The 265,885-nt window shown below is 39.8% G+C and overlaps 10 protein-coding genes and 2 long non-coding RNA genes across 24 annotated transcripts in view; 5 read left to right on the top strand and 7 right to left on the bottom strand.

Moving 5' to 3' along the window:
- Positions 1 to 5,560, top strand: part of LOC129349228 (uncharacterized) — a 7,485-nt gene extending 1,925 nt beyond the window's left edge. Inside the window, exons 2-3 of the long non-coding RNA XR_008602151.1 lie at positions 317 to 621; positions 4,932 to 5,560. This is a non-coding gene — a long non-coding RNA (uncharacterized LOC129349228). The remainder of the gene's footprint in view (positions 1 to 316; positions 622 to 4,931) is intronic.
- LOC129349227 (uncharacterized) lies at positions 5,538 to 12,607 on the bottom strand. Of its 2 annotated transcripts, XR_008602150.1 has the most exons (6): positions 12,512 to 12,607; positions 11,524 to 11,624; positions 9,860 to 9,960; positions 8,437 to 8,471; positions 8,032 to 8,155; positions 5,538 to 7,969 (listed from the first exon to the last, which is right to left on the bottom strand). It is a non-coding gene; the product is annotated as an uncharacterized LOC129349227 (long non-coding RNA). The 2 variants fall into 2 exon arrangements; XR_008602149.1 differs by lacking the exon at positions 12,512 to 12,607 and having other exon boundaries at positions 11,524 to 11,903.
- An 8,777-nt stretch (positions 12,608 to 21,384) lies between these two features.
- relb (v-rel avian reticuloendotheliosis viral oncogene homolog B) lies at positions 21,385 to 36,965 on the bottom strand. Of its 6 annotated transcripts, XM_035944964.2 has the most exons (12): positions 36,702 to 36,965; positions 36,523 to 36,618; positions 34,174 to 34,349; positions 30,533 to 30,871; positions 29,171 to 29,337; positions 28,915 to 29,006; positions 28,661 to 28,792; positions 28,441 to 28,545; positions 27,545 to 27,760; positions 27,364 to 27,438; positions 23,022 to 23,226; positions 22,695 to 22,942 (listed from the first exon to the last, which is right to left on the bottom strand). In XM_035944964.2, the coding sequence occupies exons 1-12, from the start codon at positions 36,733 to 36,735 to the stop codon at positions 22,849 to 22,851; spliced, it is 1,731 nt and encodes a 576-aa protein (XP_035800857.2). In that variant the 5' UTR covers positions 36,736 to 36,965; the 3' UTR covers positions 22,695 to 22,848. The 6 variants fall into 6 exon arrangements, with proteins under 6 accessions (XP_023119070.2, XP_023119068.2, XP_023119071.2 ...); XM_023263302.3 differs by having other exon boundaries at positions 21,385 to 23,226; positions 36,523 to 36,615; positions 36,702 to 36,964; XM_023263300.3 differs by having other exon boundaries at positions 21,385 to 23,226; positions 36,702 to 36,963.
- Positions 36,966 to 41,687: 4,722 nt separating this feature from the next.
- clptm1 (CLPTM1 regulator of GABA type A receptor forward trafficking) lies at positions 41,688 to 56,854 on the bottom strand. Its single transcript, XM_023263297.2, has 14 exons — positions 56,721 to 56,854; positions 52,584 to 52,732; positions 50,403 to 50,526; positions 50,023 to 50,181; positions 49,707 to 49,824; positions 49,535 to 49,620; positions 48,568 to 48,688; positions 48,229 to 48,473; positions 47,583 to 47,676; positions 47,286 to 47,476; positions 47,027 to 47,122; positions 46,597 to 46,732; positions 44,720 to 44,887; positions 41,688 to 42,908 (listed from the first exon to the last, which is right to left on the bottom strand). Exons 1-14 carry the CDS (start codon positions 56,769 to 56,771, stop codon positions 42,742 to 42,744), a joined length of 1,905 nt encoding a protein of 634 aa, XP_023119065.1. The 5' UTR covers positions 56,772 to 56,854; the 3' UTR covers positions 41,688 to 42,741.
- Positions 56,855 to 60,133: 3,279 nt separating this feature from the next.
- tbcb (tubulin folding cofactor B) lies at positions 60,134 to 66,963 on the bottom strand. Of its 2 annotated transcripts, none has more exons than XM_023263299.3 (7): positions 66,856 to 66,963; positions 66,110 to 66,257; positions 65,803 to 65,946; positions 65,250 to 65,346; positions 64,802 to 64,993; positions 62,375 to 62,447; positions 60,134 to 62,250 (listed from the first exon to the last, which is right to left on the bottom strand). In XM_023263299.3, the coding sequence occupies exons 2-7, from the start codon at positions 66,227 to 66,229 to the stop codon at positions 62,136 to 62,138; spliced, it is 741 nt and encodes a 246-aa protein (XP_023119067.1). In that variant the 5' UTR covers positions 66,230 to 66,257; positions 66,856 to 66,963; the 3' UTR covers positions 60,134 to 62,135. The 2 variants fall into 2 exon arrangements, with proteins under 2 accessions (XP_023119067.1, XP_023119066.1); XM_023263298.3 differs by having other exon boundaries at positions 66,725 to 66,894.
- A 15,212-nt stretch (positions 66,964 to 82,175) lies between these two features.
- On the bottom strand, positions 82,176 to 89,951 carry LOC111580582 (kelch-like protein 7). Of its 4 annotated transcripts, none has more exons than XM_055012366.1 (14): positions 89,811 to 89,951; positions 89,532 to 89,611; positions 87,526 to 87,641; positions 87,082 to 87,184; positions 86,456 to 86,549; positions 86,186 to 86,310; positions 85,929 to 86,104; positions 85,504 to 85,678; positions 84,807 to 84,973; positions 84,468 to 84,699; positions 83,418 to 83,619; positions 83,130 to 83,227; positions 82,815 to 83,001; positions 82,176 to 82,475 (listed from the first exon to the last, which is right to left on the bottom strand). In XM_055012366.1, exons 3-14 carry the CDS (start codon positions 87,619 to 87,621, stop codon positions 82,406 to 82,408), a joined length of 1,725 nt encoding a protein of 574 aa, XP_054868341.1. In that variant the 5' UTR covers positions 87,622 to 87,641; positions 89,532 to 89,611; positions 89,811 to 89,951; the 3' UTR covers positions 82,176 to 82,405. The 4 variants fall into 4 exon arrangements, with proteins under 4 accessions (XP_054868341.1, XP_054868342.1, XP_023144161.2 ...); XM_055012367.1 differs by having other exon boundaries at positions 84,468 to 84,600; XM_023288393.2 differs by lacking the exons at positions 89,532 to 89,611; positions 89,811 to 89,951 and having other exon boundaries at positions 84,807 to 84,949; positions 87,526 to 87,648.
- A 5-nt stretch (positions 89,952 to 89,956) lies between these two features.
- six5 (SIX homeobox 5) lies at positions 89,957 to 96,401 on the top strand. Its single transcript, XM_023288386.2, has 3 exons — positions 89,957 to 90,642; positions 93,205 to 94,694; positions 95,270 to 96,401. Exons 1-3 carry the CDS (start codon positions 89,957 to 89,959, stop codon positions 95,950 to 95,952), a joined length of 2,859 nt encoding a protein of 952 aa, XP_023144154.2. The 3' UTR covers positions 95,953 to 96,401.
- A 2,238-nt stretch (positions 96,402 to 98,639) lies between these two features.
- six9 (SIX homeobox 9) lies at positions 98,640 to 102,242 on the top strand. Its single transcript, XM_023288389.3, has 3 exons — positions 98,640 to 99,195; positions 100,965 to 101,125; positions 101,651 to 102,242. The coding sequence occupies exons 1-3, from the start codon at positions 98,812 to 98,814 to the stop codon at positions 101,823 to 101,825; spliced, it is 720 nt and encodes a 239-aa protein (XP_023144157.1). The 5' UTR covers positions 98,640 to 98,811; the 3' UTR covers positions 101,826 to 102,242.
- On the bottom strand, positions 101,847 to 110,862 carry qpctla (glutaminyl-peptide cyclotransferase-like a). The gene is made up of 7 exons (XM_023288388.3): positions 110,128 to 110,862; positions 107,040 to 107,186; positions 106,660 to 106,953; positions 106,085 to 106,246; positions 105,714 to 105,813; positions 105,518 to 105,634; positions 101,847 to 102,999 (listed from the first exon to the last, which is right to left on the bottom strand). Exons 1-6 carry the CDS (start codon positions 110,344 to 110,346, stop codon positions 105,579 to 105,581), a joined length of 978 nt encoding a protein of 325 aa, XP_023144156.2. The 5' UTR covers positions 110,347 to 110,862; the 3' UTR covers positions 101,847 to 102,999; positions 105,518 to 105,578.
- A 1,386-nt stretch (positions 110,863 to 112,248) lies between these two features.
- Positions 112,249 to 118,519, top strand: LOC111580584 (ribonucleoside-diphosphate reductase large subunit). Its single transcript, XM_023288396.3, has 4 exons — positions 112,249 to 112,408; positions 114,078 to 116,059; positions 116,658 to 116,846; positions 118,024 to 118,519. The coding sequence occupies exons 1-4, from the start codon at positions 112,390 to 112,392 to the stop codon at positions 118,213 to 118,215; spliced, it is 2,382 nt and encodes a 793-aa protein (XP_023144164.2). The 5' UTR covers positions 112,249 to 112,389; the 3' UTR covers positions 118,216 to 118,519.
- Positions 118,520 to 119,564: 1,045 nt separating this feature from the next.
- sipa1l3 (signal-induced proliferation-associated 1 like 3) lies at positions 119,565 to 197,495 on the bottom strand. 3 transcript variants are annotated; one of them, XM_035956406.2, is made up of 25 exons: positions 197,339 to 197,495; positions 194,051 to 194,173; positions 161,763 to 161,847; positions 152,635 to 153,359; positions 150,949 to 151,924; positions 146,158 to 146,288; positions 142,976 to 143,164; positions 142,137 to 142,311; positions 141,632 to 141,735; positions 139,777 to 139,934; positions 139,101 to 139,683; positions 137,802 to 137,900; positions 137,544 to 137,719; positions 134,021 to 134,272; positions 132,355 to 132,537; positions 131,734 to 131,858; positions 130,260 to 130,375; positions 129,722 to 130,167; positions 128,087 to 128,317; positions 127,332 to 127,494; positions 127,053 to 127,227; positions 126,627 to 126,776; positions 125,010 to 125,136; positions 124,584 to 124,665; positions 119,565 to 123,617 (listed from the first exon to the last, which is right to left on the bottom strand). In XM_035956406.2, exons 4-25 carry the CDS (start codon positions 153,112 to 153,114, stop codon positions 123,423 to 123,425), a joined length of 5,316 nt encoding a protein of 1,771 aa, XP_035812299.2. In that variant the 5' UTR covers positions 153,115 to 153,359; positions 161,763 to 161,847; positions 194,051 to 194,173; positions 197,339 to 197,495; the 3' UTR covers positions 119,565 to 123,422. The 3 variants fall into 3 exon arrangements, with proteins under 3 accessions (XP_035812299.2, XP_023144159.2, XP_023144160.2); XM_023288391.3 differs by having other exon boundaries at positions 194,092 to 194,173; XM_023288392.3 differs by lacking the exon at positions 194,051 to 194,173 and having other exon boundaries at positions 197,339 to 197,494.
- Positions 197,496 to 204,421: 6,926 nt separating this feature from the next.
- map3k10 (mitogen-activated protein kinase kinase kinase 10) lies at positions 204,422 to 250,980 on the top strand. Its single transcript, XM_055012381.1, has 11 exons — positions 204,422 to 207,472; positions 235,560 to 235,740; positions 236,747 to 236,895; positions 239,922 to 240,097; positions 241,270 to 241,516; positions 242,630 to 242,752; positions 242,833 to 242,971; positions 244,670 to 244,782; positions 244,867 to 245,165; positions 246,023 to 246,554; positions 248,797 to 250,980. The coding sequence occupies exons 1-11, from the start codon at positions 206,470 to 206,472 to the stop codon at positions 249,195 to 249,197; spliced, it is 3,363 nt and encodes a 1,120-aa protein (XP_054868356.1). The 5' UTR covers positions 204,422 to 206,469; the 3' UTR covers positions 249,198 to 250,980.
- The last annotated feature ends 14,905 nt before the right edge of the window (positions 250,981 to 265,885 follow it).

Here is a 265,885-nt window from a genome sequence, read left to right as displayed (position 1 = left end):
GGTGAGGAGCAACACAAAAACAGTCCAAACGCTGGTTTCCAGAGGGTTAGACGAGTATTTATCTGAAGGAGTAAGTTTACAACAACACATCAAGTGAGGGGATTAAAAGCAAATGTGTGTTATTAAAAGAAAAATAAATAAACAGAAGTAAAAGTGAACTTCACGTTGACATTGATGGGCATTCCAACCAGAAACAAAGTAAAAGATAATCAAAACTCTTCCTGTTCACCTCTTAAAACCCAAAAACACACCACAGTAGCACCCTAAACTAAAACTACCAATGGGTTTCCTGTTTTCCTTTCTGAACAATTCAAAGGTCCCTCTCTATCTCCCCACACATCCACCAACCACTGGAACACATCTCCAAAGTTCTGCTGGGCCAGCTCAGCTTCCCCTCAGAAGAAGTGGCGCCACCTGCCAGATGAAGGAGCCTTTTGAGAGGCAGCTGGCATCGTGATTGGACTGTACTTTGGTCTGTTCCAATCCAGCTTCAGCTCCAGAGACGGCAGGCGGGACGAGTCAATGGAGGCCGGCTGGACGAAGGCATGCAGCTGAGTACAATCCAGAAAACAACAGAGGAGGAGTGCAGCAGTCCAGGGCCAGAACAACCGGAGTAGCATGGTATGTCTCTTAGAAAACATCATAGTATAGCCTTTGGTATGAAAAAACGCCATCATATACATCGTATATTGTACAAATAACAAGTCAAAGGAAATAGACATACATTGTAGAATTGTAGTAATTGTGGGCTGACTGATTTACTGATTATCAGTATTTTATTTTTTACTGATTTATGGTAATAAATCAATTTAAAAATGGCGCTATTTTGGCTCTGTACCTTTATCTACCTGTGGTCGCTCTGTCTTCTGGAGTGATTTGATTGGTTATACGTCACGAATAAAACTCCTTTAACTTAACATCTGTAAACAAAACAAAAACATATCAGCAAAGTTTTCTGTTAGAGTTTGTGTTCTTGTAAGTTTAATTCCAAGATTTTAAATACTTTCATTTACTGCAAATGAATATCTACTCCAAATATCTCACTAATAATCATTATCAGCCTTAACAACCCACAAAACACCCCTCTATGCTGGACCACACTTAGTACAGTCCAGGTTCCCCCTTCTATAAATCTGCTTGGAATCTTCCACTTCCTGTTTGTCAAAGTGGCCTTCTACCTGGACAGGTTTTGTTGGAGCTCATGCAACAAACATTTTGGGTAACTGCACTTTAATATGGATGGATGACACTGAATTAGAGTCTGTTTTAATGAGACTGAGTTAAGATGTGTAGCTCTGTCATTAAATAGGAAATTATTTCTCAGAATTCACAGAGAAAAGTTTGAAATGTTTGCTAGGTTAGCGTCCCACATGTTCTTTGGCTCAGCTAAAGCTAACTCTCTCCAACTTCTGGATCTCTTGAGTTGCTTGTTGTTAAAATATGTAGAGATTAAACTTCAGTGTCATTCATTGATGTTAAAGTGCAGTTTTTCAAATGTTTGTTGCACATGCTCCCGACCAAACCAGTCCAGGTGGAAGACGATGTGTAGAGAAAGCTCCAGAGGATGAATATCACACATTTACGTTGGAAATAAATGTCCTTTAATTCGACAATGTCATGCAAAAGTTGGATTTCCCTTTAATGATGTTCAAATCTTTGTTGAGTGTTTTGTTGATGTTGGTTTCTAAATGTGTTCTGACACTCGGCCCCACAGATTAAAACCTTTTACAGCTCACAAGCTGCAACAATTCACACATTATCAACTATCTTTCTGACTAAACTAAGATAAAAAGTGAAAAACTGCCTGATTCCTGCATCATGAATGTAAATCTTTTTGGTTTTTATGACAGTAAACTGAATATATTTGGGTTTGACATTTTATAAACCAAAACAAGAAATGAATTACTGGAGAAAACAATCAACAGATTAATGGACAAAGAAAATGTGTTTTCCAACATATATGGCTGAATTACTCCAACATTACAAGATACATACAATTTGAAATCAATTTTATTTATATAACGCCAATTACAGGTCAAATTGTCTCAAGACACTTTATTTTTACATTTTTTGTCATATTTAAAATATGACAAAGTAAGAAATTTAAACCTCTTGACTAATCCAATTTATCATTAGTTTTTTAAGGGACTAATCGACAACTAAAATAACTTTCTCCACTAAAACTAATAAACATGAGGTCAAATAGAAGGAAGAGTTTTAAATACTGCAGTCCCACGACGACAAGAATAAAGTTTGTCAACAAAAACTAAATCTGCTGGTTGATTCCATTAAAGTCCTAATAAATGATAATAAAGTGTGATACTAAAGGTTTGTGGTGCTAAAAATGTCCAAGTGAAGATATCAAGTTGAACGTCTGGATGGAGGTTGATAAAAGTTGACGTCCCTTCGTTTCTCTGGAGCGACTCCATGGATTTTGTGGATGGTGGTTAAAGACCTGCTCTTCTAGTCGTCTTCCTTCTAGTCGCTGTAAAAAGTCAGTCCATCCTGGCTGACTTCAACACCTCTTCATGACAACTTGTTCTGCCTCCGACCTGGTGGAAACTCCAGAAACTCAGGAAAACCTGTGGAGACTTGAAGAACTCGTGGAGACTCGAAGAACTTGTCGGGCGGGGGAAGGTGTGGTGGGTGGTGGGGGGAGGTGGGGGAGTAGAGGGGGGGAGGCCGCCACCCACCTCCCCGCCTACTCTCCGCCCTGACTCCACCCAGACTCCGCCTTGCCTCCGCCCATGTGGTCTCTTCAGCAACTACGATGTCAAAGGGACGACGAATTTATTTCTTTTTATCTGATCTGTAGCTCAGTGAGTTAAGGATTTGCCTATGGAGCTGCAGGTCGCTGGTTCAAGACCAGACACTTCTTAGATTTTCTCAAAATTCTGACTAAGACAAAGAAAGAAAAAGGCCGGTGGCGGGTCTTGAACCTGCGACCCTCCGCTTGGTAGTCTTCTTCTTATCCTCCTGAGCTATCCGCTCAGATACTAATTCTTCTTTTTTTTGCGCATTTATCATCTATTTTTGGTCGTTTTCGAGTTTTTTTTTTACTCGTGTCTCGACTCGACCGATTTTCTCAGGAGGTTGGACTTAGGCCTTTGTGCTGGAGGGTTGAACCCTCAAGTTCCAAGACTTTCCAAGCCTCCACACCTCCCGAGTCCTCAGGACCTGAGCTTTCAGACAGTCCAAGGACTGATATCTTCTAAGTTCCTGAGTAGTTCTCTGTTAGTTTGAACCTTCAGACAGTCTGAGGACTGAAATCCTGAAAGTTCTTGAGTAGTTCTCTGTTAGTTTGAACCTTCAGACAGTCTGAGGACTGAAAACCTAAAAGTACTTGAGCAGTTCTCTGTTAGTTTGAAACTTCAGACAGTCTGAGGACTGAAATTTTAAAAATTTCTCAGTACTTCTCTGTTAGTTTGAACTTTCTGGTTAACAGAAGCCTTAAAACTTGTGACCATGAGTCTTGATTTCACATTTAGACCATCGATCTGAGTTCTTCTCAGACCTTCACCTGTAGGTTCTTTAGAAATCCTCAACAAACTTTGATTCTCTTCACTGAACAGTAAAGTTTGTGGAGATCAGAAGGTAACATTAGTTTGATCCGTGCCTTCAACTACTAGTAGACTTTATCTGGAAAGCAGTTTTCTGAAATGAGTTCTTAGTAAATCTGTCCACAATCAAACTAAGAACATAGAAAGAGGAAATGTTTGAAGAAACAACTCGATGTTTTCATTTCAGACTAGAAAACACTTTACGACCTTTTTCTGTTTTTGCTCTTTTTGATCGTATTTTTGTCTCTTCTGTTTGATTTGATCTTCTAAAGTTTAACTGTTGTCTTTTCAAATGTTTTGTCTTTAGTTTGATTCTTCTTAAATGTTTAGTTTTGCTCTTTTCTCACCTTTTATTCTTTTCTGATGTCTGATTTGATTTTGAAATGTTTTGTCTTTTTAATGTTTAATTGTTGTTTTTTTCAAATGTTTTATCGGCTTGTTTGAAAAACTTCCTTTTCTTTCTCAATGTTTAATTTTTCGATTAAATCTTTAAGGCTTTTCTTTTTAAATGTTTTACCACCTTTTAATGTTTAATTTTCTTTTTAAATACTTCATTGTATTTTCTGTGTAATTCCTATTTAAAGTTTTATTGTCTTTGAGATTTAATTTTCTAATTAAACATTTAATTTTTTAATTAAATGTTTTGTCTTTTTAAAGGTTTAATAATCTCATTAAATGTTTTGTATTTTTTGAAATGTTTAATATTCTTGTTTAATTATATTTTTTAAATGTTTAATTCTCTAAAATATTTCATCTTTAATATTTTAGTTTAAAAAGATTGTTTAATTTCATAATTACATGTTTTGTATCTTCTGTTTAATTATCTAAGTATTTTGTCTGTTTAATATCATTTAATTGTATTTAATGTTAACTTTCTTTTAAAAAGCTTTATTGTATTAAATGCTTTTTTCCTTGATTTATTTTTTTTAATGTAGTTTATTTCTTTAATCTTTTTTTCTGTCAAGATTTTAACCCCAACCTTAAAAATGAAACAAACCTTTAAATCACAATGAAAATACTTCTGTTGTCACAATCACGAGTTAGTCAATTATTCAGTTTATCAATTCAACTTTATTTGTTTAGCACCTTTCACTCAGATGACAAAGCTAAACAAGCAAAGAGAAAAAAATATGCTAAAACTATGATTAAAACTCAAAAACATATTTTAAAAAAAAAAAAGATTTAACATGGTAATAAAATGTGTTGTGTCCAGGGGATGGAGGGAGTTTATTGAAGTCTTCTTGGGCTCACATGGTAAATCATTTAAAATATAAACTCGATATTCAGTCTAAGGAAACTGCAGAGCGACAGAAGAACCAACAATATCTCCTGTTTTCTCCTTTAATGAGTCGACTCTTCTTGTGCTTTCAGACCAAAGAACTACAGACTCTTCACAACCTGCTCAAACTCTTGGTACAGGACCTCACCACACGGGTCAAGAAGGTTTCCTTCTCATTTCTACTCTGCAGCTCACCTTCTCCTGCTCAAACTGCTGACAAATGTTTCTGCTGCTCTAAAGTCTGGTCTCCAGAACTTCCTAAAAACTCTCAAAGTCTCTTCTGCTGCAGGTTGCTTTGTAGAACTGTTCCAGAAAACCTCACTAAACCACATGGAGGAGCCTCAAGATAGTCGTCCAAATGAAACTGTACAAAAACCAAACTAGCACAACCCAAATACTAAAGTCTCCTGCAGCCTACCAGAGAACCTCTGAGAACAGAGAATCAGGACAGGAACTCTTACCTTCTGGACAACCAACGCTGGTTCTCAAACAAGAATACAGAATGTGTCTGACCAAAAACCTCTGAAGACTCACTACAGCCAAGATAAAGACACAACTCAGCTGCATCAAATCCACTAATCACTGCACACATTAGCACCATGTGCTAACTGTGGCTAAAGAACCACATTTACCAAGACAACTATCCAGTACAAAGCCCTAAAACACACCAAGAAACACATTAAAGACGATTTTACTGCTGGAAGCTGCAAGCTAACGCCTAAAGAACAAAAGCAACGGAGCCAAACCCGGTTCAGTGGTGAAGAGAAACAGAGGAAATGTTTGGCTGCAGCCACATGAAGCAGGAAGACACTGAGCTGCTCAGGTGTTCCTGATAACACCAAGCAGCCACCTGGACAGCCAATAGGAACACAGCTTACTGGAAGTCCAGAGGGCTGGCTTAGTCAAGGAAATTTAGTTTAAAGTTGAAGCAGAAAGTTAACAAAGAAAGTTGAAAAACACCTTCTGATCCCTGAAATCTCTGAGTTTTCACACAAAGAACACCTGAACATGTCAAACTGGTTCCATAGTAGAACCATCATTGTAAAAACGTCATAGTATGGTGTGTTGCTCAAAAAACATTACGACCCGGCTGTCTGGGGTCACCGAGGAGCAACACAAAAACAGGACAAACGCTGGTTTCCAGGGGGTTAGGAGGCTATTTATTTGAAAGAGTAAGTTTACAACAACACAACATGTGAGCAGAAAAATCACAAAGCCTGTCTTTAGTTCAGCTGAAAATATTAGTTTTTGTCTTTTTTATTGACCAAACTTTTCAGGAAGTAGATGAAGAATAATTAAAGTTCTCATGTAGAAGTCCAACTTATTTTGGATCCTTGTGGAGAGTTTAATCTTAGAGTTTGTAAAGCTGTTGAGTTTTTAGATTCACATGAATTGTTTTGACATTTAATAACCGAGTCCTGAAATAAAATTACAGTTGTGGATTTCTGTTGTTTAGTCTGGACTAAACAAATAACAGCAGCATGAATCTCAAATGTCATTATGAGGAGTCTGGATTGAGGTTTCTCACTTGATAATGATCAAAACATGAAATTTAGGTTGGTTTAAAGGAATATTCCACCTTAAATCTTTGAATGTTGACCTAAAAGGTTGGTTTCAGGAAGTATTCCACCTACAAGGTCCTCACACATCCACCTTAAAGGAACATTCCACCAAAAATCCTTGGACATGCACCTAAAATGTTGGTTTAACCGAGTATTCCATCCAAAATCCTCAAAGAGACCTGAGGGGCTGGTTAAAAGGAATATTCCACCTAAAACCTCAAATATAGACCCCAAAGGGTGGTTTACAAAAAATCCTTAAATGTAGACCAAAAAAGTTAGTATGAAGGAATATTCCACCTGAAAGGAAGACCTGAGAAGTTGGTTTGGAAGAATATAAAATCCGAAACATCCTTAAATGTAGACTAAAAGACGGTTTGGAATAAAATTCCACCTAAAATCCTCCAATGTAGACCTGAAAGGTGAGTTTAATGGTATATTCCACCTAAAATTCACTACTGTAGACCTTGGAGGTTGGTCTGATGGTATATTCCACCCAACATCCTTGAACATAAATTTAAAAAGTTCGTTCAAAGGAATATTCCACCTTAAATGTTGACCTAAAGGATGTTTTGGAGTAATATTCTACTCTAAAATCTTCCAATGTAGACCTAAAAGGTTGATCTGATGGTATATTCTCCCCAACATCGTGGAACATTTACCTAAAAGGTTGGTTTAATGGTATATTCCCAGAAGAAGCCTTGAACATTGGGCTTAATGGTATATTCCACCTAAAACACTTGTACATATACCAAGAAGTCAGTGTAAAGGAAATGTGTAACTAAAAGGATTGTTTAAAGGAATATTTAAAGGATTATTTTCATTATTTAATAATTTGTTATCAGTCAGAACCCTGGCAAACTTATTTTCATCAGTTTTTTTAGTGGAAGTCACAAATAAAGGAGCTCTTGGTTTTTCCCGGCGTTACTGAGTCCAAAGCTGCTGTTTCAACACAGAACGTTCACATGCATCCACAAACCTCTCAGCACTCAAACACCCACAGACAGGCAGCCGGCTGGACCGAGGCTCAGCAGCGTCCTCAGACCCACGAGTCAGGGAGTCGCTGAACTTGTTGGTCCGGTTTGAAGGCCTCCATTTAGTCCAGTAGAAGTCCACGTAGTCGGTGTTGGCTTTGAACCGCAGCGACTGGCCACCATCAGGTGGACCGGCTCGTCCTCGTAGGACTCCTCCTGTAGCCTTGAGGGAACCACAGGAACATTCAGTAGCTGTTGGAGTTCTTCCTGTCAGGCTCGTGGTAGAACGGCTCTGAAGAATCTTGTACTTGTCTTATCTGGAACAATCTAACAGCCTAAACTGTTAACAGCAGTGTAAAGAAGCAAACACAGGCATAGATTAGGACTCAAACTAGATTTATTTTAGAGAACAAATCAACTTAGAGACATTTGTTCACACATGTGGCTCAATAGGAGGCTGTCCAATCAGATTCGAGGTCTTCACTCTGTAGGTTGTTTGTTTGGTGAGACTCTTGGACCTCCATCAGCTGACGTGGATGTTTGATGGTCTTCCTCTCTAGTGCCAGATGATTCATCCATGAATTCAGCAGCTACAGACTGAAATGAAGCTCATGCTGCCGTTATTTAATTCCTGTTCCAGATCAAATGTTAGAGCTCACCTTGAATGCAGCCGTCTGCTGTCTGATAGTTTTTCTCATTGTAGTCTTCAATAAAGTCTTTTTCCTCATGTCAGGATGTGGTGAGACTCTTTCTCAGTCGCTGCAGACGTCCCTCATTGTGCATCTCCAGAGAAGAAACAGAAAAACTGGTCACTGCTTCAGCATCAAACGCTCTCCAGCATTGAGAGTGTTTTAGGAATTAATTCATTGTGTTGTGAACTTTGAAGGAGCAGAAACTTTACAGCTGCCAAAGATATGAGCTCCAATTCTGGATGTTTTAGGAAATGAAGTTCATCAAATGAACACTTGAGTTTTGCTGATAACTCATTAAATTACTGAAGAAATCTAACATAAAAACCTGTAAACTCTCAGGCAGCTTTTGTTAAAGTTTGTCTATAATTCTACCATCATGTTCTGGAACCAGGACTCTGCAGAAGTTCCTTGAATTAGATACTTGTGTCTTTCTATTTAAGGCCTCAGGTTTGAACGTACAGCAGAGGACAAGAAAGGAGTGATTTTAATATTTAAATCAGTCCAGTAAATGTTTGGAGTAAAAATTAGTAAAATTTTGATTTAGATTTGTGTCAAATAATATTGTAGAGTCTCACTTAAATATATCCAAATGAGTTCAGTGTATTTATATTTTATAGAATATTTGATTTCTTAATCTCAATACTGAAGGGTCTGACCCTAAATATTATAATAATGATATCAATTTAAATAATATTTCAGTGCAGAGTCATAAACTTTAATCAGCTAAATTTACATAATAAATATCACTGCACAATCTTAACCTGAACATTTATATTATTGAGGTAAATTTCCATAAATTGTGATATTCTAGAGTCTTAACTGGAATATTTCTAACATGAATCTTTTTGTATTGTGCTGATAAACAATAACCCAACTTTCAGATAATATTGTCTGTGGTTGTGAGACTAAATTCTTCCACATTCTGGAACTTTCCACACAGCAGCTGTAGGAATAAATAAAAATAAAATCTGTTCATTTCCACATTATGCACATTTATTTATTCTTAATATCTCAGACTGAATGGTATCTGGCAGTAAAAACAAACTCATCTGCTGGACTGAATTTCCCAAAATGGAAACATGGACAGAATTTAACACTCATGTATCCATGGCAACGCTGAAGTTTCTGCTTCTTACCAAAGTAAAGATTTTAATGTAAAACTTCAGGGATGACTGCTGACCATAAGTATTCTGATCAATACTTCATGATCAATATCAGGACAGATGTTACAATTCCAGCTGTTCCATTAGACTGCAGTTATTCACAGAGAAATTAAAACATCACATTGCTCATAAAAACTAGATGGGACTTTTATTAAATGAAGTGCTGGTGAATAAACAGTGTAAAAAGTGCAAAGCAGCTCCATTAAATCAGGAGATGTGAGACTTCCACAGCATGGATCACCATCTGCTGTGTTGATTCATAGCTGAATGTCAGAATGAACTGAGCTAGAAAAGCTGCTTTGAGCTGCAACATTACGGTCTGACAATCCAACACCATCACAGTTTTCATCTGGTTGTTTTGCTCCAACATGCTATGAAGTTCAGTTTTTACCTGAATCAATACAGAGATTCTATTTCCAACCAAGACTGGAATAAAAATTAGAATGTTATGAGGTTATTAATGCAACTAAATCCTTTCAGATGGAAGGATTTACTTCTAAGTTCTAATTCAACTTTCAGTTGGAACACATTGCATTCACAAAGAAAAACAGCGAAACCTTCATAGCAACATTTAATAAACCTAAAGCTTCCCTGTTGGCTCATTGGTGGAGTTTGTTACTGAGCATCTGAACCTTAAATCCAGTGAGACGACCATCTTCAGTCGAGGCCAGTCAGAGAACTTCAAGACCTTCCATCAGCTGGACCAGATGTGGCATCATCTCCCTCTGAACATCTGGATGACAGGAGAAAAGACAGAATCAAACACAGATCACAGAAATACAATTTATTCACTTTCATCATTTTATAAAAGTAGCATGAACTTTATTAAAACTTGACAACATCAGTAATGAAAGTAAATGTTTTTATCTCGTGTTGAAGCTAAATTTAAAGTCAATTTTAATGACAGTTTATCCTGAGAGGAGTGAGAATGGAGCTTTTCTTTCCTCAAACTGCGACAAAGAATTATCTGATGTAGTTATTATTATAATCTTTACTGAACCAGCCCTGGAATTAATAAAAATCTTTATATGGATATGATTTTCTGTGATGGAACCACTAAAACTGCATACAATAAAGTAAATCTCTTCTGCACTGCACACATACTACACTTTTGTATAACTCTGGATGTCAGAGTAAAGGCAGACAGATCCACCGATCAGCCACAACATTCTGACCACTGACAGCTGAAGAGAACAACATCCATCATCTTGTTCTAATGCAACGTTCTGCTGGGAAACCTTGACGTTCATGTGGATGTTTGACATGTACCACCACCTAAACACTGCAGGACAAACAACCCCCTAGTCTCCATGGCAACAGCAGTCCTTGATGCCAGCTGCCACCCTCAGCAGGACAAACTAAAACTGGTCAGGAGTGGTCCGAGGAACACGACAGAGCTAAGCTGTTCACCTGGGTTCCACACTCCCCACATCCACATCTGATGGAGCATCTGTGGGATGGTCCAGGATCAGCCTGGTCTAGGTAGGACCCACCCTGCAACCCACAGGATCCACAGAATTCACAGGACATCCCCAGAGGTTCTGATGAACCACTGGGTCAGAGGAGTTTTAGCAGCATAAAGGGACCAACACAGTATTAGTCAGGTGGTCAGAATGTTCTACTGTTATATTGTCATGCTGATTATATGATCAGTAAATGTTACCATCAATTATAACGTCCACATTGATCAGGAAAAAACAAAACAAAACAACTATCAGTTCATTCAGAAACTGTGGGGTTAAACCTAAAAACACAGACCTCAACAGCAGTTTGTTTCAAAGCAGAACACCAGCCAGTTTTCACTAAAGAAGCTTTCAGAGCAACAATTAAATGACAGTTTTGTTCTCATTAAGTTCACAGAGTCAGAGTCAGCCAAAATAATGTACACACATCAGGAAAAGAAAAACTTTTATAAATATTTCATATGTATAAGTACTTCTATACATATAGATACCTCTTTTGAAGTTTGATCAAATCACGATAACTCTGTGTCCTGTTGTACGATGTTTTCCCAACAGATGGCATTACCCTCATGAATGGAGCATCAACAAGTGACGTCTACAACACAACAGAAATGTCTGGAAGCCAGTGGCCACCACTTTGAGCACCTCTTGTAATTGTAGAGGCCAAAGATAACTTTTATTAATCTCGTGATGTCTGAATAAATTTGGTATTGAAATATTTATGCAAGTTTTTCTTTTCCTGATGTGTGTAAACATTATTTTTGGCTGACTCTGTATAATGGGTTTCTGACAGGTCACCAGGCAACATCTTTTTATAATAATGACAAACATACCTGCATTCTACAGGAGTGATTTTCCTCATGTGCAGGTAAAGATGTGTGAGGAGCTTAGAGATGACAGGAGCAGGAGTCATCCTCACTAATTCAGCTTCCACCTAGAAACAGAAAGACCACAAACAAACACACTGATAGACTCTCAAACGTTCAACCTCACAGCCTCAAAATATCTGTTTAGGAAGTGTTGTGTTTCTAAATTCTGCTGAAAGCATTGACAGACATTCTCTTACAAGGTTGTGTAAAAAGCAGCCTGTCCTCTGAGCTACTGAGAAATCTTCCTGAACAAAGTTTCTACGTGTAAATCGGCTCAACAAAAACTAAAACCTCAGTCAGAGATAACAGGTATCACAAATTATAAACAACTTTCTTTGTTAACTCAGACTTTCTGCTTCAACCTCACATAAAAAGGGGAGTTTAACTCATCAGGTGACTGAAAATGAACGGCTTGTGCAGTTCCAGATCCAAAAGTAGGATGTTTCAACTCATGTTTTACTACAAATACATGCAATAATAAATAAATACAATGGCTGGTTGTTAGTTTTTTCACTATTAGTGTCACTTTATATACTGGATTGAACTTGAGCAGTGGAAGAGAGAAGGAATTTAATGAAATTATGGATATTCAGAGAGGTAATGTTAAGCGCGGTTTAATTCAAACCAGCTGAATGTTAAACTTCAGTGCAGCTGAACGGGTTTCAGTTAATCTTAAAGTAAAATAACTTTTTAAAAAGCTAAAATACACAGCAGAGAAACACAGGTTGAGAATTTCATTCTAATAATGAGGACAGCTGCGGCAGCAACTAACACAGGTGTTCAGCGGTAAGTTAGCCACCTGTGGTAATTAGCCCGCTAGCTAACTTAGCCGCTTAGCTAGCTAACGCGTCCGGACCAACTGCTCAAACACGACAAAACACAACTCTTCACAAGTCGCTGACTGAACGTACAACAAAACAACGCTACCGGTTAGAAGTATTTATCTTCTTACCGTGTTTTACTTCAAAAACAATAGTGATGTTACAAGACGTGCCGAGACTTCGAAGCGTGTGCCGAGTAATGGAGGGGGCGTGTCCACAAGGCTTGCTTCATTTAGGGGACGAGCCAAAAATGATGACGTTCGAAGCCTCGCAAGCCGGTCGTACCGCGTGACTGGTTCAGGAAGTGGTTCGCAGGTTTGAACGTGCAATTCAAAATATAAGGGGCAGCGAAACGCAATGGATTCCCCGTTCACATTTGTTGGATTTTTACCTGCTGTATCTTTGCATTCAATGGGTTTGACACTCTTTTTTTTATAGAACCAGCCAGAAAGAGAAGATTCTCCCCTGTCTGGGAACACTTTGACCTGATTTCTCCTAATAAAGTAGGCACATAACAAGTGAAGTGTAATATGTATAACTGTGACAACACCACACGCCGCTTGTTCTAATTTCTTTTTTTTTTCTGGTATTTTAAAAGGTGAAGTGTCTGTTGTGTTCCAAGGAGCTAGAAAAATATTGTCCAAAAAAAGAGAAGTCGCCTGAATCCCAGCACTGTGGAAAAATTTATATTTTTGAATAAAAACAAATAATTTGTTTTACAGGTTGTCACTGGTACCACACGCACAGTCACAAAACAAGTAGCAAAAGCACAATAATTTTTATTTATATAGCCCTCATTACAATTAAAAGCATCAAAGCACTTTACAGAAAGCCAGAACCTGACATCAGTCAATCAGTCAAGCTACAAATCTCAAATTTCCCCCCAGTTTGTTTCCATTTCCCCCTCTGTCCCTGCTATCAGGAAAAGCAGACACTATGCTAAGTATATTACTTGTTTATTGGCATTATCATTTAAGCACAATTCAAAGCTTCACATAGCAAAGCTGGTGTCATTATAGGCACTCTGCCTGTTTTACTTTTATTTGTCCAGTTGATGGCGCAGTAGAGCAAATGAAGCACCATGGAGCTTCGAACCATGAGTGAACCAATTGGATGGAAAGCCTCAATGCTTCATAAAGCTTCATCTCGCCATCACTAAAAAACAAGGTCAACAACTGCCAGAGATGCTACCAGACCTGCCGACCATAGATACATATAGCAGACTAGATACGCTAGCGCGTTGTCTTCTATATATCTATGGTCTGACCAATCACTGCTCTCTGGCTCCGCCCTCTGACAATCTTGTTGTCGTTCTCCACACTTTCTGAGACTTCCGGTCTCAGAAAATGAAAAAACGGACCTTTTTTCGTTTCTGTCTCTTACTGATTTTATTTTTTGGTTATTCTAAATATAAAATGAAAATCAAAGCATTTTTAAAATTTCGTATATCCCTTTTTGATCATGAAAAGGAAAAACGCCTTGTATTTCAATTTTATTTTTTGTATTTTAAAACGAAAATCAAATAACCACTCCTTTATTGTTTTTCAATACCCGTTTCAGAACGGAAAATCCAACTGCCAAAATATACACGGACCAAAAAGAAACCTTTGTCACATTTGTTTCATGAAACGGGTGCATAAGAAGAGGAGGGAGAAATGAGAATGATTGGTGTTTGCTGTCTAACTTGCAAAACTACATTTATTTACAATGCTTCGGTGATGGACATTCATCGGGAAAATGGTTTGTTACATAGCAAAACGATTAAATAAGAAGTAACGCTAACACTTTCCAGGTTAACATCAATAATACATATAGTTAACACTTTCCCTAGTACAATATAGAAATACAATCAACACATCAACATAAAAACGACAGATAATCCAAAAAGTGGGTAACATGGAGAGTCAGGAGGGTTACTTTAAAAATGTATTCACATATGTTTACTAATTACCTGTTTGTAAAAAACATTAATTTGATTACTTTCTATCATCAACAAAATTGTATTACTTGTGTTAAAAGCATTAAAAACATCCAAATGCATTTTAAAATCCTGTTAATAATCCCCATTTTCACTAAAGGCATCGTTAGTCTAATTACATGTTTTTTTCTGCAGCTTTAAAAGAAAGTCCTAAGTCCCTAAAGTTGTAATATGCATCCTGTTACTGTCCAAATCTGGTAGTGGTTAAAAGTTTAGTTATCTATAGCAGCTACAACAGCATTAAAGTTTTGTTTATATGTTAAGTAAAGGAATTGTGTATTTCTTCTATGCCTGATTATTTAACTCTGAGCTAGAAATAGAATAGATATATATTCCAAAATGTCAAATTAATCCTTAAATATCCTAAAGTTTGCCACCACTGAGGGTGCTGTGAATATTCTTGTCCAGTAGATGGAGTCAAAATGCTTTAAATTGTTGAAGGCGCCATTTGAGAGAGGATGAAACCAGATTTGACTTTATTTTAAAAGTTACACCAAATGAACTCTAAAATTTCATCAACTCCATTCATTCAGCCGATTAACACCAAACATCTGCATCCGAACAGCACTTCCATGTGTCAGAACTCCACAATCAATCATATTGCTGTGTTTGTTTCTGAGAATTTCCCTGTTGATAGATAGCACTAATAATCAAAACAAGTGTTGTAATAAACCACACATTTGCCCATGAAAGCAGCAGTGATGCAGCTAAGGCCCTTATAAGGTGCTAGAGTTCACCCTTGGGAGAAAACAAAAAAAAAGTTAATGAAAACAGTAAAAACAGCTCTTTCTGGTCTGGTTTCACTTTCAACTGTTTGGTGACAGTTGTGTCACTTTGCGGTGGCAGCTTGCTGTTTTGGTGAGTCCCTGCTGGTGTGGGAACTCCCGTGGGTGTTGTAACCAGGCAACAGAGGGCTACAATAATACCTCACACCTGTAAACACAAAGGCTCCCTCCTTATATAGATGTAGCCTCTGTCTGGAATTACCCATTTATATTCAGTAATAAAAACAAACTCTGAAAGTGACGCAAACACGTGCCAGATTTGGTGAATTTTCCTTTTTTGGAAGAGTGATCACAGAAGTGCACCTGTCAGGCTCATCTTCACTCCATTTAAATGAACTGAGACTTTACAGTCAATGATGTTTGACCTTGTTTTTGTATTTAAAAACCAGAGCATGAAGATGATTCATGTATTTATTTATATCGCATTGTACTGAACAAGTTCTGCTACAGATAACCTGTTCACCACCCTGTTTGTCTTTGCAAAGTCTTTATTCTGAAATGCCTCCTCACCAGTTACTACTCTGCCTCTAGAAAATTTTACATTTTTTTCATGCTGTGATGTTTACTGTCAAGTTTATCAAACTTAATACATACAAAACAAGAAAACTGACAAACAAGGCTGCTCAGCTGTATCATTTCCGATGGCAGAAATCTTGAAAAAAAAAGTCATGTCAGAAATCCTGGCAACTTAGAATCTGTCCATTTAATATAGATGTAACCCCAAACAAAAGGACCTTGCACTGAGCACAGGTGTGTGTTCTGCATGTGTACGTTATGAACGGATACCGAATCACGTCACCTAAATATGTAGCGGGCAGCGGGAATTGATGAGACTCAGAAACAGCCCCACAATTTAATCAATTGTTCCTGGTATGATTTCGGATGGATAAGTTCTGATAAGTCCACTTCGGTGGATTTGTAGTAGGATCACAATCATGTGATCATCAGCAGGCAACTGAAGTAGTGTTCACTTGTTGTCATGGTTACAGTGATGCTGTGCTGCTATCTCGCAATGATACAGAAATCTTCAACAAATCCGTGGATCCAGACTATAAGCCGCATCACTGTCAAAATCTAATCAGTTGGTCCTTGTGTCATTTCTGACCTTCCCTGAAAATTTCATCCAAATCTGTTAGTCTGTTTTAGAGTAATGTTGCTATATTGGCATTGTTTTAGCGATAGCAATGTCGAAACGTCCAGGTTCAAATTTCTCAACAGCTGGATGGATTTTTAGGAAATAGACGTAATAATGAGGCCCAGAGGATCCGAATTTGGTTATTTTTTCTTCCAGCACCATCACAAGGTTCACATTTCTAATTTTGAGTAAAATATCTCACATGATTTAAGACAAATCAATATCTATACCAAAAAGTTTCAGACCCCCATCCTCTGTCTAACCTGCAAAACTGCATTTATGTTTTGGTGCTGGACTTTGATGAGGAAAATGTTTTTTTGTTTTTTGTTTTTTACAAAAAGAAGCAATAATAAATCAGGAGTGGCTGTAACTCAGTCAACATGCCCCATGTACTGTTGTAAAGCATGACTCCCAAAACATCTTTTTGCTAAATTGCATTTTTTAATGTCATACAAAATGCTTGAAAACAAAATATAGTAACAATCACAAATATATTTTGAAATTGTTTACCTTAAATAGATAAAATGCTTTAATCAGTACATTTGAACCCCCAAAGGGCCAAACTGCATACATATTTTTATACATACTTATATGAACCTGCAGGGATGCTAGTAAAAGGCTGGAATAAACAGAATCCTACAAATAAATATTACAAGGTCTCATACAATTTAAATCTGCACAAATTGCATCCCTATATTGAAAATATTCATCAAATTTGCTTCTATTTTGTCAGGACTGTAAACATTTATTTAGGTGAGCTCACATAAATAGATCCTAGAGGCCTCCAGAGGCAACTACAATGACAGAAATATCCTTATTAAGCAGATAAATACTAAACATGACCAAAAAGAAGAGTTAACATAAGTCAAAAATGTAATTAATAGCTTTGCCAGTCCAATATATAAAAACAATCAGCATCTCAACATTATGTATACATACAGCCTATGTACATGTGTTTTCTGGAAACACACTTTGTGCTTTTACATCATAATATTCTACCAGTTTAATGTATATTTTTGGGATTTATTCTTGATTGTTACTGTACAGTGTTATCTAATTTTTAATATGTTATTAAAAATGGTCATCCAGCAGAATTATGTTTTAGGATTAGTTGCAGCCACTATTTATAATGACTTCTCTTGTAACAAACCATTTTCTTGATTAAAGTCAAACTTCACAAATACATTCATTCCTGAAATCTATGAGTTTATTTGGAACTTTTCAGTAAAATATCTCAGCAAAATTTTAAATGTACTACCGCAAGATCTGCTTTTTGACCTTTATGTCGCCCTCAAGTCTCCCTTAAAAAAGCAGAAGCTGCTATACAGAGTTACAATGTTAAAATGAAAAATAAATGGCCTTTAACTTAGTGCCATCTTGACTTTTCACTGAATGCCACCATCAGGCCATAATATCACTTCATCCAATCCTTTGGTTTGGTGCTGCTAACATGCTAAACTAACATATTGCACCTATTTTAAGATTAACATGATACCATTTACATTTTATTGTTACTATTTGGCCAAAAACTCAGCTAAATCAAGTTAATTTATGTCCTCAGAAAGCATTAGGGTCATTCATTTCAGTGTTTACCTGCAGACAGAAGTTAACTGTCGTCATGTTTGACTACTGTGCGCATGCTGAGATATTTACCGTATATTATCTGAGGTGATATTTCAAAAACAGGAACAGCGCAATCATGCCTGTAGTTCTTGATGATGTGACAGCAGAGCAACTGTTGTATCGATTTTTTTTTGCCAGAGATTGCACCATACCATTCAATCTGTAATATTTGTGTATTTTAATGGGAATATTCGATTTTTACACGATTTCTGCACAAAAGCGATCAAGTCTCTCAATTTGGAAGGTAATTCATTTGCTTTAGCAAGCTAATATAGATAATATAAATCAGCATTTCATTATAAAATGGCATAAATTATGATGGAAATTGTATCTATATCACTTACTCCTAAAGGATGGCGTAGCCCCAGTCTGTCATTTACCAAAATGTGTCATTTACAAGCAGACAGATATGACCAGGTGTGACCACGGCCAAAGCTCTGGTTTAATGGAAAGCTGACATAATTTCATCTGAACTGTGCAAGTGACATTCAAACAGTTTGCGTTAAAGCCCCTGGTCACATTTCTCCATATTGTGACTTATACATTTGATTATTTCCACCTCACATGACTCATCCTCTCTGCTCAGTATTCCCCAGAATCTCCACAAACCAACCACACCTCAGCTAATGAACCAAAGTATGTGTCTGCATCAGTTAACTTCATTACAGTGAGAAAAGGTAGACGTAGTTTTATCTCCTAAGATTGTTAAAAAGATAATTTCTTTTCATGTTAATTCAAAAACCAAGAGTGACTGGTGCCTTTGAAGAGTGATTGTTATCTAGTCCAAAGTATTTGGACTAATCTGTTTACCCATAATCTAAAATCCAAATAACACATTTGTCATGTAGATTTTTATTTTATTTTTTTTGTAATGATTAAACAAATGAGACAAACGCCAGCTGCTGACTGGAGCTTCAGTCTTCACTCTGTTTGAAAGTTTTCTCCTTTTATTGCTTTCAACATTATATCTCGGTTAATTTAATTTGGCTTTTTGGGCAAGAATTTTACAAAAAGAAATGTAAAATGTAAAATAAGTGGTTGTGTAATTTTACCCCCTCATGTAATTCAACACAGGTGAAGCCAGGTGGTGTTAGAAGTCAAACAATTGGTGAAATGGAGGTCATCTGGGTGCAGTGAATGTGTCTCATTGTAGCATAAAGACACCTGTACCTGGAATGTCCGGTCACCAGTGAATCAGCACTCCTGGCTATGACTACAGACAAAGGACACTCCGAGCAACTCTGTGAAAAGCTTACTGAAAATATAAGTCAAGGGATGGTTACAAGAAAAGTTTAAGTCGCTGGATGTCCCTTGGAGTTTAATTAAATCTATCATTAGGAAAGGAAAGGAATGAGAGACAGCATCAAAAACTGAGTGACCATGCAAGAAAGAGACTAGTGATTGAGGCCACCAAGACACCTATGACTCCCTCTGACGCAGTTCAGCAGCTGAGACATGAGAAACTGTGCAAACAACTGCTGTCTGTTCTTCACCAGTCAAAGCTTCATGGGAGAGTGGCAAAGACAAAGCCAATGTGGAAAAAAGCTCGTATAAAATGTAAACTTGTACAACCAGACCAAATATTCATGGGTCTGAGAGTTTTTTCATTCGTGGATTCTTTTTCGACTGGTGAAGAACATTCAGCAGTTGTTGTTTGCACAGTTTCTCATATCTCAGCTGCTGAAACTTGTAACTCATTTAGAGGAATCATAGTTGTCTTGGTGGCCTCCCTCATTAGTTCTTTCTTGTATGATCACTTATTTGTGCACTAAACTTCTCTGTATTTCACTAATTGTGTGACTTCTAGCACCAAATGGCTCAACCAGTGCTGAATCAAGGAGGTCAACACTTATTGAATGACTTATTTCACTTCATATGTTTTTAATTCATTGACATTACTTTGTAGAAATCTGTTTTTACTTTAACATGAAAGGCTTTTGGTAATTATTTGTCAAACAGGCCAAATGAAATTCATCATGATTTAATACCTAAAAGCAATAAAAAAAAAAAAAAAAAAAGGACTGAATATGTCTTTGGCACTAGAAATTAGAGTGGTATCAAATTTCTCACCAAAATCTCAGCTGAAAACCAGATTTATCTACATGTAAACTTATTTCTTTAAAACTCAATTTTCTTGCTTTAGTCTCAGAGCAAAAAGCTCATTGTTTATATGACTAAATCTGAAAATCCTTTGAAAGTTTTACAACTACATCTGTGCAATAAAAATGCACTTTAAAAGTGTTAAACAACCTTTTTTTTCTGCCTTTAGCAGAGAGGATGACCTTGTAAGTACACTGATAGCTTGGACATGTCCAGACGTGTCCGAGCAGCAGAGTAGCTGATACCATTTCACAGGAAATAAAGTGTCTCTCTCCGTGATGATCAAAGGTCTTGGAAATGAGCCCAGTGTGGAGTTTCCCAGCTGCTGTTCAGGTCAAGTCAACAGTGACGGGCAGAGCCAGAAAAGGTAACACCTGCTGCTCCAACCAGCACATGAAGGAAGCGGGTGTGAGGACGGATGGCTGAGAATGTTAAATATTGAAGCTACTTGTTACTACACTGCTACAACAGTTTACTGTGCAGTAGAAACAGGTTTGAGGGTGTGATCGTGTAACAAAGGTGATGAATTTTAGTTGTTAAAGGCACTTATTAAGCACCAGTGCCTTGAAATAACTAGCTTCAGCTGTTCAAAAGTAAAGGTTTGCGTCTATTTGTGGTTTCTATCACTTTTAATGCAAAGTGCAATTTAAATCATGGCAGGAATGGCATACAGAAATGATAATTATGCAATGTAAAAACATGAATGAATGGCCACTGCTGGAAGAAATTTGCCATAAATAGTGTCAAAATCTTAAGGATTATCAAGAAAAAATGCTTAAAATGTGCTCACAAGACTAACCAGAGAACTGTAGAAAGAAACTTTTGATATTTTGAAATTAAGGTCAGAAGATAGTGGCCTTAATTTCCCAATCTGTGTCAATCTTTAACTTTCCGCAGAACCACAGGTCTTACAAAAGACTAATGTGAGTCATGAGAGACCACACAGAGAAAAGCAGAAATAGAGAATTTTCTGAGCCCTGTTTATTGTAAAATGCAACAGCCACATTTTGGAGAATAAAACAAGTCATTGTTGCTTGTGTGAGGTCATCGTGACTAAACGGCTCTCAAGGTGTCTGGCAACAACAAAGAAAAGACACTTTATATCCCGAGGCTTTGTTTGTAATTTCCTCAGTAAACTTTCAAGATCCTCTTGAGACTGTGGTGACATTTGAAGCTGAGATGCGCAAAGCAGAAAAGCATCCTCTGCTTGTTGTCGCTGCCAGTGTTTTTTGTTTTTACGAGTGAGAAAGCAGGTCAGGAATGTGTGTGGGCAACAGCGGAGGACAGATCACATTCAGAAGTGCTTACATCCCTGTTTTTTTTGCTCTCTAATCTTTCTTGGTTTCTCTGTCACTTTAACAGGAAGTAATGCCACGACAAAAATAACACACAACAGACTTTATTTTTTCTTCTACATATTTACACTACAGTGAGGGGGCAGAGTTGCACATGTGACACTGGAAATGTAAAATGCACGAGAGTGAAACTGCAGAACAAAGGGAACTGACATAAACAGAGCTAAGAAAAGGAGGAGGAGGCGCTTCTATTATAGTTAAGTAGATTAAATATTTAACAGCTGCTGTGATGGCCACATCAACAGAGAGCAATAACTGACGTAAAGACAGAACCTCATACTATTGAACTTGAGACTTTAAGAAAAAATTCCTTTTGAACTGCTGCCAACTTTGAGAAGGAAGGCGGACTGTTTTCCCAAAATCACACTGAAGCAAACAAAACAGACAATGCACAAATATTACATGACTGATAGTTCAGCCAATGATTTACTAGAATCGACGGCAATTTATGGAAGTTTTATTGTTCCCAGGTTGCATGGAGAAGTTAATGTGTTCTCTTTTTAAGCTTCACGCTAACAGAGAATCACCCACTTCGGACTTATCAGCTTTAAAATTAATGCTTGCAGCATTTATGGGAAATATTAAGGAATGTTAAGCTGCACTTGGTTGCTAAAGCCTCGGCCAGCAAGGCTTTAAGACGAAACTAAATAAAAAGAGCAACAGTGCAGAATTGTGAAACCAAATGAGTCTACAAGCACATTATAAAGTGCAAGCAGCTGGAACAAAGGAGGTGAATTGCTTCATCTTGGTCTTGGGCCAACATAAACTGCACTTTATGAGTCAATTGATACCAAATTCAATGTGCTGAAGCTAACTGATTAGCTTAGCATGAACATTAGAAACAAGGGGACACAGCGGGCACTGCTCCATCAAAGTGACTACCAAAGCCTTGAAAGATCAGTTTCGTTTGTTTGATTACACAAAAACTGAGAGCGAGACCATTTCCCCCTATTTTCAATTTGATGCTAATCTAACAATCAGTTAGCTGGAGCTTCATATCTTCTGTACAGACATGACAGTGGTACCTAAGACTGCTAAGAATGTGAACTGCCCAAAATGTCAAAGGACAACAGACAGAGCGTGCTAAAGGCCAATTCATGCTTTCCAGGTTGCAAGGTTCACGTGACGACATTTCATCATCCTGCCAAATCCGCATAGTAGGCTGATGTGTACCTTTTGTAGTATGAACAGAAAGCCACGCAAGCCCTCTGTCTGCTTTCAAAGTCCGCATTGGGCTCGTGGAAACGATGAATGGGCCTTAACCGTGCTACATGGTCCAGACTTTCTCATAGCTGCTCCTCCTCCATTTTCACCTGAACCATGCTGTCCTGTTGCATGGCGGGGTTCAGAACGCCCTGATTCAGGTGAACCATGCTGTCCTGTTGCATGGCGGGGTTCAGAAGGCCATGATTCACGTGAACCATGCTGTCCTGTTGCATGGCGGGGTTCAGAATGCCCTGATTCAGGTGAACCCTGCTGTCCTCCTCCATGTTCATCGGAACCATGCCGTCCTGTTGCTCCGACTGCGGAATGTGGTTCTCGCAGACGAGCATGTTGAACTGCATGTCGCTGTATTGGGAAAAGTCCTGCGGGTACGAGGAAAAGTTCGGGTTGAAGTTCATATCCATGTTGGCAAAGGTGAAGTTTGGGTCATTCAACACTTGCCAAATCTCAGGTATCTCCATCAGCTGGTTTATTAAGGCAGCATCGTCTGTGGAATTGGAGTCCTGGGGCTCACTGTGACACATTTCTGGCAAAGCAGCAGCAGCAGCGACGGCCTGAGCAGTGCATGGCGTTTCATCTGCAGCCATCATGTTCTGATTCCCCAGGAGGAAGGGGATGGGTGGTTCTGATGAAGGTGCCGTCTCAGCTGCAGGAGAATCAGAGTACAATAGAAATAAACCGCTTAGAAACGTGAATAATTATCACTGAGTAGGTAGAAAATTTGATGCTTGGATCGTGGGAGTCTTTCTAAAACGCAATCGGCTAAAATTAATTCGGTGCAGAAGTCCTTCTGTAAATCCTATCTTGAAGATTGTAATCATCACTTTTTGTTTGAAGCATCCCAGAGAAGTATTGATTTAGCTACATGTTTGTTTTGAAGGATGTAGTTTGTAATGCTGTTGAACTGTATCGAGCTACATTGAGAGACAAATAATTACACAGTGAGGATCCTCAACGGAAACACGACTTATGTCTGAATAACTAGAACACTGTCACTGTGAGGGATTGATGAAGCCAGCAATGTTCCATGTTGGATGTCTGAAAGAGGCTTAACATGAACAACTATTTGTATTAGGCAGTACAATTCTACAGCGCCACAAACTAAATCCTCTAGAGGGACCACACAATCAAAACAGCTTCAATTTAAACATCGTTATACACACTACATATTTTTTCCCACAGTGTGTATCAGTCATCTTGTGCAAAGCCCCTTTAAGGTCATGAGGATAATTTTTTGAAGACTTCTTTTGTGTTTTATGCTTTGAACTCTGTCTGATCCGTATGAACAGTTAGCGTGCTGGTCCAGTCCGGCTGGAACAAACTGTCTGTTTAGCTTTTAAATGCAGATTTTCTACAGTATCCACCTGCTGCGTATACAGTTATTGTTCTATCTGTGGAGCTTCGGTGTCCAACTCTTACTACAATATTTGAACCTGTATTTCTTCTATGATGGATGTGTTTAGTTTGGAGTTTAGGAATACGCCCTCTACTGCAGCACGAGGTCAGTATTACAACCACTGAAAAACATCATCACATAATGGTAACTACTACAGCCACAGTGATGGATACGTCCTCCCAGTCACACAGTGCAGACGTCTGCCTGACAGACACAGCTGAGGGAGGTACAATATTTGACAGAGGCAGGTTTTCTTTGTCTTAACTGGTTTGACAAAAGCTAAAACCCCAAGCAGAGATAATGGGAATCGCGATGGTACCAGCACTCCCATAAATAGTTCTTCCGACGCGTCATTGGAGCAATTCTTCTGCACAACATGCACCGATGCATGACGCCTACTTCAGTCAAGAGGAACAGGTTGTTATTATGGAGAACTAGGAGGAAGATTAAATTTATTACAGTACAAGACACTACCAATGCAAATTATTCAGGAGAGGAAAGCTGGTAGAAAACTGCCAATCATGTAATCTAATATATTTATTTCCTCACTCACTTCATTGTCAATGCAACTGCTTATTTCGTACATTACAGCTACAAAATAGAGCACTTTAACTTTAAACGTCACGCATTCATACACGATATCTAAGTTAATTTAGGTCTGACACTGTCCCATAACAAAGGATACTTGGAAATGACTTTAGTCATTGGCCAAATCAAAGTAAAATTAATGTCATTGAATGAATATACTCTGTTACAAATACCAATAAATTCATCAATTCTCTAATCTTTTTTCTATTAGCTGCTGTACCAGCAGAGTACAATGGACTCAGCAGCAAATCAGGACCAAGCATTAAAACTGTGTTCTTGTATTTACTGCATCATTAACTATAAATGAATGTAGGTTTCCATGGCAATGCAACGTATACAGTTTACGCTGCTGTAAAAGCACGGCTTCATTCAGTGGGATAACTTATGCACAGATTATAACAATTTTACATTTATAACTTATTCCCTTGACTGGGAACCTGTAGTGCTACTAGAGAATATCATCAGGAAAAGAACTGGTGACAGGGTGTCTGGTCTCAAAGCTGTTTTAAATCCCAAACTCTGAACAGAACGTCTGGAGAAGGTTAGCTGTGCAGCATCAGTTACCATAGTGATCTAGCATCTCATATTTCTGATTTTAGGCTCAACATAACTCACTAACCTACTAATCTGACTTGTTAGGAATCTCTGTGGTCACAGCCAGCAACCTTCTGTAGATTTTTACAATTCTGGCTGCGACATATTCATTTGTAATAAGCAGTAGAGAGAGAGAGAGAGAGTGTGTGTGTGTGTGTGTGTGTGTGTGTGTGTGTGTGTGTGTGTGTGTGTGTGTGTGTGTGTGTGTGTGTGTTTGTGTTGATAGTTTTGCTGGCTGGGCATCTCCTGAGTAAACAAATAAACCCATCTGTTAAAGAAGTATCGCAGGTTTAAGTAGTAACAGCTGGACGCTTCCAGACACACTGAACCACAGCAGCAGCTGAAGTCTGAACAATAAAAGCATATAAAAGGCCACAGCTTCACGGTCACAGCCAGGCAGAGCAGCTGCAGCGCTGCTCACAAGCAGCAGCTGGACACCGTCTGAGATCAGCCTTTTACAATAAATGATGCGCATCACCCATCCCTTCTGTAGCATCTGCAGTGTTTCCCTAAACAGACCGTGTGTTATAACTGGACTGGACCAGCACACTAACTGTTGACATGAATCAGAGGAAGTGGAAAGCACAAAGAGGTGATGCAAATCAGCAAAATTCTCACCCTAGCTGAGCTCCGTACAGTCAGGTCCTGTGATAATCCCATTATAAACATATCACATGTTATAAACTGTATATGTGGCGGTTTGTGGCTTCTGTATATTGCAGCAATCTGGCAGTTTTGGCAAATGTCACGGTGTCATGTGATCTACTCATCGTCATGTGACAAGCTATCACACACTAAGGAACAGGCAGAAAACTGCAACTGTTGTGTTGATGTATTCTAATTCAAAATGAAAATCTGTTAAGGGGTATTATGGAACTTTCCTAAAAGCCTGCTGTAAGAAAGTGTTCTGAAAAGAAATCTGAAACTCTTTCACAGCACGCTTGTTAATTTACCATCATTATTGTAGCAGGAAAAAAGAAAAACACAGGTGTGTTTCATAACAGGAACAACAACTCTGTACCATTGAAGCTTCTCAGTAAGTCCTGACAGTAGGTCAGCATGAACAATGGGCCTTTACAACAACAGGTACAGGTGTAACAAATACAACAACATTTTTAGGGTTCTGGTATTCTGTCCGCTGGCTCACTGAGGGTGCTCTTCATTATGCTAATAATAGTTCCTCGCTGACTCTTTTCTGACTTTGGGAGGAGCGCAGATTGAGGAAACACAGGTGTATCCTACACAGATGTCTTTTATCAAGTGGCGTGACGTATGAATGCACCTTTCATTGGTGTCAGTTGTATCTGACAGCTGTGTAACTGATGCTGTTTTGGCCTGACGCATTAGAGCAAAAAAAAAAAAAAAAAAAGATCTTTTGGCTACTTCAGCTCCTCTGTCCTTGTGTTTCATCTTCTAAAATATGAGGAATGAAAATGAAAAGCACCCAGTTATGGATTACCAGGACACTTACAAACAGGCAGACACTGTACGAATTAGGAGTGATTTAAATGTTGAATTGTTGAGCTGATATATTTTAGTATTGGCTGATTTTCTGTAGGATTGGTCGTCAATTGAAAGGCAGTTCAAATATGATTACAAAAGATTAATTGCCTAAATGATCTGGTCTCGTAAAACTGGTGGAATTGGTAGTATTTTGAATTTTGGTCAGTCTTCCTGCAGTTTCCCTCATGGCTGCAATCTAAACATGCACTCTGAACAGTAGTGAGCTTGTTTTATCATTACTGGAGCAGGATTTTACTGTCTGGAAACAAACTGTGCTATTAAACTAAACTTTACTCAAAAAACAGCTCCATATTTGTCTTTTTCTTCCTCATTTTTTGTCCATTGTAGAATTACACAAAGAAAGGCTGCCTTATCTCTTGTCAACATTGCTGAGGACGTGGTTGTGTGATTTTAATAAACTTTACTGAAACTGACAAAACCTGCTGGGGATTCCATGTTGTTGTTCAGTAGGTCTGTCACATAGTCCAAGAAAAACATGCAATCTACAAGACTCATGAAGACGTACAGCACCTGCTCAGCTTTACTCAGAGCTGATGTTATTAGTAACAACGGTGCTTCGTGCTATGATAAATCTAAATGTTTACAGTCTACACACAGACACAAAGGTAATCATGCTACAACTCGTGTCAGAAAAAGTAAACACGAACAAAGAAAAAGGTGAATTGAAAATGCAAGCCTCACCCATCACGCAGGGTTTATCTGTGATTCTGACGTCTGACTTTATTGTCGCTCTCTTCCGCTTCACATCGTATGGATCTGAAATTGAAAGACGTGTTATTGTTTAAATGTAACCCGCTGTATCTGTTTTAGAACAGGTTTAATGCATTTAGCTGATGCTGTTAACTCCTTGTTCCTGACTGACCCCGGTTGTGTGGCAGGTAGGTGAAGGTAACCGGCTCGCTCTCCATCTGGTCTGAGACGCGACGCAGGACGACGTTGACCTCGACTTCCTCTGAGAGGCCCTGGTCCTGGTAAGGCGGCGTCTTGAAGACGATGGCGATCTGCCGGTGGACGTCTGTCTGGGCAAACTCACCGTTCGCCTTCCACGACCCTCGCCTGAAGATGATCTCTATGTCGTCTGTGGATCAGCAACAAAACATACAGAGCCTTCTTAAACAAGGAAAATGAGAAAACCAACTGAGACCTGATGCCAAAATACATGTTAATTCTATTTAAAATGTTGCAATTTATAAGACAAGAGAAGATAAACTTTATTTATGCTTCAAGATAAGTTCAAAATATTTAACCTTCTTTTTTTCACTACAAAAATATTTGGTTTGGTATTTGGTTTTTCTTAAAACTATCACCAAAAACCAGCAATTCAGGCAGCAACTGCTGCAAATCAAGTCGAATACGAGGTGTTCTGTATAACAAATGCCATTTAATGAACATGTTTCCATGGCAACATAAGACAACTCATAGAGGTTGCCAAGTTCTGGAAGATGTCCAATGAAAAGTCTTTTCAACAATGACTAAAAAACAACTGGATTTCTGCTCTGACAGTAAAAAACATTCTTTGAGCTGAAAACAAGTTTAAATAAAGTAATTTACTGTCATTAGGCCCCATAAAAGTGTTTTTATATCAGTAATAGATTGTTTAATAATTAACCAAAAGTTTGGGAGTTCAAAAAGGGAGAGTCACATGATAACGGAATAATTTATTCTGCAGACAATGTTTTTACATTTTAATTTTGCAGTAGAAACTGGGCTTTTCCCACATATTTTACCTTTACAACTCCACTGAAAGTTCCCACTTACCTTTCTGCACTTTGTCACACAGCATGTAGATCTCCGTCTTGCCGGTGCAGGAACCTCTGTACTGGTTCAACAGGCAGATCTTCAGCTGTGACGTAGTCGTGGCCTCTTTTAAAAAAAAAACACACACATGACAAAGCGTGAGAATCAGGAAGTATGTTTGTTTATTTTGAGGGCATGTGGTCATAACGTGGGCATCAGTGTGTGTTTTGCAACGTCTCACTCTTGTCATAAATGGGTTTGGACACCACCGGGCTCAGAGAGTCTTTCCTGCCGTCGTCCCACTCGAGCTCACACTGAAAACACAGACGAACCGAATTCATGTCCATGTCTTCAATGCCCTTTGAGTGACCAGCTGAGGAGTGAAAAGACACAAAAAATCAGTCTTGATGTCCGCTTCGAGGAGCAATACTGAATTTTGACAGGAAGTGAAAGAAGAAAGTATCTTTCTTTATGTGTGTTTGTACTCCAGCTCACTTTGAAAGGGGTCAATATTTTGGTTTCTTCTCTTCTGAAGTGAAATGTCCAACTCTCTCCTCCTCACACATTGAATACCAAGGTTAGCAAAGCTGCAAATTCAAACAAGTTACAAAAAAAAAAAAAAAAAAGGTGTCAGGACATTTTGTATGTTTGGATGCAGAAAGAAGAAACAGATCTAAGCTGAAATACAAACAAAAAGACATAGTGAAACTTAGTGAACATGTCAGGAGATGAAGGAAAGACGGATGTGCACCTGTGACGTCGGTTGTTGTGAGGATTGAACGTGACCTTGCAGATTCCTGAACCGTTTGGACAGTCTTTACCCACAAGGCAGTGGGGGTGAGGCCGGTGTGGGAGGTCTTTGGTCACCAAGGAAACTGTAACTGTGACCCTCTTTAAGTGGTCAATGGAACCCTGAATCTGAAAGAGAGGCATCAGGACCATGAACAAACTGTTTCTACCTGAAGATTTAGCACTTCACTGTGTAACTCTGAGAATTGTGTGACAGGATAAGATGAATTATTCCCTGATCTACGGTAAATTCTGATAGTAGTCATTATTTAAAATATACACAACAAAGCGAGGCAAATGTCAAATTCAAAAAAGTTTAAAATAAAAATACACAAAATGTTAATACACGCAGCGAAAAACTTAAAAAACGTTGCCATCCAGAGCAGGGTAGCAACTTATGCTCAATGCTGATTATTTATCTACTATACGTCAAAAAGTTACTAAAAGTTGGTCATCGAAGAGTTCAAAGTGTTGTTCTCCAAACCGATTGGCCTTCTGAATCACCAAGATTGCTGGCAGTTAAAAAGGCATAAATTCATGAAAATCAACTATTTATCGCCAAAAAAACAAACTGCAAAAACAGAAAGAATTCATTGGATTTTCAGTTTTCCGATGGACGTTGAACTAATCATGGGGGATGTATCGTTTCGATTCAAAACTTAGTTAAAACAATGATGTTTCATGAAACGCTATTTTATCCGACATGTCTCATTTATAAATTTGCCAGAAATAAATAGTTTGCAGATTCTTTAAGAAAGAAAAAATTCTGTGCTCCTCAGTGCAACTCCAATGTAGTGAGTGATAAAAATTGGGGGACTTTTAAGCTGAACTGCAGGAAGTGTTTACAGAGAGCACTAAGAAAGCAAGTATAGAAACAAATTAAAAATATAAGTAGTACAACATTTATAGTATGTAAATCTTTGGGTACTTGGAAAATTAATTAACTTATTCCACAAATTAACCTACACATGAGCAAGAATCTTACTTGAATAACTCAACTTCAGTTACACAAACTGTTAAAAGAACTTGTCACTTTTCCTGATGGTGTGAAGACGAGGTGAAGATGAGTGTGTGGGAGTGTTTGATAGTACGTAGGCCGGGGATGAACCTCCTGTTTGACCACACTCTAACTGGGATTTGTGGGGACTTTCTAATCGATTCTAACAGCCCACATCCTGCCAGCTCCACCTATCTCCACCAGTCTGCACAGGGGGGTTCAAGTGTACACATCAAACAAGATCAGCTGTGGTTACAACCTTCCTAACCGTCTCTGAGAGCCAGTAAACCCCCTCTAAGTTCTGAAATAGAAACCAAACTCCAGCACCTCTATCGCAGGCTGAGTCTTGTTGCTGTCGGTGCTGGACGCCCCCAGGATGCTGCCGGCCGAGCGTCCCTCACACTCGTAGCGAAATCTCATCCCTCTGTCTTTGGGCTCCTCCACCACCACCATCTTGGGCTTCTCCAGAATCCGCTCCAGCATCTCGGTGTCGCCTTGGTTCTGAGAGGAAACGGCGGAACTCTTTGAGGCCAACGAACAGGAGGAGACTCGACCACGACCGGCTGAGGAGGAGGAGGATGAGGAGGAGGATGGAACCCGGGAAGGATGAGGCGACGCCATGTCTCTGCTAGAACACAACGTCCCCTGCAGTGCAGAGTAGCTTGGCTGTGAAAAAAATAGCAAAACTGCTTTATTAACATTATTTGACATTTATTTAAACACCGACCCACTGATGCCGAAAGCAACAATGACTCAGACAACAGATAAAACAATACAAAAGGCTTCGGTTAAGATCACACACAAGTACGAACACAGTTATTAACCGTTAACCAGTCATTAAAATATCAAACACATCAGTTTTATACCCTGAGACAAAGATGAAACTTAATTCTGCCAAATAAACCTGCAGATATATGATGGACAAATGCCCAGAATGACTTTAAAGCTGCCATTAAATGAAACAATACGATTTTTACGATCTTAAAAATGAAAGGTCACCGTGGCTCTGTTGTGTCCTGGTTTGAACTCAAGCTTATGGCAACTAGTGTTAGCAAAGTTAAAAGAAATATTGCTTTTTGAGTCAGTTTGCGATGACTCCTCTTACTTTAAAGCTTTGGTGGTGACCAGACATCACTTTGCATTAACAAAGAAAAAAAATAATTTTCACCACAGTTTCTTCATCAAACCAAAAACCTCAAAATATCTTTAACCACTAACAATTCACCCTGAGCTCCGATAAAATCTACAGTTTCTACTGACTTAAGTGAGGCACTTTTACTTTTGCATTTTCATTTTCATATGCTTTCTACTCACACTCCTCTGCATTTAATTTACATAAAAAACACATGATAACCTCATAAAATACCTTGTTCAAGAGTTCAGTGTCTAGCTGGGGTCTTGTGCCACCTCTTAGACCCTTTTTGACATGTTTCTCCTCTAAACTTGTCAGATGATTTCATCAAAACACACATTTGAGCCCCACAATAGATAAACTGATTGAATGTTTCACAAAGAAAGTGGCAGATTTAAAAAAAGTACAAGTTTGTTTTGCTTTGTTCCAACCTAATTTAATATTCCACAACCCCTCAGATGTATTAAACTACCAAACTACTACTAACCGTGTATAAATTATGTAAAACGAGTTCTTTGTTGACTTGTTTTTACCTTGTAAATCAATGGTTAAGATCCACCTCCTCTATATGGAATTCAATTCAAATAGAGCCTGATTTCATGTCTTATTCTGTTGTATCTTTCATTCACATTATTTTATTAACTTTAGCACAAATTTGTCTTTTAGTTATTGAGCTTTGTGGCCTGCTATTTTACCTTTACAGCACTTAATCAGCTTCTGCTTTATCTCAAATGTGCTTTAGAAATAAACTTCTTACAAGTGTGTCAATATTAACTATTTTATATTTTACTTCGACTTCATTTTATATCCTTGTAATGGTACGTTAATGAAGTAAAATATCACACAGACTTAGAAAACAACATTAACTTACAGTCAGAGGAAAATGAACAGCTCTAAACCAGTTTTTTATACAGCCCAGAACCAGACGTCTCTCAGGTATTGCAGATGAAGCTGGCAGTGAAAACAAGCAGCAAAACTGATTCGCTGCATGTTTTTCCTTCATACATGTGCCCTTTATCAGAGCACAGCATCAACCATGTGCTCTCTGACTCCTCCTCTTGTATATGATGTCTTATTTTTTCCGTTACACCACAGACCATGGAGCTTTTCCGTTCCCACTCGCACTTAAACCCTCTTTTACTTTCATTGTCTGTGCTGCTCTTTACTAATCCATGTCTCTCCACTAAGCCTCCTGATTGGCTTTAAAGAAAAGAAAGCAAACGCATCGCAAAAAAGTTTAACAAGACACACTTAAGTTCCAGACTAGCTGAAGTAATGACCCAACAACAGATTGATGATCAAACCTGCAGGGAACAAAGTAAAGACTCCTTTGTCAGCCGTGTAGCAGTGAAACAGCCTGAGAGCTCATTAACGGGCTGCAGAAGAGATCTGGCTGATGCCTCTGCATGAGACCAAGTTCACAATATCCTGACGAGGTTCAGACGTCTGATGTCAAAGTCTGAGTATCGGCATACCTGTTAGCATTAAAACACTGAACCTCAACAAAAGCCTGGCAGGCCGAGCCAGCGAAACGGGAAACAGGAACTCATCTCAGCCTCCACCAATCGCAGACGCGACCCTTCACCTCCAGTGGGTTTGGCCAGTAAACAGAAAGGACGGCAAACTGAAAGCAGGAGTCAGATTACAGTTCTTCCTGCTCCTCCTGCCCCCTTCCTCTCTGCCTCCTCCCATTAAAGCATGCTGGGGAGGTGTGTCAGCCTCCATCACAAACGCTGCAAACAAACCATGTTTACACACGTGATTTAGCAGAAACAACCCGAACCCGGCAGATCTGTGGCTGATAGAGGGTTAAACTGGTCATCGTTACCTTTCTGTGCAGGTCACAGCGTCACTGCAGTCTGATCAGATTACAGCTCCTCTGAGCTCCCTGCTGCCTGTAAACCACGTGCTTTCTGCTCAGAGCTTTACCAGCTGCTCTGTGAGGCAACAAAACATGCAACCATCTGCAGGCGGCACAGTTACCACGCTGCACTTTATCCCACCAACTTTTAACCCTTAAAAAAAACACCTCTTCATAAAAGCTGCAGCCCACTCTTCCATCCTAGCATCCTAGCAGAGAGGAAGTCCAACTGAAACTTCCTCTGCTGAGTTACATATTAACACACTTTCAACAGCAGCATGTTTCATTTTACTTTATTACTCACAGAGTCTCTAGAATGTCAGAAAACAGGGAGACACGAGGCAGCATCTTCCAAACACTTGTCAGACTGGCTGCCGACTGTAAAAACCATAAATTTCAATCATAATTTTTGCATTATAATTGAAAAGTTGTTATCTATAAATCTTCTAATGACCAAGTGACTGAATCTGTTAGTCAGCTACTTGATATATTCTAGTTCAGATAAAGAAAAGATGGTCTTAGAGCAAAAAGATAAATGCCAATATTTTCCCTTCAGTTTCCCTTAAACTGCCCTCTGATTCTAGGCTTGACATTATTATTATTATTTGGTATTATTTAGGGCATTTCTGCAGGGCTCCACAACTTCAGTGAAGACTTTTTAAGACACTGTTGACCCCACAAAGAATCCAGTTTACTACTGCAATGAACACTCAAGACCTTTGTAAAAATAACATCAAGAACTTCCGTGTTAAACAGTGTCTGTGCCACAGCTTTCTCATGCCCCAAACTGCCCCCTCTTGCCTTTTTTAAACACCTAAACCACACCTGAAGATAACAACCTCCTGGGTGTTGCCACCAGACACTTTGGACGATGTAAGAAACCGCTACATGAGGTGGAAACCACACGAGACCGAGTCAAAACAACAGAAATGACTACACTGACTCAAATAGAAGAAAAGAGAAAAAGATACCCACCTTACATGCAGCGCCTCTTGCCACCAGCATCGGCGTGGAAGTGGGCGAGGAGCTGTGTCTCCTGTGGTTCTGACTGAGGGGAGTCTGACAGCGGAGGCTGGCAGGAGGAGGAGGAGGACCAGGGAGGCGACCAGCTGACCGACTGTTGTCCTCTGAGATAATTCCTTCAATCAGGTCTAAACAAAACAGATAAATTAATCTAAGTTTAAACAAAATGACAGAGAACAGTGCAACCTCCTGGATAAATGAGAAGCTGTGCTGAGCAGGTGAAGTTTCTATAAGATTTCTGCAGGTAGATAGTCAGAATTTTTTTTATATCTGTTAATGATGTTGGTTTCATCATCAAAACTTTACATTATTTTATGAAATACACTATTCAAATTGTTTTGAAGCTAACTGATCAAGAAACACTAAATGTTTCATAAACTTCCACTACAACAGTAAACAACAAAGACTTATCTCAGTGTTGGACTAGTTTCACCAGTGAAAGTTCAGTAGAACAGTTGCTATGGTTACCAGCGGGTAAATATACCACTTGGTTTTTGTGGTCTGCCATGTCTGACACTAAAACATCTAAAAGACATTTACTCAAAACAATTGTAAGAATTGGTTAGTAATTTGAAAATTTTTACTCAAAGAATCACTCATTCCAACCTCTAAAATGTGACTATTTGCTGATTTTCGCAAGGTTTTGTATGACTATTGTGATTGTAATAAATAAAGCAGTCTGATTTTTTCACACTTTATACAATACTGCTAAAAATTAAGTGGGGAAATAGTGGATTAATGAATACTGAATATTGGATAAGTGCAAATATGTAACACAACACTAAAATGATCCAAAACTTACAGTTGCAAAATGCTAAAAGAAAGTTAATTTGTTTTACATTTAAGCTACACTATAAAAAAAAAAAGTAAAAAACTGTGGAAATCTGGAAGCAAGTGTGTTAGAAAAAAAGCAGCGGAATATTATGATATTAAAGAAAATAGTAAAAAATCTGAAAATAACAGCAAATGTCTGTTAACATTTTATTTTTTTGGTTGATTTAAATGCAGTAAAAACTGTAATTTTAGAGTCACACGTGAAAGAACAAACAACTGTTTGTAAAAATACACATTTTTGATGTCGACATTATTTACAGTTTGGCCTTTTTTTTAATAAACATTAAACATGCAAATTAATAGTTTATATTTTCTACATTATTATTATTATTATTATTATTATTATTATTATTATTATTATTATTATTATTATTATTATTATTATTATTATTATAGCTAATAATACCTTCTTATGTGATTTTATGTGACATGATCTGGAATTTTTGAATGGTACATATTTTTTTAATTCTAAAAAAAAAATAATTAAAAATAATTTCTTTAAAATAATGGCAAATACCTGCAAAAATAATTATGTTTTGCTGATGTAAAATTGGTAAAGAAAATGTGTAATTTTACAGTCAGATGCTGTAAAGCCACAAATTATTATTTATAAAAATACAGAATTTTCTTAGTAACTTAACAAAACTGGGGGGAAAAAAATCTGTAAAATAACATTTATTTACCTAAATTATTTATTTAACAATAGTGTCATTTTATGGTTGTAAAGCAACAAATTACTATTCATACAACTACAGACTTTGGATGTGGACATTATTTACAGTGTTGGTCTGTTTTTATAAGATTAGCATCCAAACTTTTTTCCTATAATTATAATAGATATTATCTGCAATTTAACAAAATGGGGGACATCTGTAAAATATCTTTTGTGTTTGATTTTACTACCAAACACTGTAAAACTAAACAATTTGGTAAACAGAAACACAAATACTATTTATAATGGAGCAGATATTATGCACAACATCCACTTGTTTGCATTTGATTAACATGTAAATTTTTTTTCTCTAGTTAAAGTAGATATATTTTACAAAACAATGAAAAGCTGCAACATAACAGTTAACAGGTTAAAAAAGGTGTATTTTCATGGTGTGTATGATAATAGTGTGGAACATGGACTGAGCATATAAATAAAGTGGGTTTATATTAATTTTACTCTGAAATAACTTGAAAGTAGTGAAGTTATCAGGTTAAATTCTAAATTTTTAAAGACAAAAAACACAAAATAAAGTGTCAAGATCCTAACACCACCTCTGGTCCCTGGAAATTCTTTATTATTTGCTATTTTTTATTGTGTGAAACGTTCAGTTTTGGACTCGACTAATACGTGGAGCAACACAAACCGAGACCAGGAAGCAGAAACACTGATGATGCGTTACTTCTCTTCCTGCATGAGATCAGCTCGGCTCAGACTGTGCATGACTTCGTGGCTCTTGGAGATAATTTACTCACCGAACTCTGATGACAGGCCTCGATCCGGCGCAGGGAAGTGGGGGAGCGCGCCGGGCAGGAGCGCGCCGATCTCGGGGATGGGTGTTGGCTCCTCTGCTATGACAAACCACATACCTGAGGATGAAGTCAGCTCACACACACGCACAAAAACACGCAGATTAACGCTGAAAAAAACCTACCAGGGGCACCGTTGAAGAGGTCCATGTCTTTCATCGCATGTGAGGAGACTTTAACTGAGCTCGGCGTCCTGGAGTCGTTTACAAACCGATGTTTGGGTTTTTTTGTTTTTTTTTAAAAAATCGCGTCTTCTGCTTTCAATCACACTCCGCAGCAGCTCTTAGCGACCGAGAAGGTGTCAAACCGCCTCTTAGACATGTGTTGAATGATTTCTAACACGCAGTTTGTCTCAGTTTTGTGTATCCGCAGCTGCCGCGCTCTGATTGGCTGTACGCGACGTGGAAATCCCCGCGGCGTCACGTCTCCTCCCACCCGGGAACTCCCCCCACAGCGAGCCGCAGCGCCTGAGAAGCCGCGCTCATTTGAATATGCATCATGTGAAGGCCGAAACAGGCCACAACAGGCGAGCTTTTTCCATTATGTAACGCGACTGCAGTGATTTTTGCATTTTTTTTTTTGCTTCATGTGCAAAACTGTCCACACTCACCTGATCAGAAGCAGCCTCAGCCACATCTGACATTTCTCCTGGTTGCATCAGTCCTTCATCCTGCCTCTGCTCCTGTTTACTCCAAACCGAAAGCAGCGGGAAATCCTTTTTTTAAATTTTTATTATAGCTGTGAATCTGCGCCAATGATCTCACTGCGCCTTTACGCTCCTTTTCACCACGAAGCTGAAGTCAGATTGTAATTTTGCAGTTAAGGGGAACGTTAAGGGGAACTTAACTTGAAGCAATCTCAACATTTTCCCACCTTTTAATGATGTAAAATCATTTTAGATAAACAATTAATGCTGTTTGAAACCCACTTTCAAATTTGTGAGGCATTTATTTTATTGGTCAAAGTGCCTAAAATGTGAGATTTGACAGCTTTTTCTTGTTTTTTCATGCAGCTCACACTAGACCTGGTCCAGATCTAAAACCCCGATATATCCAGAAATTGGTCAGATATGGACTAGATAGTTTCTTGTAGCATCTTGTGGTTCATTAAAACTTCCTTCGGTTTGTCAGTGCATCTTTTTCATACAGATATTCAAGTGGAGCGTTTCAAATAATGTCATTCTAATTCAGTGTCATCCTACGAAATTCAAACTTTTAAAATATTTAGCAACTTCAGTTCTAATTATGTGATTCCAGTTCAGTTTCCAGTGGCCCATACGTCTGTCCATATAATACTAAAGTGCAAAAAGCAATGAGTAGAGGATCAGTCAGTGTGCCGTATTAAGCCCTGAAGCTAGTGAAGACAGCATCAGTCCATTATCCTGCTTCTACTCCCGTTTCCTCCAAACTGAAAGCAGCTGCAATTCCATTCTTTTTTTTCAGGAATAATTATGGTTGGTTGGTATCGTTTACGCTCCTTTCCACCTTGAAGCTGAAGTCACATTCTGATTCTGAAGTTAAGGGAAACTGAACTTGAAACATTCTCAACATTTCCCCACCTTTTAATGATGAAAAACCACGTTAGACATTTTAGATAAACACACAATGCTGTTTGAAACCCATTTTCAAATTTGTAAAGCATTTGTTCTGTTTGTCAAAGTGCCCAAAAGGGGAGATCTGACAGTTTTTTCCTTGTTGTTAGGATTAATTTTTTTAAGGTACTACTAACGGAACACTGAAATTGATATTACATGTGAGTGTTACAATATTGATAATAACCATTTAATGTGCAATGAATGCATGAGCTGCACTTTAAAAGGGAAGAGATGGAGCTAAGCTCTAACTCCAAGCTCTGATGGACACAGACAGCTCAGGCTGGAAAGTTACAGCTTCTGCTACACATGCACACACACTAACAAAGATAGAGTTTTGGCCTTGATACACAGCACATTCTTATTTTCTCATATTGTAACAATTAATTTTACTGAAGCTGCTAACTCAAGGTTGTCTGAGAAAGAAAACCATCATAATCCTCCCTATGGAACACCTGCATCCTCCTATGAGAAACCACCAGCAACTGCATCACATCTCAGCTAACAATGGAATGATACTAACTGGTAGAAAGCGGGAAAAAGTTTGCAGGAGGTTCTTTTCACAGGTTGCAGCTCATGGAGATTGGATGAATCGTGTGCCAAGAGATATGGACATATCTGTGCACCAACTAATGGGAGAACTAAGTCTAAACCACGGTTATCCCCACCTTTAGCCAATCACATTCCAATATTTTACTTATATGTTTGTGTTCTATAACCAATCACATTTCACCATACTGAATAAAATGTTCTGTTCATATCATACTTTATCCTTTTCTGGGAGGCTGTTCCAAACAGAAAAGGTTCTTGTACAAGATTCTTTTGAGACACTGATATTTAGAAAATAAACAGCTTAATTGGAGAGAAGTAGTTTGTCTTCTATCTCAACAATGTAGACCAGACTAGACCCGGTCCAGATCTAAAACCTCTTTATGTAGTTATATATAGACTGGTCAAGTCAGGCCAGAGAGTCTCAGAGAGGACAAAGTGTTTTTTTTTTTTTTTTTAGCATCCTGTGGTTTATTATAACTTCCTTAAATTTGTAAAAAGGCAAAACATGGGAATTTCTAGACTAGGTTCCACTCTAAACCCTGTGTACTTAGACAGGCCAAATCTTGACCTGAAGATGGCAAAGAGGCTACAGACTCTTTAAAACACAGTTTCTTATTGTAAAAATGGGAAAAAATTTAGATTACACGTAGAGATTTTCAATCTGGACCAAGTCTAATGTTGTCAGGATGTTGAAAAGAACCTGTAACACTCCTATTTTTGGTTTTCATTAATGCAATAATGGTTCTTTATCCTCTAGGAGGATCTAGTCCAGATATGACCTGTCTATATATATTGTGGTGTTAGATCTGGACCTGGTCTAATGTGGTCCCAATGCAAAACAAACAAACAAACAAAAAAACTGTGAAATCCCATTGGTTTGCATTTTTACAAGAAGTTTTGCTGAGCCACAGTTTGTGTTTGTGTCTTTAAAACAGTGTTTAAAGACTCTTTAGCCACTGTCTAGTCCAATTTAAGCAGAATATAGTGGTTTTAAACCTGGTCCAGATGTCCCTTTTGGTTGTATTTTCCTTGATAGAAGAGGTTTCAGTCATCAGTGCAGGTTTACACTATAAATCCTCACATTAAAATGTAGAAACTGGTCGCTCAGTGCTGCAAATAGTTTCCCTTAACTTTACCCTTAAATACAAACGAGAAGCTGACTTCAGAACCTTAAAGTCAAACTGCGACACTTTGGTGAGTGACGAGGCGCAGCAGCGACACCTGCTGCTCTAACAGAGAACTGACGACTTAAAGGAAACGGAAAGCGAAATTGGAGCATTTAGAGGAAGCAGTGACTCAGCAGATAACAGGCTAAAAACAACGTGTGGAAGAAGATCGTGTGAGTGACAAGAAAGCTGCAGCTGTGAGAAAAATAAGGTCCGCAACTCTGAATCTGAACAGTTTATCTAAACAGAAGTCTTTAACTAGAAACTGAAAGTCAATCATATTACTCTAACTGCTCAACAGCTGTGTCAAAACATTGAATTGGCATTACAAGAACTGAATTTGAATTTTGAAAACTTAACACGTGACTGAAATTAATTTCAATCATATAAATTAAACTCTTTGATACAATTATTCAAGTTGAGCATTTCAAATAGTGTGACCCAAATTCACTTTCATCTTATGGAATTTAAATGAACTTTTAAAAATATTTATTCAAGTTGAAATAATCATAATTATGTGATTCAAAGTCAGTTTCTGGTGCCACATACCTGTATCCATATTAAAGTGCAAATAGCAGTCAGTAGATGATCAGTCAGTGTGACTTACTGGGCTCTGAAGATAGTGAAGGCAGCATTTCTCATGGGAGATGTTTAACAAGACAGGAAAGAAGAACTGCATTTGTTCTGGGAATTTGTTAAATTGTTGTAGCTTTTTTTGGTTATTAAATCCCTTTAATCATCTAGAAACTATTTAAATTTAGTCACAGCTCATAAACACACAATTTGCATGTCACCAAAGGTCAACGCTTGGCCTTTAACACTCACAAGTCTGAGCATGTTTGAGAGCCCGTGGGCCACATGTTACCCTGATAGTCAGATTTTAGTCAAGATTAAGGTGCCAGTTCTCCCACAGATGCTTCACAATGACAAGCAGCAGTTCTAGATCTTAAACGCCTGCCGTTTATCATTTGGTAGCCATCAAGTGATTTTATTACTGAACAATAATCATATAATAAAGGAGAGCACAAATTCAGGTGTGAAACTAGAGTCACCCACAGTCTGAGGATCAACAAACTATCAAAAACAGACTCAGCTTTTCCAGTGGTACTTTTTTCCTGCCAGCATTAGTAGGACCTGCTTCTCTGTTCACACTGAGCAAGTTTTAGGATCACAAGAAACTGAATAAACTCCAAGATGTCTTGAAAAACTCTGTACAAAAGTAGGTATAGAGTAAGGGCTGTCACAGCAAACACTAAATTCACTGTTTTCTGCACCAGCTTTAAAGCTGCATGTAAAGTAAAAAGCATTCCTCGTGGTATTTTAAAGTCTTCTCTCTTATAGTCTGAAAGTTTAATTCACAGCAACAGGATTCTTTTGTCTTATTTTTTTTAGACTTAACGGTTCCTATTTGTATAATTAACCTGTTTGAAAGTGACTCAAACATTTACTGGTTTCAGCCGGTATTTTCTGCCGCTTCTTTTTATATTAAATCTCTTCGAGCCATCCCTTTGGGTTCTGGGAAACTGCCAAGGCTCTTATTCACAATTTTCTGCCACACTAGACATGAATGACTCCCTGTGAGAAATAATTGATAGAATAATCAATGATAAAGCTGCAATCTGTAGCTCAAGGACGAAAGAGTTCAATAATGTGGATGCTGTGTAAGCACAAAAACTGTATTTCCTGTAGCATCAATAGAAACTAATGTGAAATAGTTTCATGCAAAAATATTGTTCTTGACCCCAGACCGGAAAGCAAAAACTAAAAGGAGTGAAATAAAAATTTGAAAAAAGCTTTGCATAGACATTTTAAATCACACAGTTTTACTATAAACATGAATGCTGAAAAATGTAATATGTACCAACATGGAACCCTCTTCCTTTCAGGATTTACAGCACTCAAAATTAAAAAAACAAAAAAGAAGAGACACTGTAATTCTTCCAGCACACACCTGAGTGTGTCGCTGTGTCTGTCAAGATGATCTTATTTTGGAGCGTGAAGTTGAATCTATTTGAAAATCAGACGTCCAGCTGAGGAGGGGGGAAATAAAAATCAGACTCCCAAATTATCTATTGCCAGACAGTTTGGACATCGGTATTATTAACAAGAATCTGTACAGTCTGAGGACATACAAAAGAATGCTTCAGTGACTGAAAAACAAAAATTAAGTCATTAACAATATTAATATATTTATATTAATACCAACAAGGCTGTTATTTTTTTCTGTTCAAGTTTAGAACATTAACCATTTGTTTAAAATTGAGGGTAGTAGTCATTGTCTTGTGTGTAGTGTCCTGCAGGGTCGGTCATCTCGTCTCCAGTCACCACCTCTCGTCTTCAACCTCCATTGTGGCTCAGGATCTTTCCAGTTTCCCCCAGCACTAACTCACCAGTTCCCAAGCAACCCCAAACACGCTGCTCACATGGAATGAAAAGAAAAATTCACAAGGAATCTACACAAAGAACAAAAGTTGCACTTGGCCTCTTTCTTCTCTGTATAAAAAAAAAGTAGTATAACTGCAACCTGTTCCCCTCCCAACATCTACTCCAAGACATTGTTACCCTCTGAAAAAAATCATACAGAATACAGTACATCACGTTTTGTTTTACTTCACTTGAACTGCAAAACGAGAGGGCAGGGATGGGTGGGGAACAGAAATAAGAATTTACCAAGTCTACACTGAATATGATTCTCTGTGGATCCACACAGAAATCAGAGGGAACAGTTAAACTGCATTTTTTTTTTTTTTTGTAGCGGCGTCCGTGACAGCTAAACGACGACTCCCCTCCCCGCCTAATTTCCACAAGTCCTCTTCACCCCAGCAGTGGAGGAAGATAAGGGCGTGGTGTTGCTGCTTAATCGTTCTTCTTCTGCCCCTCTGGTTTGTCTGTGATGCTGGCGGGGGCAGCATTCGCCGTGTTGTTCTGAGAGTGGTCTACTCCGCTAGTACCAAACTCGTTGACCCTGTTGGGATCGACTCGATAGATCCAGCGCTGGTAAAGGTAGATGAAGAACACCACATCTGCAGGAGAGGAAACGGGTACGTTCAGTGGGAAACAAGGACAATTAAACTTTATTGTCCCCTCATTAACCGTTTGTTATCAAGTAGCAAACGACTTTGAGTACTTAGATGTAGTCTTAAGACCCAAATCAAGCCTTTAGCTTGGTAATCATGTAAAAATCTGTGCAATATATTCAACCAAGATTGATGGTAAAGACAGTTAGGAATCCTGTTTTCAACTGGGGAGCGTTCATGTCATTGGTAGATGCGAGGTGGCAAAAATATTTACAGAAACGGCCTTATAAACTACCCTTCAAGCCTGGATCTGACAGCTTCCACCACAATGTCATCTCTAAGTGGGCCATAGCAACAACAAATAACCGCTTGATGTAACTACAGCTCTATGAGCATGTGGAAAACACAACAGTGGACGGTTTGATATGTGAACCAATATAGTGAACTTATGCTGAACATTACGTTAGAGAGAAGACTTCTGCCTGACAACAAACCAGAGAGGCCTGAAAAATGGCACCCACAGCAGTTTTTCAGGGTAAGTACCCTTTTCCCTCTCTTAAGACAGCCTTGAAAGAGATTCTACAGGGGCAATCCCAGTAGTCTACACATGGACAAAGGTTTGGGTCACCTTAAAACAGCACACGAGTTGGAAAATGGCCTAATGAAGCCAATTTAATTTGGATTTAAATAAGAGGCAGAAGCAAAACCGTGCAGTTTTCAAATGATTCAGTGTCATTATGTGTTTAAATGGATACATCAGAGCTTCCATAGATGTTGAGTTTCCTCATCAAAATTACAATCAAAATAGTAATTCCGATATCACATGGAAGTGTCATGAAGTCCCTCAGGTTTTTCAGCTGCTTCAACTATTTAATAAAATCTACTAAAGACTTGACTTTGAAGCCTGTGTTGTTGTGCATCTAATACAGTTTGTAAAAGACCTGTAAAGATCCACAGATATCAAAATCCATTAGTGAGAATAGCAAAACTCCAGAAAATCAGTTCTGAAGCTGCCTCACTAACATATCAATGACCCCTGAGAAAAAGAAAGCTTTTATAACTGCTGTGACCTCATGTGAGCCTGTGTGTACTACACTAGATGAGAATGAACTGAAAACTAAGGAAACCTTTAAATCAAGCCATAGAAATAAAGAAAAAAATACGGATTAGAACGGGAAAAGTTTTTGGTGATAGCAGTGTTTGTGATTAATTACAGACTTTCTGATGATGCAACTCCATGTAGATGCGTTAACTACCAACATCTGTGAATTGAGTTTACATAGACAACGATCAGCCTCACTACAATGTATATGTAATAACACAAAAACAGTCCCTGATACATTTTCTGATAACAAAGCACACTATGGAAATATATTACATGTAGTGTATTAACACTAGGTGGAGTTAGAGCACTAATTGTAACTAATTCTGTGGCAGACGTCAGTGGCTAATGATAATTTGGACATTTGGTAAAACGATAGAATTAGATCAGTGTGCCAAAATCAAAATAGAAGGAGAAGAAAGGAGAGCAGTCCTTCTTTTACAAAAATAACAAATCAAAATCTAGATTAACTGTCTGCCCGCTTCAGGAACCACCATGCTGAGCTCATGAAGTTCCATGAATTCAACCTGAAACTGCCTCCAGCAAACACTGCACATCCCAGCTTATCATTTTCAAGCTACAAACTCAAAATCGCTCCTCTTCAAAGTTGGCAGAGGAAGTTAAATGCAGTTGGTTTAGTTGATTATTTAACTTTCTCTGATACTAGTACATTTACAAAAAGAAACACAAAAGATTTCGATGAGGGAGAACGTACCATCTCTGAGGCATCCTATCCTGTACATCATGGGCATCTTGATGACGAAGGCAAACAGGTCATCAATAAAAGTATTGAGAGCCTTGTAGGTGAGCATCCTCCACGGGAGGTGGGCTACAGATTTCATTTTGTAGTTGATGAATAGCTGTGGTGTCATTGTAATGAAACCTGAAGACCAAAATAGAGAAAGGAAGGAGCTGGTGAGATAATAGAAAACAATTTCTACACCACAGGCAGTAAATTAGCCAGCAGGCAACATGACTGAGCGCATCCGTGTGAAGTCTATTAATACACAGCACATTAGCAGAAGCTATTGGGAATTGGGTACGTAACCATGATGCAAGTATGAAAACATTAGCCGTGTGTGCAGCCACTCAGACAGACAAATCAAGAGAGACAAAAATAATCAGGTTTATCTCTGGGCTTTAAAATAAATTTAAATCAACAGATACAAAATCTGCTGGACGCAATGTGTCAGCAGAGTTAAATCAATACAATAATTGCTCCAGGGAAAGTGAAGAGGTGCACAATAAAATATGCTGTACATTAGGGATACGTTAACAAAAACACACGCAGCATGTGTTTGTCGCTTCATCTAAAATGATCATCAGTGTTAACTAAATCTTTCTGATTTATGCTTTGAAAAACAGTTTTCTAAAGTAAGACTTCTAACATTTGCTCAATTTCTACTTGTTTCATATTTTATAAGATAAATTTTACTAATATTAACCTGTTGGTCAAAATTGACCCGTTTTAAAGTTTGAAAATGTGGAAAAAAAAAATATTTTCACAGTGAAACTTCTGATGTCCACATTTTCAGCATTTTTGGAAAATCTTTGAAAATTTTTGGGTGGAAAAAAAGAAATGTTAAAAATGTTTCTTAAGAACATTCACAAAAAAATCAACCAAAATCCAGCGAATTTCGCTGGATTTTGGTTGATTTTTATGTGAATGTTCTTAAGAGAATATTAGAAGTTTTACTGATAAAAATGTAATCAGTTTTTGCTCATTTTTTGAAAAATATTTACAAGAATTTTCTTGCCAAATTTATTTATTTATTTATTTATTTATTTTTAAAAAACAAAACTTTGAAGGGAAACTTTTAAGGAATTATTGAAATTTTCTTCCTGAAGGTTTTGCAAATTTTCAGAAATTTAGGGAATTTTTTTGCTGAATTTTTGGATTTTTTTGAGACAAGGAAATAATATTTTTTGGTGCCCGTAAATGAGGACAACCGGAGGGTTAAATTAAAAACACTTAGGCATTTTTGGGACTTATTGTAATTTATTAATTTACACTACCATTCAAAAGTTTGGGGTCACCCAGACAGTTTCATGTTTTCCATGAAAACTCCCACTTTTATCCATGTGCTAACATAACAGCACAAGGGTTTTCTAATCATCAATTAGCCTTTCAACACCATTAGCTAACACAATGTAGCATTAGAACACAGGAGTTAAAAATCAGCCATTTCCAGCTAGAATAGTCATTTACCACATTTACAGTGTCTAGACTGGATTTCTGATTAATTAATGTTATCCTCATTGAAAAAAACAACTATTTTTCCAAAAATAAGGGCATTTCTGAGTGACCTCAAACTTTTGAACAGTAGTGTATATCTATTGCATTTTAGTTAAGCATATGATCCACAAGAGAAACATCAGCACTGTGTGAATTCAGTAAGATTTCATGTCTAATATACGAACAAATTCTAATAAATCATCAAGCTCCTTGCTAATCTGAAAAACCATCCGCTTCTCCACAATTTCCTTCTTTCCTCCCCTTTGTGCTCGACATATAAATGTTCCTACATCAAAAAGGACACAGATGACAAATTGATTTGTGGTGCAGTGTATAAGTGCTTGAGACAAACTTACCAAAGGTTAACAAGAAGCCATAGAGCATGCTGAGTACCCATGAGTACCAGCCTTTGTGCTCTACGTACAATAAACTATAGACCGCATAGCAGCCAAACAGAGGGTAGAGCAGCCACGACAAGTACTTGAAGGCCATCTGTGAGCAGGGAAACAAAGAAAAGGAATTATCATTACAATTTTTATCAGCAATAAATAATAGGCTTGAGTAAAATATAGCTAATTTGTATGACTGTGATACTGTATTCAGTCCAGACAAGAAAAGTGCATTTAGATTGCCTTTTTCCACCAAGAAAACCTTTGTTAACTTGATGAGACGAGTTCAATGATGTATTTCATCTGTTACAAACTATAATGTCCTTAAATGTAGATTTGAAAGCCATGTTCACTGAATGTGTCCAACGTTTAAAATGTGAGTGCTGGTTTAACTTACATCATCATAGATTTTGGTTGAAGACTCTACATACGTTGACTTGTCTGTGAATACCAATCTTGGGAACACTCCTGCAATTTTGTTCTCTCTGTCCAACTGGAGTATGACAAGAAATGCTGGGTTAGCATAGGTTTGCATTTGGAGCAACAAAATAGAAGAAAAGCAAAGCCAGGAAAATCTATCTGGCTTTTTAAAATGTAACTGATTCGGGTAAATACTATTAAAAACTGTGCATGAAAAATAAACAAGTGTGACTCACTCTGACATCCATGACCTTGGTGATTTTCCACAGGTCAATGAGAAGACCAATGAAGACGCTGACTTGCACCACAAAGTTGGTTTCATTGTCCAGTATGTACAGCAGCACCACTAGAGACTGAAATACTCCAAATATGATGGAACGCACTGACAGACCTTCTAGAGACTGTCTGCTGTTCCAAAACTGGATATCTGAGGAAAAGAAAGCACCGAGGTGAAGCTGAGGTAGACAGACACTGTACAAACTATTCTTCTGTTAAATGAAGTCCTGAATAGGGACCAGCTGTTGGGATCTTACCATTCTTAAAGGCAAGAAACTCGAAGATGCTGTGCACAATGGAGACAACAATGGTGAGTCCCAGGAGGTACGGGTTTGTTTCCAAAAGGGCCACCTACACAAAGATGGTGTTTTAAACTCATGTTACAGAGGTGACACCATGAATGTCAATTTTTATGTTTAATCAGAAAGGCAGAAGGTTACATTAAGCTAACCAGCAAGGACACTGCCCACTCTATGACATTTATATTTAACTTAAGCACACCTGTCTGCACTGTTATGCCAACAAAAATAATGACTAAAAAGTTATTTTAGTTGCAGACGCTGAGGTCGAAGTACACTGCTAACCAGCAAGTGCATATTTCATACAGTTCATAGCATAGATAATCTTCCAGAAAGCAGAGGAGCTCAAAAGTCAAATTGTGTGTGAATAAAGATCAACATAAGTTTCTATGAAAAAACATATGATGGACATATTTAAATAAAAGTGACACAGCATACTGATCATGCTTGATTAAAGATTTGACCCAATCATTTACTGTTCCAATATATCCGAATAAAAGTATCTAAATGAGAGCCATTATTGTTGCAGCTCTACCTGAAAAAACCAAAATGCAAATATGCACTAAAGTTCAGTTTTCTGTCTTCATGATCCATGACCACTTACCTTGACAGAGTCTTGGTCTTCGTCAGACTGCTCGTAGGTGTCCTCGGGAAGGAAATTCCACGGTGAGCGAGCGTTCTGGGCAGCATACAACTGCCAGCGCCACAAGGACAGTGGGCAGTAGGTGAGGCGCAGCGGTAGCTTTGTCAGGGTCTCGTTGATGGGATAGTAGTCCTTCTGAAGGTTCCAGTAGTCGTTGAAGTACACAATAGGGTAGTAGTCACCACTCACTGCATCAAACTTAACATCTAGTATTAGACGGGGAGGAAGAGTAGAAATGGTTTGACTCTGAAACCTCAGAAAAAAACAACAACAAAAAAAAAAACATTTAAAGCAACTCACGCTGGTCTAGTGGTGGAGGAACAGAGCCTTTTACCCAGGCTGTGTGATCATCTACCATGTTGATGGTGAGGTTGGGGTGCCAGTGTGAGATAATCTCCACTGGACCGTGGCTCTCTGCCCGCTGTGAGGAAACACAGTTGATTAGACATGTCAGTGATGAACTGCATCAATTTCTGCACAGAGAGGTTTCAGATCTGAGATAGGATGCCAGGAACCACTTCAGCGACATTATATTTTAGCCCAATGTTACAATGATCTTCTCCACTGATGATTAGATGAATACAATGTTAAATCCAGTAAGTCTACCTAATATTCTTTCAAAATGATTTTAAGAAATTTCAATATGAAAATGACCTTGGTTTACATACAACCTTTTTCATGATCTCCTCCAAGAGGTGTTTCTACAACATCTATTTGGACATTAATGCAGTTTTTTAAATTATATTTAATCATTTTAAATATATGTGTACAATATACACATACGCAAGAACAACTAACAGCAAATACATTAACTAATTATAATAGAAAAAAAAGTGAATCTACTAATAATAGTGTACCATTAGTTCAAACTGAGAACAAAGCTTTGTATTGCTTTTTTAAAATTTCTTCTGAGGATCTTTTTCCACAAATGGGCTTCAATCTTTTCATAATCATCAGATTTGTCCCCTGATGCCACATAAATTTTAGTCTTAAAAGGTTTCTTGTGAGGAACAACTTCAAACAAACCATGAAGACAAAACTGGTAGTAAATCTATTTTAAATCAATGACAGTAATTCATGCCTGATCAGACACCTGTATCAAGAAGGCAATCCTGCTGTCTTCTGCTCTACAATGAAAACTACTTTAAACAACTGGGGAAGGTCAGACTAATAGGAAGCCCAACTATGAATCTTTCTATAGTTGACTCTGTTCATATTATAATACACTACATTTCACCTAAAACACTGAGAAAATAACAAAACTAACCTTAATCATCTCTGGATCTGCTTCTGTCTCTCCTGTAAGCAGATTCTTGGTCTTCTGAAACTTTCTTCGCTTGAATTTATTCATCACTGAAAGAGTAAAACAGTAAAGGTTAACATTTTGCAATGATCAGATATTACTGTATACAATGTGTGCGTATTCTACATGTGCTTACTTCGTGTTGCATGAACTGTTGCCAGTCTACGATACTGCCCCTTGCGTTTGGGGTCTGGGTGAAATCCACTTTTAGTGAAGTAGACGTGTATGTAGAGCGACCCGTTCTGCTGTACCTTCTGCAACCACACACCAAATAAGAAGTGTTTAAAGTTTCACACAAACACACATCTACATCTCAAATCTGTAAATTTCATTACTAACTGGTCATTCATGCTCTTTACCAACATCTGCCTGAATTTCTAAACAAATGCCTCCTCAACCATCCAACCAACTACTGCCTGTCACACCTCCCCTCCATCCTCAGTCATCCTCACCTCGGGGATGTCCATCTCTTTATAATGCTGATAGCAGCCGTCACCATCCTCCCCTGTGGTCCAGTCTCCATAGACCAGGTCCCTGTGGAACCAGAACAGGGCATCTGTGTTGTTGAAGTCGGAGAACACCTCCTCCTGGGACACGTACACGTACAGGTCCTGCAGGCATGGTGAGAAAATAAAGATCTTTATGATATTACAGTGTCAGGAGGGAACGAGCCAGTCCGTCTGACGGGGAGAGATAACACTAGTTCGCTGTCTAAATACTTGAGAGGATCAGAGTAAAAGAGGTGTTTATGAATGAAGTCGTTTAATTCAGTTCTAAAACAGCTGGCAATGCAGAAAGCAATCTGTTGGGATTTTATGAAGAGGGGTAGTACCATGAGGGTGTCTTTGGTGAAGAGGTTTCGACTGGGTACCCTGGGGGCACCGGCTGGTGTGTTGGGGTCAGGAGTGGACGGTCCTCGGCGGAACCAGCTACTGATTGCCCAGATTATGAAGATTCTGGAGGAACGAGCGCAGAGTTAGAGAAAAAAACTGATTTAATCCATAAGGAATTACAGTCAAAGAGGGAAAACACACAATAAAAAGAACTAAATTATGAACGAGTAGAGGAAGGAGACATATATCTGATTACTGGCAGATGTAAATGGACACGTACTGGGTACGCTAGCATAAACATCCTGAGAAGTGCTTTGTTTTGACCCTTTCTCTTGAGATGTAAAGAGCTGCTCCAGGAGAGTTAAACTACAACTAAAATTTACAAGTGAAACAACTACAATTTCTGTGGCAGACAGACACAATATTGCAATTTTTTAAAAAATGAACTGATAAATCTTTAATTTGTACCTAACTTTCAAACTGTCTTTGTGTGTTAGTCATAGTCACTAAAGAAGATCTGTGTTTGGTATTCCTCAGTTCACAATGATCTAATATAGCCCAGTGAAAATTTGCATCTGTGTTTAGCCACAGCTACTGCCTACTCCACCTACTGGCAGACAGTAAAAACTATACTTGATCACAGCTAAGCAAACTGGCCACTGCTAGATTCTACAAATCACAGATTCATCTATTCACACTTGGACTGCCGATAAACATTTCTTGTGAACTCCTACTTTTGAGGTCTGTTGTCATAAATATGACATTGTTGTCTTAAAAAAAGTTTGTGATGGATGCAACCAGGTTTTAAGTTGCTCATTATACATATTGTTCTATACTATATACTCATTTTTACTTTATTTCAGCACACATTTGTTCCTGGTCCCATAATTTTACATTACAGCTGGAAGCAGAAATTATTACTAATGAAAGATGATGAACTTTTCCAGCACATATGCTTTTCCAAATCTGAATCCCAAAATTTACTAAAATGTTCAGCGCCAAAGGCTGGGATTTTAAATAGTTAATGCAATATAATCTTTTTGATCTAGTAAATGAACCTGTTCTTTTACTTGAGCTATTGCTGATTGGCTGGCAACATAACTGCTTGCCTCAGGAAGGAACACCAACCATGGGCTGTTATTCACAGTAGGTGCCAAAAAGTCCTACACTTGTTTCAGCTCCAAACACGCTTGTGCTTTGCAAATTAAAAAAAAAAAAAGCCCTGCTTCTGAGGTACATTTTGGTTATACAGGAACATATCCCTCCAAAACTGACTGAAACTATTGAAATCTACAGCAGTACTTTCACCACAGTCAAGAAACACTACAAAGCTTTTGCACCCAACGTAGGTGCATGAGATCGGAATTTTGGCTGTGAAAGAACCAAAACAAGACCTTCACATTGATGATGACATGTACTCGCTTTTTTTGGTATCAGTGTTTTTGTGAAATTTAAGTGATGAAAAGTCTGTGAACCAAAATGTCCTTGATAGCGAGTAGAAGTGGCTGGCAGGATTTTTGAGTTCATCACTACAGTCAGAGAGTAGTACTTGATGGAAAAACTGAATACAGCAAAGCACTGAACAATAAGTAAATGTAGACCTGGGTGATAACACAACAAATTTATTAACCACGTACCCTGATAAATAAGTTGAAGTGATTAAAAAAAAGCCAAGTGGTTAAATTCAAGATAAACCTGTTATCTCCTGGCCTTTATAAATAAAAACAGATCATTTAAAAAAAAACTGTTGTAATTGTCGGGGTGTATCAACTGACATAAAACATTTTTATTGTGATGGACTTTTCAGCCCTATAAAAACACTAAGATATCTGTTAGCAGATTTGACCCTTGTCAGACCATCAAGTCCTGCAACACGTTTTCTTTGAAGACTTCACCAAAACAGAAATGGAAATCCATCAATAAACATTCTTGTCTTGCTCTTTTATACTACAGTTTCCACAAAAAGGTTGACAAAACAGTAAACAGAAGCAGACTGTAACCTCTGTACAGTATGAACTTCAGCAGCGGCTCAGCATACTGTTTCCTGTTTGGACTATGGCGCCTAACTCTTATGTTAATTATTACACCCTTAGCATAGGTAGAAGCCTGTATGTGTGGGTTGGGTCTCTGTAACAACAGCCCGAGCCAGGTTAAAAACAAAAAGCAAAACAGAAACTCACCTGAAGAGGACTCCCTTAATGACCTGCCATGCATTAGGTGCTTGTTGCTGCTGCTGTTGCTGTTGCTGCTGCTGCTGAGGGTCCTGTGCATTTTCAGCTGTCTGCACAGCCTGGCCATCTGTTGCTGCAGCAGTTCCATTGCTGCTCACCTACAGCCAAACACAGACATAGAAACATGGTCAGTGTAGTCAAAGAAAAGTTACAATGACGACACAGCAGTATTACCATGTAATGAAGTATATTAAAAGCAAAGGAGCAGCTTCTCTGGAAGTAAAAAGGAGCCATTCATCTACTCCAAGACCAATGTGGCCACCGTACTTCGTTAAAAGCCCAAGGTGGTGATATAATGATTTAATTAAGAATGGACTGACTCATTTTCAGTCTTCAGCTTTAATAAATAAAAATGTCAGCTCTGTCACTTAGTGATGTGCTTAGGTCAAGTAAAAATAGCTTTCCACAAAATTTTAGCAGATATTTTGCAAGGAATAGACATCAAAGATTTGAAAGCTCAACCACAACCACTTTAATAATCAGTTGATTCACATGAGGCAAAAATGCCAAACATTCTCTAGCAGTGGCTTCTCAAATATGAGGACTTACTATTTTTCTTCCTTTATGTAACTGTAAATTGAACACACGAGGAAATGAAAAACTAAGAGAGGAATTTTAAACAATTTCTGATATTTTATAGACTAAATGTTTACACAGAATAAAGAGAAAAATAAATTCACGAATGAAAAGAAAACCGCAATTGTTGCAGCTCTACAATCATTACAAATCACAGGACATCTGAATGTGACAAGTGCAAACAAATGGCACCCAAATGGAGACAAATGTGAAATTGCGTAGATCAATCAGTCTGTGAAAACTAACATTGACAGGCAACTATTTAACCATCATGACCCACTGGCTTTATTGGGCCTTTGCAGCTTTGGCAGATTAAATAACTTTTATAATGATCAAAATCATGTGAGCATCGCTACGCCGAGTCAGAGTCACTTGATCGATAAAATCTATCATTAGTTGGTTCTTTAATGCATTTTTCACCCCTCTGAGCTTCAGCGTGTCCATGTAACCCCCCCACCCTTCCAGCAAAGCCACATTCTATTCAAGTGACACAATGGACAAGCACATGCCAAGTCATGAGACTCATTCACTATCTAAACATCTAATCTCCCCTGTTGTCACCAACACAAGGGAGACCAGCGGCTGGCCCCTAGAAACAATCAACACTTGAGGCTGAAAAATATTTTCTGTTTAAGCTGGTTATTATCATTTATTAGGGCGCCAGTAAGACTTAGAATGAGTAAACCCTAAAATGTAAAGGTTTGTGATGAGCAGACACATGATTTCAAAGCCATGAAGTGGCTCAAAATTAGATTTTCACTGCAATGTCCTGTTCCTTTACAACATATAGGAGCAATTCTATTATGAGAGACATGATGTCTGTCTCCTGCACGGACCAATGCAATAACCAGGACACTGACAGATTACCAAGATCCTCAAAAACAGAAACAGGTCATCTCTTTCAGGTCAAGATAGTAATTTACAATCAACACACTCTGAACAAGGATTAACAATTAACCACCTCGTCAGGGTTCAGAGTAAATGCTTCACACCGGCCTGTCACTGTGTTTGGCATTAAGAGAGGAAAAAGTTCAGATAAGTCACTTGTTCACAGAGAAGTTGAGATTATTCTGGTAATGTTTGCCACATGTGGTGACACTATCTGCTACAGGTGATACAGAGCAATGCAATAAAATGCAATAAATAAGGCTACGAAAAACACTGAATCTGTGCTATAATACAAATTTGCCAACAGTCAAGGCCATGTTCTCATATTTAGTGGACATGTAGTACAAGAAAAACTTAAGGAGCTTTGGCATGGTGACTACTGACACTGTCAACACAATTACAGAAAGCAGAAAATGAAGTCCAAACTGAGAGAATGAAAAGCAGAGCAAACACCTGTGGTTATACCTGGCTACTCTCCACTTACTGTCCTCCCTCCCGCTTATTATCATCCCAGAACTCTTCCTCAACAGCACTGGGCCTCAAGAGCAACGTAAGTGCTCCCTCTAAAACTAATAGCGCATTTATCCTGACAGAGCAATTTTATTACAAAAGAGACACTCAGTGCATGTTGCATCCTTGCCCTAGTTTCTGCCACATGTGTGTTCATATTAAATATGAAGCACAGAGATAAGCATCTCTTTTTCTGGAACATAAATCCCAGACAAGCTGTAAAAATAAAAAGGCAAAAAGTTTTAACATTTAACTGATCTCTGAAGGGATTCTTCTGTTCCCTGAACAACACAAATACATAACCTATTTGTCAATTTGCAGCTTTTTTTTAAAACCAAGATTGTTGTAAGATAGGGCTGAACAATTGGGTGATTTCAAAATAAAATCACTGTTACTGCATTATTATTACATTATTTAACTTTACTGCAGAATGTGCAATATTTAGATGCTGCATTGGGACCATGAATACCCTGAATGCTTCCATGTCAAAGACAGCTTGCAGACATGTCCTATTATTTTCTGAATTTTTAAAAATTATTCTTATTTTTACTGTATTTAGCTGAACAGTTACAGCTTTTGCTATAACTGTTCTGTCTCCTATGTCATTTAAGAAACATGACAAATACATGTTTCATGCAGTTGGTATCTTTAAGCTATCATCCCTGCATTAGAATAGACAGCACTTCATTTTGATGGCGTCTCATGTGGTAGTGATCTATGATATGTTTTAAATCTTTGAAACAATAAATATTGAGATGAAGCTTTAAAAACATATATTGCAAATTCAAAATATTTGTTAGAATTATGGCAATTAAATATAATTTCCAAATCGCTGAGCTCTACTGTAAGGCACTTTGAAGCAACTTGCAATGCCTTTAAAGCTAAGTTAAAAATTTGTTCTCTCAGGTCTGCACTTCAACATTATGACAACACATTAGAGACATAAAGTGGGAGTAAAATTATTGTAGATATAAAACTGAAACCATTAAAAAAGAAACCTAAAAGAGCAATCCTGAAGTTATGTCCTGTCCTGAATCACTTCATTGAGCAATCACTGACTGTCTCGGTCTGTCTACAGAGTCAAGATTTGTAATTTGCTACGACTTCACTGTCTTGTTGTCATAATATTTCTGTGACTGTGTTTTTGTGGATTTGAGGCTTGAGCACAGAGGAGTCCGGCGGTTTGCCTCTGAAGAGTGATGATTCATGATGACCTCTGTTAACTTGTGATAAGCATTTGTCACTCCGGAAAACAATTGCCAGATAGCTACAAATCTGAAGCAGCTCCTAAAATCACAAGGTCAAAGCTTCTTCTACATTTGACAATAGATGTCTGTGTAGATTCTTAGTCGACAAGGTCATTATAATCCTAACAGAATCAGTAAAAAGAACTGGACTTCTCTTTTTGGTGCTTGAGGAGGTTTCCCCTAACATTCAAGAGGATTCCTCAGACATTAAAGCTGTAGCAAAGAGCAGAACCGAAGAAGCCTCTTGGATGAGAGGTTAAAGATCTATACGAAACACAAAAAGAAGTCCAGTTGCCTTGTATTGAAGCTCTTACACTGACGACAGCTACACCTGATTCATCCAACCTGTCAGGAAACCCCTCTTCTGTGGGAGTTAGGAAAGACATGTTGAACAATAGGTTTTCCCTGCAATGACTTTAAGTAAAAAGCAGGTGAAAATACCAAATCTGAGGTGGGAACTGTGAGTGTGAGCTGCTTCAGACTGGCCTGGTTAGTGAAGCCAAGCTGCGCTGTTCAGGTTCAGGCCTTGTGATAGCGAGCTGACACACTGCAGCAGTCAGCCGGCTCACACCAACACACTCTTTGCCAGCTAATTATCCGGTCAGTTTAACGTTACCGTGTGTGTTCAGGTGAGATTTCACCGTTAACGCCGCCGTCCCTCCGTACAGCCAGGATTTCTCGTTAACGGCAGGAGGGGGTCGTTTTAAAACCAACCGGCACTGACAACGTCACTGAGGCTCGTGTATCGATGGCTACACGTTTAAACGTTAACGGTCCCGTAGGAAACGTTCGACCGAACAAACCGGCCCCCATCCCCTGGACGCGAAAGGCAAAAAACGGCAACGAGAGTGTCATTCATTTTTACCTCGCCGTTCCTCACGGTAGCTTTAGCTGCTTCGCTCTCCTGCGTCGCCATCTTTCCTCGTCTCTATCGCGCACACACCACACCACACTGCTGGCTGGGAAGCTGCGCGTTCTCTCGCGAGAGGTCTGCAGCAGCGTCATCGGAGTGACGTGTGTCTTCAGGGGAGTCAGGGGAGAAATGTGATAAATATTGTAAGCTGCTTTTTTGTGACAAGGCTGACGAAACTGCATGAAACACTGCTTAGTCGCGCGTCGTGTAGTCATAAAATGAAAGCTGTCCAAGCAGGGAAAATGGAAAATGTACTTGGTGTTTAATTATAGCAACAAACCAACAAACTGTAAACAGAACCTATGTTTTAACCTTCACATTCAGGTCACTGCATGGGCAAATACTAAGACAAAGTGTGTAAAACTTTATCTGTGTGCAGTATCACTGAAATGTCAGATTATTCAAAAATCATTTAACCTCTCAATAACTGCATTACCCCTTAGTTGAATAACTAAGTTGAACCAGCAGGTATTTGCTTTAACATTGCACAATAAGCAAGACATTCATGCTGTAAACTGCTGCAAGAAACAGAAATTCTAAATGACTAAAGCTGAAATGATGAGTCTATTAATTAGTTCAAATAAATAATCATAAAGTCTGCTATACTATGAATTATTTAGCATATTCTTGTACTTCACAGAAATACACCTCTCTCCTCGACAATCTAAAAAAAACATTTTTCTCAACAACTGTTAGAAACAGTTTTATTTTGCAGTTGTTTTTGGCCTGCAAATGAAGATGATGTCATAAGCCGGAGGCATGTCTTTTTACAATTAATGCCCAAACTGTTTGCAACATTCAACATAGAGATACAAAGAAAGTGTTAATGATAAAACTTTGTAACTCCTATGGTACTGTGATGTTTTAATTACATCTACATGTAAAAGCATCCATATTTTTGAACTCTTTGACATAACTACACATTGGTGCAGTGGTCAGTTACTAACTATTGCTACCCTCATCTACCTTCCTTTTGAGGCATGACACATCTGCAGTTTATGCTGGTGGCTGAAACAGATTTAGCACTAGAAATCCACAATGATGTGTCAAACAATGTGCAGTGTTTTAAACCGACAGGCATGGAGTTTGTCAGCTGAAATGACAACTATCTCGGTCTGCTAGTTGATTGAAACCTCTCCAATTTTATATCTAGCTTTGTAACGTTTCCTGCTGGTATGTCTTTATAAAAGAAAAGTACATTTTTTAGAAAGAGGAATTAAACACAGTATACAACCAAAGTGAGCGCACGTCTTTGCAGTATCACTTAAAAATGATAAATTTGCATCAAATCTCAATAACTGCATTACTTCTAAGTTTAACAGTAGGGTATTGGCTCTTGTGTAAATTAAAAACTAATAATTCTGATATACTGTATTAAAAATACAGGCCCCACAGTAGGAAGAGTCATTAGTGAGGTCCACATCTTTTCTCTACATGAGTCCAACTTTATTTTTAATAACACAATCAGCATGGAGGGAAAATGTGTGGAGAAATGTTGTGTCATTCATCGGAAACTATTTTATCCAGCTTCTTCATGCTGAAGGGGTTGTGTTGCTCTACCCTTCTCTTTAAAATACTCCAAATGTGTTCTACTGGATTCAAGACAGGCAGCATATTTGTGCAGATCATTTTTTTCTTCTTTAGAAACTCTTCTGTGATTTTGGCAGTTTGCTTTAGATCGTTATCCTGCTGGAACATTCATCTTCTGCCAAGCTTCTTTGGAGACTGACAGTCAACTTGTCAATCACTATTTTGGTATCCACAGAGATTCATCTATAAATGTCACCTCCCCAACACCTTCTGCATTCATGCAGTTAGACATCATCACACTCCCACGTCTGTGCTTCACTGTCAGGACTTTGAGCTAACTGTGGCCTTCCTGACAAGGCTGTCAACAAACATGCTGGATCCCATCGGAGCCAAACAAATTTGTGTGCATCATCTGACCAAAGAATGTGCTCCCAGTCTTTATCGGGCTTCTTTCCATGTTCTTTAGCAAAGTTTTATCACACAGTTGTCTCTCAAAGAGAGAGCAAGTGCATTCCACAAAGGTTTGTGTTATGCGATGTCCTTAACACTGTCCAAGCTGTCACAAAAACTCCAATTTTCATTGATAATCTCTATGCCAAGTATGAAGCACATTGCTGTCTGTTTTGAAGAGGTTGATTGTGCAAGTAGTGCGCTGTGCATGAAAACATTTTAGGAAGACAGCCACTGCAGGTCTGATTCGTGGTACTGTGACTCATTCTGTACCTCTGATTGATGCTGAAGCTCAGATTTGTGACCTTTTTCATCTGTGTGAAGTCACACAATCAGACTTTTTAGTTTTTCTGTTTCTTACTTTCCACATTGAGCCATAATGCAGGTCCAAAACAGAGAAGGTTCTGCTTTTCACAGGTTATCTTATAGTCATGCAATGGTTCATGGTTCACTTAATTTTGTTTACAAGATCACAGGTGCATTAACTTTCGTTACCTTGAATTTCTACTTTGGACCCTGTATTTTCAATATAGTCTTTCTAACATATGTCTTTAGCTGTTCATAAGACAAAAATACTCTACATGTTAACTTACAAATAATGCAAGTAGTGGAAGGTGATACTGCACAGGGGTGCTGTCCTCACTTCTGTTGCATACTGTTATTGTACTCTACTGCATTTCAGAGGGAAAAATAGATTTTTTTTCTGGTTATTTCTCTCTTCAGCGTGACATTATTGGAAGTGGTATAGATACCACCAAGCTACATCAAAATTTACATATTATTGCATCGATAATAATAATTAAGTTATATAACATTATAAAAAGGGACCATTGCTTAGTGTTCATGCTTTTACTTTTGTTACTTTATATTTTACAGCAGTTTATCATAAATATTCTGCTTGTACACAGGAGAAATTTCCCATCATGCCCTGACCTGTTTTTGTCACACATGTCCCTGTAATGTGCGTATGTACACAATTATCGAAGATAACTCAAAGCAGCAAGGATATTTTTCCCTTGAGATGTTTTAAATGTTAGTACTACACATTTGCAACATGTTCCTTCATGGTCATATGCTAAGTTAATTTTATTTACATAGCCTCAGATCTCAGTTTTACTTCAGAGGGTACAATTTGCATCACATATAATAACCTCCATCCTTAGATAATAAATTCAGATGAAAAAAAAACTTTTGAGGATAAAAGGAGGGGAAAGAAGCCTCAGGGAGAGCTGAGGATGTACTCCGCCAGGATGCCAACATGCAATATTTAAATACTGAGAAGACAGAGTTAGCAGCTGTACAACAGGAGAAAATAGAAAAACGGTGACTTCTATGTGTGAAAAAAAAAACAAAAAGCAAATATTAAGTGCAATAAACCAAACAAATCAACTCAACAGTTTTTATTATTAAGCATTAACTCTTTGGCACATAGTGACACCAGCACCTCAGAGACTAACATCAGAAAAGAACAGCACTACATTTTTCTGTTTGTGGTAATGACATTTCATTGAATAGAAACCACAAGAATGATTCATTTACATTTTTTCTGTAAGCTGTAGAGGACAAATAACAAGCATGTGACAAGTTTTTTGCTCAGTGACATACAACAAACCATAAATAAGGCATATAATTCATTGGAAATGCACATTGTCCAAAGCTGAGTGTTGCGGTGATGATGATGATGATGGAGAGCAGTTAACTAGTGAGTGAGTATTAAGTAGATGGAATCAAGAGTTTTACCAGTTTTCTGTTCCTTAGTGTTTCAAAATGCCTGAAAAAAATTCTAATCAAAAATATATATCTTGCAAAAGTTGCAGATTTCACGGATACATTTCATGATTGTGCTACAGATGAGAAACAAACAGGTATGTTTCAGAATTTAGCACCCCTCTCCACTAAGGTATCTGCTACTTAAGGATGAATGGACACGTTATGAAACGAGTACGTGCTAACAGAGATTGTACTTCTACTGCATGAAATCCAATCTGTCATGTTTACAACTGCAAGAATATAAAAAATACAGGTATTTACAGTCCAGACTGAAGCACAACTCAAACATGTTTCATCGCACAAATCAACTCTAATGGAGCAGAGCTACTAGTATTTACTTGGATAATTTGACTGATTTACTCCTGGATTTTCACATCCATTTGTATGTAGGTAAGATCAGTTTAAATTCTGCAGATATATTTGATTTAACCGGTCACATTTAAAGTAAGAAAACAGTATATGTTTTTCAAATATTAAACTTGGAACATTTTTTTTATTACAGTGGTTCAATATAAGCAGGACGCATTCAAGTGCAGGCGATTTAATGTTTTAACACAAAGAATTCAGCCACAGGAAAATAAAGATCAATTACATCTTATTTTCACTTGGAAAGCCAAAAATGAATTCTTTACATATGAAGACAAAACAAATTTGAGTTAATTCAATATTCGTAAAAAGGAAATATCTACCCTTGCACACTTTGGCACACTTATTCCATGCATTGTATGTTTATGTCGAAGACCATAACTGCAAAATACAGCAAATAGGAGCAAGAGATTTTTTACTTATAAAGCATAAAGGTGTTACTGGAGTTAAAATACAGCTTCAAGCTGTGCAGCATGATGGACCACTGAGACTACAGTTGATATGGCTCTATTGTTACTTCCTCTAATTGTGAATTTCTTGTCTGTCAGTAACTAATGCAAATAAATTTGGCCATTGAGCACTGATTTTAATCTAATCAGGAAAATGTTTCTCCAGTTGAACTCACTTACAGATAAGTAGTTGGGAACACAAGAGACAGTGTCACTTTTGATTTCAGTGTCAAAGTATGTTGGGGTGAATTTTTCCTTTAACAGACAGTTGTCCAAATGTCAGACCACTCTCTCAGGAATTTACAGTCTTCAAAAAAATGCTAAGGCTACAGTTAACTATAAACAGTTATATACAATCATCTTCGTACACAATGACATTAACTAGATGAGGAGAAATTAAGCTTTAAATGATCATGGACTGTTAGATTACACAGAAGAATCCCATCCAGAGACTGCATGGGACCAACAAGTACAACTAAAGCAAGAAAATGAAACATAAGTGTGTGGAGTAAGAGTCAACAACTTAATCCTTAATATGCTGCAACAAAAAACACTCTCCTTTATGAAACATTGTTGGTGTGAGCTTCTCTTAGTCATTATCCTGTTATTATTATAACCTGACCGTCACCTCTGTCATGTTGCTCTGAAGTTACTGAAAGAGACCTTGAGGCCTTTGGATCACAAGAGAAGCGCAAACAACAATAAACATGTTACAATAAAAGTGACTCTGCATCCTCTCTGCTTGGTGAAAAGACAACAGCTTTAGGTGTTTAAATTTCAGGGCAGGAGAAACTATACAGTCTTACATCTCATCTAAACCGAAATCCTCCTCAGGGAAGTCTCCCACAGTCACACTCAGAGGCTTCACAAATGCGCCGTATTTGTTCTCGCATACAAAGTACTGCTTCCCCTCAACACTGTCAAGACAAATGAGAAACAAAACAGTCAGGGTCAAAATCTGGTAAAATTACAATCAACATCACTGGTTTTGTATCACTGCTGGAAAAAAAAACCCACACCAAAAAAACATAGTGCTCTTACGTTCCATTGTGTTTTCCCAGGGGCTCGTCGTACTTCACGCCAACCCAATAACCCGGTTTGAAATCTGTTGTGCCTGTAATAAACAACAACACTTTTCTTTACAGCAGGTACATGATCCTACATTTTCAGTCCACATGAGCTGCTGAAACAGGCAGTAATAGGAAACTAGAAATAACACCCAGCAGCTGTAGGTCTCCATCAACAAGTTGAAGTTCACATCCATATATGTCAGACTCGTAAAATATGTAGTGCAAGTGTAAGACTTTAAATAAAACGTATTCATGTCTGGCAAATAAAGGGGATTCTGACAGAACATGAAGTCGTAGCCATGACAGCAGACTAATGCTTTAAATATGGATGTTACAAATTCTTTAACGTAGTTGCTTCACACACATCTTCAGTGCTGCACAGAAGATCAATACAATAACCACAGTTTTAAAGTGGCCACCCAAAATTAGTGATGCCATTTCAGCATCTGACAAAATGTAAAATATACACACAGTCATACAGCTCTGTTCCTTAATAATGGCGGTAAATAACAGCCAAGAAAGCGTTTTTGCAGAAAATTATAATTTCACAGTAAAGGCAACCTTTGGATATAAAATATAATCACTTCATCGTTGTATCTAAGCAAACATTTCTGTGAACTTCTTGAGTTATTACCAAAAATGCCACAGTGACCTTTGACCATTAAATTCCAATACATTCGTCACTGAGTCCAGTTGAACGTTTGTGTCAAATTCAGAGAAATTTCCCTCAAACTGTTCATATTCACCAGAATGGGATGGGTGTACAACCTGAAAACATAGTCGTTCAGCCTTGGCTTTTGCTGGTGCCGGTAAAAAAAAACATTAAAAATCAAAAGATTTTAGTCGTTTCCATTTCTGTTTTTACTTAGAATGACCTCTGTTCATGATAATGTACTATGTAAATAAATTTGCATTTTATTAACATATTTTTCTACATCGTTTTGTGTGTTATGTGCAAGATCAGAGATTCTGTTCTATCTAGGGCAAGCAGTAACAAAATTCAAAGGCAGTTTTTCATAACTTCTTTAAGTGAGGAAGACTACCCAGGGCTCCAGACTGTGACGATTTTTTGAGGGTGTGCGAGTAAAAATTTCAATTGGTCGCATTTGTGTAAGTGTATGATGATCATTAAGCTGTTTTGTTGTCGCTTTAACCAGCACAGGCAGCAACTGCATTAGTCATAGTGGTAGAAACTACAACTTTTATTTCTTCCGTGGCTCTGTCAGTCTTTTCCTTGCTTGATGCATAAAACGGGCTATTTAAGTGTGCGTTCCTCAACCAAAACTGAGGAAAGAAGAGGCAGAGAGGGAGAAGTCCGAGTCAGACACACCTGATGATCAGAGTACAGGTAGGAAGATACTGAAGTGGTGATCACAATCATGAATTCATGAATTAAGTTTCATACCGCTATATGAAAATGACTGCCTGTGGTCTTTACATTAAAAAAAAAAAAAAAAAAGGAATAGCACACTCACATGCGCTGTTTTCTCCACTCAGAAAACAGTGCATGTTGATGAAATCACTCAGTTTAATCTTGAACAAGTCTGGCATTAGAAAACTTTCTCTCACTCTTTTCAAACAAATTTTTCCTCACACAACTCTTAGAGTAAGCCCTGCGACAGACTGGCGACCTGTCTAGGGTGTCCCCTGCCTTCGCCCGAGTCGGCTGGGATAGACTCCAGCCCTCCAGCCCTCCAGCCCTCCAGCCCTCCAGCCCTCCAGCCCCCCCCCCCAGTGAGGATTAAGCGGTGTATAGATAATGGATGGATGGATGGAACTCTTACAGTATACCGCAGCTACCTCATGAGCATCTACCATAGGCCTGTGCTGTGAGGCGTTTAGGGAACATTGGTAAATGTAGTGTCTATCGATAAGCAAATGTTCAGTTAGTGAGGTGTTTCGCTGGTGACCAGGTGGGAGGCGCGACCAACTGACGATGTCGGTCACACCAGTGTGACTAGTGAAAAAGTTAGTCTGGAGCCCTGCTGCTTGACACAATGAATTATTGTGCATTCTTTAGTTTTTGGACAGTGTAACATTGTTTTGGATCAATTTTTCCAGCAAAACTGACTTGAAATTCAACTTTAAGTTGATGATATTTACATCAGTTGTACTGGGAAGGGTTGTCTGGGCACATGTCCAATCTGCTAATATAACAGACACATGGAATAAAACGTACCAGCACAGGAAAGCAGACAATCAAGGAGGTTTCCTGTAACTATCAATTCATAAAAAGAGCTACATTTCCTCCTGTGTAGCCTGTACAGATTGGACAATGAGTCTTAGTCACCGTAAATTACAACAAAGTCTGCTCTGTCGGAGAGCAAATCCTCAGTAGTGCAAGGTTTAAACTGATGTCCTGAAGAAAGTAAACCAGCTAAGCTTTAGCCACACTTACCAACATACATGGTTGTTCCAAGCTTTGTGGGCTGACCAGGAACCTGCACTTGACAGCGGCTGCCAACAGAAATGGCATCAGCAGCAGCCTTCTGTTCCTCTTCCCGAGCAGCATGCTCAGCTTTCTTTTTGGCCATTTCGTCCTCATTGAAGCGACCAACACGTTGTTTCTTCATGAATGACCTTACTGAGTCTGAAGGAAACAGAGTAGGATTGTACAAAACACAAAATACTTTCAAACAGACTATGGAACCATGTATCATTCATCAAATGAAATAATTCTACATTTGAATCATTTACCAGTCGTTAGAAAACTATAAAGAGCAATTCAGACATGGTGTGATGAAGTATTGTTTGCAGCTAATGGTCAGTTCTTCCCCATTGATTGATAGTCAGTGGTGAATTTTAAGTGGACGATGGGAGTTACAAATCGAGAGAAAATTAAGTACCTGTTCTCTTATCATAAGCGTCATCTGGCAGTTCAAACTTCTCCACTTTGGAAACATCTGTGAACTGGTCCATCTGACCACCGCTTCTGTCAATAACCTGCACAAGAAATAAGATTCAAGAAAATAGATAGACAAATCAGTTCTGCATGTGGCTGCATTAGCCAATAACTGTGAAAACTTTATGTTTATAGAATCAGATGTGATTATTATAACAATTAGGGCCACATGGTGAAAACTGACATTGACATATTTTGTTTGTTTTTTTATTCTTGCAATATGAAAAACTACAGCAATTTCTATCATAGGACTTGAATCTGTTAATCACCTTTTTCGTATGGTGTAACACTAGCATAGACATCCAAAATTGTTTGTCGATTTGGATGGTATTCGGGTCTGGGTTTGCACTCATCATACAGAGCTTTGTGGTGCTGATTGAAATGGTCAAACAAATTTGTATTGTTGCCTTGTGCCGTGGCAGCAATTGCCAACATGACACTGCTACTAGAATGACCGACATTGCATTTTAAGTACTTTAAACTGAGCAGGTACATACGTGTATTCTGCACTCATCATCCACAGGATAGGAACCTAGCAAGGCCTCATTGTCATCCATTTTCTGCAGGAACTTGTCAGAGATACTGAATAACTCCAGGTCCATGCAGGAGGCAGATGCGCCCACAACCATCTCCAATTTTTTCTAAGTAAAATACAAAAAAATAGCACATTACACATCACATTAAAGACAGAAACAAACAATTATCTCCAAATAAAGTGTATGTTGGATCTGACAAAACTATCAATAGAGTCAATTCGTTAGTGTTCGAGGTGTGTGGAATGGTGTATGGTAAACTGGGATTCACCTTTAATTCTGCTATACTAATCCCTCTATTGAACCTGCGCTTTGCATCAAAGGAGGAGATGGTGCTCGACAGCCGCACATCCACATACGGATTGGTAACTACTACCACTCCACCGTCCATTCTTCAGTCTGTACTCAGCTATTAATCACTGGAAATAGTAGAGAACAAAATAGACAAATAATTTTACAAGACTGAATCTGGTTTACCACCCCACAGCTGCAAACAAGTACTATAAATTAAATCAATACCCAACAGCAAGCCAACTTTGACTCCAGGTGCTTCTGAAAGGGTAACTCAGATTAACGGTACTATCCTGATGCTATATGTATAAATAAAAACAGACTACGGAACAATAGTACGCCGTTTCGATTTCACTGTTGGTGCTTAACATTACTTTCTCACTGATCTGACGGTAAACATGTTCTCGTATTGAAATGGAAATTAATATATTACTGGCAAAACACGCTTTTCACTCTTGTGTTTTTACAATAGATACACTGCGATTGTTTCAGTTTAATTAGACATGTCCTCATTTTAGCTAGCTGTTTGGGTGGCTAGTAGCAGCAGCAGAGTCACGTTGTATTCACTCGGCAAAGGGTTGCCATAGTTACTTACAAATTTGGGTATTTTTCTTCGATAGCATTTAAAAGTCTTGCACAAAACTGCTGGCTCGTATCAGTATCTGTCGTTTACCCGAAGAGAACATGAATTTTACTTTACAATATCCGTGAAAATGGTGCGCATACCGCTCTGGGTGGCTTAGCTGGAAAATTATAACATCAATTCCTGCAACGCCCAGCTCTGGAAGCTTCTACCCGCCGCCAAGCTGGAACCGACCAATCACATCGGAGGACAGAGGAACTCAACCAATAGAACTGCGAGACGAAAAGAAAGCACTGTGGAACCGCCTATTTACTAGAACATTGACACGACCGATAACCAATCATCAGACAGGAGTAAATGTGCTCTTTGGAATAACCACAGAGTGGCGCTAAAGTCCCATAAACAACAAAAGTTGATTTTTATTCAATAGTTCACGAAAATTTTAATAAAGACCGATTCAGTTGCACATTTGTAATAAAAAACACTGCAATGCAATATATTACTATAACTTACAGTCTTATAGAATTCTAAAATAATACTGTAAGCTGCAATTTGAAAACATTTGTAAGGAGGACTGTCTGTTTGATCCTTAGATTGTATAATAAAGATGTATTATGCAGTCTATGGTTTGATCTGTAATTTTCCTGAGGTTTGATATAAAAAACGTCCCATATTATAAAAAATTATCTCCTTGTCATGCAATGAACCAAACTACTCCTGAAGGACAGAGGCACTTCTAGGATCTTTACACACTGGCTTAGTTCAGTCAATTTGTTTTTGGATATTAACCTGATAATTAAACGATTTTCATTTTATTTCAAAGTAAATATGAATACAGGATGTTAGGCACTGTGCTCTGGCCAAATTAAGGTACTTTCTTTCGGTAGCCGACCCTTGAAATAGTTTAGGAGAAGCGATGCATGGGCCGGTGAGGGGAAAAGTTCACCAATAAAGTTCCATGACACAATAACCCACATAAACACCTGATAATAATCAGAACAAATCTGCTGATGGTTTTGCTGATATAAACACATAGACTTCTGCCCATACCCTAATGACAACTCATTTAACTACATTACAGCACATAACTACAGCAACTAACAAAGAAACTATAAAAATGTGTTTTCATAATAATCATAGCAGTAGTGGAGTAGCAATAACAATAATCATAATCACAATAATATATTTTATGTGTACAGTGCTTTTCTGGGCACTCATAAGTCACTTTACAGGCAAACAATAAACAAAAACAGTCAAATAAAATAGAGCAGGTATAAAAGTATACAAAATTAAAGCGATCTTAAAAAGGTGACTTTTATAAGAGATGTGAATGTGTGGTGGGAGAGAGTTCCAGAAGGTGAGAGAAAGCTCGGTCCCCCCAGGTTCAGTGCTTGGTTGTGGGTGGTGGGGTGAGGAGGTGAGCATTGGAAGATAGGAGGTTGCAGGAGGCGGTGTGGGGCTGGAGCAGGTCGGTGAGATAGGGGTGTCTGGTGATGGAGGGCTTTATGGGTGAGGAGAAGAATTTTGAATCCTATGCGGGGTTTAGCGGGTACCAGTGAGGATTTTTCTAGATGTAGTTATGGAAAGCATCTCTACACACAATAATGTCACTGTTGCGAATATCCTACACTGACTGTGAACAACTGCAAAATCTCCATTAGAAAACTGAAAAAAAAACTTGCATTAATTGAAAAATACTGCTGACTTTTGTAAACAGGTCAGACTTTTACAAATAGAAATAATATCCCAACATTTTTGATCAACTATATCATATTTTTTTAAGATCTATAATGCGCAATATAGAAAAAGAAACAAACAAACAAAAAAAAACAAACATTTGAGGCGATAGTGTTGGATGTCCAGGCCTAATGATGCCACTGCTGTAGAACACAGAAGAGAATAAAGCATGTATAGACAGAAATATAAAGATCAAAGAAACCAGAGGGCTGCAACTACACAGACAGAGGAGCAGAGGGGGAGCTGAGACAAGCCCACAGCCCCACAGAGAAGATTTACATTCCTCTGGTTGCTGACGGTGATGCAGGTCTGCAAACTTGAAGGTCATAAACCGTATTATATCATTAAGATCAGGCTATGTGTGACACCTCATGTCTCATGAGGGCAGAGCCTGTACATACAAATCTAAGTTTTCAGTTTTTAAAATTAGCTGATACACAGAAAGTGTCACAGTTATGAATTCAAATATTGGTTGAAGTAGTCTAAATGGATCTCTGATAGGATTTTTTCTCTTTCAATAAGCCTGACATCCATCCGTTGCAGAAGTCCATTCACACTGTACCTGCTGCATCTAAGCTAATTTGTATGTCTTTGTCCTGACAGTATTTGCAATAGGACACCGCCCCAGACACACCAAACCACTGGATCCGGTTGGAAACGAGGGATGACAATAAGTCAAACCTAAACAAAAGGGTGCACCACACATGTTATTCATACATATTGTTATCCCACAGATGGCACTTTTAGACTAGCCAATGGTAAGGAATTCAAATCAAACTCAATCTAAATCTTAGAAAAATTAAAATGCCACACAGTATTCAAAGGATGATCCATGTCAATATTTACCAGTTCTGTAATTGTGGTTTATCAGGCTGATGCCTGAATACAGAGAATGGTGCGACAAGGCAAACTATTGGAAGATGTCACTTGTAATATAACTTCTGTGTTTTAAAAAAAAAAAAAAAAAAGTCAATTTTGGTATTGTAGATCAAATCATTAATTCATCACAAAAACAACCAGCAGATCAATTGACAATTAAAGCTGCAAGCAGCGTTGGACGGGTCCTCGCATCCGTGCTGGTCGGCGAATCCACGCACGTCCACCAGGTGGCGCTGCGACCGAGAGTGCATGTCGGCCTATGGATGTGATGAGGGCTGGACTCTGATCACACAGATAAAATTTCACGCAGATCGGACCATGTACAGGCTAGTTATAGAGCTTTTCCTTCTATCCACCAGGTGGCGCTATGACTGTGGCTGTATTTCAGCATGTGAATGTCATCAGGGCGGGACTCTGATCATACATGTAAAGTTTGAGGCAGATTAGAGTATGTTTAGGGCAGTTACACAGCAGTTGATGTGTCATGTCGAAGCATCAATGTTTGGGAGCCTGCCATGGCCACGCCCTCAGACTTTTGCGGAGCATTTTGATAACTTTTGATCACCCATACCTGGAGTACATCCTGGCTGAATTTCATATCTGTCGGTGTTACCCTGTTTGAGTTGATAGCTTTTCAAAATGTCTAAAAATGACCCAAAATTTAAGGTTGGTGTTAAATTCTAGAAAGAAGAAGAAGATTAAAGAAAGAAAAGACATAAAAAAGAAGCAATTAAATAAATGGGAAAAAGTAAAGACAATTAAACTTTTATAAAGTATGGGGGGAAAAAAGATGTAAGAAATTAAAGAACTGTATTTAATAAATAAACAGGAAATTTGTAAATAAGTGTTGTAGTCTTTTGCAGTTAATTGATGGATAGGCGTAGTGAGAGACAGCCAGACAATGGGGTAGAAATAAGAATGAGAACAACTAATATAGCACAGGGTTGCGAGCGGGAATCGAACCAGGGTTTCAGCATTGAGGACCAACTACATGCGTCAGTGGCTTAACCCGCAGCGCTATATGATTACACATGTGGGCTGTCATGCAAAGGTGTATCAATCCAATAGAAAGTCTAGGGGTACGGTTCGGGTTACAGAGGAAGGTCCTGACAGTAGCAATGTACCAAAAACATGGATATAAAATTATACATTTTTTCATAATTTAATAATAAGCCACTCCAGCCAAAAAATTTGTAAAATAAAGTTGTGGTTTTTCCTTCAGCATCGTGGTTGAACGGTACCGTTAGGTTTACTAGGTCGACGATGCTGAAGGAAAAACTGCGAATTAATTTCTCAGATTATTTGGTTGCTTAGTATTAACATTAAAAATATTTATGTGAAATATTAAATTTACCCTATTTTTGCATTACAGCTGTAAGGACCTTGCTCTGTAACCCTAACCTTACTCCTTGACTTTCAATTGGATTTATACACGTTTTCAAGACGACAACATGTGTGCTCATGTAGCTCTACGGGTTACGCCTCTGACGTATGTACTTGGTCCCCACCGCTGAGATCCGGGTTCGACTCCCGCTTGTACACCCCATGCTGTATGAGCTGGTCTACCTCTTATTTCTAACCCCGTTGTCTGGCTGTCTCTCACTACGCCTATACAAACAAAAGGTGAAAGAGACTACTACACTTATTTAAATAGTTAAATGTTTATTTACAAAATAACGTATTAAAGACAATAACACTTTCACTAGGAATTAAACACAATTTCCTATGAAAACTTTAAATATACAATTACACATTAAAATCTACTACAAGTTCTTAACATTACAAACTACAAGAGTTTAAACATTTAATATTGAAAATAATATTTTAACTCATCACATCCAATAATACTTTTCACTCAACAATTACACATTAAAAAGACAAAACATTTGGACATCTAATCTAATATTATAAAATCATAAAGAATGACAAAAGAACAAGACTAAACTTTTAAGATGAATCTAAATACAGACAAAAAATTTGAAAAACACCAGTGACACTTTTGAATATCTAATTACACAGAAGACACAATAACAAAATCCAAAAAAACACATAAATTTACATATCTTAAAACGTTTTCTATTCTGAAACAAAAACATCTGGTTGTTTCTTCAAACACTTCCTCTTTCAATGTTCTGGGTTGCACTATGAATTGATTTACTAATAACTCTTTTCTCAAAACTGCTTCCCTCATAAAGTCTACTAATAGTTGAAATCATTGATCAAACTAATGTTACCTTCTGATCACCACTAACTATACTTTTCAGTGAATACAATCAAAGTTTCTTCACCATTTCTAAATAGCACACAGGTGAACGTCTCACCAAAACTCAAATGGATACTCTAAATGTGAAATCAAGACTCATGTTCACAACTTTTAAGGCTTCGATTAAACAGAAATTTCTAACTAACAGAGAAGTACTAAGACACTTTGCACATTGCAGTCCTCAGACTATCTGACATTTCAAACTAACAGACAACTACACATGGACATAGAAGACACGAGTCCTGGGACTATCTGAAGGTTCTAGTTTACAGACAACTACTGTGAAACTTCGAAAATTTCAGCCCTCACACTGTGTGAAAGCTCATCTCCTCAGGACTCAAGAAGTCTGTACACTTTGAAAATCTTGGAAATCAGGGTTCAACCCTCCAGCACAAAGCCTAAAGTCCAACCTCCTGACAAAAACTGTCGAGTCCAAACTCAAGTTAAAAATTCAAGTTGCAAGAAGCGTTGGACAGGTCATCGCATCCTTGCTGGTCAGCGAATCCACGCACGTCCACCAGGCGGCGCTACGACCGAGAGTGCATGTCGGCCTATGGATGCGACAAGGGCCGGACTCTGATCACACGTGCAAAATTTCAGGCAGATCGGACCATGTCCAGGCTAGTTATAGAGCATTTCCTTTCATACACCAGGTGGCGCTGCGACCGAGAGTTTATGTCGGCCTATGGATGTGATCAAGACTGGACTCTGATCACACGTGTAAAGTTTGAGGCAGATTGGAGCATGTTTAGGGCAGTTACACAGCAGTTGATGTTTCATGGCGAAGTATCAAAATTCGGGAGGCCGCCATGGCCACGCCCTCAGACTTAAGGTGAGCGTTTTGATAACTTTTGATCACCCATGCCTGCTGTACATCCTGGCCGAATTTCCGCTCTCTCGGTGTTACCCTGTCTGAGTTTATAGCTTTTGAAAATGTACAAAAATGACCCAAAATCGTCAAAACGTATGACAATTAATTCAAAATGGCCAACTTCCTGTTGGGTTTTGGACATGGATGTCAATTACATTTTTGTGCGTCTTGACAAGTTATATATGCCTACCAAATTTCAGAACTGTATGTCGGACACACAGCCCGTAGTAAATGTTTGAAATTTTCCAGGTGGCGCTATCGAGCCATTTTGCAACAGTCATGGACAATTTGTATAAAATATCAAATATTTCAGCAGTCCTGCTGTTTGTGGCAATTTTGGTGAGCATATGAGCATTCCTAACCTGTCAAAAAGTATTTTGTTTATTACGGCAACGATGCGTTGCCACGGCAACAGAATTTTATGAATTGTCAAAATCTTCATACTGTGGCATCATCAAGGGGGAAACACTGAGCTGACCAATTTACAGGATGATATGACAAAGTTTCTGGCAATGACATGTGCAAATGTAATGACAATTTCTTCCTGTTGCCAATAGGTGGCGCTATGAGTATTTCTAAATTTATGAACGTGGATGTGTTCAGAACCGGACTGGTGTCCATCACATCAAGTTTGGTCCGGATTGGATCATTTCCAGCTGAGATATTAATAATTCAATTTTCATGGCGAGAAATCGAATTTCGCCGCGCCGCAACAGACACGCCCCTTGACGACGAGTCACCATTTTCTCTAGGGATCATCATCAATGTGTTCTGGCATATGTCACCACATTTGAGGTGAATCTGAATCCCTCTATCTCTACCTTTCTACCTCTTCTGTCCCTCTCAACCCGCCCGGCCAGCAGGCAGATGGGTCCCCCCACATTAGAGCCGGGTTCTGCTCGAGGTTTTTTTCCCTGTTAAAAGGGTGTTTTCCTTGCCACTGTCGCCTTTTGGCTTGCTCTGGGGGTCAGGCATATGGGTTCTGTAAAGCGTCTAGAGACAATTTGACTGTAATTGGCGCTATATAAATAAAAGTGAATTGAAAATTGAATTGAACTGAGAGCTCTCAGCAGTTTTCTACCCATTTAAGAACAGGACAAACCGAACAAGCTGCTGTATCGATTTGTCCACGATTTCCTCTCATGTGTCCATTTTAAGGAGTTTGCAGTCAACCAAGGCCGACTCAGAATCACTCCCACCGGGAAGATCTGTGAAGGAAGGTCCACCCGGCTGGTCCAGAAGCTCCGGTCCAGCAGAGCAGCGTCAGGATGGAGACGTAACCGGGTGAGTTAACTAGAGAGGCGACACATTCACATAGAAAATCCAACAATTCCTTCTGTTTTTACAGTTTGTGACTCTGGTAAATGGTGTCATTTTTCAAAGCTGGTGGGTTTTGGGTTTCACAGATTGAACCTAAATGCTTTTCTTAAACAAACTGCTGAGCTGCTGCACAGTGAAATGTTTGAGTGGAGCTCAGGATGAAAGCATCAGAGCTGTTTTACATGTTTTTATGTTCAGCTAATATCATTTCCTCTGGACAATGTTTGTGGTGTTAGAAGTGGACGTTTGTAGGGAGTTTTCAGTTGTGATACTTTAATGCATAAATATTTGCAGTGGTGGTTTCACTGCAAGCATCTACTGATGTCACCAGTGAAGTAAATAAAAACAGCATTTGTTGAACTTTACGCCTCTCAGTGTCTGCAGTTAGTTTAGCTGAATCAATGCAAAGATATTTCTATTTTTCTACATGACAGGAATGTCAGTGAAATCCAAATGCTAAGAATAAACAAGTGATCTGCCTGGTCACAGATCCCACTTTAATCCAAAATAAAGACTTTGCAAGGAAATGAACTTGAAATATGAGCCACCAGTAAAAGTTGTGATCAGACAGAAGGGCCTGTATTTTATCTTTGGAGAAGTTTAACATGTAAGTTTGTGCAGCTGATCAGTGGTGAGGCCTGTGGATGACTGGAGATGTGTGTGGACACTTAGACGAAGCAGCAAATGTGTTGAAAATGAGTTGTCTTCTCAGAGTCTTGAAGATGTTTTGTCAGAGCTAAGAAAGAAGTAAGAGATCCTGCAGGCGATTGTTGAGTGGTGTTGAGGAATTTGAATGTAGAGGAATAGCAAAGAGATTTTGAAGATATTTAAGCCATAAGTTGAATTTTATTTGTTTGCTGTTCTCTCCCATTTGTAGTGAAGAGAAGTGATTTGACATGAAGAATGTGATTTGTGTGGCTTTGAAATTGTGTTAAAATGTAAAAATGAGTGATGAGGAGAAGAGTGTGACTTTTTAGTATTGTGTTTTTTAGCGTGTTCTTTAAAAGTTGTAGGTAGATTATCTTCTTTTTTTGATTTTGTGGATTGTTTTTTTTTCTTTCAGTGTTGATGTCACCGCCTTGACGAATAGAAGAAAAGCCTGTATTTGGGTATGTAGGACTGGTAGTCCAGAGGTAGTGGTGGTGGTTTGGAACCTGGAGAGTGCAGGTTTGATCCCCCACCCTGCTCAAGCTTTTTTTTTTTACATTTGGGCAAAATTTGCCAAGAATCTGCCTTCGTGCCTTCGTGCCTTCGTGCCTTCGTGCCTTCGTGCCTTCGTGCCTTCGTGCCTTCGTGCCTTCGTGCCTTCGTGCCTTCGTGCCTTCGTGCCTTCGTGCCTTCGTGCCTTCGTGCCTTCGTGCCTTCGTGCCTTCGTGCCTTCGTGCCTTCGTGCCTTCGTGCCTTCGTGCCTTCGTGCCTTCGTGCCTTCGTGCCTTCGTGCCTTCGTGCCTTCGTGCCTTCGTGCCTTCGTGCCTTCGTGCCTTCGTGCCTTCGTGCCTTCGTGCCTTCGTGCCTTCGTGCCTTCGTGCCTTCGTGCCTTCGTGCCTTCGTGCCTTCGTGCCTTCGTGCCTTCGTGCCTTCGTGCCTTCGTGCCTTCGTGCCTTCGTGCCTTCGTGCCTTCGTGCCTTCGTGCCTTCGTGCCTTCGTGCCTTCGTGCCTTCGTGCCTTCGTGCCTTCGTGCCTTCGTGCCTTCGTGCCTTCGTGCCTTCGTGCCTTCGTGCCTTCGTGCCTTCGTGCCTTCGTGCCTTCGTGCCTTCGTGCCTTCGTGCCTTCGTGCCTTCGTGCCTTGCTTATGGGTAAATCTCCTGGTTTTGCTTTTTGCCAAGGTCCAGTCCGATCCAGTCCAGTCCACTCCAGTGACACTCCACACCACAGCGGGGATTCGAACCATGACCGTCCACATGACAGACACACACCCTCTGTGTGAGCTATCTGTCACACAAGGTCCCTGGTGGAGTTTGTTGTAATGATGGTTGCAAGAGGTTGTCATGCAGCCAAAGTGTAAAAAGAGCCTTGAGCTGAATTCAAACCAAGGACCTCCTGGATGAGAGGCAGATAACTTACCACTGCACTATCCTTCCTACTGGGTCTAGCTGTTAGTTTTCGTAAATGATGGTACACAAAAGTATTCAGGAAGTGAAGATAATAAAGGTACTAAGGTACCGGGGAGGCAAAAAACTTACCTCTACACCACCTGTCCTACAAGATGTTGCTCTAACTTTGCTTAAATGATGCTATCAATTAGTACTGGCGCAACCAAACGACAAATAAAAGGTGTGAGTGGAGATCTGAATCATGTGAGGTTTGTTTCTGAGACTGAATACACCTGATCTCATCTGATCTGCAAAGCTAAGCAGGGTTGGGCCTGGTTAGTATTTGGATGGGAGACTACCTGGGAATACCAGGTGCTGTAAGCTTTTTACTTCTCCTCACAACCTGAACAACACACTGCTAGCGACAGCTATCAACTAAAACCTCTTGGTTTCTTTATTATACACTCTATGAGGTGGATAAGCTGCAGCTCATGCTGATTTATTGCTGCTTCTGGTTGGAGCCAAAGAACAAAGGCTTCACCTGTTGGAGCAGCTGATGTCCTGCAGCCTCTTCACCACAGAAAGCCTCTGACAGCTTCAATTCTTTACACTCTGACTGCAAGACACCAATCACATAGGAACATTTACATGTATGGAACAAAGAGCTGAGCTGACACTCAACATATGTTTGAGCATTTATTGATAAAGACATTCAAACATGTCTAGAGATAGAACACCAACGCACGGTGTAAGAAAGGTCAGAACAGACTTCACCTGCTCAGGAAACTGAGGTCCTTCGGGGTGCAGGGAGCAATTCTGAGGACCTTTTATGGTTGTGTGGTGGTATCAGCCATCCTGTATGGACTGGTCTGCTGGAGCAGCAGCATCACGGCTGCAGACAGGAAGAGACTAAAGAAACTGGTTAAGAAAGCAAGCTCTGTCCTGGGCTGGTGGTAGACAGGAGGATGATGACAAAGCTGTTGTCTATCATGGAGGACATCTCCCACCCCCTGCAGGAAACAGGACCATCACCGGCAGCTCCTTCAGGGACAGACTGCTTCACCCACGATGTTTGAAGGAGGTCCTTCCTTCCTGCAGCAGTCAGACTGTGTTCAATCAAACCTGCTCCCAGTAGTTCAGATCACCCATGAAGTAACTGCAATAAAATGTAAATAAGTCAATATGTGCAATTTCACAGGGTTTTTTTTTTACAAGCATTTCTATTTCTTCTCTAAGGAGAAAGCATCTATTTATATCTGTGCACTGAGTGCTGCTTTTTTTTTTTTTTTAACTTTTTTTCCTATCTGCTACTGCCACACTGAAAATTTCCCCACTGCAGGATCTACCTATCCATCCATCTATCTATGGTCCATCTACCTCCCTACCTATCTATCCATCCATCCATCCATCCATCCATCCATCCATCCATCCATCCATCTATCCATCCATCCATCCATCTCTCTCACAGGTGTGGGGGTTGATTCACCTGTTCTCAATCACCTTAATCCACGAAGGCCCGGTTCTTCATTCTTCCGCTCTCTGCCAGACCACAGACTTTGAAACCAGAACCTTTCTCCTACAATTAGTCTGGTTTCCCCTTTTTGTTTTCACCTTGGTTTAGTTATCCTTTCTGTGTTGGTTTTAGTTTCATTCGTTAAATAAACTCCTTGTAATCTTTGACCTGTGTCTGCAGATGTCCTGTGACACCAATGATCCCATCTGATATTTAGCATGTTTTCAATTATTGGTCCCATTTCTTTAAAAAAAAAAAAAAAAAAAAAAGCCCCCTGAAATCTGATCAGATAAATGAATGTGAAACTACTCTGGGTCTGCTGCAGCTGCCTCCCTCTGATCTTGTTCCTGCCCATAGCACAATCTGATCAGTGAAACACTGAAGGACAACTTTAGCATGTAAAACATAAATAAGCAAAGGCTGCAACTCGTGATTATTTTAATTTTAACTTAACTTTATGTGCTGTTCAAAAACTTTATTTTTTCTGCAAATGTGTAGTGATTCCAAATCTTGGTTATTGATCTCCTTGATTACAAAAAAAATCTGTATCGACCCGGAAAAAAAACAAACGTCAGGCACCCTATGATGTTAACTGTTTGCCTGAATGTTTTTGTTTAAAATCCTCAGTAATAACCTTTGACTGGTTGCTCTTAACCCTGTAAAACTCACTGCTGCAAAAATACAACATCAGCTTATTTTTTAATTACTATTTTCTATTATATATATCTGAAATAAACCCTAATCTGTGGGTCTGACAGCAGCGTGAGGTCAAAGAAGCTGCCATCAGCTGCTGCACTTCTGTCCGTCCAGCAGATGGAGCCATGGAGCTGCAGTGAAGTGAAGAGCAGCACAAGGCAACCACCACTTCCATCCACTGACGCATTCAATTTGACTGACGCTAATGTTTTATTGACTTCCAACCACTAAACCAATATGATCACTGATGCACTGAGCTGAAGAAGTAATGTTACATTTCAAACATAACTGGGGAAATAACCGAAACTTCTTCCTTAGGAAAGGAGAAAGTATAAGAGTATAAAGGCAGTGCAAGAATAAATAAGAAAAAAACGGTGCAAAAATTGCCCATAGCATTATATACAGATGACTTTATTCTTAAAAAAAAAAAACAACAAACATGTAGAAGACTATATAGAGAGGATCAGGTTTCAGGTATAGATAGATCGACAGATGAATCCTTACTGTGAAAATATTTAAAGACATTGAACATTGTGCAATATAAGGTCAGTCAGCAGCCTCAGTTCATGCACCAAGAAAACTTTTATGCATTTTTTAAAAATAAATTTTCTCCATTTACAAGGCAGGGAGATAACCGAAACTTCTTCCTTAATAGTTCCTGTTTAGTTTGTATGCTGTGGTGTCAGGATTACTACACGTGGAAATGAATATCAAATTAAAATCATTTCCATATCTTGACAAGTTGTTGCGATCAAAAAGTAAACTAAAGCTGCAAGCAGCGTTGGACGGGTCCTCGCATCCTTGCTGGTCGGCGAATCCACGCACATCCACCAGGTGGCGCTGCGACCGAGAGTGCATGTCGGCCTATGGATGCGATGAGGGCTGGACTCTGATCACACGTGCAAAATTTCAGGCAGATTGGAGCATATTCAGGCTACTTCTAGAGCTTTTCCTGTCCATCCACCAGGTGGCGCTGCGACCGAGAGTTTATGTCGGCCTATGGATGTGATCAGGACTGGACTCTGATCACACATGTAAAGTTTGAGGCAGATTGGAGCATGTTTAGGGCAGTTACACAGCAGTTGATGTTTCATGGCGAAGCATCAAAATTCACGAGGCCGCCATGGCCACGCCCTCAGACTTAAGGTGAGCATTTTGATAACTTTTGATCACCCATGCCTGGACTACATCCTGGCCGAATTTCAGCTCTCTCGGTGTTACCCTATGTGAGTTTATAGCTTTTGAAAATGTACAAAAATGACCCAAAATCGTCAAAACGTATGACATATAATTCAAAATGGCCGACTTCCTGTTGGGTTTTGGGCATGGCTGTCAATTACATTTTGGTGTGTCTTGACGAGTTACATATGCCTACCAAGTTTCATAATTCTAGGTGACACGTACTGGCCGTAGTAAATGTTTGAAATTTTCCAGGTGGCGCTATGGAGCCATTTTGCCAAACACATGTGCAGTTTCCCTAAAATCTGAAATGGGTTGCCGGTCCAGATATGTGTGGTAATTTTGGCGAGCATTTGAGCATTTTTAACCTGTCAAAAAGTACTTTGTTTATTCCGGCAACGATACGTTGCCACGGCAACAGCGTTTTATGAATCGTCAAAATCTTCACACTGTGCCATCGTCAATGTGTGGTCACTCACCTGACCAATTTTCAGAATCATATGACAAAGTATCAGGCAATGGCACGTGCAAATGTAATGACAATTTCTTCCTGTTGCCAATAGGTGGCGCTATGAGTATTTCTAAATTTATGAATGTGGATGTGTTCAGAACCGGACTGGTGTCCATCACATCAAGTTTGGTCCGGATTGGATCATTTCCAGCTGAGATATTAATAATTCAATTTTTATGGCGAGAAATCGAAATTCGCCGCAATGCCACAGACACGCCCCTTGACGACGAGTCACCATTTTCTTTGGGAATCATCATCAATGTGTTCAGGCTTATGTTACCACATTTGAGGTGAATCTGATCAATGTGCTAAGAATAGTACATCAAAGTGTGAAAAATGTCAATTTCCTGCTACCACAAGGTGGCGCTATGACTGTGAATGTATATAACCACATGGATATTGTCAGGGCTGGACATTGATCACACATGTCAAATTTCAGGCAGATTGGACCATGTACAGCTGAGTTAGACACCACTTCCTGTTTCATGGCGAAGGATCCATTTTTTTTGGGAGTCGCCATGGCCACGCCCTTTGAAATGAAATGAACATTTTGATAATTTTTCATCAGGTCGCATGTTTGCATATATTGGCCAAATTTGACGTCTGTCGGACTTATCCCCGATGAGTTATTAATTTTGAAAAATTTACAGCTAATTCAAGATGGCCGACTTCCTGTTGGTGTTAGGGCGTGGTCATGATTGACTTTTTTGGGTTTCCTGATGTGCTGAATATGCATACAAAATTTTGTAGCTGTACATGAAACATCGTGCAAGTTGGCCTAATGACCAAATTTTCAATTTTCCAGGGGGCGCTATGGAGCCATTTTGCCACACACATGCGCAACTCCCATAAAATATCAAATTTTTCGCGAGGCCTGATGAGCATGCCACGTTTGATGCGTTTTGGGGTATGATAAGGCCGCCAAAAAGGCAATTCAAAAGTCCGGAAAAGAATAATAATAATAATAATAATAATAATAATAATAATAATAATAATAATAATAATAATAATAAATAATTCCTTGCATTCCAATAGGGTCTTCGCACCATTCGGTGCTCGGACCCTAATAAGAAAAATAATAATAATAATAATAATAATAATAATGATAAATAATTCCTTGCATTCCAATAGGGTCTTCGCACCGTCGGTGCTTGGACCCTAATAATAAATAATTCCTTGCATTCCAATAGGGTCCTCCGCACCGTCGGTGCTCGGACCCTAATGAAATTAAACTACTACCCAACACCAAGGCTATTACCCCTCAGCCAGCTACAATATTAACTCTAGGCTAAAGGAGTTTTTTCCTTCCTTACTGTCACCAAAGCGTCTATATTTCTGTAAGTATCATGTGACAGTATTTGATTCTCCCACTCCAGAACTCAATTTAGCAGCCTTAGGTTGGTTTCAAAGAGTTTATGTTGTTGCACATTGAATACAATATTAAACTATCAATATATGTAGATATCTACCATCAATAATTCAGTTGCTACCATTTCTAATTATAAAAATGAGCTTAAACCTAATTCACCATTTAACATTTCTCTGTCTATTAAGATTATGTGAAATGGAATTTACTAATTAAGTGTATTCTAGCAGAGGCTTTTATTATGTAGGGTTTTTTTTTTTTGCAACTTTGGGCAAGTCTCTCTTTTATCACTTCACATTTGCACCCCTGAATAACAATCTGTTTTTAGAAATTTCTTGATTTTATGTTCCAGTGTGACTATTATTGCACATCTTTCTTATATTCAGATGTTTTTTAAATGTCTCAAACCTTTCAGCTTATGTCCAGTATCTTACACTGGAATGGCACAAAAAGTGGTATCTTGTGAATTCTCTTCTCTGTAAGCAATAATTTGTTGATTTCACCATTTCAAATGCGTTAAGATTAGGACATAACTGCAGTTCTAGTTATCTAACAGACTTTGCTATTGGTTGTGCGGGATGGCCAGACTTTAATACGAGGACGCTGTGATTCATCCTGGACCCCTTGTAAAATCATGAGGTTCGAGGTTTAAGAACAACTGATTTGCTTTTAAATGTTTTGGAGAGTTTTAGGTGGAAAATTAGTTTAAAGTCCAGACTGCACTCCTACAATGTATAGCAAACCTTTCCTTCACTGCATGTTTCTTGTCTTCACTTGTTGGCTATTGATGCTGCCATGCAGTGAACTGGATCTTTTACTGGTATTATTGTCAGCATGCAATTCACTTTCATTTCTAACACCCTCCTCCCTAGCAGGTGTGACTCCACCTGTGGGCGCAGCCCTGATGTTCCTTTATCTAAATATTCTGAGATTGTCAAAAATATCAGTAATGTGAAGCAATCTAAGGATTTCTCAAGGCAGCAGTTCCCTTTGTCCTCTGCTATAAGATGCAACAAATTATAAGTTTGTAGATCTAGAGAGTGCGTTTAAGTATTGGGAGCTAAAAACTTAAAGGAAACAGACGTTAAAAAACAAAAAAAACAAAAAACAGTTTATTGCACAACAAACACACAAATTTTCACATTACAGTGAGTTGTCTAGGAATGATTGACACTTTCTAAAAAGACAGGCCCCATTACAACTGTCAAACATCACAGATTAATATAGACAATAGATAACATTTTGATCTTGTCCTACGAGGATGATACAGATGAAAAGGCAGTGGTTGTGGCTGAGCGTCTGAACTCCATGTCTTTGCTGACTCCTCATATGCTGACCACACAGATCAGGCAGTCATCGTGGAGAAACGATGGCACCTTGCTGCACATCACCCACCTGAGCACAGAAGAAAACTCCATGATGGTGGATTTAAACAAGCCGTTGCATAGATTCCCAGCATGGCTGCTAGTGACGAGATTCAACATTATTTTGTGCAACAGAAATGCTTTGTGTGTATGTTTATGTTTTCTACTAATAAGAACATTAGTATTGCACCATTACATCTAATAGTAATAATATCTAGCTTTAAAAAAAAAAAAAAAAAAAAAAATATCTTGTAAAGGCTAGACAAACTGGTTATGGCTTTTTAATTAGAGTTTGACACCAAATATCTGTGCCAAAGACATCAGGGGTGTCTAGGTATTATTTTTCAGTGATTTTAGTTAATAAACCAACCTGTCTGTTACAGTGTGGTACTCCATTACATTTGGGAGTGGCTCCCCCAACTGCCCCCTGCCTGTCAGCACATAGATGACACTCCCTAACGCCACACACTTCACTCTTACACCTCTCCATGGCATCGGCGAGGCAGCACACCACTCATTAGTAGCAATGTTGTAGTACTCCACTGAAACCAGTCCACCTAGGGAAAAAAAAAAAGACACAAAAAAAGCATTATGCTAGTGCACTCTTGCTATTATCCCATTCTACAGTTGCTATGTTATTGCAACACTACTTCTTCAGCACTGAAATGGATGTCAGTTTTATTACCCTGTGTTCCCTGGCCTCCAACAGCATAGATCCTGTTGTTAACAACCACCAACCCGTGGTTCATCCTGGCTTCTCTCATCCCACACAACTCCTTCCATCTGAAAAGGTAAAATTGGAGAGTAGCAGATAAATGTTGCAGTGCACAGAAACATTGTATGCTTAATTCATGGAAAACTGAGAAAGCAGTTTCTCCAGATTCCTGGAACCCTTTGAGAGCTAAAACAATTTTGATGTAAATAAGGCCAGTACAGATCCATTAGAACAGGGTACATCGTAGCCGTGACTCACTGATGTGTTTCAGGATCATAGACCTCACAGTTGTTGAGGATCCTAACAGAGAGCATGGTGCCCACCATTCCTCCACAAACATAAATGAGCCCGTTGGCCTCCACTGAACCGTGGTCGAGGCGAGCCGTCAGCATGCGGGTTTGGACCTGCCATGACTCTGTCTGCATGTCGTAGCATTCAAAAAGGTCCAGGACTGAGACAGCTGTAGACACATACATAATCCCACAATTTAATGCTTTCAATGGCAGGTGATCATTTTCCTCGTTAAGAATCATAAACTTCACTATATTTGTATAAGAATGTGTATTTGTAAATTTCCCACTGTCTGAACAGAAACATGTGAATCGTCCCCAGCTTCACACATCAACGATCCCAGAGAAACCTTCCATTACAGAGCTGAATGACTAACGTCTACTAATGACTCACCATGAAAATTACATGCTTTATGCTGGACCCCTTGTCATTTGCCTACCAGGCAAACAAGTTAGTGGATGATGGAGTTAGCGTGAGGCTACTATACATCCTACAACATCTTGACTCCCCAGGGATGTACACAAGGATTGTGGGATGGTATTTTAATTACTGAAGCACTCCCTGCACACTTGCATCTTTGCACTACTTTATAAACCCTATTGAAACACAGTGGCCTGCTGCATCAATTAGGTAATATGCATCTGTTCACACGTAAATCTCTTGTCTAAGTGCTGTTTTTTTTTTTTATACAAGTTTCCACCAAGGGATTGGATTAAAGAGGTATTCCTTGTACATAACACCACTTGGACGTTAAACTATACTCTCCACTATACAAGTGTTCCATTAACCCTTAAACGTGGCCTCATGCCATTGACCAAATCCCAGTCACGTTGAGTCATAGTACAACATGTACAACATCTCTCTCATGTGATATTGCTCAAGTATTGCGTCTAAGTACATTGAGACACTCAAACAGGAGTCAAATCTCTTGTATTTGTAAAATGCTTGGTGATTCACAATTCAATATAATAGTAATATAAAGAAACAAAACACCTAATCGCACCTCCCCATGCTCACCTGTTCCTGATCCCCCGGATGCGTAGATCTTGCCACTGGCAGCGCAGGCAGACAGGTTTCTCCGAGGTGTGGATGGACCAGCCTTGGAGCACCAGTTGTTTTTCAGAACATTGTAGCATTTCATGGATGACGTCTGTAAACCACCCAAAAAATACACGACGTTGTCCCAGAAGACAGCCATGGCAGTGTTGGGCATGTTGAAGTTGCCACAAATTTTTGTAAAGCTGGAGTCCTGCATGGAAAGCCACGCCAACACTTTACCAAGAGGATTAGAATAGGCCTAACTATACACAACTATGCCACAATGTGCAAAAATGTATATCATGTGCAGCCTGGTACCTTGGGGTTGAAAAAGTGACAGAATCGACGCTGAGTCTCTCCAAATACAGCGATGCGATATTCAAGCTTTTGGACTCGGTGTCGGGTGTTCGTGCCCCGGTCACCGCGGTCCCTCACAGACAGCAGGTGGTAGCTCATCCCACCTTGGACAAAAGCAGTGGATGTTTCTGTTGCGTGTGTGTGTGTGTGTGTGTGTGTGTGTACCGTCATGGCAACCCAGCAGGCCTTTGCATTAATGTATTTTTAATGACTTGCTTTTGTGAATCAGAACTATTCAGATCATCACGTTTTGCATATCCAATAATGAATTATACCATTACACACTAGAGCAGTTTCTGGGCTCTGGATATTTGGCCCCAATTAATGATGAATATCCGAATATTTGGTTCGCTTCGTAATGTCCGACGAGGGGAGGGGGGGCGAATATTCGGATCTCAAATTAAGTATTCGGATACCATCGTCACGATCGAATATTCTGATATTCGGGTCCAGCCCTATTATACACCTTAACTAATTGTGCATACTGCAGATAATTTCATTCTACAGTTAAAACGCATAGCTGAACAAAAACCCTGCTCTTTTCTTATTACACTACTTGCACTTTTGCCTTCTGTGTCCCTTCACACACGTTTTAGAAGCTTATTGAGCCATTTGTGAACTGGAGTTTGTGTGTATTAATTTCTCTTTGCCTACTTACTGAGGATCATCTTGAGGCACTCTGGGTGGTCCTGGATGAGAGGCTCAGCCTGCACAGTCTTGGAGAGGAAGGTTTTGGAGATCAGAGGAAAGCGAACGCACCGCAACACCTCCACCACATACTGTTGTCTGTTGTACACGTCGTACTTCAGCCAGCGCATAGCAGCATCATAAATCTGAACACAAATGCAGCAACAAAACATGTGGTAACATACAAGTTATATTGGGGTATGTCTTGATATGAATAACACCAAAAATTTGGTAATCCAAGTTCTAAAATGAAGTACTTACTAATTAGTAACTTGCACATCTACTTGTGACTTTCCCAAATTTGTGTCTCTAAAGTACTGTTGGTTTCTATTCTCAAGCATGTACTTAAAAATAATAGCACAACAGCGATGAAGGGTTTAGCTATAGGATGTGTACCTGGGCCTCAGAACTGACTGTGATTTTGCCCTGGTGCAGCATGCGTGTGAGCTGTGTAACGTCCAGTTGCAGGAATTCATCAAGTTTATAGACTTCAGTGAGGTGGAGCTGGACAAAGTCCTCTGCTGCTGCCTTCAGCTCTGGACAGTACATATACTCTGCAAGGGATAAAATACCTGTAGGAGGACACAACAGAAAACTGTGAATATAATAAATTATGTAATTTGGCAGGTCTGTGTTCGTATTTCTGTCGTTACCGAGGCAGTTTGTTGCATCAATCTGTCCCTGAAGAAACTCTGCACACATCTTCTTTACAGGATCAATCTGGTACTGGTTGGCTGCATCCAGCAATGACTCAACAATACTGCTGTTCACTGAGATTCTGGCACACACACAGTATGGACAGTACATGCCCCTCAATGAAGACCTCCTTAGCAGAATCAGGTCAGCGTTGACCTGAACTGAAACTGAAAAAAATGCATTTTAATGACCACACTTTTAAGTCACATTTGAGGCAAGATTCTTACTGTGACGTGTAAATGTATTCAAGCAACAACTCAACAGCATCAGGATCAGCACTCCTGAGCTCCACCTCACTGGACACAGACTCCATCATTCTGGCTAGAAGTGAGGAAAAAAAACAGAGGAAGACATAGAAATTAAAAATACAACAATAATAGCTGCAAGAAACATTTTCATTAAGCAAAAGCCTTTGTGTAGCAGGTTAGGGAAAACTGCACAATGACTGATGTACATCATTTTAGTTAGAGATTATTAATCTTGGTACAGCACTACTTTGGTGTTGGAAGCTAAAATATAATGTTTAGGAAAGTGCAGTCTCTTTCATCAGTCACTTAATGATCACAGTATATAAATAAATGATGGGGATTCCTAAACACTGCATTGTTGCACTGTTAAACTGGTTTCCTTTCATTTATTCCACTTTTGACACTAAAAACTGCAGATTTTTTCCCCCTCATACTTAAATGTGCTAGTTTCAAATCATTTAAGCAACACATTTTCTATCTCCCGCAATACAAAGTTCTATTAGAAATCCAACTATGCCTCTAGCAAGAGCAGCACATTGGCGGTCCACACGGTCTCAATATCCAGCATGTTTGTGCGTTTGTATATGTTTGGGTTTCTCACTTACTGGTGAACATGACCCTGAAGAAGTGGCTGGCAGCAGCTAGCACTACTCTGTGGGCAGGAAAGGGTTTCCCCTGAACCACCAGGGTAACATCACAGAGCGCACCCTGAAATAAAAACACATATCAGGGAATTTCTTGGTTCAAGAGAAGCTTTAAAGGGTGACTACACCAACAGTGAGTATGATCAGCCCACATGCAGCCCATTTTTTTGATAAATCTATATATTTTCTTCTGACAATTTGACAAGAATATTATGTTTGAGTAAATGAAACTGCAATTAACAAAACTGGCTTTACAAAAATAAACATGTTTTTACTCATTTTTTGGCACTGGATAAAACCTTTTTGCTCACACACACTCTACAGGTGTCTAGACAGATGCACGCACACAAATACAGTAAATGCTGAATGCATTGTTGTCTTTTGTTTTTAGTTTTTTGCACACACCTCTTTTCTCAGGTCGTTCATGACACCCATGATGCCGGTCAACTGCCTGTACTCTTTGATGGCACTCCTATTGTCCATCTTCGTGGAGCTTGACATCTTCTCTGAAGAGGCTGTCCCTGTCATTTTGGGAGGATTAAAATTATCTGTCCACTTAAATTAAGCAACAACATTTTCAGCACCACTAAAAGCAGATACTGATCAAGCTTTAGCCTGCTGCCATTCAGATTTCCTTGTGTGCCACATTGTGCATGAATGGTATTGATGCTGGAAACTCAGATATGAAGGGACTGATCAACACAGAATAAGCAACCTCTTGCTCTATGAAACCTTGGGATCTTCTTGTCCCCTCCACTAAGAGTGCTGCCGTTATCTTTGTTGGTTTTAAACCATTCTTTTGCATTTTTACATGAGACCTTGTAAACCATCTCCACCTTGGGACTGAGTGCACACATCTTGAATGAGCCTAAAGGTTACTAATCCTAAGAAAATCAACAGTTTTGCAGTGGCTGAATGCACAGCCTGTTAATTCACAAGCTACATTCTCAAAGGTTAAGAGGTGCTCCTCTTAAATATTCGCCCAAGCAAATGACCAAACATTAATAAAAAAAATTTAAAAAGATGTTACTGAGGCATGGGCAATGGGTTCAATCAGTCAGGAGCTTCAAAGATTTGGAGCTTTCAAATTCACTACAATTCTATTTGTGTAGGAGTACCAATATTGACGCATTTCACTGAGGTTTTTTTTGTAAGACTCTTCGATTTTTGTACTTTGCTGTGTAGGCAGTTGTTGCCAATGCCAGAAAAGATTTTTTTTCCCCTTCAGGATTTTCTGGCATTGAATTAGGCTTTGTACCTTTTGAAGGGACGTGAGCAAGCATCTGCATTTGTGGTACAGCCAATAGGAGCGGTGCACTCTCTGAAAACGTCTGATTGGCCAAAGTTGCCTAAAAGATGGTGCTGTGTCAGCAGTAGGCTCATACTGGGCCTTAGTGAGAGATTTAAATACACAAGGCAAGTTCCAGCTGCAAAAGGCACAGTGTGGACACAGGTGGCAAACCACTTTTCAAAAACTAAAGGAGGCCATCAGTTCCTCCCATGAAAATGGCTGTGGCATAAATCTGATTACTGGCTGGGCCCACCTGAAACTGCAGGAAGTGAAAGACAAGCAACACAGATCAAGCTACATCTATGCCCAAATACATGTCAGAAAAGATTCCCCACTGAGGGAGCAATTAGCTCAAAGCGAACTAGCTCTAGCATTGCTAAATGTCACATGGACACCCTGGAAGATGGGACTCTGCTGAGACCAGGAACTAACACAAAGCAGCCAAATCTATCCGTCTATCTGCAACAGAGGGTCTACTTGAAATTGTAGTTATCACAGGTGTGCCCTGTATCCACTGATTTGGAAATCATGGCATCTCTGAACAATGTGGAGCAATCAGCAGAACTCTAATAATTATCTGGCCTTCAGACAACTTGAGGGACCAAAGAGAGAGTGATAAAAATATATAATAAGCCATTGTTGTGGCAGAGCCTCTCGGCCCAAAATGCCCTCTTGACCTATGAGAAAGTGCCCTTCATGCTCAGGCTGGCCTGCAGAGTGGGACTTCAAAGTAAAATATGACTTGCTGCAGCCTCAATAAAATAATTTCAGGTGATCCACATAACTGACCTATTATCTCTGCTAGGTGGCTAGGCTAACTATTGCTATGTTAGCTCAGGCTAACTCGAAGCACCTGCTGCATCGATTCTTTATACAAAATTGTTCCAAAACTACGTAGCTAAGCAATAGAAAGACTAGAATAGTTTCTTTTAAGTGCACTTTTTTGCGTTACTTTGTCCAAAAAACTGGAAACAATTGTAGCATTTATCAAAGTCTTTGTCATACATTTAGTGGTTTAATTGGCGTCGAATTTACGTATTATATATTCAGTAATTTCAGCGTGTACTGCTAGGTGTGTGACACATGAAATAGTCGATAAACGAGTGAACGAGTTTCCTACCTGACCAGAGGTGAGAGAATCTGAGAGGTGACGTTTGCAGGTGATTCCGCTTTAATAGCGCTGCTTCCGGCAGTGTGACGCTGAAATGAAAAGTCAGCAGCTTGATGTGAATTTACTGCTAAGAAAAACTAATGGGTTAGAGAGGGATGTCGAAGCTAAAGTCAGAGTTTTCCGTATCACGATGGTAGCTCTCTTTTAACTTGTTAGATCGCCATGGCAACAGAAGATAACAGTGTCTGCGCATCATCTTCAATATTTGAATATTATTCTAACACAAACCTTAAATGCTGAGAAAGGGGCGTGTCCGCTGCTGGTCTGCAGACGCATTCACGGTCTGGCGGAGGCTGGGAGAAAGCGCAGCGCCGCCGAGAGAGGGAGGGAGAGAGGAGGAGGAACTAGTGGTGGAAAAAAAAGTTAAAGTGAAAATGGCTTCCTTGTCTTTGGAGTCTGCAGAACAATCTGAGAACAGCCCAGAGGAGCCAACGGCCACGGAGGCCAAAGACGAGAACGATCCGCTCCAAGTTTCGGAACAATTACTCCAAAGTTTCCAGAAGTCGGCGCTGAGTTTTTCCACTGACCAAGTATCATGTCTGTGCGAGGCCCTTCTGCAGGCGGGCAATGTGGATCGCCTGTGGAGATTTCTATCCACCATACCTCCTTCGTCCGAGCTGCTACGTGGCAACGAGACTCTGCTAAAGGCCCAGGCACTGGTGGCTTTCCACCGGGAGGAATTCAAAGAGCTGTACGCCATCCTGGAGAGCCACGACTTCCACCCGTCTAACCATGGGTTCCTGCAGGACCTGTACCTCAAAGCCCGCTACAAGGAGGCGGAGAGGTCCCGGGGCCGCAGCCTGGGCGCAGTGGACAAGTACCGGCTCAGGAAGAAGTTCCCCCTGCCCAAGACCATCTGGGACGGAGAGGAGACAGTGTACTGCTTCAAGGAAAAGTCCCGCAATGCCTTGAAGGAGTGCTACAAGAGCAACAGGTACCCGACTCCGGACGAGAAGAAGAACCTGGCCAAAGTCACCGGACTGTCGCTCACACAAGTCAGCAACTGGTTCAAGAACCGCAGGCAGAGAGACAGAACCCCGTCCGGAACCCACAGCAAAAGGTTAGACCCTCAACACTGCGAACACATTTCAGCTATCTAGTCTTTGAACATTCAGTTCGATGATAAACCCTAATCAAGGCAAACTTTCCTTTGTTTATCTGCTGCCTTCTGTGGTGTTTTATAACAACAAGGGTCACTCAGAAAAGTCAATGAAACAAGCAGACCAGAGCATGATGGTAAACAAAGCCCATAGGCCTACATAGGTTTGCTCACAGAGTGTTTTCACATTAAACTAACAAGACTATTAACATGATAAAATGCCTCGAGTAAGAAGATGGACAGGAGCTGACTTTTGACAGCAGTGAAGCCACACATGTCTGAGAGCAGGAGCATGTTGCTTTGTTATGAAATGTGAGATCAGGGCGCCCACCATGGCTCAAGTTTCCTGAAACCCTGCAAGGCCTGCAGGGCCAGGGTGACGGAGGTTGAAGGGATCAAAAGCTGAAACTAGGTGAAAGCAGAGGGGGGCACAAAACAAACAAAAAAAGCTGTGGCTGAAATCACAGTCTTCCAGGGACTATCACAAAGCAGGTGGGGGCTATCTGTGAAGAGATAAGAGACAATACAACTGAGTTATCTTATCAGACTGCAGGGTTTGTGGTGGTCTGGCAGACAGTCTGTGGTCAACCAAGATGCTATACTTCACACTCAAACCAAATACAGGCCCTAAAAGCAGTTTTTAGGAATCTGATTTAGCTTTGTCTGCACAGACCTACACTGCACTATATGTTTGGTTATGTGCTGAGGATGACAGTGATTAAAGGAATACAAAAAGGTCAAACTTGGATCATCCTTTTCTGGAGCATACATTTAAACTAATCTGTAAAAGTAGGATAATTATTTATGAGTGATCCAGCCTGTTTTGGCCATGTTTTTCTTTATGTGTAATCCCAGTGTTGGGATGATATTTAGAATTTTTCATTTTACTTTTACAACTAGCTGCTGTCTCCAATAATGGACATAAATAGGAAAATATAACATGCAAACCTTTAGTCAAACAAATGACCTATTGTTCATAAAACAGCCTTGATAAAATGTGTTCTTGGTTTATGCCACAGAGACAAAGCTCATTAATAAACATTAGTGTAAATGTGCCAGAAGGACCTACTTTACTTCTGCATTCCCTTGATAGCAATGACTGAGTCAAAATGATACACCACATAATATCAGCACCCGGAATGGGCATTTTACTGTTTACTGTTGTCACATATTTACTTACTGTGGGCTAATTTTGTCACTGCAGTATAAACTCCTGCACCTCTATGGAAACAGCACAACCATAGCTAAGAGTAGAGAGAACTCAGAGATGTCTTTTGTGGAGTATAATTATAATGATGAAAAACATAAAAAAGGAAAAAAAATAAAGGTGCATTTATTTTACTTTATTGCTAAAATGGCTTAAATGGTCTGTTTTTTAAAAAATGAAACATGTCTTTCAAACCTTGGGATTCAGAATGTTAGTAGAAACAAATATTGGACTTTCACTGAATTAAACAGTGATTGCAGCATAATACATTGAGCTGAACTACATAATTAACACATAACACAAAGGTTTAAATGAGAATCTCTGTTCTTTCTTGCAAACCAGAAACAAGATGACTTTGCACTCGATTGCTGATATTTAGGTAGTTAGTAGGACTGCTAGTAATGATTGTTTTTTCTTTGACCACGTGTGTTTGGAGAATGGTTTGCTTTAATAAAACATAATCATTGCACTTAGATATCACTGAAAGTTTTAAAGCATTAAATATTGTGAATATCAATGCTGTTTCTAGACATGTCAAGATCTGTTGTAATATTACATTTTTCTGATCTTTATCATAGTTTTAATCAAGTTAAAGTTATATCCTGTGATGGGCACCAAGTTGCAACATTAACTAAATCAAAATAAACTGCAGTCTATATGGATATTTGGCCAGATTAAGACTCTGTGTTGTCGAATGGCTGCCTGTTTAGTCTGATGGATTTTGGTTGCTACAATCCAGTGTGGAGATATTCAGTACTGTATTCATAATCCACACAGCTGCAATGAATAGTCGATTATGTGATTAGTTGATCACCAAAAAAAGGCTGCTAATCTAAAATTAAAGCTATTTTTCAAGCAACAATGCAAATATTTTTTTGAGTATTTTTTTTGACTTTTTATAGACAAACAGTTAATATAGAAATGAATTGCCATAAGAATCAATAATGAAAATAATTGTTAGCTGCAGCCCTGCTTGGTCTGAAAGCTCATTCCTAAATAGAGCCCGACTTATAGGATTTTTGGAGCAGAATTTGATTTTAAGGGATTAGAAATTCTCATGGTATATCTGCTGATATTGTTATATCAAAAGGAGAAAATGATGGAGTCATTGTTTATCAACTTTCCAGCAATCTACGTCAAAAACTAGTTAGCAGCTTTCCACGAAGACAAAGCTTTACTCTGCACCATCCACTCAGATGTGATACGACATGATATGAGACTGTTGCCAAATTACCCAAAGTATCTGTATCTGTAAAAGAAAGTGTTCATATTGGTGTATTGTTTTGTTTGACCCATTTATATTTCTTCCTTTACAGCGAGTCTGATGGGAACCACAGCACTGAGGATGAGGCGAGTCCGATGGATGACACCCCCGACAAACCAGAGGAAACTTCTGGCTCCACAGCTTCCATCATCTCTGTCTCTGCAGTCCCTTGTAGCACAGGAGGCCAGCTCATCCTCAACGGGTCCAGCGGTTTCCTCACAGCCTCTCAGCCGTTACTACTCAATGGAAACTCCCTCATCTCCAGTGCTGGTGCTGGCGTCATAATTAACGGGCTAAGCTTGGGCGATTGCCAGGCAGTCACACTGAGTCCCGTTCCAACCAACTCTTCTTTAATACTGAATGGGGCTCAAGTAATAACCAAACCTGGTATCAGTGTGCAACAGCCGCAGCAAGCAGTTTCTGTGGCAGAGCAAGGAGTGTCAGCCATGGAGGCCAAGCCAAACAGTCTTCCAGCAGTTGTTCTTAGCACTAACACCACACCAGTCTCAAACCCTTCATCTGTCATTTCTCTTCCTCTGCAAATCAAGACAGAAAGAGGCAAGGCAATGGATTTCATCAGTGTCCCTGAAACAGAAAGTAGCAGCCAGACAGTATCCTCCTCTTCTTCATCTTTATCGCCATCCTCACCAACTCTGTCCTCCCCAACCAGTCTCCCTTCACTAGTCTTAACACAAAACTCCCAACACCAGGAGCCTCTCACTCTCCCAGCCTCTATCTCTGGTGCTAATGTGTCTCTTCCCAGCCAGCAAGAGGAGTATGTTGTCGGTGCCACTGCTGGCTCCCAACTAAACCCTTCTATCTCTGTGATTTCCTCCAGCAACTCCACCCCTCAGGTCATCTCTCTGCCCCAAGTTGTGCCTTCCATCCAGGGAAAAGCAGTATCCCATCTGGTCCAGCAGTCTTCAGGAGCTCAGGTCTCCCAGTGCCCTCAGTTGGTCCCAGTATCCCCCCTCACTTCCCCAACTCCTCAGTTTCAGAGCCTGCAGACTCTGAACCCAGGCAACAGACTAGCACAACAGCAGCAGGATGCTTCAACAACTATGTCTGAATGTGCCACAACCATAGTTTCCATCTCACAGCTTAACAGCAGTCAGCTCCCACAGCCGATGCTGCAACAACTCGGGGAGCAAACCACAAACTCTACACCCAGCAAAATCCAAACCCCACAGGTTATTTCCATCGCTTCTCCAACACAAGTAGTTCCAGTCCCCCAGGCCAAAGGCAGTACACCGACACAGTTAGTCCCACTGTCCATGCCTCAGCTGGTCCCAGTCTGCTCCATCCAAACATCCTCCACTATGTCTTTCCCCCAAGTGGTACCTGCCAGCCCATCTCTCTCCATCCCCTCTGCTGGAGTGCCCTTACAGATCCTGACTTCTCCTACTGCTGGAGGAGCTGCACAGGGTCCTGTCAGGATAAACCAGCTGAGGCCCATTCCGACTGTGGGTTCCCCAACCAGTGTGGCCCCTGCGATGCAGCTCCTAAACTCTGGAATCATTCAGCTACCTTCTGCTCCTCCAGGTACGATGAATTCATTAGATACTTGCAAATGTAGAACACAGAGCTGAAAGGATTAGGTAGGTGACAAAGACATAACTGGAATCACTTCAATAATTTTTCAAACAAAAATTCACTTCTTCCAGGTTGTCAGGTGTAATGATATGATATTTTCCTTTTTCATATATGATGCTGAACTGTACATATTTGAGAATACAAGGTGCAATCAGAAAGTTCTGAGCCTGTGCCAGTAAAAAGCAAAAATCTGATGCCCTTTAACAGTAGCCATCATGTGCAGTAATACAGTGCTCCTACTATTCTTGCCTCGCTTGGAAAGCTCCATCAGAGTGCTGTTCTTGGACTGTGAATAGTTACCCTTTTTTTCAGTTAAAATACCACAGCAACAAGACACATAGAATATTACCAATGCATGTTAGATTATTTTTTCAGAATACAGCATGTTTATTCTGTGAAAAAAAAATGGTGAAAAACTATATTGGTGCTAATATTAATGTAACATCTCATATTAGTGGTCTCTTGTTTGAATGTTGTTACATAGTCTTAACTGCCAGTTTATAATTTATTGTTTACTACTGTAGGTAACCTCCTCCTTGGTGGAAGCCCCTACCTGAGTGTCCAGCAAGGCAAGCTGATTCTGACCATCCCAGCAGGCATTCAGCTCACCAGTTTGCCCCTGAAACCAGTCCCAGATGCTTCACCCATCTCTGCAAACGGAGCCAGTCCCATTCTCAACCCCTCTACCCCTCCTGTGACCTCCCAGTCTTTAACCACCTCAGGTTCAACCCCAAGTGGCCTCACGTCGTCCCCCCTAAACTTCATCAACTCGTCTCCACCCTATTGTCCTCCAGAGACTGCGATCGCAACTAACCAGACGCCTGCCGTCCCGTCCCCTCATACGCTGGACCATTTAGTCACCCCCACAACACTGAACACTCTCACTCCAGAAAGCATGCTCACCCTCAGTCCCATGTACAGTGGAGTGACACCCAATGTCCAGTTGTCCCAGCCAGCGTGGAGCCCGGTGCCCCTCTCCACTTCAGGCAGTTTAACTCTGTTTGATGTCCGCAGCAAGGGGGACCTACCCGTAGATCCGGCTTTGTTAGGCCTACCTGGAGGAGAGTCGCTGCTTCTGGGAAGCCCCTCGCCAGAGCAGGATGTGGAAGCAAGCTCACCACTGGGGAATCCAGAGGAGATGGATGGAGACTCCAAGATCCTAACTCAGCTGCAGTCTGTCCCTGTGGATGATGAGCTGGGCTTGTAGTCTGTTTACAGTGTGGGCTGGAAACCCCATGTCCCTGACAACGAAAAGCAATGAAACGTACACTAGACTTTGCTGTTTGTTTTGAAATGACCTGAAATATTCAATTTGTCATTGTCAGTCCTTTAAGACACGTCTTCTACAACACGTTTTAGGATTTGACATGTACAACAATGCTTTCTTATCCCATCATGGTCCTAGCTGGCACTTTGGAGTCCTCTACAGCTCTATTATATATGGATGGGTAGGATCATTTGGAATACTCACCTGCTGGTTCAACATCAGATTATTCTTCTGGATTTTGAGTGCATTAATTTTGTATCTCAGAGTTTTTAATTAAATTTGTTAGTGCCTTACTGGTTATATCAGATCCAGACAGAAGAAGAAAAAATGTGGATTAGTCTGCTTGGCCCACTTGCAGGTTCTAGTGTAAAAAAAGAAAAGAAAAAAGACTATATTATACAACAGTGCATGGTTTTGCCTGTTCTCTCGCCTCTTCTTTGCAATTTTGTGGACTACAGACCATATTCAGCTGTACTACGTCTGGGGTTTTTGCTGGCAGAAGAAGTAGCACATTGTGGATCCACCACAATGAGGATAAACCAGACCATCTGGCAAAGAGGACCTTTTTAAAATAGTTCTCTGCCTGTCCGAGATATTCAGGAGGTTGGTTTTCTTTCTCCTACCCAGAGCCTGACTCTATTATGTTACCAACACTCCAGGAATACAGTGGAGAATGTATTCCTGACAAACAGTGGATGAGCAGGTAGAGTTTTAGGTGAAACTATTAACATTAACACATCATAGCTTGAAGAGCTACACAGCAGTATTTTGTTACTGAAGTCAGGGTTGAAACATGGAGCCTGACTGCATTTTATCAGTAATCTGTTGTTCATTACGTTCTGCAGCTTTCAAGTGAGAATTCTGCCCTATGACAGTAAAACTACAACACAGGAAATAAAGGGTTCATGAAAGGGTTTATACTCTATGCAATGCTACGTTTAGTTCTTTATCGGACACTATGTCGCACAACGGCTGAGTCAGAAAGCCAGTACATTTGGGAGATAAAAAGAAGCTTTGAAATGCTGAGCTTCTAAATGAAGCGTGTCAGTGCATTACACTAAAACATTTGCTGTGATCCAACTGATACTCCTTGTAAAATGCATTCAAAATCTCAGTATGTTGATACTGATAAGTGCCTTATTTTAAGCTTACAGGTTTTTTGTTTTTGGAAAAATGTTGTCTTTTTACACTATTATTTTATGATTGCTATGTACCCAACCAAATTGCTTGATTCACTTCATATGGACTTTTTTAGAAGACCCACATTTCTGTAGTTTGATTTTCAGTGAAACACAATGTGACACATTTGCTAGTCATAGCTCGGTTTTGTGTTTTGTATATTTTGCACATTTCATTCACATGATGTTTACGCTGCGCTGCCATGGTGCTATGACGGTGATTATAGTCTGTTCTGAAATTTTATATTCATTTCTAATTGGACCTTAATAATTGCCACTGGACAAGATACGTTTAAGAGATAAATCGGAAAACAAGATTTTTCAGTGAAATCCATTGTAAACAAATGGAACAAATCTAGCTGTATCTAAAATCAAGTGAGTTTTCTGTCATTACACAGGTAGGGGCCAAACATTTGGCCATTTAAGGTACACAAAAATACACTTGAGTGTCACATCTAGTTACAATAATGGCCTGTGTGTGTTTTATTAGTGTTTGTTTGTCTCTTCTGTACATTTAATCTATTTAAAGCATGTATCAATCAGTTAGTAGTTTCAACTGAAAGAAAATGAGTCCTTGTGAAAATAGGAAATGTTCATTTTCACTCAGAAGGTCACGTTGTAGTGCAACCTGAGTTTTTACAGTCTACAGGTATTAAAAGAATTTAGAGGTCATCAGTGCTAAATTTTGAAATGGGTCACCCCCTGTTGATAAATGTTAAGGTCATGTATTCCCAGTGGCCTTTCAGAATTTTATCAAATGGCTTTGACAAATCAATTTTGCTGAACTTGTATTTAGGTGTAAAAGGGAAATATATCCATGTGTTGGCTTGCGTTTGTTTATTTTAGCCATTTCTTACCAAAGTATGTTGACATTAAAGCCTGTGAGGGCTTAAGCACATTTGTACCCACATGTTTGTTTGTAGCCTGGGATTTGTTTTTACTCTACCTGACACATAACGTATACAACTCCAGATTTAACCAAAGATATTGTATGTTGATCGACTTTTTTTTTTTTTTTTTATAGTTTTGAAAGGGATCATTTGTGTCTGTCATTCAAGGTTTTTGTTTTCTCATTTTTGTATTCAAATGCATTCTATTTTTTATATTACATGATATTGTAATAAACTACATTTACAAAAAAGTGTTTCTTGTGACTGTTTTTATGCACCTCATTATAGACGTATTAATTATTGTTCCCATCAAAACTATTTGTCTGAGGATTTTGCTTCTAATTTGGCAAGAAAATTAGATTCAAATGCATTTTTTCTTTCTGCATAGTGCAACCATGATGCTCTCTCTCTGGGTGAATGTCAGTACAATAGCAAAGGTCCAAAATGTGTGAGGGCGTGCATGCATGTGTTTGTACAAGAGAAGGAGGATGTATGGTGTGTTATTATAACCCTGATGGTCTCAGGTTACCTGTGCCAGGGTATGATGATGAGTAATGCTAAACACACATTCACTTAGTTTTTGTTCATCCACAGATGAGCCATAATGCTGCACAGCAGCTTCAGCTCTCTCCTGTACAAACTCAAGGGAAACTGTTAATGATAATTACACACAGTCTTTGATTCAACTTACATCTCAGGACTTTTGGTGCCACCATCGTGTACCTGCAGCGATGATCTTCACACCAGAGCAGGTCACCTGTATGTGTGAGGTCCTGCTGCAGAGCGGCTGCATGGATCGTCTCGCCAGCTTCCTCCACACTCTTCCTCCTCCTTCCTCCTCGAGCCCCGGGGAACTGGAGAGTGTGCTGAAAGCTAAAGCTGCAGTGGCCTTTCACCAGGGGCGCTTCTCGGACCTCTACACCCTGCTGGAGGGCTTCCCCTTCTCCCCACGCAGCCACCCGCTCCTCCAGCAGCTCTGGCTGCGAGCCCACTACCTGGAGGCCGAGAGGCAGAGGGGCCGACCTCTGGGAGCCGTGGGGAAGTATCGCGTAAGGAGAAAGTTTCCTCTACCACACACCATCTGGGATGGAGAGGAGACCAGCTACTGCTTCAAAGTAGGCAAAATCTAAAATGTGCTCCTCAACTGCTATGTAGCTGTTGAATGCCTAGGTACATTTATTCAAGCATTATACCGAACAGAAATACAATTTTACAGTACTTGTACTATCCTTAAATGTTTTATTCTACCTTAAACATCTACTTCAACATATTTAAGATTCACATTTGACTCCACTAGATTTATCTGACATCAGTAATTAGACACTTTGCAAGTTCAAGCTTTGCATAAAAAATAATAACCTTCCATTAAAATGTGACTATTTGTTGTATGTTAACATACTCTTTTACCTACAAGTATGTCTCACATTAACCAGCACGAACTGCAAAACGCCTTTATTGTTGTATAAGTAATGATCAAATCCAATTCTTCTGACTGATGCTTAAAGTTTCTTTTTGCTGTTGTAATTTTGCATTCGTAACATTTTGAATGATGGTTATTTGTTTCATTTTTGACCGTCACTGACTTTTTCCATCACTGGAAACACTCTATACTCCTCTGACTCCCAAGCACTGATTTTTTTGGTGTAGATTTGTTTAAACAGTAGTAACGCTTGTAAAGGGGGGAAAAAACATTTACTCAGTCTTTTATTTTTTTGTAACATTTAGTGAATACCTCAAAATTGCTAAGATTATTAGGAATTGGTCGTTCAAAATCAAATTATGTAGTTTTAAAATAAACTTCAGTGACACGAAGATGTTTGATGCATCCCAATAAAAAGCAATTCGGTTTGAGAAGTTAAAACTGTACTTGTGAACCATGCTACAACTAATTTCTGCACAATATTTTGCTCCTCTCATGTATACAAATGAAATGGACAAAATTAAGGTATCCTTTAAATGTAATGCAGTCTAGAACAACACCACCATGCACTATGACCTTAATAATAAACATAAAGGAGATTTAGCACCTTTTCAATAATGTTAACAAGAAATGAAAATTTAAAGATTTGTAAAAACAGAATTTATAGCAGGGATGTTGAATCGGATCACTCTGGATTTCACAAGTGTTCCTAGTGAAGTAGTTTGAGTGTATAAATATTTAAAATAGGTGGAACAACTGAATGAATAGATGATGCCCAAAATTAAAAAAAAACAAACAAACGACAAGAACAACAACAACAAAAAAAAAAAAAAACACGTGTAATGTATTTTTTCAGTTAATTTTCTAAACAATAGTATAGGTACATAATACAAGTCAACTAATATGTCAGGTCAAATAAATTGGAAAATTGTTTAAATTAGTCTAAAAGAGAGAGCTGGAGAGTCAATGAGAGAAAGCCATATTGTTAGAAAATGTGGTTTATCATTATAGGACAGCATTTATATTCTCACAGCCAATGTGTTGCAGCGTTACAGTTTTTAGTTTGAAGTGTTTGGATGTGTAGGATTTGTCAACATTTAAAAAGGAACAGGTTTTACTAGACAGTCTGAAATAAACGATGCAGTTTGACAGTTTAACTGTGGGCCACGGAGGGATGGTTACAGAAACCTGCAGATTTTTTTAAAGGACAACATTTGAAACACTTTCCTGGAGGATTTTTTTATACTCAGGGGAATTCAAAATGATGAATGGCGACACCTAATTTACGTAAAGCTACTATTAACGAGTGCTTTACTGATGGCATACACTCCACAATGTTCACACGACGCCACTTTCTACACGAGCTGCAGCTTCTCTCAGGGTTCTGACAAAGCTGGCACATGCCTTTTGAGTTGTAATAACGTTCACATTTGATTTTATTTAAACTATTTACCTCACAAACAGGAGAAGTCTCGGACTATCCTCAGAGAGTGGTACCACCGTAAGCCGTACCCGTCCACCCGGGAGAAGAGGGAGCTCGCCGCGGCCACCGGCCTCACAGCCACGCAGGTCAGCAACTGGTTCAAGAACCGCCGGCAGAGGGACCGAGCCACGGACGGGACCGGGTCAGTAGGTCGCACTGTTGTTAAGTTTTCCTGTGAACTTAAGGTAAAAAATACACCAATTTACAGCAATGAGTACTTCGTTATATTATTTTTCATACACAGACCATCTTGGTCCGTTGATAATCTTGCTTTTGTCCTGTTATTCTCCAATTTAAGAGTTGGGGAAAGACCCAAGTAGATGTTCTGCTGGCATGTTTTACATTTCTAGTTTTACAACCACATAACCATGTAAATGAGAGGCAAAACATTCCAGTTTGTCTCTTTTGGCAACATTGCACGACTGCATATAAAAACCAAATGGATTTCGAAGTAACTTAATAGCTGCTGAAGGGGGAAATGTTGGGTTTCTCTCTGTAAAGTGCTATGAGAAAGACATGATTTGGTGTTGCATAAATTGATCATTCCGTTGGACACATTGGATTTCAGATAGTAGCACCCTCTTGTGGTTAAATTAGAACATGACATATTATCAAATACCGTGGTATCTTTGGCATTTTTCTGATGCTTCTCCTTTCCTTTGCTTAGCTTCCAAACACTGGGTTTTGGAGGACCTCCAGAGGAAGCCTTCCGTTGGTCTGACACCGACCTTTCACCTCCAGGCAGCCCAACTCCTCAATACTGCCTCCGTCCTCCACCTCCACCGCTCTTCCATCCACCACCTCCTCTGCATCACGCATGTGGAGGCCTTTCAAATATCTAATGAGTCACTTCTGTCACTTGGTTGATGCATCATTTTTCTCCTTCTTTAATGTAAAGTCTATTTTCTCATGTTTATTACCAAAACATGACTTAGCAGACACCGTACCATGACTTAAATATACACAGAACACCGTACAAGACAGACATTAAAAGTAAGCATCATATGGCTGGATTAAATTCAACATTTCCAGTCACAGAGGTGCCGTAAAGCCCTGCGGTGGACCTCCACACTGTTCACACGCGGCACCAAAACATTTAGAACAATCAGGTTTTTCAGCTTGTTAAAGGGAAGATGAGACGAGACGATGCTGGTAAAATGTTACATGTACTGAGTGCAGAAGCTACAGGATTTATCAAGTAACAGCATTTTTCAGTATTTATAACTTCCCCGAAACTGAATAAAATAATTTGAACTTCACGACAGACTTGATTACATGTCTAATGTGGTGTGAAAAGAACATTTGTTGGACTTCCAATAACATCATTATGATGTTAGTTTATGTAGCTAGCGCTTGTTAACAGCCGAGGCCAAGAGGATCTTCACTGATGTGAAGGTATAACCAGGAGAAATAATTCACAGATATGAACTAGCTGTCATTCACCATCATCACTGCCTGAACAGAGTTCACAGCAGCTCAGATGATTACAAGTCTGTCTTTAAGACAAAGTGCATTGCCGTCATATTAACAGGGAAAACTATCGGTAAGGCTAATAAGGCTTTTCTTTTTCACAGGAACAAAACAAAAATATTAATATAGAGTGCTTTTAACGTCACAGACATTTTACAGCTGCTCCTCATTCGCTCGTACCAACATCGTAAATGAGAGTCCACTTCATATGTCCTTTAGGCAGACTGTCCAACTCCTCCATCACATGAAAACAAAGACAGTCCAGCAGGGACGAGTCTTTGGTAAAGCTCAGCTGGTATTCCAGTTCAGTCTAGTCATTTCACCAGTCTTCTCTTGTGCACCTGGTTATTTGTCATTAATTCTGTACAGACCTTCAGCCCAGATAATTGTGTTCTATCGTTCAGAAGCCCAGGTATTCAGCCAGAAATACAGCCATAATCTTAGTCAGGTTCTCTACAGTCGGTCGGTGCATGTTCTCCTCGGTGTCGTCCAGTGTATGCCAGAACTGCGGGAAGGGAGTGGCGATGACATGTAGCACAGGAACGCCTGCATGGCAAAGATGAAGATGGTGACTGACAGCATGCAACAATGTAAACATGCTCATGGAGACGGTCTGTCAATAGGAACAAAATGTATTCAAGGAGGAAAGTGCATTAAAGGAGAGGTAAACACAATAACACACACTATAATATATTACATGATACAATACTCATATGGAAGGTGCTTTTGTCTGTGGGGACTTGAAATAAATGCATTAAACGGCCACAACAACAAGAGGTTCTTCTATAGTACAAGTGCTTAAAGGTTTATGGTGCAGTTTAGCAGAGAGTCTATTCTTCAGACGTCAGTGGGGAGTTTATTCCATGAATGTAGCGCCAATAACAGAGGAGAGGCTCAACGGAGAGCGAGACCACAAGGTCCTCAGAGAGACGGAGTGGTTTGGAGTGCAGGGTTTAATCATGGCTTTGAGACAGGAGAGAGTGGTTCCTTTTAATGCTCTGCAGGCCAGCAACACAGTCTGGAGCTGAAATTGAGCTGCTGAAGGGAAGCCAGTGTGGTGCAGGGATCCTCCTCATTTTCCATTCAAAATACTTTAGTAGTCTCAAATTTCAAGCTTTTTTTGGACTTCTGAGTACTAATGGCTTGATGTTTATTATGCAAATAATGTTAAAATCCAACTGTTAACATGCTATATTCTAGTTATGGATGCTATTATGTTACCAAATGTTATGTTGCCTGACGATTGTAGCTCTAATGACACATACAAATAAATTAACATCAAACCCAGACAAGTTAAATTCACAGCATTTTAATTTTGTGTTAAAATGGAAGCACAGTAGCATCTCTGCCCAAAGAGGGCCGCTGCTACCTCCACTTCTAATACTGTCCCTTAGCTTACTAAATAAATAATAGCCCCTAACCCATATTTAGAGCATCTTTTATAAATAAGAACCAAAACGGAGTTGAAAGGAGACTGTTTGGTCTGCTCTGTGTATTCAATGTGCCCACAGAAATGGAAATGACAGTGAACGCAGCTACAATGGTATAGTGTCCTTATGCAGAAAAGATAGCTCACTTTATTGATAACTACGTCATTGTATGACTCGGAAATGTTCAGACTAGCTAATCATTTGGTTATTTGTGATGCTATGTCTACATGTAATTCAAAGATATTGCTGCAATTTCTTTAAAGCTAATTAGGTTGCAGATTTTTAGATTTCATGTAGTTTGATGTTTTAATGTAAGAGCATCATTTAGATATTTCACATTTCTAACCTTTTTTTTCTACTATGATATGCTACATTAATGAGTAGCATCAAATTAGAAACATAAATGAAAAATATTCATTCATATTTAAGTCAATGCTAACTAATATTGGACAGGTGATCTCAAAATATTCCAAAATGAGCATTTGCAACATTTATAGAACAGTTTTGGCAAACAGGGATGAATGAGGGATCTCTATTTATGGCTGAAATGTTGTCAGAAACTCTAAAGGTGCTTCGGTTTATCATTTTAAATGTAAAATAGAGTTAAAGGTAATCCTGACATAAGCAAGGAATGTTACATCAACGCCTGCGTGTAGGAATCTGTAAGAATTATTGCCAAGTTATTTGAAGAGCAATAAACATTTTAAGGGGTATAAGGGGCCCTTTCTTTGAACATGAGTCTATAAGAAATGACAGGCAGAGCTGTTAGAGCAATTGAGAGGCACTTGCGATTGGAAGATGCGGGTAGACCTGGACCAAAAGCGCTGCTTCACACCTTAGATCACATCCACCAAACTGCGACCAGACCTGGTGTTATGGTCAGCTTCGCTTTGGCACGTCTACATCATGGAGCTCACAGTGCCCTGGGAGAGCTCAGTAGAGGAGGCCTGTGAGCACAACAAACTGAGAAATATGGAGCTTGCCGCCGATGCAAAACAGCGAGGCTGGAAAGGTGAGGATCCGACCAGTCAAAGTAGGCTGCAGAGGATTTGTAGCCACCTCAACATCCAGGCTTCCCTGGGAGATGGGAGTATGCAGAAAGGCCCACCGGCAGGCGATCAAGGACCTCTCCAGAGCCGCTGAAAAGGGAAGTCAGCAGCTGTGGATGAAGAGCAAGGACTCCACCTGGGCCTTCAGGTGAGTAGATGGCATCTAAGGGGTGAACCTGGGATTCACTGCTGAAGCCTCTGGAGGTGTCGTGGGCCTATCAGTGAAACACCGATGAAGGAGGGCACCCACTTGATAACCCAGAAGATGTCCTCACTCACTGGACCATCCCAGAGAGTCTTAGGTATCTCATGTATGCAAGAAGGGATATAAACATCTAGTCCTACACAACAGATCTACTGGTGTAGAAGCAGCTCTGCGTTTAGTCGTATGCCGTATTTCTTGCCTTGCTTTCGACAACATCAAGCTCGCTCAATAATAAAGAAGATTCTGGCTGAAAAATGCTCCTGTATGATCAATATCTTTTTAGAAATACAGAATGTTTTATGCTAGAGAACAGATATGGGGCAAAAATCTTGGAACACACATATTTTTCCGAGATCTCTTTTCTTTTTGTCGTCACTCACCTTTGTGAAGGAAGGGGATGTGGTCGTCCTGCACAGGTCCGAGGTACACATCCTTCCTAAACTACGTCTGCTCTGAGGGGTGCGACGTCAGGAGGCCCTGTCGATGGAGCCTCTTCTCTGAGGGGTGAGGGCAGAGTTAGGGCATACAACAGGGACAGATTTTAATATTCATGCAAGAGCTTCAGCCAGCACTTACCTGCAGCAATCAGGCGGTCAAACCAGCGTGCCGTGTTATCAAAGTGATTCGCAATCAGAGGATCTGGACCACCGAGCAGGTCAAGCAGCACAAAGAGGTCCTACAGAGAGGATTTAAAGATCAGTAGCTGGAAATGAAAATGCTGCGTGAGAAAGTTAGAAACGGCAACTAGAATTGTGTTGTTAAAATGAATTCACTTGTGCATCCACACACTTCAGCAGCAGTGGGGTCAGTCCATAATAACATGATAAGAACTGCTATTGTTAGTTTGTTCAGGCAGTCCGCTAAAATCTGCCTTTTCATGTATAATTCAGTGTGTCTGGATCAGGATGACCTCAGAGGACATGTGATTGTGTCTGCAGTTTCCTCACCACGGCATGCAGCATGGTGGCGTGTGAGGAGGCTGCAGGATGAGGCGTGTTAGCCATGCGTTCGGCCAGGTGTCGAGAACCGTAAAGTGAGTCTGTAGCGGTCCATTCCTCAAACGACTCCTCGCCGTCAAAAAACACAAGCTGAAGAGATACTGGGAGTCTCTACGAGGAAACAGGAAGAAAGTAGAGGTAATGAAATTGAAATCCACTTAAGAAAACGCTGCAGTTGGGGCCGGTTTCTCCTCCTGCAGTGTTGTCGCAGTGTGTATGCAAGTATGTGTGTGTAATCCTACGGTAACTGCATAAATCACAGCGTCTGGAGAGATAGTGCTGCATTTGAAAGAGGGGGCTAGAGTCAGCATTTTCTCACCTATACTGCAGCCTCAGACGCAGAGTGATGAAACCAGAGTATAAGAAAAGGACAGTCTCGTCAGCATCTCACAGTTTTACTCTTCATCACAGGAAGGAGCACAGTACAGTAACAAATACAGAACCCAGATTTGTCTGTACCTGAAGTTCAGCCTCTGCAAACTGCCATGACGTCAATACATCTGTAACATAAAAACCACACGTACCTGCTGTTTGAACGTCCTAAGCTGAGCATCCAGAGAGGTGGCGAGCTCCAGGATCATAGCACAGGGCACTGCTGAGTCACTGGCCCCCAGAAACACCTTCTCTGGAGCCCGGGGGTCTGCAGGCAGGACCTTGGAGTCATAGTGGCAGGCCAGGAGCAGCCTCCGAGGGGCCATAGGGTCCAGAGTGGCTACGATGTTGGTGAAGGTGACCTGACCACGAGGAGTTGGAGACTGGAAGGAGTCCAGGTCTATGGACCAGTCGGCAGACAGTGAGGACAGGGTGGAGGTGATGTGCTGAAGTGGAGCAGAGAGTTTAAGATGAGGGGAGACTGTGTAGAAAAGAGGAAACTAGCATGGTTTCTATAAATATGTACACACACCTGCTGTACAGCCAGGCTGCCTTGTGTCCCTGGGAGCCTCTCTATTAGGATGGGCCGCAGGTGAGTCTCCCACAGGCGAGTCCCATCCACCTGAGAGGCCAGACGGCGGATTTGAGCTGGGGAGCATTTACTGGGTTTGTGGGACAGCTGGAGGAGAAAACAGGGCAGTGGTGAGGAAGAGGAGCAGCAAGAAAAAACAATGTGAACCCAAACAGTAGCACAACTATTTTCCAGATACAAAGTTTTCTAATCCAGGTGCTGCGAGTCTCTGCAATGTCTGAAAAAATCCTCTCTGATCCTTATTCTTTACATATATTTTGTCCTTATGTACCTGATACTTTCATTCTGTTTCTCTGTGCTGGTATTGTTACATCTGTCTCTAAAGGTTATATTTAGTGAAGGTTTAACTTATCTAAGCTGAGAAGGTGACCAGTGTAAGACTGAAACAAGTACTAAAACGATCCTGATAGATAGCTAATCAATCATTTCAGCAGAAATACTAAATATTCTGCTTTTAACCATGTCATAACATATTGTTGGAGCCAAAATATGATTTCTTTGTTTTGATTATTGTGAATGTCGGTATGACTCTGTGTGAGTGTGGCTTGAGGAACCACAGGGTTGTCCACCATAGGGGGTGGACCGCATATATACTGGCTTGTTACGGCCAGCGCCTCCTACCCCGGGTGTGTCTGTTAACTAAATATTGTGGCTTATGCAAATAGGGCTGTGTGATCCCCACTCCCTGGTTGGACCACGACGACGGAGGCGTGGCTGCGGCCGGGAGTCCCAGTGATTGGTGCGGCGCTTACCAGGCTGTCCAACCGAAAACTGCCAACTCCTTTAAAAGAAAATAAATAATTTGATTTTTTTTTTACCATCCACAACTGTTTATGTTGCTCCCCTTCCCCCCCCCGAGCCCGGGTTGTAACATAATTTTTTTTTTTTTTTTTTTTTGATGGTCAAAAAAAAATCAAGTTATTTATTACAGAAAAGGTTGAACACTGGGACTCCCGGCCGCAGCCACGCCTCCGTCGTCGTGGTCCAACCAGGGAGTGGGGATCACACAGCCCTATTTGCATAAGCCACAATATTTAGTTAACACACACAGCCGGGGTGGGAGGCGCTGGCCGTAACATGGCTAATGAGTGAACGCAGGTGTGCAGTTCGGGAAAAAAGGCAAACAGTTTTCGACCGTGCTAAACGTCAAAACGTGCATAAACATGCAAAAAATGTATGGACTGAATGATAATTTACCTGCACCCGCCCTGAATAAGTGGAACATCACATACAAACGAGCAGAGACACTGCTTTAATTTGAAGCCGTACACGTCAGACTTAAGCCGACCTAACTGCCACCTTGCAGTGACTACAGCTAAAGTCACTTCACATATTGATGTAATGCTTTTGATCATGATGTATGATAGTAAGCTGAATATCTTTGGGCTTTGGACTGTTGGTAAGATAAAATATGTGTTGTAAATATTTCAACCTGGACACTTGGAAGCTGCAATGAGCATATGTTGTCCAGATTTTGTCTGCTTTTGGACAACGATGGATACAGATTGCAGTGGGAAACGTGATCAGTGGCAACACCTGGTCAGCTATGTGACTGAGGAATGCTTGGAACACTACTAGGCCTGCATCTAATAGTTATTTTTAGTAGTTATTAGTCGTTGTTCTTTTGCTTGATCTATTGATCATTTGGTATATAAAATGTCGTAAAAAATTAAATATATCCTTCACTATTTTCCGAACTCGATGTTTTTAAGTTGAACCCACATAAAATAATTTGGAGAGTAATGCTACTCTAGGGGCTGCACAGTGGCGTAGTGGTTAGCACTTTCGCCTTGGTTCGCGTCCCGGCTTTCCTGGGATCTTTCTGCATGGAGTTTGCATGTTCTCCCTGTGCATGCGTGGGTTTTCTCCGGGTACTCCGGCTTCCTCCCACAGTCCAAAAATATGCTGAGGTTAATTGATCATTCTAAATTGCCCGTAGGTGTGAATGTGTGAATGTGTGAGTGATTGTTTGTCTCTGTATGTAGCCCTGCGACAGACTGGTGACCTGTCTAGGGTGTCCCCTGCCTTCGCCTGAGTCAGCTGGGATAGACTCCAGCCCCCCCCCCCCCCCCCCCCCCCCCCGCGACCCCAGTGAGGATTAAGCGGTGTATAGATAATGAATGGATGGATAGTTCACAGTATGACTTGCACAGCTGTCAGTAAAAAAGCAAAACGTTATTTTCCAAGAAATCAAACTCTTTGAATTCTCGACAGTGCTACAAACAAATGGCACTGTCATCATTTTTCGGTCAAAGAAGAGGCATATGAAATCAATAAAGCCCATAACTGCCCTGCAACTAACAAATATTCCTACTGTCCACTAAACTGCTGATTGTTTTCTCAATTAAATGATCAGCTGTTTGATCTATGAAATGACAGAAAATTGTGAGAAGTTTCAGTGTTTTCCAAATGATTCCAATGACCTCCTGAAATGTTTCGTGCGCAACCCAAAGACATTCAGTTTACAGTTTGTGAAGCAAAGAAACCAGAAAATGTAAAAAAAAAAAAAAAAAAAAGAAGCTGGAATCTGATGATTTAGACTTTGCTTATTTAGAAGACCAACATAACTGACAAATAATCCTATTAAAATAATAATACTTGACAACTCATCAATTATTACAGTGTTACTTTAGCAAAAGCATACAAATCTCAGGCTTAAAATATTCTTATTTAAATGAAGGTATTGAAGGTAAACACACTTCTTGTACTGCTCAGTGTGATACCGTATGTTTGAATCAATTACTTTAATGTGCAGCAATACATCTTATTTTATAAAATCATGATAACGTTTGCAAGTAAAACCTTGATCTTCAAAGTAAATAATGACTGTAGCTGTCAAATAACTGCACTGGATTAGAACAAAATACAAGTATGCAACATGTGCACCGTACTTGAGTAAATGCATTTTCCACCACCAGTCTCTGGTTATAATCTAATATATCTGGGGTGTATTCATAATAAATAAAACACTCCCACTGTGTGCATGTGAAGTTTTCAGGCTTGTTTCTGTTCCTGTCTCTGCTCTCACCCTGTCTCTGGTCAGATCTGCGGCTGGCAGGTGGCTCACTTGTCTCCCGGCGGTGTCGTTGGACAGGTAGACCCCCAGCACCACCGCCAGCACCAGGACACCGAGCAGACACAGCAGCAGGACCCGTGCCCGAGGCAACCGCACCCGGTCACAGCCGGGGAAGGAGCCGCCGCCGTTGCTCTGCTGCAGAGGCTTGTACCGCCGACTGGACCTGGACATGTCTGAAGAAGCGGCGTCTGTCTGCGGTCTGTCGGTTTAACGGCTACGTGTCCAAACCGTAGGAGGGAGTAAACACAGGAAGAGAGGCGACGCCGGGGGAAGCAGCTCGGCGGTTACATCTGCAACAGCCTCCCTCAACACAACAAGCCATCGTTAGCTTCTGAAACTCGCTGTTTTCTGGCCCCAGTCCCCTGTGCGACTCTGACAGCCCGGCGGTTTGAAAACATGACTGACTTTTCGTGCCGTTTCTGTTAAGTTAATCGAGGTTTAGTCCGAATTTAGACACAAACTGCTTCATCCCGTCTCCGTAGCTTCTGTCGTTTAGCAACTGGCAACTCTTCACTGCTGCGTTAAACTACACAAGCAGCTACTATTGAGAAAAAACTACATTAAATCGGCCTTGTAGCAAAGTTTTCATAACTCTCCCGATGCAGAGGTCCAGCAAAAAACGGTAGAAACGTTTCGTGTTCGCATCACGGGACATCTCTGTAGTAATCTAATGGCGATACTTCTTTGAGGCTCTAATGGTGACTGGAGAACATCTGTGTGGTGCGTTACTGCCCCCTACCGACCGGGAGAGGAGCTACTGCAAAAACAAACACCCAAATATCAATATCATCAAATAAAATACAAAAATGACACATAAAAAAAACAATTCTAAATACTCAGCTTGTACTTTACTCATTTAATTATATTTTATTATGCACCTCCATTGTTTTATATCATTTTTAGCAACATCTGGCAGAAGAAAATCCTTCAAAATCAATATGTGAAATTATGTTTATACAGAATTAAAAATATATATTTTTGTGTTATATTTAGATTTTAGATATGCATGTTTTGTTGTTTTTTACATGTGTAATTTTGCACACTGTGTATTTTTACTTGATTTTCTTAATTTTTGCACACTGCATATTTTCTATACTGTATATTTCGCTTTATATATAACTAATATGTATATTACTTTGCTATATTTTAAATAGACAATATTAAATGTGTATATGTTTAATACGTTGGTATAGTATAGTAGAGCAGAGTAATACTGAGATTTTAGATATGCATATAATTTATCTTTGCACACTGTATTCTTCACAATACAAATGTCTATCTCACCTTGTCTGGTCTGATCTGGTCTGGTCTTGTCATGTCTCATCCTGTCTTGTCTTGTCTCGTCCTGTCTCGTCTTGTCTAGTCGCGGTTTGTCCTTTATATCTTATTAAATAAATATACAATCTTGTTAAATGAATAACTATGGATATACATGAAATAAACAAATGAGACAATAAATATGTCAATAAATGTATTAATAATATAAATAAATTTTTGAAAGACATTTTTCAGACACTGCTTTTATTTATTCACAGTGCCACATTTATTTATTTCCAGTGGCTTTTGTTATTTTTTATTTATTTCATAATGTTTACTGTTTATCATACATACATCACAGTACTACATGAATTTATGCAGTCCTCAATCTGACAAAATTTACATACATCAGTAAGTAATATGCATTAGTTGAATCATATGAAGTGAGAGTAATATGACATAGTGGTGTGTACTTCTTAATTAAACTTGTCTCCTTTTTCATTTTTTCCTCTCTGTTTCCTTCTTTTCTTTAGTTTACGTTTTCTGTTAGTGTCTGTGAGCGTATCTGTACGACAGTCACTATAAAAAATACTGTGTAAGAGCATAAAGCGCATGCATTCTTGTGCCTTTTGTGAGGTTACAGAACAAAAACAAACCCGTGTTACATGACCTACTTCTGTCTCCCGCCAGATTTGAAGACCGGAAAGGGACGTCGGTATTCTAACACTGCTGTGATTGGCCCTCAGATATTACGGCCCGCCTTCTCTTGCTGCTGATTGGCTTGGATTGGTTCGTACAAATACGCCCTTCGCGGGATTTTTAGTCATTCGCGCTTTTCTGCTGGAGCCTGGCCGGAACTTGTGTTCAGCCGCGTCTTCTGATACCGCGGAGAGGTTGAAGCTGTCGCTGGAGAGCTGCTGTTTTCTCTGGAGAGGAGTGACACCACAGTCTGCCAGCATGCATGTGATAAAGCGAGGTGAGCCTCGTGTTTCCGTTGCTATGGAGCTGCAGGCCTCAGTTAGCTCCACTGCCTGTAAAGTTGTTTCTCCGGTTATTATGAAGCGACACCGACTCTTACGGTGCTTCACCTTGATTGATCAGAAGTTATATCACAAGACAGAAACTTTCAGGCCTTGTTTGAATAGCTAAACCAGTGTGAGCCTGTTGGCTAACGTTAGCTAGCAGTAAGCTAGTTGTGAGTTAACCTGTAGCTAGTTAACCGGCAGGCTACAGCCACACAGTCGGTGTTTTACTCAGATAAGTAAAGTCTGGTTGTCATTTCAGAAAGTTTTGCTCCATCAGCTGCTGTCCGTCGAACAAAAGTCGACGTTAAGATGCAGCTTCTGAGCTCGTTTTCCAAAAAAGTTGTTGTTCATGGACTCACCTGTGAGCCTTTGTTACACATGGCGCCAAAAGCTAAGATTTTAGGCCCACCTGCATGTGTGTGGACCTCAGTGGGGTTCCGGTTGGACATGTACCTGTATTCATACATGAAATGTACAGAAGAGAAGCAGGTATTGGACTGACAGTGACCAAAGTTTAAAAACAGATGTCAGTGTGGAGGGCAGAAAACTGTTCGATAAATGCAGGAATGGTGCAGTTTTGTTTGTCAAGAAGAGGCAACCCTGATTTTTACAACTATACTAGACCTTTGAACATCAATGCCAAGTGGTTGAGTTTATTTCCACGAGCTAGAGCTGAGAAGTTAAACAAAATATGGTGAAAAGTGCAATATCCAAATCCAAGGAGCTGTCATTTTTTTAGATAAAGGTCAAATCTGTCAATTATCCCATCGCAGTCTCTTACTTTTAGCATCAAACCCAAACTGTATACAGTAACTGTCAAAGTTTAGTTCACTGTCAGACCTGCACTGTTGTTAGTAATGATTCAAAAGTGTTATTTGCCATAAAGTTAAAGTCTTTCAATTCTTAACAGTGTTACAAACAAGTGATGCTATTATCTATTGCAAGGTAAAGAACCAAGCTGAGCTGAATAATATTTTCTTAATTAATTGTTTAGTAGTTTGGTCAATATTGTGTCAGAAAATGATGAAAAATGGTAATCCATGTTTCCCAAAACCCAACATAATGCTCTGAAATGTCTCGTTTTGTTTACAACTCAAAGATATTTAGTTTACTGTCACTGAAGAGGAAATAAGATTGAAGGCAGACAGATTGAAGAAGTTGATAACAGAGTTTTGACAGTTTAAAAAAAAGGCTGTTAATTATGTATTTGACCAACTCAAGGCCAAAATCACTGTCAAAAAGTGATATTGTTCAAAAAAGACCAATAAGTGTGAAATAGTTTGTGCCTTCATTTCGCTGTTAGAACAATGAAAGGATTCAAATGTAGCAGAAGTCCCATTAGTGTGTCTGAGAAAGGAAACCTGGACGCCTAGTGCCATCTGATGCATAAATGTTACTTTAATAACAAAGTGTACAGACAAAAGTTCACCATTAAAATAGGACTGTTTGATGTGAGCTTCATTTATATGAAATAGATCTAATTATTTACATTTCTTGACCTCACTGGGTCTTTTAACTAATATGCGTACATATTTTCCACCAGTTTTTTTTGTTAGTACCTTCAAATTATGTTGCTTAAGGTGACTGAGGTTTTTTTTGTGTGTATTGTTTGTTTTTCAGATGGACGCCAGGAACGCGTCATGTTCGACAAAATCACTTCTCGCATCCAGAAGCTTTGCTACGGGCTGAACTCTGACTTTGTGGACCCGGCCCAGATTACCATGAAGGTGATCCAGGGTCTGTACAGCGGAGTCACCACTGTGGAGCTCGACACACTGGCAGCAGAGATCGCCGCCACTCTCACAACTAAACACCCCGACTACGCCATCCTGGCTGCTCGGATCGCTGTCTCCAACCTGCACAAAGAAACTAAGAAGGTGTTCAGCGAGGTGATGGAGGACCTGTACAGCTACGTCAACCCCCTGAACAAACGCCACTCACCCATGATCTCCAAGGAGACGCTCGACATCGTTCTAGAAAACAAAGACCGACTCAACTCGGCCATAATCTACGACAGAGATTTCTCCTACAACTTCTTCGGCTTCAAGACTCTGGAGCGCTCGTACCTGTTGAAGATCAACGGCAAAGTGGCCGAGCGACCGCAGCACATGCTCATGAGAGTCTCTGTAGGAATCCACAAAACGGATGTCGATGCAGCGATTGAGACGTACAACCTGCTGTCAGAGAAGTGGTTCACCCATGCCTCCCCAACTCTCTTCAACGCTGGAACCAACAGGCCACAGCTGTCCAGCTGCTTCCTGCTCGCCATGAAAGACGACAGCATAGAAGGCATCTATGACACGCTGAAGCAGTGCGCCCTCATCTCCAAGTCAGCTGGAGGTATCGGCGTGGCGGTCAGCTGCATCAGATCGACAGGGAGCTACATCTCCGGCACTAACGGCAACTCCAACGGGCTCGTCCCCATGCTGAGAGTTTACAACAACACGGCGCGTTACGTCGACCAGGGTGGCAACAAGAGACCCGGAGCCTTCGCCATGTACCTGGAGCCCTGGCACTTTGACGTGTTCGACTTCCTCGAGCTGAAGAAGAACACGGGAAAGGAGGAGCAGAGGGCCAGAGATCTTTTCTATGCCATGTGGATCCCTGATCTGTTCATGAAGAGAGTGGAGAGCAACCAGGACTGGTCTCTGATGTGTCCCAATGCCTGCCCTGGTCTGGACGAGTGCTGGGGGGAGGAGTTTGAGAAGCTCTACACCAGGTATGAGAAGGAGGGCAGGGCCAAGCGTGTGGTGAAGGCTCAGCAGCTGTGGTACGCCATCATCGAGTCCCAGACAGAGACTGGAACTCCGTACATGCTGTACAAAGATGCCTGCAACAGGAAGAGCAACCAGCAGAATCTGGGCACCATAAAGTGCAGCAACCTCTGCACGGAAATCGTTGAGTACACCAGCAAGGACGAGGTAGCGGTCTGTAATCTGGCCTCCATCGCCCTCAACATGTACGTCACCCCGGAGCGGACTTTTGATTTTAAGAAACTGGCGTATGTGACCAAAGTAATTGTCAAAAACCTGAATAAGATTATCGAGATCAACTACTACCCGGTACCAGAAGCTGAGAATTCGAACAAGCGCCACAGGCCGATCGGAATCGGAGTCCAGGGTTTAGCCGATGCCTTCATCCTCATGCGTCACCCATTCGAAAGCCCCGAGGCTCAACTGCTCAACATCCACATCTTCGAAACTATCTACTACGCTGCTCTGGAGGCGAGCTGCGAGCTGGCGGCTGAGCTCGGCCCCTATGAGACGTACGAGGGCTCCCCAGTCAGCAAGGGCATCCTGCAGTACGACATGTGGGAGAAGACGCCGACAGATCTCTGGGACTGGAAGCTGCTGAAGGAGAAAATCGCCAAACACGGCGTGAGGAACAGCCTGCTGCTGGCCCCGATGCCCACGGCCTCCACCGCCCAGATCCTGGGCAACAACGAGTCCATCGAAGCCTACACCAGCAACATCTACACCCGCAGGGTTCTGTCGGGCGAGTTTCAGATCGTCAACCCTCATCTGCTCAAAGACCTGACGGAGAGAGGGCTGTGGAACGAGGAGATGAAGAACCAGCTGATCGCCCACAACGGATCCATTCAGGTAACGATATCACAGGAAATAAACCTTATACAAGTTCCCAAGATGCATTGTTTTGCTTATATTTTTGGTTTCTAAGCACATTTAAATATGTGCTCGTGTTATTTTCAGAGTAAGAGAACAAATCTCAGCATTAGTTTGCTTAAATTAGAGCTGCAGTGAATAATTGAAAGAGAATTAATCGGCAGCTGTTTTAATTATTTCCACATTTCAAGCAACATTTCCAGATTTTCAAATGTGAGAATTTGCAGCTTTTCTTTGCCATGTGTGACCTCAAATTTATTTGAACATTAAACAAAAATGCCAAAACATTTTACATTTTCTGGACAAAAAGTTTGAAAGTGTTAAACTGTAACTATTTTCACACAAAAATGCTCCTGCTATCCTTCCTGTTGATTTATTATTACATTAAGTTAATCTGTCTGGGTTTTTATTTTTACAAAAATGGTTTTCTGTTATTTCCCAGAGCCCAACTGAAATAAATATTTTAACTACTGGGACGAGCTGATAAAATCCCTTCAGCTTCTCTATTGTGGCTGTTCTGACTTCAAAGCCTTAGATGAGCAAAAAACCTCATTTCTGATGCATTTTATTTTCACAGGAGATCGCTGAGATCCCGGACGACCTGAAGCAGCTCTACAAAACCGTGTGGGAAATCTCCCAGAAGACCATACTGAAGATGGCGGCCGACCGTGGCGCCTACATCGACCAGAGCCAGTCGCTGAACATCCACATCGCAGAGCCGAACTACGGCAAACTGACCAGCATGCACTTCTACGGCTGGAAGCAGGTAAGAGACACCTGGAGGACGAGTCATAGCTGAGAGTTAGTTTTTCTCAGTCGCTATGGTACATTTCTCGAATCATCCTCGACATTTGTAAAACAATAAGTGCATTTCTCAAAACAATTCGTAAAATTAGCAAAACACCATGGATTACCTGCAAAAGCCAGTCTCTTGCTAAAAATCCTCAGTTCATCTCTCAAAAGTAAACATCTGTCAGTGAACACGTCAGTGGCATCAGAATGACGAATCCTGGTGTCTTTGTGTGGATCAGTCAGATTGCTGAGTCATGTTGTCATTCTAACAGTGTTCTCTGGAGGGATGATCTGATGGAAACTATGGCTAAAGTTTCTATGACAATTATTGTAAATTGTAAGTTCCACCTTAGTGTATGTGAGAGATTGATCGCAAGAGACTAGACAAGATTCACATTTGTTGTTGTAATTTGTTGACAGACCATGTCATTGTGATACAGAAAGGAAAACAGTGCTGCACAGCACAGAAAAAACAGAAAAGTAGAAATGTGAACATAGGACAATCTGTTCAGGGAAAACTGTACATGCAGCTGTAGGAATTCCAGTGCAGTCTTCCTTCACCTCCTGATGTTCCTGTCTGTTGGGCCTCAAACTGTCATCCACATCATGAATATCTTCTCTTGTGTCTTTGAGTGATTTCAGAAAACTCTAACCCTTCACACAGTTCCCTTCGTTAGAGAAAGTCAAGATTCACCTGGGAGCAATTTACCAATTCAGGACAGATTCAGGAAAAAAAAAATCTAATGGAAATGTGTAGAAACATCCTTGACATATTATGACAACTTGTTCAACCTTTTTTGCATGTAAAGACTTATGTGATGAACTAATGTCTAAATGTTGTGGAGGGTGAGATCATTCAACAGAGACCCATTAGAATACATTTTGATCAACATGACATAAACAATTGGAAAACAGCAGAGAATTGTACGTAATCATTTGCATGGATGCACCAAAGCATTTGCAACTTGTTCAAAGAAATGAGAAACTGCTTTTTTGATGTGCACAAATGACACAATAATGTGAAGATTGAACAAGTAGTTTAGAGAATTTCAATTCTGATCTGAGAAATGAACCAAAGCGACTGAGGAAAAACTGTAAAACTGGTTGTTACCGACGCAAAAATGTGTTAAATTGACGTCTTCTGGCTGCAGGGTCTGAAGACAGGAATGTACTACCTGAGAACGAAGCCCGCCGCCAACCCCATCCAGTTCACCCTGAACAAGGAGAAGCTGAAGGAGGCACCGCCGGCCAAATCCTCGGAGCAGGAAGTCAAAGAGCGAAACACGGCAGCCATGGTGTGTTCTCTGGAGAACAGAGACGAGTGCCTCATGTGCGGCTCTTAAAATGTCTGTTCTCACCTGCTCCAGTTTTAACACACCTGCTGTGAATTGAAGGTGAAGCTGTGATCCAAGTGTCTGATGTTCTAAACGCTTCCACAACTGTTCAAACTTGACCGTTTTTTCACTGATGCACTGTTGTCAGATTGTATAGAAATAATTTTATTAAAAAATAGTGTCCTGTCAGCTCACTTACACAATGGGAGACCGCACAAGAGTACTTAATACACACAACACCTACTGCAAAATGTATTTTATGTTGAAAATGAAATGGCTTTGTAATAGAAAATAAAAGTTTTATATGCAAGTATCCAGTGTTTTGTTTAATTTTGTATTTTCAGAATTGACTTAAATGTCTTTTCTACTACAGAGGACTGAAATCTAGCAACAGTTTACAGTTGAAAAGTTTTGTTCTATGCTTGAATTTTCCTGAATGAAAATACCAAGTTGAGCTCTTTGAATATCAAGGAAGCATCTTTTTACTTATCTGCTTCCATTCAGGATGCACAGAGCGATACACCCAGAGAATTTTTAAAGAGGGAGGTTAAAAATAAATGAAGCCAAAACTGCAAACATTTGAGGTGAAAACATTTGATAGACTATTGATAAAGTTCCATTTTAGTTTTCTAATGTCTTTTCAAATAACAAAAACTGTCATTAAGCATCAGTCAACACCATGGTTGTCTATTCTTCACACATTTCCTTGACCTTCTTTTCCAAATCTCAGTCAACGAAAAGCGTGTAGGAAGAAACAATTGCAATTTTTTTGACTCTTCAGTTCAACTGCAACCAAAGTATCCTTTAAATGTCGTCAAATGTGTGAACAAAAATCCAAAACACTGAATTTACTGTCATGTAAGAAGGAAACGTCTCACATTTAAGAACCTTGAATCAGCAAATGTTTGGAATTTCTCCCTGAAAATGTACAAATAATTGATCAGCTGCATAGTCGCTCATGGATTTTGTTGCAGAATGATAAGATTCCAGCACAGTTTGTTAAACTTCTTTGCTAAAATGATGGATTAGTTGACAAGAAAAGAGCAACAGTGGAAAAATCTGATTCAAACTTCTCAAATATAAATATGTGCTGTTTATGTCAGTATCAACTGTATTTAGTTTATTGTATTGATTAGCATTTAATATATATATATATATATATATATATATATATATTTTTTTTTTTAAAATTCTACTAGCACTACTTTTTAATATATATATATATATTTTTTTAAAATACATTTTTATTTTTTTTTTACACAAAACAATTGTAAAAATCGACAAACATTTGTCACTCAAGTCTACTGCTTGGACAACTTAAAGTGTGGAAAAAAAACTCTTAAATATTTAAAAATCTGCACATTTTGATACTTATTTTTAATATATTTTTTTTTTATAAAATAATGAAAACATAATTTACACTTTTAAATGTACAAGTTATTATTACAACCCAAAGAAAACCAAACTTTTTCGCCGTAGCTTCGCGTACCCCTGCCGCATGCACAAAGCACCGACGCACGAAGAGGAAACGTGAAGCCGGAAAAAAAAAAGATGCAAATCAGTTTTGTACAGAAATCACAAGTTAAACAGCGTACACAAATAAAACACAGTACCCTCTCTGCTTCACTACTGTCTGCAACAGTGGCCAACGTGTTAAAAAATAAATTATAAAAATATTTAACATCTAAAAAAAAAACAAAAAAAAAAAAAAAAACCTAGTCATACGATATTACCATTATTAATGCATTATTGATTTGTTCAACAGGGGGCGTCGTGTATGCTATAAATAGCTTAAAATTATATATAACATGAACAAGATTTATATATATATAAAAAAGAAACCTTGCCCCTTTTACATAAGCAAACTAAAGATTAAGACTTGAAGATATTAAAATCACAGCTACACCTGCGAAGCTGCGTGAATGAAGGATTTCCAGCTGGAGGAATAACAGGAGTGTGTCGACTTTGTTATTAAACGTGGCAGTTTTATATGAAGGGAAGAAGCTGATGACAACCTCGTGAAAGCTGTAAAGTCTGAACCCAAAGTCACTGGGATGAAAACAGTCCGTCTTGAAACTGTGTAATTAGCCGCAGAGGGTTAAAGGAAGCTGGTGTTAAAGCAGATGCAGAGAAGTTTTTTTGTTCAGCTCTGAGTCAGAATACGATGCCGGTGCCCTCTTATTGAAAAAGAAGTGGTTCTGATAGTAGGAGTGTGGAGGAAAGTCCTTTATCACAGCATGTCCAGAGAGTCAACTGATGGAAAAGCAGCTGAGAAACCGTTAAACTTCTCAATCAGAACAGTCTGTTTTTGGCTTATCGAGAAAATTAAACACAAAATCCAATCCTGCTGACCAAAACACACCCAGAAATATTAAAGGGATGCCAGAAGTGGTACAAACAGCAGGGCATGGACTCCCTTCAGCCGCCCCTATCTGATGATACTTAGTGTCATTAACAGCATCTTGAAGAACCTGAGTGGGTTGGAAAATTGAAGTAACCAGATCCAGTCGGATTAAAGAGGAAACCTTGGTGCAGAGCAGAGCGAGAGATGATCAACGAGTAGTTTTATCAGAAACTGGAACGGGAGGATTGACCCTCTGCAGGGATGTATTGTCCATTCAGTACCAGCATTCAAACAGCACACTTCTGTATGAAAAATAGATATAGTAGACAACATCATTAAACATCATTAAGCGAGCAGTATAAATAGTGTCTCCTGTGGTCATTTATCACAGAGTACGGGGATAAACCCTCTCACACATACAAACAGACTGGTTCTGATATGAAAGAGCTTCAGTGTCGTTGAGTGACGTTCATGTACAGCATGTTTCCTATAAGCACATATTACAGCTGGAGTAGAATTACACACATAGCTTCACATTTTGGGGAATTACGCCGATCAGCTGAGAGCAGATGAGAAGACTGATGCTGCTTTTTGCATCTAGTGTTAGAAATTCCACTGAGCAGCGAGCACCTTTTATTTTTAGAGCTAAATATGTTGAGCGCACCATGTTTGGTGTTTAAAATCCAGCTCATGAGAACTTTACAGATGGTTACCAGGCAACCAGCAGCAACTCCAGGAAGCTACTAGCCAAAAGTTATCAGTAAATAAAATTATGAACTGTTGTGGATTTTAATTCAGTTTTGTAGATACAGTGTTAAAACTGAGAACCATTTCCTGTTTGCAGCCTCATCTCTAGAGCCCGAACAACACAAGACTATTGGAGTGTAGAAAATTCTCATCTCAATACATCGGCCAACATTATTTAAATATATTCATAAGAGTAATATTAAGAAGGGAAAATGATGTTGCCATGGTTTAATAGCTTTCCAGCAATGAATTTCTCCAACTAGTTAGCAGCTTACTGTAAAGTCACGACTCGACTCCGCACCAAAGTCTGTTCAGCTGCTGTACCTGCTCGGCTACATGTGCTGCACACACTGCTAAGCATGTTATAAAAAAACACAGACGCAGCTGCTCTGCTGGACAAACTGTGTTATGACGCTAGTTCTAAATTACCTCAGGCATCTTTTAGTGATTATCTGCAGGTAATATGACACATCATTCAGGCTCTTATTATTAACAGGAAGACATTAAAGCGAGTGTGAAAACTATGGAAGCACGTTTCATTCACAAAAGAAAAAGAACTAGAACATCTTAACTCAATTAGAAATTATCTCACAATGTGCAAAAAAAAAGAAATTGCAGGATATGAATTGGAATGCGTCAGAGCTTGCCTGAGAATCGTTTGGTTTTTAACATTTCTTCTTCATCAAAGTAATTCAATAATAATTGTCAGTGCATTAAACTGCAAGATAAACTGTGACAAGCTAGCTTGGTGTACTTCATTTTAAATATGTAAACAAATATAAGCTATAACGGGACTCAGGTTACAGCTCACACCACAACTTTCAGCATCGATGGCAAGATTACGCTTCTCATTTCATGTAAAAGTTTACATCTGCTCACAGAAGTAAAGATTTTTGACATTTTTTTGATATTCAAGCTCATATTAATGACATTAAATCAGACAGCACCATCACCCTGGTCCTCTCAAGTATAGTGATGATTGCTAACTACCTTTTCTCTCACAATTATGAGATATTATTATATACTAGTATTTTATAGTAAGACATAATTACAAAATAAGGAATGCAAAGTGCTTCTACCATTATCAGTCTTCTCATCTGATGCTCCTCCAGAAAGCATAATTCTCAAAATGTTGCACCAAAAACAAAAACGTCGAGGTTAAAATAATGGTCCAGTTCGATCTGAGATGACAGGGCACTGCTGAAAACAGTGGAAAATAAAATCAAAACAGTTCACTATATCAGAGATATGATGCTGTTGTAATCACTGAGCTTCGCGACATCAACCATTTACTCAACATGCTGATGGCTTGTTTCACATCTGTGGGCCGTAGTTCATCCACGTAAACATGGACAGAAAAATATTGCGGCCCACGAGTTTCATATTACAGTAAACAAGTTTGTTCATCACTCAGTTGTCCTTTAACAGACATATAACACCCAAACTCTCACGTTAACACTCACACCGAAGGAATAAAATGCATCCTCCTCGAGCACAAACGCCGTTGTGCCGTAATGCTTCTGAGCATTGTACCACCAGTTTTACACACACACACACACACACCTCTTTAGTACGACTGTTATACAATATCAGTACAATGTTGAGAATATTGATACAAGAGAATTGTACCACACAGGCATCTATCTACAGTACCATGTCTGTAGAGCTTCCATTACTTCTAGTGCATTCTGGGAGATGCAGTCTGTAATGAGTGTCTTTTTGGCTGATTCGCTGCAGGAACAGTATTAGGCCTCTCCAGGTGATGTAGTGTTCTCTAAAACAGTCAGGATCTCCTCTCCTGCTCGCTCCTCTGGCATAGTAGCATTATGTATTTCTGTATTTATACAAATAACACGGACGTAAGACGTCTTCACTTCAGTTTAGAAAAATAAACAGGCTCAGGGTGTAGAGAGGGAGGGTCTCTGCTCCGTCTGTGTGCAGGCTCTCTGAGGGTTACAATTTTAAAATCCAGATGGTCCTTTTGTTGTCGTCTGCGATTTAAGGCCGTCCAGTGGAAGCTGAGTCAGGTGACATCGTTGTGTCCTCTGCCGCTTCAGCGAGTGCAAAGAGTCATGGGAACTCTCACTCCGGCCTGAATCTCACGCTCTTCTTCTGCAGCCGTCGATCACTCCCTCTGTGAGTCAGCCTCATGCGTTACGTAGTGACCCTCGTGGTCGCTGGCCGTTTTGTCGAGGTTTGTGAAGAGCATGCTGAACTTGCGCAGCTGCTCGCTTGCCGTCTGGCTCTCCTCCTGCAGGCGCTGGTTGTTCTCTCTCAGGTTGGCCATCTCCGCCAGCAGAACGACTTTATCCTTCTTCTCCTGCAGGTAGAGAGATGGAGGAGAGCAGGGAAGATGAGGAGAAGTAAAGACTGTTCAGCTCAGTGTGCGCAGATAATAGAACAAAGCTATTTACTAAAGTTACGTGGAAAACGACAATGAAAATTTATCAGAGCCAGAAACTCTAACAACAGAGAGAAATGGAGAATTTTTAACTTTCCAACAGTCCTTGAACTACTCATCTGTGATACAATGGTCAGTCTGGAAACTTAGAAAAGCTTGTGACGTTTAATCAAAAACATTTTATTCTACACTTCACATTTACATATACAACAAACTGTTTGATTGAACTAGTGTTTGGAAAAACACAAAATTCTGTGTTCCTCGATACAACCATGAAGCTATAACTGACTCAACAGTGACCAACAGTCACATGACAAACATTCTGGAGGTTTTCATTGAACCGCAGGCTGTATTTACACAGAGCAGACAGGAGACAAATACGGAAATGTAAAATCTAAGGAGTAAAATATCTATAGTATGCAAAGTCACTTTGTGTTTTTCCAAGATTGGTAAACATCTGTAGGACCTTGGAAAATTATTAGATATGTTGATCCCAAGTTCTTTCAATTTTGTATAATAGGTAATCTAAGAAATTAAACTTTAGTTTTTCCTTTTTCTTATGATTTATGGCATTATAACTTCTTTCTACTTCTGGCTCTGGTTGTGCTGCTTCCACAGAGGTGCAGGACTTCCTACTGCAGTAAAATAGAAGCAAAAACACCATTAAACTGCTTGGGGTTCAGAGGGCTAAATTCCAGCAAAATCAAAATCAACTAGAAAATAAATTAGTATTTGTTGAGGAACCTGAACACGCTTACCAGTGTAACATCTGTTTATTATAGAATGACACAGCGACAAAAGGTGTGTGTATATAACATTACAAAGATGTCCTCGGTTAAAAAGTGTTAAAATCATTAATGTTTAATCAAAGAACAAGATTCTCACTCTCTCCAGATCATTGTTCAGCTGTTTTAACATCACTTCCAGGTGGTAGAGTCGACCGGACAGATCGTTGGGCACCTCGTCTCTGTAAACACACACAACACGCATTACTTTGCATAGCGCCAACATTTATTACAACACTCTAAAAATAACCGCTGCTGCACAGGCTACAGATAGACAGGGAGGACAGGTTTTACTGGTATTTTGAACATCCATAAAAAAATCTTCTTCCCAGCCTTTCCGGCAACACAGACATCTCAGACAACAAACGGTTTAATCTAGTGTGAACACAGAGAAGTAAACAACCCAGGGAGTCACTTCATATTCTGACAGGTAAATAAACTACCACAAGGTGGCAGCAGTGACAAAGTTTACAATTCTACATCAAACACAGTTTGTTTCAGTGATGTATCAGTGAGGTTGAGCTACCCGCTGAAGGTGGGTGTGGTCCGTGGTGTCTGAGGAGTCTGAAACTGGACTGGACTGATGACTGGTCTCATGTCCAGACCTCCAACCTGCGGCTCTGTCAGCGAGAAGAGGGAAACTGCTCTTTGTGCTGCAACGGACAAAGAGAATTGCATTTTCAAAAAGCTGCTTGAATGAGCCTTTTTACTCTTGTGTCCCTCAGGATACTTGACACAGTCACTCTGCACAGATAGCAGCAGGTTAAGGTCATGGATCAAGTGCTGGATCGAGTCCAGCGTGTTTGTGTGGTTTGAATCGTGCTTTGTGGCAGCAGAGGACACAAGGGACAGCAGAGACCCAGAAAAGAAACAGGGGCTGGGAAGCAGAGATGAAGATGAACACCCAGATCCCACGTCCTCTCCCAGGAGTGTCGTGTGACAGACGAGAGCCGAGTTGTGGTGAAACCGATCAACCCCAAACAATGCGTCTCAAATCCACCAGGGGTTTAGGATTTTACATACATAAATCACACAATGAAAACCTGCAAAATCATCATTACAACAGCACCATTACACCATCAGTTTGATTTGCTTACTATTAAACTGACCAAGTCTATACACAAACAAGATATGGTGGTAGTGTAAGGAAATGTCTCTGTATGTGTACATGTAATTGTTTGCATGATTTTATGAAATTCTGAACATAAAGCAAGTTTGACATGGCCAGGCTTTCTTTGCATAAGCCAACTCCACAAAATATAAAACCCCAGTCAGAGATGATGGGCACTGTAATGGTGGTTGTCAACTTTTAACATGTCATTTCACTCTTTTCCTGCACAAAACAGACTAGTCATGTGCCTACTTCAGTCGACAGGTTGTTATATTGGAGAGCTATAAGAATACAAGAATGTATTAGGGTAAAACAGCACTGCTACTGCAGGTGATGCATGAGGGAAATACTGGTAATGGTTAAAGTTGATGTACTTTGTTCTCAACAAAGCTGCTTTTTTCTTACATGACAGCTTCACATTAAGGCTGTTAACCTTTAAACTTCATATACTGAGGTATGATATTGAATAAATGCATTTAAGTCTGACATTGTCCCATAATGCAAGATTTGTGGAAATGAATGCTATTGATTGAATGTTCACTGTAATTTAGCTGCAACACCAGCAGTGTAAAACGGACTTGGCAGCAAATTATGCTCCAACACATTTGTAAATTTCTGCATTAACAACTAAATCCATGTAGGTTCTTGTAGCCAAGCAAGATGTATGGTTTGCGCTACTGTAACTACACGGCTTCATTCAGAAGAATTCCTAATGCACAGCGTAACAGATACTGTGTACTCCCTCAGCTAAGAATCTGTATCAGTCATAGAGACATGAACTGGTGAAGAGAAGACGCTTTATGAAACCGATGTAAATCTGAAAACCTGGACTGTACCTGCTGAGGACCAGTGTAGCTGCACAGCATCAGTTACCATGGTGATCTAGCCAGGTTAAAAGAGAACCTCATTCATGGCACCAAAAACTCTGACTTTAAGATCAACTTACCTTGATAATCCACTAATCTTGCTTTGTAGTACAACCCAGAACTTGTAACAGAAAACAACAAACCTACAGAATGTTTCAGTCCTCACCTTCGTAGGCTTTAGCAGCGTTGACCAGGCTGGACCACTCCAGTCCACAGGCTGTGTCAGGGAGGGGCATCAGGCCGGGTTCGAGTCTCCTCAGAGGGGGAACTTTGTCTCTCACTTCTGTAAGAGACAGCTCTGATGCAGACAGAGGCACTAAGGGATAGAAGAGGAGACTAATAAATAAATAAATAGACCTGCATGTGATTTCAGAACCTCTATGTACTTTCAGAAGTTGCAGAAGTGAATGCAGCTTTATTGTTTGAACCTAAAAATTATAAGAGGATTACTTTGACCACTCTGAGCTACTTGAAAGAATGAATCTTGGCAGTGAATACAATCAACACAGCAGTCAACATTCAACATGACTTTTCCAAGTTTTGTCAACCTGCCTGAAAGTGAAAGGAGAGCAGCTGCAGCTTAGACACTCACCCTTCTTGCCCTGCATGTGGTTGGAGGAGATGTTGTGTCTGCGAGTGGGCAGCGTGCAGGTGAACAGCATGTCGCTGGGGGTCGTCTGGCTCTCCGAGTTGGCAAAGCTGGAGTCTCTGCGGCCGCTGCACAGTGACTCGTCTGAAAAGGTGCGCTGCAATGTCCGTCTAGGAGACTGTAGGGAGGAAAGTCACAGAGGTCAGAGCTGTGTGTGGAACTTCTCAAGAATAAAACTATTGACTGAAGCCTCATTTAACGATCTGCAGGTTTGTTCCTTACTGGATCTCTTTGTGGCGTCTCTCCTGGGTTGTCCATGATGATCAGTTTCTTCAGGTCGTCTTCGATGGTGCTCTTGTATGTTCGTCGTGGAGATCGCAGGTCCCTCAGTGATGCTCGGAGCCGAGGTTGTCCGAACACGTTTTTTGAATTTGTATCCACCTGCCTGGAGACACACGATATGGGCATCAAAACACAAAGTAAAGTTTGTTTTCTTTAATTTATGACTTCTTCCTACATCTTAACACAGTAACCCAAACAATTACCACATCCAGCTGATTTACAGGTCAGTATTTTACCAGCTTGTCTAGGCTCTTCAAAATAAAAACATAAACTCTTGAGTTTTCTATTTATGTCTGAACCTGTTCAATATTTAGAATTATTACTAATCTATAACTGAAATGGCCTGAGGATCACATTTTGTAAGACTGTTTCCTAACTCTGGGTTATGACGCCAACAAAGTTCACAGGATAAACATGTTATTATTTTATAATTTCCTGTAGTATTTTTTCTTGTAAATTACACAATAGTTATACATATTTAGAGCTCAAAGCACAAGTGTTCAACAGGTCACAGTTGATATATCACAAATGCATCCAGTGTTAAAGCGCCACAAGTAAACATTGCTTTCCATGTTTGGGCTAGGAAACTATTATTTACGTTATGCAGAATTAGACTATGATCATATTTTGCATCAGAATAAAACAGAATAATGTAGGTGCTTCAAATCAGTCCCCATTCTGTCATGGTCTCTTACTTCTTGCTGTTGGTGCTTTCAGAGTTGGATGCTGTTGTTGTGTTTGAAGGCGAAGGGCAGGTTTCTTCTCTCTGCCAGGCAGCTGCTCTGCTCTTTCCATATAAGGCCTTTGGGGCGGAGCTTGACAGAGGGGTGGAGCTTAACTGAGCTGAAGTTGGCGTTGTCGTAGCGGCTCGGACAGGTCGCGCCTTTTCTGCTGTTGGAGTCTTGTAACCTTGTGGTGTGTAGGCCCTTGAGGGATGGACATATATGTGTATATTAAATGAAACAAAATGAACAACATAATTCTAGACTCTGAGGCAGCAACAGTGCTATATAATGAGTTTGCTAAAGAGGTCAGGAGACAGTTGTCTGCTTGTCAACCCTCCTTAGCAAATATTTAGGAAACGGGACATTTAGATCACAGTAAAGAACATGCAGAGAACATCATTTTTCCTAACAGAATGACTTGTAAGGAGATGTGTCTGTGCACAAATACTGCCAGGATTATTCAAATATTTTAAGCCTCAAAAAACACCTATTGGCTTGTAATGCTTTTTGAGAAAGTAAGAATTCAAAATCATAACATGATGTATTAGATAAAAGAAGAAGCTCCAATGAAAATGTAATTTTTCTTTTTTTTTTTTTTTTTTTTACATGAGGTGATATCAGTTTTGGTCACGTTTATTGCATGTACTCCCTTCGCATGACTTTAATAATTCTGATCACATTGATCAGGTGATGAAAATAAAGAGTATAGAATTAATATCCAGCTTGTGCCGTTGAGTTAGCAACGCCATTTACAAAGCAGATACTTTATTACTGAGTGCTAATGACACACTATTGACAAGAAAGGTAAACAACAGAAGAGATATGAATTACTACTGCTATTTATCATCTTAATATGCTACCTCACTATGTTGTGTGCCACAAAGGCAGCATCTGAAATGTTTTATCCACCAACCAATTTGTTTTCACAGCAAAATAAGCCTAAACTTTAAATTTGTACACTTGACTTGCATATCACTCAGTGAGTGTAATAGAGTGATATATTGAGAGCACCAAAACAAACCATACTTTATAATGGTAGACTGTACACTATCATGATGAAGAAGCTTTTTAAAGCTTAAAGTTAAAATTTTATGTCAATATAAAGCTGTGTGTTGAAGGCCTGACACATCTCAGGCACAGACTGCAGGCATTAGCGTCTACGACACTCAGGATTTAAATACAGATTGTTTTAATCCAGAACAGAGCAGTTTGAAGGCTGTGCAGGTTTGTATGTTCTATGCATTTATATCGTGGGGGTGGAAGTAACAAGTGCACGAGCACAGATCACATGATGATCTGTATGTTTCACCAGGATTAGGCTGCTATAATCCTGCACGAACCCTTTAAAAGCACATTTTCGGGTATCATTTCATTGATCTGGTGGTTCATAAACTGCTGTTCAGTGGATCATTCAAAGAGTCGAGTTATTACAAAGTATATACATTTTCCACAATGCTAAGTAGAACTGAACTGCAAAATTCACTTCATACAATAAAAGCCATCATATTTCTAAGTTAAATCTGCAACTCTCATTCACTGAGGTTAATGTTCACTTCATCAAATGTGCCATAAAAGATGCATCTAATCAGAGAGTTGGTCTCCTACCTGGGTTTGAAAGCATCCATCTTATCAGCACTGGAGCCAGGAGGCGGGAATGTCCTCGTCCGGTATCCTTTGTTCTGATTGGATGCAGCTGGTATGATGGGTGAAGATTCTCGTCTCCTCGCCTCTCCTCCGCCGCTGCTCCTTCCCACTGACAGCTCCTGGATGCCGCTGTAGGTCGCAGAGCAGTGCATCGGTTTGTGGGACTGGCTGTTAGACATGTTTCCGTGGCGAGTGTTGTTGTAGTGGGTCGAGGCGTCGATGCCGCTGTCATTGGACCCTCCCTTGTTGAGGAGGTCGGGGTCAGTATCAGCCGGGTCACCGAGGCAACCTCCGCCTCCTCGCTCTCCTCCAGCTCCTCCGTCGAACCAGCGCTCGTCGCTGTGGCTGCTGGAGGCGTTACTGGACAGAGTGTTACTGCTGGAGTGGCTGGAGTACTGAGTCTCACCCTGCAGAGGACATGAGGCAGACAACAGTCAGACAGAGCAGCAGAGAAGGTGGCAGAATGAAACAAGTAAGACCGACTAATGACGAGTCTGACCTTCGAATGTCTGTTTGGAGAGTCTTTCCCTGGGACATCCTGTCTGGTTATTCTCCGCTGCCCCCCTCCACCACCTGGTCCCCGAGACGACGACGCCGGGACATGCCAGAGGGGTTCTACACAGAAAACACACACAGACAGGATTAAACGAAATTACACTGAATGTCCATGGTTGCCAAAGAGGATTATATACTTATGGCACATTTAAACTCTGACCTCCCCCCACACGCCATCGCTCATAATCACACTCAGATAGCTCTGGTCTACTGAGTAATGCACACACTCTTTGAAAAAATATAGAAACCAAGTGGAGATGTCAGAATAACCTACAATCAGCAGTAAACAGTTTCTTGGAAACAACTCATTACCTTTTAATCTAATTGATATGGTGAATATGTTAGCCTAAAATCGCTTTTACACATCCTGCAGATACAACGCTGTACTCGATTGCAAATCAAACATTATTCGCCCATTATACTCTCCATGAACTCATGAAGGAGCGATCTCTCTCTTTAGCTGCAAAATGTTGCATTGTGTGTACCGGTTAATGGCAAACTGGTTTTTAGATAGTGTACTATGGGTTCTTTAAGCTTTTGCATTACTGCTCTGATTGAAAATGATAGCGTAAGAAAGAATCAAAAGAGCAACTGCAGCTAAAAAAAATCAAAACAATTAGCTTAAAGAGGGTAAAACTCCAGAGAATATTTACATCCAAGTAGGTAAGAGATCCATTGTTATTCTTCTTAACCCTAAAGCCTGCCGGTGGGTATGAAAGGCATGTTATCGTAAATAAAAATCACCAATATTACACCATTTATCAGAGCCAGAAAGTGTAAAAACTGAAGGAACTGTTAGATTTTCAACTTTCAATGACTAATCATTTGTGATGTGTAGTTCTATGCAGGGAATTAACATAATCCTAAACAAAAATAAGACATTTCCACAAACTAGATTCTGTAAAAAAAATTTAAAAAGTGCCACATCTTTTGATACTACTGAAAAGCCCTGCGTGAGTCATATCTGATCGTGACAAAAATTCTGACATTTTTCTATTTAACTGGGCTGAACTACAGGCTGTTTTGACAGAGAGCAGGGAGACAAGTTCGGCAATGAATTAAAAATATAAGCATGAAAATATCTAGAGTAACTATTTTATTCCAGTATGTGTAAAATCTGTGTGCACTTGAAAATGTTGAACATGGTAATTCCAGATGTTTTAAATGTTTGTAAAAGTAAGTAATAAAATACATTTTTTGAGTTCTCCATTTAAAGCCATGGCTGTGATGTTTCCATAGAGGTCTTAATATTGCAGTGAAAAATGAGTCCACAATGAGAAAAAATGTGACAAGAGGAAAAAACACAGATAAACTGCTTAGGGACTCTGAGGGTTAACGTAAAAACACAGATAATGGCTACTTTAAAGAGATATGTCAGATATGTTATGTTGAACATTTACTCTTCGAGGGTGGTCTACCTGTTTTGCCACGCTCCATGGTGCTTTCCTGGCTTGTGAAGCCCGAGGAAGACTCTCCACTGGAGGTGACGTCCACACTGAGGTGGGGTTCATATGGCAGCAGGGGGCGCTGTCCTGTTCCAAATCTGCACAGATCATAGAAGGATGGCTATGTGATTAATGAACACATTCATACATTCATGCAGCAAAATAACCAGAATATGTGGGCAAGACGGAACACAAAGGATCAAGGTAAAGAACAGACACAGACTGAAATTCCAAAAGCAATTCCTAAAAATATACAGTTTGGGTCTGACTAATAGAGGAGATTTTCAGTCTCTGTTTTGCATCCTGATGGCGGTTGAATAAAACACATTTCTCTGGGTGGGTGAGATGTTATCAACCTCCACACTGTGAGGAAGAGCCACCCACACAACAGATCCTTTCTCTGGAAGTCAGTGTGTTCATACACGTCTTACTGCAGACATGGATGCGCTACATTATTCAGCCTCTCCTATGAACCAATGTAATCTGCCTCCAGCACACAGAGCAGTTGTTATGGGTAACATCAGACATGTTTAATCAAGATCTAAGCAGTGATGGAGGAGAGCTCGGAGAACAAAAGACCACAAACACACACACCTGTCGGGTGAAGGTTTGTAGCGTACAAAGGGCCCTGGTGTGATTCCAGGCGGCCCCATCGTGGAGAGACCGACCAGGCCTGAGGAGGGCGAGGAGAAGCTGGCGGAGGGGTTTCTGTAGGGCAGCACTCTCTCGCCCCCTGCAGGGGACAAACTGTAGTGGTTCTCTGGGTAGCTCACCGGTCTGGAAGAGACAGCAGCTGGTGGTTAATCAAGAGAAAAACAAACAGACCACACAGAGGTGGTGGATATGAGGAAGGATGCTACAAAAACACACAAAACATTAGTCTAAATTAAGAAAGAAACACAATTTTTATTAACTTTGGTAGCAGTGCAACACAAGCCTCAAGTAATGTGAGTGTGAAACAAAAACATTGCTGTAAACACTTACAACCTACTTAGCCTTGACAAACTGAGTTATTTTTGACGCTAAGTGGCGAGAACTGAACTAAAATCTGCCTTGTTCATGTAGAATCGAAACATAAAGGAGAACAAATAAACAATTCAATTTTCTAGCCATTTTCAGTTGAAGTCTGGAAGGTAAAAACAGTGAAGGAATAATATGTGGGTTAGCCTGGGGATGTTTCTTCAAGCACATCTGCCTTCTCAAAGCTATTGTGTCAAATATTTATTTAGGATGGTGCATGCAGGGAAGCCATCTCTAGAAAACCTCCAGTTGATTAAATTTCATAGTTTATGCTATTTATGTGATGGAAACAGCAGTATTCTCATTAAATATCCAAAATTATTCTGATAATAAGACTTAAGTTTCATTTTGTTGTTTTACTTTACTCAATGAGACATGTTAGGGAGGTGGTATATGTTTTGTTTTGCCTCAACACAACAAGCTTTTTAAATGGAATTATTATTATCCTTTGCACATCTCCAATCTTTTACATCATACATTTACAATTCCTTGGCTTTGACACATTTTGCTGTTTGTTTGACTTGTAACACTTAAATTCTATTGACTTGACAAAACTGCTTTTTACAATTCCTTCTTTAAAAATGTTCAGCCTGTCAGCATTAACTGTTATCCACAAAAACATAAAGTCAAATTCCTCATATGTGAAAACTTCTTCATCATAAATCGTTGATTCATTTTCATTAGTTCTACCAGGTAATATAAGCAGACAAATACACCTATCATGAGCTACTAAAGAGTTTACAAATTGTTCAACTAAGATGCAACAAAACACAAAATCTGCAGTGTGGTGGTTAAAGTTTTCCACATCAAAGAAATACGCCAATTTTTCATTTCTGTAAGCTGACCTAAAACTACTACAGCTACAATTTCAGCCAGATTGTCCTCCTTTTGCGAGTTAGTTATGTAGGAAAATGACACCAGACCAATTTAAAATATGAAATATGAGGGTGATACAGAAATTTGGAATCCAGATGCAGGAAGACTTTGTGACTTTCACTGATGTTACACCGCTACAGTCAGTATTTGTTTAGGGTCTAATTCTGAATGAAGTTAAATCATGAAGGTATACTGAAGGGTGCCAGTTGCTAAGTTTGCTTATACATAAAGCACTTTAGCTTTCACTACCTTTGCCTTTTATTTTATTAACTATAATACTTGTGTAGTCACCAATATAAAGAGCAGTATCAGCCACAAACTGTAGTGTAATGTGACGGTGAATGAAAGCACAGCAGTGGCTCACCTCTTGGAGTTGAGGTGCTGAGGCTCTCTGTAGGGAACCGGCATCAGGGCCTTGTGTGAGCGGGGCAGTGGAGGAGGTGGGGGGCCCATGGGTGCCCAACGCTGTGGGTTGGGCGTGCTGTGGAGCCCCGGAGGAATGGGCGAGCTTTCCCATCGCCACGTTTGGCGAGGGGAGGGTCGGTATCCTACTGCCAGAGGCTCAGGTTCTGGCTTCTGCTCCATGGTCTTCATCTCGTACTCCTCTGTGCAGCCCCTAAAGAGACACAGAGGAGGTTTAAGAAGAGAGCAAAGCATCCGGCACAACAAGTGAATCAAAAGCTTGACACTTATATGCTGCTGCTCTGCTCCCAAACCCCACATATTGCACAGTCTCCATCCACACGTTTTGATGCATAGCTGGGGCTCAGTGAAAAGGACTGGTAAGGAGCAGCAGCCTCCTCCTTGAAGGCTGAACTGCAGCTGAACCTGAACTGTGGCTTCTGCTCAGTTCAGTGTGTGAAAACCGCTCAATAAATTTTCTCAGAATCCTCCACATTATTGTCCTCACATAACACGCTTTGTGGATGCTCAAACACACGGCCGACATGTAACAGAGCTGGCTAATGAGCTCCCCTGACGCCCATGGAGGGAGTTAGAGAGGAAAGGAAACTGATTATTGGCACATCAGGGCTCCATCTTGCCTACTGTGAGACTGAGGTCAAGTGTGTGTGTGTGTGTGTGTGTGTGTGTGTGTGTCTGTGTTTGAGATATTCTCTAATCTCATCAAAGAGCTCCTCACTCAAGGTCTCAGTTTATACAGCAGATACGTATGAAACAGTGCACAAGGTCGAAGTAGTTGCTCTTAAAATTCATGCTTAGATCAGACATTTTTTTCTCCACTCAGAAACAGTACCAACCAATACTTCTCACATCAAAATACCACAGACATAGAATGTTTTAGCCGTTTCACTGTTGTAATAAAAAATTAAAACATCATGTGAGGGGAAACAGCCCTCAAATGAGGATAAGCTGGCATTTATTCTCATCAATTATGAAATTCCTAAAGAAGCTCCCAGCTGGAGGGGTGGTCATCTTTATTTATCGACTCAAGACACAAACACAGCTACATTTCGCTCAGTATCCTCCTGATATCCAGAATGCATCTTTTAAACCTCATAATTATTTCATTCACAAAAACCTATTACAGAAGGTATCAAATATGCATAATGAAAGTCATTTAAAATGAGAAATGAAGAGAGAAAATGAAACGAGGAGGAAAAGCAGTGTCAAAAGGAAGACTTAAAGTGAGGTGAAAGTGAAATTCAGAGGCAAGAGTATGATGAATAAAACTTTAAGAGAAGCAAACCAAAAAAGGAAAGACTGAAATATGAGGGATAAAAATGATGTGTGATGAGTCCCATTCAAGCAAGTAACAACTATTTTCACGAACAAAAATCTGTTGAACGTTTAAAAAGTCAAAAAATTATTAAAAATGCACATTACAATTGCCCATAGTCCAGGGTGCAATTTCAGATGTCTTGATTTGTATGACCAACAGTGTAAAACCCTAAAATATTCAAATTACTCTCACAAGACACAAGCCTATATTTAGATTTTAAACACTATTACCTCTAATTTTTTGCATTTGTATGTGAAATTGGTCTAAATGATCAATGATTTACTTAAGTTGCAGATTTTCTAATTGAAAACAAATCAAAAGTCAAACTGTTGAAGATCCTTAAAAGTGTAAATTTGCTGTTAATTAAAAATCTTTGAGTTGTGTTAGTTGGGCAAAATGAGACATTTGAAGACAACACTACGTGCTTTGGGAAACTGCACAAGGCATTTATGACTGTACTATTTTATAGATGAATCTTTAAACCTAGAAAATGTTCAGCAGATCGATCATCAATGAAATCGATTGTTGGTTGCAGCCCTGGCTTGAGAGACGTAAACAGAATACAGATGCACACACTAACACCCTCAAACCAACAACAATGTCTTTAGAAAAAATGAATTCTTGAGCAGATTTCAAATGACAATGTATTCAACAAAAGCATTATAGCTGAAAAAGGTAATCAATATACATGACTGCAACATGTGTTCAGGATATTTCAATCAGTGAAGGAATAACTCAACCACTATCAATACAGTTACATAATAGCAGTGGACGGTCAGCCCTCGTACGTGCACACAGAGGATGAGAGTACAAACCTTAGAGAGAGCCGAGCCTACATCTGTCAACATGCAGCGTTTCTCCCATCACACTGGCTGAGGTGACACAGCTGGAGCTCCCCAAGCACACCACCGACCAGTCACACCTTTTCCCCGCTCTGCCCGTCCAGCTTTGCGAGTTCACAGCCGAGACACAACAGCGAAAGAAAAAGCCCTTTTCCAACTTTCGTGTGTCTCTTTCTCTTCCTCTCGCTCTCTCTTCCACCCACTCCTCTAAACTCTCAGTGGTGTTCAGACACGTCCTCCTCGCCGAACGCTTCTCTGCCTCAATACACTCAATCCTGCCTCTCCCTCTCCTTACAGCTCGATCCCTCCCTCCTTCCTTTCCATCCTTTTCATTTGCTCAGGGCATGCATTTTTAATTAATCACTTCCACTCCTTTTTTTATTTATTTATTTATTTTGTGGTCTTTTTTTTTTCTCCCCCCTCCTGCAGATTCCAGACCTTAATCTCATGCAATCTGCTTGCCTGGCACACATTGGGAAAGAGAGGGAGAGAGGGGAAGAGTGAAATACAAGACTCTAATTATCAGCTGCTCCAATGCCACAGCAGTGTGTGTGTGTGTGTGTGCGTGCATGCGTGCGTGTGCGTGTCAAAGGGATTTAAGTTGGTGTAATTAAACTGCTTGCAACGTTAAAGAAATCTAACCACTGTGCGATCACACAGCCCACCACAATTACTGTATTTAGGGGCTCCGGTTCTGTCAGGAACACAGAGACACTGTGGTTATTTTCCTCACCTCAGTAACCGTCCTGTAGCACCACATCAGCGTCTCACAAGGCCTCGTTATTCTGCCTCACTCAAGGCCTTGTGTGCGGATAAAAGGATGGAAAAGGATGACGGCAGGGAAAAGATACAGATTGTGGGAGGAGAGGAAGCAAGACAACAGAAGCGATGACGAGATAAGATGGAGCGACAGAAACAAAGAATGGCAGATTTTGCTAATTCGCTTTAAACAAATGCTCCTTTCTTTTTGTCTCGATGCCTCATTTTGCCTGATTCCTCTTCATCCACATGTCGTTCTTTCTCTCTGTTCGCCTGCTTCCTCTTTTCACACACTCCCACACAAAATCCTCTCAGAACATTGGAGTCTGGCCACTATCTCAACCAGGCTTTTGTGTATTTGAGTGAAGAGCATCCTATTCTCATTCCAGCTCACTCTTGTCCACTCCACTACTGCTCACTTACGCTCAGCACCCTCCCGTGCCGTCACCCACTGCCTCAACATCTGTATTCATGGCAGCTGTTTATAAATGAATCACTCTCATTAGTTCAGCTTCAAAGGAAAGAACACGCAGACTGCAACACACCTGCGAGGTCCGCCCTCCTCGTACGGAGGAATGATGACCACTTTGACCGTGACCGACGTCCTCAGCAGGTCAATCATCTGCTCGTGAGTGAGCGTCACTGCGGCCACCTTGCAGATTTCCACTAAGCGGCTGCCCTGCCTCAGACCCGCCTGCCAAGCAAAGCCGTACTCCTCCACCTGCATGAAAAAAACAGGCCAGTTATGTGCAGCCAAAAATCTTCAAAGCATTTCAGTGTGAGATCTGGTCATCTGATGTTACCTCGGCTACAGTGCCGTCCAGGCGAACATGGAAGCCCAGTTGTCCCAGTCCGTTTCTTCTCAGTGTCATATCTACTGTCTCACATCCCACTGTCAGTGACTGGACAGACAGAGGACATGATGGAGGAAAAACATATTAGATGCACACTAGTGAGTGTAGTCTCTGGGCATCTTCTATAAAAAAAGTAAATATCTTACAATTGGGAGGTTCACCACTCATTGCACATGGCCACTGATCAATGATATTACTAATATTCACACAAATTACTCTATGACATCACCTGAAACTATTTCAACCAGAATTCGGAGAACTTTATCAATCTGCATATATTTGGTGCTTTTAGAAAGATTACCTCCATTTTTTAATACTTTGTTTTCTGCTGGATTAACACAAAGCTCACTGAAGTCCAGGAAATCTCCTTTCCATTTAATTCATCAAAATTTTCAGGGATTATCATTATATTTAATGCAACTCATCATCATGTGCTTACAGTTAGATAGCTTCACTGAAAAAGTGAGTCACAAGGTTGCAGAGGGTACATCTATACAAAGTGATATAATTTGTCATCACAGTGACTCTTGTTGTGTGAATCCAGTTTTCCCTTTGAATTTACAGGCTGTTCCAGGTGCCTTAGTAAAACTTCCACAGGATGAAAAACAATACCCACTGTGGAAATCCCCTGAGTTTACAGTAGGTAAGAGAGAAGTAACTGTCTTAACATGAAAACAGCCCAACAGATTTTGAAACCAAAATAGTACTAACCACATGTTTCCAAAAACTGAAACTTGACAAAGTGTAATTAAGGCTTTTAAGCGGTCTGACGATAGTTACTTGCAATTCTGAGTCAAGATCTCCAACTTTTCAAGGTTTCCTGTGAAGTTTTTGACAACTACAAACTCTACAGAGCAGTGCTTTTAGAAGTTAGGTCCCATTTGTTTGTACTGTGCGCACACATAAGACACACGTGCACGTGGATCATGATAGTTTCAAGCTTTTATGGCCGATTGAGTGTTCTTGGCAAAGCAATGAAGCCACGCGCAAACACAGGCAGCGAAGATGAAAGCTGCAGGCTGGTACACAAGGATGTAAACAATGCATGCATTTATATATATATATATATATATATGAAGAAGCTTTGCAAAAAGATTTGTGAGGAAGGAAATTCCCTCAACACATTTGTTGGGCCTTGAGGACACAAGCAGTGCAGCATGGTACGAAACAATGAATGCAAACAGTATGTAGTCATCTTTCTGCTCACTATGGCCCACACTAAATCACAATCCTCCTCTCAACTCTCACCTTTAACCTTTGAACCATCTCCCTGATGTCCTGTGCACAGCCCTCTGGCACTCGTACGGCGATGTGGTCTCCTCTACCGTAGAAGATCTTCAGTGCCAGTCGCTCTGGTGTCCAGCCGATCACATCAGCACAGAAACAGTTAAAAACCACCTCTTTGGTGGAACAGTCTGTGAGGAGGACGTATTCAGCTGACAGACCCAAGGCACAGGGGAGCTCCGTTCCTCCTCCACTAAAGTCCTGGGCCTGGACTCTCCAGGCAACTGCCCCTGCAGCTCCCAACTCTGCTCCCTCTCTTGCCTTGGAGCGCTCGCGTTTCTTAGATGCAAGAGAGATGAGGTTGTTTAGTTTGCCAGCTGAGTCGAGCGGCGTGCTGCTGACATAGTTCTCAGCCAGGTCACGCAGGTACTCCTGACGTGTCCGTGTCGCCATGGTGTGGAACTTCTCTGACTTGTGTGCTGCGCTTTCTGCATTGATAATTTTGGCTAGAAGGAAGTTACGAAAGGTCTCTGGGTCACGGAAGGTGACGCCGCTGGGGATGGGTGGTCCAAAGGGGGGTACATCCTTCATTCGTGTCACAGCAACACTGAAAGAAAAGGCAAGCCACCGAGGATTGGAATCATTTTTAATTACAGTGGCATGTACATAAACATATGCTCGATCTGTGGCAAACATTTACCTGTAACTGGTGTTGTCAGAGCAGGGGTTGTGTACACGGACAATAACAAAGACATGTTGGAAGTGTGAACGAATATTTTGAGGGGTGAAAGGCAGCGCTCCTGGCTCCTGAAAGATTATGGTGACAATGTCGTTCCCTATGTGCCTTTTCCTGAGGAGCTGTAGAGGAGACAGAAAAATGACAAATTAACGAAATGAGCAAACATAACTGGCACTGACACCACTGACTCAGTAAACGATAGAAAGTCTGACAAGGGAAGAGACGCTCATTCTTTGACACTAAACAACAGCACTTTATGTAATTTGTTTTTCGGATTCTGTGTGGGCTATTTGTGTCTGTGTGTGTGCTGGTTTGTCCGTCTATCTGTGTTCATGTAGGAGACATGGAACACAGTCCAGGCTGTGTCTGTGGTGCAGTGCTTGCCAACCCTCTCTTCGTCTGCAGAGAGAAGTGTGAAAGTACCAATTATGTAATGCAGCCCACTGTTTGGCCACAGACACATTCTCCAGCACGGTGCCAGAGGAGCATCCTTTGCTCGTACTATGGCTGCAGTTTAAAAATTCTAATTGTGCTTCTTGTAATGTACAGTAACAGGTAAGAAGTTAATTCAAGTTTACATTTAGGACCTTTTAATAGCATCTAGATTATATTTTATTTGAAAAATTATTCTTAGTACAGCTACATTCTGTTGGCACACAGATTCAACAGTTATTTACTGCATATTTTTGGCCGGTCATTCAAGATGATTGTGCAGGCAGAGCTTGTGCTCTGCTTTTCCTCTATAATGAATGTAAGAGCCTTCACAGCAGCTATACTTCAATCCTCCTGTGTTTGTTCATCTGCTGTAGGCTATTTTTAAAGTCAGATGCTGCCACCTTGTGGTTCATCTGAGCAAGTAACTCTCCTTGCTGCTGCAGTCCCTAAACCTCTGGATGGAGTTATTGTGCCATTTATAAAAAAAAAAAAAGACTGTCTGATTGAACATTTGATACTGAAATTCTGCTCCCCAAACATTTAAACTACTTAATTTAGAGCAAACATGCTTAGTTGTCACAAGATCTTTCACAAGATAGCATATTTGTTAAAAGCTTCTTTATAATAGCAATCGATGGCTGGGGGGATGGTGATAGCAGAACAGTTCTCTAATTTACGAGACTGATAAATTTTTGGCAATGTCTGTGAAGAACAAATGAATTGTTTGTTGTCTAAATTGTTCTGTGGTGATGTGTTTACACATTACAAAGGGTGCACAGTAATCCTGAGCACCTACAGGGCTTGTCTGAGCACATGTGCATGCCCATATGAGCCTCTCACGCAAACACTTATGCAAATGTATACCCACACGCAAAATGTTATTCTACACACAGCCCATGTTGCAAACACACAGCACCCAGGAGAACGTGTAGGAAGGCAACGTTATTTAAATAGGTAAAAGAAGTGAAAAAGAGGGAGAAAAAATACTATTAACTACTCACTACTGAACCCCACCCAAGTCACTGAGAGGCAGAAGGAGGTCAAAAAAGAAAGCTAGACAAGGCAGAAATGCCAAGACATAGAGCACAAAGACTAATAAAAAAACAAGAGGCTGATTAAAACGGAAGAAGACTTTAAATGAAGAAGGCGACACAAGTCACGAGTTTCCACTTCATGGATTTTTGCTGTGGTTTTACGATCCAGGGCAAAAAGCAGAGGCTTTAACTAACAAACATAGGCATGCTTTGAAGGCTCACAGTAACAACAAAGGAAAGCCGTGGATGTACTTTTCAAATACACACAACAGTGTTTGACCTGCAACACAGCTTATAGCCCCAGGTGATGGGGCTGTATTTAGGTGGGGGTGTTCTTAAGCTCTCACCTGCTGTGGGTTGTTGGGCATGTAGGGTAGCATGGTGGACACGTGGAACATGACCTCGTAGCCCTGGTAGGTGGTGTACAGAGAGTGGGTGCCTGTCGAGTCCGCTGGAGAAGGAGGAGGAGGAGAGGGATATTTTAATTTCACAATCTAAGTTGTAAACTTCAGATGACACTGTGTTGCTGAATCAGAGTTTCTGGTTCAAAAAGATGTTTTTTCAGAGACAATGAATACTGATAGCGGTGCTTTTCACTGGGGTGGTGGGTTTATTTTTTGTGTGTTGTTTTTCCAGATACTATTTTCTTTGAGAAGAGGAAAGTCTAATTAAGCATGACCCATGTTGTTTTACCATAACCAATTCAAATTTCCATAATGCAGCATTATAGAAATGCTACAATATCTTACATATAAGACTGATTTTGACATAATTGTAATTTATTCAGACCAAAGACCAGCATTTAGAAATCTAATTTACAGGAAAGGATGCATGTCTGAAAGAGGCTCTTACTCTTTGTGTCGAGCTGTGCAGCGTATTTGGTGAATCCTTTGAGAAGCACCTGTTCCCCCAGCAGCTCCAGGAAGGCAGAGAAGGCGGGTGACGCCTCCTCGTTGTTGTACATCTCTTCCTCTGTGCTCTGGCCTGCACGGCACAACAGAACACCCACCTTGTGCTTCTGACTTAGCTACAATGCAGAGGAGAGATACCTTTAATATCAGACACACTCGCAGAACAAACACAAACAACTTAAACACGACATTCAAGCAGAGCTGAAATACTGCAGTCTGAATGTCATGTTTTTATAGAAAATAACTGTCAATGGACAAATGTAATTTTGTAATTTGGACTTCTTTTTGCGCGCGCGCACATGCATGCACGCACGCACACACACACGTACTGAGCCCAGTTTCATTTGGGTATAAACCACCTGCACAAACAACAACTGCTGGCAAAATATCTGTCTTGCACTTCACCCTCCATTAAATTAAAGCTGAGATAACGTGGCCAAACATTAAGGCTTTTATGGTTACACACTCATGCTCAAACACGCCACACCCTGCTTAACACAGCTTTCACTGCCCTCTACTCAATTTTGTACTTTGCACAAGCACTAAATCAGTTATACAGGCCTCAGACACTTTTATACACACTATCTAAGAATACCATATGCCACTGTTTCACCTCATCACTTGGTATTTCTTGCTTTGCAGTTGTCACAGACAGCTTCACTGCACAGGTACACTTCTGCATTTTGCCCAAGGACACTTTAAATAAATCACCTGTTCAATATCCAGTTTTATTGCATGAACCCACAAGTCAAATACGAATGCAGACACATTTAAACTCACTCCCTGTTCATCCAGTTTTAGGAGCTGCTCTGTGACTTTGGCTGTGCTGAGTGCCAGTCTCAAACAGGACACGTTGAGCTCGGGGACGACCTGTTCCAGGACCTCTTTGAGCGGCAGACCTCGAACTGTGCCGTGTTTCCCCGTGGACGCCACCGCATCTTCTAAAATGGAGCCTCGCAGGGTCACAAGCTGCGTGTTGGTGTAAAGAACAAGATGAGTAAAACTGGAAGCAAAATATGATTTTACAGCTATAAATATTTATTTTTTAGTATCACACTGAAAAGGTCAAGAATTGTTTTTTTTTTTTTTTTGCAAATACAACTGCTGTTTTGGACCATTTAACAGCAGCCTTTGGTCATACAGGTCCTAATGAAAGAGTGAAAATCAAATCAGAATGCAAAATGATCACATTTTGAGTCTGGAAACTCGATGAGACAAGTGATGGTATCCTTCTGTGTCTAGAAAACATATATATTGTAAAATATTTGAGAAAGTTCAATAAAATCTTCTATCATCAGACTAAGACCTTTATCACTATCAACTCTCTTCCCAACCTTGAGTACAGAATATTCACTGACTATACAGGAACGTCAATTTGCTAATTAAAAGCTATTGCAGCTTTTAAAAACCTTTTTGTCTTCATTCTCTGGGTGTTTGGGGCTCAGAAGGTTAGATTAAAGACAGAAACTTGTTTACAGTCTTGTTTATTTTATACAGCTGAAAGGAAGGGTCAAGTTGTACAGAATCCTAACAGGCAACTACCTTAATAACCGACACAATACATGACAAAAGTGCTGTACATTGTGTAGTTCTAGGCTCCCCAATGGCAGAATTTGCTGCCAGGATTTGACGGACAGGATGATTAACTGAAAAAATAATCACCAGGTTAATTGATAATGACAAACTTTGTCTATTTTTCAAAGATTTTTATTGTATTTATGTTGGCTATGGTTTTCTTTTTCTTTGTTGTTGGGGATTAAAATATTTTTTGTGGAATATAACTATATCCTTTCACATACTGTATATTGGCCACTTTAGATTTTGTGTCATCTTACATATAAAGAGTTCTGTTTTCTGTGCTGTACCTATTAATCATGATGAAGACGTTTAGGAAAAGGTTAAAACCAGCTGGAGCAGGCAGAAAAACATAATGATACTACAGATATGTTGTACTGAGCGAGATCAGAGGATATGGAGTGCAAATAAAGTGTCGATGATTAGTAACAGGGGAGTTTGAAGCGGGTTCATCAAATGAAAGATAGTATCACTACTTATAAATAGTGCCCTGCGGCCCTGACTCTTTTTGTCTTTGTCAGACACACACACACACACACACACAGTCAATGTGCTCTGTGTGGAGGGTTTTAAGTCCAGTACTACTGTAAATTAATATTCTGCTCAGTATTGTGCTGCCACAGTGTGCTGCTCCCTGGTGAGAGGAAACTGACCTGCTTCAAAACAGTGAGATTGTAATAACCTCAGATACAATTGGGAGGAGTGGGCTGCTCCTTCTCACCACGCTCACTCACATGCAGGTTCATTAAAAATGCATGGCAGTCTCTGGCCAGAGAGACAGTTGAACCCCAGAGACTCAGGGTGTGCCGCAGAGAAATGAAACCTGACTGACACACAAAGTTACAGAGCTATCATTTCAGCTCGTCAGCTTCTGTGCGACGGCCGAGCGAGCGACTGCGACATGTCGAGTAGGAAAATCAGAGGAGTGTGAGAGTGTGAATGTGAGATGGAGGGAGAGAGAAAGAGGGGAGGAAGAGGAAGTCTCTCCACCTTGCAGTGTCAGCACTGCTGCACAGAATTAAATGACAGACTTAAGGGGGTTGGATATTTGAGAGCTGCTGTGGCTTGAGTGGGAGAGAATAAAGTCTGCAATCAATCTCTTTTTCTTTCTGTGTGGGAACAGTAGGCCAGGGTGTGCTGGCTGTGTCTGTTAGCTTAGCTCTGTGTACTTAGATGGCGGAGAAGCTCCATTGTTATACCAGAGCTACAGTGATGAGGCCAGGCAGCCATGTAATCCGGCTAAAAACAACACCGCACCAGCCACACAGAACAATACACTCAGGTCAACCACTACATGAACACAATGAACCGAGGCAAACTGTGCTTTTTGTTAGAGAGACCATGAGGATTGAAGACAATTGAAGACAAATGTTTATGAAATGCTGATTAAAATTAAGCTAACTATTGCTCAGATCTTCCTGGCATAACCTATGCTGTTGTATTTTGTGTGTCAACCAAAGAAAGCAGAAAGACAAAGAAAAACAGAAGACTCACACCATAAAAGCTTAAACTATTAGGTGATCAACTAGAAGCAAATTAATCAGCAGCTATTTAGATAATCAGTTAATCATATAAGGTCTTTTTTTAAGGAAATTGCACAATATTCAATGGTTCCAGCTTTTCAAATTCAGATCAAAGCCCATTTACTCAGTTTAATCAGAAAACTCACTACATTTGGATTTTAGACTGAAAATAAAAAAAAAAAAATGCAGATGACACCTTTGATCCTGGGAAATTCAGACAGTTGTGTTTGACTACTTTCTAAAGTTTTATTAACAGCACTGTTAATTCAGACTATAATCTACTGATTAATCACTAATGAAAAAAACATTTCCAGGTTGAAACACAGCATTTTCAAAATTAATTCTTTGATCATGATATTACAATAGTGGCCAATAAAACCAGAGTTGAAACATAAGTTTGGTGCTCTGGAAGCAAACTCTCAAAGAGTAAATGAGCAGTCTGTAGTTGTCTTTGAGCATGTGGGGAAGACTGCAGCAAATCTGTCAACTACTCCTCCATAATCACCAGCCCGTCGTTTAACACATTACAGGTATTTGATGCATCAAAGTGGAAAAGTGGCTGGGTGTGCTCACAGAGAGAATGGGCCAAATGCTTTGGCCAGAGCAACCAGTGTTTGGTTTGGCTTTAAAGTGCCGAGACCAGGCAGGTGGAATTTTCCACTGGCAGACAGGAGTGGGGGTGAGCTGAGGGGTGAGGGTGAAGGGGGAAGGTTATAATCAGGGCAGAGAGGGCAGGAAGTGTCACAGGTAGGGCTGGATAAACTGAAAGTAGGTAGGAATTCACTTGCTTGCTCTGACTCACAAGCGAGTCGTCACTCAAAAATCCCCCGTGACAAAGACACACAAACCGCAGACTGCACATACCTCGCTTGTCCTGACGATGAGGCGGTACTGGTACTGATCTTTCAGGTCTTTGGTGTCTTCCACTTTCTCTCTGCGGATGCTCACTGCCACAGGGCCCAGCTTATCATCTGTCCCAAAGTAGTTTGAGTGCTCTGGTGAAGGACACAGATAATAAAAGTTAAGGGTTGTGTGCTGAAGAAAAGGTTAATTCATGCACTTATGTTTGAACACAGTTGTGTGTTATGTCTCCAGTTGTGTACATCAATAAATAAGAGATCAGTAAAGGATGTTTTCGAGTAGCACCAAAGTACTAATGCTGATACGATATGTAAAGAGTCGACAAGATGCCAAACTTCAACGTTATTTTCAAACAAAATTCTGCAAATTTCACTGTTTCCAGATTCTCAAAATTTTTTTTATGGTTTTCTGAACCTGAACATGAAGATAAACCGAACATCTTTATATTTAGTAGTGTTGGTCAGACACACCGAACAATCCCACCTAGAGCTCTGTGAAACTGTGATACATGACACAAAAACAGTTAGTTCCAATCGCTCCCTAAAGAAAAGCAGCTGCACAAGAACCTATTAAATAAAATACAGGAAAAATTCGGAAATTCACAAAATATCTGTGAATAACAGAGACAAGACAACAGATGTGACGGAGCATTAGAGGTGAATGTTTGGTTATTTTTGACAGCGGCTGCTACAGACATTACCGCACCAATAACAAGAGTACCAACTACATTTAACCTTCACAACACGAGACAGATGAGAAGGCAGAAAGACAGCTGGACATCAGGTCCTTTATGTGTAGTAAGTGGAACTGACAGAGGAGGGACATTAAGTCAAGGACAGGATGAAGACAATGACCTGTTATCTAGTAATCAATGCTCAGGTAGTTACAAAATCCATTAAGCTAAGACGAGCTAGCTCACAGAAAGTTATTATTGCTTCTAAAGGAAGGTGAGGATTAAAGGACTAAGCGGTTAATAGATTATTATACTCATGAAAAAAGGGGATATGATGAAATACAATTTGACCACCAGATAAGGACTACCAAAGGAAAAACTATGTCCAAGCCACCCGATATATCAGTTGGAAGGTATTATCTGCCAAAGCTGACATATATGTCATCTGATCTGCACCCTTATGAAAACTTAGTGTCAACACATAGTTTGTCTCACAGAGCATTTCTGACTCCACTGTCTACAATACTCTGCACCACATGTAGCGGAGTAGATATTACAGCTGAGCAGATGGTGATATGAGGTCTAGCTGTTTCTGCATTGTAAGTTGCGGAATACATTACTGGAAAGTTGATAAATAATGACTCCCATCATTTCCCCTTTGAATATAACTCTCACATACTATATGTATATAAATATACACTACCGTTCAAAAGTTCGGGGTCACCCAGGCAATTTCATGTTTTCCATGAAAACTCACACTTTTATTCATGTGCTAACATAACTGCACAAGGGTTTTCTAATCATCAATGAGCCTTTCAACACCATTATTAACACAATGTAGCATTAGAACACAGGAGTGATGGTTGCTGGAAATGTTCCTCTGTACCCCTATGGAGAAATTCCATTAAAAATCATTCCATCTAGAATAGTCATTTACCACATTAACAATGTCTAGACTGTATTTCTGATTAATTTAATGTTATCTTTATTGAAAATAAAACTCCTTTTCTTTCAATCATGAGGACACTTCTCACTGACCCCAAACTTTTGAACAGTAGTGTATATATCTGTACACATATATAAACAATATGAGCTGATGTATTGATATTTTAGAGGTCTAATCCCTAAAAACTAGCACCCAAAAACCTCATGTCTGTCGCATCTTAGTTGCTACCTGTGTTGGCATAACATGACCTGTTCATCCATTTAAGAGGACAAGACAAACTTCATGAGCATCCTCCATGTCCTCATCTAAAGCTCCAAAGCTAAGCCGTGCTAATGCCAAAGCCACAGGCAGTGCAGGAGTTGAAACACAAATTCTCCAGACTCTTGAGGAGGAATCTAGCTTGACAAGTATTCCTCCTCGATCCGCTCTCTGACTGGAGTGAACTGGGACGACGTACACGTTAGGAGACTCAGGCCTGATTAGCTTCTACGCCATGTCCTGTGGTGGAAATGTCAGTTTTTTGATGAGGCTTTCTGACATGCACACGGGGCACGTCATAGCAAACACACACAATCACAGCAGCGTTCTGGGGGACAGCTAAGCTGGAAACGCGTCAGCAGATGAACATATTTTTGGAATGATAACCTTTATCTGTGTGGCTGCAGGCCTGACTCTCTCTCTTTAACACACACACACACGCACGCACGCACGCACGCACGCACGCATGCACACATGCTCCTAACAGCATCTGTCACTAATTAGGCTGCAGCCAGATGATGCTTGCCAGGGGGAAGTTTCATCAACAGTGTCTGAAGAGGTGATGCCGACAAGAAATGCCCACATGCATGCATACTGACAGGCACACATCAGTCACAAAAACACACACAAACACACCCACCCTTCCTCTCTGAAGTTAGGTGTTACTTCTGACACTATAAACCAGATGTAAAACAAAGCCAAGGTGGTCGATTTGTTAAGCCCCACTTGTGATCCTGCAGAAAGGCAGGTGTTGTATCATCAGATCAGTTTGCCAACAGTCCAGTGGCAGGTACATGTGTAATAAAAGCTCTGGGAGTGTTGCCAGTTTGGCCCGCTCTGCTCTGGCCCAGATGGATATTAACAGCCGCAGGATGACATGTGGGAAATGAAACTGGAGAAACTCTGGCTTGACAAACGACATCTACACACTCTAATTCATACAGACCGATGACAACAAGGGTCGCAAGGGAAAAAGCATAATCACTATGTATTTGTATATTGATAGGCTACTGCTGACAAGTGCTGTCACTGTACCAGCAAGACTCCAACCATTTGGGCAAGTCGTATATCTTTTGATTATTTTCTTTGATGAAATGATCAGCTATTTATAATAGTGGTGGCACGCGATTAAAAAAAAAAATTAAATCGCCATGAAATCGCATTTTTGTGAAATAGCAATATTTGACACAATCAGCAATTTTCAATTTAAATAAATTTTGGTTGACGACTGAATCGATGAATAGGCATATACGTGAACTTAAACAACAAAAATGTTTGTTTCATTCCCATTTATCTGGATTTTCCATCTGTCTACTACAATCACAGATTACTGCAAACGCGAAGTGCATTTATGGCTATTATATTCTTCATTTTAAGACTTTTCGTGAACTCAAGCACTTTCAATATTTCAAAAGTGGTCTATAATGGGATGGCTACACAGTTTGCCGGTACCAGGCCCACCGTAGCTAACGGTAGCTCTGGTGCTAACACCAACATGTTTTGCATTGAGGTGATGCCGTCGGCTTGAAATGCTGCTGTAATCAGAAAACTCTTTGTTACACAATTTGCATACAATCATGCTTTTGTCCAAGCTGCCATCGGGAAGATTTATAAAAGGAAACTTTCTGCCCAACAAGCTGAATTCAGTCTCATCTTCCATCACTGTTCACCAAATTTTCTTGTGCGCTGACATCAGCGTGTCCTGTGCATCTTCCTCATGGCTGGAAAACAGACTTTAGGTTCATTACCGCCACCTACTGGGCTGGAGTGTTCATCAATGTTACTGGTGTGTCAGAAATTAGGGAACTGAGAAAGATGCGATTAAATGCATTAATTTTTTGAATGCATAAATTTTCCTGTGATGAATTCATCGAAATTAATGCATTAAAGTCATGATTCAAACAAAATAATCATTACATTTTAGCCCATGAAATCATGAAATGTGACTTGAAATACTAATCTACTGCTGAAGCTGTTGGTCGTTTGATCAACAAAAAATTTATTTCTACTAATTTAACTACTGGGTCACTTTGCCTATATTTTGCAGTGACAGAAGTGAAGAGACAGAGGTAAAGAGAAAGTTTTTTGAGGTAGAGCAAAGGATCCCATTATTAAATAAATTCAGGGCATGGCTAAGTAGAAGCCAATTTGTATATCGATTAATTATTGAATTCATTTATCAAGCAAAACGAAAAAGATTTGGTGAAGATTTGCAGCTTTTCTTAATTTATGTCCCTAAAATTTGGCTGGACAAAACAAACACTCCAGAAAGTCTCTCTGGACTCTGGGAAATTTTGAATTTTTAAAATGCTATTACTATTATCATTTCAGACTAAATGATTCTTTAAAGAAAAAAACAGCTATTGCAGTGACAGCAGCCGTACATTCATCAGTTTTTAGAAACTGTACTGAGGATTGACTAGCAGATTAACTGACATAAAGTTTCTGGAGTGGACTATGATAATACATGAGAATTGAAATCCTGATTATTCACTATTACTTCATCAGTATATCTTATAACTCTTCTTGATACTTTCTATCTTGTCTCAATTAATTTTTATACATCTATCCATTAGTTTTACCAGCTTTATCCTACAAATAGTCAAGGGGACCTTAATGTATTTTTGTTTTAAGTAAATCAATTTGCAATGCCTTGTTATGCAAGTTAAGACAATTAATAGCGCTTTTATCCATTTGTAATCAACTCCCAGAGACTGTATTACAATAAAAACTATATGTATCTAGAGTTACAACAAAATGTGCTTTGTGGTTCATAAAGATTATTCATCATCAATTTTATCTCAATGCATTTGATTCCTGTGATCTTTCCATAAACACAGCTGGTATCTACGACAAGGAATGTTTATGGGGCAGGTGTGATATCTGCAATAGAGTGAATGTGTTTCAGTGTGTGTACCTTTTCCATGGAAGTAGTCTCTGTAGTATCTGGCCCCCAGGTCTACATGCTCTATGCTGTACAGTTTCAGTCTGTCCAGTCTTGTAACCTGCTGTTCAACAGGCACCTCCAGCACCGACACGCTGGCATTACTCTTCCTCAGCCACCCCCTTCCTCCTTCTCCTCCTCCATCTCCTCCTCTCTCCGCTGAAGAGCTGAGGAAGCTGATGTTGCGCTCCCCGTGGCCCCCAGTCTCATTGAGGAAATGGGGGCAGCAGAGGAGCAGTGGGCTCGAGCTGTGGGCTCCAGGCCCATCCAGAGGGTCCATGACCAGGGAGGGCGTTGTGGAGCCCTGGTCCAGGCTCATGGTCAGATCCTCAATGCTGGAATAAATGGGGTCGTTGACACTGGGAGCTGAGGATCTGGAGATGGACAGGGACACTGAAGCAGCTGATGCCCCCGTGGCTGTGTTCCTCCTCTGGGTGACAAAGCCACGCTGAGCCGCTGCTCCATGGAGGTCAAACAGGATGCTCTGAGCATCAAAGTGAACAAAGCTCTTGGGACACACCCATGGTTTGTAGGAGGAATCCGTTAAACCTCGCCCTCCCCTGTCCTCTGTAGTCTCTCCTTTTCCTCCATCCAGCTCCCCTCTACTCGAGCTTCGAAGCTTCCGGAACAAAGAGGAGGTACCCAATGACGACTCTGTCCCTCCACTTTTCTTCCTCACTCTCTCGCCATCCTTCCTTCCTCTGTCATCCCCACCTGTTGAACCAGGGGAGGGAGCAGAGGGCAGAGGTGCGCTTGGTGGTGAGTCTGGAGCCCGCAGCAGCTCCCCGAGGTGTATAGGTGCTGAGCTGCGCTGGTCAGGCCTCTCCTGGTGGAACTGGCTGAGCATGTCGAAGAAGCTCTGCTCAGGAATGCCCTGGATGTCGATGGAGGAGGTGCTGCCATACTCTCGGAACCGGTTCCCCATTGCGCCACCTCCACGAGCCTCCACCTTGGAGCAGAGGAAGGAGTGAATTTCAGTGTGTGATGACAGACCAATGGATACAGAACCTATCCTTCACTGAAAAATCATGTAAAGGTATGTACTTTCACACTTAACCTGCTTGGTTAATTTCAAACAAACTCTGGTGTGTTTTCCCATTTGGTCAGGCTCTGATTGAACTGATGCAAAAGCTGTAAATCAAATACAGCGCCAACAGTCAGACATAGAGCTCTCCAAAAGTGTGGATTTCTAAGTGAACAACAATGTAGTCTATTTACAGTAACATATGTGTAGGTGGAAAATACATATGTATATATAACAACAAGGAGGATTTTCCCTAAATTTCCTACAGAAATCTAAATGGAAAAGAGTTAACACACTGATTATATTATAATAAAAATGAGAAATTATTAATACTTGCTGTTATATTTTGGTGAGCTCTTGTGAGAGCACAAATATATAAGAGGTACAGTCAAGTGCATGACTTGCTGCCAGTCACCAGCATTTGATTTCCCTTTGTGAGTCTATGAAGCACTGATGAAGCAAGATGACAGTCGACGAAATAATTTAATGAAAGAGTTTCTTGTTGGCCTGTATAATTTCACCTATACCAATTTTGGTTTGTAACTCTAAAAAGCAACAGTATATCATACTTTCCTTGGTTTGGATCAAATGAGCCAATCAACAGTTTTGATCTTAGAGGAAGATTGAAGGCTCACCTCATTTTCGTCCTGCTCACTCAGTGTCACTTCACTGTTGGAACGCTGTCTCAAAGGTGGGAACACTCGTAGGCTGAAAGGTGAACTTCTTTCAAACCCTCCTCCTCTGAACTCTACATCCTTGGACCGCCGTCTTGGCAACCTGGCAACTCCTCCCCGCACCAACCTCACGTCAGATGACAAAACCGATGATGAAACAGACGTGGAGCAGTCATCGGCGTAGTGATTGCTCCCAATTTGCCCATTTTCAAGCAGCGACTCCCGGGACTGTGCACGGCGTGGAGGCCATTCTGCAATCCGCGCTCGAACACCCATTTTGGGCACGGAGTTGCGCGGTTGGTTGGCCAGGTCTGGGTGCCCAGGGGCCGGGTGGCCATTGGGGGTGTGACGAAAAGAAGCGTGTGGTGGCAACCCTCCTCCTCCTCCATCCAGAAGGTCTGAGGAGGTGCAAGTTACCCCTCTGTCTCTGTAGCTGTTCATGGCACCCCAGGAGAGCTTAGGGCAGGTGGGCAGGGGGCTGGCATCCCATGTCAGGAGGGGTGGTGGGGAAGAGGGAGCGTAATGGCCCCACACGCACTCTGCTAATGGCGTTACGGCCTCCAGCTCCCAAAAACATTGCTTTTAACGGGCAGGGTGGGAAAGACTTCACTGGTCCATGATGGACCACTTTGAATCAGTGTCAATTCTGCTCTTCTTTCTCGGGACTTTTTCAGTCTAATGCAGATCTAAGGGAAGAAAAAGAAAAAGAATTATTGCATTATTATTATTATTATTATTATTATTATTATTATTATTATTATTATTATTAATAATAATAATAATAATAATAATAATAATAATAATAATAAAATTATATTTAAAACTGGACATTTCTTAAACCATAGAGCTTGTGACCCAAATTTTCTCTACAGATCTCTACAGAAAAACAGGGCTCTGAATTCAGAAAAGAGTGAATCGCTCAACTGTAAAACAATGTAAGACTGATAAGCCAGAGAGAGTGAGAGAGAAAATAAGGTGAGGGGATATGACAGAGAATTTCTCCCGTTGAGGCTAATCTTCAGGAAGCTGACAAGGGATATTATTATCACACACTCTGTGCACCCGTGTGCATGCACGTACAAACACTCACACACCCACAGGACATAAAGGCTGTGGCCGCTCTTCTGCAGATTAAAACCTCTGAAACACTTCAGCTAATATTATGAGACCAGACAGTAATACAAATTCAAATAGAGAGAGTACACGGACAATTTAATCACTTCAGTGCCGGAGCGTCGTCACACGATATTGTAGGTTTTAATTGTGGTCATCAGCTTTTGACTTATTTTGGCGCCATGCGGGCACATGGCTGAGACAGTACAAACAGAACACACTCTGTTCCTACTTTTTTTTTACAGTGATGCAAAACAACAAGCAACTTTGTGTAGTTAATAGTCTTTGAGACAGGGAGATGAAGAGACAGGGCTATAACACAAAGTGACCCATCAGCCGGAGGGGCGAGGTTGGGTAAAGCCAGAAATAGAGCAACTGGAAAGAGCCAAGAAAGAACACAGAGGAGGGCAGTACATTGCTCAGTGAACCACAACAGCATGCTTTAATATGACAGTCACACAGAATCAAATCTTAAAAATTTACCAGCTTCATAAAAAACACTTGCTTATATAGAAGCTTCCTTTGTGTCCTCTAAGGTGTAATGCAATGATTTTTGTCAGCGGTAATGTTTTACATTATCACTCTACAGGAACAGAAATACTGTCTGATTGTTTGGGTTTACTTAAAGTTCAGTAATCTAAAAAGCTAAACTTAGTGTTGAACTTATCCAAGTTCTCAGCAGGCTGGATCATTTTGTTCTTTGGTCAATATCAGTCCAGACAATAGTCTCGAGTTACAGTCAGATCTTTTGGTTTAGAATTCTGTGGTTTCTCAGGGTGACCGGCAGGGAATTTTTTTACGATGTGGTTATGACTCCAGTGGATGACACAGCAGCAACGACAGTGTTCTGACACGGTGGTCCATATGCAAATGTGAAGAATGAGTCACTGGGGGATCGTGGCAGCCTTGTACAACAAACATACTGTATTTTGTGAAGTCTATTGTATGTGTCTGGGTGCCATTACAGTAATTTCTGCAGGGTTCACCAAGCTGAATTCAAGACTTTTTTAAGACCCTTTATACACAACACAGAATGCAATTTAAAATCTGTTTCATAAGCATACACACTCAAGTATAAAGGGATGTCAGTACAGATGATAATTGGTAAAGATATTCAAAATATGTGCCATTTTTCAGTACTTCTGGGAAGTAGACAATTGCTTCTAATGATTTTTTGAATTAAATGAATGAAACCTGGATCAAAAATTATTAAATTACTAAAATGTTTCAGTTCATTTAAAGTATGACGAAAACCAAAACCTTCACATTATAAAGACTTTATATTACTGTGACTGCAGTTAGAGGTAGTGATAGTGCTAGAGTTGACTGAAACTTCACAAAAAACTAAACAGCCTTCTGCACGCACAATCCACTGTCAAACATTTCCATATTTAGCTCTTAGGTGCGTCTTCCAACAGCCCTCAATCAGGCACAACGACATATTATACCATCACTGCCTACACAAGGCAAAAGAAAAAAATACACTGCTTTTTAAGACTTTCAAGACCTGTAGATACCCTGGACTCAGTATCTGTGATAATAATAACTGTGTGGGGTGGTAGTTATTTCAAATAACAGCCTCAACTGAATGTCTAAAATGTAAATGTGCATAATCCATCCATCTCTGCTGCTCTCCATTCTTGGATTAAAGCTCTTTTATCTACGGAAGTCTCTCTTAAAACTGCCAGTCACTGAAATATCTACCATATTATTTGCATATATACCTTTACAAAATCTGCTCCGTTAGGTTCCAGTGTTCAGTTTCTTTTTCCACTCTTTAGACTCCAATACACTGCTGTTCTGTAACAGCCAGCTCTCACAAAATCTCTAGTTTTTCAAAGCTATTTAGACTAACCATACATTTTATCCCACACTGCTTATTGAAGCCTTTTTTTCCCCATCACAATGTTGATATCCACTGGCCTTTCAAATGCTACAACTGCATGACTCCTCTTCATGGTTAATCAGATATGAGTGGTAAAATTTTATTCTTCAGCAAAAGCTTTAAAGCATTTAATATGATTTAACCAGAAGCAGAAAAATACACCCACACGCACAATGTTCTACTGTATAATCATTTGGATTCACATCGAATCGCATTAAAGTTTAAGTACTTTCACTGATACTGCTGTTGCACATGGAGCAACTGGGGTTTAAACATCAAGGGAGGATATACTTCCCTGAAAAGAGAAGCTGAACATTTGACTCTTTCGAGCAAGTCTAAAAGCCAGCAGAAAGCATACATTTGCAACAATTTTGCTATGCCTCTCTCCAGCTACCAGAGTTTTTGTGAATTCTACAAATGTCAGCTCCTGGGGTGACTATCTCATTATGGACTCCAATTTGCATAACATTGAGCTTTCCATTGTGTCAAGGCAGCTCGGAGTGGTTTGTGTGTGTTTTATGATACAGCATGTCTTTTATGAGTCCTCGCTGAATTCATTTTTGGCCCCAAGACCACATTACTCATTCACTCATACACACACACGAGCACCATCAACAAAACTCATTCACAGCAAACAGACTCCCCCTATAGTCATACAGCCGTGCATGTCTGTATCATGTCTTTGTGTTTGGAGAACCACAGGCACTTCCAGGCCAAAGGCTCTCGCTCTGATCATGCTTTCTGACAGAGTCTTCCTCATTCAGAGGGCTGTCCTGTGATCCACTATGAGGCACAATCCTAGATTATCCGCCCCAGCTGCAGGAGCAGGAGAATGGCTTCATTATATGTCTGAGGTGCCTGATGAGAGAGGCAATGCAGAGAGTGTGATCTGTTTTATCAGTGACTTCTGTCAGCACATAGGCCATCAGTGGGAAACACACCTGACTAAATTTAAAAGAACAGCCATGCTAGTGGCTCTGTGAGGCAATACTTGGGCTCAGACGTTCTTGGCCCTCAATGCTAATGTAACAAGCTGATGGTTAGCGTGTGTGATGTTTAAAAAGATTGCATATGTTTGCATGCTAACATTTGCTAATTAGCTCTAAATAGAAGTACAGCTAAAGCTGATGAGAATGCCATTAGCTTTTCAAGTGTTTCATCATAAATGTGAAAAATTGCCTTTGAAATTATGACCTTAGGACGATAAACTAAGGCTATAATATAGGTCCATGCTTTGGTGTTGGTGCTTTAAAAGTATCACACAGTTTGCCTCAATGAATCAAACTCGCACAAAGCATGAGTGAGAGAAGAAGAAACATCCCTAGCTTCACAAAACACAAAAACTAGCAGTATCTGTGAGGTACAAACGCCAAATTACTTTTAAACACTCGTACAGCAAACGTGAATTAAGAGACTGTAACACTAGCAAAAAAAAACCACACACAATACATACATTCTCAAATATTATTAACAAAGAAGGTGTCCTATCAGGTACAAAAGACAGTACAGGGCTGTTACTATGTATACAGAAGGCTAAAGGAGCCAACTGTTAACGCAAACTATTGCTTATTTAGTGATATGAGGGGAGACTATGGGTGAATGAAAAGTACAATACTGCTTTTTAAGTCAGTCGTCATTGTAAAATATGATTGCCGACTGCAAACAAAATGGGAAAAAAATCCAGAAAGAAAAACACAAGTAGAAGGAATTAATCTTCCTCCACTATAGAAAAAACTGGGCAGACACATACAGCTTTGGCACAGACTTCAGAAGATAAAGCACAGACATTTAATGCCTTTTAATTACTCACATATAGTAATTAGTTAGCTCAAGGATGTACCTCCCCTGATCTGGCTCACCCATTCATGCTCCTTCCTCTCTCTTTGCACACTCGCTCCGACTTGCCCTGCATGATGCAGGCTTGGCCCATGCACCACAAACACACACCGAGGCTGGTAATTACACTGGTTAGATGGTAGTAATGACAGAGCTAGCAGAGGAGTGCAGCTTCCAGAGGAATGAGCGTAATCGCTGTGGAGGAGGTGCCACTGCTGCTGGTGCTTGCTGGTATGTCACAGCAATGCAGGCGGACCTGAGATCAGTGTGGAGTGACGGAAAGCTTGAATCAGAGACAGACCAGCCATATGCTGCAGCAGGGATGTATGTCAACAAGCAAAAGTCATATGAAAAAATGGAAAGGCTTCTGAAAATCTGATTTAAATGACACAAAAATCCAAAGTGCTCACAGTCAAAAACAAACTTTCCACACATAAAGCTTCAGCGGCAGTTTGAGTACGTAAAGCAAACAATGCCAGAGTGCGAGCTAGATTATGGGCTGGTTTGAAGAACAGATGGTGCTACATATGACTGGCAGACGGCAGACAGGAGGAGAGCAGAGCACGACACTGTAATACAACACAATACAGTACCGGCAGGCTGTCTGGGGACAGAACATCCACTATTCGTGCCACCATGACTGCAGGAGGTGCCATCAGGTCTCCATGACCCCAAGTTTGCCCTCATCAACCTCGTCCCATTTAGAAGTGAGTATTTACAGAACTAGCTTAAGTCAATTTAAAAAACAAACTGCAACGATTATTAAATTAACACAAGTAAACCTAAAAATAATCACAGGTCATGAAAGACACTTTTGAGAAGGGCATGCTATTGGAAACGCAGAAGCTTGTTTGTATTTAATTAACTATAACAAAAAGCAGAGCTGCAGAGCACCCTGGTATCAGAGACAAGGACCTGACGGCATCAAACCTCTCGCTTTTTACCAAATATTTCATGTCTGCCTCTTCAACTATCCATTAAGGCAAAATATGCAAAAGATAATCTTAAAAAGCAAAACTGCGGGGTGCCCCCGTAGCTCAACAGGTTGAGCAGGCGATCCATAAAAAGGGTCTATAGTCTCCGACGCAGCGGTCATGGGTTCAGGTTCGACCCACAGCCATTTACTGCATGTCTTTCCCCCATTCTTCTCCACATGTTTCCTGTCTCTCTCTCCACTGTGCACTATAATAAAGGCAAAAAGGCCAAAATAAAAACTTCAAAAAAAAGAAAGAAGCTAAGCTATTTCTGATTTGGACTCGAGTCTAAAGGGTTTAAGACTGGGTGTGGGTTCAACTTAATTGTGACATATTCAAATCTCAAAACAATGAAATTATATAAGACAGTGACAGACGCACACCCGTTTTAATTATTCGGAATTTCCATTCATAGAACTTAGTCTCAGCCAAGAAAACAAAACCCATAAAAGCAGTGAAAGGATGTCATAGGAACAAAAAGTTTAAATTAAGACAGACTTGAATATAAATGAGAAAACTCCTGCACCCTGTCTCACTTAGTGGTGGAATTTTCATTAATTTAAGACTCCTTAATCTGGTCAACCTTCATCTGGCAGACTTTAAGAAAATCATACTTTTCATTAAACAGTCAGCATTCAGAGACCGAAAAGATTTGCAATTTGCTTCCAGCGACTTTGGACTTGAAGTCGACTTGACGTAAACAGAATAATTGCCAATTGTCAGTGCCTTAAAAAAAGCCGTGAGTGTTAGTTCAGCGACACAGATATGTCATTGTGACTGAAGAGGCAACCTGCTTCCCTCTACAGCAACAGATTTGATAAACAAATTTGATGTTGAGGTGGTATACGTGCCAAATTAAGGCTCTGCTTCTGGCCAGACATCACTGTCGAACACAGCTGCAATAGAGCGGTGTTCCTTTTTCCTGCAGCAGGAAAGCTTCCTGCACAGCTACAAAAATGAAAATGACACAGTTATCATTCGGCAAAATTGACAATTTCGCATGACACACAGCAAAATTAGACCAAGTCTTTAGATTCATCACTAAGTAAAGGAGATTCTGGAAACTTGAGTCCCTGATACAAACCACTACTCATTGCCCCTCTATCAACAACACAACTCTACAGGAAACACTGAAAACAACACTGACGTATCAGAACGCTGGGCTGGAAGGAAACACACAGTCGAAGCTGCTGACTCTGGTCTATATTGGGCTTGTAACTCTGTTTTGGTTATCTGGAGGCGACATCTCTCCCTCACAGAGTGGAACTTAACTAACTTGCAGCTCTCTCATCCTGCTTTTCTCTCCCCAGTCTTTTCACGACTGTCACTGTCTCCATTGATTTCAGTCTGCGCTGTTTTGCTGAATCCCACTAATGTCGCTAGTGTCACTTCCATCTGCCTGTCTGTCTGTCAGGCTGCTATCTCCTGACACAGAGCAAGTTCATGAGGAGGAAGAGGAGGAGGAAGTCTAGGGGAGGAGGTCACAAGAGCAACACACTCCCTCACATACACACACACACACACACACACACACACACACACACACACACACACACACACACACACACACACACACACACACACACACACACACACACACACACACACACACACACACAGAAAGTCAGACATTGACACAACAGGAATAACGATTTGGGTCCAATAGGAAGATCACGAACTGTAGCCCACATCACCAGTCATCATTAACTGGTTTGTCTGTGGGAGATAGATCAGTTGAACGGGGATGAGAAAACAAAACTGAAGAGAAAACTCAAGAGGTGGGAGTGTAGTGAAGAAATAAGGGGAGGTCAAGATGGTTATGGAATATTCAGATATTGCAGCATTTGAGGTCTCAATTTCCATGGTTGCACAAACTTCTATGCAACACTCCAGTTCATTTCAACAGAGAATTTTCTTTCTTTATGAATAAAGTTGTTTTTCTGTGCTGAATCTAAATAATAAATCTTGTACTGTAGAAAAAGATCTCAGACATCCTTCTTAGTTGTGATAAATGATTAAAGTCTAGGGCTGCACAAGACAGCAAAAACTAGGATTAGGATATTTGTTTTTTTGCAATACATATTTCCATATGAAAAGTTTTTACCAGGTGACTTGAGTAGCTCTATTCTGAAATAAATAATCATTCTACATGGGGCTGACTTCATAGAGTGCATTAATGAATAAGAAAAAATTTTTAAAAAGCTGAAAAGAGCTGATTGGAACCTTTCTCATATGATGTAACACTGGCAAAGGCATAGTCTGGATGGCATTCACATCTTGCTTTGTACTTGTCATACAAAGCTTTGTGGTGCTAATTTCAATGTTCAAATTACTTGTGCTGCCTCACATAGTCGCAACAATTGCAAGGCAAAACTGAGAGTGCCTGACAATGCAATTCTTTTTGTAACCAAATATTTCTTTTTCTGTGTTTCTCTCCTGTTCCTGCTCATTTTGCTCTGCACATGTGGAGCCTGCATGTCAATAAACTCTGCTTCTTGTGAATAAATGTAGAAAAGAAAAACTACATTTTTATTTCAGGACCACTGAACTTAAAGACTTTACTTAGTTAATCCTAGTCTATATTACCAGGACTAGAGACTTCAGACAGAGGTTAAAGTGCTTCTTCAAGCTGGCACAGATTACTGATAGCAGCACATTCATGACAACAATCACAATGAAACAGAACAAAGTACTGGTGAGCTGGTATTGGAATCACAGAGAATTAGTGTGGGACACATCAGAGTGCATTGTGGGAGTTTCCATATAGCTGGATTTTATGTTGTCTGACTCTGTCTGCTAGTGTAGCTCTCCTTTATGGAAGCAGGGTACATATCAGGTGACCTGGTTTCCATTATCGGTACAAAATGCAGATGAGGAAGTGCTTTTTCTACAAAATAACAGAGCACAAAGCTCACCCCCACACTGCGGAAAAATATCAAAGTCATCAAGTCAATTAGCCTTTTATCAAGGCTTTGAATTTCCCTTTTCTCATAACCAAACATTCTGGTAGTAAAAAGAGTTTTGTTCAAACTCAAAATAAAGCAGATAAATCAGCGGCTGAACAATCTACACATTCAAATACAAATTACACTATGAGTTTACATACCGGCTATGAGTACAGTTCATTAACAGCCCTAGAACAACTGTTTGATTAGAAATCAGCTAAATGTTAAACTCTGCCAAGCCCACATGAAACCACAGATCAAAATTAAAAGCATACCACAGTCTACTTAAAGATTAAACTGCACACAGGTGCACATGGTCATATGTACTAATGTTACCTTTTCTGCCTCCAGCTGTGCAGGTGAAGCAGGTGTGGTGAGGTTTGACGTCACTGTGCAGGCAGATGAGGCTCAGTATTTTAATCTGTAAAAAAAAAAAAGAGAGAATTGGATATCTTGTAAATTATTTTCATTGCCAAACAGCTCAGGTTCTTCATTAAAAGGCAAACTTCCCAACTAAGTTTTTATATTCATTAAACTGGCTTTTGGGTTTCGTGAGGTATAATACTTGGCTTGTATAATAAATATGATTTTTTTAAACTATATGATAATCCGCCTACATTTCTCATATGGCGATAGGATGTTTCCAACCTTTTGTCTTTCACATAATCTGTGTGTGGCACCAATAATTGAGGGTGTGTATGTGTGTTTCTGCAGAGCAGCTGTAATCAGTTCCATGCCCAGCCGACCATCCACACAGACATGTCTATTGTTTGTGAGGAGTCTGAACAAAGCTGCCTGTGGCGATATATCTGTACTGCATCTGTACTGTAAACAAGGCTGCATACACACAGACTGACTTGCACGAGTTAAAAACACCCTGTCAGGTAGGTTTTGCAAAACAAACACTGGACCAGGAATAATGTGCAAGAAATAAAAACAGTTGATGGATTCATTGCCTTTCTCTGCACACAAAGGTGAAGAAGAAACAAATGCATGTGCTCTGACTTTGTCTCAGTTAACCTCTGTGTCCCTTCCTGCCCCATCATAACAACCTGTCTACATCTCTCAGTTCTGTCTTGGATATACAGAGTGGAGGCAAAGTGAAGGAGGCTTTGATTAGAGGTCAAGGGGCCTAAGAACAGAGTGGAGGAGGGCTCTTCAAGCAGGGCATAAAGAGCAGGGTGAAGTGGGGCCTCAGAAGGGGGTGGGTGGGAATCAACAGACATAATGTCCTGAGGGGGAGGCCCATTACTGTCTGGCAAATACAGTTTTGATCAATACTGATCAATCAGGGTCCACTTATCCTGCCACGCTAAGCATAATAACACTGTCTTTAGCAGAGGATGGAGCAGCAGGGGTGGACGTGGGTCAGCGATTGTGTGAGTGTCTATTTTACTACAGCAAAGTGTCAGTCTTTAACAAAGCCAGTAGCGTCAGCATGGATTTAAGGCTCAGGCTTTACTCCACTGCCCTGAAAATGAAATTAAACTCTGAACTTCTCAACCATGACTGGCTCTGCTCCACACAACCCCAGCCTCAGTCTGAAAGTGAGTGTGTACCGGACTACCTGTATAAGGCACTGTACACAGCCATTATCTGCCACACATGCAGACATATCGTCAAGGACACGCATCACATTAGTGAAATCTACTCTGAGCAAACACCCACACTTAAATATACACACAAACTGATAAAAACGTCTCATAAAAACAGCCTCAGCTCCATTTACAGAGTGCACTCACACTGTTATATTAAACAAGTAACATGCCATATGTGTTAAGAGCTGAATTATTAAGAATAAGGTTGGCTACATATTTTGTATACAGAACATTGTCTACATCTGGTTACCCTGATGGTATAAATACAAAGCTGTTAAGCTTCTCCCTTTAAGCTCCAATGAAGGCACACTGTTGCCAAAATGTCAGCTCTGGGAACAAAATTAACTCTGCATCCGCGTAAATCAAAAGTGCTCCTGCTTTCTCTGCAATATGCTACTCTACCTAAGTAAAAGTGCCTGGATCAGAGAACATCACATCTATCGGTGCCCATAATGTATAGTGTCTGTGCTTTTCACACTACTGTGAAGAACAGGTCAGCAAATGTGATAAAATGACTGCTTTTTCCTGACAGTTTTGGCATTAAGTTGCCACCAGTGTGTGCACTTTGATAGGAAACAATAGGCACTGACAAGCATTTTGACACTGACAGCTTTCCACAGAGTCACAGCTGCAAACAACACTGGGAAAGTGAATAGAAGATCAACAACAGGACTATAGGGAGTCGTACCGACATAGCTGGTAAACCACACTCGCACCACAAAACGGCATCCTCATAATTTACCAAGAGCTTGAATCATCACCTCTGTGACACAGCCTCCACTTACAATGTTTGTTGTGAGGATCAGAGTCCGTGGTACTGCTGCTACTCCTGAAGTATTACCAAGAGTAAAATCTAGATCTAAAATCTACTTTTTAAACCATTTTCTTACATCAAAAAAGATGGGATGAATCTGTAACAGCATGAGCAATTTGTATAGTCTACGTGTCCTGATGAATGACTATATCTCAATAAACAACACAGCAGTAGAAGTTTGACAGAAGATTCATGAACACCAGGCTGAAGACAAATGACCTCTGTGGCCTCCACAAGCACCACATATCAACATCAGTAACTCTTGAAGCGCAGCAGTGGAGTGCAGAGTGTGCAGCTGAAAGCAGAGCAGGCGTCCACACGTGCCTATTGGGAAGTAAACTTGTGTGGCTCTGGTTACGTTTCAAGCATCTGCTGTATATTTAGTAGTGGAGTCGTTCTCTGTGGCTCTGAATCTTGCCACATAGAATAACTGTCACACTGCCAGAACAGAACTGGCTTAATCCCCCTGTGTGTGTATATTTGTATACATCAGGACAGTAAGATGTTGAGTTCAGCATAAATGCTTCTACAAATAAATAAATTCATCTGCTATAGGCATCATAGAGAAGACATGAAAATCTCATCTCATTACAGTAGAAATGCAGCTGTGTTTCCATATAACTGTCAAACAAATTAAAGTAACTTCTGAAATGTAGTAAAAAAAATGTTAAAAGAAGAAACTGTGAGTTAGGCTTGTTTCTATTAACTGGTTTGGAGCAATTAAACTAGCCTGTATAGTGTCATCAAGAGTGGCGGTATAGGCATCCTAAAGCAGTTCCATAGAACACAAAGTAGAAGAAGTAGATTTTGAGAACTGGAACCACAACCAGTTGTTTGTCAACTGTCAATAAACCTTAAAGAAGAAGCAGGAACATACAAAATCAGTCACAGTGGCCATCTATAACAGAAAAATGAAGAGAAGTCTGCAATAACTTTGTTCAGCCGTGCAAGTTTCAATATTCTAGTCCAGAATCTGGTGAAGCAGAAACAGCTGGTTAGTTATATGAATTAAATGTTTTCTATGTTAGAACATATTCAGAAAAAGTGTTGAAATCTTACTTATTACAAACCATCTCAAGTGAGCGTAAGAATTTCTTTGTGATTTTGTTTTTTGAATTATGCTATTTTTTAATGCAATACTTAAAAATGTGCACAAACCTGGACAACCAATGTCAACATAATTTGAAAACAGAATCCATATGATAACATCAAAAGTACATGAAATATCAGTTTCTTAAGTATTAAACATGCACAACAAAATGTCGAATTAAATTTGTCTAGAAATGTCAAATAATTTGATATTGGTATATCATTTTGGTGAAGAACAAGACTTACTTAGTATCCTATCATAATCATCATAGTTGAAAAAATTAAAACTGAGAAACAATTTAGAACTATTCTGTTAAAGTATAATTTTAGGGTCTAAAGATTTGAGGCTTATTTCAGTTAAATATTATTATAAACTATATAGTGTGTGGTTTTTTTTGACCGTTGGTCCCACCAAAGACATTTTAAGATGTTGTTCTAGGTTGTTGAGAAAATTGAAAAACTGTCAGACAATGAATTGAGAAAATAATCATTACACTAAACATGTTAGCTGCAGCTCTATTTTAAAAATCCACTTTAATGTTCTAATATGAATTTTTTAAAGTGTGTAGATTTTAAGGAAGAATTGGACCACATTTCATCACTATAAACAAAAACATTGTTTCTTTCTTGCTGACAATATCGTTGAAAGTTTGACATAAGACTGAAGTCACATCAGTGCACTCTGAATATTGTATCTCTGTTTGCAGATTTACATATTTCTTATCAGTCTAGAGTGTGTAATGAGTCTACTTCCTGCAGAAGAGGGGGGACACCACCTGCAGAGAGGGTTGGGCAACCCTATTCACACTGCAACACTGGGAGGTGGGGACTGCCACACTTTCATCCCTTTCACATCTCTGTTCGTCTGCACGCCCCTCTGTCTTCCTCCACTGCCTCAGCTTATTCAAATTGAAATGAAGCATAGGGTGTGCTAGAAAAAAGTCCCTGGTTTGTTTCCTTCCTCTGAGTCTCACAAGTGAGTGACACGTGTCGCTGTCCCGAGGTAAAGCTTCCTGCTGTGAAGATCTTTATTAGGATAAAGGCAGGATGGAGAGGCAGTGTCGTATGAGGGCAAAACGGAAATGCATAATGAAAACAGACTGTGCTCTTAAAGCATCCCTGTATTCACTATAAATAAATCAAGCTGAGAGCAGGTCTGTTCAGTAGCTGATCAATATGTGCAAAGATTAGAATTTTTGAGACTGATGAGATTGCTATTCCAGTGTTCCAGTAAGAATTTGCAAAGTAAGCGCCTACAGTTTTCATTATCTGATATGCATCAAGCAGGATATTCTTGTTCTCTTTCAACAAGTAAACACACACCATGTTTACTGTCATCCATCAAAACAGATTCAGGCTATAATTATTTACTCAAAGCAATTTGGGAAATAAATCATAAAAAGGGGCTCATCGTTTTTAATTACTACTGGCTAAGAAACTAATGGTTGTAATGTGTTGATACAGATTACAAAATGGATCTGCCTGGGCACAAACAAAACCAACAAACTAATTCAAAATCAGACATTTCTCAATTTATAAGCACTGACTAAAGTCTGCTGACTGTGTGCTTTAACTCTGGGCAACATAAGAGGAAAATACAGTGATGAAGTCATATGCAATACACAGAGCTCCTTTTACCAAAACCACTTGGAAATGTTGCTGTAGCCGTTTGATCACTATGCTGGTGCCGGTTGCCATAGGAACGTGAAGGTGCACCAGCAAGAAGAGGTATGATGTAGGCGGTGGGCCGCAGGCAATCAGGACACACAACCTGAGAGCGGAACGGTAAATAATAAGACACAACGCAGCAATCCACACAACACAGACATCAGCTGGTCACTTTGCAGCCCTGATGTGTGCCGTCACTGCAGCAGACTGCAGCAAAGCTCGGACGCAGCACAAACAGCACGTGCTCTCTTCTGAACTTTAAGCTCTTTAAAGGTGCTGTAGTGGATCTTTTTATCCTTCAGTGTTACTTTTACTGCCTGTCCTCAGATGTGTTCCTTCTCCCTGTGTGGTTTAATCACTCTGTCCATCTCCCTTCGCTCTTTCCCAGCAAGCTGCTCACTACGACCACGTGCCATGTGAGCATCAAAGCATGTCTGAAAGGCCTCTAAACTATTCAAACACATGAAAAACCTTAGGGCTGTAAAAGTGCACTCATCAGCAAACTTCTGGCATCTGTTACTTGTTTTTATTTCCATAACATAAGCCAGTCTAGCAAATTCCTTGCATTTTTTTATAGATGGTCATCTTAGACGCAATCTATGGTGAATTACTCAGCCTTATGTCAAAATCTACAGCCAGCTGTAAGGAGAGGCTTGTCAACTACATCTACAGCATGTGAACTTGGTGACAGACTATTTGACTATTAACAACCCAAACTCTACAAAATTAAGTTCCTACACAACTGAACTGCAGTTACATTTTAAGGGAAACATGTTTTCATTGATTTTCAAATAAACATATCTTGCCATGTATTTCACTGCTTTATTGTTATTCCTTTTCTGCTAAACCAAACCAGAAACTAGTGAAAACTGAAAGTAAATAAAGAAAGTCCAGCAGCTGGTTTATGCCAAAATCCACTCCTCCTCCTTTGTCGCTCTTTCAAAGTGGCCGCCTTTCTCATCACTTCACACGTCTAAAACAAACCACATTCCCTTTAAAATGTATGCGAGAATGCAGTTTAGTCGTATAGGAACATAATTTTGTAAAGACAGGGTTAGTATTAAACAAGGAAACTGGGTTTTAGTCGTACCACAGTGTGCATGCCTGAACTATGTAGCATGCACTAATCAATGTGCAAGAATAAATGACTCCTGCAAGTTACAATCTGTTTAGATCAAATAAAGTAAAATTGCAACATTTTCAGTATTTATTAGCCACACCTCCTTTCTAATATCACAGTTTTTGCAATTCCTAATTGCACCATTTCAAAGTGCAGTTTTGATCTGAAGCTGATAATTGTTGCACTGGACCTCTGGCATCTACTCCAGATTCCAGGCCTGTATGTTCATTGCATATCACATGAAAAAGTCATTTTGTCACCTTACAGACATTTTGTCATCCCATAGCCATTCTTTCTCATCAAAGCATATCGCCTGGCGTCAGGTAGCTGTTGGCACAGAGCAGCGATTACATCTAGATTTTGTCAGCTGGCTCCCTGTTGTGGCTGAAGGAGACCAGGCCCCTATTTTGTCTGACTGTCAAACTGCCAGACACATTTCTGTGAAGTGACATGAAGATGAGAAATGAGATCAGTCGACCCCTTTCTGTTGAAACCAATACGCCAGCTTCACAAATTCTATAATCCAAACTCAGGCCAGAAGGCACATTTCTGACAAGACGTGCATGTGTTTCCCTGCTGTACGGGGAGCTAACATGCAGAAGATTTACGCTGTAACTCAACACTGAGACAATACCCTCTCATACTGAGAACTCAAACGCTGAAACAGCTGATTATGTGTTCATATGCATCTTAACATTGTACAAAAGCACTTGATGACAGCTTTTAAAAAGCATGAAAATAATGACCATGATGAAGATACTCTGCTGACAGCATAATGCAAAAACATATGGATGACAGACAATGAAGGAGACAAGCTACAACCTCATGGCCTGGGCCTGTATTCCCATGAGTGTGCAGAGAGAGTGGTGTGTTTCAGTGTGTGTGTGTGTGTGTGTGTGTGTGTGCTGTGTGTAGTAGTAGCGACAGGTCCTGGGGGTGACTCACACCGTCACAGCTGTTGCAGCTCCCACAGAGACGTCTCAGGGAAGAACAGTGGGCCACTGCAGCTCCACACTGATTAACCCGAGGGCGTGTATGGGGACCATCAAGGAAAACACTCTCTCACACACATGCATACACTGATAGATTCAGGACTGCGTGTTTACTACACCACTTAACATATTATGGTATAGCCTAACTTTAACATTCATTAAATAATTCAGTAGTACTCATCTTCCACAGCAACAGATAATGGTCTAGGGATATTGTTCTATCTCTTTCTGTGTTTTACTCCCATAATCCATTTTATAAATCATTTATCATTTAAATAAATAATTTAGTTGCTTTGTCTTATAACTTATAGATGGCTTCATGACAGCACAAATGAAATAATGCAGATCTAGTATCTAGCCGTAATGTGATGGAAGATTTACCAGACCGAGTAAAATCTTTGTTGAGTTCCTGCAGGGTTTAACCATCTTTCAGAGTAGAAAATGAAATGTGTTTGAGCCTGGAGGGAACAGGGTGGCCTGAGCAAAAAGGGAGATTTTCTCTCACTGTTGCAAAACAATGAACAGCCAAAATTAAAGCCACCCAGCTACTGACAAATGTTTGGTATTTTATTCACGTTACTGTATTTGTTATCCTTGGCCAAATATATGAATATTACTAATCAATTACCACTATAATAATGCTAAGATTGTTGCACAGATAGCACTGATATAAAATTAATCATCTTAAAATGCAAAACAAAGTAGTGAATGGATGTACAATCATGTCCTAATACAAGTTGATGACCTACACTATATCTTACAGATTATCTGGAATATGCAAAATTAAATTTCATGAGCTAATTATTCAATTACTGTTTTATAAGCATATTTTGACTTGAGTTATAGTTTCAGACTGACAGTAAAAATGCACAGTAAGTGACTTTCTGTATAGATACCTTCATAAGACATGACATAGCCTCTTCACCTGGACACTGCTCTCTGTGGCTGGCTATCCATTACACTTTTGGAAAACAAAGAAGACCTCACTACTGTAATTAATAGTTAAAAATTTGTGTAAAATAGTATCTTGCATAATAAAAAGACAGCTGGGGAGACACGCCTGTCACTGCACTGTCAGCAGCACATGCATTTCTAATTGGGAATAATGCTGGATTCATGTTTGCTCACCTGTCAAGAAGATGACAGCTCAGAAGACAGATCGTCAGAGTAATTCACCTATCATAAATACATCTGTCATATTCAATCTGTCTGGCACAATATTGATTAGGCAGCGTTTTCCCCTAAACAACTTGCTGAACAGGAGCAGATAAACAGCGATGTGGCAGCAATGATAGATTAGTAATTTGTGCTCCTGCTTCCAAACACTCTCACCATTAAGCAGAGAAGTGAACAGCTGAGACTGATTGTCTCAAATATAAATATCTTGACCGTTTATAAACCTGGATGCTGTTGTTTGATTGCTGCCTGATGTCTGAAAAACACAAAATAATCTGCCGGTTGTTTGTGATTAAGAGGTTGGTAATCATTGGGCTGTTATCATAATTTCTTACAAATCCCTTAAACACACAAACAACAATGAAAAATAGTGATCAGGGCAACAGAGAATGTGTTCGGGGCACACTAATTTTGCTGCTTGCAGGTAATAAATCATAGTCTCTTGTCCAGAAGGTCAAGAAGTGAACACAGTGCATTGGCAGATGGGTAGTTCACGTGTTGTGCGTATACTTCTCTCTGAGTTGACGTTTTCAGCACAGTTGCATTTCTGAGTGCACACTATCAACAACTGTTGTTAAGAAATGAGGTTCATTAATGAGACAAAGCCAGTTTAGGCATTTCTACATTAGTATTCCACCTGTTTGCTGAATACTAAACTAATCTAACTTGCCTTAGCTTTAACAGACAAGCTTTAAGTACTATTAATTCTCCTATGTAACTCTCAACATGAAGTAAAATAAGTGTATTTTCTATTCTTTTAAGTAGTAAAAAGCGTTGTTAAATATCTGGTCGGGATTCCTGATTTCAACAAGCTATATCTGTATTAATGTATTGATTTCACCCACTGAAGACTGCATTTTTATGTCTCCTTTGAGGAAAGAGAAATATTAAACACCAGTAAGTCACATTTCGCTCATATTGTTAAGTGGAAAAGAAGGTTAAAAAAACATGACTATGTTTCTCAAAGTAATGTATGGAAAAAGCATTGTCACAGTCTGTGTAAATGTTCTCAGATAGATTTCTGCAATAAAGTTTTCACACAGGAAGCAGGGGGCAGGAGTGTGTTGACATCTATGTAAGTGTGTGTGTGTGTGTGTGTGAACTGCGGGTTATTTCAAGGTTCTTCCTGTAACCAAATCAGAGCACTGACAGGCTAATGAGGTTAAATGATGATGAGGCTTCAGGAAGAGAAAGCCTCCAGGACGAAGAAGAGAGGATGTGTCAAATAGCTGGGAGAGAATCGTGGTTTCTCTCTCTGCTTATATAGAAACACTATATCTGGCAGAAAGCAGCTAGTCTCATCATATACAATATCCACTGGGAGTTAGAGCTGCTGTGCAACACAAAATGACTCAAAGTTGTGTAATGATTATCATGTAATGATTATTGATCCCCGTAAGGAAATTCTCTTCTACAAAGGGCAGTCAGAGAGGTCAGGGTTAACAGCTTGCTGTCAGGCACTTCAAGTACTCTGCTTCTTCTCACTACCCTGGAGCAACCCCATCTCTGAAGTATATACTGTGCTGCTGATGTAAACAGATGTAAGCTCTCATTCAACAGCACCCTGACTGGACTCCCAGCCAAGCAGTAGACTTAAGTGTTCATCTCACTACTTCCAGTGACCGGATCAGCTAGGGTCAGGCACGGGGTAAGCTTCAATCAAAAAATTCCTAAAGCGCATTCCTCCGTGCACTTCACAAAAAAACTGATTATTTAATCAGTGCAGGCACAGAAATGAGCCAAAAAGGGTATTTAAGACTAAGAACTGAATCTGGCAACATTCAGTTTAATGAAGGAAAAGAAAAAATGGACTCCTGCGCTTAACGTGATAACTGATGATGCTGTATTGATCTGTGATGCTCTGCTGCCTTCCACAGATATCACACCACAGATCCCTGCTCGACGACACTTCAATTTGTAGAAAATTTATCAAACTATGGATGAGGATATCAACCTCTACTTCACAGTTTCTTACCAATTTCTTGAGCAACTTGTAGCTGACTACCAGTGCTCAGCAGGCTTTTGCAACCACAAATGAACTAGACGCTATCCATGAGGAAATGCTGCTGCAAATGGCAACTATTATTTCACAATTCAGTCAATCAATTAATTTTGGTTCAAACAAGTCACTTAAAAAAATTGTTAAATGTGACATAAGAGCAGAGCTTTATCTAGCATTAAGGGGTAGCGCACCTTCAACATAAAGGAGTATCTTGAGCGACATCTCCATCAGTTTATTTTTCAACACGGCTGATTAATGAGAAGTGACATTGGTGTCCTCTTTTCTGCAACCCACTCTGCATGACGCATCGACTACAGCAAAAGAGTACACGGTCAAGGGGTGTGTTTAAGTGTGTGTATGTGTGTGTGGTGAGGTTACAGTGCAGTCAAACAAAGAGGGCCTCTGACAAAAATCCAACCAGTCTTTCTCTTTCTCTCTCTTTTTTCACCAGGCCTCTCACTGTTTGATTCTTTTCCTCCTGAATGGTGCCACTGAAAGAAGAGGCAGTTAGGACCTCATTCTACAAAGACTTTGTGAGGTCCCAAAGGAACACATGAGCTCTCAGAGACAGGCCTGACTGCTGCAGATCATTTTCTCAGTCACCGTCTCTCCAGGATTAAACTGTCACAGACTGGGGGTCAGAGTTTGTGTGTGACTAAGAAAATGTCACTCCACTTGAAAATCAAGACAGTGACAACAACATGATTTACAATGGAGTCATGCCACTTGCCTGGTCTCAGGCTTTGAAAACTATGACTGCAGCTGCCTCCACCCAGCATTTGTGTAGCTGTATGGCCTAGATAAGCTCAGCTGGTGGAGAGAGAGCGTGGCAGGGCTGAAAGATAGCGGTCAGAGATAGAGATAATAGAGCCTGCCGGTTCCTCTGATGCCTGTGAAATGATGGACTCCTTTGGGGTTTTCTGCGCAGACAGTAATGGATTTATACCACAGTCAAAGGTTAGGCTGAGACAAAGTGTGGGAAAAGCTTGGCCTATTGTGGGTGTAATACTGTAAGGTCAAATTAATCTCAGAACAAGAAAAAGGGTTTAACCATGGCCAAATTTACAGATTACTCAGTGCAACTTTTCCCACATGAAATGAAGGATAGGAAGAGCAGACATAACGTTTTAAAGGTTCGCTTTTAATTTGACTTTTATTAGAAATACGTGCCACTGGCTTCTTTTGGCTCATAAACGAAGGAAGTCAAATATACTGGCCTGGATAATGCAGTCATCGGCTTTAAATTCATGTCACACACTCTCAGGTTCAAAGTGCAGCTGGAAGGTGCTGTCAGCCCAAGTTCACCTCGATTCCACTGACAGTGTAAAATGTGACACGATATGCAGGCAGCACTGTCCCTATCATACATCTCTTGCAGGGCAGCCCAGCTCAAGAGCACAGACTGCAAGTATGCCTGCATATGGAACAACCAGCCACCACCTCCACTTCTTTTACCTGAAAGCACACAGAAAGCCTTTGCTCCTTCTACAACCAGGCCACACTGTTCCTGAATATACGTGAACATATATGTACATCCTGAAATAAAAAGCTTAAGCTATTCTTTTAACGGCAGGGCTTATGGATGCTATGGACCAAATGTACAATACATCCCTTATGGCATCATGATGCAGGTGATTCTGCAATATAAGATATACTTGGATTAAATACTGTAACATTTAGTCAAATAACTGATTAGTTGAATAAAAGAGAATAAAAGATATTTTGATAACAGATTAACCATTTTTCAAGCAAAAACGTCAAGTATGTTGGTTTTCTTTGTCTTGTAACAGTAGGCTTTAATGTCTTTAGGTGTTGGACTGCTAGTCCGACAAAACAAGCAAAGGAGACATCACTGTAGGCCAAGAAATTGCAAACTGCATGTTTTCTCCCACTTTTGTTTAAATATTTTATTTACTGAATTATAATGATATGTAAAAATAGATGTTACATGCAGCACTAATCATACACTTAATGGATTTTAATCTACATTATGTATTCTCTGTTGGGAAATTTCTTCTCTGCATTTGACCAGTTTTAAGTTTTAGAAGCAATGGGTGGCCACCGTGTGGTATCCGGGGACCACCTCCAGCTCTGAGCCTTCGCCTTGGTCAAGGACATTTTTGGAGAATTAATTTAGCATGCTTTTGATAGCTGGACAAAACTGAGCTCCTAAAGGAAACCTACGCATGTCTGGGGGAAATATTTAAACTCTACACAGAGAGGCACTGACCATGAATAGCTATTAATACTTATTTTACCATATTCACATAGTTTTAAGTTGAGAATGGTGTTATGGATGACAAAGATTAAAAGATAGCTTAATCCAAACCTATTTTACCACAACATTCACTGCATATGTTGAGTTATTTGTCTGTCATCATTCGTCATGAAAGATGGGGGGCAAAATTTTCAGCTCTTGCTCTGTGCAAAAATGCATTAAAACATTCAGTCAAAAGCAAATATGAGGCTCCAGCAGGCACAATTAATGAAATGCAAAAATCCAAGACTTTCCTTTAAAAGAATGTGTACCAAAGTGCACGAGTCTGAGCCTTTTTACAGCACTTTCACAGGCTGTATTTACATAATGGAACATGTACTATCATGTAAATGTCAGACAATAAACAAACAGCCAGAAAGCAGAACAAATTAAAGTTCAACTGTTTACAAAAAAGGAAGAAGCAACAACTAGATGAGAACCACAGAACTCTACTTTATGGAGGAAATAATGATCATAAAGAACAGCTGACATGAGGGTTACACACCTAAGAAGTGACAGTCCATCTTTGCTGTAATGCAATTGTAGCAGCAAGGACGGAAAAGAGAGCATTTGCTGTAAAATTAGCTGCTCATGAGAAATGTCTTTTAAATGCCACTCTCCTGTCCTCACCCAACCTCCCTCTTCATCTACATTTAGGCCGATGGCACCCCCCACCCTGTCCTGCGGTGATCCTGACCCAGACCCCTTCAATCCACCACAGGGACAATACAGAGGCAGCAGAGCAGCAAAAGCAATAGGCTAGGAGCTGCTAGAGGAAATTAAAAACACATCTACCACTCCCTAGTTCCTCCCTTTTCCTCCTCCTTCTGTTGAACAAAGCCAAATCCAGTAACCTCCTGGTAAAGTCTGCGTATTAAGTTCTCCACATTTCTAAAGTTTATAGCTGCAATCCCAGTCCCAGATTATAAAACAAAAAGAGCTGGAAGGTACTGACCAAAGCTTTTTAACCTTAGGATATAAAACTGTAAATTATTTTCTCAAAAATCTCAAGTCTGAATCTATTTTATGAACCCCATATATTATTTGACACACACACACACACACACACACACACACACACACACACACACACACACACACACACACACACACACACACACACACACACACACACACACACACACACACACACACACACACACACACATAAATTTATATATAAAATGCCTGAGTCATGTAGTTGCTGTAGACTTTTTGCTGTGGTAAAGCTGGTGAGAAATTTTTAGAAATCAGCTTGCTTTTAGCCACAGAAAGACATTCAGCGAAGGTGGGAGGAGAGGCAGACTTGGAAATGTTTTACAGGAAATACAGGCTGGGAACATGGTAACTACAAGGAGGAAGAACGCATAGGGGAACCCCAAGAATATGATCCTCTGTGTTTTCACAGTCACTTGGGCAAGTCTTCAACGGCTGACTGAAAATTCTCACTGTTTGTAATTTGGTGAGTGAATGCATAACAATGCATCCAGCCAGAGTTCAAATCAATAAACAAGAGAATTCCATCTCCAATTCATTATCTTGTTATGAAATGTTCCCCAGTCATCCGGGTTTTTCTGTAAATAGTCCAATAAGACTGACATGGGCAAAACTAGTCTTATGAAGAAAAGAATTGTCATCTTATGTGTCTTTATTCATTCAGCTTCACATTCCGCAAATTATTTTTGCCTGATGGTGATGGTTTTTTTTCTCCACACTAACTATTCAGCAACCAGTGAAGTATTTGTCTTGCTAGTGTCATTTTCAGTTGACAAGATGGCTGCAACTTCTAACAACCTCTTATCCATACTAACTGTATCTCAACTTTAATGAATGCACCTTGGCGAAGATACCACAGGGCCCAACATTCAAACAAATCTGAGATGTGGGCTGATATTCTGCCACCACTGATATGCAGAGTGGCTATTTCATTATGACAGATGCATGGATTTGAAAGGAAAACTTGTTCAAAATCATTGCACAGGAAATCATTCTCACACACTCCTTCCCTTGTGGCTAAACTCAGTTTTTGTTTTGAAAATGATCTGGCTATAAACAAAATTTTGTGAAACCTGAATTGCCACCCTCATAACCAAAACATCTTGCCTTTGAAATTTCTTTATTAGAGAGTTAGTTCTTAAGTTAAAAATCTTGGTCTAGTGGCCCCTAGATCTGCACACCTCCTGGTGAATTTTAATCCTGTTTCTTCTTACTTTGTTTTAACTCAGAACACAATGAAGTACAGATGTACTGTAATGTAACCGCGTAAGAAAATGTAAGATATAGGCACAAAAAACTAGGATAATAATCACAATGAAAATATTAAAAGGCAAAGCTAATAAAATAAAATATTGATAACTGCATATGAGATCTAAAAACAAACTACAAGAATACCTGGAAGTAAAATGTGATAAAATTGGAATCACAAATTGCCCTGAGAATAACAATGAGTCAAGTTTTAGATTGTTCCATATGTTATTCCACGTTGCAGATGCACAGTGAGCAAAAATGGATTTCCCAAGCTCAGTAAGAACAGCCAGAACCTGCAGCGTAATCATTTGAGTGTTTATGGTAAGAGCCCACATTAAAAGACTGCAATGAGGAAATGTAAGTGGGTAGATAACCAATGAGGACCTTATAAAAAAATAAAACCCAGTATCTGTCACACCTAACAGAGAGGGAGTGCCACCCAACCTTGGCATCCAGCTCACAGTAATAAGTATAGTAATTATCATAAGTAATAAATCTTAATGCAGAGTGATAAGTGTTCAAGGGCGTAAAACTCACAGTTAATACATGCATGTATGACATGTCACCAAAATCCAGTACCGATAGAAAAATTGCCACAAGAAACGATTTTTTTTGGACGATCCAGTGGAAAATATGATTTATTCCTGAAAGACGCCATTTTTGACATGATTTAGACACCATTTAAATGTCTGCTTCTCATCAACCCAAATTCCAAGACACTGACTCTTTCAATGTTTGTGCCACACATAGGAGAAATGACAATATCGTAATAAACATTTATTTTTTGGCTCTGATGAAGATCATTAATTTGGTTTTGCCCACATTAAGAACTATTAATCTAAACCCAACCAACAGAGAAAAGCAGTACAGATTTAGAACAATGACAGACCCTCCTCTGTCCAATCTATACCCGAAACGTAAATGCTACATCTTGCTTGTTCCTCATATGATAACTTTTTGACAAACAAGTAACTATCTAAACAGCTATTTAACATCTACTACAAAACCACTTCTATGGATACATTATCAAATCCACTTGCAGTTATCTAAATTGTAATGCTCTGGTTAGAGTATAAATACAGTTATTTTTAGACAAAATTCAGCTCCGATTCCATGGTCAGGTGTTTGGGAATGCTCATGTTGTATTTGCAGCATAAAGTCAAACTCATACTTCTGCCTCACTTGTGCTGCACAGGCTCTGTAGGTCCGCTGAAGGTACTGATGGAGCTGACCTGCACTCAAAAATATAACTACATGTTGAGGCAACTTCAGAAATGGAGATACCACACAGAGACTGCAGGAAGTCCATTTTGCTCTTTCATAAGGCCATGAGGAATATTAATCTAAATTAGATATGTCTTTGAGGTTTCCCATCTTGGCATAGACACAGCTATGAGAGAGTAACTGATTATAGCATCACTGACGTCAGATGATTGAAGGTGAACTAAAGAGACCTCAGACTATTTTTCTTTGTGTGCATCTATGTGTCTCCATGTCTGTCGCTCTTGTGGAACAATTTCGTGTAAACAGGTTCAAACAATCCAAACCCACAACCCCCAAACAAAGCCGCCGGTTGCTGGAACTCCTGGCAAAACAGGAAATACAACTTCATTGCAGCAGCACACACACACAATATGGTCAGGATGACTCTAAGCAAACCAGGCAATCGAGTTTCACTATGGTATGAGTCACCACACAACTCCACGAACAACGAGTAACAATTTGCTTTTTGGCATTCATACCGACAACAAGCTGGCCTCCATGCACACACGATGACCTCCTGACTTAATGCAAACAGAAACTGTCAGAGAGGTGTTCTTGTATAAATATCAGGTGATTTTTCAAGGTGGAATCATGAGAAAAGTTTCTAAAATATAATCTGAATGGTATATTCATGAGTTAAAAAAATACAAGAACAATAATTTTTCCTAGGAGGAACACACTGAACCTTGTTCGTACAGGACCACTACTTTCTCTACGCTACCATATTGAACTCAAGTTGGACAGGGTGGGAAATGTTAAGTGATCAGGGTGGCAGCAGCTCCTTTCAAAGCCTCTGTGTAAGATCTGGTTCATGAGACGAGCTGGCCTCTTTATGTGCCACATGTGTTTTCTAAACATACACACACAATTCTACCCTCAGTCCACACCTTTCTGCTCATCAGTATGTCCCATCTTTTCCTTATTTCTTATCGTAGCAGCCACCTCATCTTCTGCTGTCATTTCTTACATTTCTTTTGTATCATCCTGACCAATCTTCCTACCTGTGTGGTACTGTTCGTTTTTTTTTTCCCTGCCAGATGGACAGAGCAGAGGGAGAAGGAGAGCGAGGGAGTGGTGACAAACACCACAGCAGAGCATCCATTTCTCACTGGGTGGCCTCTGTCCAAGCTGTTTCCCAACGGTGTCACAGCAGCAGTTAACAATGCAAACGTTAAGCTATAACAACACGCGCACACACACAAATGCTGTACATTTCAGCATCTAATGAAGCTTCTGCTGCAGCCACCCACTAACCACTTAGTGCTGTGGTTTTGCTCTGATGCTTTTTATAAACACGGACCTGGAGAACATGGGGAACAGGTGTTGCACATACTCAGTGGCAGCTGTAGGAGGTTTAAGACTGGAGCTAACACTGAAAAAGAAACTTTGTACCTCTGTCCAGCCCTGCTTCCCACTAACAAATCCACTGGACCATTTTAGTTTCTTCTTCTGCCAGCGGCTAGGCACTAACAGAGTCAAATATTGACTGAGGGCTGACTTGAGCCCTGCCACCAGGCTCCACCACATCACCTTGGACTTTAGCTCAAATCGCTGTAGCACGTCATGTATCAAAAATACACAACCCATTTCAGTCTCTTACTTATTATGTATTACGCGAGTATGCAAAAAATAAAGAGAACAACTGTTTTTTTCTGGTGAAGCTGTTAGTTCCACATTCCTTTGAAATGGGGATCACTGACGTTACATATGAGGAAGTATAAAGCAGTGATTCAGAGAGTGGATAGTTTAAATAAGATGGGAAATTTTGACAAGCTGCAACCAATTTCTCTCTAAATTGACTCATGCAGGAGTAAAATCCAGGATAACAAACTAAACCCAAACGTATGCCACTGGCAAACTCGTGTACTGCAAAATACGCTATCTGTTTAAATGGAGAAGAAAGAATTCACTTGGCATTTAAAAAAATGCTTTAGGGTCATTCCAGCAAAAATTATTTAGAAGAAACACTGCTCGACCATGTCTGATTTGCATGAAATTTTTAAAGCATAAAATATGGACATTTCTAAAAATACTTGCAAAATTTTAGCTTCATAGATTGAGTTAAATACCTTCTGAGATAAAATCTTTTTTAAAAATTGTCCATTGACCCACTTATCGCTCATTGAAATTTGAGGCTGTCTAGATGACAATATCTCAGGAACTATTAAAGATAAATGCAGCAAATAGTTACTCCAGAGCTCATTTTGAATTTGAATTAGGCTATCTACCAATATTTTTGGGTTTGTGGTACAGCTTGTCATATTGCTCAATCAGTCATGGAAATTGAACAAAACTAGCTTTTCATTTGTGTGAAGTATTTTATCCTGCATACATTTTGTTTTGTATTGTGACATGCAACTGCATATGGTTAAAAAAAATATCACTGTATTATAATTGTTTTGTTATTGTCAGATTTTTCAGGATGGTTTAAATGTTTTCATATTTTACAAATCCATAATGAGAGACTATTTGATCTATTCATCTAATATTGCAGAATCAATGGCATTATAAGAAATGAGTGAAAATTTCAAGCATTTAACTTCAATAGTTCCTGAGAAATTGTTGTCCAAACAGCGTCACATTTTAATGTGTGCAACAAACGTACTGAGAGTGGATCAACAGGGATTTTTTTTTGTATTATCTCAGAAAATACTTGTTATATCCATCTAAAATTTCACAGACAACATTTTAAATATCCATAGTTCATGATAAAATAAAGTTTCAAGGGAATCAGAGATGGTCAGGCCGTATGCCTCTGATGATTCACGATGGAGTAACCCTTTATGGTTTCTCTCTGGGGGTTAGATTAGAAACAGTAAACATGGACCTTATCTATGCAGAAAGACAGGAAACCGCTAGCTTGTCTCTGTCTGAATGTAGCAAAATCTGCCTATAAAAATATGAAGTTTTCCAATTAACACATTTTTGTGCTGTTTTATTGTTTACTTTATCAAGTGCAGAACTGTAAATTCACAGTTTCTGCACATTTACAGTTTGTTGTAGCTCTATGTGGGGCCTATTTAATGTTCAAAAAAACATTATCTACAAAAACATTATCTAAAAACAGCACCTCTGCTCACCTTCTGTCTGAAATGCACTGTTTTTGCGCCCGTCTCTTCAGAGCCCCCTTCTGAAACGCCCAGTCTGCTCTGATTGGTCAGCTGGCCCAATGAAAGCGAGGTGCCGTTGTTTACCTGCCATAACCCCAGGACTCTGGTGTATAAGGATGTAGACCCAGTTAAAGCAGCTCTCGTGATTAACTAAAAGCAGATTGCAAAGCAGCTGCTAACTCTTTGAGAGTGTGCCAAACTAGTCGCTGGGTAGCTATTATGTAAATGTATTACATGGTGACGTCAATAAGTAACAGAAAGAAAAGCCTGGACTTCACACAAGGTGTTTCAGGCAGGTAGGGAGCAGTGTTCTTGTGAGAATAAATCCCTTTGGTGTGTACTTTTGGCTTTGTAGGTTTGCACACCATTTACATGCACAAAAATCGATATAACATATTAAAGTAAATGGAAAACCCGAAAAGCATTATATCGGCTCTTTAACAGATGGTTATGTGTGGAGCTATTTCTTTGTAATAGTTTCCTGGAGCCTTGTCACTTTGCTATTTCCAGCATTTATGCTAAGCTAAATTGCTAGCTCAAGCTTCATATTAAAATGGATAGGTGAGAGTGACACTAATCGTTCTTGAAAAGGATATTTCAGTAGGTGCCAAACTATTGCTTTAATTACTGATTATCTGTGTGTGGTACAAGTTAGATGATCCAGTCATGCAAAACATAATAAGATCAATATAACTTGATCACTGGGAAGTAAGTACCAGTTAATTGAGGTATGGACAGAGCAGCAGCCCCAGCATCATCACTTAGTGCCCAGATGGTTAAAAGCTTGTCTGCACGGTCTCTCCTTCCACACTGACCTGCACACTGAGCCATCTGTTTAACCAACCAAATGGTGCCAGGCATGGCCAGGCCCTGCCCTACAGCTTCAGAGCAGGCCTGCTTCGTTAGAGACTAAAAGAGTTAGTTTCGGATATCATTTGCATTCCCTTTCCAACTGCCTTGCTTGAGCAAACAAGTAATCCGGCATGTATGAAGCGAATGCTGCACTATTCTCCTGCAAAACCAAACATGGTTTGAACAAAGAAAAAACTGTGAAATCTGAACTTAATTAATAACCTCTGACAGACACAAACTGTTATAGGAGTGTAACTGGATGTACAGGAACACTGAGCTCTGGTGGTAATTTCCCCAGAGATAATGTAGTCTTGAGGGGGCAAACATCTTTTATGAGATGGTAACGAGTCTTCACGGTTGCCCTAGCTCATCAGAGAATCAATGCAGTGTTGGATTACATACCACCACTGTACTGTAGGCTGTTTTTAAAGTGGAGTTCTGCCATGTCTAAGCAGTTTAGACTTTGCCAAAACTTGCATACAAAAGCAGCACAACCTTTTTTTGAGATCACATCAGTCACTGTGTCTCATCAGCCTCTTCCAGACAGCTCTCTCTTTCAGTGCTAGAATCAGCCTTTGTTAATTATAAATCTCACCCTGTCCTCTTCTCTTAGCAGGCATGGGGAAGGGGAACTATCCTGAGCAAAAGCGTGAGATGAGGAGAGACATTAAGAGAAGTGAAAGGAGAAAGAAATGAGACAGGATGATTTGAACGAGAAGGTCAGACAGAGAGATGACAGATATTAGAAGGACAAAGACAGGATTGTTTGTTTGGGGAAAGGGGGATAACATAAGGACTGAGTTGCAAGTGTGGGAGCGTGTCTGACCCCAATTCTACCATGACTCTGCTGTGCTAGAAGGAAGGGAAGGTGGGGGATGTGGGGAGGAGTCCAGACGTAAACTTACAATGACAGGGCTGCTGCACCAACGATGAACCCCCACCACTGAATCGGCCTTTACTTGCCCTCCAACCCCCACCCAATTCCACCTCTGCTCTTCGCTGTGCACTTCCACTTGCACTAAAGAGGAAACTTGTTCAAGTGTTGTGTTGAAGTCTGAGACATTGTGAATGCATTATACTGGGCAAATAAACAAAACTAAAACTCAAGAGCATTTAGCCCCGCTAAAAGTACTGTGCACAATTTGGCCATATTAATGGTGTGGTCTACATTTCTCAGTGCAACCCATCCATGCATGTGAAAAAAAAAACAGAAAGAGGCCTGCACATAAAGAATGCAAGGAACGTGGCATTATGAGCCTGTTTTATTAAGAGAGGGAGCCCAGCATAGTGTGGGGGGGAAATAGGCATGTGATGCTGGCAAAAAGCTGGGAGAGGATGGACTAGCTGGAGCTCAAACTGGACTTTCTAACCCCTGGGGCAGAGGCCTGCCCAGCACAAACCAGCCTGGAGGGGGCAAATAAACATGCCTGCCTGGCTGGCTATGAGCACTGGAAGGACCAACAGGGAGGCTCACTTCAAAACACAGCAGGGCTACTTCACGGGTGTGTTTATGACCAGGAAACTGCCTGACAACTCACATACACAACCCTCAATAACTCACTGCAGGATGGGCAGGATCTCGATCACATGCATTCACTTATAGGATATATAAAACCATCATGTTGATACAAATAATCATTAATTGTGAACGGAGGTTTAAACCTCACGCAGACAACATTTCTAGGCAGCAAGACAAAGAACAGCCGCAAGCAACAAACTATCAGCTCACTCTGGGAAGAGGATTTAAAGCACTAAGCTCACCGTTTTGGCAGGAGACTCTGAGATGGTGTGGTAAGTGGGTTAAAGCACACCCCAAGTCTCATAATCGCTCCGGCCTCCCCCTCCTCCTCCCTCGTTCTCCCTGTGTCTGCCAACACCAGCCGAGGGGAGCAATTTCAAGTCCCACAGAATACTTGGAGATGCCGGGGTAGAGTGAGCTGTCTCAAACAGGAAAGACATGCACCAAAATGCGAAACTTCATCTGAACACAGCCGTGCATTACAATCATGTGGAGGACAATGGCTGAATCTTCTTTGCCCATGGGGATGCATCTTTCTTTTACAAGGGTCTGCTGCTCCTCCTCTCACACCTAATGTAGTGTCTAGTTTTTCCTCCTCCCCTCCCCTCTACTGCCCATCTCTGAGTCCTTTTCGACAAGTTATATTCTGGTGACTGTGAAGCTAAAATCTGCATGACTGTTTTCATTAATCAGTATGAGATTAAGACAAAAAATGCAAAGCCCACACTGAGTCCCTATCCAGCACTTGTAGGCACACAAACACATACACCCCAGCTTCTCACACAACGTCACTAGCCAGACACTGTGGTAACATGACTCTATGGTGAAACTGTAGTACTATAGCTCAGCGGGCTTTGCACAGTCCCAGGCCCCAGAGAGACCAGGCACTGTTTGCCTGCAGGACTTGACAAGCGAGAGCAAACAGAGTACAGTAGGTCCATTGAGACCGAGCTGAAACACAGGGCTGCAGAAAGCACTGTACAAACTGACGCTGTGAGAAAAAGGAAACAAAAAATGCAGACAGCAAGCGGGGAAATAATACCAGAGCAAAAAGCAGCAGAGGTAAATCTCAAAAGTAACTGCATATTGCTAGGTGCCATAATAAAACATGGCCCCTTCTGCCTATTGTATTTTAAAATCTCTCTAGAAATGTGTTTAGGATCCCTCTCTATCCCTTTCTTAAAGTCACTAATCACAATTTTTGGGGTGGCTGTTGAGGAATTTAATCCTAAATTAAGGTTAATCCCTTCTCTTTCTTATTGCCAGCTGCTTGATCCTTTCAGAGTTGTAAGATGACGTGACTTGCAAGAATACTCACTGGATATAAAGTATCTGATGTAGTTTGTGCAGCTAGAGAAGGTTAGATTCACTCTCAGAAGAACTACCAATAGCTGAAAGTGGACTTGTTCCTAAGTAAAAACAAACCTACAGCCTGCAGGAAACTGACAATAAGACACCAGCTATTTAATGTATTGTGCATCACATATCAACCATTACATTGTGTTATTTTTGTTATTTTCTCAATTTTCTTTGTAGCACACTATTATTGTTGATGTAGTCTGTATTGTACCACTTGTTCCTACACTACTGGATCAAAGTATCAAAAAATGGATGCATTTAAACACTCTTCTGCAAAGGGGAAAGCAGGTGGTGAGTGCAGGTGAACACAGTCTATTCAGAAGATATTATAAAGAGAGGTTTGTCTTGACTGAAAGAGGATTACAGGAGCAAGGTGTGGTTCCTTTTAACCCACAGTGGCATTGTGTGTGTGTGTGTGTGTGTGTGTGTGTGTGTGTGTGTGTGTGTGTGTGTGTGTGTGTGTGTGTGTGTGTGTGTGTGTGTGTGTGTGTGTGTGTGTGTGTGTGTGTGTGTGTGTGACAAGGACATAAAAACACCCCATTATGATCTGACTAAAGGTTTGTCAATGTATTGCCCTCTGAATCCAGAAGACTACCTCTGCATCACATTAAAACTTTTTCCTATATAAAGCACCATCTGGTTCTAATGCTAAAGAAGTGGTAATGATTTATGAATTGTTAGTTAAATTTCTAAATAACTGTTAGTTTCAGGTCAAAGTATCAATCACACAGGGGAGGTGAGGGGGAGTTTTACATGCCGATAGAGGTTTCAGCCCCTTCAAAAGTATGTCAGGCATCTGGACTGACAGCGGCATCTCTGATGTGGAATTTGGCCAGTAATAACAGCTGAATGGAAGGTGTGTCTGATATAACCAGCCTCAAATGAAACTCCAACAGAGGGACTGTACCACTGGATCACCATCATCACTTTCTTTCTGCATGAGCAGAGATGGCGTAAAGATCAGCGTTGCTGCCACATAGCTCATTCTTCACTCTACGATCCACAGTCATCATTGTCCTGGCCCAAACTAGTGCCGAGCGCTGTCACAACAAGCTGAATCCATCCAGAAGTCATCTCTTTTTCTCTGTGTGTTTGGTTTAAAGTGTGGCGTGAGTCCAGGGTGTGGTCCTACAGCCATGCGTGCACGTGCACTCACACTGAGCTGCACATGTGCTTACAAAAGCATACACTGGCCTATTTGTTTTCCAGTCATAGACAGCTACAGTGTTGAGTGAAAACATTTGACTATTGACAAAAATTTAAGAGAGGAAAAATAGGTCAAAGGAGAAAAATTAAGGGAAGGGAAGAGGAGCGTTTGATGGGATAATTTGACATTTCGGGAAATATGCATAATCCTGTTTTTGACAATATCACTCTGTGTCTGCCTGCTAGTTCCTGGTCCATACATGCCATGCATGCATGAATAGTATCAATCATCTCATTTAATTCTCAGCACGAAAACTAAGAGCATTTCCCAAAATGTTGAACTATTCCTTTATAAAAAATTGTGAGTAGAGGAAAAAACCCACAGCCTGGAGGCTTCCCATGGGGCCGCCAATATTCTGGGCAAAGTCAGACGTGGGAACCACTGGAAAAACACAGCTCTCTGTAGACAACTGTGCATGTGAGTGTGTGCATGTACATGAAGGAGGGGAAAAGCGTCTGGAGTAGCTACATGGCAGAAATGTTCTTAATGGATGCAACCATGTGTGTGTTGAGGTGTTTAGGCTAAGAGCAGTGACAGAGTTCATGTCTGGGAGAGAGAGAAGGGAGCAGAGAGAGACGAAGAGAGAGGCATTGTGGGTGTTTGAGTGCCTCTGAGCAACAAAGTGGGTCAAGTGAGTTTCAGTCAGCGATGGAGAGATAACAGTGACCTTCTACACACACAAGCAGTCACCTGGTAGCTGCTGCATACAGACAAAATACCACCGTCTGCTGCCTCTCTCTTGTTCTAAACCTTTTAGTGTTGCTCTTCTTAATTGTACTCATTAAAGCAGAGGAGATCCGCTCCACATACACACTCTCTCCAGAGACAACCACACAACAGACTGTACATTTCCTCCATGGATTCACACACAATACACTTCCCTGTCTCTCTGAGGCTCTCACCTCTCTCTAGGGGGGCTTGTATCACATTCACACTTTTTTAATCGTCACTTACTTCCACTGTGTTTTGTTCTCCTTCCCTTTGGTCATCATCATTACTATTTCTCAGGTAAAGCCTCGTCTGACACATTGAACAAGACAGTTATCTAATCAGAGCTCTGTTGCAGAGGTCATGGGGAAAAGGGAGACAGAAAAGGGAGGACAAATCAAGAAGGTGAAAGAAGAGAAGGAAGCACATGGACTGGTTTTCTTCTTGCAACAGACCTCCCTTTCAGCCTCTGCCTTGTCCTCCCATCCCTCCTCTCCTGTCAAGCGATTGCTCTCCCTGAGTTATCAGTCCATCAGTCTCCTCCTCTCCCACGAAGATAACAGCCTCTGCTGGTGTGTGGACAAACACCCCAACTTCTGTCCCTTCCTTCTCCCCTTCACTGCACTCTATTCCACTCATATGGGACAGTTAACAAGCCTGCCCCTGCTGCACACACTCACTTTTGACATATGCCCTTAAAATAAAAGAGCATTTAACACATAATTGTATTTTTAAAAAGTGTTACTAGTGGATGAGCTGCACTGTAAGCCAAGTCTGCAATGTGGAGAAGATTAAAAACAGCGAGCTAAGCATTACAATGCAAGGATTACACAGGATGGCATCAGAGGGCCTAATTACAATACTACTAATTTAATCAGGCACTTCAATAAACAGCACTTGAAGGCATACAAGTTTTCACGCGCAGTAGCTCAGGAAACATCTGTGCTCAGGCTCAGCAAAAAAAAGACTATACATATGTACTGAGCAGGATGAATAGAACCTTTACTTGGAGAGAACTGGAGAAATTAAATCATCCTACAACCACCAATGTCATTCTGTGCACCAAAAATCTGATTTATTCATACTGGGAAGATGTTCAGTCACATTAACTACTATTTAATTTAAAATTTTAGTAAGCAGCATGTCGTCCTGTCAGACAAAAGCAGTCAGAACTGCAGAAGATACTGGAGTCCAGTAGTTTTTTTTTATAGCTTTTGCTACCAATCAGTATATTTTAATGCCATTTCTTAAAGTGTTCCCACGGTCTTGTCTTAGTTTTGCAAGCTTGGTGGAAGGCTGAAATATAACTGAAGATTAAGGCTATGTTCTGACAAACATTAGCACAGCAGGAAAAAAATGCAGCCCATTTAATTTCTTTGCGGTCACTATGTTGACACAGCAGCATGCTAAGACATGTTGTCATCTACCAAAAACTTTGAAATTAGCCAAACTTTTGCAGAAATGTAATATGACTGCATTTGCTGTTTAAACACATGCAAGCACAGACTTAACTTGATGGCAGATAGATGGTTTTCCACTGTAGGAATTTGGGAAAGGCCCATGAAGGCACGAACATTTACAGTAACAGCCCCCTAATCAGTTCTTTTAGCCATTTCTATTGCAGTGTGCAATTCGAAAGCCTCGACTGGTAAGTCAACTCAGAGTGCGTCAAAACAATGACAAATGGTAGTTACTGAACCTAAGTCCAGTTCTTTGGGCATGTAGGAAATAGAACAATGGAGGGTTTGCTATGCTAGCCAATATAGTAAACATGTTGTTGATGGCGATGCTTGAGAGAAGACTGCTACTCGACAAGGACATATACAATGAAGAAAAAATGTCATTTGTTGATGTTTTTTTTCTTCGAGTTTATTCAATCAGCATCACAACCAGCACAGCAGTGTGCCACTGTTCTACATTTGTAGTTCCTGTGGTTGGAACATGCACAAAAAGTTCTTGCAATGGAATTGTTTATGTTCATCATTAAGGATTTAATATGTTGTTGCAGTGAAATCCTTGGGAAAAATGTAAATTGACCACAGAAAACACTAATCACAAGTCAGTCAAAATGTTCACTACACTGAACAATTCTGAATTATACAGTCAGTGTATACACATACGCACACCACCACACATCCTGAGCAAGATTTTCAAAGGCCTGAAAACCAAACAGCTTTGTGTTTGTCGGAGGTCTCTTAAGTCCATTTCATAGAGCAGACTTAATATATTATCTGCATAACATCATAAATACATTAGCATACCATACTTTCAGTGAGCAGAGCAGACCAAGTGAACTTGTGTGGAAAGAGCCCACCAAATAACCTTAATCCAATCTGATTTGGAAATGAGGAGGGAAAAAAAATGCACATTTTGATACAGTGCCATAATAAACTGGGACAAGAAGCATTTATGGAATGACCACATGCTATACTCAATTAGCATTAAAACAATGGCTCCACAGTTAGCAGTTATAGCTTGAGATAGGAGCTGTGAAAAGACACAGAGAGGGCGAAACTGTATGCTTGAATGTATGGCTCTATGAATGACTGCATTAGTGTATGTACTAGGGCTGGACCCGAATATCCGAATATTCGGTCGTTGTGGTGGGATCCTTACATATTAATTTTGAGATCTGAATACTCAGATGCCACTGTTTCAATTGCACAACATTTTATAGAAATGTCCATTCTTGTAAATATATGCCACTGTTTTGCGCTACCTGTCTTATATATAAATATATAAATTAGTAGTACAATATAATTAATTAGGTAAATGTGTCACTTTCTAAATTAGTATTTAATTTGTATTTGAGTTTGTTTAAATGTCCTTGACCGTGTTAATAAGTAAAGAAACGAATAATATAAATAAATGAATAATATTCTGTCATGTTGGTGTTCAGCCCTTTTTTTCAACATGTAGTTGGAAGCAGCGTGGTTCCTCTCCGGAAACTAGGATGACCTAATCCTAAACTATTCCAACAATTCACGGGCAAAAGAAAAAGTCCAAGACATCAGCTGCAAGCTAGATTTTTTTCTGAGCTTAAAAGCAATGTTTTTGCTCATGTCCTGTGAGCTGGTCATTTGTCTTAGTGACAGATCTCCGCAGCGTAAGGCCACTTCTCTCCCCGCTGCCTAATGTCTGATTCACAGCAACACTCATCTTCACCACACAGTTGCATTCTTCTCAGTACACACTCACTTCCCGTGACCTCCAACAGGCAGCACAGAAGGAGCAAAAAGGCTGACCAACGCCTCCAAATAAAATGCAGATGAAATTCCCATGAGGTGCCTGGAAGCAACAGAGATGATTTTATGACACTACAAAAAGAAAGAAAAACGTGGTCATTCACACATTGCTTTCACAATAAAGAAAAGACTCACTGCTGAGACATAATGGTCAGGATTATTCCAGCCTTTTGATGATTCAGACCACTGACAGAGATGAAGGGCTTTTTCACTTCTCCATTAACATTTTTGATCACTGACTTCAAGAAGCTGGTCTTTATCTTCAAGCTTTAAATTAAAACTGGTAGGAAAAAATGTGGTATATTTCTGATAAGCAATGTAATTTGGAGTAAAATATGAAATCACACGATAGGAAGTTCTGTTACAGTATGTGTGAATTATGGCTGAAAAGAATTGTTTATTATTGGTCAGGCAACTATAGAAATAGATTAATTAAACTCTATAATTTGTCCAAGTGCTAATGAGGAAAAACTGTAAATATTTGCTGGTTCTAGTGTTTCAAATGTGCATGTTGTGCTTCTCTGATTTTAATATGGCATTGTTAACTAAATATGTTTGGGGGAGAGAAAACCCAACGCAAATATATCAGCTTGGGTTCTGCAATGGGCATTTTTCTGAATTTTCTGCCCTAATACAGGAATGAGAGCTGCTAACGTGTAATGATTTTCAATAAATAGTTGTAAAAACATCCAAAAAGCAGTTAAAAAAAAAACCACAGGCCTAGCATGATTATAGATGTCTAGGCCTGAAGCGTAGATTTTTTTGGTATTTTTAACTTGGAAGGGGGGACACTGAAAGGATTAATGAATGGCAATTGTGAGGTTTTATGATTATTTGCTGCAGCTCAGAGTAAAACAGATAGCAGATGAACTTATGCCTTAACAGGTGTGTGATGGTCAAGCTCATGTGTATGCGGGGCGCACAAGGTTAATTTACTCCTCCTCACTCTATAAAAAACAGATGGAAACAGAATCAGCTGTTTCTTTATCTCGTCAGGCAGGATTTCCTGTTTCCAGAACATTTCTGCTATGCTAGAGTAAGATAGAGCTCTTTGTGGAAACACACACACACACACCACCTGTCATCCCCATGTGTGAAGCCTCAGTTAGGGACAGATATGAAGCAGGTGTAACAACACACTCTTCTTCTTAAGCAGCAGACAATTTCAACTCCCAAGACACAAGAAACAAGACGTAGTTAGATAAAGACATTACAGAAAAAAGTGGCCCCCACCCCTTTTCAGCTCCCTGACAATTTACATTCATGGATGGTTACTGGACTGCTTTGCAAGTCTACAGAACAAAGTCTGTTCCCCAGAGATCAAATGCATGATTTGTGCTTCTAGTACCATCACCAGCCTCTCAGAGTACAGCACTAAAACACCACTTAACATCATACTTTCTGAAAGATGCAATATAACTCAGAGAAACTTTACAAAGTGGGAAGAGAAATAGTTGTGAGGCTTCAGAGAACAGCACATTTAGTACTGCTCGGAGACGAAGCCGGCCTATAGCCAGCTACTGCAGCTATTCCTACCCATCATGGCCTTGGGTTCAAAGTGAGAATTCAGAAAAAATTCAGTCAGTCAGATCTGGTTTTCTTACAGTACTGTCTCCTCTATTTCAATAAGCACAGATTCAAGTTTAAACTCACTGCCTGACATAGCTAGGTACAGTCTCTTTCTTAACTGGACAACCATTTGCAAATCTGTACAGTCGCCTTCATATTAACTGCTAAATGGGCAGTCATATAAAGGAGGGTGTAAATCACATTTTATGTACAGCACTCTGTCAGGCTGTCTTAATGCTTTGTAGACTATGTATCTCCTGTAACCCTGTCAGAAGCTTTGTTGTAAGTCCAATGACCCTGTTTAAGTGTTTTGCAGATGGACGATGAGGCATTTTCTCTCACTCCCTCCCTCTGCTATGAACGCTGACCACGGGGAGGACACAGGCCAACCTATGGCAAGAAAGGCCTCCTCAACATCTGTGTTTATCCTCGAGCTAAAAGCAACAGCCTATATTTACCCCAGTCAAACATACCCAGCACAGAGGAGTCAAGAGAAGGAAGATGTAGCCTGGGACCTAGCTGGTGCTATGACTGAGAGGCTATTCTGTCTGATAGCCAAACTGAGAAGACCATAACTGCTGGAAAAGACAAAAGTGCACTCTGGGAGTGCTATACTAGCTGAATGCAAGCACATCTCGGGCATTTACAAGCAGGAATGTGATTCTCTGATTCATCCTCTTCCCTCAGAAGAAGACACAGATTGGTAAACAACACCTTGAGGGAATCTGACCTCTGAAGGAGTGAGAAGGAAAAAATGAGGAGGCAGTCTTGACAGATCAACTGCCTACCTAGCAAATGTTTTATAGCTGCACAGAAGGCCATAAAGCAGAGACTCATTTCAAGAAACACGGTGTGCCCCTCTTTTCTGTAAATCTCTGACCTCTTGACACTGTCATCCATGTTGACTTATGGATAAGACCCTCATGGGAGGAAAATACATCAAAGAGAGTGGGGGAGGAGCTGCTATACCATTGGTGGTCTAACACTATTTCATTTTAAACTGTACACCTGCACTCCTGATTAACACGCGTGTATGACGCAGCTCTTCTGAAACTATATTCATCCTGTGGTTTACCAATCTATATGAGACTGCTGCTAAAGATTAATCCTACACACTGACTTGCTTACATTTTATGTACTCTTCTTAGGCTTCCACAACCTTTTTTGTGTGAATGAACGACCATCACAAGAGCTACTTATACACAATGATGCTCTGCAAATGATCCAATCAATTATCAATATTCAAATTAAAAATATATTGTATGTATACATAAAACTGTACATATCTGTGAGGCAGTCTAGTGTGGAGATGTATTTTCAGTGATTTGAGGACAGGTCATCACCTCAGAGAGACTGTAGCTCTAAACTACATTTTCATCCACATCACAGCTGAACCACAGAATTACATAAAACACTACATTACATAATTATCAAATAAAATGTAATTTCTGTTCTCGCTGCATGCATGCTTGCTTTCGCCCACACAATGCACTCTGGGTTTCTGTTCTGCTCTCCCTCAGACTGTCTTGTTCGACGAGCTAAAATTTTGCTGCAACATCAACATTGTATACTGTTTTGTATATGGTGCCTGAAGTCTTTAGATTTTTGCTGCACTGTAATGGCACTATAACTGTATTTAAATGTAGTTACATTTAATTTAAGGCAATTTTAATTGGTTTGAACATTCCTTTGCTCTATGCAAAGAGCTTCGAACTGCTTCCTTTAGTGAAAGCTGCGACACTAATAAGCATGCTTTGTCTATATAGTCTATATATTTTATCCAAGAGGTGTTGCATGAACAAAATGACTGTCATTACTTAATCTTGCAACCAGAAAGGGAGGGTTTGGTCATCTACAGTGTGAGAGTACAGGGTAGTTTGTCCCCATGTTTTAATATCTGAACAATTATCACAGGTAAACAACCCTGAATTAAGATAATAATCCAATTAAACACCTGTTTGCGGCAGTCAATTAACATCCTAACTGTGTTTCACTTCAGTTGAAAGGAGGCTGTGATGCCAGGTGTGATGACATGTGGAGAGCCATTTAGATTACCTGCCAACACAGGTTTAACCTGCGTCACAGTGTTGTTTATAAGGACTATAAAGAAGACTAGGAGCCAGCAATAAATACCAGAGAAAGCAGTTAGAAATACACTTCAATAAGAAATTGATTTCAGTATCCTGTAGCAGGCAAGTCAGCTGACTATGAGCCAGTGATGGCTGAACGCTATCAGTTCAAGTTAAAGCCGACGCTACACGGTAGGCCCCTTCAGACACACACTTTTGCACACACACACACACACACACACACACACACACACACACACACACACACACACACACACACACACACAGACGCAGCCGTCACTATGGACGTTGACATAGACCAGATGGCATCTATAGCCTAAAGGTTTGTCCTGCCTCTGTGATCTACCAGGATACACCCAACGATTGAGATGGATGTTGTGCATGTACATGTGTGAATTCCTCTGCATACTGTGAAAACACACAATTGTTCATTTCTATTAACCTTTATTTAACTAAGGCGCCTTTAAGGATTAAATAGAAACCTGGCAAGAGATTTTGCATTCTAAAATTACAAACAGCAGGAGGGCAGCCAAGGTGTCGCGGTTGGGAAAGAGAACTGCAAACATCGCTGGTGCCAAAACACTCTCTTTGCTGCCTTGACAACTATCACAAAAGATGATCTTGGAAAGATTTCATTGTTCACCCAACAGATGACCATGATTGAATGCTTGTGAGTAAGTTCCTTAAAATCCTCTTCAAGAATAAAGTAACAAGAAAAAAAAAACAACTGATGAGTCACCTCTGCCAAGATAGGGCACGGTGATTCAACAAAATGCTTACAGGCGAAGTAACTCAGGTGGCCCACATTCAGCTCCCTTTGAAGACAGGATTCTTTGTTCCTCCAGCTGCTCGCAGTGTAACTCTAAAACAAGCAGCAGAAAATATGAGATGTTCAAAATCACAGACTGTAAGAAACTGTTATCTTTTACCCAGTGGAACAACTACAAGCCGACTGCTGGAGGTGCTTTACAACAATCTGACATGAGTCAAAAGTTACAAAATGAGCATAGATAAGCACAGGTAATGTTTTGTCACTGCCTAAATCATACAACAAACATGCTTATACAGATACTGTGGACCTGGAACATATTTTGGACAAAACCCAGGGCACATATAAAATGTATGAAGTTGAACAGCATCACCACACATTTTGATTGGAAGGTTTAAACACATAATCTCAACTAAATCTCAAAACTGGGTGCTCAGAGACATAAACATTGCACAAAACTTTGATTTTGTCTTTGTTTAAGTACATTTTTTTTAGCACTAACATTTGCCTGATCTTTATTATATTATATGTGTAAGCACGTCTGGGAAAGGGGTTGCTTGTAAATTTTGTGTATCGACTTATCCAATGAAGTTGGCCTTAAGGGTGCACGGTCATTTTTTCCCGTTTCTGATGAATTTGACAAACAAAAACATCTATTATACTTGAGTAAATGGAACTCATATTCCTGAAACTGGTTATAAAACATATTTTTTCCATTCTTTTCTCTTGGTGCTGCCTGAAATCCCTTTCGAGGCATCTAAAGCCCACACAAATTCCAGGAAAAAGAGTTTTTCCTGGAATTTGTGTGGGTAGAAACACAGTGCAATGGCTTTGATTCAATTCATATAACTTAAACTGTCCCACTTGAAAAACAATATGGTATCTAAGCAAGAGTCCATTAATGTCAAATTCTAAATAAAGTGTGAACCGGACACTAGACAACAGTGGATTTTATTGACTTTTATGCAATGTTAACACCAGAACTTCAAAAAAAAAAAAAACCCATCTGAAGAATAATTTCAAATTATTGTTTTCATTTTATTGCCAATGTTATTGTTAGGCACTTTGCTTAACACTTGTAGAACAAACCTCAAAGGACATTTTAACACGGCAAAGTAGAAAAAGCACAGCTCTACATCATAAAATTAACAAATTCCATTAAGCTGCTTCAGATTTAGAATCCTGTCAGTGTGATGACATTACCTTGGCACTTAAAAAAAACTGCACCATCATTAATCTTTTTACCAACTCCTGTGCTACTACTATGACATGAAAGAGGCCTATTACAACATAACTTTGGCAGTATCCCACTGAAAAAGGCACACACAGTAGTGATTATAAGCACTTTAAATAGCAAAAATGTTTGTCATGAAATTTTAACTGCACCAGACTGCACGACAAACTGAAATGCCTGCAACCTTTTACATGTTTGCTTCGTCTCTATAAAGTCACACACTCCTGTTGTTTACTTCCAGCATGTCCCTGCAAACACAGCTTGCAGGGACATGCTGCTGCATTGACTAATGTAATATGTCAGGTTGAACTAGTGGTGTGCTGCAGGTTTTTTGTTTCCCAGCGATCAATTTATGGGATTTTTTGCTTTGTCAGACAGGTACAGAGTTATAGCGGGAGACAGGACAGGAGCATGTGATTGTTAGATACAACAGTGAAGGCTTCATAGATGGATATTATTCAAAATTAGAAGGTCTAACAAGAGCAGTGCGGCTAATCTAAAAATCACATAACTTTTACTTACTCAATAAGTGTAGTATGCTTTGGATTTACAGCTATAAACAATGCAGTGCCACAGACTGGTAAATTCCCAGAGCATAAATGACTAGCCTGCTTAGTTTTGCCTTTGACATTTTCAAAAATCCATGGAAAGGGTGGAAGTTGCTCGATGGAAACTGTAAAGAGAGAGCATTGTGTAACTGACTCCTGCAGTCTGGTGCACAGCCAGAGATCAAAGCAAACTGGATTTACAATATGGAAAGCCATGTCATTATTATTCAGCATAAACTTTGCTGTTGAGAACTGCACTGGCGACATTCAAATCCGATTCTCTCTCGAACTGAACGTGAAATGCAGGATTTACCCATTGCACAGCAAAAATTTGTAAAAAATTAAAAAAAAAAAAAAAGTGGGCAGTGCTGCGCTCCAACCCATGTGCTGTTACAGTCTGCTGAGCAGTGGGATAACCAGGTTGAGACACTTGAACATCATTCCCACATTTTCCTGGTAATCATTATTCTATTAGTTCCAGATGGGAGGCAACCAGTGCAAATGATGCCCAGAATATATGCAGCGCTGCCATGCTCTGCTGCTCCTGCCCAACAGATCCATCATGCTGATGCTCGACGTGTCATTTCCTGAGGGTTGGGGAATACAGCAGCAACACGGGGGACCTCAATGAAAGGGAGGCATCATCACCTCCCATTCAGTGCGCACACACACACACTCGACCGCACAGACGCTCACACACACTCGCATTTAGACGATGCACTTGTAAATCCTGCACACACGTTTTGAGTCTGCATGTCCACACACGCAGCACCAAGATCAATCCACCTCTTACCATCACAATTAAAACGTGTTGCACACCCTCTCACAGTAACCCGCTACCGTTTACAACTCCTGGACCCTCCTCCAGAGATACGTGTTTTACCGTGAAGCCAAAAATTATTTTCCATGCAGCTCATAATAAAACAAAACCTCCAGTCTCGGCAACTTCCTATTGCAGCACAACTACTCGAAATGCAAAGCTCGTCCAGGCTAACTAGCTGGCTAGCTCTGCTCCCAAACAAAGCTCCCATTGTCTGGAACTTGTAGTTTTACCGTTTTCTCTTGGCCCTCACAACTGTGATTAACTCAGGTACGAAAAACTACAAATCCGAAGTCTGCATAGCTCCGAGAGCATGCGCACTGGAACCCTAATTATCAGGATGGTTGTAGAATATTTTACAGTTAATACATTTTAGCGGGTAGCACCACATTTGAGGCGGTGTATGGACTCTGCTGAATGGCCGGAGGTGGAAGAGGGGCAGGGAGCCGGTGTGAGCGGCTCCAGGTGGGACAGAGACGAAGAGCTGAGCCGTAGTAAAGACGCTGCTCTCCGCATTGACTGAAGTTGGTCGCTCGGCTGCCGCTCGGTGTTTGCTCGCTAACGTTTAGTTCACTCGTCACTTTTTAGCGCTTCAGAGTAACCCCCGCTACTATACTAAAACTGCTCGGAGAGAACAAAAACAGCTCACAGCTTACCTAACGCTGCTCCGGCGGCTCCTCTCGGCTCCTACTCCGTTAAAATAATTCTCCAGACATTGTGGAAACAGCCGACGGTCGGCAGCCTGTTCACCGAGAGAGACGTTGCCAAGAATGCTCAACCGAAACCACGGCGAAGCTGCGCCCGCACGCTCACTGCGCCTGCGCGGCTCCGACTGCTGCAACCTGCTGATAGTAACAGACAGGGGGCGCTGCTGTGGACACACTGGACGTTACAACAAGGTACAGTAGAACAAATATGCAAACATGTGCAGCCAGTGAAATCAAACTAACAAAATGTAATGACCAACCAGTGAGCAATACTGGATTCTGCAAAAACATAAACAACTTTTTTTTTTAATCTAAATCTTATCTTAACACAGTTAATGTATTAACTTATTTTTGTGTGTATGCATGTATTTATTGATTTATTTAGTACTGTTAACATATCAGCGTTCTGAGTGAATTTTTCTTAAGCTAGGCAAAGGCCATTTATTGATTACATATAGGCTGTTAAATGTTTATTAATAACTAAATAGCATTTTAAAAAAAAACAACTTAGGCATTTATTGAGTCACTAAAATACTAAATACTGTAGAGTACAGACCACATCAGCATGATTATAAGCATCCTCTGGTAAATTAACAACCAGATACTGATGTCTCTCACCATATGGACTTCAGGAGATGATTAGATGATGATAAACTGTGACCTACTGGTTGGGTTCTCTCTGTTCTCATGTTTCTTACATGTTTGTCCCCTGACAGCCGGGTCCTAATGTTTTTTGAGCAACACACCATACTATGACGTTTTTACAATGATGGTTCTACTATGGAACCAGTTTGACATGTTCAGGTGTTCTTTGTGTGAAAACTCAGAGATTTCAGGTATCAGAAGGTGGTTTTCAACTTTCTTTATTAACTTTCTGCTTCAACATTAAACTAAATTTCCTTCACTAAGCCAGCCCTCTGGACTTCCAGTAAGCTGTGTTCCTATTGGCTGTCCAGGTGGCTGCTTGGTGTTATCAGGAACACCTGAGCAGCTCAGTGTCTTCCTGCTTTATTTAGCTGCAGACAAACATTTCCTCTGCTTCTGTTCACCACTGAACCGGGTTTGGCTCCGTTGCTTTAGTCTGTTCTTTAGGCGTTGGCTTGCAGCTTCCAGCAGTAAAATCGTCTTTAATGTGTTTCTTGGTGTGTTTTAGGGCTTTGTACTGGATAGTTGTCTTGGTAAATGTGGTTCTTTAGCCACAGTTAGCACATGGTGCTAATGTGTGCAGTGATTAGTGGATTTGGTACAGCTGAGTTGTGTCTTTATCTTGGCTGTAGTGAGTCTTTAGAGGTTTTTGGTCAGACACATTCTGTATTCTTGTTTGTGAACCAATGTTGGTTGTCCAGAAGGTAAGAGTTCCTGTCCTGAGTCTCTGTTCTCAGAGGTTCTCTGGTAGGCTGCAGGAGACTTTAGCGTTTGGATTTTGCTAGTTTGGTTTTTGTATGGTTTCATTTGGACGACTATCTTGAGGCCCCTCCATGTGGTTTAGTGAGGTTTTCTGGAACAGTTCTACAAAGCAACCTGCAGCAGAAGAGACTTTGAGAGTTTTTAGGAAGTTCTGGAGACCAGACTTTAGAGCAGCAGAAACATTTGTCAGCAGTTTGAGCAGGAGAAGGTGAGCTTCAGAGTAGAAATGAGAAGGAAACCTTCTTGACCCGTGTGGTGAGGTCCTGTACCAAGAGTTTGAGCAGGTTGTGAAGAGTCTGTAGTTCTTTGGTCTGAAAGCACAAGAAGAGTCGACTCATTAAAGGAGAAAACAGGAGATATTGTTGCTTCTTCTGTCGCTCTGCAGTTTCCTTAGACTGAATATCAAGTTTATATTTTAAATGATTTCCCATGTGAGCCCAAGAAGACTTCAATAAACTCCCTCCATCCCCTGGACACAACATATTTTATTACCATGCTAAATCTTTTTTTGAAAAATGTTTTTGAGTTTTAATCATAGTTTTAACATAGTTTTTTTTTTCTCTTTGCTTGTTTAGTTTTGTCATCTGTGTGAAAGGTGCTAAACAAATAAAGTTGAATTGATAAACTGAATAACTGACTAACTCATGATTGTGACAACAGAAATATTTTCGTTGTGATTTAAGGGTTTACTTCATTTTTAAGGTTGGGGTTAAAATCTTGACAGAAAAAGAAAATTAAAGAAATAAACTACATAACAAAAAGCAATTAAATCAAAGGAAAAAAAATAATACAATGAAACTTTTGAAAAGTTTTATTGTTAAAAAGATTTAAGAAATTTAAGATGTAATTTTCTAATTAAACATTTAATTTTTTAATTAAATGTTTTGTCTTTTTAAAGGTTTAATAATCTAATTAAATGTTTTGCATTTTTTTTAAATGTTTGATATTCTTCTTGTTTAATTTTATTTTTTAAATGTTTAATTATGGAAAATATTTTATCTGTAATTTTTAATATTTGTATTTTAAAAATTTTGTTTAATTTCATAATGACATGTATTGTATCTTGTTGAATTATCTAATTCAATATTTTGTCTGTTTAATAGAGTTAAACATTAAATACAATTAAATTATAAATACATATACCACCTTTTAATGTTTAGTTTTCTTTTCAAATGCTTCATTGTATTTTCTGTTTAATTCCTATTTGAAGTTTTATTGTCTTTAAGATTTAATTTTCTAATTAAACATTTTATTTTTTAATTAAATGTTTTGTCTTTTCAAAGGTTTAATAATCTAATTAAATGTTTTGCATTTTTTAAAACGTTTGATGTTCTTCTTGTTTAATTGTATTTTTTAAATGTGTAATTGCGGAAAATATTTTATCTGTAATTTTGAATATTTGTATTTTAAAAATTTTGTTTAATTTCATAATGACATGTATTGTGTCTTGAATTATCTCATTCGATATTTTGTCTGTTTAATATAATTTAATGTAATTTAATGTTTAACTCTATTAAACAGACAAAATATCGAATGAGATAATTCAAGACACAATACATGTCATTATGAAATTAAACAAAATTTTTAAAATACAAATATTCAAAATTACAGATAAAATATTTTCCGCAATTACACATTTAAAAAATACAATTAAACAAGAAGAACATCAAACGTTTTAAAAAATGCAAAACATTTAATTAGATTATTAAACCTTTGAAAAGACAAAACATGTGTGCCCGTATAGCTCAACGTGTTAAGTGCGTGACCCATGTACAGGGCTGGTCCCTGACGTAGCGGTCTGGGTTCGATTCCTGCTCGCGGCCCTTTGCTGCATGTTTTCTCCCCCATTTCCTGTTTGTCTCTCACTACGCCTATCCAATAAAAAGCTGAAAAAGGCCAAAAAAACAAAAAAAAGACAAAACATCTAATTAAAAAATTAAATCTTTGATTAGAAAATTACATCTTAAAGACAATAAGACTTCAAATAGGAATTACACAGAAAATACAATGAAGCATTTAAAAAGAAAATTAAACATTAAAAGGTGGTAAAACATTTAAAAAGAAAAACCTTAAAGATGTAATCAAAACATTAAATATTGAGAAAGAAAAAGAAACTCAAACAAGCCGATAAAACATTTGAAAAAACAATTAAACATTAAAAAGACAACACATTTGGAAATCAAATCAGACATTAGAAAAGAATAAAAGGTGAGAAAAGAGCAAAATTAAACGTTTAAGAATCAAACTAAAGACAAAACATTTGAAAAGACACCAGTTAGACTTTAGAAGATCAAATTAAACAGAAGAGACAATAAAACGATCAAAAAGAGCAAAAACAGATAAAGGTCTTACAGTGTTTTCTAGTCTAACATTTCCTCTTTCTATGTTCTTGGTTTGATTGTGGACAGATTTACTAAGTGCTCATTTCAGAAAAATGCTTTCCAGATACAATCTACTAGTAGTTGAAGGCATCGATCAAACTAATGTTACCTTCTGATCTCCACAAACTTTACTGTTCAGTGAAGAGAATCAAAGTTTGTTGAGGATTTCTAAAAAACCCACAGGTGAAGATCTGAGAAGAACTCAGATGGATGATCTAAATGTGAAATCAAGACTCATGGTCACAAGTTTTAAGGCTTCTGTTAACCAGAAAGTTCAAACTAACAGAGAACTACAGAGAAACTTTTAAAATTTCAGTCCTCAGACTGTCTGAAAGAAACTCAAACAAGCTGATAAAACATTTGAAAAAACAATTAAACATGCATGCACAGGGAGAACATGCGAACTCCATGCAGAAAGATTCCAGAAAGGCGAGGACACGAACCAGAGATCTTCTAGCTGCAAGGTGAAAGTGCTAACCACCAAACCCCTGTGCAGCCTACACTGAAAATACTATGACAATAATATTATAACAATCATAATATGGTTAAGTGCATTGTCCAAACCACAAAAGCTGCAATTTTTGTATTAAGATAAAATGTGTCACAACAACCATAGTAACAAACTCATCATCCTTTCTGTACTGTGTTTTTCAGTGGAAAAGAAAATGAAAAACAATACAATCCTCACTAAAGTTGTGACTCATATTGCAAATGCACTATATATATATATATATATATATATATATATATATATATATATACTCATGCAGAACGACCTTTAATCTATAGAGTACGCTGCTGTACAAAATTTCGTGCATTTTACATGCTTATTTGTCATCAATAGCACCAGAGAGGAGGCTGTTCAGTCCCATATTTCCTCCGGAGTAAAACAGCAGTGGCAAAAATACAGCCAAAATCATAAAGAGAGAGTTCTGCAACAGATGGTCAGGCCTCTATGTAGCCCTGATCTCAAAGCCAAACACATTTAGATTTATTAATGTATAGTTCATTTATTAATGGTAAATTGTTCGATGATTGATCTTAATTTACAAAGTAACAGTTAGGCAAAGTTATCAAATCCATTTAGTCAAGTTAAAGAACAATATTTGCCTCTGAATCATTGGAGCAGAAAGTAGGAGAAAATGAAGGGACCCATATAGAAGTCTTGCAAAATTATGCTATTCTTGTACATAGTTGTGTTCCATCACTGGACTGAACTATGTTTCACTGTAAATAATCTACATTTCAGTGTAAACGCTGCAAATGTTCTGCCATGCTGCATGATCAGGCTGATTGAACATCATTCACAAATTAGTCTGTAGCACAACCTTGTGGTTACTCAGTATAATCTGCTGCTATTTCACAAATGAATCTTTAAAGAAATGTTATTGTTTTATAGTTGTTATATAATACATGTGGAGGTTTACTTAAATATCACCAACATGCAAAACCACTGGTTTTTGTCTGTTATGCTTTTGTTCTGTAAATATTCCTATTTTCACCTCCACCAGTTATTATGTTTTCGGAAATACCAGCTGAAAAGACTACAGAACCCTAGAAGAAAATTACAATAAAATCAAGAGATAAATCAATGACAACATGTTGAAGTCATGTCTTAATTTTATTTGTATGCTTTGTCAACTTTTATACAAATACAAAAAGAAAACAGTACACACTGGATTTACAACCACAAATGTTTGAAGTGTTTTACAAAAAAAACTGTCAGTAAGATTAAGAAACTAAGCAAGACAGTCTCACAAATAATCAGCAGATTTTTATAGTATGGATGCAGTTTGACTATATTTAATTGGCATAGTTTTTAGGAACAAGTTCGTTGGTGGTCTGCCATGTACAACTGCTTTGATACTGACAAAATAATACTGGTGTCACAGTGGAATTCTCTTGCTATTCCAGTCTAAGTTTTGTAATTTGTACACTATATGTTTTATCTACTGCGATATACTGCTGACTTTACCAATGGATTGTCACTATGAATGTAAATTTTTCTACAACTCAAATCTACTGTATATGTTCTGTGAATATATCTGATGTTTGTTAACCACACGAGTTGTGGAAGCTGTCAGACAGAAAACCCCCTGATCAGCTCTAATACTAGACCAACTCCAACCTGTTAATGGCACACATCCTGATTTACAGCAGCAGAGTTTGATATTGGGTCAGGATGATCCAGAGATTAGTGCGTTCCCGGTCACAGCCTTGACTTCCACCTTCGTCCCCTGAAAGCTGAAGCAGCAATGAAGCGGAAGGATGGAAAGCAGGAGAATGAAAGACAAGGTTTCATGAAACAACCAAAGCAAATATGAAAGAAGATGAACTGAAGATAAGAAAATGTTGAAAAAATATGTTCAATAATTACCCTTTTTTTCTGAAAGCGTAGCTAAAAACTTTGTGTTGCACTAGTTACACACCAGGGGTCAGCATAGCTTAAAAGTTGATGGGCGTGAATTCTATTGTCCTAATAACCTACTGATTGAGTGCATTCTGAATTACAAGGAATTCTGATATACTATTACATTTTAGATACAATAATCATTCTTCATTCGCTATATGCTGCATTTCAATTCTAAAAATGACTAACACTTCAGAATTCATATTTTTGCGCAAATCAGACACCAAATAAACACTTACCAGTTACTGTATTAGTTAAATATACACATGTAGGGATAAGAAAACAAGACAATGGAGAATAAAAGAGTCACAACTGGGCATGTTGGGGGAGTCTATAGTAAATGTAGGGTGCAGTACAAGCAAGTAGAAGTTGTACAGTGTGAAAGATGTAATGTATCTGCATTTCCCAATTCTGATCTGCTACCATTATTCAAATTCCCTTTCTTTGACAACGCGAGCCTCAAACTGCTGCACTATTTAATCACATTACAGCCTATTGTAATTAATTGCATTATTGCAGTGTAATGTAGATATTCATCTAGGAAAATTGGCAATAAGACGATGTCCAGCTGTGTAGAATGAATGTACTCTGTCTTCAATGATGCTCATCTTTTCCGTTGTTATTGTAATATTGGTAATTATTCAATTCCATCAGCTGCCAGATTGATGTAGGTCAGCAGGAGAGTCCGTGGACACTACATTACCCACAATGCACCAGCATAGCACAGCCTCGTTCCAACAGTCTGCAGCTTCCTCCTCTCCGCCCTGCACGCCGAGCTGCGCCCCGATCTGCGCACATGCGGACAGTGCGCAGGAGCGTTGACCGCACCGTGAGCACCCTCCCATCCGCATGGTTAGAAGATCAGCGGCAGGAGAGGCGCCCGCTTCCCCGTATGTGAACGGCACCCCGGTGTGTTGGGATGCAAAGTCAAGTCAGCCCACAGCCTGACAGCTCGGGCAGCTCGAAATTGTTTCGTGTTTTTGGAGGAAAAACCTGCTCGGATACGATGGAGCTCCGGACAGCTGGCTGAGCAGCACCGAACGGGACTGCCGGGAGCCGTTTAATCTGTCGCCAAACTGAGTTACACGGACCTTAATGGTCTCCCCTCCTCTTTACTTGGATGCAAACCGAACGCCCATGCGACGATGTCAGTGGATGTTGCTGTCCTCAGAGTCCAGGTTAGGTTACAGTCAGCGATAATTGTTTTCGTATTAAAATAAAGCTGTTTCGGGCGGAGGACGCACGCAGCGACTGGATACAAATATACATTTTGCGCGCGTAATAATTGCCGCATCTTATTCTAATTATTCTTATTATTCTTATTCTTATTCTTATTCTTATTCTTATTCTTATTCTTATTATTATTATTATTATTGGAGGGTTGGGGTGTCGATCTACTGATAAAGGAAACATGGAGACAGTGAATCTCCTCATCGCCTTTTCTCGGATCACAGATACTGTACTGCTGCAATGCCTCCATGCAAACTGAGTGTTTTCCAGCTTATTGCCACCGTGTGACGGTTTCAGCCTCTCCTAAAGACGAAGCAGTGAACATTTAAAAAAGAAAAAACAGCACACCTCAGCCACAAGCACTGTTGACTGGTGATCTGGAAGTATGCGCGCTCAGGACGCAGCAGGAGAATGAGAAACGCTGGCATCTCTGTTCCGTCGCCAGCGAAGAGGAGTTTCTTGTCTCACCGACCACTCGTCACCATCACAAATGTAGCCCAGCAGAGGCGACTGAACCAGGCCGCTGCACAGACACGGAGGCGGGTTTGGTTGCGCTCAGACTCGGCTGGATGCTGAACATGGTGCCACTCCGCAGCTCTCTGTTGGGTACCTGTCGCCCTTGGCTTCTCTGATTCCCCCCTTAAGCTGTCTTAAAATGGACGGGGCCTTTTTTGATAAAAGCTATTCAGGGACGCTGAATTGCTCAGGAGTTACCATGCATGCAGGATTTAGCCTTGACCGGCTTGTCGGGATGTAGGGCGAATAAACGCGGATATTTCCAAACACAATATACAGAAGAGAAAACAGCCCATATTCATGGAGATGGCTGGCGGGGGAGGTGCGTCTACGCTGGGCTGGATGAGATATAATGAGGACCCCTGCTCAGAGGATTTCACTCAGCTCATGCACAGACTGCGGTTTTTATTGGCAGCTTAATAGTCCATTTCCCACAGTAAAATTAATCTGACAATCAGCTGTGGTTTTATTATCACCTCAGACTGGTGAAGCTGTTCTCTGCAGCTCTCAGAATCAATGCACTAATTCTTAATGGGCTGAAATTAACCACACGTGAGTTCATTTGGGCAAATAATTCAAAACTGTAATGACACAATGAGCTCAAACCTTGTTTTTGTTGAATCTCGGTGAACTGTGCTTAATTCTAATGGTGATGTTGGAAAATTACACTAACTATGTAACTGTTTCAGCAGCATATGAGCGACCAGTGAGAGGGATAATTAACAGCACATCTTACTCACTCATCAGGACCTGAACAGACTGAAGGCATCTCTCGAAAGGATTTCATCAATTGCTGTCTCTTTGATAAACACACATCCAAGACTCCTGTGAGAGTTTGTGGCAGCTTCTTTGCAAGACGCAACTGGAAATAATCACTTTGGTTTTGGGGGATCTGCTCTGCTGAGTGTCGTTGTTTGACCTGACATACGTTGTCGCTGAATGAACTTGCCTTTGGGAATACATGTTACTTACACACTGCGTAGCAACAGCACAGCAGCAGCGGGTGACAGGATTTGGCACAGATTCAACAGTGAGATGTGGTGATGGGGGAGAGCAGTCGCAGCTCTCTGAGCCTCTGATCCCCTCTCCCCTCCACTGGTGGCCGAGGACACCTCGTCTCAGTCAATGGGCCCTGTATGGATTTTGTGCCTGAGTTGACAGAGGGCAGGCCGACAGCGTCAAACAGCAGTCAGGCTGCCATGAACCCATACGGCAGAGCGAGCAGCACAGCAGCCCCCCTGTCCTGCACCAGCTGTGGGGGCTGCTGCTCACCGCCTCCCCCTTGTCTAATCCCCCCCGGGCCTCCCTCCTCTACTACCTCCTCCTCATCCATTCCCCCTAATATGACCCCTCCGCCGCCTATGTATCCAGCCCCAGTCGTGCAGGTGGAGAACGGCAGCAGCTGGAACTCCTCCACCATCTCCTCCTCGGGCTCCCCAGACTCCCACCCTGGTCACAGGTGTGGGGCGAACAACCCCAACCCCTACTGGACGGCAGTGTTTGACTATGAGGCCACAGCAGATGAGGAGTTGACCCTGCGGCGTGGGGACCTTCTTGAGGTCCTCTCCAAAGACTCCAAAGTGTCTGGGGATGAGGGGTGGTGGACAGGCAAGATCCAGGACAAGGTGGGTATCTTTCCAAGCAACTATGTCACAAGGGGAGACGCTGCCAGCTACCAGCAGCTGACTGCAGGCGGGTTAGTGGCAGGTGGGGTTGGTGAATGCCCCTTGGAGATTGACTTTTTAGAACTGCTCCTGGAGGAGGTGATAGGAGCTGGTGGGTTTGGGAAGGTGTACAAAGGAGTGTGGCGGGGAGAGGAAGTGGCTGTGAAGGCCGCCAGGCAAGACCCAGATGAGGATATTAGTGCCACAGCAGAGAGCGTTCGGCAGGAGGCCAGGCTGTTCTGGATGCTCCGGCATCCCAACATTATCGCCCTCCGCGGGGTTTGCCTGCGGGAGCCCAACCTGTGCTTGGTGATGGAGTATGCCAGAGGAGGGGCTCTGAACCGGGCCCTGGCTGGGAAGAAGGTTCCCCCGAGAGTTTTGGTGAACTGGGCAGTCCAGATTGCAACAGGGATGGACTATCTGCACAACCAGGCGTTCGTACCCATCATCCACAGAGACCTCAAATCCAGCAATAGTAAGTAATTCACACTAATGTCAATAGTTAATATGCTAATATATTTATAAGACTGGTGATATCATTGTCAAGTTGTTAGAAGTAAAGCATGTAAAGTAGAAGGCCAGAAGGTGTCACTCATTTAATATGAACAGGAACATAGTAAAACTGAGCAGAGCCATGATACACTCAATACTAGATAAACATTTTTTAATACAACATTATGATCTGAGCTGGATTTTTATCGGTGCAGAAAACAGTTCAGTTCCTAGATCATGATCTAAGTGCCGGAAATTTCCAGGTACTCTCAGCCACATCTCACGTCACTCATGAGCGGATGAAGCTTGCTCTGTTGTCACTGAGACGATTCAGTTGTTATTATCTGGCTGATGGAGACAGAACGTTTAGATCACGTAGAAATTGTGCTCAGATATTGTTTGCCACATTACAGTTCATAAAATCAACAATGAGCCTTCAAGCTCACCTGTCTGTGTATTCATCTCACAGCTGAGAGGTTTAATACGGATGAGGTAGGCCAAATACCAGAAAGCACATAGACCTAAGCAGAATAAAAGTAGCACAACATCTACAGATACAGAGACTTACTCTCAATTTTTAGCCAAAACTAGTGCAGCCTCACAGAACACTCCTACTGTACATTTTGCTTTGATATAGGTTAGAATTAAAGTGCAATTAGAGTACACTCTAATTACAGTGAATAATACTGGATTTTTGGGGCCGATACCGATTTTATGGAGTAAGAAATTTTGGAATAGATATATATTAGGCAATATTGTTTATTTTTATTTTAAAATTGTAGTGGAAAGGAAAAATAATTGGATAATTGTTTATTAACTGCCCAGTAGTGTATTTCACAAACTAGGTAGCAACATAACACAAAGACAGAGCTTGACTCTACACCACTGTGTGCTCAGTTGTGATGTGGTCTCTGCTACATGTGCTGCACAGTGTGGAGAGTGTTGTAAATAATGGAGTCAGAGCTGCTCAGCTGGACAAACTGTGATAACGGTTCTAAATTACCACAAGCGAGCTTTTCTGCATTATGCTCTGTAAATGAAAATTTTAATCTTGCGCATTGTCAGATAACCTATACGCCCATATTGATCTATCCATGACAAGCCAATGTATTGATCAAGGTAAAAGATTCAGCTTGTACTGAAGTCGTGCTTTGACTTTATGATCATTTTGGAGGTTATAGTTTGTTGTGTGGTTGCACTAAACTGAAAAGTGTTTCTTATACTTCACGTAGTCTTAATGAAGTGGAAGAATTATCAAAAATGACACAAAAAACAAACACTGGACACATGAAAACTTTGTGATATTTGTGATATAGTTTATTCATTTTTTCCTTACAGTTTTAACAAAAGCTGAGCAATACAATTTTTATGATTGAAGGATTTAATGTTATAGTTTTTGCTAGCTGTACTCAATAAAGGGGAAACTATGTGTATTTTTTTCCTCTCATTAGTTTCCAATTATAGTGGGGGAAAAAACAATTACATTAATCTGAACGCATGGCGTGTTGTAAAGCAGATTTAATTTGATGTGACATTTATTAACTGAAACATGTTGCCATAGCAACCGTAGTATCAATGGGGAATTGATAATACTATGATTGCAAATTTTAAACAATTTCCCTTAACTGATAGTCGGTTATATTAACAATCAAAAATCAATTATTTGCTGACATGACATTCTGATGAAACTATTTTTATCCACAGACACTTAATGTTTGCTGTAAAATTGGCTCGGTTATATTGGGAAGATGAAAAACAGATAACATAAACACCAGGTTTCTTGAATTTGAAACAAAATAGCAAAAAATTCTGACTTCAATTAAAATCAGCTTTTGGGTTGACGACATTAAAAGTAATGAACACAGCTGCAGCCTTCTACAGTAAGTAACCTGTGACATTATGAATCTCTGTGTTTGAGATCACAATAATCCTCAGACCCGATCTACATGATGGAACAATTCCACAGTACATTTTCTGATGTGCACAACCCTCATCTTCTGCGTTATCTGTTAATATACTAATTGTTTAGAATTTGTTTCCTTTGTATTATCAATTCCCCTTGATGCTATGGTTACTATGAGCAAGACGTTGTGACAGTATTAGCACATTTGTCCGGCCTTGAGGTAATAAATAAACAAAAAATTTAATCTGCCTTTCCACACACCATGCTTGTTGATTACCAGTCAGACAATAACATCAATATATAATGCATATATGCAAGACTCATCTACTGTAGAATCACATTTTCCATTGATGTTAAAGGACCCATATAGTTGTTCACCTTCTTGCTACGTGTTAGATGAAAGACTGATAGCACTCTCAAGTCTGAATTGTAGCTATGAAGCTACAGCTGTGAACCAGTTAGCTTAGCTTAGCACAAAGACTAAAAACAAATAGGTACAGTTAGCCTAATCAAAATCAGTGTCTTACAAAAAAGACAGAATCTACACTACCGTTCAAAAGTTTGGGGTCACCCAGACAATTTCATGTCTTCCATGAAAACTCACACTTTAATTCATGTGCTGACATAATTTCACAAGGGTTTTCTAATCATCAATTAGCCTTTCAACACCATTAGCTACCACAATGTAGCATTAGAACACAGGAGTGATGGTTGCTGGAAATGTTCCTCTGTACCTCTATGGAGATATTCCATTAAAAATCAGCTGTTTCCAGCTAGAATAGTCATTTACCTCATTATCAATGTTTAAACTGTATTTATCATTCATTTAATGTTATCTTTACTGAAAAAATGCTTTTCTTTCAAAATTAAGGACATTTCTAAGTGACCCCAAACTAAGAAAATATCAAGTTATTGCTTTAAAATGGTCAAATCTCTGACATACAGTAGAAATCAATCATTTACATTATTTAAGAGCAGAACAGAGAGTGAAAACACAAAAAATAATACCTTGCACTAATAACAAAAATGTTAAAAAATAGTTTGCAAAAAACACATTGTGATATGTTGCTTGCTGGATGCCTGATTTGTGGTCTCAACTATTGCTATGGCTGTCCCGTATGAAATCCAGTGGAGCGTATAAGCAGACAGTTCCAAATACACAAAATCAAGTCTTCTCCTCATCATTTCATGACACTGCTGAAATGTGATTATCCAGTGTTGCCATTGAGGTTTTGGGAGCGCTGACACTGAAGGAGAAACTTAAACTGAACACAGCAGGGAGGCCTAAGTCCTGGAGAACTGGTCTCCCTCTGCCATCTTTTCCCTGTCATCTCTCTCTGCACCTCCTCCTGCTCTTCATCCTCCTCCTCCTCCTTCCTCCCATCCTCAAGGAGAGCAGTTCTGCTCTGCAACTCACTGTGCTATTTTTGGTCCTTTGTGCTACTTGCTGTTTAAAGACGCAGTTGCAGTTGTTGGTGCATCAAAGAACTAATACACAGCAAGCATCTAAGTGCATTTTTCTGTGTATATGTACAGGTCAGACTCCGTGTGTTTATCCTAAGAGTGATGGGGGAGGGAGTGTACAAATATGGGTGGAGTGTGTGGGATGCTGACTGAAGGCCTTTTAAGCAGGGAGGTTGCAGAAGCAAGTGTAGCTTAAACACACTTGCCACTGATCTGCCGAAACGTCCCCTAATCTCCAATCCCTCACTTGGTCTTCTTGAGTTTCTTACTTATGTATCACACTCAAACGTACGTTCCCAGTTCCTTTCCCTCTCCCTCCTCCCTGTGCAGCTCCAGCAGTAACGATCACATTGGACAGCAGAGCCTTGGCAACAACACCATAATGCTGCCTTTCCATGGTGACATGGGCACTGCTTTTGTGTCACTGAGTCATACAGCTGCTAGCCGCTGTCAGCTGCTGTGCAAAATGTCAGTCCCTTAATTTAGAGTATTGTGTGTGTGTGAAAATAGCAACAGAAGAAATGCAGGAATGTCTCAGGGAAGGGCTTTGGAACCCTGTTTTCCCCCGGAACAATGACTCTTGCCGAAAATGTGGGGTGCTAATCGTTAAGTATGTGATTATATGACTCACACCCACACTGAGGGATGTTTGCATTGGCCTGGTGATGCCCAGAAGGAGAAATCATGGGAAGAAAGTGACAAAGAGGAGAGAGGCAGTGAGTCAAAAGATTGGGAGAATAAGAGGGTGGAAAAGATCGGGTTGTGGAGAAAAAGAAGCTCGGGGACGAGAGAGAGAGTGAAGCTGCATGAAACGAAAGAGTAGACTGATGGGAAAGAACAAGAGAAGGAGAGCGTGGGGGATAAACAGTGGTTCATCTCAGTTTAGGGTTACACCTCAGCTCATTGTCCAGGTGCTCTGGTCTCAGGTGTCCTCTTCAAACTGCCGACCACTTGGCATCGCTGCAGTTACAGAGCAGCTCAGGCCCCGGAGCCTCTCCCCGGTCTCCCATCAACCGGCTCCAGCGCTCAGTAAACAACCTTCATTCTCCCAAAGAGAAATTCATCAAGGCAAAACGTGACACTTCTGATAGAATCAAAGCTCGTCTGAAGCTGTTTTACAACACAGGAGTTTTATTTTTGGCTCACGTTCTGCTAAATTTATCCTTGTTTGTGTAAGTTTTCGAGGTGTGTCTGCAAGCATGTGCGGTTCTGTGTTTTAACCTGCTGAGTGTTGCTGTGGATCAGGCCCACAGAGGCGAGCGACTCTGTGTAACGGGGATAATCTGATTACCATGACCTCCTTAGAGTGATGTCACAGCGTGTTTGTGGGTTGGCAGGTCGTTGGTCCCGTGGTCATGCTTTACCTGTCACTCTGATGCTGGACCAGCCGCTAGTTTCTCAAAGCATAGGGCACCAGTCCTTCTCAGGTGGCTGAAACGTAGAATTAAAGCAAATAGAAAGGGCAGGTGGTATCAATAGACTATAGACATGAAAAATATGGTATTTACTGGGTAGACTGACATATTTTTGTATAGCAAAATTGCTGCATTAAGTGTTTTTTTCTCATTCTCACTTCATCTGATGATTATTTTTCAGACAGTTTTAATTGTATAGTCTATAACAACTTCTTATGTCTGACATTTCATCTTTTGTCAGTGGAAGTTTTCAATTGTGCTGCAGATCAATAAATTAGCTGAGCAATTGTTTTAACTTAATCTGAACATATTTTTATATTTTTGTTTGCATAATGTTGCCATATAACTTAAATATTTTCTTCTTGCTGTCTAACAATTCAGTGATAGTTTTAAAACCAAAAATGATTGTTCTGTGTGTGTGTTAAAATCTAATTATTAGTAGTAGCAACATTCTTGACATGTATTAGATCTAAATATTGTGATATTTAACTGTTTTAATTTCTCACTATCCCATCCTTAGATATTTCTCTATGATCAGCCCTTTCTCCGGCAAATTTGCTTCCGATACAGCTTAACTGCATTCTCAATTATCTCTAGAGGGAAATTTATTTTTTTCCTGAATTACATCCTAGAAAACATCCTCAGAAATCCCGTTGTGATATATTACAGTCAGTGGAAATGTGTATACTCATGATATGTCACTCAGGGTGGCAGTTGATGCAGCACCTTCCTCCAACAGCCTCTACAGGGATTTCAGATTGATGCAGCACTTGTTAATCAGTCATTTTGTCAGTTTACTTAACAGAAAAACTTCTGGCAAATGGCACAGCATGGATCTGTATTCATTATTTCTTATAGATTTTAGACTTCAGGTTGCACAGTTAAACTTCTATCTTTGGTCTTGATAAAGATGCATAACAACAAAAGTAAATACTAATATTTTATTGTTTGACTTAGCCGTTCACCATACAACGATTTCCAGTTTTAAAGCTTTCAACTGTCTTATTTTAGACTATTTACTTTTAAATTAAGATAGATTAGAGATCCAAAGGAATCTCGAGGTCACGGTAATTTTTATTAGCTATAATTTTGTGAGCAAATTTTGTCTGTTTATGAGGACTGGTGGCCTGTTAGAAAGCTCCAGATCAAGTTTGTGAGCAGAGCTGATACTGTTTTGCACTTGATTTTACCACCACTGCCGGTACATGAGGCTGAGTCACGGTTCCTCTCTAAGTTACATGAACATCACTGACAGTCACTGACACTTTATATGGAAGTCTGTAGAAGCAGTGAGTCAGCTGCAGGTAAGACAATACAGGTGAGCAGATCACCATCACCTGTTGCTAACAACAGCAAGACACAGGCTGCTCCATATCTGTACCTGCAGCCAGTTCTTACATACAGTAAAGGTAATATAGCTTGACTGTGGACATTTACAGCGTATATCTAATATTTGTCTTTGAACTCCTGTGAGATAACACGTCTCCGCCTCAGTGCAGCGCTTATTAAAAAGCAGAAACAAGTGGATGTGAATGTACAGTAAATGGGAGTTTTATGGTCCCACATGAAGCTTGTGTGATGTTTAACTATGAATGCACAGACTAACAGTGTAGACACACACAATAAGAACAGAGCGAGGCTGACATTACCTGCTGTTTTGACTGCTGTAGCTTCAAATGGAAGCCATGTTTACACAGTCAACAATCATCTGAATAGTGGGAGCCCTGTGTGTCAAAGCTGGCTTGTCAAGTGTGCTGCTCGCTCAGAAAAGTTCCAAAAGAAGATTAGACAAAAATAATTTAATAGACACGCTATTTCATTTGGCTTTTTCTTTTGTTTTGGTTGATGTGTTCAACTATAGCAACCATGACATCAACAACAGCAGTGCACACAAGTGCTGTAATAGCTACTTAACAGATTAGCAAGCCGAGATACGGCATGTAGTCGCTGTCATTGAAAAGCCTGCGTCTGGCTGTATGTGTGTGTGTGTGAGAATGTAAGAGTGAGTCTGTTGAGGAAAGGATTAGAGTGGTGGCCAGTGCCGGCTGCTAATCCCTCAGAGAGACAGAGCGGAGGCCGAGACTGTGACTAACTGGACTAGAGAGAGAGCAGCACCAGGAACAGAGCACAAAATTGTTATCGTCTTTTAGCTTTAGGTGTAGAAGTATATCGTGGGCATGGATCTGAGGAATGATATGCATGGATGATGTGCTTACATATACCACTTTCAGGCTTTAATTTACCATTGACTACAGCAAGGATATAAAAAAACCCACCCCGAGTGGACTTCAGTCTTTGTATTAAGATGGCAATAATAGCCTAGCATTATGACAAAAATTCAAATGCTGTATTATTACTGCACAAATTCGTCTTATGAACAAATCTACAGTAGTTTTTTCTGGCAGTGACCTGGAACTGGTTGCACTTGCTTTCTGTAAGGTCAAAGGTGTCTAATTACTCCGCCAAGGAACGCGACGGAGTTATGTGATGATATGCGTTTGTCTGTCTGTTGCACTGCAAAAACTCAAACTCTTACCAAGTCTGTTTGTCTTATTTTTAGTCAAAATGTCTCATCCCACTTGTTTAAAGATAAATTCACTTAACAAGTGACATTTCAGCAACAGGGAGGCACTTGTTTTAAGACAACGCATCTTAAATATCTTGAAATTATCTTGTTTTGAGTTGAATTTTACAATAAACCTCAAAGTAAGTTTAACCCTCGTGTCGTCCTGCGGGCCAAAATTTACCCATTTTAAAGTTTGAAAATGTGGAAAAAATATATATTTTCTGAGTGAAACTTCTGATGTCCACACTTTGAACATTTTTGGGAAATCTTTGAACATTTTTGGTGGGAAAAAAAGAAATGTTAAAAATGTTTCTTTCAGAACGTTCACATAAAAATCAACCAAAATCCAGCAAATTTCACTTAGAAGTTTTACTGATATATATGTAATCACTTTAGATATTTTCAGGATTTTTTTGAAAGATTTTTACTCATTTTTTAAAAATATTTACAAGAATTTTCTTGCCAAATTTGGGGGATTTAAAAATAAAACTGTTAAGGAAAACTTTTAAGGAATTATTGAAATTTTCTTCCTGAAGGTTTTGCAAATTTTCCAAAATTTGGGGAATTTTTTTTGCAGATTTTTTGGATTTTTTTCAGACAAGGAAACAATATTTTTTGGTGCCCATAAATGAGGACAACACGAGGGTTAATACATCTCAAATTAGGAGGTTACATGAAAGCGAAAATCTATTTTTGAGTGAAAAACTGCTATTTCTTTTAGCATATCTGGTTTATTTTAAGACACCTAAGCTTGACAATCCTGGTAAGATAGAGCTTAAAATAAGTTTTCCCAGCTAATTTTAAGATCTCAATATTCTAAATATCGTACCTTATTTCAAGAAATCTTACCAAGCCATTTTTCACTTGTTCTATTGGCAGATTTTTTCACTTATCTCAAGGTAAAAGTTCCTTGAAATAAATGTTTTTTTTCTTGTTTTGAGAGGAGCATTTTTTTCCAGTGTAGCAACATTACTCAAAAACAGATTTGCATGAAATTTTCAGGGAAGGTCAGAAATGACACAAGGACCAAGTGATTCGATTTTGCCAGTGATGCAGCTTATAATCTGGATCCATGGATTTATTAAGGATTTCTGCATCATTGCAAGATAGCAGCACGGCATCACTGTAACCATGACAACAAGTTGACACTAGGTCAGCTGCCTGCTGATGATCACATGGTCGTAATCCAACTACAAATCCACCACTACAGCCTTATCAGAAATGACACCAGGAGCAATTGATTAAATTGTGGGTGTGTTTCCGAGTCCCATCAATTCCAGCCGGCTGCTACATATTTAGGTCACATGATTTGGTATCCGTACGTAACTTACACACACACACACACACACACGTGCTCAGCGCAAGGTCATTTTCTTTGTGGTTACATCTATATTAAATGGCCACTTTATTTGTTGCTGTGATTTCTGATCATCAATAGTCAGTCAAGTTGAAGTTTGTCCAAACTTAATCTTAATCTTCAGCCTCTTGTATGTAAATTGTCATAAATTTGTTCTTTTAGACATTTTTATGAAATTTTGTCATAAATACTGAATGATTATTGAGTTCTGGGCAAAAATGTTTCTTGTGCCACCAAATTCTACTCAGTTTATCAGTTCTGAGTGAATGTTTGTGTCAGTTTTGCAGAAATCCTCACCTAGTATGAGGTAGTACTGAATAGGAATGACTGACAGACAAGCTGACAACATCATACGTCCTGCTTTGGCTGTTGCTGTTGCAGAGACATAAAAAACTCAAACAACACGTATATCCTGTTCACTCGTATACACCACGTACATGTTATGTTACAGACTGATGCTGCAATGACTTGACATTTACATCATTGATTACTTTGGTTAGACTTTACTGCAAATGTTTCTGAGCAACTAATTAACATAATGTTTACTAGCTCTGTTGTATTTGTGTTGCAGTTCACTTTAGTTAAACACTACTCTGAAGTACCTACGTAGAAGCAGTTCACACAAACAGCTGTGTTGGTCTTCAGAACACAGATCAGGTCTTTTCAACCTTGTCTTTGATTGTTGCCTAATTTAGGATCATTTTGTGTCATAACAGTAAACAGAATATAGAAAGAAAAAGGAATAACATGCAAACATGGATGTATCGGTTGTGTTTGCCTGGATTGGTATCTGCAAATCTCAGTGGTGATGGTTTTAACAGTCCACCTGAGAGGCGGAACTCAGAGTCAGGAAAACAGTTCTAGTATTTTATCTGAATGTTTGTAGTTGAGAACACAATTTGAGAAGATTTTATAGTAGATCAAAGCGAAGCTATAAAATTAAACAATTAGGCCATGTTTTAATTTGTTTCATGTGATGTGTTTGCAAGCTTGGTGCATGTGCAGCGAATATGTGGAGGTCGGGCAGCAGGACATGCTGGTGCTCTGGCAGAGAACTCACACTCCTACTATCTCACATGCACACACACATTTACACACACACACACATGCTCATGTACTCGCTGCAGCACGCCAACAATGACCCCATTCTCACACAGCAGCCCAAGACAGAGCGAGAGCAGAGCTCACAATGGCAGGAGTCAGTGCAGGGGAATGGGGGGTGAAGGATGGGAGACGGAGGCAGCGAGGGCCGACTGCAGGCTACGAATGACGGAGTGGAGAGATGCATAGAAGCAAGTGAGGATGGGGAGAGGAGCTGAGCAGGAATGCAGTGGTTGTAGAGAAACCCCTGGAGGCTCGACTGGAAAAGGGAATGGAGAGATGGATGGGGGATGGAGGGAGGAACGCTGGGAGAGGAGGAAGTATAAGGCCAGTTTGAGAGGAGGTCAAACCATTCTTCTTTCCCTCAGTGAGACAGCTACAGATTAAGGCTAAGATTCTTAGTGCACAGTTTTTCACTATCTGTGTCTGTCTGTACTGTAGGCCTCATTATACTGATACACTTCAAGTTAAAATGCAGAAATTATGAAACAAATGCAGACATATGAGGAGTCGCCTGTGCAGATTTGGTAATAAGTAATCATCCAACCACTACAAAAATCCTGTATAATGATTGTAATATGCATTTTTGCAGCCAATTTATGGATTTTATTGTTTGTGTTAATATATAGAAATGCAAAATTCCTATTCAGATTAGGCCACTCAGTACTGAGTGAGACACAGATATGAGGTAATCTCATCTTTGACTTTCTTTTAGCTACACCAGAGGCTAGTTGTAGTTAATGCACCACCATCGGTCCTGGCTATTTAATGGACTGCTGTGAAATTGTGTACAGATGTCTGTGATCCCTTGACTGATTCTTGAGCACTGCCAGGATGCTAAAACTAAGATGGTGAACATGAAAGCATTTATACCCAACAAACACTAACATAGCTGCATTTTCAGTGTTATCTCAAAATACCACTTAGAAAAAGTAGACTTCCATTCTTGTTTTCTTTGAATACTGTGGCACACACCAGCTTCCAAAATACAAATTTATGTTGTCATATATTCAGATTTGACCACTAAAATTCAGCTGAGGTCAAGTATCTCCGACCCCAGGTGTAGTGAAGTTGATTTTTTCAATATTTAAAGCATGAAATGTGGCTAAAAATCAGGTTTTTGCGTCACCTCTTTCACGAAGTCGGTGAGCATCATTTCACCCTCACAGTAGCATCCTGATAGCTATAAGTTGATTAATGGATATACTGTACATAATGGGTCTACAGTTGTTAAAAGTAGTTTATTTTGTTTGTTTCTGAAGATAAGAAGTAGCAGATTTAGATTTATTAGCCACTGTTAAAGTCATTTTATACTGTTTATAAATGCACTTAAATAGTACTGTTATCTCCAACTGGCATTCAAACAGGTTATCAGAAGGACAGACTGACAGTGTGTGTTTAGATACAGGACACATTAGAGTCCTTGATCACAAGTTAACTCCATGAGGCTTCACTCAGCACAGGCTGCTGATGAAACAGCGTATCATAGTATAGATTATTGGAAGGACTTTGGACTGTGTTCTCTGTGACCACGCTGCTGACAGATGTTTGTATCGCGTCGCTGTCAGAAGGAAACGCTGCTGGGTTGCAGTCTGTCTCTGTGAGCGAGAGACAAAGTCGCACAACTAAAGCGAACAGTGGCACCAGTCAATGGCTGCAGGAGAACAAACGAATGCACAAGCATGCGGCCACACACTGATACGCACATCACGATTATTTTCTCCACTGGTCAATAAAAAGTTGATTTGGAGCCAGTTAACAGTGATGACTCCCTGCTCTCTTTACTGCATTGCAGCTGTGTGTCCCTGTGGACCTGCCAAGCATACTGACACACATTTACACATTCTCATGCTGCATTTGTTGCACAATATGAACCACATAATACACTGTAGCTGAGTAGCAGCTCCACTTTCAATATAAACACACTTAAAATGGTTTGATTCTGCAGCGTATTACTCTGCACTATTAATGTTCAAACTTTTTGTCACATTTTGTTCTTATAACTGTACCTGTGCTCTCACACTTACATAATTACATGTAAACACATACTGATTATATAACTGCAGTGAATTTGCATAAACAGACCAAACATGCTGCAGCTACTTAATCCATGTCTGCCAAACAGGTCTGCAGAGCATGTTGCTCGGCATCAAGAGGCGAACGCTGCTCTGTTTTCTCATCATCACCTCAAATTCTTCTCAGCTCTTCAGTCACACAGGGTGTATGAGATTCACGGGCACAACAGGTCGTCTAAAATTAGAGTCAAGATGACAAAGAAGTGCAATCAGAGGGGAAAACACCAGCGGTGATCAACAGAAACAACATGTTTGCTTGTTTATTGATTTTTAATTTCATTGGCAGGATTTAAAAACTGCTTTAGAAAAGGGCTCTAAAATGTCGACATTAATGCAGCTTTGTGTTTCGTACCACCACAGTTAGCAGCACAAGGAGGCAACACTGAATGTTTCAGTGGAAAAAAAGCGCTAACGACAGTGAAACACACCCTCACACTTCCATTGGCACCTCGTGGGCTGTTGTACATTTGGTGGCTGTTGACTGCTGTTAGAGGGTCATTGTTGTTTGCCAGCAGCCTGGCACGGAGAGTGGAGAGTCAGGCCAAGCAGAGAAGGCGCTGGGTGTCCCCCGAGCCCAACGTCCTTCACCCACTTTACAGTGGAGTCATGTGAAGGACATTTCAGTCCGACAGCAGACTGCGCGTTTGGACTGTATAGACCAGCCAGTCTGTTCAAGAATGTCATGTTTTATTCAGCGTTTACATTTGCTCCTAGAGACAGCTGACACGTAGACATGTTGTTAGACTGTACACTTGAGCTGATTCCTCAACAAACTACTGAGAGCTCAGTATTTATATGTAATAGATGCTGAATGAATTTAAATGACACATAGCAGACATCACTGTTCAGGTCTCATCACTCAGACTCAGAGAATCTGTAGCCGTACTCAGATGAAAAAAATTTTTAAAAAGAACTTGAATTCTTTACTGTTACTCAACTGTTCATACACACACACAAAAAAAAAACTTTTGTATTTGTAAATAACCGGACCACTACTGGAAGTGGTGACTGTGCCATTCATGATAACTGAAGGTGTACAATACAGTTTCTGGTTTAAAATGTCTAAAAACTGCTAGACCAATGTTAGATATTTTGTTGACTTGTGTACAATTGTCAGACACAGAGAAATCCATATTTTTATTCAGTGAAATGATGTGTTCCATTTTTGTAGCTTGTCAATGCCATCAGATCCCCTTTATGCACTGTAGCTTAAAAAACACAGTAAACACAAGATGATACTGTTGTTTTTTCATTCTGTTGTTTGTCTTATTTGCTTGTGATGGATCAGAAAGGGACAAAAGACCAAAGAGACAAAAGTAAAAATATTGTAAAAGATACAGAAATTCAATATAAGTAAGTCAATACAACGAACATCAGTGGATACAAATGAAATAATAAAAGCGCACAAAAACACACATCCTGTTCAAGTAGAAGATTAAATAGAATTAAATTAAATAGAAGGTAAAACCATAAAAACAAGAGTAAAAATAATAATATTAATAATTAGATGATGCTGCTTCATTAGTGCCGATGAGGCAGCTATTTCAGTAGAGTGAAATGCTAAAACATGAATATACATGACTGAATGTAACATGAATAAAATTTGAATACATTACCCCATTTGTGAGCATGAATCAGATAAATTTTCATCGGAAGTGTTGGTGACAACAACTCCCATGATTCCACAGTGCTTCATGACATCCTCTTAAATGGTCTGGTTTAGGACATGGCAAGGATTACATACAGTGCATTTAAAAAATAACATCAGCAAAAAAATTTGAACATGTTTGTTTTTTTTACAAAAAGGTATCACTCCAGCTGTGTCAGATTGTCACTTTTGGTGGCAATTAAGTCAGTTTTCTCAGTATTAGTTCACGAGGAGGTCATGAGTCTTTTTCTTTCTTTACACCACAACCTGAATCTGAATGCTGGAACTTTTAGATAAAGCCCTGAAATCGACGAACAGATGATTTTTTTTTTCATCATTTTAGAGCAGCATTTTGCAGTCGTTGCTGTTTCGCAGTTTCTTAACCTGAAGGATGAAAGTAAAAAATGTCAGACCTCTTTGTGAAGTACCCCCGTTATCATACCACACACACTCACAAGAAAGCCGCCTCATTTAATACCGCCGTCTCTTCTGAGGGAGAGGCTGCCTGGTCACACGAATCTGGCAGCTGCGTTTGTGCAGAGACAAAGTGAATGGCTGCAGGGTGAAACTGTGCCACAGCGCGGCTCAGGATTAGAGCCTCGATGGCCTGTGGTGGTACAAGTGGAGCCAAGCGGGGGTATCGATGACATGGGAGCACAGTCGCTACAACCTCCATGTCAGAGCACATGGGGGGGAAAGGGGAAGAGATTGGATGCACGTCTGGCTGTGCTGTGCATCAGTTTTTTGGCTAAACTGAGTGCTGCTTATGTGCAGAGATTCTCAACATGCAGCAGAAGTAACGCCTGCGGTGAAGCAATCACCACGATGTCGCATTATTAACCCTGCTGTTGTCCTCATTTACGGGCACCAAAAAATATTGTTTCCTTGTTTGAAAAAAATTCGCCAAATTTCTGAAAATTTGCAAAACTTTCAGGAAGAAAATTCCAATAATCCCTTAAAAGTTTCCCATAAAGTTTTATTTTTTTTTAAAAAATCCCCCAAATTCGGCAATAAAATTCTTGTAAATATTTTCAAAAAATGAGTAAAAATCTTCCAAAAAAAAATGCTAAAAATATCTAAAGTGATTCCATATATATCAGTAAAACTTCTATTATTTTCTTTAAGAACATTCACATAAAAATCAACCAAAATCCAGTGAAATTCGCTGGATTTTGGTTGATTTTTTTGTGAATGTTCTTAAGAAATATTTTTAAGATTTATTTTTTCCACCAAAAAATGTTCAGAAATTTCCCAAAAATGTTGAAAATGTGGACATCAGAAGTTTCACTGTGAATTTTTTTTTTGCCACATTTTCAAACTTTAAACCGGATCAATTTTGACCCGCAGGACGACACAAGGGTTAAGATTTCAGGTAACTAAACTGAAGGTTTTGAGGCAGATTGGAATATTTGAAGCTGTATTTTGTGATTTTTGTCCATATTTGAAGTAGATAGATCTGAATTTGGACATTTTTTTTCTCTGTTTTACATCTTCATTTGCCTGAAATCTCTTGAGACCAGAGATGTGAGAAAGCCGAGGAAAAAGGCAGAGACCTATTGAGATACAAAGACGTGTGGTACATGCTGCCAGGAAAGTGACAAAAGCTTTCCCTCCAGTCATCTCTCTTTACCTCGAGTAGCCCGCATCTTTTCATCCACACATCATTCTCCTCTTGTGCCTTTTCTACCCTCCATCTCACTCTCTGTTTTCTTGCTTTTTCTTACCCTTCTTGCATTGCTCTCTTCTCCTTTGCCCTCATTTCTGCAGCTCTTGTCATTTTTTGTCCCTCTCTTGCCTTTTTTTTCTCATCTTCTGTCTTCCATCCCCCATTCCTCATCTTAAACCGCCACCCCCTTCATCTTCTTACACCCTACCATCCACCTCCCAAATTACATACACACAATCTACCTCTCAGTTACTCTTTGTTTTTTTTCTCCCTCCATGCTTTGCCTGTGTCTCTTCTTCCATTTCTTCTCCCCGGTGTGTTGTGATCGTAGCCATGCCGGCGACAGCTGCAACAGCAGACAGTCGGGGCAGTGGGCACCAGCAGTGGGAGGGGAGGGGATGATGGGGAAAAAAGTGGGGATGCAAAGATGAAGAGACGGTTATAAGGACGTATGTTGGAGGGGGCGGTTACTTTTTTTTGATCTTTGCCAAAGTAGAAACGGAGACGGCGGTGGCCTGCAGGGAGCTGGCGGCTCAGCATCCCACGGCTCTGGATCTCATCTGTGTTGATGCACATCGACCTGCTGCCATGCCAGTCAAGCTGCTGCATTCGTCACAGTGATGTGCCGAGACAGACGGCTGGGACCAGCACTCAGGTGCTGAACCCAAACAACCAGCAGCTCTGCAGGAGGGTGAAGAGGTGGAGGAAGGTGTTGAGAGCTGCGGAGGGTTGGATGGAGGTATCGGGGGAGTCTGTCAGGGAGGTTTGTCGGATCTGATTCGCTGACTTGGCACCACAGAAACAGCTGTTCCACCCTGCAGGCTACACCTGTTTCTGTATGAGAGGAAGAGAAAGAGACTGATGAGGGGAGAGGGAAGGAGAACGGAGTAGATAATAAGAGAAATGTTTGTGACGTCATGAAGGATGGTCTGTTTTTTCTCTGTATCTGAAAGTCAATTGCTGAGAGTCAAAGCTCTGACATGCCAGCTGGCACAACTTCAGTCTTATTAAATATTTAACCCCCAAAAGAGCCACAGAAAACATACATAAATTAACATCTAAAAACATGTTTGTGATAAAGAAACAAGGTTGGGTGACCTGATGGCTGGGTGGTTCATACCACATGGTTGTAGCAGCGGGGCCCCAGTTTGAATCCCAGCTGGGGACCATTTGTTCTTTGCCCTGCTCTCCCTCAGCAGACTAATATGCCCAAAAATAAATCTTACCAAAAAAAATGGACAAAGATTCTGGGGAAATAGTCTTATTTTTTGCTTCTGACTAAAATAACCCAGAAGTATCTAAGTGGCAGCCGTGATAATTAGTGGTCAAATTCTCTAAATACAAAGAAAAGGTTCAATCCAATGCTTCTTCCTGAAGCACAGGATCACTGGGGCATCCTTTATGAAATGGAATGAGATCATGCAACATCCACATTAACAACACCCACCATTGCATGATTACGTGGCCTAGTGTCGAATTCTCTTTGCACTATACTTGAATTTTTCTATGTTTTTTATGGATTCTCTGCGCAACATTCCTTGACCTCATGTCATTTTCCATCACGGTCAAGGAAAAGTATTTAGAAAATACAGGATAAATTTCAGACTATTCAGCTTCACCCTAAAAGTAGCATATGTCTGCAGTAGAAGAACCTGAAGTTCTAGGATCCATGTTTTTCACAACAGAGCCACAATGCTGCATTGGATAACTAAGAGAGCATCTTATTCTCCATAACTGATGCTAACCTTTAACAGTGATAGACATGTGGTCCCACAACTGCGGTCCTGAAACTGCAAACACATAATATTTCAACCTAAGAGTCATACTGGCAACTTTGAGAGGCTTTACTGAGACACAGCAATGCTAAATTCTACCCTAAGCTGGTATAAAGTTTACCACTTAGCCCTATATAACCCAAATATGGAAAAAAAGGTGCAAAAATAATATGTATATAGAAGATACAGTCTAGACATTGTTGGTAAATGACTATTCTAGCTGGAAACAGCTGATTTTTAATGGAATATCTCCATAGGGGTACAGAGGAACATTTCCAGCAACCATCACTCCTGTGTTCTAATGCTACATTGTGTTAGCTAATGGTGTTGAAAGGCTAATTGATGATTAGAAAACCCTTGTGCAGTTATGTTAGCACATGAATAAAAGTGTGAATTTTCATGGAAAACATGAAAATTGTCTGGATGACCCCAAACTTTTGAAAAAACTGATGTTGTATTTTTGCAGCAGTGGGTTTTAAGTTTAGTGTATTAACATACTAACATTTGATAATCAGCACTTAAGTACAGTTGAAGTGTACTTTTGCAGAAGGTTTGGTTTGATGATTGTGCTCGAGAAAATGGCAAAGAAGTAAGCATAAAAGATCAAATATCACTTTAATCAATTTATTGGTTTATTTCAGACACACTACAGTTCAGTAAAGGCAAGAAGAAACAGACCTGCTTAGATAAGATTAATATATGAAGAAACTCAAAGAGCACCTTTACTGTTCCACATAATTATATTTTAAAAGTAGTCTTTTTGTATATTTTTTAATACTGTTTCATAGTTGCTAACTTGTAATCACTATAAGCAGATTTCCAAAGTTTTTTCCTTTTTATTTTAATGTGTAAAACCAGTGGAGTGTAATTTTAAACACAATAACAAACTGAAGAAGAAGGCAAAAAAGCAAATAGGGGCATGGGGGTGTTCATATCTGAGTCGCCTCCTCGTTTCTCATATTGGTTTGTGACCTCTGTCCTTGTTACCATAACAACAAGTTAATGGCACAGCAGAGGGGACTGAATCTTTGCCAAAACAAGTGGCCGCTCTCTGTGTCCCTCACTGTTCATGTTAAGGCTGAACTGTTCAGAGCTAGTAGGCCCGACAGACCTACAGATTTGCATTTGTGAAGTTCCTCTTCACAGAAGCACTAGTGAGAGTCTCCACCATCAGTGTACAAATTCATCAACGTTATCTGTCCAGGCTGCTCTCTGAAAACATACAGATCGAGTGCAGAATGTGGATAACTTGGACTTATATAAGCTGGTTTTGATTTGGCCATGCTGTCTATGTTTTTTCATATAAATACCACATATTAGTTCCTTATTTTGGTGTAATTTGAGATTGACTTACATGTGCAATATTTCATTATCATGAAACTAACTAACTTTACTCCTTCAGTATCATTGCTTACTTTTATTATATTAGCATACTTATTTCTGTATTTAGTAATGTATCATATTTATATCTTATTGCTGTTTTAGGCAATGCATTTATTTTCATGCTAAAATATTTTTTTCTGGAAGTATCCGGCACAAGAATTTCATTTGGGGTTAATGAGGCTCTACTCATCTCATTTAATCTCATCTCATCTTGAAATGAAGCAAATCATCAACAAGGTTACCACACAAAAATAAATGCTAATACAGTCAAAACCCACAAAAACTTGCTAAAATACTCAAACCTGATTTTGAACTTGGATCTTTATGAGACTTAATTTTCCAAGGTCTCTCTAAATTGAGAAACACAGAGATTTCAGTGAGAACAAGCTGACCTGACCACTAAATGCACCATTTAAAATGCAGACATCAAATAAAAAACAAGAAAAACGCTCAGAGAGCGCAGAACTCCGCCAGAGCTGCTCAGTCGTATCATTTCCGTCAGCTGAACTCTTGAAAAAAACAAAAAAAATGACCTTGCGTGGAGCACAGGTGTGTGTTATGTACGTGTACGTTTTGTACGGATATCGAATCATGTGACCTAAATATGTAGCAGGCAGCGGGAATTAAATGGACAATTTAATCAATTGTTTCTTGTATCATTTCTGACAGATTAGTCCCGATAAGTCCACAGCAGTGGATTTGTAGTCAGATCACAATCATGTGATCGTCAACAGGCAGCTGATGTAGTGTTCACTTTTTGTCATGGTTACAGTGCCACCATCTCGCAATGATACAGAAATCTTTAACAAATCCATGGATCCAGACTATAAGCCGCATCACTGCCAAAATCTAATCAATTGGTCCTTGTGTCCATTCTGAACTTCCATGAAAATTTCATCCAAATCCATTATTCTGTTTTTGAGTGATGTTGCTGACAGACAAACAAACGTACGCCGATTATCACATAACTCCAGAGTACTTGGTGGAGTAACAAAAACACACACCTGTCGAGCGTCTCTGTGCTTTAAAAAACACATATTTAGGTAGAGATTTTTATTTGAACATGCTAAATGGACATATCCTGGTGTTTTGCTGATGTAATTTCCTCTCCGTTCACACTACAAATGTCCCTAAAGTAGCTCTTTAAAGAACAGAGGAGGGAAGATGAAAGTAGCGTTGAGCTCCACCTGCAGCGGCCTGATCAGCTGATCACTGAGGATAAATCTGTCAGCTGACTGCTGGACCACGCCCAAAACTGCTCCAGCTGATTGCTCCCTCTCCCATCACACAGTTTATTGAAGGCGAGGCAGCTCACAGAGACAAAAGCACTTTGTCCAGGCCTTAAAAAAAATCCCCTTTTTTATCTGCTTGTAGTCATTTTATGGAAACAGTGAACAGGTAGTAGTTTGTAGAGTGGTTTAATGTAACTTTTGTCCTTATTTTTGATAAGCCACGATAATCAAAGGTTAGAATTTCTGGCATATGAGTGAAATGTGCTAATTCATAGATAAAATTCAATCATTGAGGAATTCATTAGAAGCACCAGTGTGATTTAGTGCAACAGCGCTGCCATAAATTCAACTTTTTTGAATCTTAGACATTTTCAGTTTTGATAATTCTAGTTTATGTTAATTATTGAGGCCACAGTGGGTGGTGACAGACTTAGTTACATCACATTGTTCCTAATGTTTTGTCCCCTCATACATCAATCAGACATTTTTTGTACAACACTGTTCATATGAATAAGAACGTAAAAAAAAATTCTTTAAAGGGTGAATGGAAACAGAGGAAGTGAGGAAACGCATCATAAATAAATGCAACGACGAAATACCAGAGGCAGAATAAGTCAAAAAATAACCTGTAGAAAAGAATAGAAAAAAAGATGTTAAATGACAGATGAAACTGACTAAAATGTAAATTGACAAGTAAATACATAAAATTAATTTTAAAAAATGTAAATCAGTTGAATTAATGTGTATAATTGAGGTACAGGTGTTCTTAATAAAATGCTGGGTGAGTGTATATTGTCAAAAAAACATCTAATATGATAAATCTGGACATTTTCTTTCATTTAATGCATTCTGTATCAGTTTTATTAGGTAGGAGACTGACTCCAACCAGAAATGTTTGTGTCCCGATTTTCTGCACAATCTGTAAATTGAAATACTCTTATTGTCGAATCATTTTCTACTTCCAGAGTATTTTGTTCTGTTGCTAATGTGTTAATTCAGTGTGGACTTGTGTGAACTAGCAGGGAGTTTCCAGATCAGAACCACCTTGTGCCAAACATGTTTCACTCTTTGTGTGTTTTTGAGGTGAGCAGTCCTTTCAGAAACTCAGGGGACCTTTGGCTGCATTCCTCTGTGGTGAAATATGTGCGTGGGCTGTAGGCTAATGTGTCACCTGTCCTTAATGCTCTGACTAACCGGTCCGAAGGATCACAAGTAACATTAAAGCCTCACTTGTCTATCAGTGTTTAAACAGTGTCAGAGATCAGGGTCCAAGGATGGAGGGGTAAAGTGGGGCAGTTTAAAGAGTAAATAAACAGTCAGGCTGCTCTCTGTGGCCACACTCCGATCAGCAGGTGTTTCTGACAGCTGATCGATACACGGCTGTGATGGTGGTTTTTGGGCTGTGGCCAGAGCTGCAACATGCTATAAAGTTTCACACTGTGTCCCAAATGGCATCTGAAACCCTGCAGTCCTCTTTCAGAGATCACAGACCCGTGCATTTCCGTGGAGTAACACAGTCTGACGGCTTCATAACAGGTCATGCACCTAAAGAGTGTAGTTTTGCAAATAAAAAAGTCATTTTATTTCTAAAATGGCAATTTTTAGATGCATTTTTAACCCTGGTGTTGTCCTGCGGGTCAAAATTTACCCGTTTTAAAGTTTGAAAATGTGGGAAAAAAATATGTTTTCACAGTGAAACTTCTGATGTCCACATTTTCAACGTTTTTGGGAATTTTTTTGAACGTTTTTTGGTGGAAAAAAGAAATGCTAAAAAAGAACATTCACATTTTTATGTGAATGTTCTTAAAGAAAATATTAGGAGTTTTACTGATATATATGGAATCACTTTAGATATTTTTAGGATTTTTTTTTTGGAAGATTTTTACTCATTTTTTGAAAATATCTACAAGAATTTTCTTGCCAAATTTGGGTGATTTTTTTTTTTTTTAAAGTAAAACTTTTAAGGGGATCTTTTAATGAATTATTGGAATTTTGTTCTAAGGTTTTGCAAATTTTCAAAAATTTGGGGAATTTTTTTTGTTTAATTTTTTCAGACAAGAAAACAATATTTTTGGTGCCCGTAAATGAGGAACAGGAGGGTTAAAAACAACCTTTTAGTTGCTTTAGTGCCTATCTGCTGCATTGACAGCAATGTCTATCAGTCCAGTTGAGAGAGAAACTAGATATATTAGTATGCAATTTGGTGCAGACATTCATGTTCCTCACAGGATGGACTCTAACAACTTGGAACTAAAGTACCATCAGGTCAAAGTCTTAATTTGTCCATTTGGTTTAAGATCTGCAAAACAGTTGATTCTCTTCAGCCTTAACTGTGCTCTATGTTTAGTATTCATGACAACATGTTAGTATGCTAGCACATGCTAAGCTAAGACATTAAACATTATACCTGCTACATCTGTATGTTTGAAGTATCCTTAGAGCTGCAACGATCAGTCAGTTATTATAGATTATATATTATATTGTACAATAATAGGTTAATCAATTTGGGTAACTTCTTAAGGGAAAGGTCAAAGGTTTCTCTGACTCTAGCTTCTTATATGTGAACATTATCTGGTTTATCCACTCCTCTATGACAGTAAACTGAATATCTTTGGGTTGTGGACAAAATTAGACATTTAAGGATGTCATCTTGGGCTTTAGAAGATCTCCGGTTCGCATCCCGGCCTGGGCCTGGGATCTTTCTGTGTGGAGTTTGCATGTTCTCCCTGTGCAGCGTGGGTTTTTACTGGGTTCTCTGGCTTCCTCCCACAGTCCAAAAACATGCTGAGGTTAATTGGTGATTCTAAATTGTCCGTAGGTATGAATGTGATAGTGATTGTTTGTCTCTATATGTAGCCCTGTGATAGACTGGCGACCTGTCCAGGTGTCTCCTGCCTTCATCCTAAGTCAGCTGGGATGGACTCCAACCCCCCGTGACCCTAGTGAGGATTAAGCGGTATAGAATGTATAGCAGTATAGCATGTATAGATAATGGATGGATGGCTTTGGCAAACACTGATTGACACTTTTTTTTCTTTAATTGTGCACACAGACTAACATTTCAACAGTTCTGTGTCTTTGTTGGAGTCCAGGTGGACAAAGATATAAGGCAAATTGATATATTCAACTTGAACCAGGAGTTGCCATGGTTAAGATCAACATTTTTCACAGTTCTCTGACATTTTATAGCCCAAACACGGAAACAATTTATTGGATTAGACAGAGTAATCAGTAATGAAAATAATCATTACCTGGAGCCATAATTGTCATTTTCATCATGCTGCAGTAACAACAGTTAATTTTATAATTACTTTATCACATTGCTGAAAATTCTAAATATACTTTGGGCCTCGGTTTTTATTCATTTAACAGTGTGATTTTCTTTCCGGCCCACACAGAGCTGCTTGTATGGCTGCAGACTCTTGTCCATCTGCTAGTTTACATTTATGTAGAGCCTCTCTGTATGTAGCTGCATAGCACAGGTGAGGTCATTGATAAGATGGACTTTCACTGACATCGGTTTTGCACAGTAAGCTCTCAGTGGAGGACTGATGCTATTTGCATGTAAACAGAAATGGGTTATTGATGATATGGAACAGGCAAACAGTACAGCTGTTGTTTCTCTTTCCCATTAATTCTTAAATTGTAAATAATCAAACTGTGCTGTAGTACTGAACTCTCACAGTATGTTTATGTTAATGAAGCTGTAATCAGTGACACAACCAGACCTGTGATATTTCTCATTATTCATGTTGCTGTAGAAGGCTTGTAAGCAGTGCTTCCTGTGCCTATTTTGAGGTAACATTTCCAACAGCGCTGGCACTGCATTGTGTAAAAGCCACACTCTCCTTGAGGACTTTTTTTTCCTTCCCTCCGCTGTGATAAAATTTACTGTGATGCTTCCCACGTCCTCGCGGGTGTTTGTGTATCGCTGCACTTCAAGTTTCTGCGCTGCGGCTGAAACATGAACATGTTGATCTTTGTGTTAGATGTATAGATGAAGTGCTGGCTGCAGGAAAAAACAAACCTGTGGCAGGTTGAGTGAACACGTGATGAAAAGCAGCGCCGTCTTGAGGTGTGAAAGTACGACCACGATGTTAGAGTGAAATAAGAGCTGGAGAGGGAGCAGGTGGAAGCGCTACGTCGTTCACACGCTCAGTTTCTGTAAACACACTTGCAGTCAGTTTCTGTGTGTTTTCCTCCGTCAGGCCTCTATGTTTCCACTCCACCCTCCACCTACATACAACATGTCCTTTCCCTGCATGGAGCGCTCAGTGTTTGTGCACATGGAGGTGGACTGTGAGGACGACACACCCATCTTAGCATGCAAACATGTCCCCATCTCTCGTTGTTTCTTTTGCTCCTTATAAATCACAGTTAACCCCGAGGAGACAGCTGTCCCTCACAGACGTGACGTTATCAGAATAGAAGAGAGTGCTGGGGGACAATAGCGACTTATCACTGCTGTCAGCAACCTGCAGTTCTTCCTTTGTGGACGAGATACACAATCACATGACCTAAACGTAGTGATGGAGAGTTACTCTTCATGAAAGAAATGTCCTCAAATGCCAGGGAAAATATAGTTTTATTCTACTACATTTTCATGTGATCAGCCAAATGTATGTTTGTTGATGAATCTGCTCAACAGTATAAACAGTCAGTTAAAGATTAACCCATTTAACACCAAAACCTGCTGGCAGGATGGACAGTCATGTTATTTTTAACCCTCCTGTTGTCCTCATTTATGGGCACCAAAAAATATTGTTTCCTTGTCTGAAAAAAATCCTAAAATTCAGCAAAAAAATTCCCCAAATTTCTGAAAATTTGCAAAACCTTCAGGAAGAAAATTCCAATAATTCTTTAAAAATTTCCCTTAAAAGTTTTATTAAAAAAAAAAAAAAATCCCCCAAATTTGGCAAGAAATTTCTTGTAAATATTTTCAAAAAATGAGTAAAAATCTTCCAAAAAAATCCTAAAAATATCTGAAGTGATTCCATATATATCAGTAAAAGTTCTAATATTTTCTTTAAGAACATTCACATGAAAATCAACCAAAATCCAATGAAATTCGCTGGATTTTGGTTGATTTTTCAGAAGTTTCACTGTGAAAAGCTATTTTTTTTCTCCAGATTTTCAAACTTTAAAACGGGTCAATTTTGACCCGCAGGATGACATGAGGATTAAAAGTAAAACAAAAAAAAGCCAAATATACTCTGTCAGTGCTGGAAGCTGTAAATACTGAAAGAATTGTAAGATTTTCAACTTTCCTTGACATTCCTAATCTGTGGCGTCAGTCTGGAAACTTGACCAAATCCAGTTTAATATGCTGATTTAATTTAATAAAAATCAGAAACAGAAAAATAGACCCAGAAAGAATTGAACTCAGTCCTAGGACTAATCATGTATGGTGTGCAGTTCTGTCCGAAAAAATAACCATATCTGACCTTAACATCATAATATTTCATCCAAATCACTTTATTCTCCATTTCTCATTTAAAAAATGTACCAAAAATAAATCATTTATTGTGACCAGATTGTGTAAAAATTAAAAACTACAAAGTTCTGCGTTCCTCAACACAACTGTCAAGCCATCGGTGACTCAGCTGTGAATTGTCACAGCTGCACAATGTAAATACTCCATCATGAGTTACAGTCCTGCATTTACAATCCTGCTTACATAAAAATGTGCTCAGTTTTATTTATTTATAGTGCCATCCAATCAGTATTTAAACAGTAGAGTGCAAATTATTAGTTTTGCAGCTTTTACACATTGCAGTCTCTTTGCACCTCTACACCATTTTAGCACCTCGTGTACTTTAATGTCCATGTGTTGTTTTAATTTATTCTTATCACGGCATATTCCATTTCAAATTGATTTTGTTTATCTTATTTTTACTACAACGTTTGCGACTATTTTTGTACAGTTGCTGCTACCCTTCTGTGTCCAATTACTCTATGTGCCTTGAATTGCCCCCAGGGGACAAATAAAGTTTTTTGAATTGAGCTGAAATTTCAGACTTTTATTTCATGCTATTTGTGCAGGTAGTTTGTCTATATTCTATATAGATATCCTTGTTATGTTAACAGTGAAATCTCCATTTAACACACTTATGGAGGGCTTTGTGATCCAATATTACAAATTTAGCTCAACAACAGGTACTTAGAGCCACAATGCAAGAAAAAACTCACACAAAACACCTTCAAAAAGGGACGAGTACAGAGAAGGAACAGCATGAATTATTAAAAGCACAAAGTAAAACACTGCAAACATATCAGCAGAATATGATCTTGGTGGACAACAGAGAACACAAACATTATTCAAATGCCACTTGAACTCTACAATTTCAAGTTTATGTTCTTAATATATTACAAATAACAGTGTAATGGGGTGTTTACACAGCGTTACTGAAGTAAAGCATTTGAATTCTTCTCTTAGCATCGCCCGGCTATGGAAATATCTCCAGACCGGCTTGAGATCAATTCTTTATCACTGAAACTGGCCTCACTGTGAGCTTGTGGACAGAGCAGAGCACAGAGGCACACCTTGATCACGTGAAAGCTTTTTTCTGTGCATGTGTATGTGTGTGTGTGTGTATGTGTAAACAAAGACTCTGTTGTGTGTGTCGCCTTGTTTCACCACCCTTTGCATACACCTGTAGATAAGTGAGAGAGAGACAGAGAGCAACCCCCACCTGGCTCCCAGTGAACTGTGTACACTCCAAATATTTCCATAGCCAGGCCTCTCACGGAAATGAAGCAGGAAGTCATACATGGAAATGGAAGAGACGCAAAGACACACAGAGACACACAGAGATGAGGTGAAAGTCGTACATAAACAAGGTCGTCGCTGTGTAGAAAGTGTACTTCTGGAGCAGAGCTGATAGTCAGTCGGTCTAGAAACCCGAACAGCACACAGGTCCTGCACTGCAAACACGGCCGTGTCATTGAACGTGTTTGTGAATGTGAAACTGGATTTCATGTTTTGGTTCTGAACTTTTTTCCTGCCTGAATCATTCATACAAATTTGCCACTGCATGCAGAAGCACAGCATATTTCTAAAATTTGATTAAAAATGACCCTCATGACATGATTTCCTTATCTGTCATCACTCGTCTAACTTCTGATGTTCGTATTGGGGCGACCACAACTTAATACTTTGGTTGTCAATTAATTTGCTTGTAATTTTCTCTGTTAACTGATCAGTGGTGGAAGAAGTATTTACAAAAGTAAAAGTAGCAATACCAGGGTGCCCAGGTAGCTGAGCAGGCGACCCGTGAACATCGAGCGATGGGGCTATAGTCCCCGACGCAGCAGCCTGGGTTCGACTCCATCCCACGGCCCTTTGCTGCTGGTTTACCTCCAATCTTTTCCCTACTTTCCTGTCTGCCTCTCTACTAGCCTGTCAAATAAAGCCAACAAAAAGGGCAAAAAAATTACTTAAAGTAGCAATACTACACTGTGAAAGTTCAACATTTCGAACCTTTTTTTTAGTAAAAGCACACAGGTATTATCAGCAAAAAATAAATCAACCTTTTCTGCAGAAAAATGCTCCCTATCAATAAATTTACTATTATATATATATGATGCTTTTGGGTTAATATTAGTGCTGCATTAACATGTAGGTTGCATTTTATTGCAGTAAATATTTAAGGCTGAGCTGTTTTTAACTGTTTTATATGATGTGGGTTCATTTATGTCTATTCATCATGTTTGTTTGTCCTGTGAACTATGTACAAAATATTCAAAAAGTCAACTTTTTTTACCCCAGAAAAACAGCCTTTTCAACTTTCTGTCAAGGTATTTTCCTGCTAAATCCAGAGCATCACAAAAAATATTAAAAAGGTTGATTAAAAAGGTATATTTTCTAATCTTGCATAATCACAGAATGGTCTGGCTGCACCATGTTATCATTCTAGTGTAGCAGGAAAAAATGCTCTGCCATGTTTATATTTCTTTAAACCAGTGGTTCTCAAATTTCTTCTGCTAGGCCCCTCTTCGGAGGACAAAAAACTCAAAGCTCCAGTTGATATTCTCAAATTGCATGTTTTGTTTGAGTAGTAATAGTCTGAAACCTGAAAAAAATCGACTTAGTAACAAAAAATACTACAAAAAAAGCAGCAATATTCAGTTGATACTAAGAATACTAATTGTTTCAGCTGTAGTTTTGTGCATTCACCTCTACATTCACACAACAGGATTTATTCTGTAATTATTCATGGCTCTGGATCTCAGTTTGCTGTCTGCATTTCTACTTTTTTCATTCTCTCTCCTGTTTTCTTCTCTTTGATGTCTCGTCAGAAAGCATTTACATATTTAAAAGTCGCAAAAGCAGTCTTTGAGTGTGTTTGTATTTGTGTGCTTCTGTCTGATTTGTACTGCTCAGACACTGTCGTCGCCTTTTAACACAAACTGTTCTCTTTGTCTGTTTGCTCTCCCTCCTCCTCCTCCTCCTCCTCCTCCTCATCTTCCTCCTCATCTTCTTCAGTCCTCATCCTGCAGCCGGTTGAACGAGACGACTTGTGTGGTAAAACTCTGAAGATCACTGACTTCGGTTTGGCCAGAGAGTGGCACCAGACCACCAAGATGAGCGCTGCAGGGACGTACGCCTGGATGGCCCCGGAGGTCATCAAGCTCTCACTCTTCTCCAAGAGCAGCGACGTGTGGAGGTACTGAACTGACTTCTACAGAAACAAACCTCTAATATCTCTCTCTCTCTCTCTCTCTCTCTCTCTCTCTCTCTCTCTATATATATATATATATATACATATATATATATATATATTATATATATGTATATATATATGTATATATATAGATATATAGATATATATTATATATATATAAATATATATATATATATATATATATATATATATATATATATATATATATATATCTATATATATATATATATATATATATATATATATATATATATGATCACTTTCTGCCTGTAACTGAACAGTGTTTCAGTGATGACAATGTTTGAGAAAAGTACAGGGTTCACTTACTGGAAATGTTCAGAGCTTTATCTTGTAGCCTTTTTAAGGAAAGTGCTCAGTTATTATGAAGATGATTCAGCTTTTTATTAGATGATGTACGTCTGGGTGTATAATCACAGGTGGTCAAATGTGGGTGGAGAAAGTCTTATTTTTGTAAGAGATGATGTTTACTGGGCGGCTATGACTCAAAAACACAAGAACAAAAAAATTATTTAACCCTTGTGTCGTCCTGCGGGTCAAAATTGACCTGTTTTAAAATGTGGGGGAAAAAAACATTTTCATAGTGAATCCGGCAAATTTCGCTGGATTTTGGTTGATTTTTATGTGAATGTTGTTAAAGAAAATATTGGAAGTTTTACTGATATATATGGAATCACTAGATATTTTTAGGATTTTTTGGAAGATTTTTACTCATTTTTTGAAAATATTTACAAGAATTTTCTTGCCAAATTTGGGGGATTTTTTAAAAATAAAACTTTCAAGGGAAACTTTTAAGGAATTATTGAAATTTTCTTCCTCATGGTTTTGTAAATTTTCAGAAATGTGGGGAATTTTTTTGCTGAATTTTTGGATTTTTTTCAGAGAAGGAAACACTATTTTTTGGTGCCCGTAAATGAGGACAACAGGAGGGCTAACATTACTTTCTCCTTTCTGTTTTCTCTGCTCACAGTTTTGGTGTGTTACTCTGGGAGCTGCTGACCGGAGAGGTTCCTTACCGGGAGATCGACGCGCTGGCGGTGGCTTATGGTGTCGCCATGAACAAGCTGACGCTTCCAATCCCTTCAACCTGCCCCGAACCCTTCGCTCAACTACTGGGAGGTAAGGAGGCGCCTTCCTGGACACTTGGTGATGATCAGATCCCAGGAGGCCAAGTCAGTGCTTCTGTTGCCAGAAACAGTAATACTAGCTGTTTTCTGATCAGGACGACTTCCTCTCACTTGTGTCACTTCTTACATATATTCATAGTTGGCTAGTAAGCTTTCAGAATCTTTATCTTTGTGCTTTTTGTCTGATTGTACTGTGCATCAATCATCAAATACAGTGTTGACCCACTGAACCCCAAAACCCATGGGCATGTTTGAAAGACATGTCTGTTCAAAAATCACCAAAATGACACAATTTATCAGAGCCAGCAACTATGAAAGCAGAGAGAAATGACAGATTTTCACCTTGCTGTGGATCTGTCAGGAAATTAACCAAATCTAAGCTTAAAATTGTGAAATTTCATCACTTTATTTAGAAATTTTCCAAAAATAAACTATTTGCTCTACTCAGATTCTGTGAAAATGAAAAAATTCTGCCCTTTTGTCACAACCGAGACACATTTAGTGATTACGACTTTAGCAAGACTCATGTTACAAAAATTCAGGAACTTTTTTGCTGAACTGGGCTGAACAGCAGGCGGTGTTTAAACAGAACAGAAATGAGACAAATATGGAAACAAAATTAAAGTCCTCATCAGATTTTTCCAGTTTGGCTAACCCCTAGGCGCATGTGAAAAATGCTGTAGATCCTGATTGTAGTTTTTTACACATTTTTTGCAAAATAAATACTCAATGAAATTCTTATGTGTTTTCTTTTTTAAGAATTTTGGTGTTTTACACACTGCACGGAAGACATTTTTAAATTGTCTGTGTTTCTAGTCATGGTTGTGCTGTTTCTATAGAGGTGTAGCACTCTATATTGCAGTGAAAAAATGAGCCCACAGTGAGGAAAAAATGTGACAAGAGCAGAAAAAACACCCAGATACTACTTGGGTTCAGAGGACTAAACATGCTGTTGATAATGCAGAAATTCAGAAAACTCCGTGTGGCTTTTCAGATTTACTGACTTTAAGATGATATAATATTCCTTGAATTTTTGAGGTTACAGTGGCTTATTTTAAACCTTTTTTTCTCCAAATTCTGCATGTGGGAACTGAGGAGTACACAAAGAGTTAAAATGGATGAAGCCTGTCTGAACATTTTCATTAAGTTGCTTTTTATACATCCTCGTGCCGTCCTGCGCCTGAGCTCCCCTGGGTCACATTTCTGCTTTTCACCTTGCAAATAATCTCCGTTAACAGTGGTGGAGTATTAACCAGCTCTTGTTTCACAGTTCAGGTCATCTCTGTTTGAACGCACACTTACCTTATATCCAAATGGCCCTAATGTGCTTATATGATTTTTTTTTTTTCCAAAATGTGGATGGCTAAGCTACAGGCCAGGGTTTACATCTAATACAAAAAAGAAGAGGGGAAAAAGATAGAGCTGTTATTCAAACTGTCAGCCCAGCAGCAAACTTCCGTCCACTTCCCTCCCACTCTGCTCCTAAAGCTCCTTTCCTCCTCATCCCCCCCTCACTCCACTTCATCTTATCCATGTTCATCCGTTAATCTCCCCTTTGTCATCCCTCGCTGCTCTCTACACTCTGTTTACTCCTGTCATCAGCTCACTTTCATCTCCTCTGCCTTCCAACTTCATCCACTTGTTTCATGCTAATTTAGTTGAGCTAACAAACAAATTGTACCTGCTAGAAGCTGCGTTTTTTACCCTGCGAAACCTACTTTGTTGGTGCATCTCTGTCTTTTGCACTAAAATGTGTGAGACTTTTAGGAGACGTCTGTGTTGTGGTTCGGTGTTGGAGAGACGCCGTTGATCAGTTTGTGGCTCAGCAGATTATTGGAGGTGTGCGGCATGTTTCTGCAACACCGTCAGTCAGGGTTTGGCTCACGATGGTCACCATATGCTGTCCCATCTTGCTCTCTTCCACTTCTCCTGTTGCCACCTCTACTGCCAGAAATGGAAAAAAAAGAAAAATATATCCACACCATGGTTCATGGTTTGGCCATCTTTTGTATTACACTGATAATCTGACTGTTTCCAAACTTGTAACACTTCAACAGCAGAGTAGGCTGAGTACAGAAAGAGTCTAGTGATATTCTGCATTTATCCTACCCACAAGTACTGATATTTTCATTTTAGCTGATTGCTGTTGCTGATATGTGCACACATTTTTTTCCACCTAATAATTAGAGAACGTCCTATAGGAGAGTTACCATACTAGCATTCCTGGCATTACTAATCAAATGTACTCAGTCGCTTAGCAACATGAGAAAACTCGTTCAAATTGCATGCAAAACACACCATATTTATTTATTTTTATGCATCATATTCACACTAAATTGTAAACTTGTAGCCTGGCAGGAGTTATCTGTCTGTCGATGTTCGTTTGGACTCATGCAGATATTTTAAAGTTTTTATGGGCCAATACCGATGATAATGCCACTACCGTGCATCTGCATAAAAACTGCCCAGCTGTTTCTAGAAATGGCTTCACCGAAGAAAAATTCTCTTTATGTTTTAGACTAAGACAAACTTAATACCAGTCTTCTCCTTTACACAGTAGTCTCTGCTGAAACTCCCTCTGTACAGTATTCTAGGTAACATGTTAGAAACTAGCACAGTCTGAACAGTAAAACTCAGGGTTGTGTGAATGAACACTGCCATGCACCATGTTTCTCTTTCCTCACTCTTTTTTTTGTTGCAAACACACACAAAAAATCACAAAATACAAATAGAAAGGTGTATTATTGCAGTTCATTTACATACATGACACATTTCTGCACACTGGAAATTATTTCTACTACTTTTCATGATTTATAATGTCTTGTATTTGCTACACTTACTTGTTTGACTTGCAATACTTGCTCTTTTAATAGACCTGTTCGTGTTTACTGTTCCTTGTATTCCTTGTATGTGAAAACCTATGTGGCATTAAAACATATTCTGATTCTGAAACTAACTCCAGAAATAGTTATTATTAAACCACTTGAACGTCTGTCCCTCTGTTCTCTTGTCCATCAGAGTGCTGGAGCCCGAACCCCCACGGCAGGCCCTCGTTCACCAGCATCCTGAGGCGGCTGCTGGCCATCGAGCAGTCGGCCATGTTTCAGATGCCTCTGGAGTCCTTTCACTCGTTACAAGAAGACTGGAGGCTGGAGATCCAGCAGATGTTTGACGAGCTCAGGGCCAAAGAGAAGGTGAGAAATGTGTAAACACAGATCCAGTCAGGTCGTAACTTTTTTACCTGGAAAAGCACTTTATAAACCAGCCTTCATATAAAAAGGATCATGTGGACTGTAATGTGTGTGGATGCTCATTAGGGGCTCAGTAATGCGCTTTAAAATTCTGCCTTTAACCTTCTGAGCACCAAGCATTTATTTATTATTTTAGCATTTTTTGCTCCTGTTACATTTTTACTTGCTGTGGGCTCATTTTTTACTGCAGTATAAACTCCTGTGTCTCTATGGAAACAGCAGAACCACGACTACAAAAATGTCCGTTGTGCGGCGTGACACAGGACTATTACCAGAAGTCATAACAAGACAAAACAAAAACTGAATTTCTTTTACTTTGCAATTTGGAAAAGCCTAAAATCAACAAGCAAAAAAAATATTTTTCAAGTATCCACAGGTATGAGCAATAATGGAGAAGATGGCGACTCTACAGGCTGTAGATTTTTTACTATTAATGCTTTTAATTTGCTTCCAGACTCATCATTTATCTCTGAACACACACAGCCTGCAGTTCAGCCGAAAAATACAAAAACATACCATTCACTCACAGCTTCTCAATTGTGGCAAGAAGTGCAGAATTTTTAGCTTTTTACAGAATTTAGTTCAAGCACACAGAAAATTTGGGGGCATTTTTTTAGTTTAAGGATTGTTGGAAAGGGGAAAATTCAACTATTGTTTTTACAGTTTCTGGTTCTGATAGATGTTGTAATTTTTACAATTCTTTAAAGACAACATATCAGACTTTCCAGGAGGTTTTGGGGTTCGGAAGGTTAATATTGTGGTATCGCAGAAATTCAGTTTTTCAAATCGACAACAGTCTTTGGAGACTGCAGATAATGTAATGCAGTTGAAGAAACTGTCAGTAAATTCAAATAAGCAGGTATGTGTCATTATTCTCTCCTTCTCTGCTTTTCATTAGAGTTCACTTATTCAAGCAGAACTGAGCTTTTAGGTGAAGAAGCCACATTTCATACTGAGGTGGGAGGAATCGCACCATGTCACGTCTGTCAGAGGTGTTTCTGTAAATTAGTATTACCTTAGCAACAGGACTAATGCCAAGCAAGGTGTGAAAAGAGGTGCTGCTATGCCTGTAACCTCTCCTCCTCATCATCATCATCTTCCTCACCTCTCTGCAGGAGCTGAGATCCTGGGAAGAGGCTTTGGCTCGAGCAGCCGAGGAGCAGAGGGAGCAGGAGGAGCAGCTGAAGAGGAGGGAGCAGGAGCTGGCCGAGAGGGAGATCGACATCGTGGAGCGAGAGCTGAACATCATCATCCACCAGATGTACCAGGAGAAGCCCAGCGTCAAGAAGAGGAAGGGCCACTTCAAGAAGAGCCGGCTACTGAAGCTGGGCAGAGACAGCAACAGCATCAGTCTGCCCTCTGGTGGGTGGAAAGACGAGCTGCAGGCCGAAGGCTTTATTTTGATGAATCAGGTGCACAGAGCTGGCAGAGCTCCCAGTTTGATGCCACTCACTGTTACATTGGGGTTTTTCCAGGTTGGAAATGTAGGACACAGACTGTTCCAAGAGACTGGACAGCAGTAGCAGTGTTCATCTATAGTGTGAAGCCACAAGCACTAAGAGAAGTCATTTGAGAGGAGAACCACACATAAAACTCAACGGTTTTTCTCTCAGTCTTGATGTTTTTTTTTGAATTATTGTAACTTAATGTCTCCTCTCTTCAAGCTGTGCCACTACTATGGCTAGTGTCATATTTTTAAAAGCCTATTCTCTTTTTGGACAGTGAAACTTTGCACCTTTTTCAATGAACTGTTGCTCTAAAAAGTTGTAAGCTGCAAATTTTTCATAGTTTTACTGAAAATTAACATTAACTGACTGCCAAAATTGGAAAATATTGCATTTTTTGCTAATCAGCAAATTGATTAAAGGACTAATTGTCTGAACAGGACTTTGGAAATCCACATTATAATAGTGAGACTATCTCTGTTTATTTGAGGAAACTTGCATGGCTTGTGTTTTTTAGGAGTGTATGTTAGTCAGATTTGTTTGCTGTCAGTTTGGAAATTCACTAAAAATTAAAGATTTTGCATAAGTAGCTTCAAAACAAAATGCTCTACAACAACATATCCAAAAATCAAGCCAACAAAACACAAAGAACATCTGTTTAACAGAGTGTTCCTGGATTGTCTGAAAGATCCTGGCCATGATGGGAAGTCCACAGAGTCAGTATCCTATACCTCCATCCTGATCATAACAGGTCATATTCACCAAAGAGAGGCTGTGGTACAACACCTAGGAGCTTCCAGGACTTTCCTCACTACTCACGACCTACAAAATGGAAATTCTGTGTTGTTTTTGACCCACAGTTGTGGTGGACATATAATTAATTCTACTGAGTTTGGCCTCAATAGCTACAGACAGTGAAACATACCAATAAAACGAAGCACAACTGCAGAATACTTTCCTCAATTTAATGCAGTCTGTATTTAAATTCACAATGAATCAATCAATCTTTGGCGCATTTCTCTCTTCGCAGGCTTCGAGCATAAGATCACAGTGCAGGCATCACCCAGTGTGGACAAGAGGAAGACCCAGGGGTGTGAGAGCACCACCCCTCCTGCCAGCCCGGGGGTCATACCCCGACTCAGAGCCATTAGACGTGAGTGCAAACACGCATTAGTCAGATGAGGCTATATGTAATCAATACATCGTTTTCTGAATGTTTGCTCTGTCTCTCAGTGACGCCGAGTGACGGCAGTAAGACGTGGGGTCGCAGTGCTGTATGTAAGAAGGAGGATCTGACTGCCAACAAGAAGAAAGGACGAACCTGGGGCCCGAGCTCCACCCACCAGCGAGAGAGAGTCGGCGGGGAGGAAAAGTATGTAGATGCTTTGTTTAAATACAATTATGAATGTGTTACATCCCAACTTTGATTGGGGAAAGGTAGGCGACATAAACTGAGATGCTTGCAGTTAAACAGAAACATTTATTGCGTATCAACAAGCAAAGAAGGCCAAATTGTAAAGGAAACAGTGCGAGTGGGTGCTGCTAGATCAGTAAAATATCTTATATTAACCCAGAATACATTATACTGTACTCTAACTGAAACCATGGCAGCAGCAGACTCTGCACACCTAGTCCAGATTTGACACGTCTACATAAGTGGCTTTGGAGCTGAACCTGGTGTAATGTGGTCCAAATACAAAAAGTACGAAATAAATTAAAAAATGTAAAGCAGTGAAATCTCCATTATTTTTTTAAATTTTTGATAATAGGATAAATATCTCTCAGTAGATTTCAGACAACATCAAAAATCGAACTAAAATGTGTAACACTACATCAAAAGAAAACACTTAAATATCCCTTCCCTGCCAAATCAGAAGCAGACTTGTGTGTGACACTGACCTGTGATTTGCAACAACTGGTTGTCTCTGGTTCTCAGCTGCAACTGGGGTATTAGTGGGGTAAAATAACAGTTGGTTTGAGAATGTGGGGTAAAACTAAAGCTGGTCCAGTTTCCAGGCAGAAGGACGAGCGTCTCGGTATCACAAGCAAGTTAGAACGAGCAGCCAGGAGCACAGAGACTGGCAGCATCTTAGTGGACTGCTCACAGCTTCCACGAATGACGCCTAAAAGCTGCGTTTAAATAAGGGGGCAGCAGGAAGGCGAGGTAGTGGTGAACTGGACCTGGTGCTGTCAAAAAGCAGGATGAGTTGAGTCACACGGCTAACGGACTGCACCATTTAATCTGTATGAAAACAGGGGCAATGTGTGTAAAATTGATTTTACTCGATGAAATTCTGCATATTGTTGGCGCAAGTTATTAAATACATGCAGGATTTACTAGTTCACTGAAAGTCAAGACTTATTAGCAGTAAAAGTAGCTGCTCCTAGTGTAAAAACAAATGGCTCGTTCTCCTGAAATGTCTCAGGATTTCAGAATACATGGGTATAGTTGTATTACTGTAAAAGTTTTCCATGATTAAAGCTTAATTTTAGCCCTTACTAATGGGTTTGGGTTATGATTAAACTGTAGGAGGACGTACAAACAGTTAAAGCCCACATTTGTCTTTATAGTAATTCAAAAAATACACTCTTGAAAGTGTAAATCTTTCAGCTTTAGTTTCCCGCATTTTCTCACAAGTCTACACATAAAAATAAAATAGAGAGAAAGAAAAATACTTTAATTTTAATTTAATTTTAATTTCTAATTTCCAACCAAAATTAGCTTTTTTTTCTCCTGCAAACAAACCTGAATCTCAACTATGAAGCTTAATTTCTGTTAATCTCAGGCAAAAAGAAACTTCCTTTCCTGATATTTCTAATATTTTTCTGAAAAAAATAAATTATTCATAACACAGAAAACCCCTTTAATCAATATTTCATTACAACAGCCAGAAGCAGAGCAGTTGCTTGTGTTTTGTGTTATTGCTGCCATCATGTAATTATTATCCCTTTCTATATAAAAACTGTTATTTTTGGAGCACCTGTTGCCTTGATTCATGAATGAGAAATTAGATTTGGTTGTTGGTATACTAACAATTTGATTTAAAATACTGTGTTTTTATGCCTGCAGGCTTAAATCTCTGGGTGAAGGCTGCAAAGTTTGGTCGTCCAGCGCACCAAATCTGGGCAAATCCCCCAAACATGCCCCCATGACTGCTGGCTTCTCCAGCCTCAATGAAATGGGTGAGTCTTTACTTTTTATTCTAAATGTTGCATCACTAACTCAGCCACAACAATCAGCCTGATGTTTTCGTGTGTCTTTCACAGAGGAGTGCTGTGAGTTCGAGGAGTCACCGGGGTCCTTACAGCCCTCTGAGACCAGCAGTAACGGGGCCATGGAGGACTCGGGGCCTCTGTGGAGCAGCCTGGGTCCAAACATGGTGCCGGTCGTTGGTAATACGAGCTCCTGTCAGGGGTCGGGAAGCCTAGGGACGGGGGTGAGCTACCAGGACTCGCTTCGTCGCTGCAGCCAGAGGAAGAAGAGCGACATGCTGCTGCTGGGTTGTGCCTCTCTGCTCGCCTCCGTGGCTCTGGGTCAAGACCTGCTGCAGCTGGGAAAACTGCAGGTGAGAAAACAGCAGCAGAAAGTGAGAGTGTCAGTCAGGTTTATGGCTGAGCTGCTGTGTTGCACTAGATTTTTCCTAAGAGAGTGGCAAATTTTGGCAGCATTTACTGTGTGGATTTAGAGTTTATTACGGCACTTTTGCTATTTTTGTTTGCAATCCTGATATAACTGGGAGCTGCCTTGATTTACACCCACCTCTCTTTGCTGGTTTGTGCCTGAGATCTCACCAGAATGTGAGATTTTCTCGTTGTTAATTTGTTTTTATTGCTTCTATTTTTATTTTTATATCCTGCCCGCGGACAGAATTTCTCTCAGATTCATGATTCACTTCATTAAAAATCAGGCATCTTTACATAAACAGCTTTTACAGCAGATAAAGTCATTTGTACTGGTATAAAACAAGCATTTCTTTGGGTCAGCTTAGGCCTCTTATGACCAAATGTGCATAATTTAAATCAAAAAGTTGTCACAACCAACAACTAACATTCACAAAAGTCCAGTGATTTCATGAAGATATCAAAAACATTTCATTGCCCACTTTTGGAGGCACATAAAACAAATTTTCAACAGCATGTATACGATGGCAATGGGATTTCCTTCGGTTGTTGAAGCATATGAGGGTGTTATAAAGTACATGGGGGTCAATAAAAGTAGTGATTTGGATGTAGTCCTTTAATGAGGTGTGCAAGTGATAATCAGAGAACTAATGTTTGTATTTTTTCAAGCGAGACAGAAATTGGAAGGTCATAAGATTGTGTTGTTTAAATTTCATAGTTTATTCACGTTATATCATCTAACCCGGTGATATTTTGTCACTGTAAGAGAGCTAATCCGCATGTTGACGTGATCTTCCATCAGGTGCTTCAGGATGAGCAGGACCTCCGAGAGGAGCAGCGTAAGAAGAAGGAGGGTCTTTTCCAGCGAACCGGTCGTTTCCGTCGCAGCACGTCCCCCCCCAGCAGAAACCTCTCCCTGTCCCTCTCCAGACATCACGACTCCACGCTTCCCTGCTTGGACCCGTCTCCCTCCGTGACACTCCTCTCTTTGTCGTCTCTGTCCGACTGCAACTCCACCAAGTCCCTCCTCCCCTCAGACCCGGACGAGTACCCTCTGACCCCGATGACGGGGGTCAAAACGCCGGCAGCGCCTCCAGCTCCGGCCCTCAACCCGCTCCTGGACCTGCGGGCTGAGAGCTTCAAGAAGGAGCCCAACCAGTCGCTGACGCCGACCCACGTGTCTGCAGCCATGGCCCTGAACCGAGGACACAGACGGACCCCTTCAGACGGGGCGATACGACCCCGAGCCCAAACTCTGGGACACCGCAGGACGCCGTCAGACGGCAGCATGCCCATGCCTCCTCCACCGGGAGCACACATCACAACTAACAAAGGTACGGGGATACAGATTTAGAAAATGCTTTACATTTCATATGACCATTTTTTTAGCCAGTTTATTAACAAATATAAGAGCCTATAGTCAAGATTCTTTGCAATACACATGTGGATAAATTTTAATGACAATTCATCCATGTTTGTGGAGATAAATGTCTTCAAATACCCAAGATACACAAAACTTGATTGACTCAGATTGTCCAACTCTGAACCCTTCATTGGACAAGTGATGATATTTGGTGACTTCTGTACACATTAAATATGGCGTTGCTCCCAATTCTCAGTGAGGTCGAGAAACATGTGGTTTTCACCCAGCCAATCAGCGAAGATCACTCTAAGTTACAGCACACTACATTGTGGCATCTGACCAGTCAACAGAGGCCTGGAACGTATCAAACTTTCTCTTTTTTCTGAAATTGGATAAAGACGGACTTGCGGCTCGGTCCTCTTCCATATTTTTGGTCAAAGCATCAAAACTAACCGTGGTTAGTTGATGAAACTCACACATTTTAAAGTTGAATAGTTGTGCTAAGTGATGATATATTGGAATGTTTTGGAATGTTTTTTTAATTTTTTTTACCATGAACAGGCAAGGAACCTTATATGGTAACTTTATGTCCTCCAGTAACACTCTAGGATTGAAATTTTGAATTTCAAAGTATTTCATTGAGTGCCTTTTAAAGGGTTAAACCCCTAACCACACTGTCACATAAACATTTGATGAACATGCACTCATATTAAAAAACGCTTTTAAGATTCACATTAACTAGATGCTAACACAAGAAGAAGTTTGGTAAGTAGCAAGAGATCAGTTTCTGACTGACTTTCAAACTAGATACTGTATACCAGTGATTCCAAACTAAGAGTACAAGCAACCCACTGAGTACCTCTGCAGTTACCAGGGGATACATGGAAAGATTAGCTCAACTCATGAAAAAATTATTATTTAATTAAAGAACTGAGTGGACCTTAACAGGTAACTGAAATCTATAGATCAGTAGTGTAGATACACCGATCAGACACACCATTAAAAAACCATCTTCCTAACATCCTAACATTATGTAGATTCCCTCATACTGACAGAGCAGCTCTGACCTGTCAGGACATTGACATCCGGTGGTGTCCTCTTGTGTTTAGCACCAGCATGTTGGCAGTAGATCATTGGGTCCTGTGATTTGCCCGTCTGGAACAATGTTTAGGTGGGTGATACATGTCAAAGTACGTCCACATGAATGCCAGAACCCAAAATTTTTATGATCAGTGTTATTCATTAGTCTTCCTTTAGTTTTAATTTTGAGGGTGATTGATGTAGACAGTCAAAAAAAATGCACAAAGAAAATGAAAATGGTGTTTTTTTTTATCACTTTAAAAGCGAATAAATAGTTGAAATAGCTACATAAAGGTCTGGATGACGGTCCAATTTGTTAGTTAATATTGTGGATAATTAGTTGAAACAGTTTAAAGCTAATAGGAAAGTATGGATGTTAAACTATTTAGCTTAATCTAATGGATAAATCGCACAGACCAAACAGACCTAAACATTGACAGTTCCATTGGATGAAAAGATATTTTAGGAATCTAGACTTTTATATAGTTAAATGTGTTAAAGGTGTATCATCTGATAAGTTTATGTGGAGGTGAAAAAGGTGGGTAACATGTTACAGTGGCATGACCCTAACTCTAACCCTGACTCGCTTGATTGCTAATTTCGCTTGTTTGTCTTCTTGGTTTGATTTTCTGACAGCTTAGATACCACAAGTTTATACGATCACTAAAAAACTCCCAGCAGTCTCTGCTTCAGCAGTAATTTTATTGATAATTTTGATGATGAGAAATAAAAGCAACACAATGTTTACTGCAACTTTTATACAGTGTAGTAAAAGATCTGAGGCAGCTCTGATAGCAAAATATGGCCAAGACCCCAAAGGGTTCATCTTGTGGTTGTAATTTATACACAAACTTGCAGTTAGTGGGTTAACACATGCAAAACACTTCATTAAGCCTCATTATTTGATGTAGGGCTGCAGCTGCTGAATATTCTCTAGTTGATTAGTCTGCACATGATTTTCTCTACTCATTGTTCGTCCATAAATGTTAGAAGATAGCGCAACATGTCCAAGCTGACAGAAGATGGGAGTTTTAAAGTGTCATACATGATGGAAAAAAGCATTGAACACAGAAGCTTGAACCAGAAAATGTTTGTTTGCTTGAATGTTGACAGATTTTTCTTTTGTCACTCAGTTACATACGACACTCTGGACATCCCTCGACTCCCGGATCCCTCCACCATCTTCCCTGTCCCCCATCGGCGTAAAGCTCCAGCTCCTCCCATCCCCGACCCGGACGCTCTCTGCCTCATCAGCCCCCTGGAGAGACCCAAGACGCTGGAGTTCGCCCCCCGGCCGCGGCCCACCCCGGCCCGGATAAGGCCGGACCCCTGGAAGCTGGGATCTCTCTCCCGGACCCTGAGCTCGTCGCCGGGCAGCAGCTGCGACAGTCCGCTGGGTTCAGGCGACAGCAGCGCCAGCGCCGCCCGGCCCAACCTGATGGACATGGACATGGAGGGCCAGAGTTCGGACCCCACCGTCCCTCTGTGTGGGCAGCGGCAGCCTGCAACTCTGTGCGGACAACAATACTCATAGTGAACGTTGTTTTTTTTGCATTCAGAATTGTGTTCCGACACTTCTGAGCTTAAGCTGAAGGAGGAACGCCTACTGATGTCTGAGCCGAGCAAAGTGCACTCACTGAAGTCTGCAAAAACATCCCACTTCTTGTCATGTTTTTTAGGCACTTACTGGAAGCCATCACTCTTGTGTGCCCTTTTAGTGTCCTAATGAGGTGTGAATCCCTCACAGCAAGCCATTCCCTGCTAGTGCTCACTAACCTGCACGACACTGAGGGTCCTAGAGGCCTTTTAAAAGCCTTGTAGAGTGTTCACCCACCCACCTTACCCTACTTTACCCTTCCTTTTTCTCCCTACTTGGAAACCTTCTCTGCCTGCTTCTTAGCACTTCATGACCGGATCACATTTCCTTCAATACTTCTCAAAAGCCATTCAAGCACTTACAAAGCCACTTTTTTGACTTTGCTAACTGGTCATTTTAATCCATTCGCTTGTGCTTTTGCTTGTCTGTGTAGCGTCTCACTTTCTGCTTGCATCCTTCACGCTTTAAAAGACCAGAAAAGTCCTCATCCACCTTTCAGGAGTGTTTCCCTGATAAAAAAAAAGAGGAGCTGGACTGTCTAAAATTCTTAATAGAGTGTCCTTGTTCTTATTTTGCACACCATTTGTTCTGCCGGTGCACAAACATCTCCCATAAAGTCCCCTTCATCAGCTCTGCCTTCATCCTCACGTGTCATCGTCCTTTTCCCTCCAACACTGAGGCAGGGAAAAAAAAGCCTTTTTATTCCTCACAGCACCGGTGGAATGGTTCAATCCTCAGCCTTCAAAAAAGTTTGATTTTCTCACCATCCCTGCTGCGACCTGTTAGAAAAAATGTTTTTTCTATTGCTTTTGGCAGCCCAGGTGTGTTTCTCCATGTGTGAATGTGTATATAATACTGTACATGTGTGGACGAGCAATATGTTTCTGCGTGCTGGTGCTTTTTCAGTGCATGTTATTTTACGTGTGGATGGTTTCGCCGGACGCAGCATCTCTTCCAAGTAAGACCGCTGGTTGCTAGGCAGGTTCTCATCCATTTTTTTTGCATTTCTTTGACAAAAACATTCCTCGTAGTAGCACTTCTCTTTGGATCCTGCTCATGCCACTGCAAGGGACACAAAGCAGGAATCATCAACCTCTTTCCCAACTTCCCATTCTCTCCTCTGACCTGCTGTGTTCAAACATCAGTGGCAGCTGGTTAGCCTCTGTGTGGATGAGTGGACTCAAAGCGCTCTAGTCACGGCTGACAAATCAACTTTTATCTCCGGAGTTGTTTTCGTACAGTGGACATCCTGGATGCAGATGGTATTTACTTGACTGTGCAAGTTTCTCTAGGTGAGTGTGTGTGAGCGTGGATTTGAGTGTATGTGTGTGTGTGTGTGTGTGTGTGTGTGTTGTTTGTTATTTGTATGGGATGCTGACAATCCCGTTGCTAGAAGAGTGAGCCCGAACTCATTCTCCTCGTGTGGTCAAGAACACTGAGTATTTATTAAATTTATTGTTATTAATGGGAAAAGATTAATTATTATTATTATTATTATTATTATTATTATTATTATTATTATTATTATTATTACAATGCTCTTCCTGGGATATCTGTATATATTTGTTAACATAACAGGAAAAACCAAGGAAAACCTGGGAAACTGCTCACTGAAACATCCATGTTGTGTTCAGTCTCAACCTGTGACGTTTCTGGGTTCCATGAGGAGTAAGTGTGAATTGTGATGAATGAGAGATGAATAAAAGAAACAAAGAAAGAAGCTTCAGTGTCAATACTATATGAGATTTTGTGATCGTCTTGAGGTCATATTAAATGTTCAAATCCTCTTTAGTGGAATCAAGTAAAAACCCTCTTTTCAAGTAAAATTCCTGCTCAGAATCCTACTTAAGCACAAGCACTGAATTACTGTCATCTAGCGTCTGATATTAGATTTATTTATTTCAGGTTAAGTAGTTTTTGTTGTTGTAGCAGCTCAAAGTTTAGCTAGTTTTGCCTACTTTGTATATCGTCGTGTAGTTTAGAGACTTCCAACCTAGGGGTCACCAGATAAATCTGAGGGGTTGTCAGAACCCGCAAACAAACAAACAAAAAAAACAAGCTCTCCGACACTGATCCGTTTTTTTAGAGGCACGTTTCTCTGATCTTTGCTTCTGGCAATTATTTAAATGAAACCATGTGAGATTTCGGTGAATTGATCTGCTGACATCATAGACAGCTGAAACGACAAAATGGCAGAAATATTCACTGCTTTTTTTGTGGTGATGTAAGTACATTTAACTAAAATACTGCACTGAAAATAAATATTTGAAGTATTTCACTAAATTTGTCTTAGTGCTTTTTTGCACACAAAACATAGAAAGAATATTAAAAAAAGATTTTTTGGTTATCTGTTAAACAACCCAAGAGTTTATACAAGTACGGCTGAAATGATTTTTCCCTTCATCAAATAGTCGATTGACAGAAAAGTTAATGACAGCTTTTGATTATCATTGAAAGTACTCATGATCGCATTTCTCACTTTTTGCACAATTTTTTCAAACCAAACAACCAGTCGATTAATGGAGGAAATAATAATAATCATTAGTGGCAGGTGACGCAATTTTACGTTAATGCACAAGCAATTAACGTAATAATTTCTGGTCATAGAACAGTCACATGGGACATTAATTTGAATTGACTACTTTTAAAACTAACAAAAACAATTTGTGATAATACTGATATTTTCAATGCAGGACTTTTATCTGTAATAGAGTGTTTTGAAAAAAAAAGTGCTAATAGTTTTACCAAAGTGAAGGATTTAATTTGCAACATCATATCTTTCTTTTTATTTTAAATCTTATTTTGATAGTTTAACTGTCAAATAATGCAGTGGAGCAAAAAAGGGTCATATTGCCCTTTGAAATGTTGTTGAGTTGATGTAGACTATATCTTAGAATTGCACTTTATTACAGCTGTTGAGGAAATGGGTACTAATGGTTTTTATACTGCTGTTGTTTCAGGAACAGTTCAACGTTGTCTGGCAGTGGTGGATAGTAATTGAGGACATTTGCTCAGTTACTGTGCTTGAATAGAATCTTAATGTACTTTACTTGAGTATTTCCACCTTATGCTTCTTTATACTTCCACTCCACTCAGAGGGAAGCATTGTACTTTGTATTCCACTACATTTATCTGCTCTCTTTAGTTACTTTTATGCTGAAGTTTTAACACAATGGATAATATAAGACACTTTTAAATTGTAACACATTGTTAAAGATTCATTTAGTGATTTCCAACCTTTTTGGCTTATGACACCTTACATAAAGCAGTGTGTATTCAGAATCACATTTCAAATGTCTGAATTGTTAACAGCTCTACCAAATAGCGGTTTCTCCCCCTAAACTTCTCACATGGTTTCATTTCAGTAAATGCTTACATGAGTCAATATATAAAGGAAAAGTCAAAAAGCTCAAAACAGATTTGTGGATCAAAACTTTCTTTCTTTTTTTCCCTTCTTCTCTCTCCCAGTACGCAGCTGATGACCATCAGATTTATCATCTGTCCCTGTAGATAAAACTGTATATAAAATAGCTCAAACCAGCTCCACCTGCAGCTACAACAACATGCTGCAGACACACTGATGCTGCGTATTTATGATGTAATGATGTCATATATAGAATATATCAGGTAGCGCGACCAACCTAGTGCTTTACTTTAACACTTTGACTAAATTTTTCTGCTAATATTTATGTGCTTTTACTTAAACTAGATTTGACATGCAACATTTTGAAATTTCTGCATTGATGCTTTTTGAAGAAACTGTTGCTAACCTGCCAGATACCTGCAGACAAAGGCTTCTGTAGTAACAGATAAAATCCTCTAGGTGTCACCACTGTGCCCTATGATGTCATATCTTCCCCAAGTCTGCTGTTTTTCTCCATGTCATGCATTCCTCTAGACGCTCTCTGACACTGCAGCTGCCACAAAAGACTGATCAAGGTTCATTAGTGCGTTCAGAACAGTTCACAAAAAAATCAGGCTTGAATCTGAGATGACAGTGAGCGAAGAAATGCTTTAAAGGCTGAACAAAGTGTGATATTTTACACTGATATGTCAACCTCTGAATGTAAAGACAGATGGAGACAGTTTGTACAGATGTTCCAACACACAAACCCTCACACACACCACCGCTGCGTCTGTCTTTGTGACCGCCAATCAAACACCCTTTCAGACGCCAGCCAGTTACCTAGCAACCCCTCTTCACTTCCATGGTGATGCTATTAAAAGCAGCAACACACACACACACATACAGAGGGAAAAAAATGGACGTTGAGCCTGAAAATGAAGTGAAGAAGAGAGAGAGAGAGAAAGGTGATAAAGAGGCAGCAGGAAGGACTGAGCGTCGCGTGGCCAGTTCACAGCTCAAACACAAACACACAACAACAGGACTGATTTCTTTCACTCTTTCTATCTGACTATGGCGACTCTCACATTTGTCACCTTTTCCATGATGCATTTTCCTCAACAGTTGTTCACCATGTTTCCTGCTTTTTTAATCCTAATTCCTCCGTCTTCCATTGTTTCAGGGAGCAATCGTGTCAGTGCAAACATATTTTACAGGCAGATTCAGGTGGTGACAGTGTTGACTGGACGAGGACAGACACACAAAAGAGGGGTGGACAGTGAGGGAGGAATACAAATGTGTGTTTTCTGTTCGTGTTTGAAGTGAACAACTAACCAGATTGCCTGCCACTTGGTGTGTCGTCAGCTCTGTAGAAGGACTCTCTTTGTCTTTTACTGAATCTTCATCAGATCATTTACCCACTAATGAAGTTTTATTCTGAAATACTCAATATATTAATGAACAATTCTGAGTAAAGTGAAAGTATTTTAAAGATATAATACTTCAAATTGTTAGAAAAAACCTTGACATATATAAAGAGGTAACCCTCATGTCGTCCTGCGGGTCAAAATTGACCCGTTTTAAAGTTTGTAAATGTGGGGAAAAAAAACATTTTCACAGTGAAACTTCTGATGTTCACATTTTCAACATTTTTGGGAAATCTTTGAACATTTTTTGGTGGAAAAAAAAAGAAATGTTAAAAAGTGTTTCTTAAGAACATTCACAAAAAATCAACCAAAATCCAGCTAAATTTCGCTGGATTTTGGTTGATTTTTATGTAAAAGTTCTTAAACAAAATATTAGAAGTTTTACTGATATATATGTAATTACTTTAGATATTTTTAGGATTTTTTGGAAGATTTGTACTCATTTTTTGAAAATATTTACAAGAATTTTCTTGCCAAATTTGGGTGATTATTTTTTTTTTTAAATAAAACTTTTAAGGAATTATTGGAATTTTCTTCCTGAAAGTTTTGCAAATTTCTAGAAATTTGGGGAATTTTTTTGATGGATTTTTGGATTTTTTTCAGACAAGGAAACAATATTTTTTGGTGCCCGTAAATGAGGACAACAGGAGGGTTTAGAGCAGTCGCCTCATGATTAAAGGGCCATTCCACTCAGTCAGTTCATTCATCACGACAAGGGCTACTTAATGGATGAGAACAGTTGTATGACATCACTCGAAGAGTTTTGTCGAGCGTAATAAAAAACCAGAGAGGCGACCCTAACATTACCCCTTGCCCTCGGTAGTCAACCAAAAGTTAGTTGACAATTAATCTCACACCGCCCTACCATACTCTAAAGTGGTCATAGCGCAGTTTAAAATGGTCTGACAACACTTTATTTTACTTGATCTTCATTCACTAAACTCTAAACCAACCACGAACAAGAAGCCCTGGAGAGTGCTTAGAAAATGTTGGGCAACTTAACATGTGAAACAAAGCTCTGGAACAGCTACTGTATGGACCTTGAGGTCAGACTCCTTAAAACTTTGAATGTCTAGATCTTCTGTGATGCTGAGCAACATGCACGGATCAGCCACATTAAAACCTCATAAACAGAACTGAATTGGACATGGACAAGGCACGTTTAGCGATGTTCTTAAATGGGACAATGGCAGCCGATCCTTTGGATCTTTTAGGCTGCAGAGTGGCGACTCAGTGGATTTGAATTTGTCCGAGAACACCCCTTGATACTGGATCAGATTTGGATCTGGGGAATTTGGAGACTGATCAACACATTGAGCTCTTGGTCGTGTTCCTCAAACCGTTCCTCAGCAGTTTTTGGAATGTGGTGGGGCACCCTATGATATGGGGAAGGCTAATGCTTATGATGAGTAGCGTTGCTCTGGGGGGTGTTCTTGGTCTGCAATGAAATTTATGTGGGTAGTACATGTCAAAGGAATGTCCACATGAATGCCAGGACCCAAAGTTTACCAGCAAAACATTGCTTTTGTTTACAGAATGGTGAGTTTTGCTCATCTGTCAGTGGTTTTAATGTTGTGGCTAGTTGGTCCCTGTATATTATGGCAATTGGATTTTCCGTTCTGAAACGGGTATTGGAAAAACAAAAAAACAGTGGTTATTTGAATTTCGTTTTAAAATACAAAAATTAAAATTGAAATACAAGGCGTTTTTCCTTTTCATGATCAAAAAGGGATATACGAAATTTTAAAAATGCTTTGATTTTCATTTTATATTTTGAAAAAAAAAAAGTAAAATCAGTAAGAGACAGAAAGGAAAAAAGGTCAGTTTTTTCATTTTCTGAGACCGGAAGTGGTCATCAGCAAGTGTGGAGTCAAACAGAGTACGATGCATAGACTGTATATACATATTTTTTCGTTAGTTTTCATGGTCAAAATGAGAGATCAGATGGCCGATCCTAAAATAAATCAATATTGATTTTTTTATTTATTTATAGAGCGTTAAAGTTTTGCGAAGCCAGGGGGCGGGACTACTTGATTGACAGTCCGGTCTGGAACGATTGACAGGTCCTATGGAGGAGGCAGCAGAGACTCCGCTCTCCTCGTTTGGATTAATTCTGATATAATAACTGTTGGTTTATTTATCGGTGGAGCAGCAGAACCTTTTCCACAGACAGTTTTTCTGCCCGTTGGCTTGTTTTAACCAGTTTTCTACCTTCGGCTGATTCTACCAGCAGACACTGAAAGGTCTGTGATAGTTCGGTAAGTAAATGTTTATTTTCGTATCGGTGCCGCTTTTAATGCACTTTATATGCAGCTTTAGTGTCAGATGTAATGTGTGCCATGCACTCCAGATGTTGGTGGAGTTTGTTTCAGTGTGTGTTGACCAGAGAAGAAAGTTAGCATCCGGTAAATATTAGCTTTAATGTTAGCGATGCTAACCGAGCTAGCTGCTCCAGTCGTAGCCTGATTAAAGCTAACGTAGCATTAAGCTAACGATGTTTGTGTTGAGTTTCATGTAAACAGCTGAAGTGTGTTGTCTTAATGTAATGTTACCACATTACACTAAGACACATTAAAACCATTTAGTTAATAAAACTGTCAGTGGAGACGCTGGTTCACATTAATGTAACGTTTAAAAAACCTAATTGTGATTAAAACAGTAAGGTTTAGGTTCTGTATTGTCAGTAGTCCTGAATATCTGCTGAATCTCTGAAGCTTCACTGGAGAAAACAGTAAATCTACTCTCTATCTATCTATTAATCATTATTATGTGGGTCAAAAGTGCAAAATGATAGGATGTTGCCTAAAATTGTCATATATGACGTGGTTCAAAAAATGTCATAGTGCAGTATATTGTCAAAATAGTATGTTATTCAAGAAAACATCAGAGTATAATATGTCGTCTAAAAAATGCCATAGAATAATATTTCATTGCACAAGTAAAAGTATAGTAATTTTTAAAACTGTTCAAATTCTTATAATATGTTGCTAAAAAACAACAAAAAAACAAACAAAAAAACCCGTCATAATAATGTCAATTAAAAAAGCCTATAGTATAGCGTGTCGCCCAACAAACGTCATGGTATGACTTGTCGTCCAAAAAACGTCATAGTATAGCATGTCGCTCTGAAATTGTCATAGTATAGCCTTTGGTCCAAAAAACGTCAGTTTAGCATGTCGTCCAAAAAACGTCATAGTATAGTATGTCGCTCTGAAATTGTCATCGTATAGCCTTTGGTCCAAAAAACGTCATAGTTTAGCATGTCGTCCAAAAAACGTCATAGTATAGCATGTCGTCCAAAAAAACGTCATAGTATAGCATGTAGTCCAAAAAATGTCGTACTATAGCATGTCGTCCAAAAAACATAGTATAGCACGTTGCTCAAAAAACATAGTATAGCATGTCGCTCAAAAACGTAATAGTGTAGCATGTCGTCCAAAAAACGTCATAGTATAGCATGTAGTCCAAAAAATGTCGTAGTATAGCATGTCGTCCAAAAAACATCATAGTATAGCATGTCGCTCAAAAAACATAGTATAGCATGTCACTCAAAAAACGTCATAGTGTAGCATGTCGTCCAAAAAACGTCAGAGTATAGCATGTTGTCCAAAAAACGTCATAGTATAGCATGACGTCCAAAAAACATCATAGTATAGCATGTCGTCCAAAAAACATAGTATAGCATGTCCTCCAAAAAATGTCATAGTATAGCATGTCGCTCAAAAAACATAGTATAGCATGTTGCTCAAAAAATGTCATAGTATAGCCTTTGGTCCAATAAACGTCATAGTTTAGCGTGTTGCTTAAAAAACGTCATAGTTTAGCGTGTTGCTTAAAAAACGTCATAGTATAGCATGTCGCCCAAAAAACGTCATATTATAGCATGTCATCCAAAAAACGTCATAGTATAGCATGTCGCCCAAAAAACATCATAGTATAGCATGTCGTTCAACAAACGTCATAGTATAGCATGTCGCCCAAAAAACATCATGGTATAGCATGTCGCCCAAAAAACATCATAGTATAGCATGTCGTCCAAAAAACGTCGTAGTTTAGCATGTCGTCCAGAAAACATCATAGTATAGCATGTCGTCCAAAAAACATAGTATAGCATGTCGTCCAAAAAAACGTCATAGTATAGCATGTCGTCCAAAAAACATCATCATTTAGCATGTCGTCCAAAAAACGTCATAGTATAGCATGTCGCTCAAAAAACATAGTATAGCATGTTGCTCAAAAAATGTCATAGTATAGCCTTTGGTCCAATAAACGTAATAGTTTAGCATGTTGCTTAAAAAAGTCATAGTTTAGCATGTTGCTCAAAAAACGTCATTGTATAGCCTTTGGTCCAAAAAACGTCATAGTTTAGGATGTCACCCATAAAAACATCATAGTATAGCATATCGCTCAAAAAACATCATAGTATAGCATGTCGTTCAAAAAACATCATAGTATAGCATGTCGCCCAAAAAACATCATAGTATAGCATGTTGTCCAAAAAACGTCATAGTTTAGGATGTCACCCATAAAAACGTCATAGTATAGCATGTCGTCCAAAAAACATCGTTTAGCATGTCGTCCAAAAAATGTCATAGTATAGCATGTCGCTCAAAAAACGTCATAGTATAGCATGTCGCTCAAAAAACATAGTATAGCATGTTGCTCAAAAAACGTCATAGTATAGCCTTTGGTCCAATAAACGTCATAGTTTAGCGTGTTGCTTAAAAAACGTCATAGTATAGCATGTCATCCAAAAAACATCATAGTATAGCATGTCGCCCAAAAAACGTCATAGTATAGCATGTCGCCCAAAAAACATCATAGTATAGCATGTCGCCCAAAAAACATCATAGTATAGCATGTCGTCCAAAAAACGTCGTAGTTTAGCATGTCGTCCAAAAAACATCATAGTATAGCATGTCGTCCAAAAAACATAGTATAGCATGTCGTCCAAAAAAACGTCATCGTTTAGCATGTCGTCCAAAAAATGTCATAGTATAGCATGTCGCTCAAAAAACGTCATAGTATAGCATGTCGCTCAAAAAACATAGTATAGCATGTTGCTCAAAAAATGTCATAGTATAGCCTTTGGTCCAATAAACATAATAGTTTAGCATGTTGCTTAAAAAAAGTCATAGTTTAGCATGTTGCTCAAAAAACGTCATTGTATAGCCTTTGGTCCAAAAAACGTCATAGTATAGCATATCGCTCAAAAAACATCATAGTATAGCATGTCGCCCAAAAAACGTCATAGTATAGCATGTTGTCCAAAAAACGTCATAGTTTAGGATGTCACCCATAAAAACGTCATAGTATAGCATGTTGTCCAAAAAACGTCATTGTATATCCTTTTGTCTAAAAATATCATAGTATAGCATGTTGCTCAAAAAACGTTAGTATAGCATGTCGCCCAAAAAACGTCATAGTATAGCATGTCGCCCAAAAAACGTGATCGTATAGCATGTCGTCCAAAAAACGTCATAGTATAGCATGTCGCCCAAAAAACGTCATAGTATAGCATGTCGTCCAAAAAACGTCATAGTATAGCATGTCGCCAAAAAAACGTCATAGTATAGCATGTCGTCCAAAAAACGTCATAGTATAGCATGTCGTCCAAAAAACGTCATAGTATAGCATGTCGCCAAAAAAACGTCATAGTATAGCATGTCGCCCAAAAAACGTCAGAGTATAGCATGTCATCCAAAAAACGTCAGAGTATAGCATGTCGTCCAGAAAACATCATAGTATAGCCTTTGGTCCAGAAAACATCATAGTATAGCATGTTGTCCAAAAAACGTCATAGTATAGCATGTCGTCTAAAAAAGTCATAGTATAGCATGTCGCTCTGAAATTGTCATAGTATAGCATGTCATCCAAAAAACGTCATAGTATAGCATGTCGCTCTGAAATTGTCATAGTATAGCATGTCATCCAAAAAACGTCATAGTATAGCATGTCGCTCAAAAAACATAGTATAGCCGTTGGTCCAATAAATGTCATAGTTTAGCATGTTGCTCAAAAAACATCATCCTGTAGCCTTTGGTCCAAAAAACGTCATAGTATAGCATGTTGCTCTAAAAACGTCATAGTATAGCATGTTGCTCTAAAAACGTCATAGTATAGCATGTCGCTCTAAAAACATCGTAGTATAGCATGTCGCCCAAAAAACATCATAGTTTAGCACGTCACTCTTAAAACGTCATAGTACAGCTTTTGGTCCAGAAAACGTTATGTCCCGGCTGTCTGAAGCAGGTGAGGAGCAACGCAAAAACAGTTCAAACGCTGGTTTCCAGAGGGTTAGACGAGTATTTATTTGAAAGAGTAAGTTTACAACAACACATGTGAGGGGGTTAAAAGCAAATGGGTGTTAGTAAAATAAAAATAAATAAACAGAACTAAAGTGAACTTCATGTTGACATTGATGGGCATTCCAACCAGGAACAAAGTAAAAGATAATAAATACGAAAAAAGAACTCTTCCTGTTCACCTCTTAAAACCCAAAAACACACCACAGTAGCACCCTAAACTAAAACTACCAATGGGTTCCTGTTTTCCTTTCTGAACAATTCAAAGGTCCCTCTCTATCTCCCCACACATCCACCAACCACTGGAACACATCTCCAAAGTTCTGCCGGGCCAGCTCAGCTTCCCCTCAGAAGAAGTGCTGCCACCTGCCAGATGAAGGAGCCTTTTGAGAGGCAGCTGGCATTGTGATTGGACTGTACTTTGGTCTGTTCCAATCCAGCTTCAGCTCCAGAGACGGCAGGCGGGACGAGTCAACGGAGGCCGGCTGGACGAAGGCATGCAGCTGAGTACAATCCAGAAAACAAAATGACATTTTTCGACATAGTATACTATGGTGTTTTTTTTTGCGCCAAAATTCATGATGATTTTTTTTCAAAGAATACCTTACCATAGTGTCTTTCACGGCCTCCTTTACATTATTTCATCATATGGCACGTTTTTACAACATGTTGAAAAATGACATTTTTCGACATAGTATACTATGGTGTCTTTTTGCGCCAAAATTCATGATTTTTTTTTTTCAAAGAAAACCTTTCTGGAATGTTTTTCACGGCCTCCTTTACATTATTTCATCATATGGCACGTTTTTACAACATGTTGAAAAATGACATTTTTCGACATAGTATACTATCGCGTTTTTTTTTTGCGCCAAAATTCATGATGATTTTTTTTTCAAAGAAAACCTTTCTGGAGTGTTTTTATAGTTTATAGTTTAGCATGTCGCTCAAAAAACATCATAGTATAGCCTTTAGTCCACAGCTGTCAGTAGGTGAGGAGCAACACAAAAACAGTCCAAACGCTGGTTTCCAGAGGGTTAGACGAGTATTTATTTGAAAGAATAAGTTTACAACAACACAACATGTGAGGGGGTTAAAAGCAAATGGGTGTTAGTAAAATAAAAATAAATAAACAGAACTAAAGTGAACTTCATGTTGACATTGATGGGCATTCCAACCAGGAACAAAGTAAAAGATCATCAATACGAAAAAAAACTCTTCCTGTTCACCTCTTAAAACCCAAAAACACACCACAGTATCACCCTAAACTAAAACTACCAATTGGTTCCCTGTTTTCTTTTCTGAACAATTCAAAGGTCCCTCTCTATCTCCCTACACATCCACCAACCACTGGAACACATCTCCAAAGTTCTGCCGGGCCAGCTCAGCTTCCCCTCAGAAGAAGTGCTGCCACCTGCCAGATGAAGGAGCCTTTTGAGAGGCAGCTGGCATCGTGATTGGACTGTACTTTGGTCTGTTCCAATCCAGCTTCAGCTCCAGAGACGGCAGGCGGGACGAGTCAATGGAGGCCGGCTGGACGAAGGCATGCAGCTGAGTACAATCTAGAAAACAACAGAGGAGGAGTGCAGCAGCCCAGAGCCAGAACAACCAGAGTAGCATCGTATGTCTCTTAGAAAACATCATAGTAGAGCCTTTGGTATGAAAAAACGCCATCATATACATCATATATTGTACAAATAAGTCAACAATAATAATAATAATAATAATAATAATAATAATAATAATAATAATAAAAATACATTTTATTTATAGGCACCTTTCAGAACACTCAAGGTCACCGTACAGAGGAAACACAGATAGTCACAGGAAAGAGACATACATTGTAGAATTGTAGTAATTGTGGGCTGACTGATTTACTGATTATCAGTATTTTATTTTTTACTGATTTATGGTAATAAATACATTTTAAAATGGTGCTACTTTGGCTCTGAACCTTTATCTACCTGTGGTCACTCTGTCTTCTGGAGTGATTTGATTGGTTATACGTCACGAATAAAACTCCTTTAACTTAACATCTGTAAACAAAACAAAAACGTTTCAACAAAGTTTTCTGTTAAAGTTTGTGTTCTTCTAAGTTTAACTCCAAGATTTGAAACACTTTCTTTGACTGCAAATGAATATCTACTCCAAATGTCTCACTAATAATCATTATCAGCCTTAAAAACCCACAAAACACCCCTCTATGCTGGACCACACTTAGTACAGTCCGGTTCCCCCTTCTATAAATCTGCTTGGAATCTTCCACTTCCTGTTTGTCAAAGTGGCCTTCTACCTGGACAGGTTTTGTTGGAGCTCATGCAACAAACATTTTGGGTAACTGCACTTTAATATGGATGGATGACACTGAATTAGAGTCTGTTTTAATGAGACTGAGTTCAGATGTGTAGCTCTGTCATTAAATAGGAAATTATTTCTCAGAATTCACAGAGAAAAGTCTGAAATGTTTGCTAGGTTAGCGTCCCACATGTTCTTTGGCTCAGCTAAAGCTAACTCTCTCCAACTTCTGGATCTCTTGAGTTGCTTGTTGTTAAAATATCTTGCTAGATTTGCTGAAGCTCAGAAAGTCTGAGATGTTTGTTCAAAATAAGCTCATTCTCAAGTCTTATCTGAACTGTCCTCTTTTGTTTGAACTTTCCCTAAACTTAGGAGTTAATGACAGAGCAGCACATCCAGACTCAGTCTCATTTATGTAGAGATTAAACTTCAGTGTCATTCATTGATGTTAAAGTGCAGTTTTTCAAATGTTTGTTGCACATGCTCCTGACCAAACCAGTCCAGGTGGAAGACGATGTGAAGAGAAAGCTCCAGAGGATGAATATCACACATTTACGTTGGAAATAAATGTCCTTTAATTAGACATTGTCATGCAAAAGTTGGATTTCCCTTTAATGATGTTCAAATCTTTGTTGAGTGTTTTGTTGATGTTGGTTTCTAAATGTTTTCTGACACTCGGCCCCAAAGATTAAAACCTTTTACGGCTCACAAGCTGCAACAATTCACACATTATCAACTATCTTTCTGACTAAACTAAGATAAAAAGTGAAAAACTGCCTGATTCCTGCATCATGAATGTAAATCTTTTTGGTTTTTATGACAGTAAACTGAATATATTTGGGTTTGACATTTTATAAACCAAAACAAGAAATGAATTACTGGAGAAAACAATCAACAGATTAATGGACAAAGAAAATGTGTTTTCCAAAATATATGGCTGAATTACTCCAACATTACAAGATACATACAAATTTAATTCAATTTTATTTATATTACGCTTTATTTTTATATTTTTTTGTCATATTTAAAATATGACAAAGTAAGAAATTTAAACCTCTTGACTAATCCAATTTATCATTAGTTTTTTAAGGGACTAATCGACAACTAAAATAAGTTTCTCCACTAAAACTAATAAACATGAGGTCAAATAGAAGGAAGAGTTTTAAATACTGCAGTCCCACGACGACAAGAATAAAGTTTCTCAACAAAAACTAAATCTGCTGGTGGATTCCATTAAAATCCTAATAAATGATAATAAAGTGTAATACTAAAGGTTTGTGATGCTAAAAATGTCAAAGATATCAAGTTGAACATCTGGATGGAGGTTGATAAAAGTTGACCTCCCTTCATTTCTCTGGAGCCAACTCCATGGATTTTATGGATGGTGGTTAAAGACCTGCTCTTCTAGTCGTCTTCCTTCTAGTCGCTGTAAAAAGTCAGTCCATCCTGGCCGACATCAACATCTCTTCATGACAACTTGTTCTGCCTCGGACCTGGTGGAAACTCCAGAAACTGGGGAAAACCCATCGAGACTCGAAGAACTCGTGGAGACTCGAAGAACTCGTCGGGCGGGGGAAGGTGTGGTGGGTCAGTGGGGGGAGGTGGGGGAGTAGAGGGGGGAGGCCGCCACCCACCTCCCCGCCTACTCTCCGCCCTGACTCCACCCAGACTCCGCCTTGCCTCCGCCCATGTGGTCTCTTCAGCAACTACGATGTCAAAGGGACGACGAATTTATTTCTTTTTATCTGATCTGTAGCTCAGTGAGTTAAGGATTTGCCTATGGAGCTGCAGGTCGCTGGTTCAAGACCAGACACTGCTTAAGTTTTCTCAAAATTCTGACAAAGACAAAGAAAGAAAAAGGCCGGTGGCGGGTCTTGAACCTGCGACCTTCCGCTTGGTAGTCTTCTTCTTATCCTCCTGAGCTACTCGCTCAGATACTAATTCTTCTTTTTTTTGCGCATTTATCATCTATTTTTGGTCATTTTCGAGTTTTTTTTTTTTACTCGAGTCTCGACTCGACCGATTTTCTCAGGAGGTTGGACTTAGGCCTTTGTGCTGGAGGGTGGAACCCTCAGTTTCAAGACTTTCCAAAGCCTCCACACCTCCCGAGTCCTCAGGACCTGAGCTTTCACACAGTCTGAGGGCTGAAATTTTCTAAGTCCCACAGTAGTTCTCTGTTAGTTTGAACCTTCAGACAGTCCAAGGACTGATATCTTCTAAGTTCCTGAGTAGTTCTCTGTTAGTTTGAACCTTTAGACAGTCTGAGGACTGAAATCTTACAAGTTCTTGAGCAGTTCTCTGTTAGTTTGAACCTTCAGACAGTCTGAGGACTGAAGTTTTAAAAGTTTCTCAGTACTTCTCTGTTAGTTTGAATTTTGTGGTTAACAGAAGCCTTAAAACTTGTGACCATGAGTCTTGATTTCACATTTAGACCATCCATCCAAGTTCTTCTCAGACCTTCACCTGTGGGTTCATTAGAAATCCTCAACAAACTTTGATTCTCTTCACTGAACAGCAAAGTTTGTGGAGATCAGAAGGTAACATTAGTTTGATAAATGCCTTCAACTACTAGTAGACTTTATCTGGAAAGCAGTTTTCTGAAATGAGTTCTTAGTAAATCTGTCCACAATCAAACCAAGCACATAGAAAGAGGAAATGTTTGAAGAAACAACTTGATGTTTTCATTTCAGACTAGAAAACTCTTTAAGACCTTTATCTGTTATTGCTCTTTTTGATCGTTTTATTGTCTCTTCTGTTTAATTTGATCTTCTATAGTCTAACTGGTGTCTTTTCAAATGTTTTGTCTTTAGTTGATTCTTCTTAAACGTTTAGTTTTGCTCTTTTCTCACCTTTTATTCTTTTCTAATGTCTGATTTGATTTTGAAATGTTTTGTCTTTTTAATGTTTGTTTTTTCAAATGTTTTATCAGCTTGTTTGAATTTTTTTTTCTTTCCCAATATTTAATTTTTTGATTAAATCTTGAAGGTTTTTCTTTTTAAATGTTTTACCACCTTTTTAAATGCTTCATTGTATTTTCTGTTGAATTCCTATTTGAAGTTTTATTGTCTTTAAGATGTAATTTTCTAATTAAACACTTAATTTTTTAATTAAATGTTTTGTCTTTTTAAAGGTTTAATACTCTAATTAAATGTTTTGTATTTTTTTTTAATGTTTAATATTCTTCTTGTTTAATTGTATTTTTTTAAATGTTTAATTATCGAAAATATTTTATCTGTAATTTTTAATATTTGTATTTAA

The sequence above is a fragment of the Amphiprion ocellaris genome, chromosome 7 (genome assembly GCF_022539595.1).
Source record: "Amphiprion ocellaris isolate individual 3 ecotype Okinawa chromosome 7, ASM2253959v1, whole genome shotgun sequence".
Lineage (NCBI taxonomy): Eukaryota > Metazoa > Chordata > Actinopteri > Pomacentridae > Amphiprion > Amphiprion ocellaris.
The sequence above is the reverse complement of the archived record's forward strand: the minus strand, read 5'-3'. Positions and strand labels throughout refer to the sequence as shown.

Bases quoted from the DNA above. Each gene is read 5' to 3' on its own strand.
- relb (XM_023263300.3), bottom strand. From the start codon at position 36,735: ATGAAAGACATGGACCTCTTCAACGGTGCCCCTG. The intron at 36,619-36,701 runs GTAGGTTTTTTT...GGTTTGTCATAG, and splicing joins CCTCTTCAACGGTGCCCCTG to CAGAGGAGCCAACACCCATC. The intron at 29,338-30,532 runs GTGCTGGAGTTT...CCTCTCTTTCAG, and splicing joins AGACTCAGCCTGCGATAGAG to ATTCAGGGTTCCATTGACCA.
- clptm1 (XM_023263297.2), bottom strand. From the start codon at position 56,771: ATGGCGACGCAGGAGAGCGAAGCAGCTAAAGCTACCGTGAGGAACGGC. The intron at 49,621-49,706 runs GTAAGCACATGT...TTACTCTTTCAG, and splicing joins AACAGTTCATGCAACACGAA to TGATGAATAAATTCAAGCGA. The intron at 47,123-47,285 runs GTGAGTCACACT...GTCATACTCCAG, and splicing joins CCAAGGTCATGGATGTCAGA to TTGGACAGAGAGAACAAAAT.
- tbcb (XM_023263299.3), bottom strand. From the start codon at position 66,229: ATGGACGGTGGAGTGGTAGTAGTTACCAATCCGTATGTGGATGTGCGG. The intron at 65,347-65,802 runs GTATGTACCTGC...TTTCTTGTGCAG, and splicing joins ATGATGAGTGCAGAATACAC to GTTATTGACAGAAGCGGTGG. The intron at 64,994-65,249 runs GTACTTAATTTT...TGTTTCCTTCAG, and splicing joins CGCTTATGATAAGAGAACAG to ACTCAGTAAGGTCATTCATG.
- LOC111580582 (XM_023288393.2), bottom strand. From the start codon at position 87,648: ATGACAGGGACAGCCTCTTCAGAGAAGATGTCAAGCTCCACGAAGATG. The intron at 86,311-86,455 runs GTAAGAATCTTG...TGTGTGTGCCAG, and splicing joins GAATACATTTACACGTCACA to AATCTCAGTGAACAGCAGTA. The intron at 85,679-85,928 runs GTACACATCCTA...ATTTGTGTTCAG, and splicing joins CAGTCAGTTCTGAGGCCCAG to ATTTATGATGCTGCTATGCG.
- six5 (XM_023288386.2), top strand. From the start codon at position 89,957: ATGGCTTCCTTGTCTTTGGAGTCTGCAGAACAATCTGAGAACAGCCCA. The intron at 90,643-93,204 runs GTTAGACCCTCA...CTTCCTTTACAG, and splicing joins TCCGGAACCCACAGCAAAAG to CGAGTCTGATGGGAACCACA. The intron at 94,695-95,269 runs GTACGATGAATT...TTACTACTGTAG, and splicing joins GCTACCTTCTGCTCCTCCAG to GTAACCTCCTCCTTGGTGGA.
- six9 (XM_023288389.3), top strand. From the start codon at position 98,812: ATGATCTTCACACCAGAGCAGGTCACCTGTATGTGTGAGGTCCTGCTG. The intron at 99,196-100,964 runs GTAGGCAAAATC...CCTCACAAACAG, and splicing joins AGACCAGCTACTGCTTCAAA to GAGAAGTCTCGGACTATCCT. The intron at 101,126-101,650 runs GTCAGTAGGTCG...TCCTTTGCTTAG, and splicing joins CGAGCCACGGACGGGACCGG to CTTCCAAACACTGGGTTTTG.
- qpctla (XM_023288388.3), bottom strand. From the start codon at position 110,346: ATGTCCAGGTCCAGTCGGCGGTACAAGCCTCTGCAGCAGAGCAACGGC. The intron at 107,187-110,127 runs GTGAGAGCAGAG...TTTCTCCTCCAG, and splicing joins CAGATCTGACCAGAGACAGG to CTGTCCCACAAACCCAGTAA. The intron at 106,247-106,659 runs GTACGTGTGGTT...GTTTCCTCGTAG, and splicing joins TTAGGACGTTCAAACAGCAG to AGACTCCCAGTATCTCTTCA.
- LOC111580584 (XM_023288396.3), top strand. The intron at 116,060-116,657 runs GTAACGATATCA...TTATTTTCACAG, and splicing joins CCCACAACGGATCCATTCAG to GAGATCGCTGAGATCCCGGA. The intron at 116,847-118,023 runs GTAAGAGACACC...TTCTGGCTGCAG, and splicing joins ACTTCTACGGCTGGAAGCAG to GGTCTGAAGACAGGAATGTA.
- sipa1l3 (XM_035956406.2), bottom strand. From the start codon at position 153,114: ATGAACAGCTACAGAGACAGAGGGGTAACTTGCACCTCCTCAGACCTT. The intron at 151,925-152,634 runs GTGAGCCTTCAA...CTCTGCTCCAAG, and splicing joins GTGAGCAGGACGAAAATGAG to GTGGAGGCTCGTGGAGGTGG. The intron at 128,318-129,721 runs GTAGGAGACCAA...CCATCCCTCAAG, and splicing joins ATGGATGCTTTCAAACCCAG to GGCCTACACACCACAAGGTT.
- map3k10 (XM_055012381.1), top strand. From the start codon at position 206,470: ATGGATTTTGTGCCTGAGTTGACAGAGGGCAGGCCGACAGCGTCAAAC. The intron at 242,753-242,832 runs GTGAGTGCAAAC...TCTGTCTCTCAG, and splicing joins CCGACTCAGAGCCATTAGAC to TGACGCCGAGTGACGGCAGT. The intron at 246,555-248,796 runs GTACGGGGATAC...TTTGTCACTCAG, and splicing joins ACACATCACAACTAACAAAG to TTACATACGACACTCTGGAC.